Raw genomic sequence first — 288,358 nt, 5'->3', positions numbered from 1 at the left:
CACTGCCGCCTCTGGACCGTGCTCATCCTGAACACGCTTGATCACAGTGGGCAAAACAGTCATTGACGGGGTGCCAAAGCACCTAGTATACACTGCCGCAAAAATCCCCCCCTAGGTTGTACACTCCGTTACGTCAGGCACTAAGTCTTTCTGCAAACTCACGGTGAGAATCCTGTGTTTCTCAACAGGACTAGTATTTGGGAACACTGCTTCCAGTTGGTCAAATTTCTCGGCAAGCCAAAAAGGCATTTCTTCCTTATCCCGGGGATGCTTGCCCATGACCGCATTGACCTTGACGGGACTAAGTTTGAGCCCGCCACCGCCAACTGGATGCGCCGCACCACCCGGGAGGTTGTGAGTAATGTAGTGAACCAGACCCCTAACAACTACTACCGAAGAGGCATATAGGGTTCGCAGTTGCTGGGCTGTCATAGCACCCACCTGAGGATGCGGGGTGTAAGCAGCCAACACAGGAATTTCTACCATTTGATATGGAGCGTACACTGCAGGAGCATCAGCGGGGGTGTAAGTGTGAAAAACACCAGAATTAGCATCCACCGCGGGAAATGTGACCCATGAGTAATACAACTCAAACGGGTACGCCACGTCAACAGAGACTACAAAAACCACTGCCTGTCCCTCGAGAGAAACGAGGTATTCCTGCAAATGATTACGCACAGCTACACGACTGTGTGCCGGTATATCAACCGCAGCTATATCAAAACAGTAATAGAGAAGTACAATACAATACTATAACACACAACTGGGTAGTAATTAAAAGAGGAAACCTTTGAGAAGTATCAAGCTTGAATCAACCTATGTAAATATAGGTAGGTTTTTTATCCGTCACTACCGTCAACCAGAAACGATAGTGAGGGGGTCTTAGACAGATATAAGCACTACTCAAGTGTCTCACAATAAGACAACACTTGTTGGCGGCATCTGTTACAGGGATTCTGCTCAGACACAGAACTGTGCATAGAGACCTAGGACCTCAGTGAATTAGGGTGTGCCAAAACTCACCTTAGCACCCAAAATCCCCTAACAGACTAGCAATCGGTGTCACATTAGCTTTTCGTCCTGTAGCAAAGAAACCAATGATTAGACAACCTAGGACATCCAAATAAAGGACCATCTCAGGAATGGTGGGAAGAGAGAACACTCTTTTGGTATACGTTCATACCAGTCCACAACAGGAGTAAAATAGAGACACGGTAAGGTTAAAATTTTTATTTTAACGACGTGATCTCAAGCGCAGTATTTTAATCAACATAACATACATATGATTAAGAATAATACGGTCAGCATGTTTACAATTTCATAAAATACAAAAGGAGGAATCATATTACAAAGATACTGCAAACGGGTGATAAAAGCGCCTATTTAAAGCACCCTCCCTATCTAGGAACTATGTATTGTAAAACTGTAGAAGGTCTCTTGAGCTTTCTTAGGGGTACCCCATTTACCTGTCCACTCAGTAAGTGTAAATTACATCAGGATCGGTTAGTCTCTCTGCATGCCTGGAATCTTCCAAGTGTGCTCTATTCTGGCAAGTGTGCTATGATAAAGGCGCCAGAATCCTACTCGGCTTGCAGCTGCTAAATTGTTGTGTCTAGAATGTGTTACACGGAGACGCCGATAAACAGGTTCGCATGTTATGATAACCTTGGCGGCTCATCACTCACTGTACAGACTGGGGGCACGATGTATGTCTAGAAATGTCCAAAAACAAACCTTTTCTCATGTATAGACCTTCGTGAAAGCTAACTCTGCAAAAACAGCTCAGCAGTGTTGTGTGCAAAAAAGCAGCAAAAGGGGAAATGGTGTTTAAACCCCTAATAAGCCATGCTAACTTAACATGCATGCAGAAAGAGGCCCATAAACCACACTACAGTTGCAACAGACCGTCAGATGACCACCTTACCTTGCTACACCAGGCAGTGATGGCTCTTTTGGCCAAGGGAGTCACACAGAGGGTGACGACACCAGAAGTAGGTTGTGGTTGCTATTCCCGGTTCTTTCTGGTGCCCAAGAAGAATGGAGGCCTTTGTCCTAACCAAGTCCTGCACCCTCTCAATTTCTTCCTCATGAAGGAAAAGTTCAAAATGCTCATGCTTGCTCAAGTCCTATCTGTCCTGGACCCAGTGAGGTTCCGTGACAATTGTAAGTGGTGTTTTTTTTCGACTCGCACGAATATGGTTGAGTCTGGTATCTACGAACCGCAAATGACGAGTTTAGTAAGTGTGCGCAGTTTCGCTGTGCTAGCTTAAACCGTTCGTTTGTTATGTGGGTTTTTCATCTGTACCCACGGGTTCCATCTTAGATACGGCATCCATTTTGTCTCGTGCCCTCAAGCAGCCAGCGAACGGACGCTGTCCGCTTCGCGACCCTGGGACTCCCAAGATATTTGCGGAAGACACATGTCCTTTGTAAGTGTCTTTATGACGAGGGGGATGATACTGTAAGGCAGATGGCCCCGCTCGAGGCTCATCTTGCCGTGCCGGTTTATTGTCTCAGCCGTGCATCTCATTAGGCACGTCCCTTTGATGCCTGTATCTCGTGTTTCCCGATACCTCCCCTTTTACACCCTTTCCGATCTCCCCACTGTCTCCATCTTCCTCTGCACCTGTCTTTGTTCTTATTTCGATCTGTTTTACTGCCGATTGGAATGCACTAATGTTGGGAAGATGGGTTTTTACAGTTGGGAACCGCCAAATGTTTCCGCACTTATGTTCCGGACCTTGTGTGTATCAAAGTGACCAAAGCGACCCCTCTGGGGGATGATTGTGGGAACCAGGTTGTAAACCTTTGTGTATTATGTTGTCCTATGGGTAAATTCTGTATAAAAGGAGCGATCCACAGAACCAATTTGAAGCAGTCTCCCCAAGTTGCACGTGTTGTACTTGTCGTGACTTCTGTGTTCCCTGCAGTAAATAAACCTTGAATCTTTGACGCCGAAGGAAGTGTCCCGTGTCTCTGTCATTCGTACGCCGGAGCAGGTTACCCACGAAGGTTTCAGGTGTTGTGCCCTGGCACCGCTGGGTCTTAAAGAAACCCAGTCCTTCAGTTGGCGCCCAACGTTGGGCTGCATCAGTGGTACCGGTCCAAGCCCGACGATCGTGAGGAACTTCGTGTGAAATCTCCGAGGGAAGGTGCACTCCGCTTCATCGATCCTGTTGTCGAAATAAGTGGCCCGAAGACTTTTCCCGCGAAGATTCCCGCCTCCTGACGGCTGCGACGGACTGCTGCCCTGACTGTAGACCTGTTTTGGCGCCTGGCGTAGACCTTGGTATAGCGAGACGATTGACGGGCCTTCCTGGTGACGCCATCGATCTTTGAGTTAAGTATTTGTGGGTCGCTCCCAGAGTTCTTGGTTGTTGACACTTTAGCGAGTGTTTTTGTTGTTGACGCTGTGTGAGTGTTTTTGTCGGTGACACTTTGCTAGCGTACTTTGTTGTGTTATTTGACGCCTGCAGACGCCAAAAACCGAGGGTTTTGCTCTTTGTTGGGACTTGGTAAATCCCGTAACCCTTGAAGTTTGTGAAACTCGGCTAGTGTGCAAGATGCCTGGTCGTAGTACTTTCTTCAGTTGTTTCAGACCTTGTGGTGTGGATTCCCGACTGGAGGACTCGTGTCCGATACCTCCGGTTGGAACTCCGACTTATGAACTGTACAGTAAACATGGGCTAGGCCCGATTACCTTTAATGATTATTGGATTCGTTATACAAAGAAGGGCGGTGTCCTTAGTTGGCCACCTCATGGTAGCTTTGAGACCCCGATCCTAGATAACCTAGAGGCTAAATTGTTCGAGAAAAAGTCAAGGCCGGCCATGTTTGATGCCTTTCGGTTGTGGCGTAAAGAAGCCCGACAGAAAGAAATCAGACAGACTAAACGAAATCAGAGAGATAATGTTGCTACTATTGTAAAGAAAGCAGAGCAGTTTCAGCATGATAAGGAGGTTAAGGAAAAGGAAGTGTTTGATAGATTACAGCGTATGACTATAGATAAATGTTATCCTACTTTGCCTACGGAATCGGAAAAGAAGGAAGAGGCAGTTGAGGATCCTTTAATGTCCTATCTTATGAAATCGCCACCTCCGTATGTACAGGGTACCACAGCCCCTGTGATTCCCCCTGTACCTGTTCCTGCACCTATTCTTCCTTTGCCTATTCCTCAACCTGCACCCGTTCTTCCGACTGTTCCTGCTCCTTCGTCTGTTGCTATCCCTACTGCTCCTCCGCTTCCACATACTCCTGCTCATGCTACTGCTCCTGCTCTGTTAACTCCTGCTGTTGCTTCTGTTTCTACTCCTTTATTTGTTAGTCCTGTGTCCTATACTTCCCCCTCTACTCGTAGTCGTAACTCTCCTCTTGCGGCTAGCTTCTTCCATTCGCTCGGACCTGTTCTTGGGTCCGCTGGTTCCGATGGTCCTCAGAGACGTAGTCAGCTTCCTGGTAACAGAGAACGCGCTTCGCTATATAATATGGCGATGGGTTGGATGACACATCCCCTTAGAAATCCACCACGTGTCGTACTCGATACGTTTTGTCAATTCAATATACCAACCCAAAGATTTGTGTTCGAGGAAATGTGTAAGGTTCTTCGTGATCAGATATCGGCCGACGCACCTGACGAGGTGCTGACCGCTTTGTCTGATCTACAGCTTCAGTTCTCGAATGGACTGATAGTGAATACCAACGTTCGCCGAGCTGTTGAACGATTGTTATCTTTTCGTCCTACTCCTATACCTCAAGCCTTGTTTGTTGAGGATATCGAAAGACAGCCAGATGAGTCTGGTCAATTTCCTATGCGGGAAGTTCCGCCAGTGTGGATGCCAGGTGATCCCACTGCTAATCCCATTATTCCACCATACTTCCAGAGAGTGTGGATACATCTCCCATGGAAACGATCAGAAGTGTTACAGGTGAAGCAATCCTTGCCTGACCCTCGCAAAAATCCTGCAGGGTACTATAAAGAATTATCGCAGCTCGTAGACGCTACGGTAATGAATCTTGCCGATATTGACATGCTGTTTGGTAATGTTGTACCGCAACCGGTATGGGCTAAGATTCGTCAGGAAAATCACGCAAACGAATTAGGTGGTGATTGGGCGGCCATTATAGCGGCGGATGGGTTGCAAACTGGTGGTGCTAAACCCGAGCAGTTGATTGCTGCTCTCCCTCAAAGAATAATAACGCTCATGAAAATTCTTATGCCAGCTATGAGAGTAAATTGGGACAAATTGTCAGCTTGTAAACAGAAAAAGGACGAGAGTGTCTCCGACTTCTTTACGAGGTTTGAGGAGGCATTCATTGATCATAGTGGTCAGGATATGAGCACTGAGGGTGGTCAAAGGTTGTTCGTAGATAAGTTTGTTTCGAACTTATTGCCCGATTTGAGCAATAAATTGAAGAATTCAGAAAGTGCATGGGCCGTTTCTACTTCAGCTCAGATATTGGCCACGGCACAATATTATGAGAATAGAGAGAAAGAAGAAAACGACCGTGCTGATAAAAAGACGAAAGAGCTTAAAACTAAAGTGTTGCTTCAACAAGCGTATCCTCCACGTTCGAATCAGAATACTTCGCAACAAAATAGATCGCAGCCGCAATCGAACCGATCACAATCTCGTAATGACTCCTCTTCCCAAAGATCCTCGTTAGGGTACAATCAATGTGCTTATTGTAGACAGGAGGGACATATCAAATTCAATTGTCCTGTTTTAAACGAACGTAATAGTGGTAACTCATCTAGAGGAGGTCGTGGTGGTTCGCAGCAGGCACCACGTGGTAGAGGTCGTGGTGCTCAGAATGATCGCTCAGATAACTCATCAAATTCCGATAATTGTTTTGATCAACGTGGATCGTCGCAAGGACGATCTGCGCAGTACAATGTAGACGATTATTACGTCGATCAGGGAACTGACGACAGTAATTACTAGGACAGCCGAAGACAAGGAGAGGGAGTAGTATCAGTTCCGGTTGATCAGAGAGGGCCTTACGTCGCAGTTGCTACATCGGGCGTCGTTGAGCCTTTTCTGTTGGACACTGGTGCAGCGAAAAGCTCCATAAAGCATTCGAAACTCCCTGGCGCACCTTTGTCTGGCTTAACAAATGTTTCCGTTAGATTCTCTGGCGCCCCCGTTAGCAATCCAGTTTCGCGCCCTTTGCCCCTTATAATTGGGCCTCGTGAGCTAGAAGCTCCGTTGATTTTGACTACGGTTTGTGGTGAAAATCTTTTGGGCCTGGATTTGCTTAAACGTTTGTATGCAACTTTGTATTGTTCTCCTGCGGGTGTAAAGCTTACGCTGGGAGAGAGGGTTGTCTCTCCTATGTACTTGTCTCTCGATAAGCTTCCACCGGAATTGAGTTCTCTTCCTGCATCTTTGTGGGCAACAGGTCCCAATGATGTGGGCCTGCTTGACATCTCCCCTTATGTTGTTCAGTTGAAATCTAATGTGCGATTGCCACGTATTCCCCAATATCGTATCTCTCTTGATGGTGAACGAGCATTGTTAGCGATCATCTATGATTTGATCGAGAAAGACGTTATTGAGGAAACACGGGGAAACGTGTGCAACAGTCCTGTATTGCCCATTCTAAAACGTACTGATCCTTCGAAACCCCCTGTTTATCGTTTTGTTATCGATTTACGGGAGGTAAATAAAATTGTGATTCCTCAATTCCCCGTTGTGCCTGACATCACGGCATTACTGACTCTGATTCCAGCTTCTGCATCGTGGTTTTCGGTGATTGATTTGAAGAATGCGTTCTTCAGCATCCCGATTGCAGAGGAGAGCAGAGACCTTTTCGGTTTCTCTCTTGGTGGACGCAGCTTCCGGTTTAAACGCGCTCCTCAGGGCTACTGTGAAAGTCCATCGATTTACAGTCAAGCCTTGAAGGGTCAACTGGATGCATTCAAGTTGCCGGCTGGTGCGGCCTTAATCCAATACGTCGATGACCTATTGGTGGCTGCAGATACTCAGGACATTTGCAAAATTGCTACGGTGTCGTTGCTGCAACATCTCTGCGAGTTAAATCACAAGGTGTCACCTTCTAAACTCCAATATTGTTGTCAAGAAGTAACCTATCTAGGTCACTTATTGTCAAAGGAGGGAAGACGGTTGACCCCAGAGAGAATTGCAGCAATTGCGCGAATGGCTGTGCCAACAACCCAAAGAGATGTGCGTGCCTTTCTAGGTATCACGTCATATTGCAGGCAATGGATTCCAAATTTTTCATTGTTAGCGAAACCATTGGTAGCTCTTACGTGCAAGGATGTTTCGACTCCTTTACCATGGACGGAAGAATGTCAGAAAAGTTTTTCTGAATTACGTGATTCATTGTGTTCGGCTCCTGTGTTAGGTACTCCTGACTATAGTAAGCCGTTTACATTATATGTTCACGAGAGAGAGGTTTTCTAACATCGCATGGTACGAAGATTCAGCATGGTCAGCTTGTGAATGATCTTTTGGATGCACTTACGTTGCCTAAGCAAGTGGCGATTGTCAAATGTAGTGCGCATCGTAAGGTGACGGATGATGTTGGTCGTGGTAATGCGTTTGCGGATGAGATTGCTAAGGAGACTGCCCGAAACCTTAGCACTCGAATGTATGTGACGAGTTCGGTTAGGTGGCCTACGGAATCGAGTATGTGTGAGGACACTATTGAGAGTGTGAAGGCAATTCAGAATGAGGCCACCGAGACTGAAAAGACGAAGTGGAAAGAAAGTACGGGAAAGTTGGATGCGAATGGTTGTTGGATTGATTTATCGGATCAGAAAAGATGGATGTTGCCTGATGCGTATGTGCTGGCTGTTGTGACTATGGCACATGGGTTAGCACATATTAGTGCGAAAGGTATTTGCAAGTTGTTGTCCCCTGTGTGGAAGAATGATGGTATTACAAAATGTGCTGAACGCTTGGTTAAGAATTGTATGGTATGTATGTTGTACAATCCTGGTAAGGGAACCCCAACTCCTCCTGGTAGTTTTGCTCCCCCTTCATGTCCCTTTGAGGTGATTCAATTGGACTTCATCCATATGGAGCGATGCAATAACCTGAAATACGTTTTAGTTGTGGTTTGCGCATTCTCCCGATGGATCGAGGCCTACCCTCTCAAAGACAATACTGCTTTGTCCACTGCGAAAATCCTACTGAAGGAATATTTTCCTCGGTATGGAATGCCTAGAATTGTGTGGTCAGATAACGGAAGTGAGTTCGTGGGGAGTGTGATGAAGAGTGTGTGTAAGGGCCTTGGAATTAATCAGAAATTCCATAGTGCCAATCATCCCCAGTCAGCTGGTTTGGTTGAAGGGTACAATGGCACCCTTAAACTAAAACTAGCAAAGATTCAGGCTACGACTGGTCTCTCGTGGCCTGACGCTTTACCCTTAGCATTACTGTCAACAAGGGCAACTGTACACTCCCGAGTAGGGCTCAGCCCCTATGAAATAGTGTTCGGTCGTCCTGCCAATGTTTGGGGGGTCCCTAGACCGGGTGCTTTTTGTGATCTTGAGTATCCAATGTTGATCGATTATCTTCATGACTTGACTGCTAAACTGAGGTTAATTCACCAACAGGTTCACGAAGCATTGCCGACGCAGACGGAGGGTCCAGGCCACCAGCTCCAGCCCGGAGATTGGGTGGTAACGCGAAACTTCTCACGCAAAAACAATTTGGATCCCAGGTTCACTGGACCCTACCAGGTCCTCCTTGCCACGAGAACTGCAGTTCATCTTGAGGGGCGGAAGAATTGGGTGCATGCCACCCATACCAAGAAAGTCCCTATTCCGTTGCTAGCAGACTCGTGGGTGAGGAAAGGCATTGCATCAACTGAAACCGAAGGATTGTCGGCGTTTGTGCCTTTCAGCGACGCACAACCCGTCGGAGAATCCTCAGTACAGCAGAAAGACACTGTTGAACATTTGTCAGCAAAAGACTCAAGACCAGAATATTCAGCTGATCAACAGGACGCTGTCTCTTCAGCGGATCCTTTGTTTGACGAACAGACACGTCCTGGGAAAACCCGATACTTTTTGCGATCCAGCACTAAAGACTAATAAAAAGATCCTGTTCCGTCCCTTGACAAATTACATTATCCCGTTTTCCACGATCAGTTTGAACACTCATATCATTGTAATTATTTTGTACATATTCATTGAGCTTCGTTCCTTATACTTTTTGCTTTCACAGCTGAGAAACATTGTTTTCGCATACATACTTGTGAAATAAAGACCGTAGGGCCGCGCGCGTACTTCCTTCTGGTTAGTAGGTCTTGACACTAGGTTAAAGACCGTCGGTTCCTGGGAACTCCTAGGGATTGACTGCTGCTACACAGAACGAAGTGCGTCAAGAAACGTTGCGGACGGTCATAGGGAATGACATTTTCGAAGCTGACGGACTTGGAAGGAGCTCAAGAGCAAAGATTCAAGCTGCAGCAACTCAGTCGTACCAAATGTTTTATATTCCAAATATTCGTATTGTTTTTGACTGTTTCTGCATTATTGGCGGGTGAGGTGTATTACACGATGTTTTACTTCTTACCTTCTGCTACACCTACTCCTACCCCTGACCCTAAACTTACCTCCACTGTTTCTCCTCATTCTTTTCATATCTTACCTGAACACGAGCAGGCTAGACGTGCAGAATTCCGCAACAATTCCTTTATTCAGCTCCTTCACCAGCATCAGTTAGTGGTTAACATTACTAATTGTTGGGTGTGTGGGTTGATGCCACATACTACGGATAAGGGAATTCCATATCTGGTGTTACCGTATAGTTCCCAAGGGTCTGCTCGAGCATTTCAAACAATGTTTCGAAGCGCACTGGGTTTCCACCCCATTCGAGAACCACGTTCCCCCTACTCTGGTCCTACCTCGTACCAAAAACCTTTGTCTATAGCAATAGAGGATTTAGATAGCGATATCTATGATCCCTCGCTTATTCCTGAAGAAGAGGTACAAGCCTATAGGGTCCTAAGTAGAGGCGAATATAGTGTGTTCACTAGTGAAAAACAGCTTAAAAGCTCGCCTCCAATATGGGTCGTACCCCACATTGGTAATTTTTGTCTAATAGGTCGTGGCCGAAGATCGAAAGCCCGACTTGGAGAGAGTGCTTGCACTGAAAATTACATTCTGCCGATGGTCTCGTCCCCTGTGTTCCTGGCTGCCAAGGGTACCTACTTTATCTGTCATGATCGTGCGTATGCATGGTTGCCCTCTGACTTCATGGGCTCATGCTTCATCGCAAACTTGTTGCCTCCGACGTTCACTGTAGATGCAGATTATCACAAGACTAGAGTTGTGAGAGGCGTAATTAGCGAAGAGGATACTGCCGGTCAAGAGGCAGGAGACTTTTTCAAGGGTTTCCTCCCGTTTTGGGGACCTATGGTTAATAGTAGGAACCTAAGACAGTTGACTCGAGTGGTAGAATCGACGGCTAATATTACTGCCAGTGCCCTTGGTAATATCACCACTGTACTTCAGGCGGATAGACTTATGACGTTACAAAACCGTATGGTTTTAGACGTGATCTTAGCAGATCGAGGTGGGGTATGTAAGGTGATCCATTCGAGCTGCTGTATTTTCATTCCTGATAACGCTCCGACTGTCTATCAAGCCATCTCGAAGTTGCATAAGATCTCCGAATCCATACACGTGGATGTAGGGGATTGGACGCTACTTGGATGGTTTTGGGGCCTAATGTCGACTTGGGGTTGCAAGATTCTGATGATCATCGGAGTCGTTGTGGCGTTCCTGTTCACGTGTTGCCTTTGTGTGCAGTGCGGTCCTGCCTTATGTGGCCTCTGTGCTACAACGTGTATGAGTCAGCCACCTGTTACCAAGGGGACTCGGTTGGACAGAGCTATGCTACAACAACATCTAGACGGTCTGATGAATATCGAATATGATTCCGACTAGTGCTTGCCTACATGAGGGCAAAAGGAGCGTCTGAGGTTCCGTGACAATTGTAAGTGGTGTTTTTTTTCGACTCGCACGAATATGGTTGAGTCTGGTATCTACGAACCGCAAATGACGAGTTTAGTAAGTGTGCGCAGTTTCGCTGTGCTAGCTTAAACCGTTCGTTTGTTATGTGGGTTTTTCATCTGTACCCACGGGTTCCATCTTAGATACGGCATCCATTTTGTCTCTTGCCCTCAAGTAGCCAGCGAACGGACGCTGTCCGCTTCGCGACCCTGGGACTCCCAAGATATTTGCGGAAGACACATGTCCTTTGTAAGTGTCTTTATGACGAGGGGGATGATACTGTAAGGCAGATGGCCCCGCTCGAGGCTCATCTTGCCGTGCCGGTTTATTGTCTCAGCCGTGCATCTCATTAGGCACGTCCCTTTGATGCCTGTATCTCGTGTTTCCCGATACCTCCCCTTTTACACCCTTTCCGATCTCCCCACTGTCTCCATCTTCCACTGCACCTGTCTTTGTTCTTATTTCGATCTGTTTTACTGCCGATTGGAATGCACTAATGTTGGGAAGATGGGTTTTTACAGTTGGGAACCGCCAAATGTTTCCGCACTTATGTTCCGGACCTTGTGTGTATCAAAGTGACCAAAGCGACCCCTCTGGGGGATGATTGTGGGAACCAGGTTGTAAACCTTTGTGTATTATGTTGTCCTATGGGTAAATTCTGTATAAAAGGAGCGATCCACAGAACCAATTTGAAGCAGTCTCCCCAAGTTGCACGTGTTGTACTTGTCGTGACTTCTGTGTTCCCTGCAGTAAATAAACCTTGAATCTTTGACGCCGAAGGAAGTGTCCCGTGTCTCTGTCATTCGTACGCCGGAGCAGGTTACCCACGAAGGTTTCAGGTGTTGTGCCCTGGCACCGCTGGGTCTTAAAGAAACCCAGTCCTTCACCAGGAGACTGGATGGTAGCACTGAACTTGTAGGATGCATATATCCGCATTCCCGTCCTGCCTGCCCACAGGCGTTACCTGCAGTTCACAGTGGGCCACGGGTACTTTTTTCCCCAAGCTTCCTTTTGGCCTTACCAGCGTCCATTGGGTGTTCACCAAGGTGATGGCAGTGGTTGCTGCTCATTTGTAGAGATCAGGGGTGTGAGCCTTCCCCTATCTCAAAGACTGTCTGTTGAAGGTGGGCTTGCCCCGGGCTGTCATCTCCCACCTCCAGACTACTTAGGGAACTGCAGTGGTGGTTAATGAACTACGATTGGGTCAGCAGCAGACACCTTTCCATTCCCCGACCAGATCTCACAGTGGTGACTTATGCATCACTGCTGAGATGGGGCGGCCATCTGTGAAAGGTCGAAATCAGAGGCCTCTGGTCTCCGGTGGAATCAGGACACCTCATCAACCTTTTGGAGCTCTGAACAATCTGGCTGGCATTGAAAGCCTTTCTACCCCTCATCAAGGGAAGTCTAGTGCAGGTGTTCACGGACAAAACCACTGCCAAATGGTACTGCAACAAACCTGGCTGTACAGAATTGTGGATCCTTTGTCAAGAGGCCTTGGTCCTCTAGGCAGGGCTGGAACAGCAGGGCACATCCCTAGTGCTTCCACACCTGGTGGGCTCTCTGAACACCAGGGCACACAAACTCAGCCAAAGATGTTCAGCAGATCATACATGGCATTGCCATCTGCAGTTGGTACAAAGTCTCTTTCAGCAGTGGGGAGAGCCTTGGTTAGATCTATTCGCCACATCCCAAGCTGCGCAATGTCAGTAGTTCTGCACGCTGGAGTTTCCAAGGAGGCTCTTGCTTGGAGACACTTTTCGGCTCGAATGGCGTTCAGGCCTCCTGTACATCTTTCCACCCATACCATTCCTGCCCAGAATTCTCAGGAAGATCAATCGTCAGGACCATCAACCTTGCTTACTCATTACTTAACAGCTACACAGTAAATTGCAATTTATCTTTTTGATTTATTCTTTGCATTTTTGAAATTGCTGAATATTTTCAGGTTTGCTCGTATCTTTTCAGACTTTTTATTCACGTCAATCCCTTGTTTTAGATGATGGACACCATGCATTTCACACCCCTATTTTCAAATTTATTTAGCAGGTTTTGCTTTTCATTGCCACTCCAGTGAGTATAGTCCCCCCCACCCCCTTGCTTGACATGGCCCGCCATTTGTTCATGATAATAATTACTTTTGGCTGCCAATCTGTCTCATTCCATTTTCTTTCAGAAATACTGCCCTGCTCTAACTTTGTTCCGCTCATTACCCTCTAGTAATTATGGGTCGAAACACTCTCAACGCCTGTTGGGTAAATGGAGAGAATCAATGAATCATAGCTGTATCTGAACATACACAAGGGATATTAATAATTCTATGGCAGGACCGGAGGCTTCGGATTATGCCTTACTTTCTTCACTTTATTTCTCACAGCAGCAAGAAAACATGTAAAAAACTACTTTTCCCATGAACACCAGGGAAAAAACAGGAAATTGAACAGTAAGTCCTTTGTCAGTCTCTATGCACCGGCAGCAACCATCATGCCTTGCAACCACTTCCTCTTCCTCTTTCTTCGCTGCTCAGCAGCAAGTTAAGTGGTTTTTCTCTTCTCTCCTGGGTTTTGAGGGATTTCTGTGGGCAGCGCGTAGATTTGTTGTTAGCGCTGGTGTTTTTGCGACCCCTACAGGTCCCCTTTGGCATCGCGGGATGCTTCTGCGCTCCTTACGCGATTTGCAGCCCCAGCAGAGTGCGGTGCGCTCCGAGCGCCGCTAGGGGGCAGTGCTTTCTCTGTGCTAGGCGCGCTATAATTCACGTTTTAAACGCGTTTTTTACCGCGTTTTTCTGAAGCTTTAGCGCTGTCCCTTGCTACCCGGTGCTGACACCCTACGGGGTCAAAATTAGGTTCTCCCTCACACTGACGCCCCGAGTGGGTTGTATTTGGTCGATTGAACACCCTGACCGGGTCGTAATTTGGCGCTGGTGCGCAGCGCTTGGGAACGCTTGACTGGGTAGCGCCCTAGTACACAGAGGGCTGTGCGTTCCCTGGGCTAGCCCCGTAATTTGTGCCCTCAGGGGTCTTGTCAATTGGCTGTGCTGTACCTCCCTCCTGTGGAGCCCAACTTACCTCATTATGTAGGGGGAGTCAGGCCAGTACCCAGAGGAAGACCCTCTGAATTATGCCTCCTCGGATGATGATTTTTACCAGGCGGTGGATGATTCCATCTACAAAGCACTGGATCAAGCAATAGTACCGCTAGAACAACGCCTGGCGGCGCGTTTGGATGAGGCCTACGCGAAAATTGCGGCCCTCATTCCGGCACCTACTCCGGCCTCGGATCCTTCCCTGTCGGCGGTTCCCCACCCCCGCCTAAAAAGGCTTGCATTGAGGGGATTGATCCTGTCGCCTTTGACAAGGTCAGGCACGCCTTCAAGGCGCTTGAGGAACCCCTACCCGTTCCTGCCCAGCAGGTAGTTGTCTCTCCTGCTACTCCCCGTACCATGTCCCCAGAGCCACGGCAGGATGATGATTCTCCGGACTCGGAGGAGGAAGCCTGTTCCTCTAGATCGTGGCTTCCTTCCCAGCCATCCACGTCCACGGCCCCTTCGGATATGTTGGACCCGGACGAGATCGTTCACCCATGATCCTCCGAATGGGTGCCGGGGGATAAAGTGGCTTCGTATGTAGCGAACCGTCTCCGTAAACCGGTGGACAAAGACGCTCGCAGCCGCCTTCGGGCGGAGTGTCCCAGGCCTTCTCTGGAGGGGAAAGTGGCTATGACCCCAGATATTGACCCCAAGATGGCCACTTTTCTCGCTAGATTTGTAAAAGATCCCCGGAAGGGCATTGATCGGTCCTGGCACACGTGCCAGGACAAACAGCTTGACGCAGTGGGCCCCATGACCAAAATCCTCGACATGGCGGAGGAGGCTAAGGTGTCGGGGGACGCCATTTCTCCAGAAGTACTGTCAAATTGGGCACAACGGGCCATAGTTTTCCTAGGCAACGCAAACTGCGCCCTCTCTACTGAGAGGAGGAGGTCGCTGCTCATCAAAATCGACCCCAAGCTGGGTGACCTCGCCTCTTCGGAGGCGGGCGCTGTGGTGCAGGGCGGTTTATTCGGCGATCCTTTTATCAAGGAGCTGGGCAAATTCGTTGCGACATTTACATCCTTGGACCGGGCCCAGTCAAATATAAAAAAGGTGTTTGCCCCTCGGGGTTTTGAAGGGGCCGGACGAGGCAGGGGCCGCTCGTTCGGCCGGGGTGCTCCCTCCGATAGAGGGCAAGGCTCCGGACGTGGACATGGTCAGGAACATAACTCCAGGTTCAATAACTTTTACCCCACCAGAGGTCAGAAATTTCGAGGACGTGGTGTCTATCGAGGCCAACAACAAGGTGGACGAGGTGAGTGTCCTGCCTTCTGCGACTTTACGTGTGGGAGGTCGCCTGGCGCAGTTCTTCCCAGCATGGCTTTCCCTTACCAAGGACGCCTGGGTACTACAGACGGTTCAGGGCTTCCAGCTGGAGTTCCATGGCCGTCCTCGGCAGCCCCAGCGTCCGCGCCCCATTGCATTTTCACAGCGCGATGCGGCATTGGTGCGCGACGAGGTTTCCGCCCTCCTTCACAAAGGGGCGATTTGCCGCGTGTGCGAGCATCCGGGCGGCTTCCTCAGCAATCTCTTCTTAGTCGACAAAGTAGATGGAGGCCGCCGTCCGGTTATCAATCTCAAAGAGTTCAACGAGTGGCTGGTTTACCGCCATTTCAAGATGGAGGGAATCCACCTCCTGCGGGACGTGCTGCGGCCGGCCGATTGGATGGTCCGGCTCGATTTGAAGGACGCCTACCTGGCGGTCCCGATTTACCCTCCGCACCGTCGCTTCCTCCAATTCAGATGGGACGGACAGGTGTACGAGTTCACCACGCTGCCCTTCGGGCTCTCTTCCGCGCCGTGGTGTTTCACAAAGGTGCTCCACCCCGCGGTAGAAGCCTTGCGGGCTCGCGGTGTCAGATTGATAGTGTACTTGGACGATATGCTTTTAATGGACCAGTGTCCGAGGCGCTTGAAGGCCCAGTTGCAGTTTGTAGTGGACCTGTTGCAAGGTCTGGGATTTGTGATAAACGAGAAGAAATCCCTCCTGGTTCCAGCTCAGTGCGCAACCTTTCTCGGGTTCAGCATAGACTCGGTTTCGGCATCCTTGAGTCTCCCCGCACGGAAAATGTCCAAGATTCGCCACGAGTTGCGCCAGACTCTGGCGAAGTCAATGATCTTGTTGCGTCATCTAGCACGGATCGTGGGCCTGTTGTCATCTTCGATTCAGGCCATCTTCCCGGGGCCGCTTCACTACCGGGCAATGCAACGGTTGAAAGCGTACCACCTCAGGCAGGGCCTCACGTACTCGCAGCTGATTCCGCTGTCAGCGGACGTGCGGGACGAAATGCGCTGGTGGCTGACGCACATGGAGGCCTGGAATGGTCGTGCCATATTTGGGTCAGCCCCCGACATTGTAATAGAGTTGGACGCCAGTCGCGCAGGTTGGGGGGCCAGGTGCGGGGACTTCTCCACCGGCGGCGCCTGGTCTGCCCTCGAGCAGTCTTTACACATCAACTGCTTGGAATTGCTGGCAGTCTCCTTTGCGGTCCAGTGCTGGACCAAGGAGCGGGTGCAATCGTGTGTCCTTCTGCGGATGGACAACGTGTCTGCGGTCCGATATATCAACCATCTGGGTGGCACCAGATCCAAGATGCTAGCAGATCTCGCGCGGGAGTTCTGGCACTTTTGCCTGGATCATCAGGTCTCGGTCACGGCGGAGTATTTGCCGGGCCGTCAGAACGAGGTAGCCGATTGGCACTCCCGACACCTCCTGGATGCCAGCGTTTGGAAGCTGGATCCGAGGTGTTTTCCCAATTGATGGACCGGTGGGGTCCGTTTTCAGTGGATCTGTTCGCCTCGCTGCTGGACCATCAGTTGCCGAGATATTTCAGTTGGCGCCCGGACCCGTCGGCGGAGGCGACAGATGCGTTCCTCCAAGACTGGTCGAGCGAACAGGGTTATGCGTTCCCCCCGCTCTCCATGATCACGAGGGTGTCGGCGTTACTGCGCCGTCAGTCAGCACAGGTGGTGATGATCACGCCTTGTTGGAGGTCTCAAGTTTGGTTTCCGGTTCTTCTGGAACTTTCTTGGGATTTTCCAATCCTACTCCCCCACTCTCCTCACATTCTCCTGAACCCGGACGGGAATCCCCACAGGTTGGTTCAGGAAGGTTCACTGAGGCTGATGGCATGGCGGATCTCCGGCGTCGCTGGTCTCTCCCAGGCCTTTCGGGAAAGGCAGAGAATCTCCTCTCAAAGGCATGGGCGGACAGCACCGCCAAGAGATACCGATCTGCATGGCACAGGTGGCGTCGCTGGTGTGTGCGACGGGGTCTCGATCCCGTGGGGACGGATGTAGTCCATGTCCTTAATTTCCTTGCCGACTTGGCGGATGAGGGCTTGGCCTATAGGTCTATCAATACCTTCTGCTCGGCTATTTCGGCAGGTCATGACCTGGTTCAGGGTTCCCCGATTGGGGAGCACCCTTTGGTTTGCAGACTATTGAGAGGGGTTTGCCTCTCGCTGCCCCCCGAACCGAGGTATTCAGTCCTCTGGGACGTCAACAGGGTTCTGAACTTGTTTCTTTCCTGGCAGCCAAATAGGTTTTTGTCCCGCAAGGAGCTTTCTGCTAAATTAGCAATGCTATTGTGTCTGATTTCCTGCAGAAGAGTATCTGACGTGTGCGCGCGCGGACCTTCTCCCCCAGAGGGGGTGTCCTTTACAGTGAGCAGGAGGACTAAGACCCTTACGAGGGTTATTTCATATCCGGCTTTCCCGGGTTCCCCGAAGCTGTGTGTAGTGCAGTGCCTCCGTGCATATGAGGATATGACTGATGATACTCGCCCTCCGGGCGAGCGACAACTACTGATTGCCCTACGAAAACCGTACAAGGCTGTTTTTTCCCCGACCATCGCTAGATGGGTGCGTTGGGTGATGCAGGAGGCGGGGATTGATACGAAGAAGTTTGGTGCTCATTCAACTAGAGGAGCCATGGCCTCGAAAGCCTTTGTGCTGGGGGCTCGATTTGAGGACCTGATAAGGGCCGCGGACTGGTCCTCGGACTCCACCTTCAAGAGGTTCTATTTTAAGCCAGTAACAGAGGTGGCTCGGCTTGTGGTCGATAAGCTTTGAACTGGCATAATCCGAAGCCTCCGGTCCTGCCATAGAATGAGAATTTGCCTAGCCTTGGTGCTGGTAAGTTCCAATTCTATTAAGGACTCGGAGGCGAGGATTATCCCCCCCTGAGACTTCCGTGAAGTGATCCCTCCCCGTACAGACTGTAAGTAATCTATTTACGGGTTTTTCATGAGGTTCTTAATGGTACTGTTCTGTCTGCATTATGCTATGTACCTGATGTTCCGTGAGGTCGGATTCTGACTCTGAGATTTTCTTCCAGGGACTGATGGACCGAAACAGGATGCGTGAAGTTACCGGACAGAGTGCTTCGCGCGAAGAAAGAGGAAGAGGAAGAGGAAGTGGTTGCAAGGCATGATGGTTGCTGCCGGTGCATAGAGACTGACAAAGGACTTACTGTTCAATTTCCTGTTTTTTCCCTGGTGTTTATGGGAAAAGTAGTTTTTTACATGTTTTCTTGCTTCTATGAGAAATAAAGTGAAGAAAGTAAGGCATAATCCTCGCCTCCGAGTCCTTAATAGAATTGGAACTTACCAGCTCCAAGGCTAGGCAAATTCTCATCATACTGCTCTGATAGGACGTATTCAATTGCCTTGAATGTATAAAATACACACTTGTTTTTAAAACTCTCCAAGTATTTTTTGCAGTGTATGTTTAGCTGAGCCCTGTTTGACAGTCATTATTTCTAAATATTTATTGTTGTCATTGTCGACTTTCTGTTGATTTATTCCATTATATCTTTATAACATAGACTAATAACTTGCTAATATTGTTCATGGTAATTTAAGATGTATGTTTGGTTTTTTTAAGTCAAAAAGCCTGCGTTCCCTGAAGGACTATTGTTGCAAAATATATATGTAGAGCCCGGTTTCCAGATGTTCTCCGAGAGCAAGCCCTGTTGCTTTTATACTGCAATCCTTATTCTGGTGCAAATGTGAGTTTGCTCAGTATTTAGAATCCCAATTAGAGAGCAAAATTTGCACTTTTCCTCCTGAATACATTTTGGTATGCAGCACCTTGCAGTATTTGCGCACGGAAACGTTGTTTAGATTTACCCTGCTTGGAATGGCAGATGACGTGCCATTATCACACTATCCATGATTATTGTATGTAGTACTTGGAATGGGGAGGTAATACAATGCTTCCTAACATAATTATTTACAGAATGCCAAATTTCCCTACAAAATACTGGGGCACTCTGAATGAGATGTTTTGTCTTTTACACAGTGCATAAACAATTTATCAAATAATGTAATTTGATTGCCAAGTCCTGAGAGCTGCAAACTGAACCCGTTTTTCCAGCTTAGATATATCTCGTGGAATTTCAATTTCTAGTATGCATTCCAATGCAGGACTGGAATCTGAGTGAAGAAAACAAAAAAAATGACGGGTGGATTCCTTGAATTAATCTCACCCACTGTTAATTACTCCTGTCCATCTTTTTTTGTTCACCATGCCACCTCAGACAGAAACCAGCTACATGCAAATCAGTCTTGGTCCTGCTCCATTAGTACCAGTCCAGCCCAAACTGCCAGGCCCCCTGTGAATGGAAATACAAGCAACCCCAAAACGGATAGACCTACTTGGGCCTCATCGGCAGTGTACAGCCTGAGTCTCATGGCATAACAAACATTGAATTCACGTCTGGGCATACCTGTCGCACTGAGGGCCTGATTTTGATACGGACACGAAGCCTTCCTAATGGCATTTGCTCCGTTCAAAACAGATCAGGAATGTGTTTTTCCAACCAACTCAGAAAGGTTTCCAACTGACCGAGTATGATGCGAGTTAAGTGTTAGGAATATCCCAATCCAAACCCGACGGCATTTGGAATGGCCAAGCCGCACTGAGCAGAATTGTATGTCTCTACGGGCTGTGTTTCCAAACGACCGAGTAGGATACTGGATTTGGACAGCCTTTCTGAATCATGCTGTCTGACTCGAATTGGCAGTTGGAATCAGACTTTGGTGGCAAGTAGTGGGCACCCCTGCACCTGGAGCCTTCCCAATCGGGGCCGTGAGGGTACCCACAGGTCTTCCCTTACCAGCTAATCACAGTGTGGCAGGCACCAGGGGGTGCCCACCACAGGGTGCTCGATTTTCCCTAACCACCCCTCTTCAATGGGAGCTTATGCATTCGTTCGGAACAAAGGCTCCCTTTGAAGTACATGGGAGTCCAACCAAATCGTATCTGGAAGCATCAGGATGCATCATACTTGGTCGGTTGGACTCTCCCGATTCGGTTGGAAACCATTCCCATACCCATTTGGTTGGGAAGCTTTACAAACCGCATCAGAATCTGGCCCCTAGAGTGTATAACAGAGGAATAAAGAGATTGGTGGATTGCTTGAATTCATCTCGGGCACTGGTAAATACTGTAGGCAACAATCAAGTCCACCATTTTTTGCCCACCAAAGTTCCTCAGACATGAAGCAGCCTTAAGTAAATCAGTCATAGGCCTGCTCCAATGGAATTAGTCCAGGTCGAATGGAAATCTAAGCCTACTCTGAACGGGAAACAACCAACCCCCAGACCGTTTTAGTCATCAGAACTGAAGCCATTTGTAAATCACATAGTATGATTTTACTGGACCCGTATGAACTCCAAGATAAGACATTGTATAAATTGATTTTTATTTAGAATTTGTGACGCTAGTGAGAAAATTGAATGAAGAGGAAGGCTGTTCCACAGTTAAATGCCAGGTCAGGAATTCTGCTATTTCTTCCGCCACATAGTATGGGTAAGTAATTCTTGATGAGAGATGGTTCAGCAAAACAGAGCTAGCTGAATAGAAAGTGGATGTTACTGAGCCTTCTTAAGTTCTGGACAATCAGTCAATCAGGTTTCTTGTAAGTAAAGTGCAAAGTTCTCACCCGTTAGGGTCTCAAGGCACACAAATAGTTTTGCTAAGAGGTCACTAAGTCTGCTCATCTAGTGATGAAGCTCATGAGCTGGTGAAAGGCTAAATAATGCTTTTGTCTTTTTTTGTTGAAAAAAATGACTGACTGACCTAAAGGTTAAAACTAATCTTGGAGCAAATGTTTTATTTAAGAAACAGTCGGCCATCCACCCTGAATCTTACGCCCATAGTTAGCTGCAACTGTTTGTTTGATTTTCTATTACCCAGGCTGTTTTGGTTTGGAAATCACTCTGGGGAGCAGTGGCGTAGCCAGACCTTTTGTCGCCTGTGGCAGTCACTGTGTTTGCCGCCCCGCGGCAGGGTTGTGCTGGCGATTCCTTCATTTACCACCCTGTAATGGCCACTGCTGGGGAGTTAAGGTTTGCCAGTTTGGTGGTCAGGTTGCATGAGGGAGAAGGTTGTGTCTGAGGTGATGAAGTCTTGGTTTGAAAATATATGGAAATGTCCCTGCTTCCTCTAAACTTTTTACAGCTTAAAAATAAATGCTGCCGAAATCTCATGAAGTTTGGTTCATGCATGTAGAAATACAAATTGCAGAGCACTGCAGGAGAGACTGCAGTCTCGATGTGAGCCTTGACTGTGCTCCCAGAATGCCAAAAAAGTCTGATTTCTGTAAGGCAAGCTGGTTTAAATGAAGGAATGTGACTCGTTGTTGATAGCTTGACACAAGCAACATGGCTTTCTTCAGAGCAAACTTACTGGCACATGTGCCGAAAACAACATTACAGTTCAGAAATAATTTATTTTTATATTTCCCCGCCAATGTATTTAACACCCAAAAGAAGTAAAATTGAGGAGATTAAGATTTTTTTAAAATGCATAAAAAATCAATGGGAAAGCAAAAAAACGAGGTAAGTCAGTGGGGTGCAGTAGACCTACGTAGAAATTAGTGGTTCATCCCAGTTAAAAATTAGGGATTATTGATACCTAGATGCCATTTGGCAACAGAGCAAGGTCAGAATTAGTGTTTAACTCCAATTATATAAAACCAGTAAGGCGATGGAACATCTTTAATGGGGCAAAGCTGGAAGTTGAAATCAGACAGAGCTCTGTGAGGGTTTTTTAGACTCACAGTTGCTTCAAACTTCATAGCGAAGACCTGTGAGTGGGGTAAAATGTTGAATTGTAGCAGGTGACGCCTTTTATCGATAGTCTTTGCACTATGTCACACTCCAGTAGAGATGAAAAATGTCCAAGTCATAACTTCCTGGAAGAAGGTCTGCAACTTTGTGTGTGGTACTCCAGAATTCTCTAGCCATTCAGGAAAGTCCTCTTCAAAAACCCAAGCACGGGCGTAAGTTGTAAGAAGTCTCTATGCAGCTCCAGCTAAGTCCACAGCAAAATATCGAGTTGTAAGTGGCTCCTTGGTTTCCCCATGAGCAGCTTAAGATCCCTCTGTTATGAGGGCCCTCTCCACTTCCCAGACACGGGGAGGAATTTCACATCGACTTGGTGAAGAATTGTTTTGTTGCAACTGGTTCTCTTTCAGTTGGATACAGCTGCTCTGTCGTCAGGACCTTCTGCCCTCTCAAACTTCCACAAAAAAGCTCCACAGGCAACCTAACTCCTATGGGTACGATCTATACTCTTTTTTCCTTAAGGGAAAGTAAGAGACTAGTTTAGTTACTTCGCTGTTGTAACAACTTTTTAGTCCCAAGGATATAAGGTATACCTTTAGATAACTTGTTTCCCAAAGTCCCATATAAGGCAGCTTGGAATTCTTTCTGTGAGTAGCAACCAATCTTCTCTTTTTCTGCTATTAGGAGCGTTTTTCTTTGTGTATCCAGACATCAGTTTAAAACAAAATACATTTTTGATTAGCAGTGATCCCTAAGCAAGTCAATCCAAAGTTCTTGTGGTTTCACTGTGTGATAATTGCATGTGTCTCAGTTTCTGTTTCAGAAAGGCGTTTTACTGCAGCTGCTATCCCAGAGTCCTTTGTGATCCGGCCAAGAAAGATGGATGCACCCTGTTTCCCTCCTTATCTCCTCCATCTCTCTCAAAACTCTTTTTATGGCGGCCCAGCCCTGCCATGACTTGGACGTCACTTTTACCCAAAGGAAGTGAGGTCATGCCTTTCCTGCCCCTCAATTTCTTCAAGCCTTATACGCCAGGCATTTGGCCGCTGTAGCTCAGGGAAAAGTTAGATGTAGGTGGGACAATTTGATGTGAGCCACAGCGCATGAAGCCAGGAGCAATGATTATAGGGCCATATGCATGAACACATTTTCCCATAGACACAGAATGGGCAAAACCCTTTATTGCATCTGGCATCTTCTAGCTAACACTTTCTAAAGTTCTGGCAAGCAATATGACAACTTCTAAAACATAGTCAAGGACTCTTAGTTAACCAAAACCCAATGTTTCCAATGATTTGCCATATTTATTTATTTCACACTGTGAAACCTGAAGTTAGAAGAATTTTCCTAACAAAGGTTTAAAAAAGAATTTAAGATTAAACTTTCCTCGTCAACAAAAATGCCTATCAACACTCATGAGGCTTTAGTGATATTGTTTTTTTAAGATATTATTGGGGGAGGGGGAATCTCTTTCAAGTGCAACTGCTCAAAACATTTGTCACATTTACGAAACTTTGTACGGCAGAGTACAATTCAGTTCAAATCTGCTTGGCGGGCCACTTTATCTAGCTGTATACATACAAGATGATCAGGGAAACAAAATAGGATTTGCCACAGCAAAAGGAGGAATTCCCTGCCATTCCTCGACTGTGACATTGAAATAAAACTGGGCTTTCTTCTCATGACTTGCCCAACTATGGAAAACTCTGCAGAAACCACTCTTGGCTCTCAGAAAAACCTTAATGGCTTTTCTTTTAAACTATTGCCCCTGGGTGGAGTCTCACTGTCATTTTTTCCCATTCTATTTATTGAGCTTTGCAAACGAACAATATAATGCTGAAGGATACCGTTGTCATCATATCACAAATAATTGTTGCACTGGATGACAACTGTTAGGATGTTTAGATTGTATTGTATTGTAATTGTATTTATATAGCGCTTACTACTGCTTTTTCTGAGTTTAGCACGCTACCCCGGAACCCATAAAGGATTAGAATTAGCATAGTGAAATATGAAAGTAATTTGATTGGTGGATATGTTAGTCAGTTATATGGATTCAGAAGGATAGCGGAACCCATAAAGGATTAGAGTTGAATTAGTATAGTGAAATCTGCAAGTAATTTGAGTGGTGGGTAGGTTAGTCAGTTATCTGGATTCAGAAGGATGGATAGTGGTGGGATAGAAGAGGGAAAAAGGTTTGCATTTATATAGCGCAATAGTTTGTGCATCGTAGAATTACTCATTGTAGTTACAGTGCCAATACTTAAAAATAATAAGCAAGCAGGGTACCCCCTTGAATTTCACAATGAGAGGTTAGTGTATGTTATCTAAGAATGCAGACCGCTAGGGGACCCAGGAGTCGCAAGACCGTGCCATCTCCAGTGAGCTATAGACTGGATGCACTTGGATGAGATCCATTAAAGCAAGGATTTTTCCCTTTGTCGCAAACAAGCACAAATACTCTTACACAGATCTGTAGAATTTAGAGGGACACTGGCTGAGTATAGATAACCTGATTTCCAAAGGTAAATTGTACTGATGAGTAAGTTTACACTTTTGAGTAAGTTTACTACATTTTGATAGTTACAAACGCAGAGTATAAATTACTACAAAAAAAACAGTAGGAAGTCCATCACTACACATGGCCAACCACTGTACTGCAACACCCTCCAATAGCAATAATGGAGGTAGGGATGCAAGATGAAACTCCACAGGAAATAATGCTATATTCAATGATTTAAAATAGTTAAAAATATAAAGGTGTGTAAATGCAAATACATCAATAAAAATAGTACAAATTTCATTTTTGAATATTTTCATAACATATCTTGCTTTGAAAAATAATGTAACACATTGCATTTAAAAAATGTTTTATTGGTTCCACAGGTCACTTTTTAGCAATTATTATTGTACATTAAAACATTGTTTTGTGTAGGTGTAAATTCATATTTAAACTTTGAATATTTAATTCAATATATGTCCAGTAATCACATTTTAATTCAAAATGTATTTAATAATACAGTAGCATATTTAATGTTCTATATGTAAATATATAAAATGTATTTACATTAATGCTTGACATAAAATACTTGTAATATTTATTTTAACATTTTCCTAATACTTTACTATAGGGTAACTCTGCAGTTGGATTCACCACCTTTTTCTACAAACCGTTCTGCGCCTCGGTGGCTTCTATCCTTTCCAGGTTATTTATTATTTTGGTGAGATTGAAGAACTTAACTAACCAATGAAAGAGGCAGTTGTTGTCTATGTGCCAAAACCAGGCAAAGATAAGACCTTGTCCACAGCATATTGGCCAATACTTTGTTGATGTATACCTGCTTAAAACTATTTTTACACAATACTTGGCAAATTAATGCTAGCTCTAATAGAGGCAGATCAATCCGGCTTCATCAGTGACAGGCTGCATGGTGATAACACCAGAAAATTCTACTTATAATAGAAAATACCACCCCACACCCTAAGCGTGCATGAGAGTTTGCTTTTTCTGTCACTAGATGCAGAAAAGGCATTTGACAGAGTTGACTAGAATTGGATAGGGAATGTTTTACAGAAAACAGGCTTCCTAATTTGGACCCTTGCAGGTCATAAATCCCTTAAGGCATGTATATGGGCCAACAGACAGACTAACATTGAGAAAGGTATGAGGCAGGGCTACCTCCTTTTCCTTCCCCTATTTGTGCTTACTCTAGAATCTTTGACTAATGTTATAAGGAAATGTCCCAATATTCAGCGGGCTGTTATAGAAAAAGACAAATACAACAATCAACAACTATAGTATAGTATACTGTCTACTACTATATGACATTCTGATCTGAGAAAAGTAGCTAAACACATGTACAGGTCAGCAAATCAGGGAGCCTCAAGGAGCACTGCAGTCCTCTCGAAGACAATGCATGCCTCAAGCAGCAAGGTGGTCCTCTGGAAAACAAGACAAGCCTCGAGCAGCATGGTAATCCTCTGGAAAACAAGGCAGGCCTCAAGCAGCAGGACAGTCCTCTAGAAAACAAGGCAGGTCTCAAGCAGCAGGACAGTCGTCGGGGAACAAGGCAAGCCTCAAGCAGCAGGAAAGTCATCTAATGAACAATGAATTCCTTCTCAAATGTCAGCAGTTTCAGGAATGCATGGAAGAGTGGCTCAGGAGGTCCAATATCTATACCTGGTGCCATCCTTTGAAGTGTCAGAATTTTCAAGGCTACCCACACATCTGGTTCTGAAAAGTTCTTCCCTTCCCCTGCAAAGGCAAAAAAAACAATGGTCACAAAACACTAGTATCAGGTTTCTTTGTGTGTGCTGGAGGTAAGTCCCTTGAAATGTATGCGGGGCAGGGAAGAGCTTTGGCCCAACCATCCTGGCCCATCCTGCCTCCATGTAGTCCCCTATCGTTCGGTGTCTGGGCCCAATGCGCATTGTTAATGGGGGAGTCATTCATGGGCCCAGGCAGCTGGAACCTCCCAGAAAGCCTTAGAAGCTTTTGGGCAGGAAAATGCCAACTTTTTAAAAGTAAAAGACACAGAGTTGACGGTGCTGTCCATGTCACTCAAGTCAAGCTATCCTGGCTGAGGAGGGGTGAAACTCAAAAACCAGTCATAGGATGCTTGTTTCCAGTCCAGGGAGGACATGGCCTGGCAGTTATGGGTGGACTGTTCCCACTGGGCACATGGTCAAGACTGACTTGCATCTGGCTGGGTTCAAACAGGAATGGCATGGGGAGCAAAAAAACGATGGATTTAGGCAGAGATCTCTGTACTGGGGTGAATGTATGACATTGTTCTGCATTCTGTCATCAGTTGTTCTTTTTGAATTTGTCACTCCGAGTGGGACAGGTATTCCCAGATGTGGCTCCTGTGTTCTCCATGCCACTGGAGTCAAGGTATCCTGGCTGATGAGGGATGAAACCCTGAAACTGGTCCTAGGATGATTGTTTCCAGTCCAGGGAAGACCTGGCCTGGCAGTTCGGGCTAGACTGTTCCCATTGGGCACAGGGTCAAGACTGATTTGCATATAGCTGGGTTCTAAGTGGAATGGCATGGGGAGCAAAGAAAACAATGGATTTAGGTCCAGATCTCTATACTGTATACTCTATACTGGGGTGAATGTATGACTTTGTTCTAAATTCTGTCCATCAATTGTTCTTTTTTGAACCTTTTAAAAGTGGCATTTTCAAAATGTAACATTTATTACATATAATAAGTGACCCAATAGAAAAGATAGGCCTCCCAGTAGTGAAAAACAAATGTGAAGTACCTCACTACCACGACATGTTAGACTTAAAAATACACGCACCATGCTCTGTGGCTTCTTAGGGCCTACTTTACTTATATTAAAAAGGAAGTTTTAGGCCTGGTAAAAGGTTTATTTTGCCAGGCCGAAATGACAATTTAAAACTGCTGTACAGGCTACAACTGCATGTTTTGAAGTGCTACTTTAAAGAGTGGCACAATGAGTGCTGCAGGCCCACTAATAGCATTTAATGTACAGGCCCTGGGTACATGCAGTACCACTTTACTAGGGATTAACAAGTAAATAAATGTACCAATCTGTTGTATGCCAATTTTGCCATATTTAGTTGAGAAAGCACAAACACTTTGGCACTGGTTAGCAGTGGTAAAGTCCAGAGAGTCCTAATGCCAACAAAAAACGACTTTAGCAAAGCAGGAGTGGTGAAAGCAAAAGATTCGTGGGTGACCCTGCAGAGAGGGCCAAGTCCAACAGCTTAAATGCACATATCATAACAAGCATACAGTAGCTTATGAGCGACCAAGTTCCAGATCCAACCCTAGCACAAATGAGATAGGAAAAGGACTAGGCAGAACTCTGATAAGGAATGGAATACAATTTATGGCAAAGCACAGATTTGGGATAGAAGCTGCTACATTAAAGAAACACAATATAAAATAGCATTTTATTGGTTTAGGACTACGTAGAAAATAGTGGAACACCAGATGGTTCCTGTTGGAGGAAATGTGGAGCCCCAAGCACATTAACATACTTGTTATGATACTGTCCAAAGCTAGGGAAATACTGGGAAGGGAGTCTTGAAAGAGTTGGAAGGCAACTTCAACACCACTATTGAGAGAGAACTAGGAGTAATGCTGCTGGGACACCCCAAAACAGGTAAAAGATCATAAAAAACCCTAATGGCAAAGAGCTTATAATGGCACTAATAGCAGCAACTGAAGCTATGCTGCTAAAATGGAGAAAAATGTCCCCTCCAGAATAAACTGATTGGATAAATATTCACATATTAGCAATACATAAAACTTACTCAGTTTGCAGAATAAAAACAAAAGACCTAAGATACAAACTGGGCACCTTATATCACGATATTAGTTAATGACTGCAGGGAATTTCAGAAGCCCAGATACTGAAGAGCACTTCATATCATCCCTTAGTCCAGCTCTATTCTAACTGTGGAGGGACAACCCTCCCCACATAATGAATGTGATATGTGTCCTCCAATCACACATGGTGGTAGAGAAAGGGCCAGGGTGATTAGTATGAGGAAATTCTGTTATAGTTATAAAGCAAAACACACAAAATGATGGACGTATGTTGCACAAAAGCATTCACCCCCAGTCACAGATCTGGGTTTAATCCATCGTTATTTTGCTCACCAAGCCACCCCAGTTCAGACATGGCCATATGCAAATCAGTCTTGACCCTGTGCCTCATGGGAACAGTCCGGCCCGAACTGCCAAGCCATGTCTTCCCTGGAATGGAATCAAGCATCCTAGGACCGGTTTCTGGTTATCAGCCGTCTTCAGCCAGGATAGCTTGACTCCAGTGGCTTAGTGAGCACGGGACCCACGTCTGGGCATACCTTCCCACATAGGGTAAACAGCAAAACACACAAAATGATGGACGGAATGTTGCACAATGGCATAACATTCACCCCCAGTCACAGATTTGGGTTTAATCCATCGTTATTTTGCTCACCAAGCCACCCCTATTAAGAAAAAATAACCAAAAGAACTGGGGGTCCAATAGAAAACAAGCCGCCAAGTGCTGTAGATATCCACAAACAGAGTTAAGAAAAGTGAAGTCAAGAAAACAGGAGTAGTGAGGGGACCAAAGATCATTGAGCAAGGCTTGGATTCCCATCAATTGTCAAAGTCTAATAAGTGTCCAACGTAGTCTTAATCATCTGCCAAGAAGTTCTATAGGGGGAATCACTCCATATGAAATCCTTTTTGGAACTAGAATGATTGTCCAGGACCTCGATCGTCACACTTTAGTGGTAGAACAAAAACCCTTTGATATCAAAGAATGTTTGGTTGTTTTGCAGGACTTGAATGACCAAGGAAAAGTCAAAGCAACACATTGCAGAAGCCAAAGACCACTGAAGGGAAACCACGCGTCCCAGCAAGGCCTGCCTGGATTCCATAGATTTGGGATCTAGTCAGAGAAAAGATCGCGGACAAGAAGGAATTTGGGCCTTCTTACAGACAACCAGTACCTGTCCTAGCAATCCACGGATCAAGAACAGTAATACTGCCGCCCCATACTGGTAAAAAGGAGAACAGGTTTGTGGCCATCAACCTGGTCAAACCACATCTTGTGGGCAAGGGGACTTCAAAGATGTAGCAGACGCCCGAATCTGGCTACTATCCAAGAGGTTCAAACTGAGAGACTAATCACCTTTGAAGAATCTACAGTGCAAAATAAAGGACTGCAACAAAGCCATGGAACTTGTGCCTCTTGAGACCCAAATAACAGTTCATGAAAAAACGTCTGTCTACAATGAAATAGCATCTGACTATACAAATATGACAAGTGATCAAGTGGTTCCAGTGATTTCAACGAATCCTGAAGCAATCCTTACAATTGACAGAACTGCCTCTGGCTATTTCATTAACTTTGATACGTTTTCCAAGGATCCTAGTGAACCTAAAACGACGCCCGCAAAAGGATCTTTTAAAGAACAAGCTACAGAACTTTTTCATCACCTGGAAAAAACTTATATGGTTTCATCATGGATTGAACTTTGGATTGTGTTGGGTATACTTTTTCTTCTCCTTTGGTTGACTCTTGTATTTCCCTTGGGAATGCTGATAAATGGAAGATATAGTAAAAAGGACACAGCAAGTAAGAACATCAACTTACTCCTCAAACCACACAAATCATCCCATCGTGAACAACAAGACTTGTCATCAGTGAATATCACAGCCGTTCCTATACCCGGTGGTATAGCTTGGGATAGAACTTATTATGACATCTTTGGTCCTGCAGTGCTGTTGAAGATTCCACACCAATTCAAGGTTTCCTTGAGTGACTTTGTTTCATCTAGCACCTTTTCTAATGATCGGGACTTTGAGACTGTTAATAATATGATGAATACTTTGAAGGTTCATCTGATTATAAACAAATTTACTGTTATAATCACTATGGTCATCATTTCATACACAAATCTGCAAATCCTTGAAATGTACTAACTTATAACCAATGGGAACATTGTCCTACGCCACAAAAGGGTAGCTCAAAAACATTTTATGACAAATTTCCATACTTTTCAGGTTTTAATGTTTCAAATTCAGAAACATTTTACTTAAATATATCAATAAGACAGGAATGGAAAGTATGTAGACTAATACCAAGCACATTTATTCTGCTGCCTTTTATGCTCAACAGTCTACATTAGGTTTTGACTTTTGGAAAGACAATATTGAGACGAAAACTGTCTGGGGCACAAAAGACTGGCAGGTGCAGGGACTGGACACACTATTTAGAGCCTGCATCATCCCTGAACAAATAATGTTTTTAAATTACACTGTTCAACAGACATCTTGTCTTAGATTAGCTAAGATAAAAGCTTTAAACAAACCGTCCATACCTACACCTATACCTGATAGTAAAAACACTACAGAGGGGGTGGTCGACGTACATACTATTTTTCTTCAAAACATAACAGACCCTAATTGGAAAAAATGGTTAATCTGGCCCACAGACACAAACAACTGTCAAGATAGATTCCTGAATAAGACACAAGGGTTCACATTCACTAGGCCAGATCCAAGATGTGTTCAGAGACAACATCAAGGGATAGTAACATCATACAGTGTAGGGAAACTGTGCCTTGAGTGGCTACACAAATCTACACTAAAAGAAGTAAAACAACACTTATTTTTACTTAAAGGTGGCATTGATCTGAGGGACTTTTTACAAGAACCTACTAAACCACGTCCTAAACGTTTTATATACACCGGTATCCATGCTGCTTATAATGAAGCTTGGAAGATTACGCAAGCAGAGACAGCAGAACGAATACGAGAAATTGATCGTATTAATTTAGAGAAATCTCTCTCTGTAGTTGACAATGGGTTAACGACTCTGTCATCCAGAATATATTCTTTGGACAGCCTAGTATCATCTGACATAGACATAATGGAACAGGACTTTGTCATGTTGCAACACGGCCAGTCGCAATTGCGTTCTACAATGCTATTGGGCTGGACATTAAAAAACCTTTGTTCAAGCTATGTGCCTTGGCGTCTAATCAACACCACGTCATTGTTTTCTGAATTCAACCTTACAACAAATCACACTGGCACAGAGGGGAGCAGACTATACGGTGCTGAGCATTGAAAAACTGGAAAGATTGCCATTAACTGTTTCTGAGAAACCAGCAACAGAATGGATAATACACGGTACAATCACTCTGCCTGTTACAATTTTCCATTTTCAGTATTGCTTAAAACATATACCAACAGGCATGTATGAAAGGTTGGGTAAAGAATACATCAAGACATCCTGGGATTTACCTTATACACACAGATGTTAGAGTGGGGGGAAAGAAGTGTATCTTAGTGGTACAAATTGCGAAAACGCACTAAGCGGTTCTCTGCTATGTCAGGGTATTAATTTACTCTGGGCCTGCAATGGTTCCTTGAACAACTTATCCTGTCACCTGCAAGGTTCACCAGCTGCGGTGGTTGATCCAATTTTTAGGCAACTTTCTAGTGGAAGTTATATTATGTTGAATGATCACAGCTGCTGTGGCATGTTGCCAGGAATCCCCTTTCTCGTAACTGTCAGCCAGGGTAACTTGCTGTATGCAAGTATGGTTTCCTAAAACCAAGACAGGCGGCGAGTCGCTTTTATGGCCTTCACTGAACATCTCTTCTATATGAATTGATACTTCAAGCAGAATGAAAGCCATTCTTTTACAAAAAACTGTGCCACTGACCTCGGCCAAAGAGACGTATGATCTGCAAGTTGCAAGGACTTCTGCAGAGATACATGCCCTTTTATCCACAAACTGCCCTATACATTTCTCAGAAATGTTAGGTCGTATCTTAAACATGTCTGATATGAGTGGTATTGTACATGTATTTAAGACCGTTTTTTCGGGACTGTTGGCACCCTTTGAAGCAGTCCTAGGCATATTTCCAAAACTTTGTGCACTCTGTGTTTGGCGGACTGCCTCTCATTTTGGGACTCATAGCAGGTTACTATTTTTGCTCCTTCTTCTCCGATATGGCAAGCCAACTCACCATCAACACCCAGATCACCTTGGAGAACACTCTCCTGGCAATGACGTGTTGTGAGCGCATGATACAAATACTGGGATTGACTTGTTTAAGAGATTTGAATACCACATGGTTTCTATCATTTAGACCAATTTGGCAAGATTGCCTCTTACCTGTTCTACGATGCCTGCTATGTGGAGAAGAATGCGTGCTAGACATCTGGCTGACACTCCCATCAGTTCTGCCAACGGAAGTTGATACTTTGCTTGGACCAGTAACGGCTCATGCACTGTGTTTTCCCCAGCGGCTACTAATCCTGATGACAGCATTCGTTGAGATCTCACAGACGCAACATGCTGACGGTGAGATACGTGGAGCAACAGGCGCACAGGTACCCTCTACTTCGAACATTGCTAATGCGACCGACGCTGACGGCGATGCTTCACATCTATGTGCGGTTAATCTGCTTAACGAGGTAATCAAACTTTCACCTACAATAGTAGATGAATTCTTTACAGACTAAGAATATTTGATGTTTTCTCCAAACAATGACACTGACTTTTGAAGTTGGCACACAGTGTTCTGAGAGGCTCTGAATTCGACCTTCATTTTTCAAAACAAGCTTCTAACTTTGGAACTATATATATTTTTTCTATGATCAGACTTTTTTCCAAATTTGTATTTTTTCTCTTTTTTGTGGCACAAAGTAATCTGCTTAAAGTAGAACTATTCATAGAGAACTAGAATTCTTTGAAAACTTCCAAGAGACAATATTTGACCTTGTCCACATTCAAACAGTTTATATATTCTGCCATGGAATGGTCTCAATTTTTTTTCTGTATTTAAGAGCCATTTCATAAATGTATTTTTGTGATTCATTCGGAGAGCATTTTTCAAATGTCATCTTTATGCCTTGAATGAAACATTGCTTTCAAATGCGTACGGCACAAATGCTCTTTTCGTGTACAACCAATTCCAATGCATTTTTATGTATTTTGGTTGGGGTTTTTAACACATCATGTTTAGATATGTTTTATGTGTTTAGAACTTAGTAATGTCATACATAATAAAGTGGAGTGGGTGTTGTGTGGCATTTTAGGCTCCGAGTGAATTTTCCCAATTCATGCCCTTATATAGGTACAATTCACATTGCCCTTATATAGGCATAGAAATCAAGCCCTTATTTATACATAGCCCATGCAGACCAAATACAGGCATGCCTACTTCCACCTGTACCACACGTCACCACGATTTCTTGAAAAATCTGCTTGAGCAGTTTGGGAACTTCACCTTGCGCAAATATTGATTTTTCCAAGAACTCATGTACCTTGCAAAGAACAACTATTCCCTAGGAGTTCTTTCCTGACGTTATTATGCCTGTCTTTACGTCAAACTATGGCATTCCTAGACACCTTCAAGGTATAAATATACCTCCACTTGCTCTAGCAAGACACGGTGGTTCGGAGCAGTTAGACTATCTACTTGCCCGACGCAACTCGCTACAGCAAGTGCCGAAGGAAGCCGACCCTCCAGCTGACGCACTGATCAGGAAGCTGTCTCTTCTCCTGCCGAGAATCCAGCTCCAGTGTTTCCAAGCTCCCCTTGCAGGGTGTTGGGAAATCGAGTCCCCAGACAGAGATACCAGACCTCCTTCATTCTAACTAAGGTATGGAGCTGATTGGAACCTAGAGAAATCTTGGATAGATTCTTGGCAAAGAAAACTAAACCTAGGCTACACAATACTTACTTCTTCCAGTGTACTAGACTTAGGTTAGGTACATTGGGGTAGGCGTATTTTAGAAACACCAGTTGAGTATTTTTAGTCATTGTTATTTATGTATGTATTTTTATATGACTTAGAATCCATACAATGCTCTTACAGTATTATTTTATAATATTGTTCTCGCTGTACGCATTATACTTTGCAGTCTGCATTACGATTGTAGCAGTTCACTTTTCTTGCATGAGAAAGAAGACTGTTCAATAAACCCTTTTTATTGAAAACACCCATCTCTCTATTTCTCTGCAACTCTAGAAACGAAGCATGCATGATTGACTGAGTGAAATACTTATCTATTGTATCTGCGACTCTAGAGATATATTTCTTATTCTTGGGAAACAAAGTTGTCATGTTTATGCGGTTGTCAGAAACTAATCCCTTCTTGTGTATTCGAGAAAGTTTCTAGTGACCTCTGAGTTAGCTGGCACTCACTATTAAATTTAATATATTCGATAGAGACCTAGTCGACCTCAGTCCTACGTCTAATCTATAGGATATATTATTCCAATGCGCAGAGCCTATTGGGAATATAGGAACTACACTACAAAGAGATCAGAGGACCAGTCCTTGGGACTCCTTTGAGGACAGAGGAGATGGATGATCTGGCCCTAATTCACAAAACCTTTATGTAGCTCTCAAAGTGGACAACAAGAACACAGTCTCCATGCACCACATACAAAGGGAGAAACAAATCTAAGCGGTCTCACCAAATACAAGCTGGCCCAGCTGAGGGCATTGCTTAACGCTACAGCCAGATTGGTATCAGGACCTAAAAGAAATAACCACATTTCTCTGACCTTGAAAGCTCTGAACTGGCTGCTCTACGAGGCAAGAATACACCTAAAGATCGCTTGCATGACCCATAAAGCACTGCATAACAATACCCCCAGTTACTTAGCTCTAAAGCTTGAGAGATCTGGAGGATGCAGAACATTGCGAAGTGAGAGTTCACTACTACTGAAAGCACAATCCTTCCATAAAAAGAGAATTGGTTGCAGAGCATTCTCAGTGATTGCACCGAAGATTTGGAACTCCCTACCTCCAGTGGTACGTGGAATCTCCTCCTTTACCTCCTTAAAAAAAGAAGTAAAAATGCTGCTAATGAACAAATTCACATCATAAGACTTTAATTCTATGCTGACCTCTAGTCTATGCAATCCACATATTACTGCCTACCTCTTTCGTTTTGAAGCCGAATACCGAATGTATGTTTACTACCTCAACCACCTAATGTGTAATAACTGTGTATATACTGTGTATTGTGAAGCATTCTGATTCCCTCTGGGATCATTCTTTGTTGACTACTAGTCACCTATGTTATCCATATACTACTATATACCTCTTTTGTACAGAATGGCGAATACCAAATTTTTGTATACTACCTCAACCTTCTAATGTTTAATAACTGTATATTGTAAAGCGCTCTGATGCCTGTGTGGGTCACGTTCGCGCTATTTAAAACATTATAATTAAATACCTCCAATTATGAACTCATTTTAACAAGAGGATCCCCAAGCACCCCACCCATTACCATTAAGTGTAGGTAACCTATTAATCTACTGCCACCAACAGGTTTCCCAATGCTAGGTGAGAGCCCTGTTTCCACCTTTCATTATAGGCTCAATACAATCTGTGCGTCTACCACGCCCAAACAAGCTTTTTGCTTGCTGGGTGAACAATCAAAACAATGTGGAACCAACTCTACTAAGAGAGTAACAGATGGAAAGTCAGTCAGCCAGACAAATCAAAAAGTGCCACATGGCTCATCCTCTCAAACATTGCCTGCACTGTTGTCCCTAAACGCTCAAATAGACTCAGAGCTACTGCTGGGTCACAAGAATATACGCATGAAAGGGACCTAATCACAGCAAGGATCAGAAAAAGAATCAGGAGTTATTATGGCCTTTCCTGCAAAGGTACTTGGCTGTGCTTTACACGTCACCAGTCAAACATTGTTAAAAAAAAGAGATTAAAGACTGGTCTATTTTACAATCCAAGAATGAGTAGGCTAAATTTGTTAGGATACCAGAGCCCCTTTCAGAGAATCTACTGTGAGACTAGTCAGGAGCATGGCACCGTTTCAAGGATGCTTATCCCTCTTTGAAGTATTGATTTAACAAGGCTGAGGTTTTTATTTGTCTCGATTGGAAGCCATGTGGGTGGAATTTCCATTATGAGATTAGCAGATTCAAGTATAGCCAGATTTGGTGGTTAAAGACAGCATCTGACAATTAGTCTCACCTGCTAAAGGATAAAAGATGTCTTAAAAGACGTGCCCCGGGTGTGCAACAAGGGCAACGGGGGCGTTTGCACCCGCTTTACGCACCCCTGGGGCACTTTGGTATTATTGAGGATGCAGATGCTTGTACCTCCCCTTCTATAATACTGATAGCGCTGGTGCACTGTCTCCGCGCACGAACTCGCTCCCACCACGATAGTAGCGGTAACATATTTTGGCCCTCATAGCGCCCCATTGCTCCTTGTTGTTGTTGTTGTTCGGCCACTTCCCAGGTTGACCCGAGCCCTCCCTCGACCTCGCTCCCGCCTCCCTGCTGCCCCTCCCACGCTCCGCCCCCTCCACTATCCATTTATGACTAATGATCCAACGCGCAGCGTCCACGCCCCAGTTGCGCCGAAGGTGCGCCAAAGGTAAGCCCGTCTACGCCCGTCCGCGCCTGGACCGCGCCCAGCGCCAGACCCCCTGGTCCACGCAATGCCCAGTCCTCCCGCATTACTTACAACGCCTCCACCCTCCTAGCCCTTAACCCCGGCCGACTTTCCAACTGCGCCCAAGTCGCTCCTGGACACACCCATGGACCCTTCACTTGCTACTCCTGCAAGTTCGACGGCACCAAGAAAAACTCTTCATCCACGATCACACAACCGAGATCTGACCCCAACCACCTAAAATGCATCCTGCTCAACACCCGCTCTGTCCACAGATACGCCATCGACCTCTGGAACCTACTAGACACCACTTCTCCCGACGTCGCATTCCTAACAGAAACATGGATGAACGCCTCATTGGCTCCAGACATCACCATAGCCATCCCGGAAGGATACAAGATCATCCGTAAGGACCGCATCGACCAAACAGGAGGAGGCATCGCTATCGTCCATAAGAACTCCATCCGCATCTCAACCAGCTCAGACGTCAACCTCACCAGCACCTTCACTTTCAGATCCACACCGACCCCAAAACCACACTCAGAGGCACACTCCTCTACCGACCTCCAGGACCCCGTACACATTTCAGCGACGTTATGACTGACTTTATCACTCCACACGGCCTCCTTTCCGAGGAATACATTCTGCTGGGAGACCTCAACTTCCACCTAGAAAAGAGCAATGACAGCAACGCCACCTCCCTTCTGGACAATCTCGCCAACCTCGGACTCAAACAACTTGTCACTACGCCCACCCACATCGCTGGTCACACACTCGACCCTATCTTCACCTCCAGCAAACATGTCTCCTTCAGTCACACCACTACTCTCCATTGGACGGACCACAGCTGCGTACACTTTATCTACAAAAAGACCACAACTCACAACCATCCTCAACCTACTATGCGAAGAAACTGGAACAAAATCACCATCAATCAGATCTCCGCATCGCTTCTCCAAAACCCCCCTGCCCACTCCTCAAACCCCGACCAAGCAGCCATTAACCTCACCCAATGGCTATCCAACAGCGCCGACAGCCTAGCACCGCTGAAAAAACGTCATATCAAACCAAGCAGCAAAAACGCATCCTGGTTCAACGAGGATCTTAAGAAATCCAAGAAACTCTGTCGCTCCCTTGAGAAGGCCTGGAAAAAAGACCCAAACACCAACACCAGGGACGCCTTCAAGAACGCCACCCGCATACACCACCAACTAATCCGATCAGCCAAGAAAGCCGCATTCAAAGACCGACTAGACAACAATGCCCAAAACAGCAAGGAATTATTCAACATCGTCAAAGAATTTACCAACCCCTCAGCCAACTCCAACGACATCACCCCCTCTCAAGCCCTCTGCGACTCCCTAGCCTCGTTCTTCCACAACAAAATCGCAGACATCCACAACAGCTTCGACAACCGACCCGTAGACCAACCCACCCAACCTTCTGCAGGACCTTCACCCCCCTTGAATATCCTTAATGAATGGAACCCAATCTCCACTGAGGACACCATCCGCCTGATGAACTCCATCCACTCAGGATCCCCCACAGACCCCTGCCCTCACCACATCTTCAACAAAGCAGACTCCACCATAGCACCACACCTTCGAGACGTCATCAACTGCTCCCTCAACTCCGCCACCTTCCCGGAAAGCTGGAAACACGCAGAACTCAGCGCCCTTCTGAAAAAACCCACAGCGGACCCCACCGAACTCAAAAACTACCGCCCTATCTCGCTCCTTCCATTCCCAGCCAAAGTCATCGAGAAAGCTGTCAACACCAGCTCGCCGGGGAGAGGAGCCAAGATGGCGACCGGAGCAGACGCTTGAACGCCCGGCTCCGTCGGCCCTTGGCCTCGGACTATCATCCTGATTTCTATCCTCGTCGATTCTCGAGGTGAAACGTGTGCGACGACGCGCTGTCCACGCCACCGCTTCCCCGAAGTCTCAGCCCGCCCGGATGCCGGAGTTCTTGGTGTTTTTGTTCTCCGCCCTGGACCCCTGCTCCGCTGTTGCCTCTGACGCCCCCCTGGAAGCTCCACAGTCACCGGACCCGCTAGCGCCAATCCGAGCCGCGCGGTCCCGATCTCACCTCACACCACGGATTGTCGCCAGCTGAGCCTGGGGGGAGACGGCCAGGCACCTCCTGCATCCTGCGCCTGAAGGGCTGGGGCTGTACGGTAAGCCCCGGTGCAGCGGGTCTCCTGCCCCGATTTGTGGACCGTGTTGTGGGAGGCTGCCGACCCCCTTCTTCTATTGCCTAGTCAGCTGCAAAGAGGACCCGAGGGAAGGGAGACGACTGTTGGCTATCCCTGTTGCGGCGCAGTCCTGAGGGGAACTGATTCCTTGCTACGACCCCCCCCCCCCCCCCCCCCCGGCCATTATACCGTCCGGCGGTAAAACATGGCGTGGTTTGCCTGCTCGTGGCTGGGGGGTGATACTCCGGTCTTGCCCACTGCCTGCTTCGCCCTCCCTCCACCAGACACCAGCTCCACTGTGCCTTCCCTGATTGCTGCCGATGTGGGGGTGCAGCTTCCGCTGACATGCGGCTCCGTTCTGGCTGTCCTACGGGACTTTCGTCTACAAATGTGTGCTGGCTTGCAGGCGCTGTGTGAGCAGTTTGACTCTATGCTGTCGGCTGCGGGTCGTGAGCACTTCGACTATCATCAACACGGCGTGGGTCTGCCAGTGCTTTTGCCCTCTTGCGAGGACGCAACGACTGTGTGTGATCGTGCTGCACTGGTGTCTGCAACTGGCTTTCCCGGCACCCAGGATCAATTGCTCTCCAGCTCAACAGCGGATACTTTGTATCCCCGTTCATTGCTGCCTGCTTCATTGTTGCCTGCCTCACCGCGTCTGCAAGAGTATCCTGCTGGGCAACACCTAACATCCTCGGTGAGTCGTTCACGGTTGCCTACTGCCTCCTTTCTGTGGAACTCCTGTACTTTACATGCCATGGCTGGACTTTATGTGATGGACGAAAGGACCTCTGCAGCTGGTTAGTGGCCATTTTGTGATCCTTCTTCACCATCTTCTCCCCAGCGGCCATATTGTCTTTGTCTGTACGGGATGCGGGGCTTTCATGTAGGGGCTGGTTTAATCTCAAGCCCGCGATCGGGCCAGGGCTAGACTGACTTTTACCGCCATGGTATCACGGATGGGCTGGACTGGAACTGGGCCTGTTTGTATATGCTGTGTGCACTCGTCGCGATCTGTCTTCCTTCATTTAAAATGCTGTGACAATTCATTTTCACACGACCGTTTCTGGTGTAGTGGGTTCTCAGTGTGTGGAAGTCATAGGTGGCCGAGGGTTTAGGGCGCTCTGATGATACATAGGCTCCTCCCCACTTTCTTCTTTTTGGGAGTTTAGATTAGAATAGTTCTATTCTTTTCTCACCCCCTTTATCATATGTGTAATGTTTTCTTATCTTTCTTTACTCTATTCTTACTCTCTTTCTTGTCTATATTTCGGGTTTATTGGGCGACAGGCACTATGCTGGGGGGGGGGCAGGCCGTAGCCTCCGCATTGGTGTAGGGTGGGGGGGTAATTTACTGTTTCTAATTAGTTCTATGGGCCTTTTTCTTTCTTTTTATGTTTCTGCGCTATACTTGTTTCGATTCTGGGTCCGGGTGTGGGGTTGACAGAGGGGGGGCGGCACTGGAGGGGTGCGTAATTGCTCATGTGACTATCCTGTTATATAACTGCATTGCCTCACTGCCTGTGATTTTACTTCCATTGCTGTTTTATTGATGCTGCCGCTCTCCCGTTTGGTGAAGATATCGTGCGGACTCGAATCTCCTTGGTTCTTACTCTTCACTGACTTTTTCCTTGATAAAATTATTTTGAAAAACTTTAAAATTAACCTTCACTTCTCCTTTCCCCGGCGTCAAGGTTCTCTCCAGTGTATAATTCATAAATCGTCGCTAATTTTGACCGTTGAAACGCAGGGGCCGTAATGTTTGCATCAGTGCTTAACCGTATCGTGGCCGGCCTGAAGGTTGTAGGCCCGTATTTGTTCTTTTACTATGCACAAATAAAGGTTTACAAAAATTTAAAAAAAAAAAAAAAAACAACTAGCTCGCCGCCTTCCTCGAAACAAACAAATCCCTCGACTCCTCACAGTCCGGCTTCCGAGCCAAACACAGCACGGAGACCGCCCTCATCGCAGCAACAGACGACATTCGAACTCTCCTGGACAATGGAGACACAGTCGCCCTCATCCTACTCGACCTCTCCGCAGCCTTCGACACAGTCTGCCATAGCACCCTTCTACAGCGCCTCAGAAACATCGGAATACAGGGAAAAGCACTGGAATGGATCACCTCGTTCCTCACCGGAAGAACCCAGAGAGTCCGCCTCCCACCATTCAACTCAGAGGCCACTGAAGTCATCTGCGGCGTACCCCAAGGGTCCTCCCTCAGCCCCACCCTCTTCAACGTATACATGAGCCCCCTCGCGGCCATCGCTCGCCAACACAACCTCAACATCATCTCCTACGCGGATGACACTCAACTGATCCTATCACTCACCAAAGACCCTAATACCGCCAAAACTAACCTACATGAAGGAATGAAAGAAGTAGCCGAGTGGATGAATCATAGCCGTCTGAAACTGAACTCAGACAAAACAGAAGTCCTTATCTTAGGTACCTCCCCCTCCACCTGGGATGACTCTTGGTGGCCAGAGGCCCTTGGAAAAGCTCCCATCCCGACGGACCACTCACGGAACCTGGGCGTCATCTTGGACTCCTCACTCTCTATGAACAGACAAGTAAACGCCGTTTCATCATCTTGCTTCAACATTCTTCGCATGCTCAAAAAAACATTTCGCTGGATCCCCACCGAAACCAGGAAAACGGTCACCCATGCACTGGTTACAAGCCGCCTGGACTACGGAAACACCCTATACGCCGGTATCACCGCAAAACTCTAGAATAAACTCCAACGCATCCAGAACGCATCAGCCAGACTCATACTAGACATCCCGCGTAAAGACCACATCTCTAGTCACCTGAAAAACCTCCACTGGCTCCCTGTCAATAAGAGGATTACTTTCCGACTCCTAACCCACGCACACAAAGCACTGTATGAAATTGGACCCGAATGCCTCAACACACGTCTTTCCTTCTACACCCCCTCCCGTCAGCTACGATCCTCCAACCAAGCCCTTGCTACCGTTCCTCGCATCAATAAAACCACCATGGGAGGTAGATCCTTTTCCTACCTCGCAGCTAAAACCTGGAACTCACTCCCCACTCACCTTCGTCTCACGCAGAACCATCTAGCATTCAGAAAGCAACTTAAAACTTGGATATTCGACAAATAACTCCCCACCCTTCTTCAAGCGCCTTGAGACCCTCCGGGTATGTAGCGCGCTATATAAATCTATTTGACTTGACTTGACTTGCACTTGAAGCACCAGTGCTATCAACAGAGGGTGTTCCTTCATTTGCATAGGGGTGTGCCCTATGCAAATTAGGGGATTCCTTTGACTCTGCACCTATGCCATATTACAGACGCCGGCGCAGAGTCAAAGAAGCCCTCAGGACGTGCACTGACAGTGCTCCACTTAAAAGGTGGCACACTGCCAGTGCACCTCCTGACAGCAGCTCTCTATAGGGGGGTTTGGGTCCCACGGATCCCCCAGACATCCCCTTGCAGGCTGGTGCATTCACTGACTGCATCCGCTTGCAAGGGGATCTCTGAACCCCTTTGAACGTGCAGGCACCTGCACAGTGAAAACACGGAGAGGCTTCTCTGTGTTTTCACATGAATGCGCTGCCCTGGGGGCAGCGCATTAACCATAATGGGGCACAATGGCATTGTTTGCACCCGGCATACCTTTTCAAAGGTGAGCCGGGCACAAACAATGCCAATAGGTAATACGGCCCCTGGAATATTTTGAAGAACGAATACTGTGGGCATGCTGCGAAAGGCATGAAGGTAGGAAAGAAGCTTAACTTCTTGAAAATATCTCATTACATAATATTGTTAAGCTGGTAAATTACAAGAGAGACAGTTTTATTTTCTATGGAAGTAATTTTGCATATTCACCGAAAGGGCCAAATTCATGTGAAAAAGAAATGAAGTTTGTGCCTATATATATATATATAATCTGTTACCCGTTAAGGGCTGTGTCCTTTCATGATGTTTAGGAGAGTTTGAACTTAAGCCATCATAACTTTTTTTCTACATATGGTATCCAGTCTACACCACACCAAATCAAAGCCCGCCCCCCCCCCCCCATAACAACGGTTTGTGGATTCCTCTGAAGAAAACTGAGAAAATAATCAAAAATTGGAGATATTGTTTTTTTAGGTAACACTGCAACAAAGGGGCTTATTTATGAGAAACTAATGCAGCACTGTGCTCCACGTTAATTTGCTCACCACGCTGCATTAGTTTCGAGGTAGAGGGATTCAACATATTTACAGCAACATGTCACATCTCTGTGCTTTTCCCTGCACTGGTGTACAAACTACTGCCATGCGCTGGTGCAGGCACACTTGCACCATGGTACAAGGATGCCTGCGTTTTGGGGAGATGGTTTTTGTGCAGGAAGAAGCACCTCCCTGTACAAAAAAAATCACTTGAGGTGGTTTCCTCCTCCACTGCCTGCTGTAGAATGCAGCGCGCATTGAAAGAGGAAAAAACATGGGGTAATGAAAACATTTCTCCTCGTGGTGCCTCACTACACCACTCCTGGGGGTGGCGTAGCATTCATTGCTCGTAGATCTGGAAATGCATCAGTGGACATGGGTGTTACGTGGGAAGACCCATAGCAACACCCATGCCTCGCCCCTAACATGCAACGTGTCGGGTGAAATCGGGCGATATGTACAAGCAAACCTAAAGCCATGCAAGGTGGCTTTATCTGTGCTTGTAAATTTCACGTAGCAGTTTGCACGGCCGGTGCATCACGCAACATGACGGACCGAAGGCGCAAGGGGCTCATAAATAAGCCCCAAAGTGTTTTTTCCCCCTAAGAATGGCATACAACATTGCTTTGCTAAGGTAACCCTCTTCCCAACTTTCAGGAAACAAGAATAGTTGAACATGAGGGGGCTTATTTACAAGCTCCTTGCGCCACTTTTGCGTCACTTTTAACATGGGAAAAGTGATGTAAAAGTGGCGCAAGGGGCTTGTAAATCTGGCCTGAGGTTTGCAATTTTATAAGTGGTAGTCAAATTTTCCCATTTTTGAGGTCACTACCTACTTGCAGTTTTTGGTGAGAACAAGTGTGAAACCCATGGGTGAACCCAGAAAGCTATACATTTCTATTAAGTAGATACAATTCTCATTCAACAGAGGTCACTTGTGTAGATCACTCATGTTCTTCTCAAAACAAACATATTGTTGAAATAAAACTACATCGGGAAAGTAACTAGGAAGAAACAGGTCACCAAAATTACATCTGCAATTTCTTGCTCCAATGGCTCATCTACAAAATTAAATACTGTCAAGTCTGTAAGACTCTTCTGGGCACAGGGATTTATAGTTGCTGTTGTCTAAAAACACACACTCCCTAAAGCCAAGCTGCATTTTGTTTCTCTCAATGTGCCCAAGACAGAAAGTTCAGTAATAATGGTTGTTTGTACTACTTTGAGTTTGGTGTTACCTATAGCAGCATGTGATTCAGAGGGCATTTTGCAAAATGTGTTGTTTCTGGAACCCTGGCTTACATATAGAAGCTAAAAAGTGAGACATTAATTGATTCTAACACATTTTATACTATTCAGTGTTTGCACACTTCTACTGTTAAAAACAGTACCCCTGCTGTGTGGATGGGCCGATCATCTGTGGTACCCAAAAAGCAACACAGAAACATCAAGACTTTTCATTTGAATATCACTTGGTTTTGAGCTGTAGATTGCTGCAGTATTTGGGCTCAGGCTGAGCCAGTTCCCAGGGTAACCTACCACCCTCTGATATATCTGCAACTACGTTCTCTTGCCTAAAATGCTTGAAAATGGGAAACTTTGACTAAAGTCACAGATTTTCATCACATTTCCGTAAGGAAAAGTTATTGGAATCGGCATGGAATGACAAAATTCCAAACAACAAGCATTCCCTACTTGTGTGGGCAGGCTTATAGAAATAATTAACGAGCCAAAACATGTACCATATGAAGTTAGTGTGGTGTCAATGAGGTCTTCACATGGTTAAAGATTAGCAGCCAAATGTATTAAAGTTTTGTGTCGCCCTTGAGCCACGCAAGAGGGTGGAAGGGCGACCCGCACAAAGTGAGATTTATCAAGCCATGCCAGGCCACCTTGCTATCAAGCCATGCCAGGCCACCTTTGCTGGCCCAGCATGGTTTTGAATTTGCCGTTTTGAAGGAATGTAAAGCAGCTTGTTTTACCAGAATGCAATCTTATAGTATAGATTAAATGAAAGAGAACCACACAATGTATTTATAAAAATATGTATATATTATATAACACTCTCTAGTATGTTACAGTATCTCCTACAAGGAGATAGACACAAAGGGGCATATCATCAAAACAATTATCGCCGCTTTAGCGGCCGTTTTCGGCAGGAAAGCGGCGATAATTGTATCACCCTATTAGCAAGGTCACGCTATTGCATGAATCCTTTCCTTAGCGCCCTATCCCTCAACGCCATGCATTGCATCTCTAATGAGATGCAAAGTGGGAGTTCCGTCCCAAAATACAGAGAGAAATGTCGCTAAGCAACATTTTTCCTATTTATAAACAGCACGCTAAAGAGCATAGCGATAAGAAAATTAGCGCTAACCTTGGTTATCGCTACTTTCCTTACGCCTGCTCTCAGGTTGACTTAGCTATAATATCCAATGGAAGGTGAATATTATGGCTAAGTATGGCATTCCCTATCATCAAGGTATCGCCGTTCCCTGTGCGATTATTGCTGGATTTCCAGCAATAATCGCACAGTTTTGTGGCTAACGCTTGGATTTGTATCATATTGGAGATAAGCGTTGCTGATAGCACGCTATCTCCGCGATAGAAACCAGCGTTAGCCGGCGATAATTATCCTAGCGCTAAGTGCGCCTAGCGATAATTATCGCTGGTTGTTGAGGATATGCCCTACAATACTTTAGCAAAGAAAACACAGTACATAGCACTAATAAACAATGGGCCCCAGGGGGGAGACCAAACCATAAACTAAGAAAGTGGTATAAGAACCACAACTTGAGTCAGGATAATGTTGAGAGGACGTAAAATTGCTGGGGACCCACCGAAGGTAAGTAGATAGGGACCCCACAGAGTGCGTGTGCAGTATGAGAACACAACTGTGTGCTCCGTACAAGTCTATGTGCAAGTCGCAGTTGGATTCTTAAAGTTTAGGGACCCTTCACAGTGGACCCTGAAGAAACCCCATGCAAGACAGAAGGTTGGAGATCCACCCCACCCGTGGATACCGTGGTGCCCAAGTTGCCTATCCCAGGAGAGCCGGGTGCATAGGTGTGAAGTGGCGTTGGAAACCGATGTCGAACTCAAAGGAGGAATTCAGGAAAGTGCCGCTGCTGGAAGAGGAGAAAGTGTCTGGAGGAATCCAAATGTGGATTCGGGACAAGGAGTACCTGAAAGCAGAGGGGACAGAGTCTATGTCACTCGGACGTGACCAGAAGACCTGGAAAATGGATGCCTTCCAATGTCGGGTGCTTCAAGTAGGATGATGGTGACCTTGACTCTGCAGCTGCGGGGACCAGGTGATGCTGGGGATAACCAGGACCCGGATACGAGCTGTCCCATGAAAGATGCCAAGTGCTGAGTGGTCGGTGTCCGACGGGAGCACTAACAAGCCTTTTGCAAATGCAACCCAAGCAGGATGTCAAGAATGTGCACAGTTTGGACCAGCAAGGTCCAGGAGAATCACCACAAGCAAGGGAGTCAGGGCAGGCCGCGAGCAATCAGGAGAGCGCAAGGAAAACAAAGGTGACCCTCGAATGAACACAGGCCAACGGCACAGGAGTCGCGGGAGGACCTCAAGCAGCTCACCAAAAGATGCAGGACACAATGCGGTGAAGCCAAAGATTCTGGTCACTGGAGATGCTCGAGGTTGGGGCTACTTGCAGCCCGAAGGTCTTCTTTCAAAGATGTCAACAAGCCTTTGCTACTGCAAAGGGGATGCAGTACCCAGGGGTTCGGTTATTTCAACTCCCACAAGGACTACTGGCCTCAAAGTTGGTAAAAGTGTAATGCAGGCCTCTGAAGCGGAGGAAAACCACCACCTGTGTTGCACTGCCCACAAAGTCCGGAGGAGCTTAGGATCTGCAGACTGGTCATCTTTGTTGTGGTGCCTGTGAATGCAGGGGAGTGACTCCTTCACTCCAAGGGAGAATACTTTGGTTATCCTTAATGCTTCAGAGGCCTTGGAAGGTTCCTGTATGATGCACAGACGATGCAGCAGACTGGAAGGGAGATTAAGTCCGGCCCAAACGAAGTCCAGCGTGCCCAGACAGTAACAACGAATCTAGGGACCTACACCCAGGCAAGGGTTGGAAATTTCTGGGAAACCCTCCCTGGGGAGGGTCTGGACAGGGGGGAGGTTACTCCCATGTCCTTTGTCCAGTTTCGTGCTGGAGCCAATGGCTGCCAGGACTTGTTTGAATTGGACTATGCGCAGAGACACCAAATGTGCCCCTCATGCAGAATTTCAGGGCTGGCAAGTGCATCCACCCAGCTCTAATACACTAAAAACGGTCTGGGAGGTGGCCACACCTCCCTGTGACAGGTTGCCTATTGTTCTGTCTTCCCCTGCTTGACCTTGGCTCAGCAGCAGGAGGGCAGAAATGTGTCTCTGGTCAGCAGCAACTATTTTGTGCTGTCCGGGACTACAAGGCTGGTTCTGGGAACACTGAGAGGCAGATTTACAAGCCCCGTGCGGTACTTTTGCATCATTTTTCCCATGTTAAAAAGGACGCAAAAGTGGCGCAACGGGCTTGTAAATATGCCCCTGAGAGCCTAACTGAGGGCTCTCCAGGTGCTTGGAATCATACCTCCCACAAGGTATGATTCCAACATGTTTGATACCAAACATGATAGGATTCGTTGCAGCCGTTTTCGAGATGATAAAGACTACAAATACAAATAATGATGCATTGGAATCAATATAAACCAATTAATGTCGGATTGAAAAATAAATTAGTCCCTCCTCTGGATTCTAAATATTATCCATTGACTTTTATGATATATTAGACCAACACCAAATAGTAGTTCAAAGGATTTTTATATATATATATATATATATATATATATATATATATATATATATATATATAACCTACTGGCGGTAGTTATAGTCAGAATTTTGAGATTTTGCATTGAAAAAAATCCTATTGTGAATAACTTTGGCGCCGGTTGACGAATCTGCCTGAAAATTTCCTCAAATTTGCCTCGCGGAGCTCCGGTCCTTCCCTGAAAGTTTCGGCGGGATTCATCAAGCGGGGGCCAAGATAAAAGGGGGGTCCCAAAACGTGTTTTCCCCATGTTAATTTCCATAGGGCGGTCGACCTCACTTTTAGCCCGAACGGCTGAATGGATTTCCACCAAACTTGGCAAAATTGTAGGGACTGGTAGCCCGATGTGCCTTTGCTATGTCTCAAGATATGTGCTCCAGTGGTTTTTTACGAAAATTAACTTTGAAAAAATATATATTGGGCTACATTGGGCTATATATATGTTAGAGCCCAAATGTAGCCCAAAGATGGCCACCAGAGACAAAAAAAAACAAATGTAGCCCAAATATCAGCCAGATGTAGCCCAACTATAGCTCAATGACAGAATGTCCCAGAGTGTTCTAAAGAACAACTAGAGCGCTAACAGTCTTACTTATGACAAAAGTATGGCACACCTGAAGTCATCTTGATTGGAATAAAGTGTTAACACTTAAAACATTTAATTTGCAAAGGAACAAAATGAGGGGGTTCATTTTGCCATTGAAATTATGATTAGTGCTGAAGAAAGAAAAATTAGGGCACATTTTGAGTGACTTCTCAAATCCTCTTATATTTCATTAAACAAATTCTGATATGCAGTGTCCCAAGATGGCCACCAGAGACAAAAGAGCCCAAATGAGGCCCAAATATCAGCCAGATGTAGCCCAACTATAGCCCAATGACAGAGTGTCCCAGAGTGTTCTAAAGAACAACTAGAGCGCTAACAGTCTTACTTATAACAAAAGTATGGCACACCTGAAGTCATCTTGATTGGAATAACGTGGTAACACTTAATACATTTAATTTGAAAAGGAACAAAACGAGGGGTTTCATTTTGCCATAGAAATAGTTATATATATATATATATATATACATATATATATATATATATATTCACTGAAAAAAACATAGGTTTCACACCAGTTATAGTTAGGAATTAGCATTTAAAAAACCTATTAAATTCACTGAAAAAACCATAGGTTTCACACCAGTTATAGTTAGGTGGAAATTTTACTCACATAAAACCATTGAAATTCCCACGTTATAGTTAGTTGGACTCACTATAACTTGCGCGTGCAATGCACTGCTGATGACGTCACATATTACATCACTCATGACATGGTCAGTGACATCACTCATGACATCACTGATGACATCTCAAATGACATCACTGATGACATCATCCAGTGAATGTGTATCTTTCTGAAAAATAAATATTTTTTATATATGTATATCTAAAGGTTGATGGAAGAATAAATGGGTAAATAAATGTCTAGATGGATGTTTTTTTGTGTAAAATTGATTGGTTAACTGACTTATTAAATGTATCTTACTGAATACATATATTAGCGAGTAATGTTTAAATATTTAAATATCTGTATCTGTGTCTCACTTTGTGTATAAGTGGCTGCATGGGTTGGTGAGTAACTACATGAGTGTGTATATGGGTTATTAGTTGTTTTTTTTAGTATCAGTATCAGTGTCTGTATGGTTCGGTGGGGGATATTACTTAGAGCACAGATGCATGAATGAGTGACTCACTATTTGTATGTATTTTGAAGACAGCATGTGTGCAAGACTGTATGGGTGGATGATTGTGTGTATGGGTGGGTTAGTGAGTATGTGTTTTTATAATTGATTGTTTAAGAGAGTAAATATGTTTCCGTTTCTGTAGAAGTATGTGTAGTGGTGTGTATATAGCAGTATAATCGAGTAAATGTTTTTTTGATAGTTTATTTGCATGTGTGAATTTGTGTGTGAGTAACTATATGGATGAGTATTAGTGTGTAACAGGATGTATAGGTGTATGAGTACATATGATGAGTAAGTACATGCATGAGTGACTATATAGAACTGTTGGTGAATAAGTGGATGTGTATGTAGATGTTAGAATTACCTAATAAGTTGTTGTAATTGGTATTGGTTTCTCCTTTTTTAAGAAAATGTTAATTTCTAATTTTGAATGTGTGTGCAAAAGGTTATTTTATGCTGATAGGAGGTCTGCCACTTTGTCACAAGGATGTTGTCATCAGTGATGTCATTTGAGATGTCATCAGTGATGTCATGAGTGATGTCACTGACCATGTCATGAGTGATGTAATATGTGACGTCCAACAGCTGCGGGACGCCAGCAGCCATCTTTCGCGGCTCCCGCAGGTTGCAATACGCAGGACAAATTTCTGTTTGCTCGTGGTTTCATTGGCGTGGTGATACATCCTCCCACAGCCACACACATACCGGCAGATACCGGCATCTTTTCATTCACGGAACCGAAGAGTTAATAGCACACTCTTTCTTTTTGCTTCCCTCCATAAGGCTAGAACTCTGGTCTTTAAGAAGATAAAATCATTTGCAGCTTTAAGATGCCAACAGATGTAGTCGCTTTGTGACAACAGGAACATACAAAATATCTAATTAATCGATTTAGATTCTACTTTGGTTGATATATCAGATGAAAGTCGACCGTCTGGATATAAGATTCAATAACGATACCTCTAGATGATGTTACCCCTATAAGGGCAAGTGTTGATAATGTGCTAAGATTTTAATAAACCGGCTAGAAAACATATAAAGAGAGAGAAAATACTATTTTTGAGATACCGTCTTTTTGACTTGCATGTAGATTTTATTTGTGGCTCCTGAGGAAGGCGTTCCTCATAACGCCGAAACGCGCGTCGAACAATATTGATTGCCACTGTTACAATACTTATTATATTATTTTTATGCACTGTATGAAAATTGTATGTTTATTTGTTATAAAACTCATTTGAATTTGTTTTTTTACCAATTGTTTTTAACACGTATATGAGTATATTTATTAAATGATATATAGCTTTTTTTTTTTTAATAATTTTTGGTTTTTGTGGTTCCTTTATGCATTCTCTCCCTAATTATTTTGTCAATATTATGCCATGTTTTTTACACTGTGTATATGTGACGTCATCAGCAGTGCATTGCACGCGCAAGTTATAGTGAGTCCAACTAACTATAACGTGGGAATTTCAATGGTTTATGCGAGTAAAATTTCCACCTAACTATAACGGATGTGAAACCTATGGTTTTTTCATATATATATATATATATATATATATATATATATATATAGTTGCAAAGAATTTTTAAGACAATACATACATATATACACACACAATATACATAAACATGTACACAAGACAAAAATAAATCTATACATAAATCAACTTCCTTTTTACCCTACATGTTACTATGGATTCCAAACTATTATTATCGGAAGAATTCCGTTTGTTGAAGATAGCCCTAAAAGACGCGTTTCAGCCCGTGTTTCTTGGGCCCCATCAGGACTGGGGCAAACAAGGAAACCTAAAAATACATAATACACAATCTTATCTATACAAATCTATACAACAATGTATTCAGATGATCCATACACAGAGATAGAAGTATGCTACAAACATTATATATAAATATATATAATAGAGTCCTATCTAGAAGGAGCAGTCAGTAATGAAGAAATTTGAATATAAAGATAAAGTGCAACTTTACATATGTTAATAGTATATGGTTGCTTCACTGACAACCCGGGAGAATGTACTCTGTAGGCTCCAGCTGTGTCCTGCTCATGCTGGGGCACCTTCTCACTTAGAACAAGCACCCTGCCCTCAGGATTGTAAAGGCCTGCTATAGGGGGGACTTATGAGTTTTAAGTGCAGTGACCCTTAGATATAGTAAACCTATATCTTTAGGAAGTGGTGCATGCACAATCTTACACAGGCTGCAATGGCAGGCCAGTAGTTCCATTTTGAATGGTCTCTCATGGGTGGCATAATGCATGCTTCAGCCCATTGGAGACCTCTGGGGCACCTATGCCCTGGATACATGGGTACCATATACTAAGGACTGACAACAGTATCCAATCTGGTATGTACCTAGGTACTGAACACAACAGTTTAGGGAGAAAGCTGATAGACTGGGGTCCCGATTAGCAGGATCCCAGTCAGACTAGTCAAAAACAGCATCACATCAAGCAAAATGTGGGGGTAAACATAAGAAGCAGATCCTACTTTCCTACAATATGCAGGTTAGATTTTGGAGCACTTCAAGATTTACTATTGGTGGTAGAACGAGGAATGTGTCAAAATGCTAGCCCTCCCAGGTGAGGCATAACGAGGAGAAATATCATTAATTTTCCTCGTTTTTTCCTCTTTATGCCTCGGAGGATTGTTATTGTGCAGAAAGGTGTCCTTTCCTGCACAAAAACAATCTGGTCTACAATGCAGGCACCTTTGCACCATGATGCAATGTTTGCCTGCATTGGCGCAAGGCAACCAAAAGTGTGCCAGCACTAGGAAAGGACAGGAATGCGCCATATAATGTTAAATACGACGCATTGTGGCTTGCTGTGTTGCATGAAAAGATTAGAAACATGGGCCTAGGTTTGTTTCTAGGATGTGTGTTAGGTCACCCACTAATGAGAGGAATAATTTCAGAAGTGTGGGAATGGAGGGTGGACTTGCTCGAGGTAATGTTCACACGGTATTCCGGGTAAAAAAAACTTGCTGGGATTTGCGCAAGCCACACCATCTTGGACTCCTGTGGGCCTCCAGTTTCAGAAAATGCCCAGGGCTGGTAGGGTTTCTAGATTGCCAGGTGACCCAGACCAGTCTTGCCAAATGGCACGCATGTTGGGTTATGGTAACGCAATTCAAGTTAAGTTCTTGCATGAGCAATAAATTGTCACGCAAACAGCGGCTAAGCGGGATATCTCTAATTCCTTGCCTTGTTGTGGATGGCGCTACTCTTCGCTGCTGGTAAGAGTATTGGGGCCAAATAGATGGGGCGGCTAAACACTTGCTGTCTGTAGAGTGTGTAGTGCAAAATAAAACCAATACATTGATATTTGCAGGTCCAATTTAAGTAAATGAAAATTTTAAATATCTGAAATTCCTCCGCCTGCAGGTGGGAAATGCCATTGAAAGAGAAACACTTTATATTTTTGCAGTGTTTGTGCCTTGCAGTTGAGGCATTGGTTGCCAAGTGTTCTTCTCTTATGTGAGTTACACTTTCTGCCAGTTCTGACTTTGCAGTCTGATTGATTACCGATTAACTGAGTCAGCTTACTACATTAAATGCTGGTTTAGAACGTCATCGCTGCGTGAGATCAAATGCTTTATTAATGTCAATGAATATAAACATGCTTTAAAACAGCCTTGTGAATTGCATGTGCAGGAGCTGGTATATCCCTCAAACAGTTAATGCATTTCGGGCCATTATAGGCATTGCAACACAACTTAGCTGCACTTATGTTAATTGTGTGTACAGGGTGGTGCTAGGGACATGCACTCACTAAATGGGCTAACCTGCTTGACTACGCTCACCATAAAAGTATCACTTAAAGTGTCATATGTATGGCAATCAAATGTCAGACAAACAATGAAAACACAGAAATGTCACATTTATGGAATCATAAAACTTGGCAACTACGCCATTCCTGTAACTACAGGCCGATAAGCCTTAAAGATTCCATTCAGAAAGTGATGGCTAGGCTTGTTTTGGCCAAAGTCCAGGCCTGGATCAAGGCTAATTCTATCCTTACCGCTTTCCAGGCAGGCTTTAGGGCCCACATCAGCACCATCGACCAGGTCCTTCATTTTGTCCTAATATACTGGCAGGCAATTGTGCTCGGCAGAGGCAGCATGTATGCTGCCTTTGTCGACTTAAAATCCACCTTTGACTTGGTCTCAAGAAATACATTGTGGGAGGTCAAGAAGAAGATGGGGATTCCACCTGATTTACTCTCCCTGATTGTCTGTCTCCATGAGGATAATTATGCACAAAAACGTTGGGGGAGGCTGGAAATAAGACAGATCCTTTTCCTGTGCAAAAGGGAGTCTGCCAAGAATGCGAGTTGGCTCCCACATTGCTTTCCCTTTTCATAAATGGAGTCGCAAGCTTCCTTGATGCTACTCACACCGAATCACCTGTATTCGCTGGAAGAAAAACTCCCATTTTAATGTTCACAGACGACATGCTGATAATCTTCAAAACACCGGGTGGATTGCAGTGTGCCCTCCAGCGTTTTGAAGAGTTGTTCCCTGAGGGGTCTCAAAATTAATACAGCTAAGACAAAGTTCATGGCATTCAATCAGCACAGATGGTTTAGAGGGAAAATGATGGTAGATGGGTTACCTTTGGAGCAGGTTGACACTTTTGTCTATCTGGGTATCAAACTGCAAAGGAACAAGGGGTGGAAGACACATATCGAAGTCATATCACTAAAGCATCTGCAGTTAGCTGGAATTCATAGAAAATAATTTAAAACCTTTTTGATTAAGCCCTTAAGCCCAGTAATTTAAATTTACAACACCAAAGTGGTAAGCTAAGTCCTTTATGCAGCCGAGCTGTGGGGCCTAGAAAACTAGGCCCAGCTATCAACAGCTGAGAATGTGTTTCTGCGCACAATCATTAGTGTGACATAGAGTACACCCACTCTCCCTCTAAGGAATGACCTTGGAAGGAAAGCACCGACAGACCTAGCCAGGTTACAGGCAATTCTATTATGGCGTAGAATATGGTGAACGCAGGAACTGGCAGTGTACTCAGAGGGCTTAAGGGATGTCATAAACTTGGATTGCTTTCATAAAATTAGTTGGATGCGTGATCTAAGAATTTTGTTCAATAAAATGGGACTCTCTCATTTGTGGGACTCCCCTTCCATTGAAGTGTTCCCGACGAAAAGCAGCCTTAAAGAAACTGATTAGCAAATGGTGGCACAAGATGAGTTTAGGCGCTATGACCCGACATCCCTCTCGGGGCACTTTCTGCAGATTAAACCTTGCCCGGTGTAGTGTAGTTACTATATCTCTGATAGGCTCTGCGCATTGGAATAATATACAATATAGTTGTGGCATAGGACTGAGGTCAGTATGCCTCGATCGAGTTCATTAAACTTAATTACTTGTGTGTGCCAGCTAACTCAGAGGTCACTAGAAACTTCTTGAATAAACAACAAGGGACAACCGTATAAACATGACAACTTTGTTTCCCTTTAGAATCGAAACAGTCTCAGAATCGTGCCAATAATAGAGAACAGTTTCACTCAGTCAATCGTGCATGCTTCGTTTCTACAGAATTTACACAGAAATAGGTAGACGGTGTTTCAATAAAACGGGTTTATTGAACAGTCTTATCTCTCGTGCAAGAGATATGAACTGCTACAATCGTAAGACAGAATGCGAAGTATAATACGTACAGCGTTAGCAGTAAGATACAATAATACTGCAATAGCATGGTTTGTAGGTATGACATTCATAAAAATATATACATAAATAACACAGGCTAAAATGTGAATACTCATCTGGTGCTTCTAGCTATTTCTACCCCAGTGTACCGAACCTAAGTGTAGTACGAGGTAAGAAGTAGGTGCAGTTTTTCTATAGTCTAGTTGGGCTATAGTTTAGATTGGTGTTGCCAAGATTAGCCAAAAGTCCCTCTAGGTTCTAGTCTGCTCCATACCTTAGAATGAGAGAGGTTGGAATCTCTTTCCGGGTCTCCATCTGTAACACCCCACAAGGGGAGTCAGAAACACTGGAGCTGGATTCTCTGTGAGGAGGATGACAGCGTCTGGCACTTGACTTTCTTACAAACTTACCGTGGAAAGCCGTGCAAGTATGCAGCCGTGACTTGCCATGGCAAGTGAGGGTATATTTATACCTTGAAGGTGTTTAGGAACAACAGTATTGACGTAAAAGTCGGGCAGAGGAACGTCATGAATGAACCCCTAAGGAATAGATGTTCATGCATAATAAATGAGTTCTTGGAGAAATAAATAATCCAGCTTGGCTGGCTCAGCTCTGTAAGAACCTGGGTACAAGATCAAACAATATAGCCCTGCAAATCCTTTGCACTGATCCATCGCCAAGGTACGCAATACAGTGGCAAAATTCTTTAGGTGGATGTGGCACATAGGTTCTAAACAAATCAGGGATGGTCGATGAGCACAATGAAATCCCCTGCTACTGTGCAGGATTATGAGAGTATACACCAGGTCTTGTCCTGTAGAGTTCATTACGCCTGCCAAGGGGCTTGAGACTGCTATGCACTTGTGTAATATAACGATGGCTTTGACTGTTCTTTGCAAAAATGTTTTGAATCAGATTTGAACCCTCTGTAATGGTGATTTTATTCGTAATGCTTTAAATGACTTACTCAGTCGACTATTTGATGATGATGCTACTGCTAAGTGTGGGTGACATTATACCATCCATGCCATGTCATACACAAGCAATCTGAAACCTTGGCACCTATACCAGAGCCTGAGTACTGCAAACATTCGCATGGCAAGTAAAAGAAAATTGGGATTTCTTTGGTCATAGCTTTCCTCAACGGAAATGGGCTAATACCCCCCCAATACTCCCTTCCCCTGGGGTAAGAAATACGGTCTAGTTCCCAGGGTTGGAGTTGGATACCAAGATAGCCAAACATCCAATCCTTTCCCCACTATTCTCAGAGCTTGAGGGAGTTACCCTTTCGAGGCGGAGGTGCATATTGGGGGACTTACACTCTATTTTACCCCTCCAGGGTGACATAAATACTGTTGGTGCTTTAGGGTGAGGGTATGGCCTCATATCAGGTTGTTCTGGGCTTCAACTCTTTCTTTTTTTTTTAGCTCTCCCCGAGATCAAGTGGGCTCCCCCAGCGGGCAGGCTGAAAGACTGTTTGTGCTTTCGGGTGGGGAGTAAAGTTAATTGCCTGGACGGGCCAGCCAAGACCCCATTTTATCACCCCCTTATGCCCCCACGTGTGCAGAAAGACCACACTCAACCCTTTTTTTCTCTAAATATAAACTGTCCTTGTGTTTAAAAAAAATAAAAACATTTAGTGGGTATTCTGATCTTTGGTAGTCTGAGTACACATATTTCTTTACTTGATGGCTAGCTACTACAGCTGGACTCACCTCATTAAGTCTTAGGTCACCCCTAGACAATGGCCGAACTGCTGACTTTGTTGGGTTTTACCATTAACTTACCAAATCCCACCTGAGCCCTACATAGAGGAGTCCATTTGAGGCAGCTCGGGACACAGTGGCATTCTAGGCCTTTCCTCCGCTGCAGCTAGTCCAGGGTATTCTTCACATTTTATCGGGATCAGTCCTTATTTTTTAGTAGGGATGGCTTCTTTGTCTCCTGTCCTCATTTATCCTCCTTGTTCTGAACAGCAGATGGCACCTGCTGGGTCCTGCAGTGAACCCTCAGACCCCATTGGGCCCTGCATCACATTTGTCTCTCTGACTCCATTCAAATCTTGGAGGAGACCGCCCTGGATCTGCAGTGGTGACTGGCAAACATCAAGCTGACCTGCAGTAGGTCACTCTCCCTCACCCAGAGCTGACTGTGGTGACAGAAGCATTGCAGTTGGGTTGGGGTAGGAGGGACACCTGGAAAGGTTGGAGATCAGAGGCCTCTAGTTTTGCCAGCCAGCCCCATATCTATCTTTTGGAGCTTTTGATAATTGGTTCTTGCCATCCATCAAAGTGGAAGCTAGTGCAGGTCCTCATAAACCACACAAGCACCATCTGTTACAGCAAGTAGCAGGCCAGAATGGGGGCATGACATGTCAGGAGGCGTGAGGTCTAGAGGTTGCTGGATCAGCAGAACCGCTTCCTGGTCACCAACCATCTAGTGAGATCCGACAATGCCAGAGGGAGTAAACTGAGCAGACATGGTCTGGCAGACCATGAGCCACATCTCCATCCAGATGTGGCACAGAGCTTTTTCAGTTAATGGGGCATGCCGGGGCTAGATCTGTTCACCACAGTTGAGAACACACAATTTCAACAATTCCGCATGTTAGTTTCCTCCATGTCGTTCGTTAGGAAATGCATTCTGGCTAGAATGTAATGATAGTCTATGATATGCCTTTCCACCATCTCTTGCTTTGTGTTCTGAGGAAGCTCAACACACACTGGGACCTGGTCATTCTCGTTGCCCAGGACTAGACCAGGAGAGTATGGTACCAAGAACACCTGAGCCTGGGTATTTCTCCTCAGATCAGGCTTCAGCAACAAATCAGGGTCCTGTATCCGAGTCTCCACAATCAACAACTCCATGCAAGGAGATTGAGCGTCATCAACTAAGTTAATCACTTGCCAACTTAGGTGGTTGTCATCTTTGCAGTCGAATGCGCCTTCACAAAGTCGATCTATGCTGGGTGTTGGTAAAGATTTGTAGCTTGGTGTGGTGCCTACAATGCCAGTCCCTTACAATCCAATCTTTCTGAAGTTCTTTCAATAGCGTGGCAAAGTATTGCAGTCAGCACAGAAAAAGATAATCAGTGCTTTCTCTGTTTACCTGACCAACTGCCTAAGTCGCTAGTTCTGATGGGTTTCCTTAAAGGTTTGACACACACACATTGCCCCCCCCCCCAAACTCTGTTATATCTGAGTGGGACATGAACTTGACAGTTCTCAAGTGCATGCCTTTTCAGCCAACGCCTCTTGACAGTGAAAGCTATCTTTCTCATTGTGACAAAACTTCAAGAGTGAGCTACTGGTGCTCTGTACAACTGCCTTACATCACCTCCTTTCTGGACAAACTAGTATTGAGGATGTGCAAGGCCTCCCTGACAAAGTTCAGGACTTATTTCCATGTTTGCCAATCCATTACTCTGCCAGCGTTTTTTTTCTCCTGTCTCATATGTCAGGGAGCTGCGAGTTTATACATTGACCACATAAATGACGATCAGCTCTGGGCTTCTCGGGGCAAAGGAAGGTAGGTTGTGCAACAGAGGACCCTTTTAAGGTTGATGCTCCTCAGTCTTAAAATCTGCTACACACTTGCAAAGAAACGGCCTCCCATGGGCTCAGCCAACCACAGCCAAAGCTATGTATGCCTTGGCATCTGCCAGGTACTGATGAGGGTGTTGGTGCATATGTTCATGAAAAACTAGTGCCTTTAAACTCAGTCTTGGTGGGAGGGGCCCTTTGCCCAGTCGGTCCTACACAACATTTTGGTTTGAGTCCAAGTCCCATACCCACCACCTATGTGAGGTACTACTTCTAAAAGTTAGGAATCTGGATTTAGAAGTCCCCCGTCCCCCCCCCCCAAAAAAAGTTAGCCTCAGCCATGCTACCGCTGATGGATACTCTACTCTATGTAGCAGCAGATTCCTCAGTGTCCTCCGAAAATTCTTGTTCTTTGCAGTGGCCTCTTTATCATTTAAAAAGGTCCCACATTAGGAATCAGCACACTTTGTAACATGTTCTGCGTATGAGGTCAGAGAAAGGCACAAGAAATGGATGTCAGCGTTCAGACGTGTTGCTTACATGTGCCTCCACTCAGTTACTTCCGGGACATTATTGTGTCACCATAGAGCAGTATAGCACCACCAATCGACATGCAGAAGTAGTAGTGGAGGTAGGATTTTCCCAAGCCAGTCTGGCGGCTTGGGATGTGTGAGGATTGCTGCCCATGCTGATTCAAAAGATATCTACTGGTGCAGCAGCCCCAAAAGGAATGGGCTGGATTCTGCAGTAGAGGGTTGGTGTTGTCAGATAGCAGCCCACTCACATATCTGATTTTTTTGTATTTTAAAAGTGAGGAATCGGTGGGTAGAATATCCACCATAAAGAGAGTTAGTAATGGTAAGTACCTTGTTTTACAGATACTGCCACACACTCCCTTCCACCACCCCTAAAATAGAAATTGTGCTGCGAGTAACGCTATTCTTACAGAAAAATAATTTGGCTTCAAGTGCCAGGATAAGACATTTAGATTCTATGCACTGGGTAGGTAGTGCAGAAGTGGAACATTTTATCTTCCACACTGAAGCAGTTTGAGGGTTCCAAATAGAAGGAAAATAAATTAAAAAGTATGGAGGAAAAGGCAAACAAATATTTACAGAGTGTACCAAAGAAATAAGTAAATCACTTGAGTATGACAAGATTGCAAATTCTTGCAAGAACAATCAAGGTTAGCAACTGTTAGATCTGACATCATTGGCGTGAGTCTCCCATCCATTTTTGATGGATTGCCTCCTCTGTTTTTGCTGGTTGTATGTTTTGGGCCCTGTGCCACTGCTAATCAGTGCCACAGTGCAAATGCTCCCTATGTTAAATTGATATACTGATTGGATTCCATGATTGGTTTATTTGATTTACTGTCAGCCCCTAGTACAGTGCAGCATGTGTGCCCAGGGCGTGTAGGTCAGATGCTGCTGGTGGGCTTGCAGCACTGGTTGTGCCACCCACAGAAGCAGCTTGTAAACTGTGTCTCAGGCCTGCCACTGCAAAGCCTATGGGCTTTGCAGTCTGTGACTACCATGTCAACTTGGGCAAGGACACCCCCTTGCCACTACCTATATCTTCCCTTTGCTTCATATTAGACACCCCTATGGTAGGCCCAAGGACAGGGTGCATTGTAAGTATTAGGTAGGACATGCTCTGATGTGTGTAGCATGTCCCAATAGTGAATTACAGCCATTTTCGTTTTTCACTATTGAAGGCTACCTGTTCTCATAGGCCAGAATGGGCAGATAAGATTGTTACATTCCTACAATCCTAACTGACTCAGGGAACATGGTAGAAATTTGAATTTAGTATGCCTGAACTCAGAATAATAAAATACATCTTTTAATAACGTTTATTTTAATATCCTGTGTTTGCAAATACCACTTTTAGAAAGTAGGTATTTGCTTGCCTAACCATTTGAGCCCGCCTCTGCTGACTTGTGTATTCCTTGTCTGGGTTTGTGTGTGACAGGGCTGGGGAAATTCCAGGAGACAGGCTGGGGCAGACCAGTGGTGAATAGAGAGATCAGCACCTAGATGGGAGGGAGGTGTACACCTGGGACCTGAACAGGGCTAGGCCTTCCCTCCACAATGCTGGCTCCACCTCCTGTGGCTTGTCCGATGTCTCTGCCCTGCACTGTGAAAGGAGAAGGGGAATCATGTCAACAGATCTCCAGAGCTGTATCTTCCCTTCCCTGTGCTGGCTCCACCTCCTGAGGGACGTCTGATGTTTCTGCCCTGCACAGTGAAAGGAAGAGAAGAGTCATGTAAACAAAGTGCACAGGAACTGGTTTGAACTAGGCAAAGGCCTCTCTGCCTTCAGAGAACAAAGGATTTGGGGGTATAAATATTGGGACCCAGCCCCACAGACTTTAGATCACTTCTGGAACATGAAACCTTTCTGCCAAGGAGAACAACCAAGGAAGCTGCAGGAGTTTGGACTGCCCCTCTGCCAGTGTGCTGTTTGCTGGGTTGGCCTGCAGTGGTTGCTTCATTGCCAAGGGAAAGGAGAAGGAACTTTTATGGACTTTCATTTATCTACAGAATATACTCCAATGGCTTGAACTGTGCTTGCCTCCTGCTGAAGTCTCAGGGCCAAAAGACTTCACCTCCAGCTTCCTCCTGAATTTCCTTGCTGGGAATTCTGACTCCAGTCACTTGCGTGCCTTTGGGAGCTGGAAACGTGACGCATCAAGAGAAGCGTGTCGCCGCCGCAGCTGAAATCGTCGCAACGCCGGAGAAGCGAGCTTTCGTTGCATCTCCCTGGAAGCGCGTGTCCATCGAAGCTGTCTGCTGTCGCATCGCCGGAGAAGCGGAACGCATCGAGAGAGCCGTCATTGCATCACCGAGAAGCGCATCACAGGGCCTGTCGTGGCTCCAAAGTACAGAGTCGTCGCAAGGCTGCCAGGGCGTCATCGCTTCGCCGCATCAAGGGCGCCATCTTCTCACATCGCAACTGGATCATCGCACTGCATCGAGGCGCGATGTTGCGCACTGCAACGGGCCCGCAGGCCGAGAATCTACACATCACCTCCGCACCGATAAGAAGCACGACGCATCCCCTACTCTGCGCAAGCATTGAGGCACGACGCATCATCTCCCCTGGATCGCGGAACGGACGCATCACCTCTTTTGCGATTCTTTTGTTTACTTTGCTTCACGCATCCAGGTACTTTGTTGAGAACTTTGCTGCATTTATCATCAACTTGAACTAAGAGACTTTTATCATCTTTTAAGTAATCTTAAGTGTAGTATTGTGGATTATTGTCGTTTGTGGTCTTGTGTTTAAGTCTATATAAAGAATACGTATTTTTATAAAACATGTGTTGTGTCCATCTGTAGTGTTATCAGTGAATTACTGTTTATATTCACAAATGCTTAATACACTGCCTCTGAGATAAGCCTGTCTGCTCGTGCCAAGCTACCAAGGGGGTAAGCAGGGGTTATTAAGGAGGGTAATCCCCTTATCCCGACTTAGAAGTTAGGGTCCCTATTTGGACAAAGGTGATAACCATTGCCAACTAGAGACCCCCAGATCTAACATTGGTGGTCAGCGGTGAGGATTTGGACTTTGCATTTGTGTTTCATATAGAGTGATAGGTGTACACTACTAGTGAGTGCAGACCAAACGCGACCACATACTTTTTTTTATAGAACCCTTTTTCCTTGGAACAGTTATTTTTTCTAAAGACTCCCAATTCTTACTACCATGAGTAAACCAGCATCTGTTGCATCTATGGATCTTGATTTTGAGGAAGAGAGGTTGGAAACCTACACTGTGAAACAGCTCAAGTATCTCTGCAGGAAACTGAAAGTTGCTACACCAGGCATTTCTAAAAAGGAAGACTACCAAAAGGTGCTGAGGGCCTGGGTAGAAGCCATACATGTCCCTGATCTTGTTGTGGAACCTGTGGGGGATGCAGATGGGAAAATTGATGGGCCAGAGTTTCCAGCCAGGGGAGGGGTGCCGTCCCCACCTGGTAGCAGCATCTCTTCCAAAGACCTGTCCCCCAGACAGCTGAAAGACAGGGAGAGAAATAGAGTACAGAAGCTGGAGTTGGCTAAGCTTAAGATGGGGGGTCAGAGGGAAACCGAGAATAACAGGTTGTCCTTGCAAAGAGAGAGAGAATGAGAATGGAGCATGAGAAAATGTTGAGGGAATTAGAGATCAAGGCCAAGGGCTTAGAGATCAGTTTCTCTGGTGGCAGTGCACCATCTGTGCCTTCAGAAGGCAGGGTACATATTCCCAAGGATGTCATCAGAGATTTTCACAAAGGTGAAGATATTGGTCAGTGGTTTGCAGCCTATGAGATAGCAATGTTGGCCCACTGGGTCCCTGAGAAGGATTGGGGAGCGGGGTTGTGGGGCCGCTTTGTCACTGTAGGTAGGGATACTTTGTTAGACCTGCCCACGGAGCATAGGATGTCTTATAACCACATGAAGGAAGCACTGATGACAAGGTATGGGTAAACCCCAGAGCTCCATAGACAGAGGTTCAGGAATTGTAAGAAACTGGAGGGAACCACTTGGGTAGAATATGTGTCTTTCTTTTGCAGAGCCATGGATGGTTGGGTGAGGGGTAGCAATGTTGATAATTTTCAAGCTCTCTATGATTTGACTGCCAGGGAGCAATTATCTGCTAATTGTTTTCCAGAGCTACGCCAGCACCTTATTGATAGCAAGTTGACTAACCCTAGAAAACTTGCTGAGGAGGCGGACCGCTGGGTCAGTACCAGGGTCCACAAGGGTCTTGTGGGAGACTCCGCCAAAGGTGGGCAGGGTCCCCAGCAGAAGAGTGGGGGGGGACAAGGGTGGACAGAGGGAGTTCCAAAAAGGTCCCCAAAGTAATTCCCAAGGGAACCAAGGTAAGGGTTCCCAGCCTCCCCCTGAAAAGAATTCAGGACCCCGACAGGAAAACCTGTTCATAGGGGGCCTGTTACCTGCTTTCAGTGTAAGCAGGTGGGACTCCATTGGTATGATCCCCAGTGTCCTCAGAAAGGACAGTATGTGCCACCCCGTGCACCCCCCGTCAGATGGCCAGTGTAGCCCTGGGTGGGGGAGGAGATGGGTGCCTAAGGTGGGTGGGGTCCCGCAGAAATGTCCCTGGTCTCATTAGAAGACTTTGAGATGGTCCCTAAAACTCAGCTGCCTGATAACACTAAGAAATACAGGCAGTGGGTGACCATCAATGGCCATAGAGTGGAAGCTCTCAGAGACACTGGAGCAAGTGTGACAGCTGTCAAGTGTCACTTGGTCTCTGAAGAGCAGGTAGTCCCTCATGCATTCTTCCCAGTTGTTGCCGCTAACACAGAGAGCCATTGCAAAGTGGCTCAAGTTCCCTTTGAGTGGGGGGGGGGGGTCTCTGGTACACTTCAAGTAGATGTGAGGCCATCCATGCCTGTTGATTGTCTGTTGGGCAATGATTTAGAAAGCTCCTCTTGGGCTAAGGTGGAGAGGAAGCCGCATTTAGAGATGTTGGACATGCCTGAGTGGGCATGTGTGACCAGTCGGTCTATGGCAGCTAAGAGTGTTCAAGAGACCCTGGAGCCTGAAAATATGGCCCAGGGACCTGCCTTAAAGAGAAGAGGTAAGGGGTGCGGGAAATCAGCCCCCATTGTTCCCACGGTCCAGGAGGAGGCAGACCTTGAGGGGGATGCCCTGGAACCCACTGGTGAGCAAGTTTCTGAACTGGGGAACCTACCTGAGCTGACCCATTGGCAGCAAGAAGGGGGTCCCTCCAGGAAGGAATTTTGTGAAGAGCAGCAGAAGTGCCCTTCTCATGTGGGTTTGAGGCAACAGGCCACAAACCAGGCAGCAGGTGATCAGTCTGGATCACATTGGATCTACTGGGAGAATGGTCTCCTGTATAGCGAGTCTAAGGTTGCTGAGCCTGGGCCAGCCCGTGTGCTGGTGATACACCAGTGCTTCAGAGCCTTCCTACTGGGTTTGGCTCATGATGTTCTTTTAGCTGGTCATCTGGGGAAGAACAAGACCTTTGACAGGCTTGTCTCCTACTTTTATTGGCCCCAGATGCGAAAGAGTTCAGATACTCATTGTAGGACTTGTCAAACTTGCCAGGCAAGTGGGAAAAGTGGAAGGAGGCACAAGGCCCCTGTCCAACCTTTTCCTGTAGTCAGTACCCCCTTTGAAGGGGTGGGCATTGAAATTGTGGGGCCACTTACAGAGTGACTGGCAAGGTTAGGCCTTACATTAAGGAGGAAATCTCCATGATGTTTGCTTTAGGGGTCATTGAGTCCTCCAACAGTCCTTGGGCCAGCCCAGTGGTCTTGGTCCCAAAGGCTGCCTCGCCGGGTGCCACACCTGAACTCCGGTTCTGTGTGGACTACAGAGGCCTCAATTCAGTCACCAGGACAGATGCACACCCCATCCCCAGAGCTGATGAGCTCATTGATCGTTTAGGGGCTGCACGGTACCTCAGCATGTTTGATTTGACGTCTGGGTACTGGCAGATCGCCTTGACCGATGGGGCTAAGGAGAGGTCAGCATTCTCCACACAGGATGGGCACTACCAATTCCGGGTTATGACCTTTGGGATAAAGAATGCCCCTGCCACCTTTCAGAGGTTGGTTAACCAGGTGTTGGCTGGACTGGAGGATTACAGTGCCGCATACCTGGATGACATTGCAGTGTTCAATGCCAGTTGGGAGGAACACTTGCAGCACCTCTGGGAAGTGTTGATGGCACTGCGCAAGGCAGGCCCCACGATCAAGGCAAGTAAGTGTCAGATTGGGCAGGGCTCCGTTTGTGTACTTAGGTCACCAGGTAGGAAGCGGCCAGGTGGCACCCCTACAACCCAAGATTGATACCATCCTGGCATGGGAACCCCAAAGACTCAGACACAGGTGAGAGCCTTTTTAGGGCTCAGGAGGTTTGTCAAGGGGTATGGCAACATTGTTGCACCCTTGACTGAGCTGACTTCCAGGAAGCAGCCCAAGAAAGTGAACTGGACTGACACCTGCCGGAAGGCTTCTGACGCCCTGAAGACGGCCATGGGCACAGACCTGTGCTTCAGGCACCCACCTTCTCAAAAGAATTAATTGTATAGACAGACGCATCAGAGCATGGTGTGGGGGCTGTTCTATCACAGATTACTGAAGAGGGCTTTGACCAACCTGTAGCCTTCATCAGTAGGAGGTTACTTCCACGGGAACAGAGGTGGGGTGCAATTGAGCGTGAGGCATTTGCTGTGGTCTGGGCACTGAGAAGTTGTAACCATACTTGTTTGGGACTCACTTCCGGGTTCAGACCGACCACAGATTGTTGATGCAGATGAGGGGTGAGAACCCAAAGTTGTTGAGGTGGTCCATCTCCCTACAGGGTATGGACTTTACGGTGGAACACCACCCTGGTACAGAACACGCCAACGCTAATGGTCTGTCCAGATTTGTCCGCCTTAGTGAAGAGAACTCCCAAGAAGGGTAGTTCTCCCCGCATTTCACGTGTTAGACCTGACATCATCGGCGTGAGTCTCCCTTCCATTTTTGACAGATTGCCTCCTCTGTTTTGTTATGTTTTTGCTGGTTGTATGTTTTTGGGCCCTGTGCCACTGCTAATCAGTGCCACAGTGCAAGTGCTCCCTGTTAAATTGATATACTGATTGGATTCCATGATTGGCTTATTTGATTTACTGTCAACCCCTAGTACAGTGCAGCATGTGTGCCCAGGGCTTGTAGGTCAGATGCTGCTAGTGGGCTTGCAGCACTGGTTGAGCCACCCACAGAAGCAGCTTGTAAACTGTGTCTCAGTCCTGCCACTGCAAGGCCTATGGGTAGTCTGACACTACCATGTCGACTTGGCCAGGGGCACCCCCTTGCCAGTCCCTAAACCTTCCCTTTGCTTCATATTAGACACCCCTATGGTAGGCCCAAGGGCAGGGTGCATTGTAAGTATAAGGTAGGACATGCTCTGATGTGTGTAGCATGTCCTAATAGTGAATTACAGCAATTTTCGTTTTTCACTATTGAAGGCTACCTGTTCTCATTGGTCAGAATGGGCAGATACGATTGTTACATTCCTACAATCCTAACTGACTCAGGGAACATGGTAGAAATTCGAATTTAGTATGCCTGAACTCAGAATAATAAAATACATCTTTTAGTAAATTTTATTTTAATATCCTGTGTTTGCAAATGCCACTTTTATAAAGTATGTATTTGCTTGCCTAACCATTTGAGCCCGGCTCTGCTGACTTGTGTATTCCTTGTCTGGGTGTGTGTGTGACAGGGCTGGGGAAATTCCAGGAGACAGGCTGGGGCACACAAGGCTGGCTCCACCTCCTGTGGCTTGTCTGATGTCTCTGCCCTGCACTGTGAAAGGAGAAGGGGAAGGGGAATCATGTCAACAGATCTCCAGAGCTGTATCTTCCCTCCCCTGTGCTGGCTCCACCTCCTGTGGGGCGTCTGATGTTTCTGCCCTGCACAGTGAAAGGAAGAGAAGAGTTCTGTAAACAAAGTGCACAGGAACTAGTTTGAACTAGGCAGAGGTCTCTCTGCCTTCAGAGAACAAAGGATTTTGGGGTATACATATTGGGACCCAGTCCCACAGACTTTAGATCACTTCTGGAACATGAAACCTTTCTGCCAAGGAGAAGAACCAAAGAAGCTGCAGGAGTGCGAACTGCCCCGCTGCCAGTGTGCTGTTTGTTGGGTTGGCCTGCAGTGGTTGCTTCATTGCCAAGAGAAAGGAGAAGGAACTTTTATGGACTTTCATTTATCTACAGAATATTCTCCAAGGGCTTGAACTGTGCTCGCCTCCTGCTGAAGTCTAAGGGCCAAAAGACTTCACCTCCAGCTCCCTCCTGAATTTCCTTGCTGGGAATTCTGACTCCAGTCACTTGCGTGCCACTGGGAGCTGGAAACATGACGCATCGAGAGAAGGGTATCGCCACCGCAGCTGAAATCGTCGCAACGCCGGAGAAGCGAGCTTTCGCCGCATCTCCCTGGAAGCGTGTGTCCATCGAAGCTGTCTGTTGTCGCATCGCCGGAGAAGCAGAACGCATCGAGAGAGCAGTCATTGCATCACCGGAGAAGCGCGTCACAGGACCTGTCGTGGCTCCAAAGTACAGAGTCGTCGCAAGGCTGCCAGGGCGTCATCGCATCGCCGCATCAAGGGCGCCATCTTCTCACATCGCAACTGGATCATCGTATCGAGGCGCCATCTTGCGCATCCCAACGGGCCCGCAGGCCGAGAATCTACGCATCACCTCTGCACCGGTAAGAAGCACAACGCATCCCCTACTCTGCGCAAGCATTTAGGCACGACGCATCATCTCCTCCGGATCACGGAACCGACGCATCTCCCCTTTTGCTAGCCTTTTGTTTACTGTGCTTCAAGCATCCAGGTACTTTGTTGAGAAGCACAAGTTACTACTTTTGTAACGATATATCTGTAAGAGACATTAGTTAGTGATAGATTCCTTACCTTAGAATATCCCCAGGCGTCAGACTGGATCCGGAAATTTTTGCGTAGCAATACCCCTGCGCGTCGGTAGGCGTCGTCTGCGGCTCCGTGTCCGTCGTCGTTAGGAATGACGTCAGAGTACTTAGACGCCGCCCATGCGTACTGACGTCAGTTCTGATACACAGCTTTTCCGCGCCAGATACGCAGAGCCATGATAGAACCAACACTGGTGCCATGAAACTAGGGCCATGAAAGGGGATGACCTTAACCCTAGATATTGGTTCGCAGAACCGGGAGGATGGGTGGGTTGGTAAGGAATCTATCACTAAATAATGTCTCTTACAGATATATCGTTACACAAATAGTAACTTGTGCATCTGAAAAAGACACGTTAGTGATAGATTCATTACCTTAGAATAGATACCCCAGCAATACCAACCCCGGTGGTGGGTTTGGGAACCAATTATCACACCAGAAAGTCCTGGAGGACGGAACGTCCAAAGAAGCCATCCCTCCGGACTTGACTGTCCAGACAGTAGTGTGTTGCGAATGTGTGCAGCGAGGCCCACGTAGCTGCCTGGCAAATGTCCTGTAAGGGGACTCCTCGGCCCAGGTCAGTTGTTGTTGCCGTGGCTCGAGTTGAATGAGCCCGCAATCCAGCAGGGGGCTCCTTTTTGGCCATGGAGTAACATGCCTGAATACGCAAGATGATCCACCGCGAAATGGTCCTCTTGTGTACCGCCTTTCCCTTCTTCGCGCCCACATAACCAACAAAGAGTTGGTCAGCCACCCGGAACTGGCATGTGCGATCTAGGTAATAAGAGAGCGCACGTTTTGGGTTCAGACGGTGGAGCCTCTCTTCCTCTTTCGAGGGATTCGGAGGCGGAAAGAAGGTGGGCAAGGTAATAGACTGCCCGATGTGGAAGGCCGTGACAACCTTGGGCAGAAAGGAAGGTCTTGTCCACAACACAATCTTGTCCGGATGAACAGAGAGGAAAGTTGGAGTAGAAGAAAGAGCCTGGAGCTCACTCACTCTCCTGGCAGAGATGATGGCAAACAGGAAAGCAGTCTTCAGGGTAAGAAGACGGAGAAAACAGTTATTGAGCGGCTCAAAGGGAGCACACATTAGATAAGTGATTACAAGATTCAAGTCCCACAGGGGCATCACGAAGGGAACATGTGTGTGATGCCCTTCAGAAACCTATTTACAATGGGGGACTTGAATAAGGAAGGCTAATCAGGTAGCCGTAATAAGGTTGAAAGAGCAGAAAGGTACCTCTTAAGAGTGCCCAGAGCAGAGCCCTGCTGGGCAAGGGAAAGAAGGAAGAGTAGAACTTCAGAAAGGAGTTGCAGAGAGTGGGTCCACAGCCTTTGCTGTGCACCATGCCAAAAATCTGTTCCACCTGCAGGCGTATACCGACTTTGTGGAGGGACGCCTGGCTGCCAGAATGATATCACAGATTTCGGGAAGCAAGTCAAATGGCCTCAACTGCCGCCGCTCAATCTCCAAGCTTGTAGGTGGAGACTGGACAGGTTCGGGTGCAGGACCGTACCCTGCTGCTGCGACAGAAGGTCCTCCCGAAGAGGCAGACGAATCGGGGGATCGACTGACATGCTGAGTAGCTGGGGATACCAGTATCTTCGTGCCCAGTCCGGAGCCACAAGGATAACCTGGGCCCGGTCATGCCTGATCTTCTTCAGCACTCTGGGCAGAAGTGGTATAGGCGGAAAGGCGTACAATAGACCACAACTCCACTCGCAACGAAAAGCATCTCCGAGCGAGTGCCGCCTTTGAAATTCCAAGGCGCAGAACTGATGACATTGTGCGTACCCTTCTGTGGCGAATAGATCTAACCAAGGCTCTCCCCATTGCTGAAAGAGGCCTTGCGCCACGTCAGAGTTCAGACGCCATTCGTGATCCATCATGCACCGACGGCTGAGTTTGTCCGCCCTGGCAGGTGTTAAATCACCAGGGTCACGCCCTGACTTTCCAGCCACTGCCAGAGGCGCAGAGCCTCCTGGCATAGGGTCCACGACCCCACCCCGCCCTGTTTGTTGCAGTACCACAGGACTGTGGTGTTGTCCGTGAACACCTGCACTACACTCCCCCGGACAGAGGGGTGGAATGCCTTCAGTGCTAGACGAATTGCCCGCAGCTCCAAAAGGTTGATATGGAGCTGGGACTCCGCCGGAGACCAGAGGCCTCTGATCTCCGCCTCTCCCATGTGGCCACCCTAGCCCTGGAGGGACGCGTCCGTCACAACCACGTGCTCCGGGTGGGGTAGGGAGAGGGATCTGCCACTGACCTAATCGCGGTCCGTGAGCCACCACTGCAGTTGTCTCTGTGAGGAGGTTAGTCCTCACGGCAGCGGCGGGGAGCTCAAGGTTTAAGGCCTTGGCCGCCCTCGTCAACACTACACTATATGTAGATCCCTCCTCCGAAGCCACGGTCGGCGGGTAGACAAATCCAGTGTCTGGCGAAGTGTCAATACCACTGGCCTCCCCAAGCTCATATGTCCAGTCCTGTTGAGACTGGCACTCAAGTGCTAGAGGGTCCTCAGACCCCTCCCAATCTCCCTCGTCACCTGTGTCGTGTAAAACAGGATTAGTAGACAGGGCCTACTCATGGAGATAAAAATCTCCAAAGGCCGACTGAATCGGTGCCCATCGGCGCCGTTCCGGCGCCAGAGTCGGACCAACATTGGAGACGGCGTCCACAGTGGGCACCGGGGGCGACACCCGTGGGGCCGGTGAGGTCGACCGGCGACGACCCGGATCCGGAAGCGGATCAGGTGAGGTCCTGCGGCGCTGAGACCGAAGTCGCCGGCGGCGTCGGGGCCGAAGCACCCAGCGGCATCGGAGCCGAAGCACAGTCGGGACCGTTGTGCCCGGAGGCGCCACGGAACCTGACTGAGGAGGGAGGGACCTCATGGCCATGAGGTACCGCTCGATCTCTTCCGGCGTCGCGCCGTGCCCAGGGACCCGAAGGTGTGGGGCAGGCGGCGATGCTTGCAACTCCTGTGGAGCCGTGTGGGAGGTGTCGCCCGAGCCCCCGGCCGCATCGTGCGAGCATCGGGGTGGGTCGGAGGAACGATGACACCTCACCGACCTCTCATGCCTCTAACCTGAGGACTTGGAGCCTGACGACCGGTATCCCCTCCCGGAGCTGCGATGACTCCGACCCCGCGACCTGTCCCTCGACCTCCCGTGGGACCGGGACCTGGACCTGGAGTGGCGCGGGCCGACTGCCTTAGCTCGAGCCGCTTGCGGGACCGCTCCCGCCTAGCCTTTGACGTCTGGGCCCGGCAGTCGGAGCAGGTGCGGTCGTCGTGATCGAGGCCTAAGCACTTCAGGCACCGGCGATGGGGGTCTGTAACCGACATCAGTCGGTCGCACTTCGAGCAGGGTTTAAACCCGGGCATCCCTACCGGCACCGATAGAGTCGAAGACTCGAAGAAAGACATGATCAAAAAGATCAAAAGTTTAGTCAAAAAATGACTAGGGGTAGAGCTTCTCCGGATCTGCGCTAGCTGGCGCAGAAAAAAGGACTGACATTAGTCTGCCCTGTTCCCATGATGCACTGGGCCAGGGACAGACTGATTTGCATATAGCCAGGTTCTGAGCTGGGATGGTGCAGTGAGATAAATAACGGTGATGGATCAAGCCCTGATCTTTGGACTGGGTAAGAGTGGTCTGCTTAATTCAGACACTCTGTTCATTACCACCCCCTTTTCTGAATCCTTGGGGATATTCTAAGGTAAGGAATCTATCACTAACGTGTCTCTTTCAGATCTTTGTCGCATTCATCATCAACTTGAACTAAGAGACTTTAATCATCTTTTAAGAAATCTTAAGTGTAGTATTGTGGATTTGTAGTGTTATCACTGTATTACTGTGTATATTCACAAATGCTTAACACACTGCCTCTGAGATAAGCCTGTCTGCTCGTGCCAAGCTACCAAGGGGGTGAGCAGGGGTTATTAAGGAGGGTAATCCCCTTATCCTGACTTAGAAGTAAGGGTCCCTATTTGGACAAAGGTGATAACCATTGCCAACTAGAGACCCCCAGATATAACAAACCATTCCACCTTGATTTTATGTTAGACAATTACAGAGATTACTCATGGTATGAAAGGAATGTTTTAGCTCATGGGGTCTCTTGATGCCAAAGGTACAGGTTTCACTACCTTTATAGTGCAGCCATGGATTAAAGCACTGGAAACAACAATAGTATATTACAAATCTTCAAACACTTCCAGAGATGCACTATGGTAGATTTTTGGTGTATTCAGGACACAATCTTAAAAAATATTACAATAATACCCAAGTTTAAAGGATCTGGTACAGATCGAATTGAATTCTACAGTTGAGATGAAGACAATTTCTGGATGCATTCCAACAGTAAACAACTCAAAAAGCCTTTTAGAGGTCTGTGTCTTATGATTAACCCACTAATAATAATAATAATATTTATTGTATAGTTAGTAAAAACCATTACAAAATGTGAATGCAGCAATATTAAAACACACGAAAATTTACACTGCTAAGTGAATAAAAAAGGTTATAAAATGCGAACGCCATTCGGGTTAGAGAAGTAAATGTGTTCAGGGCTCAAGACTTTGCCAGTGTTTTTTGCTTTTTCTCGAAATTCAATGAATTTGATTGCCCTGCAAATGAGTTGCGGATCTACTGAGCACAGGATTAGCATGATCGCAGACCGGCAGGTGCGTGTTCCATATTCCTTAAACTTGGTCTTCAACCAACTCAGACGTTCCTGGATCAGGGCCGGGCAAATACAGATCAGGTAGATAAAGTCTTGTCTTCCTGCGCCACATAAACAGCATCCATCACGTTCTTGGGGCTTCCATTTTGGTGACTCAGCATTTGTTGGTAAGCTGCCCAGCCTTAAATTGAGGTATTTCCGTTTGATGAATGTAGAGAAAGCAAGGTCTAGGTAGGTTGCTGGTGCTAGTTTTTTATAAGATTGAATTGTCATCCAGGCATGGGACCGATGACAAAGTTATTTTATCATTTACCAACGAATGCCTATTGGCAGCCTTTTTTGTCAACTGTTTAAAGGAAAGCACTGGAAGCTTGGATTCCCAAAGTGCAGCCAAGTTAGTTGATTCAAGTGATGATTTAAGGTACTTGGCATAGTACGAGTTGGGACTTTTACTGATTGTTTCCCACATGGCACGGTACAGCGCAATTTCTTGGTTCATCCACACATCGTACCAGAATTTTATAGTCTCGTACTTTTTCAGCAGGATTCGAGATTGCAAACCGAATTAGAGTCTGACTTGCGCGGGTGATGCATTCGTTGGTAACACAAATACACGCTTGTAGATTTTCATTTGAAGTTTGTCCAAGAGTTGTGCACTCTTGCCATGATGTAATACGCTCCCATAAGCTATTGTTGGAAGTAGCTTGGCTTTCATTATTGTTAGCAGGGGGGAGACCAGGGGGCCTCTGAGTTCGGACGCCAAGCTACTGAAGGCATGCAATAGGACCATGCTCCTCTTTTCCATGCTATTTAGGTGCGTAGCAAAGTTAAGACGCTTGTCCAGTAGTATCCCAAGATACTTATAACTTTCAACCGCTTCCAGTTTGACATTGTCTACAGTGAAGGTTGGTTGCACTTTGTGGCGTCGGGTTATGACCATAATCTTAGTTTTTGTGCTGTTTATTGCTAGCAAATTCTGTTTGGTGTAGCAGGTCGATTCCTGTAGTAGACGTTGCAGGCCTATTCTTGTCTGGCTTAGTAGGACCACATCGTCGGCATAGGATAGGTGTGTTATACAGAGATTACCTAGCCACGGTGGATGAGCATTGATCTGATCAAGGCTTGCTGTTAGATCCGCCATGAATAAATTGAAAAGATGAGGGGCCAGGACACAGCCTTGCTTTAAGCCATCAAAGGTATTGATCTTCAGGGTTAGCCTCTGTCCGTTGTCGATCTTTACCTGCATCCAGGTGTTACTATACAGGTCAATGATCGGCGTAAGGATTGAGTCTGGCAGGCCCTGCTGCTTCAATTTGGCCCATACTAATTTCCTGTTGACACGGTCAAAGGCCGCCTTAAAGTCAATGAAGCAGGTATAAAGTTCCTGGTGGTTTTGTAGGCTTTTTTCACCGATTAAGCATAACGCCATTGCGTTTGCCATGGTGCCTGTTCCGCGACGAAACCCTGTCTGGTTTATTGGGATTTTGCTGTGTATGTCCGACCATTGGGCTAGATCGGCTAGCACCAGAGATGCGTAGTATTTGGCTTCCGCATCGATCAGGGCTATTAAGCGGTAGTTAGTTGGATTTTTGCGGTCTCCGCCTTTGTAGATGGGGTTGATAATGGCACCCCTCCAGCTTTCCGGGACCCGACCTGAGTTGCTAATTGACCGAAAAAGGATGTTGAATTTGCATGCCCAGAACTTGGGGTCCTCTTTGTAGATTGCCTGCGGAATGCCATTCGGCCCCAGCGCACTCTCTTGTTTGCCTTTCTTGATTATTTTTAGTATTCGGCAATCGTCTGTCGGTATTGATTGATCCATGTCTTCCTGGCCGATGATCGAGCCATTAGTACTGGTAACAGTCGTTCTTTCCTGGTTCATAGCTCTTGGCATTTCAGATTCGGTTGTTGACGTTGTGATCTGGTTCGCCGTTAGGTTTATTGAGAATGTATCGACTATGTGTTTGGCCCAATCGCTTTCGGTGATGCATGTCACATTTACAGGTTGAGCTGCTCTGTTAATGGAGTCGACTTGTATCCAGAATGCCCTGGAATCGGATTTTTTTATGTTGTGCAGCAATTTGACCCAGAAGTCGTTAGCTTTGTTCCTTTTTTCCATCCAAGCCAGCTTCTTGTATTGCCTCCTTGTCGATCGGACTTCTTGCCAGATACTTGGGTTTGTCCTTTATCCTTGTGCCCGTCTTGTGAGCTTCTGAAGTTGTTTCCTCATAGAGAGTGCTGTTTTTGTGAGTTTTACATCGGTCTTCCGATAGGTCTTCTTTTTTGCGTTACTATTGGACCTTGGTAGCCTTTCCAGGAAGTCAGACCAGGTTTCTGAACATAAGTCCTTTTCTGCAGTTGTTTGTTTGAACAGTTTCTTAGCGTCTAACGCTATTTGGGGTAGGGTGTTACTTGACCACCTTAACCGCTTCAGGTTGATTGTGGAGGTTATACCTGGAATAGTTGGTGCCTTTAAGTGCCTGGCGGGACTCAGTTTCATCTCAATGTGTTGCATTGAGTGATCACTGTCTAATGAGCAGAGTATTTGGAATTTTTTAATTAGACTTAGCAGGGGTAGTGTAACTAATGTATAATCCAAGGTGGAGCTTGCATTGTGGCCTATATAGGTCGCGGCAGGGGGTTTGTCATGAAAGGTTCTTCCGTTTATTACCCGTAGGCCAAGGTGTTCAAAGTCCCACATCAGTTGCCTACCCATTTTGTCTGTCTTCTTAACAGATATAATCTCCTGGGGTTCAACATCCCACAGTTTGTTTGCTACAGAGATGTTGACCTCATCTTCTGGTGGATGTAGAAGGTTGATGTTAAAATCGCCTGTGACAATAATCTCCCAACTTGGATGTTCGAGGCGCGTGTTGGTTACTACATTGACAACACGGTCGAAGAGGTCCTTTTTAGCCGATTTTTTCGGGTGGGCGTATAAATTGATCAAGATAATTGATCTGGCATTGCTTTTTGTTATGCTCCCCAGTTTAATAATTTGCATATCTGGTGCTGATGTGGCCATTTGTGAGGCTCTGATCTTCAGTGCTGTGGATGTATATATATTGAAAGACCCCCCCTTGCACGCCCGTAGCACTGGGGGCTTGTCACACTTTCGTGGAAGCATACTCTTCCTGGTACATCAATTGGCTCCGTTGTCCACGTTTCTTGCAGTGCTATGATGTCATATTGGTCCCAGGTTGCTGTTTTTCTACTATGGTTTAAGATGTTTTTCGCTCCTGCGATGTTGAGAAAAAGAGATTTTTAGCTACGTTACAGTAAAATATTTCATATGGTACAATGTACCAACTACCAGATATCATCACAAAATAAATGTTAAAAGGCATAACTGAGGATTTTGTCTTTAGGTGTCCATCCAACAGCACATTGATATTATTGAAGATTACCAAGTTCATCTAAAGACTTTGAAATATTAACGAAAAAGGTAGTGAATCAGATTATGAAAAATGTAAAATGGGTACCAAAAGCTATACCATACTTCACCACATTTCCACTGTGTTCCATCGTATATTTTGATAAGAGAACAAGTGTGTAATACAGTATACAAATTCAAGATAGTGACATGGAATTTCCAAAGCATAATGATTTAATCAAGTTTACTTTTTTAAAAAAAACATTCTATATTTCACTCAGGCAGCAATAAAGGATTCCAATACAAAATGTTTAGTTTTTGTGTTTTAATGTTTTATCAGAAAATTTACACTAGTGAATGTGATTTTTAGAACTTAAGAAAAAACATTGAAAAATTTGCCAGAAAGTAAATGATCATGTAGAGTTGTTTCAGAAGCAACAAAATCACTTTCGAGTCTAAAAGCAATCTCTGAAACTGGTGTGATTCTTTTTAAATGCAATTAATGGTCAGCATAGTATTTAAAATACAAAATATATACTTCTAAGAATGTTGACCCATCAAAACCATAATTTAACTTTGGTGTAATTAAAGTAAAGAGGATAAATCTACTCACTTTAAATACCAAAGGCACATACAGAGAAGTTGTAAATGGTGTTTTGGGTCTCAGCAGCATTATATAAGAACTCACCCACAGCATACACCAGTAATAAAATATTAATGTAGTCCAGATAAAACCACTCACTCTGAACTCTGCTGTAGCAGAACATTTTTTCATGCAAATCCATCTCAAACTACTTTTTAGTCATACGCTCTACAGTAGTGTCTAACACAAGAGACTAAAATATGAATGGATAATACAGTGAGAGGGCCTGCCCTAGAGTTATGTCATTCTGTCACAAATCTGGAAGGACTATTTACAGGAACAGTAGATTACTATAGGCACAATTATAAATATAATATTTGCATAAATCAGAGAGAATTCAAGGAAGAAAATACTTGCTTTATACAATTAGCAAAAAACCTTTAAAACAGGTTGGATTGATTCATATTTGGTCAAAGCAGGAAAGAAGTTTCATTCAGAAAAAATAGCTTTAAATTACTTTGCATATGTACAAAAAGCAAAAAATAGACAGCCTTTTAACAATATTACTACAGTACTTCCTATATTAAGTCTTCGAAACAAACAAAAATTGTAATATACAATTCGGCCTGATTTGTCTTTCAAAGGGTATAAAACATTTCTAAATTTCTGATTAACAAACACAGAATAAATTAATGTTTGGAACGATGTCCCACACTTTTGGGAAGCAGACAAATAATACACAGGAAGCAAAAATATATAACAGCTATAGACATTTGTAGGAATGTTGCATTATTCTAATGTCAATCGCATCTGTTCCTAATACACCTGTCAACAATCAGTATAAATGTGTCCAATATAAGAGTGCCCCGAAAACTAAACGTATACCAGATCGCGATTCTGGACATTTTTGTTAGCCTGTCTGCTTTCTTCCTCATCAGTCTGTTGATTCTCCAATTCTTGGGATTCACTGTAATCATATTCAATTGGCTTTGGATAGTTGTAAGGGTAACCGTTGTCATCAAAGAAACGTCTAAATGTAAATTCGTAAAAGGCATGCTCTGGATGTTTGCCATTTTTATACCACCCATTAAGGGTATCATTCACATTCCCCTCCTTGTCCTCACTGCGCAACTTTTCTGGATCCACTGGGTCAAAATTGGAGGTGTCTGTTGGATAGGATATTTTCGGAATGTATAAAGCAGGCTGTTGTCGCAAGTCACTAGAAAAGTCAATACTTTTAAAAAATGGATGCCCTTTTATTTCATCTGCACCATTTTTTCCAAGTCGATCTTCTGGCCCACGACAGAGTTTGATAATAAGATCAGAAGCTTCTGGGCTCAGCTTGGCATGAGGATTTATGTGAAGAGTCGTGTGCCAATTTATCACCTTTAAAAAGAAGAAAACTGTGTTGTTAATCAAGAACATTCCAAAAGAGACAGTGAAAGTGAAATGGGGAAAGAACAAACAATTGTGTTATTTTATAAATCTTCTACAAATGTAATAAGGGTAGCCACAGCCATCAGAGTACATTATCCTCGATCAGGCAGTATACCTAGAACCTGGTGGAACAAAACCAATTCCTCCACAGAACAAATACTTATAATTTGCCAATTTATATTGTTCTGGTTACACTGAAGGACTGAGTTGGATTATTGCAACAAACGTAACTACTGCATCTCCCAATGGGCTTTTTTTCATTTTTTTGATTTTTTAAATCATTTACTGGCATTTGTAGTACACAATTTAAAAATACAACACTAACAAATAGCACTTTAAATTATTATGATCTTTGACCTCCACTAGTCCTAGAGATGTATATCTCTTTGCAGATACAACTGGTACAATAGGATTTAAGCAGGTCACAGTAGGTATGAATAATTCATCTATGGTCTTCATATCTTATGTTAATGGAGAAGTGTGGCTCACCGGTTAGAGGAGGCAGACCCAGAAGCAGAGGTCGGCCCGGGACCAGGGTTCAATTCCCAACGCGGCAGAGTTTGGAGCCCAAATATCCACGGACCTGATAATTCTCGCTTCGGTGCCTACTTGAATCAGGGGTTCACGCTCTGCCACTCTGGGCAATAGCTTGCTCAATCTCCACTACGGCCCCCGCGGCGGGATGCCTGGCTTTCACCTTGGGGATGCCCAGCTGGGCTATCCCTCAGGGAAAAACCAGGACGGGTTCCCAAAGCAAGCGCCGAGATACCCTTTGTGGTGATAATGCGCTATATAAGAAACTACATTAAATTTTTAAATTTTTTTTACAATACGGGCCACGTATATTGGGGATTCAAAGATCCTACATTTGTCTGTTGCTAAAATTCATTTAGCAAGAGGCGGATACAGATTTTCAACCTGGCCCACTCCAAGAAAAAAGAATTGAAACAAGAAATGATGGTAGGCATCGATCAACAGAGAAGCAGGTGAGGAGGAGCAATATAGGGGGGTGAGTGGGTGTAGGAGAAGCATCACATGATGGTCATTAAAATAGCGCGGGGGAAAGTACCATGCTAGACAGACAAAAGTGGCTTGGGAAAGGAAGGAGTTTGATGGGGAGAAGCTGAGAGAGCGCGTGCAACGTGAGGGAGACAACATGGAAAATCATATCAAAATAACTTCAGACTGCCTTCTGTGTACGTGCAAGGCACAAATGCAGGGTAATTTAATTAACTGTACTTATATAATGAGTAGTTTAAAGGTTATCATTCAATGGCCAGATTGGCAATTATATTTCCCTGTACGGATGAAGACAGCACTAGCTTCCACACTGCTTGGAGACCTTGACCAACTTCATAAACTTAGCTTTGGTCAGGGTATGTGTAGAGTGTAGAGATACTTAACCCCTTCCAGGCTCATGACGAGCTGGGCTCGTCATGAAGTAGCCTCCTACCAGGCTGATGACGAGCCCAGCTCGTCATGATCAATGGACATTTGAAAATTCCAGCAAAGGAGGAAAATATCATTAGCAGTGATGGTGTTAAAAACCATCTCCTAAGGTACAAACTGGTTACTTGTAGCTTGAGGTTCATCTAGATGCACATGATTTGCATTATTCCACCATCTAGTGCTTGAGTCCAGAATTGTACCTCACTCACCCCCCCCCCCCCTCCTTCCCAAGTTTTTTAGGTCTCGCCGTCGCTCTGATTATTTTCAATCACACACTCGTGCTTGTGGCGGCATCCACCTTGTGGGAGTGAGCAGGGGTGCATGCAACAAGCACGAGGGCAGTGCTTGAAAATGAGCAGACTGCTCTCCCAAGCGCAAGCGCCTCTCTTCTCGCACACACGTCCTGGCCACTCACTCGCTACGCCTTCTCAGTCTTCTTTTTGCTTGCGCTTCTTTGTCTTTCCCTCCATCTGTTCAGTCTTTCTTCCCCTGCTATCTTCTTACTTTCTTTTTCATGTTGTAATTTTCGTCTTACTCTGCATATTTTTTGCGTCCGCGCCCTTTTCTCTTTCTTGTTCTACCCTATTTTCTCTTTAAATTTCGCCCCTCTGTTTATTTTTCTTCACGCCTCTACTCTCTCTGCCCCCTACTCTATCTCTCTTTGCATACCCTCCGTTACTCTTGCCTCCCCTGTTCTCTCATCCTCCCGTCTCTCCGCCGCCAATCCTTCTTCTTTCCTGAACTGTGGCGTTTGTCTGAGACTCACCCGACCTCTCCCTCTCTCACCACCCTGTCTTGAAGAGAAAACCTTTTTATGCATTGCTGCGCCAACTTGTTTGAGGTTCTTTGTGACAGCTTAAAGGCATTGTCATTCAGTCCATTTCCCTTATATGTAGGTGCTGCTTTTTGTTTTAACCCTCTGTCCATGCCCCCATCTGTTTCTTCTTCTGATGAAGGAATGGCAGCAGAAGCATTTGCACTACGTTCTACATCCGGAAATCGCAGCATGTTATGATTTAAGTAGCTTGGCTAGGGTGACCATCTATCTGTTAGTTTACACGGAAAAACCGTTGTCCATGATTTATAATATAACTGATAGGATTTGCTGTGCTAGCTTTGTCCGTGATTTATAATATAACGGATAGCATTTGTTGTGCTAGCGTGGCTGCGAGGCAGACGTTTAAGTCAGCATTTTTTTTATACGTTTAAAGCTCTTTAGTGATCTTCGGCCAAGTTCTGCTTCCACATGCAACAAGTACTTTGTATGTTTTTGCAGCTTCATATAGCACGAACTTGGCCCCAAGGCATTTTACAAGAGAAGCAGAAGTTGTACTCTTAAAAGCATACGTTTTAGTTTTTTTATGGCACGAGAAGATTAAGGGAATCGCCCAGAACCCCATGACAGAGTTTAATTTGTGCTGGTGGTTTCCGGTATTCGGCATGGCACTGGTCAACACCGGCACTTATCTGTCAAATTTAGAAATAAGCAATACGACAGTTATTTATTATTTCAATATACATTAAACAAGCATTGGCATACCCAATAGGTCTCGCTTTTGGGACATTATAAGCGTTTAGCCATGCAACAGTTGATGTTGCACCAAGGATATTGTACTGCATAATTAAATACTTATAAGGTCCCAAAGGCGAGACCTATTGGTTATGCCAATGCTTGTTGGTTTAGGCTCAGACCATAAGTGGAGTCATGATGACTTAGTATGACATCTAATGTATGCCCACAAAGCTCTAATACATTGCACCATTTTAGACTTGTTTTCACTAACTCCTCTTCCAGGGATGTAGGAAGTTCGCACGTGAATCTAGAAGTGCCGAAGCAGCAACAATATTGCTACAGGCAGGTAAACCATTGCTTTTGTAGCATGGACCTCTTGTAGATTCACACACTGTGCATACATAATGTAGCTGTGTTATCCCTTTGCAATGGAGAGTTTGAAAAGTGAGGTGTGCCAAACAAATATTTTAATACTGTCTGACCTACATGTGCTTCTTTTTAGGACTGCATGTCGACAAAGTATTTTGCTAAAGTATGTGTGGAAGACCACTTGGCATCAGTGGATTTGTAATTTAAATTAAACACTGCTCATGACCGCAAATGTTGCTCATTTATTTGGGGTGAAATGCGCCTTGGGCGGATATGACAATATATAGTTGGATTATAAAGAACATCGTTTCTTCTATCCGCATTAATACAGTAACTTTTGTAACTGGGGAGCCTAAAACTTTTGGGGCATGGTCTGCAAAACGTTTCTTGATTTCCTTATATTCTTTTATTTACTGAAATGAATACGACTGTTCTCGTTAAACCTAGTGTGTGTAAAGCTCTCTCAAATTAGAAGGATTTTGGAAAAAGGTTGGGAGCGGAATAGCTTAACATGAAAATGAAACAACCGTAGGCATGAAATGTGGGTTGGTGCTCACAACTACCTTGTCTTCATGTATGATTACTGTCATCACTTTTAATTCATGAAGATTCATTTGTGTTGTTACTAGAATTAGGAAAGTAATCTCTATAGTCCATTTTTTTTGGTCAAACGTGTTTGATATTAGCATTTGGTAAAGACTTCGGAACGCTATATCAAGATGAGCATAAAAGCAATCGTACAGAGTAGAACATACGAAGTTACATTGAGGTTGAGTGCCAAGGTATAACAATAACCAAGGCTGTTCAATATGCATTACCTAAAAAGACAGTTTTAGAAAGTCCCTAGGTGATCTTTTAACGAGAAACTCTGCACCCTCTACCTGTCTTTCTTTTGCGACAAGTTTTAGGTTAAACCCTTCCAACGGGGAAGGTTTCCCTGAACAAATTTCCTCTCCCCCCTCCCGGAAAAACTGAGAAAAAAAGAGGAATAAGAAAAAAAATAGAGGGTTATTTTAGGTGGTTGTGGCAGCAAGTATAGAATGTAGTCCATACTCTGATCGTGCACCAGATATGCCCCTCAGGTGTGTGTGGGTGTTATCAATATCTCCAGATTCCTTTCTTAACTTGCCCCTGTGGTTGTGATCATTAAGCACGAAAATCGGGTCTAAAACTGAAAGAGATGCATATCTGAGTGAGGGCGGGCACACTGCGAGAGGGAGTCCTTGTCTAAGATATGTGACCAATGGCCCCCATTTGTATTCAAAATGTTTACAGTCGTCCCTAAAATTGTCCGTCATTCTCTCGAGACAGAGTATCTTCCAAAAGTCGGGAGTGCCACATGGAACGAGTGGGAGCCTCGTTCTTCCAGGCCACCGTGATTGCAACCTTTACAGCAACCATGCATGTCCACATAATGGCCTTGTCCGCCTTAGTTTGATGTTCCAAGGACGGGACTCTGATTCCCAAAAGCACTCCCTCCCTAGTTGTTGAATGGGGTACCCCAGCATGCGTTGAATATGTGCAAGTATCTCTTCCCAGAAGGGCCTAATCGTAGGGCAGGTCACAGCCTCTCCAACATATGTCTGATGTATTCGGGAATATTCGTTTAGGTTTAGTGGGGCATAGATACCAGTCCATCAGTGTTTTTAAGCAGGCCTCCCGGAGTTCTAGGGAGTGGTTAAATTTACCGATATCTGACCACAGCTCAGCCCATTATCTGTCAGATATATCTCTCTACACTACTCCTTCCCACATGGCCATGTATCGAGGGCGCGACGAGCGGGTGGCATTTAGCAAGGAGCTGTACAAGAAAGATGATCCCTTTCATAGAGCCTACACATTTTTCAAAACTCGTTCTCTCACGTGTGGCTGCAACTCGAATGTGAGGGATGAGAACCCAGTGTTTGAGTTGAAGATAGTGAAACTGCTAGTCAGGTTCTAAATGAAACTCCTATGGCAATTCTTGGATGTTAAAATGTCATAATTGTGGAAGGGGTAAGACAGCATAAGGTATCCGCCCTTTCTCCAGGAGTTAAAAGGACCTTCACAGAGTGCAGTTGAAAAGGCTGGATTGAAATGTATCTGTGTATAGGGTGAGGGGAATGTAGTCCATTCCTCCCCTCCAGACAGAGAGTCCGAGACCTTCAGGGTAATGTGTGTGGGGGTTCTGATGCATGTGTTGGTGGGTCGCTCTTTCTTGGACTTCCATATGAGGTCCCAGATTGTTCTCCCTGCAATGGCCCGATCCATGTGAAGCCAGTGCTTCTCTGACTCCCTTTTAGACCATTCCGCCACTATCCGTAGTTGAGCCACATTATAGTAAAGGCCGAAGTCGGGTAAACCCACCCCACCCTTGGAAGCCGAAAATTGTGAAAGTATAAGCGAGCCCTTAAGCCTTGCAAGATAAAGGGAGTGAGGAGCGATCTTATTTTAGGGAGGAGCTCTCTATCCAGTTCTATCGGTAGAGCCTGAAAGAGGTACAAAAATGTAGGGAGCACAGTCATTTTGATTGCATATATGCGACCCAAACAAGAGATAAAAAGAGGTTACCAATGTTGAAGATCTTGTTGAAGCTGAATCAGTGAGGGTAGAAAGTTAGCCTTGTATAACCCCTCTACTCATGGTGTCAGTTGAATCCCCAAATATTGTAAAGAGCGCTATGCCCATTTAAGTGGATAACGGCCTCGTAGCTCCTCAACCACAGCCTCCGGAGGCATGAGATTAAGTATATAGGATATATCTAGATTAACCTTAAAACCCGCCACTGTCTCATACCTGGTCAGCGCCGCCTGCAACGCCGGAAGTGAGAGTGATGACTCCGTGAGGGATAAAAGCACATCATCTGCGAACAGCGATATTTAGTGGGCATCTCCCCTTAAAAGGACTCCCCTTTATTTTTGGAGTCTCCCAGATACGCATCGACAGCAGCTCAATGCTAAGAGCAAAGAACGGGGTGACAATGGGCACCTCTGCCTGGCCTCTCTAGTAAGGGAAAAGGGGACAGACATGGTCCCATTAACAAGTACTCTGGAACATGGTTGTATGTAGTTGGCCCTGATCATATTGATAAATGTATCTGCGAATCCAAAGTGTTTCAGCGCGTTAAAAAGAAAGGGCCAGTCCACACTGTCAAATGCTTTTTCGGCATCCAGTCCCACGAGAACAGCTGGTATCTTACGCTTAGTCACTTTTTCGATCAGGTGCACCGCCCGTCTAATGTTATCGTGGGTCTGCCGGCCTTTTATGAAGCCTGATTGACCAGGGTGGACAAGGTCTGGCATCAGATCATTTAACCTATCTGCTAGGATAGCTGAATAAAGTTTTGCATCTAAATTAAAGAGTGCAGTAGGCCGGTAGAGAGTGCAGAGGAGCGCATCTTTCCCTGGCTTGGGGATCACTGTGATCACCGCCTTAGCCATGGATGGAGTCGTCCCTATCTTTTCTACTGTATTATTAAAGAGGTGCATAAGGTGTGAAACGAGCTCGGGCGCGAACGATTTATAAAAATGAGCCGTCAGTCCATCCGGACCTGGAGCCTTATTGAGCTTGAGGGATTTGGTGGCTTTGCCCACCTCCCCTGTGTGATAGGTGCCGCAAGAGCATCATTCCTCTCTTGTGAGAACTTAGGGAAGTTCAACATGTGGAGATATCGATTTTGAACCTCTATGTCCCTTCTCACCCCTGTGTAAATACTCTCAAAGAATGCCCTGAATATGTCAGCCTTCCCTTTATCTGTGGACGCTAACCGACCCCCATTTTGTATGTTTCCAATGTATTCCTTTTCTTCCCTCAGCTGGCTGGCCAAGTGTTTGCCTATGTTGTTTCCTAGCGTGTAGGAGATTTGGCAGAGATGTAGTAGTGTGTATTCTTCCCGGTTATTATATATTGGCAGAGACGTAGTAGTGTGTATTCTTCCCGGTTATTATATATTGCCTTATGTTTCCAACAAAGTGCATTGAGTGTGCGAAGTGAACCCCTGGAGGGCGCACTCTTGTGTTCCTTCTCCACCTGTTTGAGCACAGCCTCCAGGGTCTCCCTTGCTTTAACCCTCTGTTTGTTCAGGGTTGAGTTGAGCTCTATACATGTCCTCTTTAATTCCGCTTTGAGTGCGTCCCAATTGTTAAACCCTGAGGTATCTTGGGGTGAGTTCAAGCAAAAAAACAATTTAATTTCATCCCTCAGCTCACTCCTCAACACAGGATCCCTTGTGAGGAAGATCACAACTCCAGTAAGTTCAATTGCTTAGGTTGGCATATTGGATCTTTGACATTTGTTTAAGTTTGTTGGTATGAGTGTCATCAGGTAAGAGGTGTATGCAAATATCCTGTACCAACGATATTGGGTGCATGTGTCTGGATACAAAGCTTTGCCAATTTCTGATTGCTTCTGTGTAAACAGATCTATGCTTTGTTATCCCCACACCAGAAATATGTGATACACTATGGACTATTTTAGATCCCATTCATATCTAATGCTGTGTGGTCTGCTTATAAATTTTGATCTCCAGGAACATGATGAGCTACAAGAGTAATGTTGTGTATTGCTCAATGCCACATAAGCTATGACTTTGGGAAGGATAGAATTTCCCATGGTTTGTATATATCCTGAACGTTGTTGTAGAACTGTCTGTCATTATCTACACCACTTGATTCTAAATCTGACTTTTGAAGTCTTTTGCACCAGAAACAAGGTCATTAGTTTTATGTAACTGACTTTTTTTCTGAAACAATCACCAAGATCCTCCCAGTCCCCTTTCACTTGAGCCAACTGACTGTTTAACAATTCCTATACTGGTCTTATGTGTAGAGGATTAAAGGGTTGAAGATGGATGCAAGAAGGCAATATTTTAAACAATTTCCTCACTGGTCTCAGGCGTTTGGTAAAAAATGCATGGAATCTGTTTATGGCATGTAGTGCTGTAGATTCACATGCTTAGCATAATCGTGCCATTTAGTGTTGGGCTCAGAAATGTGCAGGTTGTTTTCTTTAAAAAAAACTCTTTCGAGTCACAAGATAGAGTTACTCCTCCTCTTGCTGGTTATGCACATGGTCAACAACACCATTGTTAGACTGCTTTCCTAGAAGTTGGTTGAAGGATGGAGTATGAAATATAGATTAGTATAGTGCAATGTCCATGCTAAGGAAGTGTGTGAAAACCTATAAATGTAACTGTAACAACCACAGGAGTCCGTGGAAGATGATAGGTGCATGTGAATCTACAGCATTACATGCCACAAACAGTTACTTACCGGGTAAGTAAAATTTTCGGTTCAAGGCATGAGTGACAGCAGATATACAAGCTTAGCATAGACTGTAAAGTAGTCCTCCTCTAAAGGTGGTGGCTAACCAGTGGGGGTAACAGTTGTTTGGAATAATGCACGTCGAACTGCTTGGCCAACACTGGCTTGTTTGCAGACCAGTACATTTACACAGTAATCTTTAGTAAATGTGTGTGGTGTCAACCATATAGCTGCTTTACATATATCCGCATATTTCCTAGGAAAGCTATTGAAGCTCCTTTTTTACGAGTGGAGTGACCTCTAAGGAGGGATAGGTATATTTATTTTAGCTTTAGCATACCATGTTTGGATGGATTTGACAATTAAACATGCTATGCCGGATTTAAAAATGGCCCTTCCTTGGTATGGCTTTGAAAAGGCAACAAAGAACTGTTGTTTTCCTAAAGATTTGGTTCTGTCAATAGACTACAGAAGGCTCAATTTACATCTAAGGTGTGTAAAGTCCTTTCCGCAACGTTGGTAGGTGAGGAAAAAATACTGGCAATTCAATAGATTAAGGTGGAAGTGAGACACTACCTTTGAAAGGAATTTAGGATTGGTACGAAATACCACACAATCTCTATGAAGTTGGAAGAACGATTCTTCCAAGGTTAATGCCTGAAGCTCACTGACACATCTGAGAGAAGTGATAGCAACCAGGAATGTTACTTTCCAGGATAGAAACTGGGGGGAGCCAGAGTGGAGGGGTTCAAATGAAGGGCCCAGCAATCTTCTTAATTCAATATTGAGGTTCCAAGTGGGAGCTGGTGGCACCCAAAGAGGAATGACTCTTAAGACTTTCTAGGAAGGCCTTGATGACAGGAGTTTTGAATATGGAAGTGTGTCTATTGTGTAAATATGCAGTTTTTGCTGCTAGATGTAGTCTTATAGAAGTGAAGGCTAGACCAGAAGTATATGTGTGAAATAAATAATTGACAATGTCTTGATCTTTAGCTGATAAATGATCGATGTGTTTAGAATGACAGTAGTGGACAAATCTTTTCCACTTAGCTGCATAACAGGCAGAGGCAGTGAGCCTGAGTGCTATTTTTAGAATGTCCATTCAAGGTTGTAGTGACTTTAAATTGCCAAGGAGCCAATCCGCAAGGTTGAGTGACTTACGGTCTGGGTGTCTGATGTCTCCCTAGCTGTGAATGAGAAGGTCCTTCCTGTTCGGCAGTATCTCGTGAGGAACTACTGAGAGTTCTAGAAGCGTGGTGAACAATGGTTGTCGTGTCCATGTGGGCGCCACTAGGATGAGTGTGAGCGATGTCTGGCAAAGTTTGCGAACCACAAATCGGAGCAGTGGGAGAGGTGAAAAAGTAAGAGCAAATAACTAGGACCAATTCATCCATAGTACATTAACCCTGGATTGTGGGTGTAGGAACCGTGAGGCAAAGTTTGGGCATTTTGTGTTTTCTGATGTGGTGAAGAGGTCTATTTGTGGTTGACTCTAATGCCGCAAGTATGGAAGGAGGACTTGCGAGTGGATTTCCTGGGTTTACATGTATGTCAATTTGTGTATGGTCTCATTCTGGAAAAATTGTTTTTTTTTAATACTTAAAGCTTTTTATTAACTGTTTCTGGGTACATAGGTGGCATTAACTGGCCCAACCCCTATTGAGGGCAGGTTCCAGCATAGGAAAGACACCACCGTTGGTCACATCAAGTAAAAAAATACACGCAGAGAAGAAAAATACTTTGAGGTCCTTCTAATGCAATCGCCTGACCCTTTTCCCCCCTTAGACACTCCCCTCCCCCGGCCTTGTAGCCACTCCAAATGCAAAAGGCAACCACCACCCAGTATCCACCCTCCAGCACATTAATGCCAGGTTCCAAGACAGCTCCACCAACGATGTGTCATACTTCTCTCTACATAGAAGCTGGGATATTTATACGTAAAAAAATGCGCTCCACCCTCCAGCACATTAATGCCAGGTTCCAAGAGAGCTCCACCAACGATGTGTCATACTTCTCTCTACATAGAAGCTAGGATATTTATACGTAAAAAAGCGCTCAGGCTTCAGAAGAAGAGTCTCAATGCTCTCCAGCGAGAAGCCAGAGTGGAATTTGAGAAGCCACTGCTCAGGTGGTTGTAGAGACTTCCACCTGAGGTTGAACAATATATGTGCCCCATTCATATTACTATTTAAATATTCCATTGCGAGTATAGTCCGTACTCTATAGTACAAGTGAATAAGTGCTGGGCACACTGCCTTTCTCCAATTAAGCACTAGTGTTATTTTTGCTGCCTGCATATGCCATTCATTGGTCATCATTCCTCTGCGGTTCCAAAGTCCAGGAGCTTCACCTCTAATGTATGTCGCAATGTGTAGGTAAATACACTGAGTAAAAGCCTCGACACCACCTTCCAGAATGGTTGTATGTCTGGACATTCCTACCATATGTGTAGTGCCAATCAAAGAGCTCCACATTCCTTCCAGCATTTGGGAGATACATTGTGATACATAAAATGTGCTTATGGGGTTTAATGCCAACTATATCAGACTTTATAATGTACCTTACACTTGAGAATAGAGGCGGAGCGGATGTCTCTAGGAAGGCTGTGTGTGTGTCCCACAGTCTTTCCAATTCTTTATTTTGCGCCAAGCCTGCAGGTCTTAGTTGTAAGTAGAAGTATTTGTAGGGCCGAAATTGATCCTTTCATCCTTCTAAGTTTAGGGAAGACTGCTTTGAATTTGATTTTGGGTCCGATGGCTCCCTCCCGAAACGTGGGTTGTGGCACCCAATGGCAAAGTTGTGCCACAATGGAGCTTCTGGGTGTGCACAGAAGGCTTTCCATTGCATAAAAGATTTGGGAGCTGAATTTTCAAACATATCTATCATTTTGGAACCCCCTCACTCCAATTACAGAAGGGCTGGCCTTCCATAGCTGGTGTGAATGCTATATTATAAAGGATAGGGGAGGTGGGAATGATACAAGGCCTGGAAGCTCTACATATCTGTCCCACGTCTCAGGTTCTAAGGGTGGTGGAGACCAGGGTAATGATGTAGATGTGGGGGGCTTGTGACATCTGTCAATCCATACCAAGTCCCAGAGGGACTACCATTTGATAGCATAGTCCATACCATGCCAGTTCTGGTCCAATGCTAAAGTGGACCTCTCCACAACGACCAGCTGCTGTGCTGTCACGTAGTAGTAGGCGATCCTGGGCATTGCGAGATCATACGCCTGCCGCGGTTAGGTTAAGACTATCCGTGAGAGTCTAGGATTCGAGTTCCTCCTGACAAATGAAACTACCCGTAGCTGTATCCAGACAAATCAAGAGGGCCTGTAATGGGTATAGAAGGCGCAAAAGAATGTTCATTTTAATCGCATTAACTCATCCTAGCCAGATCATCATCAGTGTCTTCCTGATGCCATAAGGGGTGTATAACTGGTCTGGTAAAGCTCTAGCGTGCATGTGAGCTTAGTTCCCAGGGATGAGATGGAAGATTTATCCCATCGGAATGCTAACTGTGCAGTCCAGGTAGCCTGAAACACGCAGTTCGTGTGAGACAGAGGATCTCTGATATGTTAATTTTAAAGCCCGAAGGTATCTCATACGTTTGTAGTAAGGTCACCACCTTAGGAAGAGACTTCCGCCGCAAGCCCAGGGTGTGGAGGACGTCATCAACCTAGAGCGAGATCGTATGTTCTCTCAGCCCAAACTAGATCCACATCACTGCAGGTGACTGTTGTATCAGACATGCTAGGAGTGCTACAAAAAGCGCAAACAACAGCGGGGACAGTGGGCATTCCTGTCTGGTACCTCTTGAGAGAGGTAAGGGTGATGAGGTGGCCATTCAGGGTGAGTCTAGCCATGGGGTGTGCTTAATTTGCAAAAATCATCTTAATAAGCTTGGTCCCAAGCACTTCTTGGGGAGTGTAAGGCGATGAACGGTCCATTCTACCATATCAAAGGCATTCTCTGCGTCCAGACAGAGGAAGACAGCGGCAGAATCCTTGAGGGACACTATCTCCATCAGGTGGATTGCCGCTTTGATTGTGCCAGGCAGCTGTGTATGGATTCACTCTGGTCAGGATGGACCAGAATGGGCAGCACAGCATTGACATGCGTGGCCAAGTTTTTCATAAGCAGTTTTGCGTTTAAATTTAAAAGGGCTATCGGTTAGTAAGACGCACATCTACGGGGATCTTTGTTGGGCTTTGTGATAACCCCACCATCACCTTCTCCATTGTCCATGTAACCTCTCTGAAGACAGCACAGCAGTTAAACAGGTCTACCAGTTTCGGATTGAGTTTAACCACATAGGCCATGTATTAAGAAAAGAAAATAAAAAAAGTGGGCATTTAGGCAGTTGGGACTGAGGATTAACTTTGAGTGCTTGAGAGTTTAGGGTGATGAACTCTGTCCAGGTACGCTCCCCCATGTTTGGGCAGGGAGGGCTCACTCTGGTATAATGTTTCATAAAATCAGCTTTTTCAGACCTTTCCAAACATGATTTCCGGTATCATCCATGATCTTAATATAATCTTTTTCCCGTTTTCCCCATAAGGTCCAAACCAGCAGAGTGCCCACTTTGTCTCCAAACACACACACTTGTTTGCTCAAGTGGAGGTTTGAGAGCTCGGCATTATTTACATAACACATACGCAGTTGGCCACCCACAAACAAAGAGCATTTGTGGTGCATCATGAGGGTGTGTCGTACATTTTGTTTCCAGTCTCTGTATTTCGCTTTCCAGTCGATAAATCTCCACTTTTCAGACCCTAGCTCACTCAGCTACAATAAGATGACCTTTAATAACCAACTTAACGGCGTTCCTAATGCAGGGAATTGGGTTGTCATTGCAGTGCACTTTTGTCAAGAAAACGATTTAATTAAAAAATAATCATCAATCCCTTGCCCAGCTTCCTGTTGGATAACAGGGTCATCCTAGCAGGGAGGGATGGAGCCGCCAGTGTCGTAGGTGTCTCTGCAACCCTAGATCAACTTTGCCAGAACCAGGGCATTGTCAGAAACTGTGATGGGGCTGATCTCTGCTTCCTTTAATAGGCCTAACAGGGGGTTGCTCACTGATATAGTCAATGCAGGAGTGTGTGCGGGGAAAATGGCAGTAGTAGGTATAACCTATGCCTGTCTCATGGAGTTCACGGCAGGCATCCCATAGTCCCAGGTCTCTCAACATTTTCTTCACTCATGTAGAGAAGGCTTTTCTTCTATTTTATTATACTTCGTTTCTTTAAATGCATTGGTCAGAGTTTTTTGGATTTAACATTTCTTTTGTCTCCTGTTGTCATGGTGTGGAGATTCTAGATTCCATTCTGCAGACAGCTCTGGAGTATTTGCCCTGATCAGTTGGATGTACTGTGCTGAACTAAATAAATACAATTTTATATATCCTGGGTTTCTAGGAACTCTTTACTACAATTTTGGCGATGACTGAAAACTCTTCTGCTACATGCACATCAGCACAGAGGCGATCTGTCTTCAAGGAAAGTGGACCCATTTTGGATAGATTTACTGGATTTATCTGTCCCAGGATTTCTGTGCCACAAAACTCACTGGGATACCTCTCTTGGATGCAAATTTTGTATTTTCGAATCTGTGATAATTTTGCATCCAATAAGTATATTTTCCGATTTCTGCTCATTCGCTGCACACGCTTCTACTGGATTATCTGTGCTTGGATTTATTAACATATACCTCGTACTCTCTGGTTTCGCTCTTTGAGCTACAAGTTTTTTGGTTTTGGAAATCCGACTACTAATTGTATTTATTTTTTATTTCTCCACCTCTACACGCAAGACGTTAGCCGCATGCAACACTACATGCGATTCAGGATAACCTCTTTGTATTTATGAAAAAAAAAAACTTACCGCCTGATAAAGAGAAGTTGCCACGAACAGCTACATACCCCAGCAGCGTGTATTACATGCTGGACGTTAGCTGCGTGCAACGTTTTTTCCGGAGCAGTGTTTATCAAAGCCGGCATTTCCGGATTACAGAGCTTGAAATAAATTTATTCTCAGTAGCATGTTTTAAAGTTGGTGTTACCACGCTCTAAACTAATTCACAAGTAAGCAGTTTTCTTTTATTTTGATGTGCAATTTTTTGCTTTTGCAGCTTTCAAAGAAGAAAACGGTTGTGAGAAAAATCGTACAGTATACTTGTGGGCACTTAAATTATTATTTCTTTTCGTTTTTTTCTTGCTGCTTATTTATTCACAACGCAATTTGATCATGCAAACAAATTTCTTCAAAGAAAAGGGGAACCCTCTGTTCCATGGACTAGGTGGAAGGAGGAATTTTTGACGTACCTCAAAGCTATTGATGGCAAGAGACTTTATGCGGAGAGGAAAAACATATTTGTTTTACATTGCCTAGGATCAGAGGGTCAAGTTATTTTTAGGACACTTCCTCAATCTGCTGATAGTAGTGACAGGAATGTATTTGAAGACACTCTGGCCAGTATAGAAGCTAGATTCAAACCTACATCTAGTGTTGCCTGAACAGGTTTACATTTCACAGAAGGGCTCAGGTAGATGGTAAGGCGTTTGAGGACTTCCTTACAGCTTTGCGTGCCTTCTAGGTGAACTGCAATTTTGGACCCATCACTGATGAAATGATCAGAGATCAGAATATTGTTCATGTCAAGAGCAGGAAGGTTAAGGAACAACTATGGATCATGGGTGATCTGAATTTAAGAGATGTCATCAGCACTGCCAAAGCCATGGAACAATCTGAGAAGTGGATGAACCACTTCACATAGAGACAACAAAGGAGTTGCAGATGATGTGTGCATTGTTAAGGGTGGTAATCAACGCAGCGGTCAAAAAGTTTTCAAAACATTAGACAAAGAGTATTATTGCATTAGGTGTGGGAGTCATGGGGCATCCCTTCCTAGATGTCCTGCCCTAGGAAAGGAATGTACGAAGTGTGGACGTCGTGGGGATTTTGCTGTTGTATGCAGGGATTTCAAGGGTACTGGTGGTGGAAGTTATAGTAAAAGTTTCAAAGGTAAATGAGGAAGGTGGTAATGATAGATAGTGTGAATGGAAGGAGCATAGAAATATTCGAAGTTTAGAGACCATGGTCTAAATAAACAGATTTCTCTCTCTCTCTCTCTCTCTCTCTCTCTCTCTCTCTCTCTCTCTCTCTCATAGAAATAGTGTTGTCTATTACTGATGCACAAGTTACTTACCTTCGGAAAAGATATATCTGTAAGAAACATTTGTAGTGATACATTCCTTACCTTAGAACTACCCACAGGCGTCAGACTGGATCCAGAAAGTTTTCGTCGGCAGTACTCCTGCGCGTCCGTAGGCGTTGTCGTGCGGCACCACGTGCGTCGGAGTCGTCGTTGCTGAGATGACGCTGCTGGAGCTACTTGAACGCGTCCACGCACGCTGACGTCAGTTCTGTACACGTCTTTCCGCACCAGGAACGCAGAGCCATGCAAGAAACTGACCACTGGTGCCATGAAACTAGGGCCCTGCAAGGGATGACCTTAACCCTAGAAATCAGTTCGCAGAACGGGGAGGATGGGTGGGGCGGTAGGGAAACTATCACTACTAATGTTCCTTACAGATATATCGTTACTGACGTTAACACGTAGTGATAAATGCCTTACCTTAGAATAGAGATTCCTGCAATACCAACCCCGGTGGTGGGTCTGCGAACCAAGATCACACCAGAAAATCCTGGAGAACAGAACGGCCATAGAAGCGGTCTCTCCGGACATGGCTGTCCAGGCAGTAATGCTTGGTAAACATGTGCAACGAGGCCCACGTAGCTGCCTGACAGATGTCATGCAAGAGAACTTCCCGTTCCAAAGCAGTAGTGGCTGCCGTCGCCCGGGTAGAATGGGCGCATTGCCCCACTGGAGGCTCCTGTTTAGCCAAAGAATAACAAGCCTTAATGCACAGAACAACCAACTGAGAGATGGTCTGCTTGTACACTGCCCGACCTTTCTTGGCACCCACATAGCTAACAAAGAGCTGGTCATCCACCCGGAACTGTTGTGTGCGGTTGAGGTATAAAGAGAGCGCACGTTTTGGGTCCAGATGGTGGAGCCTTTCTTTCTCTTTTGAGGGATGCGGAGGCGGAAAGAAGGTGGGCAAAGTGATGGTCTGCCCAATGTGAAAGGCAGTAACAACCTTTGGCAGAAAATATGGACGAGTCCTTAGAAAAACATTGTCCGGATGGAGATAGAGAAAAGGAGGCTTAGAAGAAAGAGCCTGGAGCTCACTCACTCGTCTGGCGGAGGTGATGGCCAACAGGAAAGCGTTCTTTAAAGTAATAAGATGAAGAGGAGAGTTGTGCAGTGGCTCAAAGGGAGCACCCATCTGATATGTCAGAACCAGGTTCAAGTCCCACTGAGGCATTATGAAAGGAACAGGAGAGAAAAGAGGAGTAATGCCTTTCAAGAATCTATTTACAACCGGGGACTTGAAAAGGGAAGGTTGATCTGGAAGCCGTAGAAAGGCTGAAAGGGCAGAGAGATAGCCCTTAATAGTGCCCAGAGCCCTGCAGGACCAAAGGAAGGAAAATGCTACTTACCAGTATGTATCTGTTCTTGGCATGTAGAGCTGCAGAGTTGCACACTGTGCATAGATCGCCACCTAGTGTTGGGCCTGGATGTTAGCAGTTTTTTTTTGTCCTGAAACGTTTCTGGAAATCACGAGATAGGTGGTGACTCCTTTGGATTACACTGTGCATGGGCATCGGTTCCAACCTTAGATTGTTTTTTGCCAGCAGGGAAATTATGGAGTTTTTGTAAGTAACAGGAAGGATGCTCATGTAAGCTGTATCTAATTAAGATAATGTTGGAACAGATAAAGGTAGCCGGGGAGGCGGGTGGGCGTGTGTAACTCTGCAGCTTTACATGCCAAGAACAGATGCATACTGTTAAGTAGCATTTTCCGTTCAATTGATTGTATAGCAGTATCCACCTTTAGCGGCGCCCACCCGTATCTGTTGCAGTAGTTTGAAACAGTGTTTTGAGTACAGGCTGGCCCACAGTAGCTTGTTGTTTAGTTTGCACATCTACCCAATAGCGTTTTGTGAATGTGTGCGGTGTAGACCATGCAGCTGCTTTGCAGATGTCACCTAAGGGAATGTTCCCTAAAATGCCATTGAACCCCCTATCTTTCTTGTAGAATGGGCTTTAGGAGGGATAGATAACATACGTTTAGCTTTGGGTAGCAAACCTGTATGCATTTGACAATCCACCTAGCTATCCCAGATTTTGATATGGGATTGCCTTTGTGTGGTGGTGAAAAAGACACAAAAAGTTGTTCAGTTTTACGAAAAGGCTGTGTTCTTTCAATGTAGTAAAGCAATGCTCTTTTGACATCTAAGGTATGAAGAGCTCTTTCTGCAATTGTTTGTGGCTGCAAGAAGAATACGGGGAACTCTACAGATTGATTGAGGTGGAAGGGCGAAATGACTTTTGGAAGGAATTTAGGATTGGTTCGGAGAACAACCTTATGATGCATTTGCAGAAAAGATCCTTGAATGGTGAATACTTGTAGCTCACCAACTCTTCTTAGAGAAGTAATAGCTACTAGGAAAGCGACTTTCCAAGTTAAGAATTGCAGTTCACATTTATGTAAAGGTTCAAAGGGAGGCCCCATTAACCGTGTGAGAACAATGTTTCAATTTCACACAGGTGAAGGTGGTGCTCTGGGAGGAATAATTCTTTTGAGGCCCTCCATAAAAGCTTTTATGGCAGGTACTCTAAAAAGTGATAGATGTCTATTTTGTAGGTATGCTGCAATGGCAGCAAGATGCAGTCTAATAGATGTGTACGCTAAGTTGCATCTTTGGAGGTGTAGTAAGTATCCTATGATGTGTTGAATAGACACATCTAGAGGAATGATGTAATTGTTATAACAGTATATTACAAAACGTTTCCACTTGGCAGCAAAACATGCTCTAGTGGACGTCTAGCTTCTTTAATAACATTCATACAGTCAGGGGGAAGGTTAAGGTAACCGAACTCTATGACCTCAGGAGCCAGATCGCTAGGTTGAGCTGAGCTGGTTCCGGGTTTCTGATCTCACCATGGTTCTGGGTTAGGAAGAGTAGAGGCAGGCATAGCTTTTGGTGCGGTACCACAGAAAGTTGCAGTAGTGTGGTGTACCACGGTTGTCTGGCCCAAGTTGGAGCAACTAGAATGAGAGTCAGGGAATGTTGCTGTAGTTTGAGCACTACCAGTGGAAGCAGTGGAAGAGGTGGAAAAGCGTACGCAAATTTGCTGGACCAGTTCATCCACATCGCATTGCCTTTGGACAGCAGGTGTTTATTATCTGGCGGCGAATCCTGGGCATTTGGTGTTTTCGTGGGTGGGAGGTTGTCCCCAGATTTTAAAGAACCGGTTGAAGAATTTGTGGATGAAGTTCCTACTCGTGGATCTGTTGCGTCTGATGGCTTAACAGATCTGCTATGGTGTTTTGTACCCCTGGAACATGTTGGGCTAAGAGGAAGATGTTTAGAGGTATAGCCCATCTCCATATCTGCTGCGCTAACAGAGCTGAAGAGAGTGGGTCCCTCCTTGTATGTTGATGTAGTACATGGCTGACATGTTGTCTGTGCGGACTAAGACAGCTTTGGCAAATATCTGCTTTTGGAATGCTTTTAGGGCTAGAAATATGGCTAGTAACTCCAGGTGGTTGATGTGGTGTAACTTTTGTTGCGGTGTCCACCTGCCTTTATGGGTTCTATGCAGTAGGTGAGCTCCCCAGCCGAAGAGCGATGCGTCCGCTATCATGACTATTTGAGGAACTGGCTCTAGGAACGGGTGTCCCTTGGAAAGGTTTTCGGTGCTCCACCATTGCAGAGAGAGATGCATCCGACTGTCTACCAACACTAGGTATTATTTGACCTTGAGCCTGGGTCCATTGTCGTGCTAAGAACTCTTGAAGAGGACGCATCTGTAGTCTTGCATGAGGTACTATGAATATGCAAGAGGCTATCATTCCTATGAGTTGCATGAACACTCGAGCTGGAAGAGTGTGTTGCGGTTGAAATTTTGTTAGAAGAGCTTTCATATTTGTTATCCTGGCAGGAGAGGAATAAGCTAGCACTGTTGAGGTGTTTATTGTGGCACCTAGATATTGTTGTACGTGGGACGGTTGTAGATGGGACTTGGTGTGGTTTACTGTGAACCCCAAGTTGTGAATAATTGGATGGTGGTGTGAGTGTGTTGCACACACTGACTGTATGAGCTGGCTTTTATGAGCCAGTTGTCGAGATATGGGAAGACATGAATGTGCTGTCTTCTTAAGTGTACTGCTACTACTGCTAGGCACTTGGTAAACACTCTTGGTGCTGTTGTGACTCCGAATGGGAGTACCTTGAATTGATAGTGCTGACCGTCTAGTACAAATCTTAGATACTTTCTATGAGCTATGGGAATGTGGAAATGGGCGTCCTTGAGATCTATAGTGGCAAGGAAGTCGTTTTGTAATAGGAGGGGAAGGACCTGCTGGAGTGACACCATATGGAAGTGGTCTGATTGTATGTACAGGTTTAGTGGTTTAAGGGTCTAGAATAGGCCTTAGAGAGCCGTCCTTTTTTGGGATAAGAAAGTACAGGGAGTAAACTCCCTTGTTTTGTTGATGTGGTGGAACCAGTTCAATTGCCCTTTTTTGTAGGAGGGAAATTACCTCCTGCCTTAGCAGAAGCAAATGTTCTTGTGACATTGGATTCTGTTTGGGTGGTATGTTTGGGGGGGGGGGGGGGGGGGGGGTAGATGTTAGTTCAAGACAGTAACCTGATTGAATTTTTTGCCGCACCCAGCTGTCTGATGTGATGTCGGTCCCGACCGGAAGGAATTGTTGTAGTCTTTCCCCAACTGGATTTGAATGTGGTGGAGGGAAGTCATTGGGCAGGGGTGGAGGCAGAGCGTGAGTTGTTAGTTTTGCCTCTGCCTTTGCTGTTACCCCTGTAACCCCCTCTTTGGTAGCCCCTACTATTAGGTACGGGCTTTGTAGGAAGTAAAGGGACTATCTGAGGAGTAGCCTCTGGTGGTGCTTCTGTACGATGAGCGACGAAAGGAGCGTCTGGGAGCTTGCAACTGCAAGGCTCCCATAGATTTAGCTGTGTCTGTCTCCTTTTTCAAGGGATACGTCCACATTAGGCCCAAATAAGTGTTGCTCATCAAAGGGTTGATTGAGTATGGCAATTTGTACCTCAGGTTTGAAACCTGAATTGCGTAGCCAGGCATGCCTACGCATAAGGAAACTGGTATGAACTGCCCTTGAAGCAGTATCTGCTGCATTTAGGGCACAACAAATAGAGGTATTGGTGATGGTTTTACCCTATTCTATAAGTTCAGTGGCCCTATTTTTGTACTTATCTGGAAGGTGCTGCATTATAGATTCTAATTCATCATAATGTGCCCTGTCATATTGTGCTAGTAGTGCCTGAGTGTTGGCAATACGCCATATGTTTGCTGCCTGTGATGCTGTTTTTTCGCCTGAGGCGTCAAGGAGCTTAGACTCTTTATCTGGTAGGGGAGCCTCGTGTGATGTTTTGGAGTTGACTCTATTGCGTGCGTTGGAGACTACAAGGGAGTCTAGTGGTGCAGGCCCTTTAATGTAGGCTGGATCTGAGGGGAAAGCCTTATACTTCTTCTCAATTCGGGGGTTGATTATTCGAGCCCTAACTGGATCTTTAAAGATCTCTGGCGCATGCTTAATGACCCCTTTAAGCATGAGTAAAATTGAGGTGGACCCTTGTGTGGTGTCAAAGGCATCCATAAGGAAATCTTCCTCTACTGTTTCAGTACATAGGCCAACCCCATGGTATTGGGCAGCCCTATGGACAAGTTGGTTAAATCCCATAGTGTCCTCTGGTGGGGAAGGCCTGGAGGGGTATATGTCATCTTGTGGCATGTTCGGGACATCTGGGGTGTTCTAATCATCCCAAGGGTCAGGTGAGCCAGGAGGATTTGGATTATCTAGTGGCTCTTTATCTGCACCACCACCTGTGTCCTCGGAGCTGCCATCCCAGTTATCATCATCTTGTAATGGAGTAGGAGATGGTGTAGGGGAGTGATGTGGCAGGGTAGGAGGTGGTGGAGGAGGAGGAGAAGTAGGAGGAGGAGGAGTAATAGTAGTAGTAGGAGGAGGAGGAAGAGTAGTAGTAGGAGGAGGAAGAGTAGTAGTAGTAGTAGTAGTAGTAGAAGTAGAAGGAGGAGGAGGAGGAGAAGGTATTCTTAGAGGAGAGGTTGCAGTATACTTCTTAGGATGAGGGGCCGGTGCCGGCGTGTCTAGTGGTCGTTTTTTAGTACTCAAAGTCAATCGACCAGTTTTGGGATCTTTAACAAGAGTCTTGTGTAGGATCTGGATGAAATAGTTCCTCTGTGGGAGGCAGATCCTTCGGTGCAGAGGTCTTTGGTTCTGTAGGCTTTTTCGGCACCTAACCGGTAGCATCTTTCGGCTTTGAAACCTGTTCTTTTGCAGTGTCTTTGGCCGGTGGAACGTGTGTTTATTTCAGTTCCGAGGCTTTTTTCGGCTCTGAGGCATGGGAGTCGGGTCTTTTCGGTGGCAATTTTTTGCTCGGCTCAAAGAGTGGTTTTGGTGCAGAGGAGCTGGTGCCAGTCTTCGGCGCCGAGTGCTTAGATGTGGAAGCAGCTGGCGCAGAGGAGGAAGAAGATGGCTTCTTTTTCGGTGCCGGTAGGTGTGTGCCGGTACCGGGGGTAGGCTTACTCGAGCCAGAGTCGCCTAAAGGCTTATAAGGCTTCTTTGCGGAGACCGAAGACGAGGCATGGGAAGCAGTCTCTCGGTGTTCACCAGGGCCCGAAGGTGAGGGTGTGTTGGACAGGCCACGTGAAGGGCCGCTCCCCCTCTGCCCGACCAGGCCCGAGTCCGGCCCCTCAAGTGTCACACACCACCACTTCACGTTTTCCGTCCCCTCCGGGACCCTTGCCTCTGAACATATCGACCTTGTGGGCCCGATCCACTACCGGCCCGCGCACCCAGCCTGGGCACGAGGCCGCGTGGCTCCCGATCGACCCCAACCCTGGGCCTGGCCAGGCCTCAGACATCCCGGCACCACCATCCACCCAGGAGGTGAGCGGACTACTTGGCAGGTCAATGGGAGAAAGAGGTGTCGATGGCTCTCCCCCGCCAGGTACCGCTCGCCCACAACCTCCCCGGGCGCTGGCTCCACCCCCCTGCTGGGTGTCTGGACTCCTTCATCCCGGACCCCCCGACCTCCAAGTGCGAGGGTCCGGACATCAAAGGGCACCAGCCCTATAACTGGGGCAGCTCCAGAGCAGGAAGGCAGTTGTATCCTGGAGTCGAGAGACGCAGAGAAGAACTCATCCTTGACGGGCTATTGGCGCTGCCGTAGCTCTGCCTTGCGAACTATCGTCCTGCCTGCTGGCGCTGCCGCAACCTTCGTAAACCTTCATCGTCGTCGGGACCTGCTGGCGTGGCCGCGGACCGTTTGTAACCACCATCTTCATCGGGACCTGCTGGCTCCGCCGCGGACCGTCGCTTCCTTCATCCATCTCGGGACCTGCAGGCTCCGCCGCGGCCCGTCCATCTAGAACGCCGAGCTCGAGGATTGAGAGCTATTCCACCTATTGGTAACAAGACTGTCCCGCTACCCTTTTCCCAATCCAGAGACCAGAATCGAGGGGACCCCTGAGTCCAGACCTCCTTGTATCATTTCACCGTACTTAAAGAATTGCTTATAAAGTATCGTTAAACCTTAACCTGGTGTGGTGTCCGTCTGTGGGGGGGAAGTTACTTGTCTGTACGATCGCTGGAGACGGCTCTCCCCTTATCCTCGGCCGACCCTCCCGGTCCGTCTAACAGGGTGTGACCAAAGCCTTTTTGGAGGATGTCGAGGAAGGGTCGACGTGTGTACTTATGACCTGCTGTGCCGGAGTGATGTCCTCGACGTCTAAGTCGTCAGCCTACGAGTGGTTGTTGACGCCATGTTCTTGCACCTGTTCCGGCACGTTGACGCCCTCTTGGAAGAAGTCGTCAGGGATCGAAGATGACAAGCAAGTCATTGTTCTTTGAGCTCGTCGGTCCCGAATCGTCTTCTTGGAACAGAAGGAGGCACAAGCGGAACAGACTCTGGCCTCGTGCTCCGGTGAGAGGCAAAGGTTCACACCTCATGGAGATCGGTGTGGGGAAACTTCGACCCACATTGAGGACACTTCTTAAATGGCGTCCTTTCCATGAGCCAGAAGATAAGGCCCAGGTAGGCCCAAAGGCTTTTGTCGATGACTGGAATCGAAGACTTCGAAGTTGTGGAGAGTCGAGTCAATTGGAAACGCGTTCGAGACAATACCGTCGAAATTGGATTTCGTGCCGAAGGAGAATCAGTTCCAGACCGGAGCGCAAGAAACACATCCGAGCCCGATGGTAGAAAAAAAAATCTAAGGATGGAGCTGTTGCCCATGCGCAGTGTAATCCAAAGGAGGAGTCACCTATCTCGTGACTTCCAAAGAATTTTCAGGACAAAAACAACTGCAAAGATCTGGGTCCAACACTAGGTGGCGATCTATGCAGTGTGCAATCTGCAGTTCATATACCTCGAACATAAAAGGACCTCTGAAAGAGGGGCAGAAAGGGGATCCACAGCCTTTGCTGTGCCCAATGCCACAAATGTATTCCACCTGCAGGCGTATACAGTCTTAGTGGAGGGACGCCTGGCTGCCAAGATTACATCACAAACTTCGGGAGGCAGGTCAAAAGAAATCAACTGCCGCCTCTCAATCTCCACGCAAGTAGGTGGAGCCTGGACAGGTTCGGGTGGAGGACCGTTCCCTGCTGCTGTGACAGAAGATCCTCCAGAAGAGGCAGTCAGATCGGGGATCGATAGCCATACTGAGTAGCTCGGGATACCATATTCTTCGAGCCCAGTACCGAGCCACAAGAATGACTTGGGCCTGGTCGCGCTTGATCTTCTACAGCACTAGAAGTCGTATAGGCGGAAAGGTGTATAGTAGACCGCATCTCCACTGACGACGAAAAGCATCGCCTAACGAGTGCCACCTTAAAAATTCAAACGTGCAGAACTGATGACATTGCACATTCTCTTAGTTGGCGAATAGATCTGACCAAGGCTCTCCCCACTGCTGAGACCTTGCGCCACGTCCGTGTGCAGACTCCATTCGTGATCTATCATGCTCCTGCGGCTGAGTTCGTCCGCCCTGGCGTTCAAAGAACTTGCCAGGTGTTGAACCAACAGGGAAATGCCCTGATGTTCCAGCCATGTCCAGAGGCGCAGAGCTTCCTGATATAGGGTCCACAACCCCACCCCACCCTGTTTGTTGCAGTACCACATGGCGGTGGTGTTGTTTGTGAACACCTGCACTACTCTCCCCATAACCAAGGGAAGGAATGCCTTTAGTGCAAGTCGGATCGCCCAAAGCTCCAGAAGGTTGATATGGAGCCGGGATCCGCTGGAGACCAGAGTCTTCTGATCCCCTTTTGTCTGTTGAGCGGAAGACAGCCTGCTTCCGAACTGTGTCCAGGGTGGATTAAGAAGAAGATGACTGATGTTGTGATTGATGATGTGCAGTGTACAGTGTACAGCTTTCAATGTGAAAGAGAACCAGTGGAAAATGAAAGAAAGTTAAGATGCCAAATGGAAAGTAAAGGTGTACCCACTATTCTAAAAGGAACTTCTAAATATGGTCCTGCCCTTAAAGTTGTGAAGGTCAACAGGAACAGCGTTGTGACTCAGGATGGCAAAGTGTGGAATGTGAGACGTGTGGTAAAGTGTTAAGCTGGTGTGAATTCAGTGTCTGTGTGGACAATGAAATTCACGATGGTAGTCTTGGTCATGAAAAATCTAGAGGCTCTGTTGAGTATGTAGCTTCCAGAGTTAAAGTTAGTGGGAGACTTTCTAATCCCCATGTTAAAATGAGGAATTATAATTAATACTTTGTGTTAGCTGTGTTAAGGGGAGGGATGTATTCTATGTTATTAGAACATTGCTTCTTTAAAAGCATTGGTTAGAGTTATCTGTATTTAAAATGACTATCTCCTGTTGTCATGGTGTGGTGATTTTAGATTACAGGCTGTAGACAGCTCTGAAGTATTTGCCCTGATGAGTTGGATGTACTGTGCTGAACCAAATAAATAAAGGTTTATGTATCCTGCGTTTCTTAGAACTCTGTTTACTACAGCTTTCTTCCACCCCCCACACTCTATCCCTGCTAGGGTTCAAGACCAAATTAAAGTCACCGGTGAAAATAGGGTCTTGCTTAGTCATCTCGGCTAGCTCGTGCAGGAAGCCTAGAAGATATCTGTCCTGGGCTGCATTAGGGGCATACACTGAAGCTACAGTGATGGGCTGTCCATTTATTTCCCGCACCAGTATGACGTATCTGCCATTGCTGTTAACCATCATATGGGATATCAAGAGCTGGAGGTTATGGTAAGACAATTGGGACTCCCCTTTGGTTAGTGCTAGATGAAGAATGAGACGCCTTGGGATGGCTGACGTATTTTAGTTTCCCCGGTTAATGTGCAGGAAGGACTCCCCTGAAGGCAAATGTTGGGATTGGCATCCCGGAAACTTATCTAGACCGCACCCCATTTATTAAGCAAATTGAGGACCCAAATAATGACAGACGCTTGTTTTATAGGCCTTTCAGTGTTCCAGTGCCAGCTAATCTCTTTGGGGTGCTCCCATGGCACGTCCGGATACTTTGGAAAAGACATGTTAGAGGGGTTGGAGGACGTCTTGGAGGTTTTGTTTCTGGGGCTCCGTCTAGTCTGTATCAAGACAAAGATCAAAAAGGGAAGCAGGCTTTAAGAGCGTTCCTGACATGACTGGCCGGGGACCTTCCCATTTTTTAAGGTGGTTTACATGATAGATCTGGGTGGTCCCTCGAGCATGATCCAACTCTAGTTCATAAGTAACAGGAGTTATTAGTTGGAGAATGGGGTAGGTTCCCTGCCCTCACGTTGCTAGCCTACCCTGTTGTGGGCCACTGTGTAGCAGCATGGAACTGTACAGAGTCCCAGCAACCAAGGAGTGGACGTCCACTCCAATCAGAGGCAGTTTGGGCCAGAGACACTCGCCCCAGGACAGGGGACCCCCAACCCCCCCCCCCCCCCCCCCAGCTCCTCCTTCGGCCACTAAGGGGTCTCCGGGCCAAGATGTCTCCTGCACAAGAATGCCTCCACATCAACAGTGCTTCCCACAGACGCTATGGCTGATCTTATCTTGTGGGCTGTCTTTGGCACCGTACAGCAGACAATCCTGTTTCCGCCGTGCTCTCTGACATTTCCGCTGATGCTCATGGGGTGCTTCAGCACATGTTCCTGGCTCCCGGATGGCTTCCCATATCGATGTGCCTCCCTGAGGTGACAAGTGGGCCCGGGAAACTTATTTCTGCGCAACACGTGAGCAATAGTGGAAAGCGTTCCACTGCTCCACCATCTTGCCAACGCCACCCGATCCACCTTTCTTTTTTTTTTTTGCATACCATTCTTTAAAAAAATTGCGATCTTCCAGACCGAGTCTGCTCAATGTTTCTGCTTCAACATTTTCTACCATAAATCACTGCTTTTTCAGAAGTACATCATTGTAGTGTGGTCAATCTGTACATGAATGAAACTGGTCTCGAAAAATGGGTAGGAGAACTACAGGGCTTTGTGCAACACTTGTCATTCCAGAAGACTGGTTAATGTATCTGGATTCCTTCATTAGATCTCTGGTCTGAATATAATGAGGACCAAAGTGTGGCTCCACATCCCATTATGAAAGCATCCGTAACTAATGACTGCAATGGAAATAGTTAGAGGAATGGATCTCCTACTACCAAATATTCCTTGATGAACATTACAGCTGGACAGACTGTAAGGAAGCTAATGTCGGATTTAGTCTGAGTCAAAAGCCATTCACAAACTGCACTGGTCCTCTGGATACTGCTCTAGGAATCTTACAGTGATGCAAGCATCTGGCATTGTATAAGGCACAAAGAGGGGGTTTGGCTTTTTATGTTCAACTTCAGGCCTGTTGCTGGGAGCATCATCTTAACCCCTTCGCTGCTCAGGACGAGCTCAGCTCGTCATGCAGTACACTGGTCGTGTGCTCATGACGAGCTGAGCATGAACAATGGGATTTTAAAAAGTACAGCACCATGGACGAATTTCCTTAGCACTGATGTGGTTAAAATGCCAACTTACAATCCATGCAGTGCAATATCCAAATTCAACAAATGCAGACACTACTGGACAGGTAGCGAAGTTCTTGTTGAGAAAATCATTTATGCACGCCTTTTCTCTCTAAGCAGGTTAAATGTAAATCTTTTCATTGACCCAGAGCGTTCAGAGATAGCGCCCGAGTTATCTATAAGCACTGGAACTCTTCATAAGTGTCAAGGGTGTTCAGAACAGAAATGGGGATAAACTTCAAAGCCAATTTCTTTGATTTCCCCCTTGAAAACTCAGATAACATGGTCGTAGGTTAAGGAGGACTCTTCCTTAGCCATTTCCCTGCTGACTGCCTCAGAATCAAGTTTTACATTTTTCAGTCATTCTCTTAGCCTTATCATTGGGCAAGCCTACATGGTCCTCCTCTACATTATGGCACAAAGGGAACACTCTTGAGTGGTGGAAGAGACTGCATATCCCAAGAAAATGGAGATGAATTCATGATGCACCAAGTGCATTTTAAGGGAATAGTCTCAAAGCTTGAAATATAGTGCTGGAGAAACTGCTGGTGAGAAAAAGCAGGCACAAAGAGCAAACCTTAGCCTCACTGTCCTTAAACCAGTCCCAGGCTGCATAATACAAGTTATTAGGTGTGCCTTAGTGACCACTGTAGGCAACTGTATGTGCAAGACTTTTGGGGCCTTGCCTACAACCACCCAAAGGAGGGCCTTTGTTCGGTGCCGGTAGGTAAATTCAGTCACAGAGAACGTGTCCAACCCAATGGCATTTTGAAGGTTGAGATACAGGCCAGCACCAGAATAATGAAGGGTGAGCTCATTCTACACCTCATCATCAACATCAACATTGTCATTGTCATTGTCATGAACTGCTCAAGCCCATGCACCTCATAGCGGCCAGTACCGAAAATGACCTCCAACTTCCTTTAATACAGGTGCTGGGGAAAAGGAGCCGGGGAAAGTCATCATCAATTCGAGGCGGAGCGTTGATGAATTCGTAGCGTGACATCGAGCGAGCTGTTGCAAAGTCGCCTCTGGAACTGCTGGCGAGATGGGTTTTGGACCCTTACTAGGAAGAACTAGTGAGGCCTAAGACATCCATGTCAAGGCGTGGCAGGCACTGGCCACAAGCTGTAATGGCCTAGGAAAGTTGGTGCACATTGGCTTCTGATCCAGGATCAGCTCAGATTCGGACATGGAAGTTAAAGTTGGGCTCTTGGATTGCTGATGAAGGAAGTTCTCCCAAAAACAGGAACAGCACAGAGGTTTTGAACTTCACTTTGGGTTCTTATGTTTGTATTTGAACGTGTCCATCATCTTCCTAGACCTACCCAAGGTTTACAAAAAGGACCCGGAACAACCTCCGAACCTAGAATAACAGCGACGACTGACAACTTGACTTGCCACTCCCTGATGGCATTCGGATGTCCCACAAAACATTTGTTGCAGGATTTTGGAGACTTGCTTGGTGCTGAGACAAAGGCAGACATCATACGGACCCGTGACCAACATCTGTTTCCTGCAAGTGCAGCATGGCTATAGACCTGTTGTGTGTGTAGGGGGGGGGGGGGGAACGACATCCCTGCCCACTGTCACTGTAAACGGTGAAAGAATTTGTAAAACCCTGAACAAATTGGAAACCGAGTCCCATGTCGAAGGGTCAGCAAAAAGAGGAACTGCTATCAGCACATGGTACTTATATGCATCTGAAATGTCACATCCAGACAATTTGTGGTTTAGGTCGTTGGCACCACCTGTCGGCGTATAGGAGCTATTGCAGAGGTTTCCAGGTATAGTCTGGCGCCTAGGGAGATCCAAAAGGTGACGAATATGCAATTAGAAGTCTCCATCAGAACAGATGTTTCTCTGTGTTGAACTTAGACTGTGGGTCTTTTCTTGCTATGATAAAAACCATAATTGTGCAGTTTCAGAGTCCATAAAGTTCTTTAAGGTATTTCTTGTCTCAATGTTTGAGTTTTGCAATAATGTATCTGCATCTCATTAAATGTACTGCCATTTTAAAAGGTATTTTCCATTGCGTATTCTAAAATGCCCTCAAAAGTTTGAATAAACTGAGGATTAGCAATTCGAATGAATGTGCAGCATCATTAGGTGTGTGTTTGTTTTAGAATTAACAAAGGGTTACAAATGCCCACATTATAAATAAATGAAAATTAAAAAAACAACAACAAACACACTGACTATTTGTCCCTTTTTGAATTAGAAAAGGAATTACCTTCATTTGTGTTTCTTGGGGTGTCTGAGCAATAAAAGGAGGATGTCCAACCAGCATTTCATAAAGGATAACACCTACACTCCACCAGTCACAAAGTTGTGTATAACCTGCAAAGAAAACATGTACCATGAATTGCAAGAAATGCTTCTACATGGCCCTTAAAAAAATTCATATACCATTTACTTACTGGACTGCAACCTTTGTAGTGCAGAGACCACATTTTCAAAGTTTTCTTACCATACAGTTAGCCATTTAACGATCAAGTGTACATTTTCAGCAATGTGATGTTAACACTATGCAAATAATATTTTAGGAACAATATTAATCAATATGTATGTAATACACAGTAAACCCATGTGAAGTAGGAGGGAACAAACACCCCGAGAAATCAGTAAATGTGTGTCTTTCATCACCAATCACCTCTGCCACCCATGTATCTCCCTTTACCCATGAGAACAGCAGGCGCATGCTAATGAAGTGTGATTACCATCGTTGCACAAGAATCCCAATATCCCACTGCCTACCTCTGCTGACATTTCTGAGATTTCTCTTCTAGCTTTTGGAAACTGCATGCCAGACAGGAAAATGCGTCTGTATATATATTCCATTTGGCAACAGTGTCATGTAACTGATTCCCCTTCAGCAGCGTGGTAGCCAATTTTGTAACATATAACTGTCTAGATGGTCTGTGCAACCTTACCACTATTGTTCCTCCTGTTACCCATCACTGAATGGGAAAATGGCATCTTGGAAAGAAAATCCGTATACGTTTTTTGTTTGATGCTTTTCCAGTTTATACAGCAACTAAATCACCAACATAAAACGTGGGTCATCCTCAAGAACCATTGGAGGGAGATCTGAAATGCACTGTGATATGCAGTCGGCTGTCGCCATCATAAGCTTTCTTTAGTTTTCAGATTCTAACAGTCTCTCTGGGATCTGTTAACCAAATCCTCAAAATTACGAAAAGTTTATTTTCTAGCATTTCCAGTGTGACTGCACTAGCTCACATTCACTCCAGTCTCCACGGCCCCATTAGCAGCAATTGCTCACTACTCTCAGTATTCGGGTCTCCTGCAGGCCTTGCACTGCCCTCAAAGCTGCTTTGAATGTTAGGTGGTAAGGACAGCATTTCCCAGCCTCATCCTCCTCAGGACCCACAGGTGTGCCAGGGCATGACACACAATCCAGAATTCCCCTGCTTACCTCACAACTTCCACTTGGACCCAGATCATCAGGCAAATCCGGTTTCGCCTCTGCCCTTTTGTCACCCCCACGGGGACTCCTCCTCTGGTGCCACAGTCCTAGCTTTTCCTCCCCTCACCACACAGTGATCTCTAAGAGATTGTTCTCCACCCTACTACTTCACTCCTCCATTTCCGGCATGGTCTTAAGATGTCTCCTACTATTAGGCCAGGCCCAACGCTTGCGGCGTAGGGAGCTCTGAATTTACAATACTAGCACCACTGACATCTGACGTTCTGTTGCTCTAAGATTGGATAAACTAAAAGAAAGTGGGTGAGAGGGAAAGGAAGTTTGGGGCACAAGAACATGTTCTCTAAAGCAGGCGCACCTAGGCTAATTTGTTGTGACTGCTGGGCAAGCTCTAATTTTTTCTCACTTATAGTTAGTGACTTTTTCGTAAATGTCAGCGATGAAAGGAAAGAGATGAACAAACCTTTCATTAAATGCATTCTAAATTTTATACCCAGCTGCAATTGCCAGATCAACTTCATGTTTAGACGAGGCATTCATCCAGGTCTCAGTAACGAATAATATGTCAGGCCTTTCATCCCGGAGAAGATCATGGATGAATACTGCATGCTTCTAGAAACCGGTCCTCGGAAGCTTGTTTACGGTCCAGGGAAGACATGGCTTGGCAGTTCGGGCTGGACTGTTCCCATGAGGCACAGGGTCAGACTGATTTGCATATAGCCATGTCTGAACTGGGGTGGCAGAGTGGGCTAAAGAACGGTGATGGATTAAACCCAGATCTTTTGACTGGGTGTGAGTGGTTGATTGATTCAGATGCTCCGTCCATCACCACCCCCTTTTGTACCGCTTCTGGAGGGAACAAACATTGATCAGCCATGCCTTAATCACCTACTGCCATAGATTTAGAGAAGCAGCCTCTTAGTAGGGAGAATGCAGCTAAGCCTATGTAAGAAGGTGGACCTCCGGGAGAAGCAAAGACATTTTGTGGCCAGAGACAGTCTATGCTGTCTTACAATCAAAAGCTTGAAGGCCATCATGCTCTGCAGTGGACACCTGTCCATGAAATGATTAATTTACAAGTAAAAAAGACATGTGGAACATTCACCTACCCTCCAATGTTCCCATCATAATAGTTACACATTTTAAGTGAAAGATTGAGAATCACATTTGTAGTAAAGAAATCTCCTTTGTAATGTGATTAAAAAAACTACAGAAAAAAGGGTACAAGGATTGGTTTTAGAAAACGGAATACCAAATTAAACAGTGGAACATAAAATGAGGGACTGGGGTGTGCAGGTGACTGAGGTGCTGGATTAATGGTGGCCTTAAAAGAGTAACTCATCTGCTGAGCAGCCTCTACACGAAGACTCTCACAGAAAAATAGAGGTGAACATAATTTTTTCTTTTATGATATATTTGGAAATTCAGAAGAGTACCCTCGGATCCAGTTGGATCCAACAGTAATATTGCAGCATCTAATAATTATGATGATCTTAGAAGGGAAAGCTAACCTTTTACTGACAAGGGGAGGAAAAAGAGGTTACATATTGCCAGATATTGTCTTCACAAGAAAACAACTGGGTTAAAGGTCGGTACATGCCATAACAGCTAGAAAGCATGCCACTTGGGCCACAAGTGAGGCAACAACATATTAACTTTGTTTTTTATTTATGAAACTTTGAACTGTTCTCCATCCACCTCAAATTAGTATAACAGTGGTAACTGGGCATAATTGATAATCTCTCATTAAGTGTATAGAGAAATCGAAGGAATTCATACTCTTCCATTAAGCATTTATTATTATAAACAGCGATATGTATAGCTGCATGCAACTGCACCATTTTCCAGTGATTAGCATCGAGGGTGCATGGACTATTCCTTGGCATTCCAAAGGAGGAGACAATTACTTGTGTTTATGATGTTTAATTGAAAATGTGTCTGGCTCCTGAAGTTTTCAATAAGGGAGCAACCCCCATATGAGAACAAGCATTGGAATAGCCAACAGGTCTCACATTTGAGACCTTATAAGTATTTAGCAATACAGCACATTATACTGGGTACTACAACATCTATTGTTCTTGAACACAGAAGCTTTGTGCTTAGAGCAGCGCTGAGATGTGGTAGGCATTCATTGACATGCACTTAGAAAGCAGTTGCATAGACGTTACGCCTAAGACGCCCCAAGAAGACAGACTATCAGGCACTGAAAGTGTAAACATGGCTGCACCAAAAAATAAAACATACAGACAGACTCAAAATTGTGTCATCACACATGCTCACGGTTTTATGGGGCTGCTTTCCTGTTTTCAAGAAATCCTTATTTTTTATGGCATGCTGGGTGAAACACAGCCTCTTTTTCGCGGGTAATAGCTCTGGGTGCTCCCTTCTAATCAAAAATATACAGTATATGAATGAAATTACGCCACATGCAGGCACCATTCGCTACTGATCTATCTCGCTATTCTGTACACGAAACTCACGTTATGCGTTTCAATATGGAGCAAATGGCAATTAAAAATAGGACTTTACTGCTGCTTGCTTTAGTTTATGTTCAATTTCGGATCACCACAAATTGTCACCGTCAAATGAGTCTTCAAGTGTAGCTGCACAGGTCTGAAGCCTGCCTTATAAAACTATGCAAAAGGGTTTGATGAGAGTAGCCTTGTCCTGAGCCTGTGTGCTCTGCATGCCCGACCATAAACGGTTCTAGGGCAAGGCAATGCTGGGGTAGGGGGTGAAGACACGACATCTGGTTTGTGCTCAAGAACATACAGAATGCTGGAATTGGGGGCAGTAATTTACACCTTCCTGCCCTTTGGAGTTATTCGGCACTTGAACGGTGCAGGGTCGGGCATTGCTGTGGCATCCCCATACTTTTCAACATACCAGCTGCATGACCTTTGGAGCAGTCCTGAGGGTTGCAACAGAGACAGCAGTGTGATTTGGGCTGTCGAGACTGGCAGCCCGAGTGAAGCTATGAAGAAGTTACTCCCTTTCACGCTTTACAGATGGCAGGGGTTGGGTAACGTGCCTGGGCAAACTGCAATGTTTAAACAGTGTTCCTATTCCACCAGGGAAGGCTTTCTGCAGTTTTAAAGAGTGCGGACCAGGTGGGGGGGAGGCGCGGGCTTCCGCTTGTTGTTCAGGCATTTCTAAGAGCAGAAGATAAGAAAATACCCAGAAAAAATAGAAAGAGGGAGCTCGAAAACGTAAGCTGCACTGGGTAGCAGCACTGAAAAAAGAAAGCACTGCTACCTAACAGGAAGGCAGCTGTGGCAGCTCGGCTGGACTGCAGATGAGGTGGCTGCCAACAAACACCAGGGCGCACACCTAGCACCCTGAGATACACCCCATCACTGTGACCAATAGATCAGCTGTGTTCTGAAAGTGAAGTCATGAGAGTGATCGTTTAAAAGCCTGCGCTCTGCGCCCTTCATCATCCCATCACAGCTCCTTAACTCCTATACCTGTTAAAAAGTGGTGGAAGTCGCGCACCTTCATCTGTGTGCCTTTAGATATTTCTGCCAATCTGTTGCTGCGCCGGTATGCACAGCCCCCCGCCAGCATATGTGTTGCCATTCTGAATGTAGGTACAACCTGCAGCGGGGTGCATGCACGCACTGGGTAGAGGCAGGCAGGGAAAACCAAAATGGACCAGCAGGAGTGGCCATATCCACCGATCTATTATCACCATCTCTAAAGTCATCTCAGACCCTATAGATTCATGTGAATACCTGGGACTCACAGCACGATTCACAGACAACCAAGTTTACAAACTACACACATTCTATCGCCCCCCAGGTAAAAACCTATCTTTTATAGACCATCTACTATAATTATTACAACTAACTCAGAACCTCACTCCAATGATATTTTCCTAGGAGACTTCAATCTTCGCTGGAACGACATCCAAGATAATCAGATCAACATTCTTAAAGAATTTCCAGCAGACCAATCACTAGTACAAGCATGTGTCCTACCAACACACTCCAAAGGAGCTACAATAGACTGGATCATCTCCAAAGAATATACGATCCAAGCAATTTCAATCGTTCCGTGCAACTGGTCTGATCACCACATCCTTACTTTCCACATACCAGCCAAAAAAAAAGAAAACTATCTTGCAACCAATTAAACCCAAACAGTGGATGAGAGAGACGAGAAACCTGAATTTGGAGACTCTAACAATGCAGGTAGAGAATAAACTTCAACCCCCTTCTGATCTATCGGACGTTAGCGAGCTTACAGACCACTACAATCGTACTATATCTAAAATAATTGACGATGTTGCCCCCCCTAAAACTTAAAAGAATACAGATCAAAGATAAAAAAACTCATGGTTCAACGGATCACTTAACCAAGAAAGATGTGAACTCAGAATAACAGAGCGAAGATGGAGACAAACTCCGTCGTCCCCCCACTTACAACTTCTAAGAATGACCAGGAAAACCTACAATAAAAGCGTACGTAAATCAAAAAAAGATTTTTTTTTAGAAATTAACTTGAAAACGCGAAGAACAGACCGAGGAAACTCTTTGATCTGGGGGGGGGGCTCTGGGCGACGACTGCTATAAATCAAGAGCCCGGTCTTGAGAAGGCCAGCAGGTCCTGGGTCTGACGTAGGCTGGTAGGGAGAGTGTTCCAGGTCTTGGCGGAGAGGTAGAAGAAGAATCTGCTGCCGGCGGTGGTTTTCCGGATACGAGGAACTGAGGCGAGGGCGAGGCTGGCAGAGCGGAGGCTGCGGGTGGGGGTGTGGAAGCTGAGTCGGTCGTTGCGGTGTGTAGGTCCGGCGTTGTGTAGCGCTTTGTGTGCGTGGATGAGGAGTTTAAAGGTGATCCTCTTGTTGACGGGGAGCCAGTGTAGGTATCTCAGATGGGGTGTGATGTGGCTGCGTTGGGGGACGTCGAGGATCAGTCGTGCCGAGGCGTTCTGGATTCGTTGTAGTCGTCTTAGGAGCTTAATTGTTGTTCCTGAGTAGAGGGCGTTCCCGTAGTCGAGTCTGCTGGTGACGAGGGCCTGGGTAACGGTTTTTCTCGTGTTGTGGGATCCATTTGAAGATCCTGCGGAGAATTTGGAGGGTGTTGAAGCAGGACGAGGAGACGGCGTTGACTTGCTTGGTCATGGAGAGGGCGGAGTTGAGGATGACCCCCAGGTTGCGTGCGTGGTCGGTGGGTTCCGGGACGGTGCTTAGCGATGTGGGCCACCAGGAGTCGTCCCAGGCTGATGGGGTGGGTCAGAGGATGAGGACCTCCGTCTTGTCTGAATTCAGCTCAGTCTGCTGTCCTTCATCCAGTCGGCGACGGCCTTCATTCCTCTGTGGAGATTGGCTTTGGCTGTGTGGGGGTCTTCGGTGAAGATATGAAGATAGCATCTCTGGAGGAGATAAAAACCATGAACCAAGCACTCAAGAAAACTGTGGAATGGCTAGCTGACAATCATCTTAAGCTCAACTCACAGAAAACTGAATTCCTTTTGATCCCCCCTCCTAAAAGCTCAAGTAAGATTAAAGAATGGACCAAGTTGATCACAGCTCTAAACTGTACCCCGTTGATAGTTGACTCAACCAAATCCCTTGGTATTACACTGGACAAAGATTCAAACATGCGAGCACACATCAACACAATGGCAAAAAACGCTAGTTTTCATCTGAATTACCTCAGAAAACTGAAGCCACTCATTGTGCCCGGGGATCTGAAAATGGCTGTAAAGGCAATGGTCATATCAAGAATTAAATATGGATGAGCAACTCTATCAGGTCTCCCTAAGATCGCAACAGCTCCCCTAAAAGCCTGTCTCAAAGGAGCAATCAGACATCTAACTGGAACAAATAAATATGACCACATCACTCCACATCTGAAAGCAATCAACTGGCTACCATACGAGGCAAGAATAGAACTAAAGATTGCATGCATGACACACATGGTAATCCACCACAAAACTCCACTCTACTTAGCCCATACAATTACGCTCTCTGGAGGAACTAGACCATCATGAGGAGCGGAAGATTTTCTAGTGAAACCAGCATTATTACATAAGAAAAAAACTTACGATAGAGCGTTCACAGGAACTGCACCAAGGATTTGGAATTTGCTCCCACCGTATATCAGCAGAATCACATATACGCCACGATTCAACAAGGAGACTAAGTCCTTTCTGATGGGTAAATTTCTCCCATAACGAACAATGTGTTCTTAACATAACAATACTATAACCAGCTTGGATATAGAAGAACTCAAGAATAATACTATTGTAAATTCAAGTATGACAGAACAATCTTGATTGTAATCTATTGAACTCTATTATTCTGCACTATATATGTATTGTGTAGGGCTAAATATATGCCAACGTTACTGAATACATAGACATGTTTGTGATGTGAAAGAATTGGATATCTGCTGATATCGAAGGTGTTTTGAACTGTAAAGCACTCGGACACCTACTTTCTGGGTCTGGTTTGCGCTATATAAAACATTAAATAAATAAATTAGAAAAGAAACATGGCAACGGTATCCGTTTTTATGTAGCAAACCTTTCAGATGTGGCAGGCACGGAGGCCGTTTAGGAATGTTTCCAGTCTGAATTGCACACATTACGATCGCTCCAGGAACACCGCATTCTTTCCTTATGAAGCCCATAGTTTCCCGCCTTTCGCTCAGCAGCAGTTGGCTTAGGTTTCAAAACACACACACGCTGAAGGAGGTGAAACATTTTGTAATGGCTTGAGCTATTTAACAAGTTTCGCATTTTCCCCATATTTAGGTATAACAATTCTGCAACACAAGATAAATGTTTGGATTGCATGAATTACTTGTCCCAAATTAATTTTTTTTGTGCCACCCTGATCTGTATTCACCAAATGCTCTACTTACGTTACCAGGACTGAATTGCCAGTTTAACATATGAATTGAGGTTGGTAAACTCCACAGTTTAGATGGGCAGCTGTTTGAATCCATTACGGACAAAAATGTAGTGAGAAAAGGGTGCCCTGGAAGATAATGAAGGAGTAGGTGTCCTTCCAGGGCTGCGAAGCACCAGATAAATAAACAAGCAGCTGAAGAGGAGTGGTGGGGGCGGGCACAGGGAGACAAAGGGGAGTGGTGCAGGGGAGACACAGGGAAGTGGTGCAGGGGAGACAAAAGGCACTGCAGCTGCCACCCTGCTGCTCGCTCCCGCCGGCAAAAACGCTGTGGGAGTGAACCTTTTGAAAAGAGATGGGACATGCATCCACCTTTAGCCATTTGCAGGCTATGATTACAAAATAACACACGAAAAAGCCAACCCAATGCGTGGGGGAAGTCAGACCCACACAGAGTAGTTACAAGAAGCCTCGCAGAGCAGCCCATGCGCGCTGCGCTAGGCTAGACCTAAAAATGTAAATGTTAACTGACAATGTCTCAAGGCAGTATCCTACTTCTAGATTAGTGAATGACCTCAACTGCTTCCATCCGTCATCTTCAACTGCAAGATGTGAGACATGCTCAATTAAACAGTACAGTGGCGTAATGTTGATTTATACAAAACACTTACCTGTCCGTAATAATACTTCTGGGGCAATATAGTTTGGTGTCCCAACCAATGAATGAGCCAGGCAGCGTTGATGCTGGCGTGCGGCCCTCCGCTCAAGTGGCTTAAGCCGGTCTCCACAGCGACAGCTAGAAGGGTCTCCCCATTCGTTACTGAAATCCATGCTGTCTTGTCGAGGATGGTCACCTGGAGAAAAAGAAAGAACCTCTTAAATACTCAATATATATATATATAATTACAACCTCCAACATACCTAATTAAATCTTCCATTTCCTTTGTGTTTTTGAACCCTGAATGTGTACACTCTGAACAGCTAGTTCAGAGTAGATTTACATGCTGAACTCCCCATACCAGAGTAAATGTAATCTCTAAGAACATTACTCTTTAGCAGTTTGCTAAAACGTGATGTAAAAGTATGTTGGACTTACATTTTAACTATTGAAATAAAACAGAACACAGGAACAACTAAATTATCATGGCTAGCTCTAATCGGGGTTATGCTCTTGGTATGAGTCCAATCATAGGAATTGGTACTCACTGGAAAATGTATACACTAAAACATAACCCTGACCAGGTGATCACCTACCAAGGGGCTCCCATGGAGTTGGATATATCAATCAGTGGGAGGCGTGGTCTGAGTACCCCACATGGGGCAGGGGTGGAAGTAGCGGAGACGCATCCCGAAATAAAACCAAGGAGTAAGGACAAGGAAGGTAGATTGGATGGGTATATGGTCAAGAGTCTGAACCAAAGTGATAATTTAACGGGCTTGCATACAAGTTCCCCCAATTCTCTTGCACAAGCCGGTGTATTAGGAACATTAGAAGCTTCAAGTCCCTAAATTAAAACTGTACAACGGGAAGGTGTTCAAACAAGGTTATTGGGAAAGTGCTTTAGTTACCCCTTGAGGAAAGAATTGCCCCCCAATATTGACATCCAGGCTCCGATGCCTGGATCGTCGTCCCCTACCTCGACGAGGTCTTCTTCTTCGTCGACGTAGTAGTTGGAGTCATGTTCTGACCCCTGCTCCGACTGCTGATCGGAGTCTTCAGCTTCGACGACCTCTTTGTCGTCTTCAAAGATATTTTCCGGGTCAGGCGCTTGCTTCTGCATCGTTTGCCTCGCTGCTCTTCGAATCCGAAGTGTCTTCTTTGATTAAAATTGTGCACAAGCTAAGCAGTCGGCTTCATTGTGTTCTGGAGATAAACACTTGTTACACACAGGATGATTATCTGTGTGTGGATATTTCGAGTTACAGTTGGGGCATCTTTGGAATGGACTTCGTTCCATCGACGATCGGTCCCTCTGTGTAGAAAAAGGCCACGCGGCCCGATTCGACGTCCTGAGTAGAAAACAACAGGAATAAAGTTGTCGGCACCGATCGAATAACAATACCGACGACCGCGAAGGCCTTTTGGCCTTTTAGAAAGTTTTTAATCGATTCCGAACTCCGAGTTAAGAAATTACATCCGAACCCAATGGCGGAAAAAAACTATCTGAGGATGGAGAGGATGCCCATGCGCACTGTAGTCCAAGGGAGGAGCCACCTATCTTGTGATACTTCGAAGACTCTTCCAGGACAACAATGTGCAATCATCCGGACCCAACACTAGGCGGCGATCTATGCACAGATATGAATTCAGCAGCCCACATGCCTCGAACATGGAGATCTATAAAATGCAACCAAGGAGTGCTGTATTGAAAGAGGCTGAACTTTGAGGTCCCTGTCTTTTAAGAAACATCACTAAGCCTGAGCACAACTTCATTAAGAAGCTATTTGGTCTCTCCCACAGCTCCCCACTGTGCTTGGACTTGGGGAGGAGGCCGATCACAGAGAAAATTGGCTGTAGAGCCCTAACATTTTGGGATCTACTATGGGTGACGCCGGAACTGGCCAAATAATGGTCAGAGCTAAAGGAGGTATTGAGGCGTCCGGGTACAGGGAATTTGGTGTGGTTTGTCCATATTAGGGAAGCACTCAGTAGTATAGGTAGAATAGGTCTATGGACCAATCCAGAGGTAGCATGTCCTGCAATAACGAGAAAAGAACTGGTCAGGAGCTATGGGATGAGGGGGGGGGGGCGTAAACTTGTCCAACCACATGAGAACTCAACTATAGGCTCTCTAAAGGCTAATTTTATAAAACAAATCAAGGACTAATATAACTTAGAGCCTTGTCTGGACGAAATACAACCGGCACTAGCCAGGAAACTATATGTACAATTTACGCATGGGTCCTTCCCATTGCATGTATTTTCTAATAAGTGAGCCTGCACCTCCCTTTTAGGGTGTTCCGCCTGTAGTACCGAGGCAGAGACAGAACTCCATGTATTTTGCTTTTGTCCAGGCAATTAAAACGCAAGGCAAAAATGGTTAATTAAATTAAGCAAAAACTTAGGGTCCAGGTGCTGTGAAGATGTATTCAGGCTTCTGAAATAGAATACCCAAATGCCAACAGTATATGCTGTGTCACGCTTTTTAACTTTTATGTGGTGTGTGTGTGTAAGTCACTGCTGGAAACTAATACACAGACTGAATCCGGCCTACTTTTATTTGTGACTTGTTCCATATTAATTTTTATCTTAAAAGTAATCCTGTTTAAGCAGGGTTTTAGTCGATTTTCAATTTGTGAAAACAGCGAACCCCAATTTTTAGTACTCTTACTACAGTGAATACCTCCATCTCGCAGATTTTCCCTGGGCATCAGAAGACATTAGATTTTATCGGTCGTGGTGAACAATGGTACATGAAACCAAGGACTCCACTGAGCAAACAGACTGTACAGTTTGGCATACTTCTAGTACAGTACATTTTTTTCTCTTTTTAACTGGATAGTATTTATACTGTATATCGCTTTTGAGATATTCAATGGGGCATACTTGAAGATATATATTTATAATGGTTGTTTTAATGTACTGTATGATTACTTCACATTTACTTTAATGGTCTCTTGACCGAAATAAAGTATACAAACGAACGATAAAATGTACAATAATATACTTAACTCACTATGCACAACACTACCCCTTTCTTCATATGTCTGCAGCATACTATGTCAATAACTGACTGGTGTGTAATAAGTTACGTACCCTGGCTTTCCAACCACCCCCTCAAAATAAAACAGAGTGACACATACACGCTGTGTGCCAGCCTGTTCACTGAAGATTTGGTACAAAATCTAACTATCTGCTTTAAAGATTCACTCATTAGTAACATGTTCCTCAACTGCCAACTGTGCCTTGTGCACAATTGAACAACCACAAACTAATGTACTAAGAGATTGCATTGAACGGAAGCCCTAGAATGAACAATCTGCTGGAACATTGTGAATTAGCCAGCAAGATAATTAATTCCACAACATGTAAAAAGTACACTAAACCTTCAGAAAAAAGGAGAGGCTTCAAGAAACATTTGTGAAATTCCACATTTGCTACCTCAGCCCTCAAAGACTAAAGCTCACTACATCTGTATGCTAATGTGACAAGCACATAAATATATTGATTTTTAAAATGAAATGTTTTTGAAGGACACATGATAGGTAGAATACTCAATGATGATACAGAATGAGGAGTGGGGATACTTGGAGGCAAAGAGATCCAATCGAAGGCAGTAACAGCTCTGTTTCTACTCCTTTTCTAATGAACATAGCAAAAACAGGCTGGTTTGGCATCTGCCTATAAATGTTAACTTCTACACAGATGAGCAGCACTGAAACAGGTGATGCTTCTCAGTGTCCAAAACCACATTTCCATAGCCAGTCACGAAAGAACAATGAAATGGGTCCTTTTCAGGTTGCTTACATAAAAAGTTTTCTGTGAGAATTAAATATATGTACCTGTAAAATCAAAGGAAGACCATGCACTCCTCTAGCCAACGGTGGGCCAATGTGGCCCATCCAAACTGTATTTGATTTGCAACTGTTGAGAGCTTTGGATATAAACTACAAATAAAGATCATCCAACATTTCACCTTCAACTGAACAACATAAAATACTTTCTGACTGAATGAAACATTAATAATCCATTAAACCATGTAAGCATGAAATCTTAGATGAGAGCAATGTATTTGTCATTCCTTGATATAAAGTGTGGCCAGCGTAAGTACATGGGTACACAATGACATGAGACCAATGTCCCTACTGCTAACAACAGGCACTTATTACTTATTGAAGACCTATGGGTCCTTGATATCTTCAAGATAAATTCACCACAATTTTCCTACCTGTGGCCTGAGATCAGCGGACGTCTCAGGAATTCCTAGAATTCACCAAACTCTGACAGGAAGTCGATCATTTTCAGTGGTGCTAGCTAAGACCAGGAATTCACTGACTTTGTATTTAAGGCTGCAGGACACACTGACGGTGTTCTGCAAGGCTTGAAAGACCTGGCTGTCTCCTAAATCCAAAGTTACTCAATATACATTCTTGTTTTTAGTCTAGGCAGCGCTATTACAATTTTTATATTTGTGCACCTTTTAGACAGCCATTATATTTTATTAATTTATGGAGGCAGCTTTTTCTTAAAAGCAAAATATCCAAATCTACTCTCAATTCATCTGTACAGCAACAAACTAGAACCAAAAAAGATGACTTGGCTTGATTTATTAACAGTCGTTTAGTTTGGCTCAGTCACACTAAGCCAAGTCGACCAAGACGTTTTCACTGTGCTATTACTGAAAGATTGCTATTAAGCAATATAGTGTAAATATCTTGAAGATACGCAATGTGGGTAACAATCAAAAGAAAGGAAGAGGTATATATCACAATCACAATTCCACTTCTCCTAAGTATTTGACCCTGCCAACAAGCAGAGAGGCTCAAGGAGTGAGGGCATTGACAACAGGGATTTAACAGAAATTGGCACCCTTGTAGCGACTACTGTGCTGTGATTACAGGGCTCTTCTCCCAAGACGACAGCACAAGCAGAGTTTGTAGAGTAAAAGATTTTAAGAGACTTTAGAAAAGTGGCTCTTTGGGTCTTACTGGAAGCCCTCTCAAAGCGTGCACTGGCTGTATTCTGAGTGGTGCTTTATTGGGAGCTTCCAATAATAGAGCCTTGGTACGAAAATCCACTTTTTGTGTTTTGAAGTCTTTGATAAACATGTTTCTGCCTTACCAACTATCTATTAGGAAGGAGTAAAGTGGTCTTCATTTAGATTGAACCCAGCGGGCAATTTGGGAGGGGGTTGATTTCATTAGATAGATGTTAAGAAGCAGTGATGTGTTATTAAAAGATAGGGAATTAGATCATTTAAGAAGAGGAGGAATGCAAAGATTGTGTTCCACTTGGAGAATATGAAGCTCAAAAGTAAAGGAGGAGGTCAGATGAGAGAGTCACTATTTGGAAAGCAATAACAAGTTGCTTAATTATTATAATATTTCTTAAGCATACATGAGGACCCCCCCCCCCCCCCCCTCCCCACCCTTTAGCTGACCCTTCTTATGGCATTCAACCCTAAATATGTCACCACCTTTTTCATGAAGATGGCTACTTTTTCACAACAAACTGAAAACATTTTAATAAAGGAATGTCTTTAATTGTGTACTTTACATGAGGATTGAAAGGACAGCACGGAATTGTAAAGCACACAATAAGTTTTTGAAGGCACTGGTAAGTATCATTAGCCCTTATAGGTTTAAATTGAGCGGAAGTAAAAAGAAATGGGATATCCCTACTACTTCCATATAAATGGCAAACATCTCCATATATCAGAGGTAGAACACCTGGACAGGTATCGCTCCAGTCAAGAGCAAGTACTGCTGACACTGCACAATATGTGCCAAGTACCTCAAGGCCCACTATAAACATTGTAGGTTGATTGACTCCCCTAAGAAAACATTGGCAGTCGAACTCAGGAACGGTATTAAATAATTATTTGAACTCAACCACAATTAAGTAAATGACAAAGACATATTGGAAGCATTTAGGGCAATGCTTTTCATAATGATCGAGAGCATAACAAAAAAAAAAAGACAGTGCTGTGAAATCGGAAGGCTAATATCAGATAAGTTCAAGGTGTACAATTTAGGCAATGTTTACGAGTATATACGTGTAATGACAACTGTGGTCAAATAGAAATGTTCCTGTTGAAACTGGGGAATGCCTGGGGAAGTCTGAATATGGGCCTTGAATACAATATCAACATAGCAAGAGCTACATGGTGAGAATAGTACTGGCATGTTCTAGAAAATGGGAAAAATGGGAAAGGGATACAGCAGTGAAGAAGGACCAAGGTGCAAGAACAAAAAAAAAGAGAAATCAATGTTCTTTGACTTTTACCAAAAACTGTTCTAACACTAGGTGAGAACGCTAGCCAATGAAGCAAGCCTGAAAAAAGACCAACAGAATGCTAATGCAATATTAGGCTTCTTGATACCAAAAAACATGTGAAGAACATCTAAATAAGGGAATACCAGCAGGTAGTGAGAGCTGTATGTCTATATTGGGTGAATCTATAGTACGCTAACCATCTGGTTACAGATGAATTAGATGATTGCATGTCAGAACGCTTGGCTCTAAAAAAAAAAAGGAACAAGATAGGGTTGCCCACTCATTTCTTTGTATTAGCAACAGAACAATGGCATGTATCTCTTGGAAAAACTCTCAAGAACAGGGAACTCTATAATCAGGAGTCAAAGTCCTACTGCATGCCAACAATATTTTTCTGTGTGAGTAATCTTTGTGTAACAATTCCTTGAATAAAGGATAGCATAGGGTTGCGGATTCTGCGAAAAGTTAAAAAAGCATTTAAAACCCAATTTGTGGTTTATACTTTTCCAGCATGCACTAATGAAATATAAAAACAACTTTTACATATGTGAAACAACATCTTCTGCTACTCTGGAATCAAGGTTCACACAGATTTGTATGAGTTGTTTAAGCAGAACATGTTGGCCGTCGAAATTGAGTCAGGAAGGGCAATGCAGTTTTCGAATATTACTATTGGTAGTAGGAGAATTAACTGTTAGCAAAATAATCATCTTGTTATTAGATCTCTGTGGATGCGAAAAAGCACACTTCTTATTTGAAAGGTTGACTATATGCATAGTTACATTTTGAGTAATGAAATGGGTTTGGATTTCTGAGCATTGCAATATCCAGACTGCAGTACTGAAGGTTCAAAGTCTAGAAAGTAGTACACAGCAACACATATACAAACTCGCTGTTAAATGTAGCAGTCAGAAACCGCGGGAGGGAAACCCACAAGGATGATGTGTGATGGGATTTTCCAGTTACCTTGGATCACACTCACTCTTGCAGGTCTCTCTTCTGTCTAGCTCCCCTCTCCCAAGTTGGTTCACCTTTTCACATCCTCACTTAAGGTTCTTCCACAAAGCGGACACCTATTATCCTCCTTCCTCTGAGGTCTGCTGTATCTCTTTTCCTTACCGGTTTGTGGACACAAAGAATTCTTCATCTCTCTATGTTCCTTCTGGGTGTTCTACATACCTCACAAATGTGGCTGCATATCTTTTCCTCTTCCCTCAAACTCCTCAGCAGTGCTGCACTTCATTATCCAATCCTGCATGCGGCATCTAGATTATTTATACCCTTCCCAAATATCACAGCAAAATTTACTTTATGCATGCACGCCTCCGGCCGCCCTCACATCCCAAAAAAGCCATGGGGGAGAATATTGTAGCTTCATAATAGTTTGGCCTTTCTTACCACTTTGGTAATATTTGGAATCGTGAGTCCATCGAAATCCTGTGCAAAGCCCAAAGTCAGTCAGTTTAATGTGGCCATCGCGATCAATCAGAATGTTATCAGGTTTGATATCCCGGTGAATGAAGCCCATTTTATGAACGCTCTCAACAGCACATGTGAGCTCAGCAATGTAGAACCGTGCCAGATTCTCAGGAAAGATGCCCATTCTTATTAGCAAGCTCATCATGTCTCCTCCAGGAATGTAGTCCATCACAAAGTACAAGTTGTCCTTGTCTTGGAATGAATAGTACAGACGGACTACCCACTCATTATCAGCCTCAGCAAGGATGTCGCGCTCTGCTTTAACATGGGCAACTTGATTTCGCAGAAGCACATCTTTCTTCCTGAGCGTTTTTGTTGCATACAAAGCATTTGTATCAGTTTTTCTTGCCAGGCAGACCTCACCAAATGCCCCAATGCCCAGAGTTTTGATTTTTACAAACATGGTTTTGTCCATCTTTGCTCGCCTGAGGCGGATATAGTTTGACTCTTTCTGGCACAGCATCTTTCTCATCTGATCCTGCGCATCTTGGGATAATCCCACCTAGGATTACAAATAAATCGTTAGCTCTTCAAAAAAAAAACAGTAAAACAGTCTCAAGGTAAAGAAAACAGAAGGATGGTGTTTAGATGCACTACACTAAAACAGTTGTAGCGCACAAAGCATTTCGAAATTTAACATCTCTACTACATCTATAACAACTTTCACACTAATAAAACATATGTTCAGCTTTTTTTTTTGTGAATCATTAGGCAAAACTGCTCTACCATCCCAGAAAGTCTGTGTACCTCACATCCTGAAGACGACATGCAGACAGCAAGCAGTTGTAGTCATCAAGGTTAGGTTTAATCAACATCCAGGCAACATTTAAGAACACCCTTTGCCTTGTACATTGGTGCTACTTACTATGCTGTGGGATGGTCATAAACTAGCAAACACTGAGCACACTGGCTTATATCTGTGCTGTGAGTTTAAACCATTATACAAAAGTAACTGATGATATGCTAAATTAGGCGCAGTAACAAAACTCAAGGATTTGCTACAATCCGGAATAATTCTATTTCCAGACAAGCATTGTGCTTGGTGCTACAGAAGCAAAGAATGAATTTGGCTTGCATGTGCGAGAATGATTGGCAAAAATCAGTTCCTACCGAGAGAGACTCATGATTTTAAAGTGTGATTTGCCTGGGATCCTTTGTATTAGGTCTAGGCATTCAAGTTCTGATCAGATAGAAAATAAACACAGACATAGATTGGAAAGGCTTAATAAATTATAGCATCTTGGTTACTAACAAATCAGGATGATCAAAGACATGATTAAACATGCACATTTGGCCGGGTCTACAAGTCCAAACAATGACTTCCAATTAAATTAAGAATAAATAAACTATAAATCATGCTACAAACCATGTTTTGATAATCAATCCATTATATGGGACAAAGGTACTAAATGAACAAGCATTGGTATAGACAATAGGTCTCGCCTTTCGGACCTTTATACGTGTTTAGCCATGCAACAGTTAATGCTGTTGCACCAAGGATATTGTGCTGGATAACTAAACACTTATAAGGTCCCAAAGGTGAGACCTATTGGCTAATCCAATGCTTGTTTACTTTTTGAGAAGTCAAAAAGTTAGAAACAAATTACGATTGTGTAACTAAAAAAAGCCATAGTTTATCAGATATAAGTTAGTTCCTCTAAACATAATCATGTAGTTTATCTGTTGTCTAATCTAAGACTGCCACACAGACCACTTGGCATTGGAGTAAATTAAAAGTTGTTCAGTTTATTTTGCATGTTATGAAACCATATGGAAAATGATTATCCCCCTGGTGAATCCCCTTTCCTTAAATCCCAACAAGATTTGAGTTATCCATTCCACATTCCCACCTTGTAAACACAGTGTTTAGAAACAGCTTAAAATTGTTTTTGAGTCTCACTTATTTCCAGGAGTTGAAAAACATTAGTACGAATCCCCTCGCACCATTCATTTCATCCCATTTCTCCTGTTGGTATGTAAATGTAATGTGTAACAAAACATTCAGATTCAGTGTGCCCCATTATTCACATGCAAGAAAGTCAATGTCCTGATGAAGTAGATGTTTAAAAACAAGCATTGGCGAAGCCTTTTTGACATTTTGGCTTTGCCAGTGGTGTTTACCAATGCTGTGCAACATCAGCAAAAATCTAAATGGGCAGCTGTTGCCAGTCATGTCATTCTGTAGGCGGGCACATGTGTCTCAATTGCGTGCACCCAGGAAATGACGTGTGTGCTATTTTCCTTTATGGAATTTTTATTAAATTGATAATGCATACTACCTAAGTCAGTAAAAAATAATGTGTGCAGAAATGCTTTTGAGGTGGCACTTTTTGGAGCTCCTTTTTAGGTGGGACCTTTGCTGTTGCTTGGCCCTCCAAAAAAAAGTGCACAAAATAATTGAGATGCCCATGAGGAATCGGGGAGCAATGGAGGAGGGGGCGTGGGTATAAAATAAAAGCTGGGTGGGAGAAGAAAGGGCTTAAAGCAGCACATGTGGCAGAGACCAACATGGAGCACTGGCCAGGAGGAGAAACAAACCAGCGAGACAGGGAGAGAGAGAGACACGGGGCGGGAGAGAAGCACACAAGAGCAACCTAAAAATATGCCTATTTACATGATGCCGTACGGCTAATAAAGTACTAAAGAACCCCGAAAAATGGAAGGACTGCACAACTTTCGGGAGCAATTTGCAGCTTTCTTTAGCCTGGATTAGTTTTGACTTCTTTGTGGCCTATTTAAGAAGTGCTTAGTGTGGAAACAAAGTGTAGCTCAGCTGTGCATGAGTATAGCGTAGCTTATTTAGTATAATTCATTTTATATTCATAAATGTCAAATATACCTTACCTTTTGTCGTCACACTTTCAGCCAGTGCTGGCTTACTGTGACTTGTATTATAAGAAGGGGCCTAAAAACCTCAGGCTGCAAAGTGATCCCCTGACTTGGAAAGTAAAGCCGAGAGAAGGAATCACACGCAGAACCTCTTTCGGCCCCATGGGCGCGCACACACTGTATATGGCAAAGATGGGAGTTATGAAACTACATATCAACAAGTATACACAGCGGTAAATAAAGTCGAATTTTCAAATAATTTCATACTAAGAGTGCTTTTCTCAATTTAAAAAAAATGGTAAGTACTATGCTTGGGGTAGCCTTGCTGTCAAAGTAAATGAAGATTTTAAAAAAACATGTGTACGTGGAAAAAAACCCTGCATTACATCAATTGCTGTACAGGTGCATTATGGGTATTCAGACGTTAAAAATTACATCACAGCCCAGGCTGGTTGTACTGTACTGATGGCAAAACACATGGGACCGCAAGAACTAGAGAAAGAATTATGGAGATGGAGGCGTGACCTTCAGTGTTATTAAGAATAGAAACGGCGAATTCCATTCAGAGCCATGTTAATTCGGCTGCAAATATTTGGTAAATACAATGACCGTAAAACTCTGACCGGGCGTTTTGTGATGGAGCGAGGAGCCTGAGGGGGTGGGGGCACTGCCCAGGACAAAAACTGCTTCCAGCAGCAAACAACTCGTGGGGCTCCTCACGTCCCTCCTCCGATAGGAACCATCAACATAATCTGCTCTAAAAACCCAAGCATGCCAAGTGCTGCTGGGTAAACTTCCACAAGTGAGAAAGGGACATGCAGGACACGGGGCCACATGCAAGGCACATAAAAAGAATGTCCAGAGTTGCAACCTCTCAGAACAAGCATTGGCCTCTCGGCCGTAAAAGTAACGCTGCGCAATCAAATTAAAAAAAAAAAAACGTGAGTGGTGACGCGAGTTTTGTGTGCACGCGGGCGACGAGAAAAAGTGCTGTGCTCGTCGCGCTTGTGCACGTAATACCAAGCTGGTGACCGGCCTGGCCTGGGTAGCACTTTTAAACCACCTATTAAATTTCTCGCAAGAGCAGCACATGCGCTGACTCTAGCAAGACCTATTAAACGGAATTATAATTATCCACTCTACCATCAACAATTCCAACAGATTGGAGTCTTCGTTGAACACAGTGAGCAAGATTATGAACATGAATAGTTTTAGAGGAGTATGACTGAGGAGGTCTATACCCTTCACTATTATAGTGGAAGGAATGTAGCATAAATTGGCTCCAAGATCAGCCCAAATTCTAGAAACTCCTTCATAGTTCCTGGTTTTCCAAAGATTATTAACCCTGCATTTGTCTACCACACGCTCTGCTCTGTCCCCTATGGGAATTCCTTTGGTGCAATTATGCTTCGTTCTAAAAATAAACATTTTTTCAAGTGAAACAAAATTAATGTAATGGAATGCAAAACCCTTTTTGGCGGTTTACTTTTTTATCATGATGCAAAAATTACAAGTGAATTTTCAAACTTCTGGGTGTAAGGTGAACATGTTTGAGTTGAATAGAACTGCAATTCATGTGTCTGATATGCTATTCTGTACATAACTAAAAGTAAAATAGATGTCTTCAAATCAATTAGTACAATAATTTAGTAATTTATAATTATCCATGATATGAAACTACAAATTGAGACTCGAATGAAGTGGAGGCATGTCTTCTGAAATGTATCTGTGGGTAAACTTAAAAAGCACTGGCAAAACCAATATGTCTCCCCCCCCCCTCAATGAATCACGGCGTTTCACATGTGCATTCCCTTGAAAAGGTGCTACTGGGGCTTCCATGCTGCAGGCTGTAGTGCCTCAAACAATTACTATAGGTCCCTTGAGTAGTACAATTTTATACTGACATTTGCACCAAATGACCTGCAGTGGTCAGTTGAATAAAATATTGTGAAAAAAAGAAATCATGATCTGTCCACAAAACTTTTGATATATTTTCAGTGAAATATGAAGGCTAAACGGACATTAGAATTTCTTTTGAGGTTTCCTCTGGGTTGTATAGGAGATGTACCTTTTTTGCATAATATTTTAGAGCTGTGGGCAGACAGTGAATTCTGACCTTCAAAACTAAAACGTTCAGGTACATTATACTGACAAAAGTTTCCTTTGGAGGGCAAACCAAGTTTACATTACATCTATGGCTGAGCAGAAACAAATTGCAATTGCTAATGTTCTACAACAGCTGTTATTTAAACAAAAGTACAGGCTCTGGCTTAAAGAGAAATGCTAAAATATTTTTTTTAAATGGGGACCCCTTGCACTGAGCCCTGAAGAAATCTTCAATGGATGATTTGTGTTTTTTATGTTTGATGTGAAATTATTCTTACCCACACTGTGGCCTCAAGTGAACTGACGACGAAGCAGTGCGAACAAGGCTGGGGCAGCCGCGCACAGATCCTGATTGTTCGTGAACAGCTGTACAGCACCGAGGTAGGGAATAAACCTTTGCTGACTGCGAAAGTGGTGGAGTCGACCTGCATCGAAAAACGTGCACCTTGAAGTCTGGCAGGGTTCCGAACGCAGCCTTTGACCTAGAGGTGCGCAGCTGCTATCCTGCCTGCGGGTGTACCAGCGTCCACCCAACGCCACCTCTGTGACAAGTCCCATAGAAATACAGTGCCAGCTTGGCTGCCAAAACACCTGTGGGACTAATAGTGCCCGATGCGGCAGCGTCACTTTTCCAGTGACGGACCCCGGCCTAGACATCCATTGAGGCAATGCTGTGTAAGTGGCCACCTCTGGGGCCCTACTTCAGGTGTGGAACTGCCTGCGCCTACCCACCGGACCTTACACAGTACTGCGCAACTGGGGCACGCATTCCAGAGCAAGTGCACCCTGTAGAGGTGCGACTACAGAGAAGTGGCAGTTTTGGCACCTGGGGCGCCCACTGCCTTTCTCTTCCATTGGTAGTGAGACCTTCTGACATGAAGTGAAAGGCAGTGCCTTCCCCACAGATCCTCATGGGGTAAGCCACACTTCATCAAATTAGCTGTGCAGCCGGTTGCCTGTGTTAAATTGGTGTACAGGTTCTTAAAAGGAGCATACAATTGAAAGAAATGTGTTCATTAATTATGCACTAGAATGTAATTAAACGTTATTTTTCTCAAATTATACAAAATGTTATGGTTTTCCACAAAACACATGCACAACCAGTGACTCTACTTTTTGGCATGCACTTCTGTTGGGATAGCGGTGTTGTACTTGACCCAGTCGCAGGTAGCGAGAGATGCTTCCTCGACTAATCCGTTCGCATTGCCCGAGCTCTCCACTCATTCAGGGGATGGGAAAAAGGAAAACAGACAGGCTGCAGAGGAAGAGTCTGGCAGGCGGCGGTGAGTGCTGGAGTACCCCATCCTCGCAACCCTGATACGTGTGGCAAGGAGGAGAACAGAGTGACCCGCTGGCAATGACTGGCGGCAAGAGACCTCGTACTCTCCATCAGACTAAATTGTACAAATATACCCAGCCAAGTGACTCCACCAATTTGCCCAAGGCAGATGGCCAAAACACTCAAGTGATCCAGTTTCCCCAAAGGAAGAGGCACCCACTCTTACAGACATCATTGCGGCGTTGCAAGGAATCAATGTAGCCTTTAAAGGCAAAATAGATACTACAGTCTCCACTGAGGTTACCCTGATGGATGCCGAAATCTAGGGGCCCGTGTCAAGGAGGCAAAAGACTCGATTTTCACCCCACAGACAGACACTAAGGCCCTAAAATCGCAATTCAAAACGTTGAATGCCGCCACTTACACGCTGGAGGCGAAGTTGGAAGATTTCAAGGGACGTTCCTGAAGAAACAATGTCCGCATAATAGGAGTCCCTGAATGTTAAGAAGACCCGGCGGTTGACCTGTTCGTGGATGATCTCATACTGAAACAATTGCAGCCACTTGTTCTTTCAAAGTACTTCTCAGTTGAGTGTGGCCACCGAGTTCCTAGCACGCGACGGCAACCCATAATTCCACCCATCTTTAATTACCATGATCAAAACTTCATCTTGCATTCAGCTCGCAGTGCATCATCAGTAAGCTGTGAAAATGCCACTTTTGCCTTCTTCCCGGACTTTACTCGGAGTGCAGAAACTGCGTTGATCCTTTCTCACAGTTAAGAAGGAGTTGAGACAATGTGACCAGAAATACTCCATGATTTTCCCAGCAAATCAGAGTCATGGCAGATGGTAAAACCTGGTAGTTCACTGCCCCAGAGGAGGTCTGGAACTGGCTAGATGACTGGAGAGTGGTGGGGTTAGGGGGCTGGACAACACACCTTCCGCGAACAATGACACTCTGGAGCTGCAACACCGGACAGGGAACATGATGAGACCGGCTAGTGGCCATGCTGTAACCTGCTGCAAGGCGAGGTACTGCTGGTGACTTTCTCTGTACCACGAGCCAATACTGGGCGACAAGAGCAGCCAAGACTCTGCTTCATGTTTATCCAATTTGGCCAGAACGGACACTGAATGCGGGTGCGCTGACCCCTTTCTAGAGTGGACTGGGTCCGGCTATGCTTGGAAATGAAAATTCTTACAAAGTTGAATCTTTATGTGGTAACATTTCTTCTTACTATGGGGAGAGGGTATCGCGGTGACTTCTTGGCGGGATCCACGGCTTACTTAAGTTATTATGTTTTGATGCAACAGGCAATCGGTACAGTTTTGGGAGCTGGTCATTTCAGGTCCGTTATGCAGGGAGCCTGGGTGAGGGGACAATAAAGGGGTTTATGTAGTTTTATTTGATAGACATCAAGGTGATCTTCTACCGATAGGGCAGCTGCCCACAATCCGTGTTCCCAATCTCGGTCCTTGTCTATTGTTTTGGGGGACATGGCACAGTCGTATACAATACCCGATGGCATCCAGGGTAGTGTCATTGCTACCCCTGTTACACCTCGCCATGCCCCAGTCAACCACCCGGGAGTCTTAGCCCTACACCTTTGCCAATGACTGTCTATGGTTACCACCTTAACACTCTTAGTTTCAGAGTCCTTTCTTGGATCGTCAACGGGTTGTGAGAAAAAATTAAAAGAGGAGTGCTTCAGTACCTAAAGCGCAACTCACTCAATGTTGCTCTCCTACAGGAGATGCACCACCAGGGAAACGAATAGTTTCTTACCCGTCAGTGTAGTTTTGCAGCTTGAAGATCTTTCTGAATTCACTATGCTGTGCATTATTCCGCGGTCTAGTGGTTGGGTCTGGAATCGTAGTCTTTTCTTTCTTTTTTTTAAAATGTTTCGTAGCCCAGGTGGGCGTCAATGCCCCACCTTCTGGTGTACTTCCTATGACGTCGGCACGCTTCCTGCAGAAGCTCCCACCTTTGGGCGCCATCTTCGGATTCTTTTTTTCTTGTTTTTGTGTTCTGTTCGTGAATCCGTGTCAATGTTTTCAAGTTCTTCCTTACAGTAAATGATTTTTTACTTTGTCTCTTAAAGTGTCTGTTTTTATAGTTTATTCCTTGTATTTCCACCTTCTTCTCCTGCCTCATCTTTCTGGCAGAGGTGGGTGGGTACGCTAGTGAATCCAGAAAGATCTTCAAGCAGCAAAAAGCTACCATGACAGGTAAGAAACTATTTGCTTTGCAGTGTGAGTCTTTCTGGATTCACTATGCTGTGCATAGACTTTGTAGCGGTTTGTTAAGTTTGTGGCGGTTGGGGGGAAGAGGAGCGTTGGTTGTTGAATATATGTTGAAGCACTTTCTGTCCTACTTGTGCTTCCTTGTTCATATGTATATCCACGCAGTAGTGCTTAGTGAACGTGTGAACTGAAGCCCATGTTGCCGCCAGGCATATGTTTTGAATGGGTGTGTTAGCCAGGAAGGCTATTGTTGCTCCCGTTTTCTTGGTAGAGTGGGCTTGTGCCCCCGCAGTTAGTTCTTGACCTGCCTGCTTGTGGTAGAATTGTATTGTTTGTGCGATCCATGGTGCAATGGTGCCCTTTGTAACTGGTCTACCCAGGAAACTGCTTGCGAAGGACACAAATAACTGTTTTGTTTTCCTGTGCTCTTTAGTTCTTTCCATGTAATGCATTACTGCTCTTCTAGCGTCCAGAGTGTGCAGTGCCCTCTCTGCGCTTGTGGATGGTTTCTGAAAGAGGCATGGTATTTGTATTGTCTGGTTCATGTGAAAACTTGAGACCACCTTTGGCGTAAAGTGTGGGTCAGTTCTCATTACCACCCTATCATTGTGTATTTGAATTTAGGGTTCTTGCAGTGTTAGCGCTCGCAGTTCGCTTACCCTGCGTAGCGAGGTGATTGCCACTAGAAAGGCTGTCTTCCTTGTGAGCATTTGTAGTGATGCCTTATGAATGGGTTCGAAAGGTGCCTTCATAAGCTCTGCTAGGACTAAATTAGGGTTCCATGCCCGCGGTGGCATCCTTTTTGGTGGTGCTATTCTTTTAGCCCCTTCCAGGAATCTTTCTACTACTTGTGATGTAAAGAAGCTCTTTCCTGTCTCTCCTCTTGTGTAGGCTACTATCGCTGCTAGGTGTACCCTCTGCGAGGTGGAATTTAGGTTTGATTTGAGTAGGTGCGTTAAATATTTTAGCACCGTTGATTCCCTTGTCATCTTCTTGTGCAGTTTCTCCTTAATACACTATTGTGTGAATCTTTTCCATTTTGCCACATAGCACCTCCGTGTGATATGCCTTCTTGCCTCTCGTAGCACCCGCAGTGTGCTCTCCGGCAGTTTCAGATGGGCAAACTCTATGTCTTCAGGAGACATGCCGCTAAGCAGAGGCTCTCTGGCTGGAGTACCTCTCCGTTTTGCATGGAGAGTAAGTCTTTTCTTTTCCCGAATTTGTGAGGCGGTCCATGCGCCATCTCCACTATTTGTGAGGACCATGACTGCCTGGCCCACTGTGGTGACATCAGAATCAGCGTCATGTTGGTGGTTCTGCATTTGCTGAGTACCCTGTGCATTAGTGGTATCGGGGGAAAAGCGTAGGCAAATGTTTTCGACCAGCTTATCCATAGGGCATTCCCTTGTTATTGTTCCCATGGTTGCCTGGATGCGAAGTATCGGCATTTTGCATTCTGGTGTGTTGCAAATAGGTCTATTGTCGGAGTCCCCCACTTCTTGAATAGCCTTGGTGTTTCTTGTGCATTGAGCTCCCACTCATGGAATGCCGATGTCTGTCGAGCCAGTCTGCCTCCACGTTGTCTTCCCTGGTAGGTGTATAGCTAGGAGGTCTGTTTTGAGTGGGATGGCCCATCTCCATATGTCCTACGCTAGGCTAGATAGTGCGACTGATTGTGTTCCTCCCGGTTTGTTGATGTAGAACATCATTGTGGTGTTGTCGGTCTGTATCAACACTCTTTACCTGTACAGTTGTTTCTGGAAGGCTTTTAGGGTGAGGAGCACGGTCTTTAGTTCCAGGTAGTTGATGTGCCTGATCGCATCTGTTGGAGTCCACAGGCCCCGCACCTGGAGTTGGTTCATGTGTGCTCCCCATCCGTCCCGGGATGTGTATGTGGGGATGGTCACTGTTGGGTTTTGTGGTGCCAAAGGCATCCCCTCTGTTAGGTTCTCCTTGTTTCACCACGCTATCTCCTCTTGCACTGCGTGCGTTACAACCACTAGATCTTCCCAACTCCCTGTAGCTTGTGACCATTGTTGTTGCAGCCATTCCTGGAATGGTCTCATGTGTAGCCGTATATTGGAGACTAGGTGTATGCAGGATGCCATCATCTCCATGATCTTGCTTGCTGTCCTCACTGTCGGAGCTCGTTCCTTCTGGTACTGAAGTGGTCTCCTTCAGGAGGGCAAGTGATCCCTTTTCGCTGGGGAAGACTTTGCTCTGTATGGTGTTGATCTGTGCGCCTAGCAAGACTTTACTTGCTCTGGTTCCATTGAGGATTTTCCCCAGTGTATTGAGAACCCCAGTTCCGTTAGCGTTTTTGTGACCCGTTGTGCATGTTCCTTGAATTGTGTGTAGGAACTTGCTTTTATGAGCCAGTCGTCGAGGTAGGGGCATACATGGATCCCTTCCCTCCTCAGGTGTGCTGCCACGGCAGCGAGTCACTTGGAGAAGACCCTTGGTGCGGATTTTAGTCCGAAGGCCAGGGCGGTGAACTGGTAGTGTGCTTTGTTGATGGCAAATCTCAGTAGATGTTTGTGCTGTCTGTTCATGGAAATGTGTAGGTAGGCGTCCTTTAGGTCTATGGTGGACATAAAGTCTCCGTCCCTTATCTGAGGAATGACTTCTTGAAGAGATGTCATATTGAATTTTTGTGTTATGTATTGGTTTAGGAACGGTAGGTCCAGGATGGGTCTTAGTGTTTAGTCCACCTTTGGTACGAGGAAGTAGTTAGAGTACACTCTCTTTTTTCTTTCTTTGAATGGTACTGTTTCTATGGCTTCTTTGTGGAGGAGTTCTTAAACTTACTCTGTGAGTAGCACTAGTTCTTTTGCTGAGTGTTTTTTTCTTTTCGGTTTCCTGTTTGGTGGTTTCTTTTCCAGTTCTATGCAGTATCCGAACTGTATGATGTTCAGTATCCATTTGTCTGTTGTTATTTTCTTTCATTCCTGGAAGAAGTGTTTTAGCCTGACTCCTACTGGTGTTACATGTTTGTTGATCTTTTGTATGTGACACTTTTTTGCTGACTTTGTTGTGCCCCTCCCCTAGAGGTGTTGTGTGGGTGGGCACAGTTGGTGGTGCGGAGTCACTTTGAAGTGGGTTGCTGGCCCCCCTTCTGGTTTGCCCTCGTCCATTCGCCATCCCGCGAAAGGGCTGGCCCGAGGCTGGTTTTGCCAGGTTTATTTTCGCTGGCCCTGCTGTGATTGGTTCTCGCCCTGGTAGTCCTGCTTGGATGCCTGATCTGATGTTCCCGGCTGGTGTCCCCCTCTTCCGTTTGGCCTCCGTGTCGGTGTGCCTCTGCTCATTCCTCTGAATTGCAAGGCCCACAAAGACCTTGCAGTTTCATTTACCTTTTTGAGTTGTGTGAGTTTCTCCTCCACTGGTGCTCCGAACAGGGTTTTACCATTGAAGGGGGTGTTCAGGATGTTATTCTGTACTTCCGGCTTGAAGCCTGATATTCTCAGCCAGGCATGCCTTCTCTCTGTTACCCCAATCATCTTGAGCCTGCATGGACGTGTCTGCCGCATCCAGGGCTGATTTTAGGCATGAGTTGGCTATATTCTTGCCTTCCTCCACCAGGAGTGTTGCCCTCTTGTTAGTATTGCTCAGGGAGGTGTTTGAGCAGCTGTCCGACCTCGTCCCAATGCTGGTATGTATGCCTGTTGAGTAGGGCATTAGAGTTGGCAAAGCGCCCGTGTACTGCTGCATTCCTCTCTATCTTCCTTACAGTGAGTTCTATCCTCTTACTCTCCTTGTCAGGTGGTGGGCCTATGTTTGTGGGAACGTTGGTCCTTTTTCTGGCTGCGCTGCAATGATGGAGTCAGCTGTGACGGATCCCTGGATGTAGGGAGGATCCTTAGAGAAGTTTTTGTATTTTTGCTCTGTAATGGGTGCGACAGACCTGCAGCTTGCTGGTTCTTTGAATGCCTCTCTCCCCTGGTCGAGGACACTTGGTACCATGGGGAGGAATTGACTCCCAGGGTCTCTAGGAGGAAGCAGGCTTTTGGTTTTTCTTCCTCCAGTTTCACTCCATAAGTTGTTGCCGCGTTCCTGATGACCATGCTGTAGATCTCAATTTCATCTGGCGGCGAAGGCCTCGGAGGGTACGTCTCCACGGCCTCTTCCGGGCTGTCGGCATCGAGGTCCTGCCAATCCAGATCCTGCTCCACCGAGGTTCGAGAGTCCAACCTCGTGCGCTGGTCTTCTTCGCCTTCCTCGAAATAGTATAGGCCCTCTTCCTCTTGGTGTTCCTGGAGCTCGGGAGTTTTTGGCGGCTCTTCAACTGGATGGTGAACCTCTTCATCCGCTCGTCAAATTCTCTTTTCCTTTGCAGGAGCTTATCCATTTCGCCCTCGAGCCATCTCTTTTTCCTTTACATCTCGGGGGCCTGTTCGTCGTCGAGTGTTTCGGACAATCTCTTTGACGTAGACTTCGAAGAAGCCTTCGGGTCCTTTTCCTTCGGCATCTAGTGCTCCTTTTTCGAGGGCGTGTTTCAATGACCTAGGCTTTTTGTGTGTTTTCTCTGCCTGGGAGTCCTTTTCGAAGGATCCGCTGGGCTGTTATCCCTAGATGCAGCTGCGGACGTCAAAACTTTCGGCGCCAGTGCTCCTTTCATGGACCTAGACTCTTTTTCGAGAGTCTGATTCAGGCTTTCGAGAGTCTGTCAGGGCTTTTGGGGTCGACGTCTCTCCTACCTCTTTTGTAGTTTTCTTATCGGTTTCTACGACCGAGAAGTCATCTGGTCCCTCGGCGATGTTGTCCTTTTCGTCACTGGAGAGGCCCAAAACCCGAAGCGATGGAGTTTGGCCTTTTCCTTGCATGCTGTGGTTGGCTATCCTCAGCCTCTCTCTAACCCTGAGAGCTTTCGGCGTGAAGACGGAGCAGGCGTTGCAATCCTTGCTTTTGTGGTCGACCGGCAGGCAGAGGTTGCAAACAGGGTGCTGGTCCTTCTGAGCGTATTTGTGGTGGCAATTGCGGCAGAATTTGAACGGGGTCTTGTCCATTCCTGCGCTCAGGGGGCCCCCTGTGTGCGCATTCTCTGTTGGACGTCACAGTATTCCAAGTTCTCCTCCTTCTTAGTCATCCCAGCGGTCTTGTTCCTGGATGTATTCTCCAAACTTTTTCGGTAAATTTCAGCTTTTTCCTTCTTTTCTCCAAAAACTCTGGAACCTCTCGGTGACGATCCAGACCCAATGGCGGAAAAAAGAATCCGAAGATGGCACCCAAAGGTGGGAGCTTCCGCCGGAAGCGTGCCGACGTCACAGGAAGTACCCCAGAAGGTGGGACGTCGGCGCCCAACTGGGCTACTAAAAAAAAAAAAAAAAAGAAGAAAGAAAAGACTACGATTCCGGACCCAACCACTAGACCGCGGAATATTGCACAGTATAGTGAATTCAGAAAGATCTTCAAGCTGCAAAACTTCTATTGTGCCCTGGACAGATGGGATACAAAATGCTTGCCTATGAGGGGTACACAACAGGTTCCAGAGGGGTAGGCATTCTTCTACGTAAATCACTCACACTCAATATACGGAATACCTGGCTAGGCTCACACTGAAGATATGCAGCACTCATGGGACAATGGGAAAGTACCTGCTTCAAAATCATTTCACTCTACATACAACCAAGACTCCTTGACCCAGCATTTTATGACCTCACTATACTTCTCCTGGGTCTTCTTGAGGGCAGGTTGCTGATTGGGGCGGGGGGATTTTAAGGCAGCCCTGTGGGACACTTAGTATGCATGACCTACTGAATGGTAAACCGTGGGAATAGGCGAAGAGTGGTGCTCAACCCCTGGTATCTTAAGGTACTGTGTATCTGCGATGGCCTCTCCGAGGCTACAGAGCATTTTTCAAGGAAAAAGAGGGAACCGTGGACTTTGCGCAGACACTATGGGAAGCTTATAAGACCGTCAGAAGTCAAGGAATGGCATTGATAACAGGGCCTAGAAAGGAAAAGAGAGCTATACTCGAAACAATTGAGAGGGAAATCCAGGAGCTGGAATCCCAGCTTCCTTCCAACATTTAGGGATGGGCACAACATAACGTGTCCTTAAAACAACGGGAATACAAAGACGTTGTAACTGAGGCAGCAAAGGTCCACTATTGCGCAACTCAACACCGCCTCTTTGAGGTGAGTGACAGAGCTGGGAGACTCCTGACTGCTCGACAAAAGGGAGGCAGCATCTTGCTCGATACTCGAGATATTGAATACTAAGGGTGAAAGCATCAAGGATAGGCGTGGTGTGGCTGACGTCTTTGCTGACTACTATGCGCGCTTGTATTCCCCAGCACGTATAGCCATGGCAGAGGAGTTGCGCAAGCTGCTCTCTGATATCCAGTTGCTGAGTTTCTTGCTGACAAATAGGGATCTCCTAGAGGAATATCTGACAGAAGATGAAGTGACAGTGCACCCGTGACCTGACATCTGGAAAGGCTGTAGGAACTAATGGCATACCTATCGAACTTTACAAACTGACAGCCAAAACAATTACTCCTTTTCTCCTATATATATGATCATGGAGTACCGCAACTCTAGTGCACTGCCCATAGATCAAAGATTGGCAAGCAGTTATATATAGGAGGGTAAACCACCGGAAGTGTGTGTCTCCTACAGACCTATTACATTACTGAATGCAATTGGCCCCTCCCTCCTTATAGGCCCTCCCGCCCTGCAGCATTCACCATTGATGTTATTGCCGTGCGTGCAACCCCCCATGAGGGGAAGGACCCCTGTGAAGGGAAGCTGTGATTTCAACCTTAATGTATTCATGCTTCTTGCAAGGTGTAGTCTATTTGTTTCCGACTGCTTGAATTGATCTGTACTGTGTCAATTTGAGCTGCTATGTTGCACAGTGTAATGTGTCTGATGAACTTCCTCAATAAAGGTTTTTAAAAAATAAAAAAATAAAAAATAAAATAAAATAGCTGTCCATTTTCCACAAACCGAAGGCTCTGGTAATGGGCAGGGTGGATAGGGAGGTGGAAGTAGGTGTCTTTGAGATCTAACACCGTCATGAGGAGCCTCTGGTTTGAGAGGGATGACCTCCTGCAAGGTTGAAATATGAAAATGGTAGAACTGGATGCACTGATTCAGAGGCCTAAGGTGGGCCAAAGGGAGGTATCCTTTTTTGGAATTAGGAAGTAAAGTAAGTAACCCCTTTGCTCTGCTGGTATGACCATTTGGAGGAGCACTTGATCTCTTCCTTTAGGAGAGCGATATGGTCTTGGCTGAGGAACTGTCATGTGGTAGTATGTTGAATGGGAGTGTTGTGGAATTCTAAGCAGAAGCCATACTAGCACCACAGATTTGAAGTGATTTCCTGCCAATGAGTGTGTAAATTCTTTAGTCTCTCCACAAGTACTGTGCATCCGGGGAAGGGGAAGCACGTGTGGAATAGGCATTGACATGTTCGTGGTTCGAAGCAGAGGCCACCTCTACCCATGCCCTTGTTTCACTTTTAAGGACTCATTGAGTATGCCTGTCCGTGACTCAGGAAAGGACTGTTGTTGGCACTTGTAGGTTTGTGCCTGTTGAGGGTGTGATTTTGTTCCAGTCCCTGGATTGCTGTTTATGAAAGGTGCAACTCGAGCGGCAGGGTGTCCTTTATTTTTTCTCAACAGTTCATCAACTTGGGGTCCAAAAAGACTTTCATACAACAAATGGGTTTTTGAGGAGGTTTTGTGGACCTTCGATTTTAACTCGGAGATGCAACACTTTGTGTGGGTGGTGGAGTAGCATACTGGTGTTTACACTGAGGGAAGCAGTATCTGCAGCATCAAGTGTGCAGCAATATTTGCACTAGAAATAATCATCCCTCTGTGACTGGCACCTCTTATCTTTCTGAAAACGTATCAGGTACGTACTGCACCACCACTTCCCTTTCCTCCCGCTGAAACCTGATGTTACTTGATAGCAAGCCAACCGAGTTGACAATATGCCACTGGGTGGTTGCACCAACAGCCATAAGCTTGCAGGCGGTGCAGAGGTGTGCTTGCTTTCCTTTTCTGAGGGTGGTATTTACAGTTGCTTGGGCTGTGGTGTGCTTTACTGCTGTGTACCAAGGTATCTGGCTGGACCATTCAACGTATGTAGACATGGTCACCGGGAGAAGCCTTAAACTTCTTTCTTCTCAACCACTGGTGTGACCACCACCCTAGACATGGCAGGGTTATTGAAGTTGTGAGAAGTACACTTCAGCATGCTTTTGAGTACGGGCAGGAATTGAATGAGGTGTTCTGGTGTGGAGAGGATCTCAACCAAAATGACTGCCTCATCCTGTAAGATGTAAATGCCCACTTTATGATGGCAAGCTGCTCTCTGGATAACGGCATGCTAAGTCATGGTACTATCCGGTGTAGATGGCTTGGCTTAGTAGAACTCTAGATCATCTGTTTGGTGGGTGGGGGGTTTAATATTATAGTCATCCCAGGAATTGCCCCCATATTCTGCCCCAGCAGGCTGATCATTAAGAGTCTCCTTCTCCGTTAGGCTCCCAGGGTCAGAATAGGAATGGACTTACCTGTCAGGGTATTCTTAAGGCAGTCAATGTGAGGACGGTGGTGGAGGAGTTTAGTTTGGAGGGCTTGCTGCCTTATTCATGTGCCTCTACGGCACCAGGTGTTAAAGTGCATTGAAAGCGAGCTTGTCCTCAAAAGTTAGTTTTAGTTTCTTGGAACTCTGGGACAGTTTGGTCTGAGGGCTTTCCGGGGCGGTTTAGTCGAAAACCTCCTGGCCTCTTGGTGAATGAAAAGCTGCTTCTACCTTGTGTGCAGTTACTCTGTCACCCTCTCCAGGATGGGAGCCATGAATTCCTCCAACCACGGCGGTGAAGGGCCACTTTCACAAATTTCAGCTTTGAAGGTTTGTGATATTCAGATGAGGGGGAAAGGGGGTGGATGAGTGTCTAGATTAGATGCCCTTCCCTAGAAGCTTGCTTGGCTCTTACAAGCCTTTTCTCTGTGAGAATCAAATTCTGAGGGCAGTGGTGGACTGGAGACTGCGCTTTTCTTTAAACACGGCTCGGGGCTCAATGCCGGAATGCACTGCCTCAGTGTGGGGATGCTGGAGTAGACAAGATTTCAGCCCATGGCATTACTCGGTCTCTTCTTCGTGATGGCTCTCTAGGGTAATAATGCGTGCCTTCTTGGTCTTCTTTCTCCGATATACTTGAGGACAAAGTTTTGGAGCTGGGCGCCAATTGAGCTGCTGGGAACCTGCCTCTTCTTTCTTTATGCTGAGTGGGTCCTCTTCAACAAAGAGGTCAGGCGTCTCGGACAACTGCTGTTGCATTTTGGAGTGCACCCTTTGGCGGAGGTCTTGCTTTGGTCATGGAAAGCCAGAGGCTGCAAATGCTGAGCTGGTCGACCCATAGGTATATTGTGTTGCACGTGGACACAATTAAAAGTGTGTGCATTGCATCGCCCTATTCCAGTCGGCAATGCAATCAGGATTCCAACTTCTCCACTCTGAAAATGCATTCAGAACCTCAGAAGCAAAAGTGTTGTACTGCATTTTTTAAATAATTTTAGTGTCTTTGATCTATTGAAACTCTGCACATGCTCTTACACATAACTGCGCTTTCAGTTTGGTGTGACGACAGTCTGCTTCATGCGGTGCATGTGAAAGGTGCCAAACAACACAAATAGCAGAGAGGCAAGGCCACCTAAGCGCTGTGTGGAGAATAGAAAAAATACTTAGAGAACAGAGGTCATGAGGAGACAACAAATAAACTGGTGGGAAGCAACTCGGAGAGGGAAAAAGCAGGAGCTGTAAGGGCAAAAGCAACACCACTGAAAAGAAAGCAAGAAACACATTGAGTCATATGGACTGCCAAAAGAACGAGAAACAAGCAATGGCAAAGTCAATGGATCACACCTTTTTGTCTTACTGGTTTTTCCAGTTCAGTTTATCAATGCTCTGCAGCATCAGGGAAGAAAAAAAGGCACTATGAAGCGACCACTACTACCTGTTGCCTCATTCTGTACCAGTGCACGTCATGAACGCATGTTCCTACGGAATAAAGAGGGAACTATCTTTCCTTACCAGAAAGCAGAGCTGTCTGGGTTGTGAAAAACAAATTGTGAGCTTACCAAGAACATAGAGGGACCTGCAACCGCCCGATTACTTACCACTGGTTTACTATATTGTCAAACACATTTGCCTACTTCTTAATCAATGGTTTGTCTTGTCAATCTTCTGTCTTTCCCTCCTCTACAGCATACCCAATGTACAGTGTCATTCCCCAGCTCACTGTTTCGGAACTGCTTTTTACTGTTTAAGTACTCCACAAAGGTGCACATTTCCAGTTGTATTCCTATTGTCCTACTCTTACCCGCGCTGCACTACATGTTGTTCTCTTTGGAGTGTGTGTTTTTCTACCACCCTCTACGATGTGCTCATCCTTGTGTGCTTCTCTCCCAAGCTCTATGCTGGTCTCTCGCCCATTTGCTTTCAACCCCTGTACTCCAAGTGTCACTCACCCATTTTCTTTTCTCTGCCCTCCCACCCACACCCTCCCTGTTGCTCCCATCCCACATGCCTCCATGCTGCTTCTTTCAACCTCAAAGTGTTTCTCCCCCACCCCAGCACTATGTTGCTTCCTCACCCCAGTGTTGTTTCCACTCTACCCACTTAAAAAAAGACACTTTTGCATGCTTTTATTCTTTTATTTATTGATCCAATCAATAAGTCCCAAAGGCAAAATATGTATGGTTGTTTCATTTACCAGTCCAAGATTGATTGATGCCAATTTTTGATTGGTAAATGTATAAAAAAAAATATTTTTAGCACAAAAGTGCAAAATAAAAATAAACACACATTTATAAAGTCAGTAGGTCTCACATACAAGACATACTGGCTTTGCTAAGGTTTTCAGCCATACTGTGTCATTTTGTATGCGTATGTGTTGAACATGAGTGCACCTACATAACAGCACTGGTTTCTTTTAAATTATAGATCAGAGATGGATCAGTAAATAAAAAATAAAGTTGTGCTAACTTGCTTCTCTAAAAAATTAATGGTTGAGCAGGTTGCGAGGAGAGAAGCATACAAGAGGGAGAGATAAAGTATGAACAAGCATTGGAAATGCAATAGGTCTCGCATTAGAAAAGTTGGAGTTATTGGTCTTGTAAATGACATATTGTATTTATTTGTTGGTTTTGAAAGTAGCAAAATTAATAGCTTTGTCAGTTACAATGTCAATAGTTATAACTTTTGCAAATGTGACACCTATAGCATTTGTAATGCAATGTGTGTTGTATTTACGTGACTTAGATGTATTGATATTACAAATAACAATGGCTTTTAATTTTGTAAATAATTAATACTTAAATAAAAGTTATTGTAATTTATAATGGTAATAGCTTAAACGTTTGTAAATAACTTTTGTGAAGATTATGTTCAGTGTATTTTATTGTGACGACAATCCAAGAACATTGCATTTGCACCTACACACACAGAGCCACACACATGTAGATGTGGTGGTGGTGGATCTGGGGGATATGGTGGTGGTGGATGTGGTGGTGGTGGTGGTGGATGTGGTGGTGGATGTGGTGGTGGTGGTGGATGTGGTGGTGGATGTGGTGGTGATGGGGGTGGATGTGGGGGTGGAGGTGGTGGTGGTGGTGGAGGTGGTGGTGGTGGTGGTGGTGGAGGTGGATGTGGTGGTGGTGGTGGATGTGGTGGTGGTGGTGGTGGAGGTGGTCGATATGGTGTTGATGTGGTGGTTGTGGATGTGGTGGTTGTGGATGTGGTGGTTGTGGATGTGGTGGTTGTGGATGTGGTGGTTGTGGATGTGGTGGTTGTGGATGTGGTGGTTGTGGATGTGGTGGTTGTGGATGTGGTGGTTGTGGTGGATGCGTTGGTGGATGAGGTGGTGGATGAGGTGGTGGATGAGGTGGTGGATGAGGTGGTGGATGAGGTGGTGGTGGATGCGGTGGTGGTGGATGTGGTGGTGGTGGATGCGGTGATGTGGTGGTGGTGGTGGATGTGGTGGTGGTGGATGTGGTGGTGGATTTGGTGGTGGTGGATGTCATGGTGGATGTGATGGTGGATGTGGTGGTGGATGTGGTGGTGGTGGTGGATTTGATGGTGGATGTGGTGGTGATGGTGGATGTGGTGGTGGATGTGGTGGTGATGGATGCGGTGGTTGTGAAAAAATGAAAGGCAGAGTTCACTCTGCGTAGATTGAATAAACCTGGAGCCCGCATGAAACTCACACATCCCCGCAACGATCTCCTGTCTGGTGTTTTAATTCATTGAGTGAAACCCGTCGCGCCGACGAGCATGGAAACGTGTCTATTTGTTGATGTTTTTAGGGCGCTGTAGCTAGGGAGCATGACACAGGCGGAGATGAGGCAGTCTGCCCAGGATCACACACACTGTGGACTGGCAACGAAGCTGGGATTAGAGCCGGAATCTGATGGTTTCCCGGTCGATAATGTAACGGTCAGACCTCACTGTATCCGGTGTGTGCAAGATCCGTGAATATTGTAGTGACATTGTACGGTAAGAATTAAGGCTATGAAATAATGACGTGTTTTATTTGTTGCGCGTGCTACGGCGGATTTTGCTTATTCGGTTGCAGTAAATTAAAGGTGTCATTATACTCCAACCCAATGGTACTCCTTTTATCGACTTGTGAAAAAATGAAAGGCAGAGTTCACTCTGCGTAGATTGAATAAACCTGGAGCCCGCATGAAACTCACACATCCCCGCAACGATCTCCTGTCTGGTGTTTTAATTCATTGAGTGAAACCTGTCGCGCCGACTAGCATGGAAACGTGTCTATTTGTTGATGTTTTTAGGGCGCTGTAGCTAGGGAGCATGACACAGGCGGAGATGAGGCAGTCTGCCCAGGATCACACACACTGTGGACTGGCAACGAAGCTGGGATTAGAGCCGGAATCTGATGGTTTCCCGGTCGATAATGTAACGGTCAGACCTCACTGTATCCGGTGTGTGTAAGATCCGTGAATATTGTAGTGACATTGTACGGTAAGAATTAAGGCTATGAAATAATGACGTGTTTTATTTGTGGCGCGTGCTACGGCGGATTTTGCTTATTCGGTTGCAGTAAATTAAAGGTGTCATTATACTCCAACCCAATGGTACTCCTTTTATCGACTTGTGAAAAAATTAAAGGCAGAGTTCACTCTGCGTAGATTGAATAAACCTGGAGCCCGCATGAAACTCACACATCCCCGCAACGATCTCCTGTCTGGTGTTTAAATTCATTGAGTGAAACCCGTTGCGCCGACGAGCATGGAAACGTGTCTATTTGTTGATGTTTTTAGGGCGCTGTAGCTAGGGAGCATGACACAGGCGGAGATGAGGCAGTCTGCCCAGGATCACACACACTGTGGACTGGCAACGAAGCTGGGATTAGAGCCGGAATCTGATGGTTTCCCGGTCGATAATGTAACGGTCAGACCTCACTGTATCCGGTGTGTGTAAGATCGTGAATATTGTAGTGACATTGTACGGTAAGAATTAAGGCTATGAAATAATGACGTGTTTTATTTGTTGCGCGTGCTACGGCGGATTTTGCTTATTCGGTTGCAGTAAATTAAAGGTGTCATTATACTCCAACCCAATGGTACTCCTTTTATCGACTTGTGAAAAAATGAAAGGCAGAGTTCACTCTGCGTAGATTAAATAAACCTGGAGCCCGCATGAAACTCACACATCCCCGCAACGATCTCCTGTCTGGTGTTTTAATTCATTGAGTGAAACCCGTCACGCCGACGAGCATGGAAACGTGTCTATTTGTTGATGTTTTTAGGGCGCTGTAAATGTGAGGATTTTTCGACAAATGGAATTCCTAATGCAACTTGTGTCATTGCGTTTTTTTCTCGGGGACAGTCTGTTTCTGAGCACCCATAGTGTTGGCAGAGAAAATGAACGGGGCACAGGAAAAGCCAAAAGAGATTTGCCCAGGGTCACACAGATCGCAGGTGGAAGCCAGATTCAAGCACAGATCGCCCGACCTGGCCATGATCGTTGAAGAAATATAATGCATGAATGCGAATAGTGATCACGTAAGTTCGATTTGTGTTTATTTAGGGAAAACCTCAATCGGAAATGTTTTCCAGACGTTCTGCTATTAAACGAGGTGTACTTAAAACAAGACGGAGGGAAGAGAGAGAAGGGGAGGGGGGAGGAGAAATGCGACACGGCGGGCAGGGGAGGGGGCGGAGCGGGGAGAGGGAACAGACGGAGGGAAGGCAGATAAGGGGAGGGGGGAGGAGAAATGCGACACGGCGGGCAGGGGAGGGGGCGGAGCGGGGGCCTGGAGTGCGGCTGAGGGAACTGATGTGCACGCGCTTTTAAGCTCAATGCGCATGCGCATTGAGCTTAAAAGTCACGGGCACTGCAAGGAATCGCCACGATTCCTTGCAAGTTGGTTCAAGAGTGGATAAGCCCCCATAGTCTCGCAAGCTCGATGCGCATGCGCATCGACAGGCGAGACCTAAAAATGCAACATGGAGCATAGGGTGACAAGCCAGGGGCAGAGAGCAACACTGGTGCAGAAGGGTGAGAGAGGCACATGGGCAGAGAAAGTGAGGAAAAGAGAAAAGCATCCGAAGGAGAGAGCTAGAAACATAGGCACTCTCACAAAACGAAAAAAGTAGTTTCCTAAAAGCGAGCGAAGGATGCACAGAAGCCGGACATTCAAAAGATGGAAAAGAGGTATGTTCCATGCTCCACAGGAGGAGCAAATATAAGACTGACAAAGCCATCAAATAAGAAGCTGCCAAATTGAGAGTGACAGAAACACCAACCAATGTTAAGAAATCGGCGAGCTCCAATGCAGACCTCATCTAAGAAGACGTCTCCCTCCAGGGCAATTTCTTATGCACCAAACACTCATAGCCTCACTTTCAGATAGGTGGGACAATTTAGCAACAGAACCTCCCACACACCACTTGTTGCCTGATACGCTGATTTGCCTCATCACTCCGCCAACACACTGCAATACCACTGGCCCCCCTGAGGCAACACTTGGAGGAAGACCTGGGCCTTGCCCTATCGGAAAAAGAATGGATGGCTATACTAGTCTATACTAGGAAGTCCAACAAGTGTCCCTCGCAACCAGCTCTTCTGGCAGATTCAATATTTTATTCTCCATCCCGCATACCTCTCCCATGCCCAGATAAATACGTTCTTCCATAAGGATTATTCTGAATGCCCCAGGTGTCGCCTGCCCAACGCAGACCTCCTGCCTATGCTCTGGCATTTCCCTGCCCTAGGAGAATACTGGATAAGCGTGGCGTCCACCTTGTCCTTCTGTACTAAACATGTGGTTCCCTTCCACTGGAGGCATATATATTACATCTCTAAGAGGAGCAAGAAACACAGGGCTACCGAAAGAGTCTTAGTCCTGGGGTTCATTATGGCGAAACGCATGATCACTAAACGATGGAAAGCCCCTGGCGGCGCCTCATGCATTGGCCTGGCACCGCTCTGTGCTCAATTGGGCCAAGGCAGAGGGCATGACTCTGCAGAGGGAGGGCTTACTGGGATTTCGCAAATTCCCACTTGCTTCACATTGAGGAGCTATGGCGTTTGAGTTGCAGAAGCCAGCTGCGCCCACAGCAGGCTCGCAGGAGGAGGCAGAGGTCGCCTCAGCGACAAGAGGGCCCTCCACTCCTGTTAATGCGTTGCCATAATAAGGGCTCCCTCACACAATTCTCACATGCTCTGTCGTAACACGGTATCTTCATGCGTCTCACAAGCAGTTATGAAGCTATTGCTACATTTCAGGGCCTTGGGTCAGAGGGCGGTTATCCCTTTCCCTTAGTCAAGTTATTTTGTCCTCATTATGTTGTATCCTCATTCCATTGTTCAGTGCTACTGAAGTATATAGTATAGCATCACAATACGCAGTGCCTGCTTATACATTCTCTTATACTTCCTCTCAAGTGTTCTGACATTGTGGATAACCTTACTACACCATGTCTGACACAGTATACTCTCGCTATCGATGCGAATACCGTGCCATATGTCTTGCTGGGGTGTCCTTGCCTGGCATTTGTGGCCATTTGACTATTGTTGTACAGTTAAAAATAATAAATGTCAATAAATAAATTTAAACGAAAAAAGAAACTGGCGGGCTCCAAGCCCGTTTTTTCTTGGCAAGTATACCATATATCTTTTGCAACCAAGCAGCCAGAAAACAAGTTTGCAGAAGTGGGGGGTCAACGGCGGAGCAGCTGAGGGCAAGAGGGGAATAGCAGCACGAGGTAGAAAGCAATCCAGGGAAGAAGCACATAATGGAGAGTACATCAAGGAGTACAGCGAAAGGAGTAAACGAGAGAGAGAAAGCGAGCAACACAAATGGGAGAAAGCAACACAGGGGTGCAAGGAAGAGCCAGCAAGGGACAGAGAAACGCAGAGTGCAGGGGGACTTTTGGAGGCGAAACACACAAAAAAGAGCAGCAAGTGAAGAGTGAATCATGGGGTTTGGTATTTGGAGGGGTAGGAGCATCCGAAGGAGAAAGCTGGAGAATCCATGCAATTTCATGAAGTGCTTAACCAAAAAGAAAAATTAGTTTCCTAAGCGAAAGCAGTGGAAGCATACAAGTCAGCCAATCAAAAAGACAGTAAAGTGGCTATGCTCCACGGGAAGGACAAACAAGAAGAGGAAGGCAAGCCATCAAATAAGAAGCAAGCATATGAGAGGGACAATAAGCCAGCCAATGGTAAACAATGAGCGAGCTGTAAGCATGCCATTAATAACTTGCTCTGTCTGATAAACAAGACCAAAAAAAAGTATTGGCAATGCCAATAGGTCTTGATTTGCCTATGCATTATGAAAAACGTTACTGGCTTTGCCAAAGCTGTATGCTTTTATAATGCTCCGGCATTGGCAAAGCCAATCGAGATGACCAGCCATGCTACAAACGGCCACCTGCAAAAGTATAGAAAAAGACTATGTTACTTACCCTCTAAGGATCTGTACATGGCATGTAGTGCTGCAGATTCACATCCTCTGCATTCGTTGGCTAACTAGTGTTGGACTCGGATGTGTGCAACTTGTTTTTCTTCGAATATATCTTTTGAGTCACAAAGTATAGCAACTCCTCCTATGACTCGCAATACGCATGGGTATTGGCTCCATTGTTATATTGTTTTCTGCACAGCAGATGAGGATAAAGATGACGAAGAGAAAAAAGAAATCTGCAACAACCAGAGGCTTCAGGGGAGGAGGGGTGTGCATGTTATTCTACAGCACTACATGCCACAAACAGAAGCTTACAGGGTAAGTTACATATTCTGTTCGTAGTATGTGTTGCTGTAAGTGCACATGCTCTACACAGACTGCAAAGCAGGTCATCTGTAAGCAATGGCTAGCCTGAGGATGTTGCAGAAGGTTGAAAAAGTGTACGTAAGACAGCCTGGCCAAGAAGATGCATTGCATATGTAATCTATGGGGATGCTGACAAGGAAGGCCATAGAGGCTCCCTTTTTGTGTGTAGAATGTGGTCTGGCGGTGAAGGAAATTGGCATTTGGATTTAGCATAGCAATTTTGAATGCACTTGACAAGCAATCAGGCTATGCTCAATTTAGATAACAAAGAGTTATTAAGCTTTGGGAAATTGCTTTTTCCTGTCAATGTAATACATGAGGACCCACTTGACATCTAGTGTGTGGAGAGCCCTCTCTGCTATGGATTCTGGCTTTGGGAAGATTCCTGGAAGTTCAATAGTTTTATTTAGGTTGACAGGAAATACCACCTTAGGCAGGAACTTTTGGTTAGTCCCAAGTACTACTTGGTTGTTATGTACTTAGAAGAAAAGTTCAGGCAACAAGGAAAGCAACCTTACACGAGAGGAACTGGAGGGGGCAGGAGTGAAGGAGCTCAAAAGAAGGCCCATGAGTCGAGTGAGGCCTGTGATGAGGTTCCACACAGAAGCAGAGGATTCCCTGGGTGGAATAACCAGTTTGAGTTTTTCTATGAATTCTTTAATGACTGGGACTCTGAAAAGTAAAGCGTGTTCCCTGTTTTTCTTTTTTTTTTTAAACTAAGCCGCCAATGCAGGCAAGTGGAGCCTGATAAACATTTAAGCAAAGCTTGTAGATAACACACTATGCCTTGGACTTGTAAGGGTCAGTGGATCAAGGTGTTTTGGAAGGTAGCAGTGGACACACTTTTTCCACTTAGCTGCATAAAAGGCCAGCGTGATGCACCTACGGGTCTCTTTTAGGATAGACATGCATTCTTTGGGCAGTTTGATGTAATCAAACTCCAGAACTTCAGGAGCCAGATCGCAAGATGGAGCTGTCTGGCTTTTGGATACCTGACCATGCCTTGGTTCTCCAGTTGCAGGTCTGGCCGGTTAGGCAGTTTCTCACGAGGAACTACAGATCGGTCGAGAAGGGTGGTGAACCAGGGTTGTCTGACTCCGGTGAGAGCCACCAAGATGAAGGTGAGGGAGGTTTGCCAAAAAATGTATGGAAAAAGTGGCAGAGGCAGAAACGCGTAGGCAAATGTCCCAGACCAGTTCATTCATAGTGCACTTCCAATGGACTGTGGGTGTGGGAACCCGGAGACGAAGCGTTGACATTTTCAGTGGTTGCAAAAAGGTCTATGGGGGGGGGGGGGGGGGGTACCCCAACAACAGTAGAAATTAGTAGGACTTATGGGTGGACTTCCCACTCGTGGACTTGTTGCAGCATCCTGCTGAGCAGGTCTGCAAAACCGTTGTTCACTCCCAGTACATACTCTGTAGATGCATGTTGTGGTGGAATGCTCATAGCCAAATATTCTGTGCTACCGCTGACAGTAGTACAGATCATGTGCTCCCTTGTTCTAGAGGCAAAACATGACTATCACGGTGTCTGTCCTGATGAGAACAACCTTGCATTGGACCTGGCAGAAAAAGGCCTTAAATGCTAGCTGAATGGCCAGCAACTTTAAGTAATTTATGTGGAATCCCTGTTGATGAAGGGGCCACGTTCTTGAACCTTCAAATCTTGAAGATGTGCCCTCCCAGCCGGTGAGGGATGCCTCCGTCAATTGTGGATCTGGGTTAAGAAAGGGCCAGCCCTGCAATAGATTTTTGTTGCTCAACCGCTGGAGATAGCAATGGATGCTGGCCCACACCAAGACTAGATCTTCACAGCGAGCCTACGTTTGTGACCATTGTGCTGCCAGGCCCTCTTATAGAGGACGCACATGTAACCATGGCATTCTGATGTTAAATGGTGTTCTGGTTGAAAAATCGGCAGTAACTGCTGGAATGCTGGATCCTTGCCTGGCTATGATCAGCTTTCCCAGTAATCGTGTTGAGGATCGCCCCCAGGAATGGCAGGATCTGAAGAGGTTGAAGATGGGACTTGACGGTATTGATAGTGAACCCTAGATCGTGTAAGAGATCTATGGTGGCTTGAATGTGTGTCCAAGGCAGTGTGTTTGCACTCTCGATCAGACAGTTTTTCAAGTAAAGAAACGTGTACGGCACTCCCTCATAGAGGAGTGGCCACCACAATGCTTTTTGTAAACACCCTTGCCCGTAGTGACCACAAAGGGCAGAACTTTGAATTGAAAATTCTGCTCACTTACTACGAACCGCAGGTAGTGGTGGTTAGCAGAGTGGTCTAGAATGTGGAAATAGACGTCCTTCAGATTAATGGGCGGTCATAAAGTCAACTTGATACCGCAGAGGAATGACTGGGCGCCCAAACGGCCCCCCTATTAGAAAGCGCCTAGAGAGGCCCCATAGCCCTGGCTGTTTTGGGGTCCTTCTTGATCTTTTCCAGCATCCGATTCACCTGCGGTCTAAAGATGTGTTCCCCCGTCGAACAGCTAGTTTAGCAGATGCTGTTGGACCTCTGACTTGAAGTCTAAGACACGCAGCCAAGCGCGACGCCTAATGAGGATACTGGAATTGATGCCCCTGGCTGCAGTATTAACTGTCAGGGGTACACCTGATGGTTGTATTGAAAATCATTTTGCCCTCGGAGACAAGCTCCTGGCCACGTTGCCTATACTACTCTGGGATGTGCTGGTGAAGGTGCTTCATCTCGTCCTGATGGGCCCTGACATAACGAGAAACAAAGCCAATTCAATTCGAAATCCGCCAGTGAGTGGCTGATTGCACCGTGACCCTCTTGCCTGTCATATCAATTTTCTTACTTTCTTTGGTGGAGGGGCCTTGAGCATTGTTGCACGTGCGCACAGTATGGACCACCAAAGGGTCTGGTGGAAGTTGACCCCAGATGAGAGCAGGTCAGTGGGTGAGGTTTTTTTTTGTCTACTTCTAGTGTAACCACATTGGGTTCCCTGAAGGTTTTAGGTACCGTCTTCAGTATACCCTTGAGCAGGAACTGCACAGTACGTTGAGTGGCAGAAGGAGGAAAGTGTCTCCGAAGTCTTAGTCTTCTTGAACGCCTTGCAGGTGTACTTTGTGGAATGTGGTGGCCCTGTGGATGACCTTATAATAAGATGTGGTATCATCAGGTGGTGATGGCTCGGTTGGATAGAGTTCTGGATCCATGTCAGAGGGATCAACATTGTTGGATAGAGATCTGGGTCGTGTCAGAGGGATCAACATTGTTCAAGCCTCTTCTGACATTGTAGTCATCCCACGAGTCATCTCTAGGTTCAGGATTGTATAGGGCTTCGTAGGAATCTATAGGGTACAAAGAACTACACTCTCCATAAGGGAAGGAAGATTGAGGTGGCCTATGTGGTGGTTGAGAAGAGAGGTAGTGGAGGAGAAAGAGCAGAGGAAAATAGAGCTAAATAGCTAGTGCCCCTGTTCCGGTGTTTCTTCTGCTTAGGAGGAGGTAAGGGCTCCAATGCAAGCTGCTCCTCAAAAGACAAATTTTCATAAAAGTGTGTCCTGCCCTTTGGGAGGCGGCTTGGTAGTGATTTTCCCAGTCTGAGGATGGGTGAGGAGTCTCTTCTGCAAATCTCTTTTTTGGGAGTCACAGGAGGATGGGCTGCTCCAGGTCCTCAGACCCCGCAGATCGATCGAGTGTTCTGTGCACCAGTTGACTATACATCAAAGAAGTCATTTGGCGTGCCGGAGCAGAGGTGACTTGTGGCACTGAGTGACGTTTCAGAGCTTAAGTGGCCTTTAAAGTCTATTTTGGTGCAGTCTTTGAGGGTGCTGTCGGTGCGGAAACTTGCACAGTTGGATTTGGCACCGGGGTTAGCTCGGTATCAACTCAGAGGCCTTTAATCTGTGCCGACCATGGCCAGCAAGCCCGAAGTTGTACTTCAAGTTTTGACACCCATTCCCCGTTGAGGCCGTTATTGAGCCTGTGCACGTTGTCAGTGTCCAACTGGCGGGAGAGAAGGTGTACTCAAGTTTGAAGACTTACCACCTGGATGTGCTTCCAGGATTTGCTGCTCCTCTACCACCGACTCACAGTGTGAGCGTGGTCCCAGGCTGAATTGGAGAGGCTGGGCTATCAAGGGGCTGGCCTCTGGCTCCTGCTCTATATCTCATTCCTTGAAGATGTCAGGAGTGTCATCTTCCTGTTAGTGCTCCATTTTACGGTAAGCGAAGCCTCGATTGCGTTGCTACCTTAAACTCTTCTTTGAGCAGAACAAGAGGCAGGCCAAACATCGTGCTCCAGTGATAGGAAGAAATTGTAGACCTGGTGGGTACTTTGAGTGACACTTAGGGAAATATTGAAAAGGAGTCCTTTTCTTCGCTGAGACTTCATTATTAAAGAGAACAAAGGGAAAACGAGTAACATCGATCAGTGAAGGGAAGAGCCCTGAAGAGGGGTGACGAATGAAAACCTGGTTGCCGAGAATGGCGGAAATCGCGACAGGGTGAAACCGATCAAGACTGTCCGTGCCAATGGGAGAGAAAAGCCTGTAGAAGTCTGGTGTCCACCTGAAGTTTGATCTGTAACACCTCCGAACGCAACGGCAGAAAGAAAAGAGTCAGGAGAGACAATACCAGTCATAGAAGGAGTCACTATACCTCATGACTCTAAAAACTTCTATGAAGAAAAACGAGTTGCACACGTAAGACAAACTCAGGGTGGCAGGAGTATGCAGAGCATGTGCATCTACAGCTACACATGCCACAAACACACTGTTTTCCACATTTGTAGCCTGCCAGTAGCTGCTATTGGGTCTGCAAAAGCCACATTATAAATGCAATTGCAGTGGCAAATTCAACCACAACAGTCACTACATGTGGGGTGGGGAGAGAAGGGAAGCATGGCAAAGGGCTACAAGTGGGGAGGGGTGGTGGAGCAATGGAGGTGCTGGGGGAATATTGAGATAGTAAATCAAATGCCCAGCAAGGCAGGAATGAACGTGCAGCAACTAAAAGCTCTGTCAAGCCTCGACAAAGAGGAGCAGTAGAGCAAAAAGAGGTGCAAAGAAAAAATAAAGCAGAGTGTGATGTGTCAGGGAAGAATGGACGTGCTTGGGGCTAGGAGAGCAACACAGAGCATGGCGGAGAAGAAAATCCATTGAATAAGAAGCAAGCAATTGAGCCAGACAAGAAAGTCAACCAATAATAAGCACTGGAATGATCCAATTCCCACTGCAATCATTACTGCATTTCAAAATAGGCCTAACTTGCTCAGTACTATTTCACCTCCTTCAAAAGCAAAATAATGCAAGAGGAGTTACGGGTTGGAAGAAACTATTGTCAACTCCATTCTTTAGCCTTCTAGACCCCAATTTTACATGCTTGTTGGCGGAGACATAGCGAGGTTCCTGCAAACTGGGAACTGCTCAAACTGTGTTCTAGGATCTGACCTATTGACTGAGATCATAGTCTTTTCAAATAAGTAGGTGGTTCCACAATTCAGAATGGGTAGGCTTGGGCTTCTCTTTTCCACAAAGATTTTTTTGGGGCAGTAAACACAGGAAAAACAGAACTAGGAGCCTGTATCAGATTGAAAAAGGTGCAGGCTGATTCCCCCCAGCCAGCACGCAGGTCCAATCTTTATGTGGACACACAGATGGGGTAAGCAGAGAGATGATCTTAAGAATTCTTATGGCAAATGAAAGGTGCCCCTCTTTGTAGCTATCAACTGTAATGTTAAGATGACCACGTATGTATGTAGAAGTTCACAATAAAGAATTTCAAACTACATGCAGCGATTCATACCAAACCCAGATACTCAGGTTAATCTGTAGAACCAAACCCAATATCATTAAATGTGATTAAAAAGTATCCAGAGCTTCACACACACTCACTTGATATTGAAAACAAAAACATTAATAATGTAGATTTTAAAATGTAACATTGTGTAGCAGAATCAAACAAAAAAAGACAAATGGGTTAATACAACATACACAAGAAAATGTGGTGAATTAAGGATAGCGGTTATAAAATGCTAGAGACAAAAAAAGGGTAAGTGAGTTTTGTGACCAATATCAGTCGCCTGACTGGCGAAAGACAAGTTGTCCCATGCTTTAAGTTGTGACTTGGCAATGCATGCAGTACTGCCGAAGGGTTTCATGCTATGCTTCATACAGCAGTGTCTCAGATTCTTACTTGCTTACACAGAAAAGAAGGCTACATACAGTAGGTTCGGCAAAGCTTCCAACACGATAACACTTTAAATCATCTGGTAGCAAACGTAGAAAAGGAAAGAGAAAAAGAAGAGGCTAAGAGAATAGGCATCCAGACAGGTATGTACCAGCACTTCTTTCTCCTTCATCCACATGAAAACAAATGGCTTTTCATTATTCAATCATCTGGCACAGAATACTTTAATGGGAATACATTAAAAGGTGCAATGTCTACAGCACACCTTAAACAGCTGTGCCCATTTCTCTCAATTCTTGAAACAAAATCAATGATGGAAAACTTTCTCGTAAGATTGGGCCATGGGCATTGATGATATTGAAAGGGCCTTATTTAGTATATACTTGGATTGTGTGGTTCATCTGCAGAAACCAGCCAAAGAACCACTGTGGTGAGGCTTTTGAATGCACTGTGTACAATTTACTTGCTTTGATTACAACATCAGTGATGTCAAAATAATGGGCAATATTCTGGTAGTATTGCTTTCTGATGTTGCTACTTGATCCACCAACACCATGCCAAAATAATGGGCAATATTCTGGTAGTATTGCTTTCTTGTGTTGCTACTTCATCCCACTACCACCATACCAAGTAAGGGAAACATACGAGTACATTCGAGTACACACAACATACAATTTGTAATAAACATAGGAATGGTTAACACCTCCATGTCAGAAAAGGAAGATCTAACATGATTCCTGTGTGCATACAGATAAGGAAAGAAGCATTGTTTATATTGATTCATCATTTAGGAATCAACATGAACAGTAATGGAGTAGACAATTCCTTCTTGTAAGTGGTTATGTGCACCTCAAGCCAGTCGCTAAAAAGCATAACTATATGTTGGTCAGGATTCCTTTGTTTAGGAGAAGTAGTTCACATTAATTTGAATGGTAAAGCTGACAGTTTAAATGATAATGGGAAGAAAGAAGGAAAACAGACTTCAGTTATTTCCATTATCTGTAACTAGTTACAGAAGCAAAAGCATCATCGGTACATGACACTGCTCTATATGGACCTCTACTCCAAGCCATACTTCAACCGGACAATGGGCGAAATTACAAGTTGTTCATAATAAATATTCATGCAGTCTTTGATCATCAATTGCTTGTGCAGTGCTTCCCTGAAAGGGAACCAGAGCACTTTGTACAGCAAAACAATGGAAGTCTAAACGCATGTACATTATGTCCTGTCCAACACTGTGCAGCATCTACCAGGGCACATATCTAATTAATTGATTAATTACCGTATGTCTTTTCAGTTTGTTGTGTGCAAAAACCTAACCAGTCTATCTTCCATAGCATTTGGACTATTCAATTGTGTTTCTTTGCACTTTTAGTGTCCAGTACGCCACTCTTTAAAAGGTTAACATGTATTACTAAATTAATCTACATTGTATTGGCTAGAAGCTGTTCTAGGTTTAAAACATCTTCAGTGCATTTCTGGCATGTAGCCCTCATGAGGAGGTAACAATTCTGTTCATCTGTGATCATACCCTAAAAGGTTTAAAATACAGCAAACATATCTTCCATACAATTTACAATTAAATAGAAGGCTATAGCAACCTGAAGCTTTACGTTAAAGTCCAGGACCAGTAGGCTAACACCATGCTATGCAGTGCATAGGGTACTGATGTAGAGTTCAAGATTACTGGAAAACATGAAGTGTATTTGTAGTGGGTCAGGTTCTATGCAGTCTGAGCACATTCACTGCATAGTTTAAGCAGTCTCCGAGACACTAGCAATTCTTTTTCTCGTTCTACAGTGGACTCATAACCTGGGTGGGAAGGCGGGCGGCTTATATAAAAAGTAGGTTCATGTACTTCTAGAGTAAAACTTTGAAGCGAGCAACTAGTATGTTCACCCATGCCTCAACCGTGCCCTACTTTGGTTTTTTTCAGTTTTTTCAACAACTGGAAAGCTTACCAAGCATGTAATGCAGTGGAACTGGCAGCTTTTACTGCGCCTTAGGATTCTGCTAACACTATGCCTCAACATGGCCAGTCTAAAAGCTAACACCCAAAGTGGGTGCTTGCAGATCATCCCAACAGCAATATGAGTTTCCATCTGAAAAGCTACAGATGCTGCCTGGCCTTTCACTAGACAAGGGTAAATGCATGCAAGCCACTGGGCAAGAGTCAATATCAGAGCTATATTAAAAGATCCAGCAAATGTAAGGCGCCAAGCAAATGGCAGACCTTGCTCTTTATGAATACCACTTAACAATAAGTAACAGTCTGTTAATGGAATCAAAGGATTTCGTACAGAAGAAATTGAAAATGGGGGTGTTCCCAACATCTTAATTATGGAGAATCCTTTTAGCATTTGAACACGTAAAAGTATGCTGGATGAACATTTCTTAGCTATGTGAAGACCTTGGAAAGAATGAAAGACTAGTACCAAAAAATATCAAACACAGAAAAGTTGATGGGAGGGATTCTTGCAATTTGTCTAACCAACTGCAATCGCACCAAGTAGTATTCCAACCCATCATTTCTTTACCCACCAAGCCACCTCAGTTTAGTCCTCGCCATATGCAAATCAGTCCTGACCCTGTCCCAATAGGAACAGTCCAGCACGAAATGCCAGGCCAGTATGCGGAGCAGAAACACAAGCGGCACAAGACCGGTTTCATCCTGACTGGGGCTCTTCAATAGGGGTAGCTTGGTTCTAATAGGACAGTGAGCTTCAGACCGACATTTGGGCATGTGCATGCCACTCAGCACGGTAGATCAAACACACAAAAGGTGCCAAGAATAATCAGGTTTACGATGATCACTTGGAAAACAGAAGGAACAAAAATATAACATTTTGTCTTCCAGGTCACTGAGTAGGGTAGAGTTAATGAGTCAGCCCAGGAAATAAATCTTTTCAACAGTTAAACTGGAAAGTGTCTTGTTAGTTAAGTATGTGCCATTTGGCACACCTCTTCCACCATCTGTGTAATACTCTCATAGTAAAAATTATAATGACCCTCAGAATCACCATAATTATCTGTGCAAATAGTAGAGGAGCAAATTCTAAGAGCCAGGTGATCAAGTTCAGCAACCTGGGTTCAGAATATGAGTCCCGAGGATTACATAATGAGTTCTGATGGACTGGTGGGCAAGCAAAGTCTGGGGCATTTCCATCAAATGTGAGAGCCAGATTTGCCGGGCCCGCAGTGATTTAACAAGTACTCTTGTCACTGAAGACCGATTCACTTTGTGAAAACTTATGGGATCAGATCAGATAGAGTAAAAGCATAGGCAAATATTCTGCAATTCTTTGGTACTCATATTATAAGTGGATAGCAATTTGAGAGATGTTTTCCACTCAAAAATTGGTTTATTTTTCACACCGTACCAACAAGACGTTAATCAAAACTGCACCTGCATGAGGTAAACAGCAGCTGACATTGGATTGCTGGAAAGCCTCAAGACCAAACTCCCACTGAAAACCAACAAAGAAACAAAGCACCCTCAACTTTCAAAAACATTACACCCCCATAGGGACAAGCCAAAACCTTCAAATAACCCACCCGGATTAATCTGTCCCGTCAATTAGGATTACAATGCCACTCCACAGAAATGTGGAAACGTCAGAGTGTTCGTTCTACTCTCTTAAGCTCAGTGTTGCTGGACATCTAGGGACCCCAACATGTGCTTGACATATGTTCGACACACTGTGATTGAAGTGTCTGAATCAGTTTGTCGCTATTCACTGGGATTCCAACGTGGAATAAAAGCTATAATATTCCATGTTTGTATTTCTGATTTTATGCCATAAGGAATTCCTTTTCCTCAACCAACAATGGTAAACATGAAAGGTATTACCCACGTAAAATACAAGATGAAACTTTCTGGTTGTTGCAATAGAAATGTCCCTCACAAGGGAAGAGACAGGTAGCCCTGCACAGAGTGCCCCAGCTGCAGTGACATCTAGTTCCTGGGTAACAAATTGTAGTCATAGGCGAACATGGATTATATATGTGTGCCATGACCTTGGCCTGTCTCACAGATTTAGGTCTAGTTATAGACAAGGAGGGGTGCCCTATGCACTACCCTCATAATGGTGAAGGGATGCAGCCTTTAACAAGAGCTAAGTAGTCCGAGCACCTAGCATACCATTTTAATGAGTTATCAGTAGCATGGTCAGGCCAATTGACTGTGTGCTTAGTTTGCCGTTGGCCTCTCTCAGAATGGAAGAAGGGACGGAAAAGCAGCCATCTAAACACAGCACGCTGTTATGTATGTATGCCCATGGTGGCAGCGCATGGTGTCTTGGGTACATGTCTTTACAGGAAGTGCTTTTATGTATGTATGCCTAAGACAGCAGTGCAAGAAGGCTTGTGTGCATGTCTTTACAGAGTGCACTATTGTGTGTGCTGAGCCAATGGCAGTAGTACATGAAAGCTACATGCGGGTCTACGTGCAATGCTACACATGCGCGAGTGTTACATTGCACTGGCCTGTATGCCCAGATTAGGAACCACAGAAGTGGCTGGAGGAATAGGTTGAGGAATGCCGCTTTCCAGAGATCTAGGTGGAACTTTGGAGGCCAGTCACCTTACTGATAGCGATCCCCATATGCTAAGTGGGGGCCACAGTGACGGGTAAGAGTCTTCGTCCTTGGAGCAGCGTCAGGATGACATAAGGGCTGTCACAATGTGCAGTGTTGTGACCTGAGGGCAAACGCTCTATTGGTGCTACTCGCGGCTCCCCATATACCATATGATAAGATTGAGGGTTATCGCACAGTGCAGTGTTGTTACTTGAAGTGGATGTCGCCCTGGGTGCCGCTGTTCGAGACCCCATCAGGGTGGGCCCTGGTTTAGGGAAAGGGCCATCAACTTGAGGTAGCGTGCAGTCAAGAATGCCATGACTCGTGGATGAGCAACAATTCAAATAACTGAATCCCGGAGCACCTAAGACCTGTCGCTGGATTCAGGTAGACTTACCATGTGATCGGAGAAGCACTGGGGAAGCCAGCCACCCAACAGCAGGATCCAGATCTCTACACATTGCCAGCCTGCAAATGTGCGCTTGGCCATTGTACAGTGACTCCAGCAAGAGCGAGAAAGAGTGAATACTGGCCCACCAGGTCTCAGGGGAACTCTGACTTACGCACTACGGCGCAGGACAATTACTTTTGCCAAGCCATTGTGGAACGTCTAAGACTTGAACTCACTTGGGTGGGCCTAACATGGGTGTCACCTCAGGTAACTTGGGAAGAACAAATCTTAGACGGGAGGTAGGGCTTGTGAAACCGACCTGGGGATTGTTAGTGGGCTCGCTTTGAGATGACTGTGTATTATTTGTGCTGTAGTGTACTTTGCACAGTTACTCAGAGCTTGTAAATCTTGTCTGGGTGCGTCAGGAGTAAAGGACTCAAACACCACGGTTGGGCTTAATAGCCCCTGCTTGTCCCATGGCCATCTAAAAGGGGTTCTGACTCCGGTAAGAACTTCATGTCAAACGGAAGATGAGTGAATGGATCTTTTTTTCATCTAACACAAAGGGCAATCATTTATTGTGCATATGTATATGGAGCGGACATCTTTCCAGATGGTTATCCTAAACTCCTGTACCATCATATTTATTTAGCGAACGTCCGACCATTGTAGGCCTCAAAGTCCTATCTTTCCTCTAGAAATATGTGGTGCAAATTCAACTGTCAGAACTTCAGCCGTCAAAACAGCTTGCACTTCTTATAGGAGCAAATAAAGATGTCTGGTTCATGTTGCAGCTTTCTTCCTACATGCCTCGAGGTCAACTGCATTAATATGACACCAACATGTGTGCAGTACTTATTTGATCTGAACAAAAAAGGCTTTTAGAACTTTAGCAGCTGAACAAAATGGAGGAACATGTGTTTGAAGATTCAAGCATATGCCTTTTTTTGTCAATAATCCTAAAAATTGTCTGAAGTCCCAACCGACTGTTTGATCTGCCTCAGTTTGGAGCGTACTCCTTATTCAGACTAGGTAAACTTGGTAGATATATACCCAGTTGCTCTGCATTCCATAACCACTGCAAAAGCAATTCCAAGTCTTTCCCGCAAACCCTCAGGAAGAAAACAGACACCTACTGTTATAGTCCTGCGGAAAGAAACATTATACAGTATTTCAATCTACAGCAACAGGTAGGGGACTAAATGTAAAAGTCATATTTTCCATTTACATGGATAAAAAAAGATCCTGAAATAGAACATCTTCAGAGTCATTACTTATACAGCCTAGTGCCTTGTCGATCAGTTAGTCATCCTTGGATGTTATCAGACCTTGGAATCCACGGCATTCAGCTTTCCTTACCCAAGGATACGACATGCTTCTGAACTTGAGCACAACAAAAAACATGCTGATGATGACAAGGTGTGAAATGCTGCGGCCTCAAGTTGATGTGTATAGAACAGCTGTACACTTTTTGATTTTGTGACAAATAGCACTCATCAATCACTAGATGGTGGAATCATGCACCACAACTGATCCTATAACTTCCTTAAAAAGCTCATTTGTTTCATGACAAATTAGAGCTAGATAAAAAAATAAATTGAGGACAATAGAGTCTTATGCTACTCTTCTGTTTATCACAACATATCCAAGTTAGTATAGGAGTCACAGACTGAGTCAGAAAGACATGTGGCAACCAGTGAAGTGTGGTGGGACCCATATGAGTGGAAAAACAATCCAACACCTTAGTAAAGACCAGCGATTTCTAACAATACCCATGAAGTAGTGGGTTTGGAAGCCTCAAAACTGTACTTCCACGAGTAGACTCACACCACAGAGGACACTTATGGAAAACAGCACTGGAACCAATGTAATTGCCAGTAAAGTCTAGAAGAGGAAATAAACAAGCATTTGAAATGCAATAGGTCTCGCATTAGGAAAGTGTGAGCTATTGGTATTGTAAATTACAATTTTTTTAAATATGTGTTGGCTTTGAAAACATATAAATTAATAGCATTGTTATTCACAAAGCCAATACCTTACACTTTCCTAATGAGAGTCCTATTGGCTATGGCAATGCTTGTTGGTAACCAGCAAGGACAGTGCTGTTGTGGTGCCGAGTGATGATGTGGTGCCCCAGAGTGATGTGGCGGTGCCCCAGAGTGATGTAGCGGTGCCCCAGAGTGATGTGGTGGGGTTGTGCGGCGTGCAGCAGTGCGCGGCGTGCAGCGGTGCGCGGCGTGCAGCGGTGCGCCACGGTGCGAGGCGGCCAGCGGCGCGAGGCGGCCAGTGGCGCGAGGCGGCCAGCGGCGCGAGGCGGCCAGCGGTGCACGGCGGCCAGCGGTGCACGGCGGCCAGCGGTGCGGGGCAGCCAGCAGTGCGCGGCGTGCAGCAGTGCGCGGCGTGCAGCAGTGTGAGTAGTGCAGCAGTGTGAGTAGTGCAGCAGTGTGGGTAGTGCAGCAGTGTGGGTAGTGCAGCAGTGTGGGTAGTGCAGCAGTGTGGGTAGTGCAGCAGTGCGCGGCGTGCAGCAGTGCGCGGCGTGCAGCAGTGCGCGGCGTGCAGCAGTGCGCGGCGTGCAGCAGTGCGCGGCGTGCAGCAGTGCGCGGCGTGTAGCAGTGCGCGGCGTGCAGCAGTGCGCGGCGTGTAGCAGTGCGCGGTGTGCAGCAGTGCGCGGCGTGCAGCAGTGGGAGGCGTGCAGTAGTGCGAGGCGTGCAGCAGTGCGAGGCGTGCAGCAGTGCGAGGCGTGCAGCAGTGCGAGGCGTGCAGCAGTGCGAGGCGTGCAGCAGTGCGAGGCGTGCAGCAGTTCAAGGCGTACAGCAGTGCGCGGCGTGCAGCAGTGCGCGGCGTGCAGCAGTGCGCGGCGTGCAGCAGTGCGCGGCGTGCAGCAGTGCGCGGCGTGCAGCAGTGCGAGGCGTGCATCAGTGCGAGGCGTGCATCAGTGCGAGGCGTGCATCAGTGCGAGGCGTGCATCAGTGCGAGGCGTGCATCAGTGTGAGGCGGCCAGCAGTGTGAGGCGGCCAGCAGTGTGAGGCGGCCAGCAGTGTGAGGCGGCCAGCAGTGTGAGGCGGCCAGCAGTGTGAGGCCGCCAGCAGTGTGAGGCCGCCAGCAGTGTGAGGCGTGCAGCAGTGTGAGGCGTGCAGCAGTGTGAGGCGTGCAGCATGCAGCAGTGTGAGTAATGCAGCAGTGTGCAGCGTGCAGCAGTGTGAGGCGTTTAGCAGTGTGAAGCGTTTAGCAGTGTGAGGCGTGCAGCAGTGCGAGGCGTGCAGCAGTGTGAGGCGTGCAGCAGTGTGAGGCGTGCAGCAGTGTGCGGCGTGCAGCAGTGTGAGTAATGCAGCAGTGTGAGGCGTGGAGCAGTGTGAGGCGTGGAGCAGTGTGAGGCGTGCAGCAGTGTGAGGCGTGCAGCAGTGTGAGGCGTGCAGCAGTGTGAGGCGTGCAGCAGTGTGAGGCGTGCAGCAGTGGGCAGCAGTGTGAGTAATGCAGCAGTGTGCGGCGTGCAGCAGTGTGCGGCGAGCAGCAGTGTGCGGCGAGCAGCAGTGTGCGGCGAGCAGCAGTGTGCGGCGAGCAGCAGTGTGCGGCGTGCAGCAGTGTGCGGCGTGCAGCAGTGTGAGTAATGCGGCAGTGTGCGGCGTGCAGCAGTGTGAGTAGTGCAGCAGTGTGAGGCGTGCAGCAGTGGGCAGCAGTGTGAGTAATGCAGCAGTGTGCGCGTGCAGCAGTGTGCGGCGAGCAGCAGTGTGCGGCGAGCAGCAGTGTGCGGCGTGCGGCAGTGTGAGGCGGCCAGCAGTGTGAGGCGGCCAGCAGTGTGAGGCGGCCAGCAGTGTGAGGCGGCCAGCAGTGTGAGGCGGCCAGCAGTGTGAGGCGGCCAGCAGTGTGAGGCGGCCAGCAGTGTGCGGCGGCCAGCAGTGTGCGGCGTGCAGCAGTGTGCAGCGTGCAGCAGTGTGCAGCGTGCAGCAGTGTGAGGCGTGCAGCATGCAGCAGTGTGAGTAATGCAGCAGTGTGCAGCGTGCAGCAGTGTGAGTAATGCAGCAGTGTGAGGCGTTTAGCAGTGTGAAGTGTTTAGCAGTGTGAAGCGTTTAGCAGTGTGAAGCGTTTAGCAGTGTGAAGCGTTTAGCAGTGTGAGGCGTGCAGCAGTGTGAGGCGTGCAGCAGTGTGAGGCGTGCAGCAGTGTGAGGCGTGCAGCAGTGTGAGGCGTGCAGCAGTGTGAGGCGTGCAGCAGTGTGTGGCGTGCAGCAGTGTGTGGCGTGCAGCAGTGTGTGGCGTGCAGCAGTGTGTGGCGTGCAGCAGTGTGTGGCGTGCAGCAGTGTGTGGCGTGCAGCAGTGCGAGTAATGCAGCAGTGCGAGTAATGCAGCAGTGTGAGTAATGAATATGCTACTTACCAGTATGCATCTGTTCTTGGCATGTAGGGCTGCTGACATTCATATCTGTGCATAGATCGTCGCCTAGTGTTGGGTCCGGATGATTGCACATTGTTGTCCTGGAAGAGTCTTCGAAGTATCACGAGATAGGTGGCTCCTCCCCTGGACTACAGTGCGCATGGGCATCCTCTCCATCCTCAGATTGTTTTTTTCCGCCATTGGGTTCGGATGTTACTATCTTAGCTCAAGGTAGGAAAACTTTCTACAAAGCCAAAAGGCTTTCGACAGCGTCGGTATCGTTTCGTTCGGTACCGGTAACTTTATTTCGAGAGGACATCGAGGAATCAGACGGTTTCTTTCCGCACTCGACCCGATCTTCGATTTACAATGGAAAGAAGCCCATTCAAGAGGTGTCCACTTTGCAATGCAAAATACCCGCACATCGATGTCCACCCGGTGTGCAACAAGTGCCTGTCCCCGGATCACAACGAAGCCAACTGTATGGCCTGTGCCCGGTTCAGGTCGAAGAAAACTCTTCAAAAAGAGTGGGAGGCGTGCTCCAGTGGGAGGCGTGCTGCAGTGGGAGGCGTGCTGCAGTGGGAGGCGTGCAGCAGTGGGAGGCGTGCAGCAGTGGGAGGCGTGCAGCAGTGGGAGGCGTGCAGCAGTGGGAGGCGTGCAGCAGTGGGAGGCGTGCAGCAGTGTCATAGGGTGTGGTGAATCACAATGGAGAGTAAACTCTTCCACTAGGTGACATAGGTGATACACCACCCATTTACTGTGGAAACCCTAAAAACCCATGGACCGTGACATGGTTCAACATAAGCCATTATAATGTTACAGAATTATTGCTCTAAAGGTGAGGTGGTGCTCAAATATGTGCATCGGCGAAGTGCAACGTGACTAAGTGTGCCGCAGAAAAACATCACACGTAGGCTATACAATATTAACATTATTGGGTGGAGATACGAACCAGACAAATGAACATAGAGTAATATTGCGCTGTAAGTGGGATAGGGTGACTAGGGCCAAAAGCTGCGGGAGAAGTCCTAAGTGGTGCAGCTGACCATGAAAGGCCCAAAAAAGGATCCTTGATCTGTATATCTGGAAGTGTGTAAAGAAGATAATTGAAAGAGTTATGAAAAAGTAAAACGGATTAAGACTAAAGGCCAGGGAAAATGACTATTTGACCAGGAGATGAGACCCCTTAGAAACGTATGAGGGAGCTAACAAGCGTGAAAGGGAAACTCTCTCAATGGAAAACTGAAAACTTGCAATGGTGGACTATTCTCCCGAAACAAGAGAAGAAAGCATCTGCTCAAGGAAGAGTGATATGTCTATACATTGCGTAAATACAGAAAAGGAAAGGAAATCTGGATAAGTGAAGGAAACACACACACAGGGAGGAAAGGGAGTAGAAAGGATAATGGACGCAGCATCGCTTGCCTACCTGTATTCGTAGTGGGCGGATCAATAAATTCTGAATGGAATATGAATAACAAGTGACGTCAGTCTGAAATATGAGTGGTGATTAAAGTCACTAAAGCCAGGTGCAAAACATCAATTCAGGTCTTTGTAGACACAACTCACCGACAAGCCTGTGATAATTCCAACCCGGCAGGTCTGGACCACAAGTAGAAAGAATGTGACCAAGTACAAAATGATCTATGACAGGGATAAGCACAATGATCTAGCTCAGCAGGTTATCTCACAGGTGGAAAGTAAAGATGTGAAAGAAACTGTAAGAAACAAGTCATACCTCGAAAGTGTAATTGAAATCAAAGGGAAACCACGGGTGAATAAAAAATGGAGTGGAGACTGGAGTATCGAAGACCAGCCAGTGAGCAGTGAGAGACTGAGACCTCTGTCATAAAACCGCATGGCACTCGCCAGTACCTACTAATGAAGTATGGCAACACAACAATCCGTAGCGCCATGTGTGGATCCGGAATCCATCAAAGTGGAGACCACGGGAGGGACACAGGTGTGTGTCAGGAGGTTTGCAATCTGCAAACAAAAAGGGAGGAAAGTCTTAGAGCAACTCCTGGGTCTTGCCCAGTGTCACCAGGCTCATAAAAGTCTTGTGGGGGTGGCCACGTTAGACAGTGAGGGTGGCCACTTTAGACAGTGAGGGTGGCCACTTTAGACAGTGATGGTCATCATTGTTCACAATATATGCAGAATCATTGCCCTGTCTGCCGTTTGACGCAGATTTTGTTTGACCTTATTTCTAAGAAATGTGAAAGTATCAGGATATTCATCTAATGACAGACAGAACGCCTGATGTGCAGTCTGAGACAAGTGTCTCTTTATAAACCATGTCACAGTCAAATAAGAAAAAAGTACATAAATATATTGCAAAAATAGTGTAGTATGAATTGATACCCTCCCACCTTAATAATAATAATAATAATAAAGCGTTTTATAAAGCGCATGGCTGCACAACTGTGTATCCCCGCGCTAATTGCTGAACAAAACTCCCTACGGCCTCCCGGAACAGAGTACAGAAAAGTATTAATGGGGGAAGAGATGGGTTTTTAGTTTAGCTCTAAAAAGGGTTTCTGACGGCTCCATTCTCAGATGAACTGGGAGGGCATTCCAGTGTTTTGCTCCAAGAAAACGAAAGGAGCGGCCACCCAGTTTTGCTCTATAGATCCGGGGAAGTTTAAATTGGGACATACCCGAGGATCTGAGGTTTCTGGTAGGACGATGGATAGTGAGAAGATTTCTTAAATAGGTAGGACCTTTGTTGTGTGCAATTTTATGGGCATAGCCAGACTCTTGAATCTGATTCTTTCTCTCACTGGGAGCCAGTGCAGCTTAGACAAGGCCGCTATGGAGGATGTTCTTTTTGGTAAACCCAGTACCATGCGGGCGGCACTTGGGGGCTTACCTTGCCCAACATCCAGGTCCCAGGAAGCTCCAGCGCTCCCCTCCGCCGCCGCACACACAGACCAGCGGCCACAGTGCGAGGGGGGCATTTCTTGGACAAAACTACACTACCCAGACGCCCTAGCGGCGGGACACGCCGCCGGACGGGAAGCCCGCGCCAGGAGGCGCTTGAAAAGGGACACCAGGAGCGGGGAGCGGGGGGTCCAGACGCACTTGGGGGCTTACCTTGCCCAACATCCAGGTCCCAGGCAGCTCCAGCGCTCCCCTCCGCCGCCGCACACACAGACCAGCGGCCACAGTGCGAGGGGGGCATTTCTTGGACAAAACTACACTACCCAGACGCCCTAGCGGCGGGACACGCCGCCGGACGGGAAGCCCGCGCCAGGAGGCGCTTGAAAAGGGACACCAGGAGCGGGGAGTGGGGGGTCCAGACGCACTTGGGGGCTTACCTTGCCCAACATCCAGGTCCCAGGCAGCTCCAGCGCTCCCCTCCGCCGCCGCACACACAGACCAGCGGCCACAGTGCGAGGGGGGCATTTCTTGGACAAAACTACACTACCCAGACGCCCTAGCGGCGGGACACGCCGCCGGACGGGAAGCCCGCGCCAGGAGGCGCTTGAAAAGGGACACCAGGAGCGGGGAGCGGGGGGTCCAGACGCACTTGGGGGCTTACCTTGCCCAACATCCAGGTCCCAGGCAGCTCCAGCGCTCCCCTCCGCCGCCGCACACACAGACCAGCGGCCACAGTGCGAGGGGGGCATTTCTTGGACAAAACTACACTACCCAGACGCCCTAGCGGCGGGACACGCCGCCGGACGGGAAGCCCGCGCCAGGAGGCGCTTGAAAAGGGACACCAGGAGCGGGGGGTCCAGACGCACTTGGGGGCTTACCTTGCCCAACATCCAGGTCCCAGGCAGCTCCAGCGCTCCCCTCCGCCGCCGCACACACAGACTAGCGGCCACAGTGCGAGGGGGGCATTTCTTGGACAAAACTACACTACCCAGACGCCCTAGCGGCGGGACACGCCGCCGGACGGGAAGCCCGCGCCAGGAGGCGCTTGAAAAGGGACACCAGCACCCGCGTCGCGGGACCGCGCGCGGATCGGCGCCGGGCGAAGCCCGGGCAAAGGGCGGGCCCTCTGTGGCCCTCGGAGGCACAAGGAGGACGGGACGGGCCACCACTCTCGGCCCCATCATATGAGAAGGTACAGCCACTTATTCATCTTCTCAATCCCTACCGTTTTAACTATCTACATTGGTCCCCGGGATCCTGTCTTCCACCTACTATGTCCATCTGGGAAGAGCTGAACGCACTGTGCGGCACAAACTATATCCCGGATGCTTCTACCCCCCCCCATTGTGACCAGAGTCACTGATCAAACAATTAGCACTCCCCAGGCTTCCCCTCTTATTACCCTCTCTCCATCCAATAACTGTAGCCCCTTTTTACCTGGCCCCAACCCAGCCTCATCAACGTTGGATAAAGCTGAGACCCGACCAAATGACTTTGTATTCCCCCTACAATTGACTCTTTTGGCCCAAATTGAGCGACTATTACACACTGCTCTATCTCCATTGATAGCAAAAATCAATGATTTGGGGGACAGGCTGGCCAGGATCGAAAAATCTGTAACAAGGTCAAATCCAATTCCTGGAAATGCTGTTATATCTACATGTTCTATCCCCGCTAACATCCAGGAAAGGTGTATCAACAATGCTCCTAGGATACCTCAAACCTGTGACTCCCCTGTTATACCATCCACTCTATCTGGTCGTAGTGATACTCTGAATCCTGAACATGCCCCACATAGAGTTCCTATTAACTCAGTAGAAAGAGGGCATCGCATTGATCTACCCCCTGAAGCCGCCCCATATGTCACCGTTCTTTCTGGGGTCCCGGCACTCAGCCCAGGCACACGTGAATCACACCAGGACCTACTGAATAAAGCCATTTATTGGCTCAATAACAATAGACCATTACCATCCGCGCTAGATGGTGGGATACTGAGTGTCAGAAGGGTGGGGTGGCTTGGTCATCTGCCCAAAAATGTTTCGGGGGACTTGATTTTAATCAAATTCAAACGTAGGAACATTACCCCCTTTTTGCAATCTACCCAGCCCAAACTCGGAGATGGTTCCATCTGTATTTGGGACCTGCATGACTTTTACCCTGGTTCCCGAGTACCAAATCACTATAACACTGGATGAAAAAGGGGGATTCTGTGTATCTGGGGTTACTGACTTGCTTTGAATCCTTGATTTGTTAAACTATTTTAGTTGGGTTAAATGTATTCCCTTTTAATTATGCAATGTTATGCTGAGTTATTTTTGTATTTATGTATTTGCTTTTGTTGCTTTTATGGTTTTACTCTCAAAAGCCGAATAAAGCTTATTTTGACTTTGACTTTGAATGCATTGCAGCTGGTGCAATAGTTTTTGGTTCACACCTAATAGGAGAACGTTTCCGTAATCCAGGTGAGGTGTTATTAGTGCGTGCACCAGAGTTTTCCTTGCTTCAATGGGAATAAGATCAATAGTTTTTCTCAGGATTTTTAGCGTGCCCATACATTTGCCTATTGTTTTATTGACTTGTGATTTTCCCGACAAATCCGAGTCAATCATGATTCCTAGGTTTTTGACTTTTTCGACTGGGCGGGGGCACTCACCCAGTGTAGTAGGCCACCAAGCCTGGGACCATATAGAGGTTTTGTTCCCTACCACTAGCACCTCCGTTTTGTCGCCATTTAAACGGAGGCAGTTATTATCCATCCAGGTGGCGACCGCAGCCATGCAGCTAGAGAAATTGATGGCAAATTTCTCGCTATCTGGAGTGAGCTTGAACATGAGCTGGGTGTCGTCAGCATAGCTGACAATCCCCACCCCAAAGTTCTCTACGACTCGAGCCAGGGGTTCCATATAGATGTTGAACAAGGTAGGGCTCAAGCTCGAGCCCTGTGGAACCCCATAGCTGACGTCGCGAGAAGATGACTTGAAGGGTGGGCAATATATCTGGAATGATCTTTTGGAGAGGAAAGATTTAAACCAAGCAAGAGCATGATCCCTCACTCCGATGTCCGAGAGTCGGGTCAGCAGAGTGTCATGTAGCACAGTATCGAAAGCTGCACTTAAGTCTAGCATGACAAGTGCAGCTGTCTCCCCCTCATCTACCATCTTGCGAATACACTCTGTGGAGTAAAGAACCGCAGACTCCGTGGAGTAACCACGTCTGAAACCTGATTGTGTGGAATGAAGTATGTTTCCTTCTTCTAAAAAAGCCATTAGTTGTTTGTTGACTATTTTTTCTATAATTTTAGCGTATTGCGGCAAGAGGGAGATGGGTCTAAGATTTTGATATTGGGTCACCGGAATACTAGGTTTTTTTTTTTTTGAGAGGGATAACTTGTGCTGTCTTCCAAGCCTCAGGAACATAGCATTCTTGGAAGGACAGAGTGATCAAGTGTCTAATTTGATCAATAAGAACATTGTTCATGATGTCTTTACATTTAGCTAAAGGGCACACATCATTAGGGGATCCTGAGTGGATACTTTTGATAATGCTGAGCAAATTTTCTTTGTCAGGAGTAGTAAAGCAGGTAAGAATGCTCTTTTGGGTAAGGGGAGGTTTATTTCCTTCTGAAACAGATTTTGGAAAAGTGGCGTGTATTCTCTCAACTTTATTGACAAAGAAATCAGCTATCTGTTCGCATATGTCATTAGAATATGTGTCCTGCATATCTAAAGTGGTGGTATCTGTTAGTTCCTTGTAAATGCTGAACAGTTCTTTCGTAGGGTTGGTTGCCTCTTCAATTCTTGTCTGATAGAAGGAGCTTTTTTCCTCTCTAACCATTTTCTGGTATGATTTTAACTCCAGTTTGTATAATTCCTTAAGTTCAGGAGAATAGTTTTTCCTCCACTTGCGTTCTGTCGCTTTACAGTGTGTTTTTGCAAGTTTTAATTTTTCCGTGTACCAAGGTTCAGATTTAGTTCTTCTGACTGGGGGCTTGGAGGTCCACGGTGCAATTGTATCTAGTGCCTTACTCAGCCATGTTTCATATTTATTCCAAGTGCCTTATATGTTCATAAAGAAGCGTCTGGAATGCATACCTAGATGCACATATTCTATGTCAAACATTCCTAATCTTATGTCAGAAATTACAATTTCTGCTTAGATTTAGTATATAAGAACTGCCATTTAACCACTTGTAAGGAGAGGTCCTTACCCCAGATTATCTCACAAGATTCTGCCAGTGCACTTCGAAGACGGTACATCTCCGACCCCAGTGCTGAAAAAGCTGAGGAAGGTCGCTACAATGGTACGTGTTTGCTCCTCGCAGGGAACACTGCCTTCACGTCTACACGGATAACAACAGCTTTTGCTGTCCCCAATGTATGCAGTGCACCCCTTCTCTCTAAGAAAAACTAGACTGCAACTTGCTCCCCTGCCCGGGCTGTCAGCGTGGCGCAAAGAAGTAGGTGTTAGGTTTTAGATAATATTTTAACCATGTAATAAATCTTCATTTTATCCTTTTTGCTATTTTTATGATATCCTTTGAAATTGTCTTAGATGTACTGAGAAACAGGTTATTCCGGTCATAATAAAAGTGTTTAGTTAAAAGTGTCTATTCTTCTTAGTGCATTGGGTATGTGGTATTGTGAATAACGAAATAGGCTTGTTTCTGTTACTGATGTGCCCCTGGTCTCTTTACAGGGATTGTTAGTACCCCAAAACCAACAACTACTTCAACATGTTTTGTGTAATGGTCTGCTGGGCTACAATATCCTGTCTTTCACATTCAGCATTAGCACATTGAACCAAGTTCACATGTGTCACTCGAGGGTAGGATAGCAAACCTTGTAGAACTATGCCAAAATCGTAGTTTATGCAACAGCCCCAAGTGCATAAAATATGTTCAAGTTCAGTGGAACTGTGTGGTAGTTCCTTTAGTGTTTACTGAACTGAGAATTCATTACACCTCTGGTGGCATTGGTCTAAATTTTTGTTGCCAGTGAGCAGCAACTTTTTGGCAATACAGGAGATTCGAACACAGCTGTGCTTTGTGAAGATGGCAGCTAGAACATTAAACACAAGTTGTTCACTAGTAGTGCTAAGAAATCCAACACAGAATTTGTTCAGTTCAGTGATAAAAGTGAGGAACCACATTTAAGCTAAGCATGGAGTCCCTTGCCAGCAAAGGTCTAAAACATTTTAAAGTAATTTGCAAATATCTCATTGGTTTTCTAAAATTCCTCAAGAAATCGACTATCCTTAATTGACAAGGTATCATGATTTACAACTTATTTTTAAAGGCAAATTAAATTATTGCAAAACCAGTTAGAGTACACTAATAGAAAAAACGAAAAAGCATAACAATATATCAATCTTTAAACAGAAGGAAAATTACCCGCATCATTTCATTCTCCAGCTGTTTCTTACGATGCATTCTCTGGTGGTGAGACTTAAGGATGTTTTCCACATGCTGCTCCATGAAAAATTTGAAGGCCTGAGGTGAGTAGCTCTGAATGCGAGACTCCCTACGTTCTTCATCTCGCTTGTTTCTCCTCACTGGAACGGGAGAAGTAGTAATTTGCTTCTTTTCTTTGTCTACACTATCAACACACTCAGAACTCTTTTCACTTTCATCCTCTTTATTCAAAGGCAAGGATGCACCAGCTTGTTCTTCATTGTTAGATTTTGTTAATGAGGTATCATATGAAGGGACCGAGGGGTTCTGAAGTAATAAGTGCTTTGGATAAGGTGGGGGAGGGCCTTGGTAATTTGGAGCCTCCACAACAGAGGTCATAGGAGTCACGTTTGCAGCTGTCCACTCAGGGAAGGGTGCAGGCTGGACAGCCTGCATTGGTTGGGGCATCCAAGAAGGATGGGTAGGCGCTAGAGCAGTCTGTAGCTCTGGCTTTTGCACCCGCATGCTTTTCACAGGTTGCTGAATGGGAGCTGGTGTAATTGCTGTTACTGTAGTAGCAGAGGACTGATTGTTGTTATTAAGGCCTTGGCGATTGCCAAGGGGGTTATTAAAGGAGTTTGATCTAACTGGAATATTCTGTTGCCAGGAAGGCATCTCAAGCCCACTTACTGGGGCTGACTGAGGTTGGGCAGAGGAAGGCTGTGGCCAAGATGTTGGAAGGCCAGGCACAGTAATATTGTAAAGCTCCATGTTGTGACTGTTTCGGGTTGGCACCATCAGAGAAAGAGGAAGATTGCCATTGGTGTAACCAGAGGTTGCAGCCGGTCCTCCAGCTTGCATTTGTAAGACTGTAGGGCTCGGTCCATTTGCAGAGGCAATTTGGTGAGATGCTTGACGATTCACCAAATTACTTGTTCCTTGATGTGACATAAAATCTGACTGACCATTGCCACTGCCATTTTGAACTACAGGTCTCCCAGAAGAATAACTGAATTTGTTTGAAGAGCTCTGCATTATGATGGGCTGCCTGCCTACAGGAACAGGATTCATGGCTCTTGGGGCCTGTGTAGGATGATTCATCGGCTGGGCCTGTGATTGCGTGTACCCATCTGGCCATACTCCAGGTGGAACAGGAGAAATTCGAGAGATCATGTACTCCATATTTCCAGAATAACGTTTAGTTTGAGAACTTGAGTCCCAAGAAGATGGTGGTGGAGTGGTCCCCTTGGGTGGTGGAGTTTGCCCTCTTGGAGGTGGGGGAGGTGGTGTAACACTTCTTACTTGGGGTGGAGGTGGTGGGTTCACTCTCTGTCCATTCCCAGGATAAGCCTGTGTAAATGCAGCTATTCCGGAGCCTGACATGGGCCTTCCCATTTCCTGTTGAGAATTGGGGCTTTCTTGAAGATATACACCATCAGAAAGTGGAGGGCCATGCCGCTGAGGGACTAAGGATTCTTTAGAACCTTTCCAACTCTGTCTCCGATTAACTGATTGCTGTACATTCCCTACAATGTAAAATAGAGCAAAAAGGGATTAGTCTACTGATACCAGTTACCTTACTACTGGAGTTAAGCAAGACTGCGTGTAAGCACCTCGTTTCTAGGTACATAACAAACACATTCGTATAATATTAATTTAAGAAAATAAAAACAGCAGTAAAATAGTACAAATGTTTTAGTAAGAGGAGAACTTCCGCACACAGCTATAACTAATTAAAAAATAACAGCGGTGTCCTGTTGGTGTATGTTCAATGACGATTAAATAGATTAGGTACAACAAAATGTGTGTCTCATCAGGAATTAAACAACTTGAAAGTGGTTTTGGTTAGTTGCAACTGACTTTGTAAGATGTCAAGTTAACACGAAATGACTAAATGACTAATAATACAAGATGTCAGATAAAATAATGGAAAATATTGTCAAAATACAAAAGGTGTGTGTTATTTTGTTTCAAAAGAAAATCAATTAAAGCAAACAAACAGGAGGTTCATGGCGCAGACAAACCTCACCAAGGCCAGTTCCTATCATTCCAACTGGCTTTCATATCTTTTATGTCTTAACTCTAGACATAAAAAAGCCACTGTCCTCTAAGACCAAAGTTATACGTAAGTTGGTTAACTGAAGGTAGACGGACATGCAACTACCAGTATAAATGTCACCATGAATAATTTGGACTTATAGGTCCCCAGGGAAGTTTTTAAGCATCTACAAATGATGCAGAGGCAGAAAATGGCACAGCTTTAAACAATGCGAAGCCTCAGCATTCAATACACAAGGGAGAGGAACAGAGAATGAGATGACAAGCACTGGCGTTGCCAATAGGTTTCGCATTAGGAAAGTTGGAGCTATTGGTTTTGTAAATTACATTTTATATTTATATATTGTTATTGACAATGCCAATAACAATATATAAATATAAAATGTCATTTACAAAACCAATAGCTCCAACTTTCAAAATGCGAAACCTATTGGCAACGCCAGTGCTTGTATCCCACATACCTTTGCATTCTGGGACTTTTACATCTATACATGTAACATGAACGCAACATATTACATAAAAGCCAGGGTTGATTGAAGAAGTCACACCTGGCATGGGGACGCTCGCGGGATCCTGTGTCTCCGTGTACTGGTTCATCCACGCCAGGAATCTGTAATTGAGCTTATGGTCTCAGGCACAAATCCTGGCGGGCTGAGGCAACCTTGTATCCTTCCGAGGTCAATACGATGGGTACCACTGAGTTTTTGTTGTAACAATAAGCTGCTGATATTTAGCGCAAAAATGCACCAAAGCACTATACAAATGCACGTGTTGTTAACAAGCATAATACAATTATACCAACATTGGCTCTGTTTAAATGCTAGGTGTGTGGGAAAAATATAAAGCAACCAACCTACAGAGTACTGACGCATTAAACACAGTGAGATATGACGAACTTCACGCTGACAATGCACTGACTTTCTAACTGACGGCAAAAGAGAGGCGGTGCTGACGTCAAACCCCTCACCTTGATGTCGTTGCTAAGCTCTTGTCTGCTGCTGTGCATTGCCCGGTATGACACTTCTTCAGCCACACGGCTCTGCAATTGATCAGCGTAAATGGGATCAAACTTGATGCATAACTCCTGCTCTGCACCAACGTCCAGGACAGCAAATAAAATGATAATTTTTTTTATATTTCATTTTTTATGTTTGTCTCTGCTGGCAGGGGTGGGGAGTGAGGAGCAGCAGTTGAACCCATGACAACCACAGTACAACATGGCACTCCACAAGCTGCATTGGCATCCCTCTACCCACGCCATGCTGGCCTGTTCAGCTCTCATGACATCTCAGGGATTGGAGGGTTGAATGGATTTTTTTGCCTAGATCTAAAGGTCCCAGATCTCCAGGTATCTAAAATCAAGCCTTTCAAATAGCAAATTGGTTTCAAAAGACTTAATTTTTGGCCCTGCAGAGCAATTCCCTGCAGGACACAGCAAGCTATTACTGAACAGGGGCACCCTTTGTAATGTATTGTACCAGTTAAAGGCGCTGAACCACATTAGCATATTGATTTGCATGCTACACCGTTCACTGCTTGGTTGGGGAAATGTAAGCTGCATTTTGGCCTATCTGGGATAAGTTTAGTCATGTGTGTGGGCTGCCCTTATCCTGACAGAGGTCGGTGGGTCTAGGCAGGCAGCTAAGTGAGGAAGAGTGAGGAGTAGAACGCGTAATCATTATAATAAATTGTTTCCGGTTGGAATTGTGTGGGTTATCGGGGCACGAGTGAAAAGCAGTGCAATGCCCTTCTCATGCTGCTGCGATCCCGCAGCAGTGTTGATCGCAGCGCTTAAAATGGAGTGCAGTAGAGTCACTTAGAGATGTTGTGCATGAACTTCCTTCCCCGGCAGACAGATCGGGACACCACACGGGGCTCCGGAAACACATTGCACAGCTTGGGCGCAGACACCACTCTTGGGTGAACCAGATCACTGACTGCCCTAGCACCACTGGTCTGCCTCTGCACCCAGCCCCGAGTGCTTACATGTATTCCTGTAAATAGAACAGACTGATTTTGGGAGTAAATGCCTTGCGATTCTTCAGTACATTAACACTCTTCCGGCAGTGATTTATGTGCAAACTGTAAAGTGCGGGTTAAAAAGCCACATGCTACGGTGGGGGAGGGGCAGTGGGAGTCCGATATTTAACGGATTATGCCCACAGAAGAAGAAAAAACATGCACACGTTATTAAAAAGCTTTTCAACAGGTTAGTGAAGAGTGCCATTTCTAGAGTGGATTGTTCTAACTTCGGTAAGATACTTTCTACAACGGCTATATAAATTCCCTTTTCGGATAAACACAGGACAAATATGGCGAGAGACGTTTCAGCAATCTTTATGGAGGAGACACTAGCAGCGATACTAATGGAAATATGTTATTTATGACCATACACATTTCAGCTCAGTGCGTGCACATTTGCAAAAGCAATGGGTCCAATGTATTCCACGGAAACCCCAAGCAGGCTTTTTGAAGGTTGACATCGGCCATGTAAAAGTAGAAGGGCAGGTAGGTATGTGGAAGAGTGGAGTGGAAGAGGTGTGGCGCAGCGGCCAGGGTACCGGACTCCGGACCACGGGGTACACTGTTCGATCAGCCCAGCAGCATGTGACTCTGGGCAATAGCTCGCTTAATCTTCCCGGGGGCCCCCAGCGCCGGGAAACCATTCCGGAGGCAGCTGTGCGCTTTACAAATTCAAGGGTATTATAATTATGTTATCCTTGTGTCCACGCAAGAAAACAAACTACCAAGTGAAACTAGAGCGAGGGTGTTAATGTCAACTCCAAACGTTGTATAACAGGGCGGGAGGCCAGAGCTGATGAGTTCCTTCCCAGTGCACGCAGGCCTTGGGCGGCCCTTTGTGCACTGCCAGGGGTATAAAGATACGTCCATGTATAATGCATGGGCTGCGGGCAGCGCGCGGCGTGAAGAGTCAGCCGAAGAGAACATGGCGGGATAGGATTCGCGCACATCCCGGCCATCGTCACATCGCTCAGCATGCCACAGAGGGCTGGAGATGAATGCGGGGGCAGGGAATACAAATGAAGATAAATTGGAGAAACTCTGCTGCTTCACCCAGGTCACTTACGCAGGCAAATACACCAATGAGGCAAAGTAAGCACGGAGGAGCTGGGGTATAAGTGAATCAAAGCCAGCCGGGGGGACGGAGTGTCAAATAGAGAGTAGATGGAGTGCTGGGGGGAAGTGGAAAAAAAAAGGGTAAAAAAACTGGCAGCGCGGCCAAGAAAGTAATTGCGGGCTGTAAGGGTGCCAGCGAGTGATGCGCCCAATGCTGGCAAATGGCCGGAGGGAAGCCGGATGGGGGTGGGAGAGCCTGGTGGGGGGGCGGGAATACGTGCGAGGGGAGGAGAAGTGTGGCAGGCAAATGCATGGAGGGAAGCCGGATGGGGGCGGGAGAGCCTGGTGGGGGGGCGGGAATGCGTGCGAGGGGAGAAGTGTGATAGGCAGATGCGCGGAGGGAAGCCGGATGGGGGCGGGAGAGCCTGGTGGGGGCAGGCGGATTAGGGAGATGCTCGTGCGTGTGTGGTCACGTGACCCGCTTTTGTGGTCACGTGACCTCACATGCACTGTAAAGAAACCGCAGTGGAAACCGCAGTGGTTTGACTATTCGATCGAGCCCATGAATTTTCGCCATTCCATTCGCAAGCGAATGGTAATAGGCGAAACCTAAAAAACTATTTACTGGTGTAGCTAAAGGGGGGCCTTAGCAGCAGCCACATGCCTTCCCAACCAAAGCAAGGAGAAGGAAAGATCTGCCCAAGGCAATTCTTTGTGCTCCAGTCCTACGTGTATTGTAGAATGTAAGGTACCCTGCATTTAGGGGAAAAGGCAAAGCTCCCAGCCTTAGTTGTCTGCCACACCAGTCACCCCTAGGGCAGTACTTTCTAGTACCACAGGCACTGGTAGAAACTAAATAAACCTACAGTAATAATATATTTATTTTCACCTCAAGTCGACTGATGGATTGGTCCCTCAGGAAACGACCTACCACCCACATAAATATTTGATATTATGAATTGTACTACAATGCCAACATATTTTTTATTTCATTTATATTGTATCATTTCCATAAGACTCCAAAACCACAACAGAAATGTATGCAATATGTTGATTGTAAATGTTTCCTTCTTCAAGGGACCAGCACGATCAAACATATGTTTCAAGACTGCTGTATTTTACAATAAATACGGGAAGAGGCATTCAAATAGATATCTCTGGCGGTGCCTACATACAGTCTAATAAACATTAAGTAATAAGTGGGGTAAAAAAAATTTACAGCCCAAAGAGTAGGAGCATTTTTTATGTAGGAACTTAATTCTAAAATACTAGAAGGGAAAATAAATACCCAACGATCAGCAATGACAAGCTAATTTAACTTGTTGCATATTGTTGAAAAAGTGGGTGCATTTATTAATAAGGCTGCCAGTTTACAATTTAAAGTGCTTTTTTTACGTGCACAATTTAAATAAGCATTGGCAAAGTCTACAGGTCTTGCTCTAGGGATCTACTGGTTTTGCCAATAGTTTTTAGTGATGACGTATAGAATTCTCGATGCACTGCAGGACAGCGAAACTATTTTTTTTAAATTGTCACTGAAGCATGTGCCTACAAAATGAAGCTGGTACTTAAAAAAAATAATATTCACCGTTCCAAGTTGGATCAGTAAATAAAAAGAAAAAAAGATATGCAAAAGAGTTTTCTTAAGTGGTGAGGAGAAACAACACAGGGCAGCGGAGGAAAGACCTCAGGGGACAGAAACAAAACAGGGGGCATGTGTAGAGGGAAAAAAATACAAGGGGCGAGAGGAGGGGCAGGCAGGTGGAGAAAAGCAAACAGGTGTGAGAGCACCATGAAGCTCTGGGGAGAAGCACAAGGGCGAGAAAGCAATGCAGTGGGAAAGCATACAAGGGTGAGCCCATCACAGAAGGAAGGTGGGGAGAAGCACAAGGATGAGCGAGAGCAACAGAGTGCGAGGCGAAGAAAAGCTAACTAGGGAAACAGATGAAAAACAAATGCACTCTGAGTGCTAAAGACAAAATAAAGTGGTTTCCTAAAAGTGAGCAGTGGAAGGATACAAATTGGAAATGCTTCAATGGGGGGATAGACACACTCGTCAAGGTAAAAAATCAAATATGAAGCAGATAAATGTGAGAGACAGTAAAGCCAACAAACGGTAAGTAATAGGCGGACCTCAAGCCCTGTATGTTCTTGGTAAGCCAACAATGTATTTTACAACCAGACAACTATGCTGCCCGATAGTCTCGACCTAAAAAGGATCTCCGAGTTACTCACCATGCTTTGCACCATGTTGTTCTGGCCAATTCATGTTAAGATTTATAGGAAGGAGAGTTAAACAATGTAATGGGATATCTTAGTAAAGCCTGCGTAGCTGCAGAATATGCTCCTAACACCATTCTAATTGACGGGATATCTTAGTAAAGCTTGCAGCTGCAGAATATGCTTCTACCCCCATTAGATGGTATGTTGTACAGTGCTACTTGCAGCAAATAGGCCAGAGTGTGTGTGTATTATATACACATATATACATAGAGGTCATTACAGTAAAACCACAATAGACTTCCTAGATATCCGGATTAAACCCCTTGATGGTAAGCTAGAGACAACCAGATTCCGGAAGGCCACTGCTGAAAATTCAGTTCTCCATGCAGACAGTGCTCACCCTGCTGCGCTTATTAGGAGTATTCCATTTGGAGAATACTATAGAGCTAGGAGAACTTGTGAGGAAGAATATGACAGGACAGAAAAAGAAATGACTCATCTTCGGGGATACCATTGAGATATATTGAAAGGGGCATTAACCAAAGCTAGAAATCTGGAGAGACAAAAGATTCTATTTGAACCTTCTAGAACGAAACAACAACAGGAACAGAGTAAACATCTGGTGAACCATGACAACTCTAGATTTATAACCACCTTCAATTAAAGCACAGTGAATTTAGATCTATCCTGAACAAACACTAGCATCTTGTGAAAAGCGATCCGGTATTGGGTACTAGAGTAAAAAGAAAGCCAGAAGTTACATATAAAAGATCTAAATCTCTTAAAGACCTGATTGTTAAAAGTGAATTCTCTGAAAAAAAGAAGGGCATCTCCAATTGCCTACAACAGAAACCTGGTTTTAAAAAGTGTACTAAATGTAAGGCTTGCCAACATGGCATGAACCGTACAGATTTTAGAATTTTTCTTAACAAAACTGTAACCATTAGAAGCTTTTTGACTTGTAAAAGTAGTTTTCTTGTGTATTTGCTACAGTGCTCCTGTCCAAAGATATATATAGGAAGCACCACTTTGCCTGTGCACCAACGAATCCTCCAACACAGGCGAGCGATTGTAAATCAAGACAGAACATATCCCATTGCTAGACATTTTGAGTCCCATCACCAAAGTAACCCTGTGAGCCTGCAGTATACATGAATAGCAGAAGTCCCCAAGAAAAAGAGAGGGGGGGGGGGGGGGGGGGAGGGGGACAGGGAAAGAGAACTCCGGAAACTAGAAACATATTGTATTCTAGAGTTTAATTGTAAGGAAACTTATGGGCTCAACGTAGATGTGGATCTTTTTACTTGTCTGTCTTGATGTTTTTGATGAAGAGTTAGAATAAGAGAATCTGCACTGAAAACCATGGATTAATTGTTTTTAAACTATTTTTAGGTCTCGTCCTATTAATCGCGCAAGCGAAAATAGGGCAAGAGTATAGAGGCTCATCCAAGCTCTGAAACCATCGCCGATTACATAGAGTGGATGTGCTCATGAACACTCTCTCTATCGCCCTCACTCTCTCTATCGCCCTCACTCCCTCTATCGCCCTCACTCCCTCTATCGCCCTCACTCCCTCTATCGCCCTCACTCCCTCTATCGCCCTCACTCCCTCTATCGCCCTCACTCCCTCTATCGCCCTCACTCCCTCTATCGCCCTCACTCCCTCTATCGCCCTCACTCCCTCTATCGCCCTCACTCCCTCTATCGCCCTCACTCCCTCTATCGCCCTCACTCCCTCTATCGCCTTCACTCCATCTATCGCCTTCACTCCACCTATCGCCTTCACTCCACCTATCGCCTTCACTCCACCTATCGCCTTCACTCCACCTATCGCCTTCACTCCATCTATCGCCTTCACTCCATCTATCGCCTTCACTCCATCTATCGCCTTCACTCCATCTATCGCCTTCACTCCATCTATCGCCTTCACTCCATCTATCGCCTTCACTCCATCTATCGCCTTCACTCTATCGCCTTCAAACTATCTATTGCCTTCACTCTATCTTTCTATCTATCGCCCTCACTCTATCTATCGCACTCTATTGCACCACAACAGCATCACTCAGCACCACCACAGCATCACTCAGGGGCACCACAACATCACTCAGGGGCACCACAACATCACTCAGGGGCACCACAACATCACTCAGGGGCACCACAACATCACTCAGGGGCACCACAACATCACTCAGGGGCACCACAACATCACTCATGGGCACCACAACATCAGTATGCGCTACCACAGCATCACTGAACGCCATAGCATCACTCAGCACCACCACAGCATCAATCTGTGCAACCATTCAACAACAACTGGTTCAAATATGTTCTCTCAATGTTTCAAGCTTCATTACAAATCTCACAAAAATATGTTAATATTTCACTTCTGTTCTTGGATTTGTCACAATAAAATACACTGAACATAATCTTCACAAAAGTTATTTACAAAAGTTTAAGCTATTGCCATTATAAACTACAATAACTTTTATGTAAGTATTAATTATTAAAAAAATAAAAATAAAGCCATTGTTATTTGTAATATCAATACATCTAAGTCACGTAAATACAACACATATTGCATTACAAATGCTATAGGTGCCACATTTGCAAAAGTTATAACTATTGGCATTGTAAATGACAAAGCTATTCATTTCGCTATTTTCAAAACCAACACATACTTAACAAATGTGTCATTTACAATACCAATAGCTCAAACTTTCCTAATTAGAGAACTATTGCATTGCAAATGCTTGTTTACAGTGGTAGTATTTTGTCATATGAAGCGAGAGAACTCATGCCATTCAGTTGGGAAGACTAGTTCATTTGATTTAGGAACAATTATGCATTAGCACTTTATGAGATAATTGTACTGTATTATATGGATTTTAGAAATTGAGAAGAGTGAAATGTTTACATAGAGAAATTTTATCTTGTTTACACATACATTTGCACGTTATTTCTATATTATGGTACTGTATTGAAGTTTTGTTTACATTAAGGGGAGTGATATGTTTCCATTGAAAAGTTATCATTGTTTACACAAGCACAAGCACTTTAAAAGTGCCGGATAAAATTGGCACTTTAGGAGCTAAATTTTAATGAGATTTTTGTAAACTGACTTAATTGGATATATAGAATGATCTGTTTCTTAATTGTATATAGGTCATGAGATATTATATCCATGGATGGTTATACTTCATAGTGCACGAACTTGGAGTTAGTTGAATAATGACTGTATAATGCATTTTTGTACTACTGCCCTGGCACTTTGTATTTGTTTGAACTGGCGCCCAACAGATATAGGCACTAGCAATTGCACTTAAAAAAAAAACAGCTAAACAAGATATCAAAAAGCTGAAATGGCCAAATTTCTCAATGCACTTGCACTTTCGAACTTTTCCATTGTATAATTTACAATTGCGAAGTAACTTTGGTTTTGTTATAAATGTATAAAAATGAGGAATTGTTTTTCCCAATTAATAATTGTGGATAATGGTTATATAATTCATGCATTCAAACTAAACATTTGAGAGTTGAGAACCAGTAAAAAGTGAGCCTCAATGAGATATACTTGTGAATACTGACAGTAACACATTTAAAGATGGCCGCCACATTGTACGAGACAAAGGCTTAATGGCGAAATACTATGTCCTTTATTGATGTTTACTACCACTGTGTTTTGTATTTTAAACCGAAAAAAATGATGGCTCGGCATCGTGAACAAGGAAGAATGACTTCCGAAACGCGTTGATGTATATTGTCAAGACATAATAAACTGAGTTTTTTAAACCCCTACTGTGGAGTGCCGGATGATTGTCCATTACGTCTTTGGATGCAGATAAACAGATAAATACCAATATAATAAACAAAAAAGAAACACGTGGAAATGGAGAAATATAATAGAGACTGAAAAGTTTGTTTAGCAAGACACAGCAGGCACGATAAATCTGAGCAGCTATGGATGCCAGCAGATGCTTTAGGAATGCATTAGAAATATATTAAACTTATTAGTACACAATGAGATCAAACACACAGCTAAGCTCCAGGTTCAAGTAGTTTACCAGTGTTTGGTTAGGATGGTTTAAGCTTAGTAACTTATGGTGAGTTTGATAGTTATATTATTTTGGTTGGCCATGTTCGTTGTTTTTGACCACATGTAATTATTTTCAACAAAAAAAAAAAACTGGGTGAAGGGAGTAAACTATGTCTGAGAATGCAAATGCTACTTACCAGTATGCATCTGTTCTTGGCATGTAGGGCTGCTGACATTCATATTTGAACATAGATCGCCGCCTAGTGTTGGGTCCGGATGATTGCACATTGTTGTCCTGGAAGAGTCTTCGAAGTATCACGAGATAGGTGGCTCCTCCCCTGGACTACAGTGCGCATGGGCATCGACTCCATCCCCAGATTGTTTTTAGCCATTGTGGCCGAGATGGAGTGAATTCAGTGAATGATGACAATGCCATGAAATGATATGTGAACACTGCAGCTGCTACAGGCGCCGGGGAGGGGGGCGGGCGATATGAATGTCAGCAGCCCTACATGCCAAGAACAGATGCATACTGGTAAGTAGCATTTGCAGTTCGAGGCATGTGGGCTGCTGAATTCATATCTGTGCATAAAATATATAGCAGTCCCTCCATTAGCGGCGGCCGCCCGTGCCAGCTGCAGCAGTTTGGAAAAGTGTCTTGAGAACAGCCTGCCCTACAGCTGCCTGCTGTTTAGAGTGCACGTCTACACAGTAATGTTTAGTAAATGTATGTGTGGTAGACCATGTGGCTGCTCTACATATGTCCTCTAAGGGAATGTTTCCAAGGAAAGCCATAGAGGCCCCCAACTTTCTGGTGGAGTGGGCTCTTGGTGGAATTGTAAGAGTGCGTTTTGCCTTTGCATAGCAGATCTGAATACATTTCACGATCCACCTAGCAATACCAGCCTTGGAAATAGCGTTACCTTTGTGATGTGGCGCAAAGGCAACGAAAAGCTGCTTAGTCTTTCTAAAATCCTTGGTCCTATCAATGTAATACATTAGGGCCCTTTTAACGTCAAGGGTGTGGAGCATCCGCTCCGCCAGCGACTCTGGATTTTGAAAGAACACTGGCAACTCAATTGTTTGGTTTATGTGGAAATGAGACACAACCTTGGGTAGAAATTTAGGGTTAGTGCGGAGCACTACCCTGTTTGCATGAACTTGGAAGAAAGGCTCTTGGATTGTGAGGGCCTGCAGCTCACTAACCCTCCGTAGCGATGTAATTGCTACTAAGAAAGCCACTTTCCAAGTCAAGAACTGAAGTTCGCAAGAATGTAGTGGCTCAAAGGGAGGACCCATCAGTCTTGTATGAACCACATTGAGGTTCCATTCTGGAGCTGGTGGAGTCTGTGGTGGAATGACCCTTTTGAGTGCCTCCAGAAAAGCTTTGATAGCAGGCACCTTGAAAAGTGAAAGGTGCTGTCTATTCTGAGGTATGCGGCCATCGCAGACAGGTGAATGCGGATGGAAGTATATGCCAAATTACACTGGTACAGATGGAACAGGTAACAGATGATGCTCTGAATGGAAGCATCAAGTGGATTAATGTTGTGGTTTGCGCAATAAATGACAAACCGCTTCCATTTAGCCGCATAACATGCTCTAGTAGTGGGCTTTCTTGCTTCCCGAATGATGTCCATGCAACTGGGAGGAAGGTTAAGGTAGCCAAATTCTAGGACCTCAGGAGCCAGATCGCCAGGTTGAGCTGTTGCGGATCTGGGTGCTGAATGTCGCCAAGGCTCTGCGTCAGAAGGCTGGGTGTGAGATGAAGCCTTTGATGCGGTACCACGGAAAGTTCCAGAAACGTGGTGTACCATGGTTGGCGAGCCCACGTTGGAGCAACTAGGATGAGAGTCATCGAGTGCTGCCTGAGCTTGCGCGCCACCAGCGGTATCAGAGGTATCAGAGGTGCTGGGGGAAAAGCGTACGCAAATCTGCCTGACCAGTTCATCCATATCGCATTGCCCTGCGATTGCGGGTGTGGGAACCTGGCGGCGAAGCTTTGGCATTTTGCGTTCTCCCTTGTGGCGAATAGGTCTATTTCTGGATGACCCCATCTTTGGAAGTACGGCTGGAGTACTGATGGATGCATCTCCCACTCGTGCATTTGGTGGCTGTGCCTGCTGAGCAGATCCGCCATCTGATTGTCCTTGCCTGGGAGGTGTTCTGCCATGAGGAAGATGTTCCTCTGAATGGCCCACTTCCACATGCTCTGAGCCAGATGAGACAGCTGCGGAGAGTGTGTTCCCCCCTGTTTCTGAATGTAGTACATGGCTGTCATGTTGTCCGTCCGGATCAACACGACCTTGTTGCACAGATGTACTTTGAATGCCTTTAAGGCCATGAAGATCGCCATCAGTTCTAGTACATTGATGTGCATCTTCTTTTGCTGTTGTGTCCATAGTCCCTGCACTGTGAATTGGAGTACATGCGCTCCCCATCCTTGGAGAGAAGTGTCCGTCGTCAGGATGAACTGCAGCACAGGCTCCTGAAACGGTCGGCCCTTGCAAAGGTTTTGTGGATTCCACCAATGCAGAGAGTTGTATGCCCGACCGCTCACCAACACTAGGTCTTTCAACTGCCCGTGAGCCTGAGTCCACTGACGTGCTAAGCACTCCTGAAGCGGACGCATATGTAGTCTCGCGTGTGGGACTATGAAGATGCAGGAGGCCATCATGCCTATCAACTGCATGAACACTCTTGCTGGAAGCGAGTGTTGAGGTCTGAATTTTTGGATCAGCGACTGAATGCTGTCGATTCTCACTGAATTCGGCTGCGCAGTGGCCGCCAGAGTGTTTATGGTCGCACCCAGATACTGCCGTATGTGGGCGGACTGGAGATGGGATTTTGGGTAATTCAGTGAGAACCCCAGATTGTGCAGAAGGTGAATGGTGTGGGACACTTGGTCGGCGCACTGCTGGGCCGACTTGGCTTGAATGAGCCAGTCGTCCAGATAGGGGTAGACGTGGATGTTCTGACGTCTTAGATGCGCCGCCACCGTTGCTAGGCACTTTGTGAAGACCCTGGGCGCTGTGGTGACCCCAAAAGGCAGGACCTTGAACTGGTAGTGCTGGTTTTGAATGGTGAACCTTAGGTACTTTCTGTGTGAAGGATGCAGGGGAATGTGAAAGTACGCATCCTTGAGGTCCAGAGTCGCCAGGAAGTCCCCTTGCCGAAGCAGTGGCAGAACCTGCTGCAGCGTGAGCATATGGAAATGTTCTGACAGAATGTAAAAGTTGAGAGGTCTGAGGTCTAGGATGGGCCTGAGGGATCCGTCCTTCTTTGGAATCAGAAAGTACAGGGAGTAAACTCCTGTACCCCTTTCCTGCAGGGGCACGAGCTCTATTGCGCCTTTTTGCAGCATGACGTTGACTTCCTACTGCAACAAGTGCAAATGCTCGCCGGACATAGGACGGCTTCTTGGGGGTATGTTGGGTGGAGTGGATGTGAGCTCCAGACAATAACCATATTGGACAAGAGATCTGACCCACCTGTCCGTGGTGATGGACTTCCACACGGGCAGGAACTGCTGGAGTCTCCCCCCGACCGGTGTTGCGTGGTCGGGGGGCAGTGACAAGGCGTCACTGTTTGCTGGCGGTGGAGGACCTGGAGCTGTTATTACCACGTCCTCTGCCTTTGACGTTGTTGCCACGGTATCCACCCCGACCCGTGTTGGTATATGAGGATTGGGTGTTACTCTTATAGAATTGCGTGGACTGTGACGCTTGACCCCTTGAGGTGCCTCTATTACTGGAGCGGCGAAAGGAACCACCCCGAAACTGCTGGGACTGCAGGGCACCCACAGACTTAGCAGTGTCGGTGTCTTTTTTCATTTTTTCGAGGGTGGTATCCACTTCTGGGCCAAACAGGTGGTCTGGATTGACAGTTTGGTTTAGGATGATAGTTTGAATGTCTGGTTTGAAACCGGATATTCTGAGCCAAGCATGTCTACGCAGTAGAACGCTAGTGTTTATTGCTCTTGAGGCGGTGTCAGCCACATCCAGAGCGCACTTAATTGAAGCATTGGTGATAAGCTTCCCCTCCTGTATCAACATTTCAGCTGCCTCCTTATATTGATCTGGCAAGTGCTGTAGAAGGGTCTCTAGAGTGTCGTAGTGTGCCCTGTCGTAACGCGCAAGTAGCGCCTGTGTGTTGGATATGCGCCATATATTGTCTGCCTGCGCAGCAATACGTTTCCCCGAAGCCTCAAATACTTTTGATTCCTTGTCTGGGGGAGGAGCATCACCCGTAGTCTGTGAGTTGGCTCTTTTGCGTGCATTGGAGACCACCAAGGAATCCAGAGGCAACTGTCCTTTGATGTATGTTGGATCAGTGGGCGCTGCCTTGTACTTCTTGTCGATACGAGGGTTAATGACTCTTGCTCGGGTGGGCTCCTTGAAAACCTCTGGCGCATGTTTTAACACCCCTTTGAGCATTGGCAATGTCTTAACAGTCTTTTCAGCCACTGAAAATGTGTCAAAAAGAAAATCGACGTCTACTGGGTCTGCATGTAGATCGACGTCATAATTGGCTGCAGCTCTTTCAATCAGAGCGTTGAAGGCCGCAGAGTCTTCTGTTGGGGAAGTCTTCGCTGAAAAAAGCTGAGGCTTCTGTCCCGAATGAGGGTCCCCAGGGTCGCCCCCGGCAGACCATGGCTCAGTCACATCCTCTGGGTCTGAGTAAACTGGATAGGCATACTCATCCTCATCGTTTCCATTACCCTCCTCAACATTAGAATGAGTGGGTGAGAGTTCATGACTTTGTGGAGATGCAGGTTCCATAGGGGCAGATGCACCCGCAGAGTCCAACTTCCTCTTCAGTGGGATTTGGAAATGTTCCAAAGCTAGCTCAGGGGTGATCTTCCGCTTAAGGAGAGAGAGCTTGCCTGTGTTGGCGTCGATGATCACCTCTCGACGCTCCTCTTCCGCCAGTGGTTGGTGGCGCGGGTTTGGAACCACCAACGATGCCTTCGGCGTCAACGATAACTTCAAGGGCACACCGGCCCCAGGTTTCGCAGTGAAAGCTTTCGGCGCCGTCTTTGGAGGCAGCGTGAACAGAATCGGCGTCGGCGCCTTCGCCGGTTTTTGAAGAGGCTTGGGCGGCACAGTGTCCTTCGGCTCGGCTGCCGCGGTCCCCTCCCTAATACGCTGGAGGGACTCCGTGACCTTCTTGGTGAGCGAAGCGGAGGGACGGACCGGCTCGAGAGAGACTTCCGAAGCCGGGTTTGGGACGGCAACCATAGGCGCAGTCTTCGGAGCCGACGCAGCTCCCCCCTTGGCCTTGTCCAGTGGAAGTGGGGCAGTGAGAGACTTGGGGTCGTCCTGCCGCTTCAAGGCTTTCTTATGGTCGTCGACCTTTTTGGTATCGATGCGACTTTTCAGTGCGTCGACCAACTTCGGCGCCGACGCAGCCGCGTTGACCGTCTTCACCTTCGGCTTCGATACCGTAGTCTTCGGGTCGGCCATTTTGGCGTGGCTCTTGAGCTCGACGGCCATCTTGGATTTCTTCGGCGCCGAGGCCTCCGAAGTCTTCGACCCGACCAGTGCGACTTGCACTTTCGGTTTCGATACGCCTGGCGTCGATACCAATGGTTTCACTTTCGGTTTCTGCACCGTGAATGGTGCCGTACCAATGTCCGTGGCCGGGCCGGAAGGCAGAGCCGTGGGACGGGAATCAAGGCTTTGGGTAAGGCCCGAAGGCGATCCCTCGGCCTGGGCCTTAGAATGGGGGCTGGCCCCGGAGTCAGTGTGAGGAAGCTCCTCCTCTGAGCTATCCTCTACGGTGGCAATGGCCCCGTCGTCGTCCCCTACCTCCTCGACGACTTCCTCGAACTCCTAGTCTTCCGCGTCGTAGTCTTCCTCGACCTCCGACGCCGGGTTAGAGTCCGTGATATTCTGGATAGTGTCGTCGTCTACATCCTCCTCGAAGATGTTCGCTGGAGGGGGTGCCGAACTCTGGGCCTGCAGTCTTGCGGCCCGGCGGAGCTTGAGAGTCTTCTTCGACCGGAACTTGGAGCAGGCCATACACTTGGCCTCGTCGTGGTCCGGCGACAAGCACTTATTGCACACTGGGTGCACGTCGATATGTGGATACTTTGAGGCACACACCGGGCACCTCTTAAATGGACTTCGTTCCATGATGAAGTAGGTTGGAGCGTCGTGTAGGCCCGTCCGCGCCGAAAGCATGCGGAAGGGTAGTAACGGTTCGGAGCCGATAAACAAACGAACCCGAACGATAGACAATACCGACGCGAGTCCTAAAGACCTTTTGGTCTCAAGTAAAATAAGTTAAACAACTATCGATTCCGACAGAGGGAACCGAAACACATCCGAACCCAATGGCGGAAAAAAACATTCTGGGGATGGAGTCGATGCCCATGCGCACTGTAGTCCAGGGGAGGAGCCACCTATCTCGTGATACTTCGAAGACTCTTCCAGGACAACAATGTGCAATCATCCGGACCCAACACTAGGCGGCGATCTATGCACAGATATGAATTCAGCAGCCCACATGCCTCGAACTAACGTATGTCCACTGGAACTGGAGAAGGCTACCACACAGGCTTGAAGAGCTCACAAAAACATCTGCACTGAACTAACCCAAGGATAAACAGCTAAATAGTGTTCAGTTGTAGCAACCAAATAATGTTCAGGTATACAATCAAAAAGAGGTACAATCATGACCAACCATGGTTCACAGTCCACTGGCTATCAGGAGGAGCCCGGTTAGCAGTTGCCAGGGTGTGCGTCCAGTAGACCATTTTGGAAGGGAAATCACAAGGCCACCTAGGAGGACATGGATAGCTTAAAAGATCCCTATATATACCTAAGAGAAAGACTTGGTCCAAGGAGACATAGAAGTGGGGAAAAGGACATCATGGCATGACAGCAAGCGTTTGTGAAGAAACATCTTCCTACTTAAAACACGCAAACCACTAGGGGAAAAAAGCACTAAGCGAGCCAAAAATTATACAGGGACCTTACTTGTTTTATTTAAACCAAATTAAGGAGCTCGACATCAAGTTTGTTTCAGTCGGTATTACACTTCTCACAGACTGCACATACTGGCTATGTTTATTGTGCTGGATAGACTGTGGCCTGTTGGGAACTAATTTACACATAGGGTGGAGCTTTGCCACAGTTTGGATATTCCAGAAAAATATATCCTGGATCAGATGTGTTGCTGGTCTATTAGCCCAGCCGCCTCTGTGACGTATATGCTAGTAGATGCGGATGAAGACCTTGTTTTTCATCTGAAATCAAAATTGGGAGTTTTATAATTCACATTTTAGCTGCCTGAAAACTAACAGTAACCCACTGGTGTATGTACACAAGCCCCGATTCGTGAAGCTTTCAATTAATAGAATATGGAAACTATTCTCTTTGGAGACAATAACTCATTGATAAAAGGCATGAGAATCTGAGCAAGTAAGGGATGCCGTCGTAGAATAGGTACGATATAAAAATCTTTGCTTCTCATAGTAATAAACAATCTCTTTTTAACACAATCTTGAATTTGATATATGCAATCAGAGCTGAAGCTCCTCTTTATGTTGCTTCTTTACAGCCTTTTTGTTCCGACCGCATGCTACTGGTCCCAGCAATGTGAGTTTACAACATGGGTACTCGAAAAATACACTCTGGGTTGTGCCCGAGGGCCGCATCATTGCAGTGACATGTCCCATCTCAATCTCTTGTTTGTTTTATTCTTTTGTTTTGTTAAATGGCAGATAAGGGCTGTATCACACAACATTTATTAACTATTCTATCTGAGATTGGTTAATAAAAAGAAGAAAAAAAAACACAGTTTTGCAGGCGCAAGCATCCATGCTAATGTGTGCCTGCAAAATGACGCAACTGCCACATCATAATACCTATATTTTTTTTATATCATTTTCTGCCATGCTACATAGCAGTTGGGCTGCTATACACCATGGCTATAAATCATGGTCATACATGCGACCTATTGGCTTTGTCAATGCTTGTTTAGTTAAGCTTCTTGTATTACATTATAAATACAATTACATGCAAGTTAAAGTCCACTTTAGTTACAAAATATTTTGCTCTATTTAGCTATCTGACTGGCTTCTCCCAACACCCATTGACCCCGCCCCATCATACTATCAATCAAGGTTCCCATACATTTTTATGCACTTCTAAGGTATGAGCAGCTGCCTTGAAGAAAGTACAAGCTAGACTGGCACTAGAAACAAAGCCCATTAGCAAAATAGCACACAAACATATCCTAACAGAGTTTTTTTGTTTCTGGACTTTGTTTCTACAGTCATTTCTGCTTGCTCTAGAAGTAGGCCAGCCAATCTCATTAAACAAGCTACACGGACTACAAAAAGTAAGCCAAGAATCACTAAACTATGTCGTTTGGCTAACAAAAAAACAGCTCTTAGAAGCTTTCTCTGCTGCACTCTCCTTTTACCATGGGAGATCCCAGAGGAATATCTGCTGGCCGAAAGGGAAGTTGGGCCTGGCTGTCAGTGGCCCGTACTTTAAAAACAACTGGTATACAAAACTGACTGTCCTTCTGTGCGCCTGGTATTTCAGGCTACACTGCAAACCATCCACTGTGTTTACACTTGTGACACCAACTTTAACGTTTGTAATCATCGTAAGAGTCTACTAAGGGTACTACTTATATAATATAACAAAATGGATACTTACCTGCCAGAGTAGTTTTGCAGCTTGAAAGATTTGCCGGATTCACATGCTGTACATTATTCCAACATCTAGTGGTTGGGTCTGGAATCTTCTTGGTAGTCCTCTCTTTTTGTGGGTTGGGTGTCGTCTCTAGCCACTTAGTGCCATGTCAGGCGTCCCATGACATCAGACGTGTGCCCCAGAAGCCCCTGTGCTTAGTTGTTTAAGGCATCTCAATAGCTCTCCCTCTTTGTTTCACCTCATTTTTCAGTGTGGCGGAGGGTCGCATGTGAATCCAGAAAATGCTTCAAGCTGCAAAACTATGACTGGTAAGTAACCATTTTATTTTGCAGCATGAATCCTTTTCTGGATTCACAAGCTGTACATTGTTTTTATAGCGGTATCTTTGGTCATTCTTGGAGGTTGGATTAAAAGGAGGTTGATTTTGTGAACAGGTGTTTTAATACTCTTTGTCCACTTGGATGTCCATGCAATAGTATTTGTGAAGGTTTGGACTGATGACTATGTGGCAGCTATACTTCTGTCGGTTTTTTAGCACATTTGCGCTACTCTGGCGATCTGCTGTACTAGACTATGGAAGAGAAGCCCCACCCACTCTCCTCCCATATTTGTCATTGGCTTCTGTCTTTGTCCTTCGTAAGTGCAGGCTTCTGATTCAGTAATTGGCTTGTTAGTCCCTCGTTAGTACCGCCTTTTCTTCATTTGCAACCTCCCATAACTACTGGTCCCTTTACTTCCGTTGTTCACAGTACGTTTTTATTAGTCGGCAGGCACGATTTTCTTTTTTCCTACTAGTCCACCGCCACAAGAGGAAACACGAGCAGTCCCCCCCCCCCATACATACGTACGCCAGCCATGCTGACCCAGCCGCTCCTCAAACAACCGGAGATAGGACTTGGCGCTCATGAATATGGCGCTGACCTCAATGCCGCCGCCACGAACGGAAAACCAAGCAGGATGCCCCCCTTTGTTATAGGAATCTCTTTAAGGCGCGATCTTGCTTGCTGATATTCATATAGAGTTCCTCAATTGTAATAAGCAGTGGTTTCAGTTTTAACAAAAGAGCAAGCCTTTACTCTTTGGGCAAACACGAGTAGCTGTTCCTTTCAGCCCATTTGCTTTCATTGCCCCCAGGCTATTGGGATTCTGCTGTAGTTTAAGTGCTCCATAGCTTTTGTCAAAATGTTTCTGCTGAGTTGCTTTGTGCTGCACTGTCTTCATAAAATGATCCTGTTGAGTGGAAGAAATTGCTCAGAAACGATAGGTAATCTTGTGCTTAATTTCCTTTTCTACCCAAGTCCTGCGGGTGACTTAGCTTTCAGGATTGTGGTGCAGCGCGTTGCCTTTAGAGTTCAGCGGGGGCAATTGGTGGCTTCTCGTTCTCGTCTGGGACTTTCTGCGCCTCGGTTTTCACAATTTCAACTGTATGAAGATACAACTATGAGAGAGTAAATTGTGGTGGGCTGCCCGTGTTAATCATCGGGGTAATAGCATGTTAAGAAAAACAATTTGCACATGCAGTGTGCATCTTAGTTGTTGGAAAATATAATTTGCTGATGTTGAAAAAATGGTTCCTTTATTTCTAGTAAACAATAATAAAGTAGTTCATATGAAACGTTGCACACCGCGCCTCTGCAGTTTCCAAGTGTCATCACAGATGTTACTATTGATAATAGTCAGGAAGTGGGTAAATAATTTGGTGCAGGTGTAGCGTAGTTCCAATATTCCCAATAGGCTCTGCGCATTGGAATAATATATACTATAGATTTGACGTAGGACTGAGGACTACTATTGAATATATTAGACTTAATTGTGAGTGCCAGCTAGCTCAGAGGTCACTAGAAACTTTCTTGAATGAACAAGAAGGGATTCATTTCTGACAACCGCATACACATGACAATTTTGTTTCCCAGGAATAAGAAATTTACCTCTAGAGTCGCGGAAACAATAGATAGTTATTTCACTCAGTTAATCGTGCATGCTTGGTTTCACCAGAGGTGCATAGAAATAGAGAGACGGGCGTTTTCAATAAAAAGATATTTATTGAACAGTCTTCTTTCTCATGCAGAGGAAATAAACTGCTACAATCGTAATACTGGTTGAAAAGTACAATGCGTACAGTACGAAGAGTATTATAAAATAATACTGTAAAAACATGATATGGTTTCTAAGCCATAAAATACATATAATACATACATTAATAAATAAAGACTAAAAAGTACACAACTGGTGCTTCTAAAATACTCCTAGCCCAGTGTACCTAACCTAGGTCTAGTACAAGGGAAGAAGTAAGTGAGGTGTAGCTTAGTTTCAGTATTCTTATGCCAAGAACCTATCCAATAATTCTCTAAGGGTCTAATCAGCTCCATACCTTGGTTTTAGAATGAAGGAGGTCTGGTATCTCTCTGGTATCTCTCTCTCAGGACTCGATTTCCCAACAACCCGCAAGGGTAGCTTGGAAACACTGGAGCTGGATTTCTCGTCTCCCTCAGGGCGTTTGCTGGAGGGTCGGCTTCCTTCGGCACTTGCTGCGGCGAGCTGTGTCATGTAGGTAGATAGTCAAACTGCTCCAAAACACAGTGTGTTTGCCTGGGCAAGTGTGGGCATATTTATACCTTGAAGGTGCCTAGTTTGACGTAAGGTTGGACGTAATAACGTCATCAAAGACTCAGTTCTTTGAAAACTCCTTGAGTTCTTGGATAAATCAATATTCAAGCAAGGGGAAGTCCCTGGCTGCTGAAGGCGGGTTTTTCCAAGAAATCATTGTGGATTTTCGGAACTAGTTGAAGTAGCCATGCCGTATTTGGACTGCATAGGCCAAGTCTAAATATGGTTATGATTTCTATGCCTATATAAGGATAGAGTGATTTATATCTATATATGGGCATGAATCTGGAAAATTACAATAGGGTCCTAAATTCATATACAACACAGGAGGGACTCTTACCAACACAGTTCTAGGTTAAAAGCTGCTCACCCCTATCTGTGGCACAAGTAGCAGGCAGTGTCCAGGAAATGTGTTTGAAGTTCAAGCTGACTGGGGGTTACTGATCTGGGGCCTGACCCACATGATATGATATGCTGGTGACTTCCTTTCTTTATGTCTGTGACACAAATATGGACTTGTCTGTCATAGCACAGGTGTTTATGGACTTTACGGCTCTTTTGGGCCTTACGGTGAACTAGGCTAAATCTTGCATCTTTTCTCTCCCAAAAATCTGCAGTCTTCTACCTTAAAATGCAGCTAAACCCAAGGCTGCAGGTAAAAATGGTTACATTTAGGTAGCTACGTGTCAAAGTTTATCACTCTCCGTAGATTTGTGTGATGGCAACCCGGGCAAAGCAATGCAAGTGCTCCAGTCAACATTTGACTTTCTGGTAATCTTTAGCTCGTCAGCTGACTAGGCGTATGGAGTTGGTAAAAATGGTAGTCCTCCCTCGTATACTTTATTATTCTACCAATCTTCCCCTCCACACGCCGTGCATTCTTTAAAGAACCGGAATCATGCCTGGTTGTTGCTTTTCATTAGGTCTCTGGGCAATGCAGAGTGGCCCTTACTACACTGAAAGTCCTGGTGAGGACGGAGAGTTTGCCCTCCCGGACTTTGAACGCTAATATATGCCTGTACAACTGCAATGGATAGTCCGCTGGCTCTTTGGGCACGCTCTTTAAGAGACAGGGCTCTCAAAGGCTGACTTTCAAGGTGGTTTATTACACTATCTCTTGTTCCCTTCCACTTGCTTGGATCCTTGGGCTACGGGCTTGTTTCACACAGAAGTGTCATGTTTAGCTATAACGAACAAACGTACTAGCTCATGAACCACCATCTCCCTAATAGGTCTACAGACCAAAAATTGGACGCTTGATGCCCGGACATTAAAGATTCTGGCATACTTTTGGAATCCCATCATATTTGGCCAGGTAACCTGAATGTTAGTGGTTTGCTTGGTTAACAGCAATACTTTTTACATAGGGTACAAAGAGTAATGAGAACCCGGACACGTGGTGTTTTCTCAACAATGGAGCAAAAATAATTATTCCGAAAGTCAAAACGACCATTAGGGTTAAAATGCAATTTCTACTATATTGGTAGTCCTTCTAATGGTTTGTTGCTTAAATAAGCATAGGTGCAACATGTGTGCCCCAAAAGAGGTTTGTTTATGCAGGCTAGCAAATTAATTATGGCATCCCTGAAATTGATATCACATGAACAGACCTGACTTTATAGATTATTAATATGTAATCACCAGGCCAACATGTAGCGTTGTCACAGCTGGTGATGCGGTCATTAATAGTCCTTACTAGCAGTTGGCAAGCACGAATAAAACCAGCCTCATTGTAGTTATGTGCAATAATGTGCTGCATCGCTAAATACTTATAAGGTCCCAAAGGCGAGGCCGATTGTATTGCAAACACTTGTTTCCTTGTGGCATGCACTCTGGTTATTGGTTCTAAGCGTACACCTTTATGGTAGCTAGTTGGATTGTTCGATTTATCCTCCTTGCGATGGTGCAGTTTGTCACTGGTGAGCCTCTGTTTGAATTCACAAATGATGTGAAGAACTGTCTTCCCATTCTGATCTCTCTTGTTCTTTCTAGGTAGTACATCACAGCCCAGTGCACATCCAGCATATGCAAAGTTCTTTTGGCTTGTGTTTTTGGTTGCTGGAAGAAGCCCGGAATCTGGATTGATTGATTTACGTGGAACTGTTTCACAACCCTTGGGAGGAAACCACATGACTACTATGTCTTTGTCTATTTGCAGCTCGGGCTCTTGGATGTTTGGTGCTTACAATTCGCTCACTCTGCACAGTGATGTGATCATGATTAGGCAGGTGGTCTTCAAGGTCAGGGGCTGTAGATTTGCTTTGATTAGCAGTTCAAAAGGTGCCTTCATTAATTGTGTTAATATCAGGTTAAGGTTCCACATTGGCATTTATGTAGCTATGGGTGGTGCTAATTTTTTTTGCTCCTTTTAGAAACCTTTTACTAATTGGTGCTGTGAAAAGGCCCCTTCCTATGTGTCCTTTTGTGGAGGCTACTATGGCTCCCAAGTGCACTTTTAGTGATGCATTTATTATACTTATACTGTTTTCAAGTAAGTACATAAAGATATGTGATCACTGTGGGGGCCTCTGTTTTGTTGTAGAAAAGGTCCTCGTCTCTACATCACAGGACTTCTAGCCGAAAGTTCACTGCAAAACATATTCTTGTGCTTGGCCTTCTAGCTTCCTTTAGGACATCCATGTACCATTTTGGAAGGTTCAAGAGTCCAAACTTTATGTCCTAATAAAGCCAGGCAGCAAGGCTCAGGCTGTCTGCCTCTGGGTAGTGAATCTTCCCTCCCTGCATGGAGCTGAGGAAATGTTTTCACAGTTTTACATTTCGTTGAGCTATCTCCACCAGGTCTGAGAACCATGTTTGTTTTGCCTACTGAGCAGAGATTAAAATCAGAGTCATTTGTGACTATTTCTACTTATCACTAAAGGTATAGGGGAAATTGGTGAAAAAGCGTACACAAATTTCCTAAACAAGCGCATTACCTTAGGAGTGGCGATGTGGGTGTCAGAATGCAAAGGCTTGGCATTTTCCATTTTCTGAGGCTGCGAACAGATCGCTCTCTGGTGTGCCCAACTGCTGGCAGACCTTTTGGAGCACTAGGGCGTTTAATTTCCATAAGTGTGTTATGGATGCCTGTTTCTTTAGTCTGCCTGGTTCATTGATTTCTACGTCTGTCAGATGAATTGTTATCAAAGTTGTTCCTCTCTGAATGGCCCATCACCAGATCTCTTGGGCTAACTTCAGAAGCACATGCAAACATGTTCCTCCTTGCTTGTTCAAATAGAACATTGTGGTTGTGTTGCTCGTCTAAATTTACACTATCCTTCCACTCACTTGTGTCTGCAAATCCTTTAGGGCCAAGAAGACCATTTGTGTGTTGTTGCATCGCTTCTTTCACTTTCAATAGCCCTCTGATTTTTAGTTCCCAGTGTGTGCACCTGATCCAGTGTAGGATGCATCCGTGGTGATCATCACTGTCAAAGTTGATGGAGTGAAAGATCTGCCCAGTTATGTTGTCCAGGGTTTTACCATGTCATCTCACCTTCACTCTTTATATTACAACTACTAACTAGATCTTTCCAACTACCACCCTTTGAATTTGAATTTTTAGGAATTTATAGAGCGCACGTTCACTATGCAGTTTCTTGGCGCTGGGGGGATTTCTGAGCAGGGAGGACACAATGGACTAAGGGCTAAAAGCTTGCTGGAACAGAAAAGTTTTAAGGGCCTTGCGAAACTCCATATAGGAGGGGGAGAGTCTGACAGGGGGCGGGAGAGTGTTCCAAAAGGTGGGAGCAAGGACCGAGAATTTCTGGCCTCCCGATCTTTGTTTCTTGAAGCGGGGAGTGACTAATAGGGATTTGGTGGATGAGCGTAGATCTCTAGGAGGGCAGTAGTTGGTAATGGTAGAGTTGATAAAGGCAGGAGCCGTGCCCGCCCGAGCTTGAAAAGTAAGGTAACCAAGTTTGAAGAGGGCCCGTTGTTTGATAGGGAGCCAGTTAAGAGCAATAAGGAGGGGAGAGGAGTGGTGAGATTTAGATAGGCCATATACCAGGCGAGCTGCCTGGTTCTGCACCAGCTGAAGGCGTTGGAGTGCATAGGCGGGGACACCATTGAAAATAATGTTTCTATAGTCGATCTTAGATAGGACCATGGCCATTAGGATCAGTTTAAGTGCAGGGGGAGAAAAAAAACGGGATATTTTCCTAATGATACGCAGGGTAAAGAAACAAGAGGAAACAACAGAACTAATGTGGGAGTGAAGTGTCAGTTGATGATTGAGTGTGATACCGAGGGTTTTAACTGAATGAGAGGGAGTGGGAGGTAGACCAAGAGAGGGGGGCCAAAATGAGGGAGACCAAGGATTACCACTGCCACCAGTCAGAACCAACTCTGTTTTATCCGGGTTGAGTTTAAGGTGGTTCGCATTCATCCAGTCCCGGATAAACAGCATGACGGACTGGAAGATGGTGATACCTGATGAAGGGGAGGAGAAATTAAAATAAGTTGGAGGTCATCAGCGTAGTTGTAAACTGTGACCTCCATTTGTTGCAGTGCAAAAATAAGAGGGAAAATGTAAAGGTTAAATAAAAGGGGGGAAAGAGAGGAGCCCTGAGGGACGCCGCATTGCACCCTGCGAGGCGGGGCACAGAATTCGGCCAGATGGACAGCCTGAGTACGGTCAGACAGGAAGGAGCCTAGCCAGGTCAATATCTGTTCCCCTATGCCCGCCGCCTTGACACGGGACAGGAGAATGGAGTTGTCCACCGTGTCAAAAGCGGCGGACAAGTCGAGGAGGACTAGGGCCTGGGGGGTGTTGGTATCGAGCCCCTCCCTGAGTTGGTCCATGACCGAAATAACCACCTTCTCAGTGGAATGGCGGGGGCGAAAGCCTTTGCCTGTTACCATTGGTTTAAGGTCAACTTTTGTAATGGTCTTGTGTATTGTTGTGTGTGGGATCAGTAGAATGCATGAGGCCATCATGCCCATCAGTTTCCCCACAGTTCTCGCTGTCAGAGACTGACCCTTGTGGTAGCAGCAAGCCTGTTCGGTGATTGATTCATTCCTCTTGAGGGTAGGGAAGGCTCACGCCTCCGGTATTGATTCTTGTTCCAAGGAAAATCTTCTCTCCCCACCAGCTCCACTGAAAACATTTCTAAGTTGATCATGAACCCTAGTCTGTGAAGCAAGGCCATGAGTGTCCTGTATCCTTTTCGCATCCGGAGCACAAGCTTGCTTTGATTATTTAGTTGTCTAGATACAGGTAGACATGTATCCCTTTCTTTCTTAGGAGGGCCACCACCAAGGCTAGACATTTTGTGAACACCCTGGGTGCGGACTTGATTCCGAAGAGGAGCTCCCTGAATTGGTAGTGGTTCTTGTTGACTACGAACCACAAGTAACTTTTGTTTTAGCAGGACATGGGAATGTGTAAGTAAGCATTCTTTACGTCAATGGTTGCCATATAGTCCTATTCCTGTAGCCACAGGACGACCTCCTGTAGTGTAGTCATTTTGAATGTATGGGTCTTTATGAACTTGTTTAAGAAGCGGAGGTTCAAAATTTGTCTTGAGAGAATTGTCCGGTTTTCCACCAAGGAAGTATGCAGAGTAGTTTACCAGATGACTTTAGTCATAAGCACTCCCTCTACTTCTCTTTTCTAGAAGTTTCTGCCCCAGTCGTTGCAGGCAGTGCCTCTCCTCTTCAGGGCGAGATCTTTTATTTGGCTGGACTCCCAGTGGCTTCTTTGTAAGTTCTATGCAATAACCATGTTGGACGATGTTGAGGATCCATTTGTCTGAAATGACCTTCTTACACTCCAGAAGAAGGGGCTCTATTCCGCCCCCAACTGGTGCTATGTGGTGGAGCGGTTGGTAAGCAGAGTTACTGTCCTCTTCTCTGCCCTGAACGGGTGGACTCTGCGGTGTTGGAAATGGCCACTATTGTTGTACCCCTTGATATGGAGCTGGCTGCTGGTAAGCTGGCTGTGGTGCTGGGCTTCGAAAACTTCCTTGGTCCGCGGGTCTTCTCATTGGGGCTGCTCCTCTTCTAGGTTGACCCAGGAACTGTAATGCCCCCAGTGCCCACCTTTGCAGGGTCACTGTCTTTTTTGATCTACTGCAGCATTTAATCTACAGCAGTTTGCAAACAGGTTCTCTCCTGAAAAAAGTATATTTATGATGTTCGCTGAACCTCATTCCGGAAACCAGACACCAGCAACTAGGCAGGTCTGCATATGGATGTTCCCATTACCAGCTGCCTGCTGTCCATGTCGGCCACATCCAATACCTATTTTAAGCATGTGATGGCGATTTGTTTGCTCTCTACTAGTGTTTGGTATTGCTCTGGTAGGCATTTCAAGATTTTACCAGCCTCTTCCCTGCAGCAGTGGGCATAAAAGTTGAGGAGTGCATTTTTAGGTGTGATACTCCAATGTGTCGCAGCTCCCCTCTCTACTTTATAACCCACTGTCTCCACTCAGTTTCTCTGAAGGTGGTCCCATAGATGCTAGGACACTGGCTTTCTTCCTTGTTGTGGCCATAATGAAGGACTCTGCCACACATTGCCCTTGATGTATACTGAGTATTTGGAGGGGGATTAAACTATTTATCCATTCTCTGTGTTGCAGCTTTGCAAGATGCTGGTTCCCCGAGAGCTTCCCTTCACTGTTCCAGGGCGCTTCACAGCATGGGGCGTAGGACTGTTTGATCTGGGATGGTAGAAGTATTTCTAGGAGGATACAGGCCTGCATTGTCACTTCCAAAAGTACCCTGAACCTATCTGCTGCTCTTTTTACAACAGCATTATACATTGCAATGTCGACTGGCAATGGAGTCGAGGGGTATGTGTCAAGAGCCTCCTCCAGTGAATCAGTTTTGGAGGTCCTACCACTGCTTGTCACCCCTTTCAGCGTCTTGGATGATACCCTGGTCTTCTGTGTCCTTCTCATGCAGGAACATCCCATGTTCCTCTTCTGAGGCTCTGGGGTTGCTAGTGAATCTCCTCACTCTTCTCCCCGGGAGGCTTCGAAGACATTCTGAATTCTTTCATTGAGGCATCGCAATCCTACTTTGTTTGTAGGATCAATGGCATTTCTACTTCGAGCAGTCTCTCTCGACTTCGAGGGCCCTGTTCTTGGGGGACCAGAGCCTTCAACACCCCTTTCTTCATGTCCGTCGAGTCTTCCTTGGCTCTGTCCTCTGCTTTTCAATGTTTCTCGAGACCATCAGTGTTTTGTCACAGAGGAAGTCTTGTGCCACTTCAAGTTCGTTTTTCAATTCAATTCAATATTTCTTTATTACGGCGTTCTGTTGGCAGGAAAGATTTGAACAACAACATTTCATAATAAAACAGCCCAATTCAATTTACATACAATAAAAATACAATAATAGTATATCATTTATAAAATCAGTAATTTAAAAGTCATAAAGAGTTTCCACATAAAAAAATGACGACATTGCTGTCTAGTTCATCAGCTCAGCCTGTTTTTAAAATACATAAATAAAGGCACCCCATAGCGTTAGAACTTCAAGCCCTTTTTCCTACGAACAAAATAAATGGAATAGAGATATCTGCTGGCACTGAATACAATAATCTGTGATGTATCAGATTTAATTATTCTAAGAGCCATCTTACATGACCTAATTCCATATAGATTACACAAGGGTTTAATCCATTTTTTTCTGGCCGGCATGTATGTCGGGCAGAAGAAAAGGATATGCATATCATCCTCCTTATGATTGCCCTCGCACAAGGTACATAGATCTCCTATGGCTGGAATGTCATTAACATTTTTCCTAGACCAACGGGCAAGGGTTGAATTAGTCATGAGGTTGCCGTATCTAAATTTCATAAAAAGGGTTTTAGCAAGTGGGGGCTCAATTTCATTGAGGAAACTCTCAAATAGGGGGACATCCTTGAAGGTCAAAAAGTTGCTAACAAGTGATCCACCACTATTGCCATTGTATAGTTGGTTATTTATAAAACCCCAAAAAGCCTTTTTTACACACATTTTTTTAATTTGGCGGCAACCTATCAGGGCTTTCCCAGAAATGATGAAGACCTATTTTATTGAACCATATTCTGATATGTTTTAGCCGGACATTGGAGTTGGGTACATCTAAGCATAGTAACTCTTTTAACCCATTCCTATAATCAAGCAGTTCGTTTTTCGGTTATACCTGCATATGTTTAAGGTTCTACCCTACTTGGGCTTCTTTGTTGGCTGCTATGTTTGATTTTGCGGACTACTTCTACTTTGGTGTCAGAGCCTTCCACTTGATCGACCTTTGTGTCCTCGATGTTGTCCAATTTCTCACTCAACATACAGTGGTCCCTCAGTAAAGAGCTCTCTTTCTTTTGTGTCTGCATGATAGTACGGTGTTCTCCCCTCCACTTCTCCCTTGCTCTAACTCTCTTTGGTGTGAATTCATCAGACAGAAGACGCAGACTTTGTGGTAGTCCTTCTGGGCAAACGTTCAGTGACACTCAGGGAAGAACTTAGAGGGAGTATTTTCCATTTCCTGAGGTGGTTCTCTCTTCCCTATCATGCATTCTCTGACAGCTTGATTGACGACTTACTCAGTCCGCTAGTTAGAGGACTAACAAGTTGATTCCATGCCCAACCACTAGACGGTGAAATAATGTACATGTGATTCCAGGAAAGGATTTATGCTGCAAAACGCTTGTTTCTGCTATGTATTACTGAAGAAATAAAGGATAAAAAAAAAAGACCAGGCAAAATCAATTTAAGCAAGGCTAGGAAAAATATGAACACAGCTAGTACAGTTTTGACCTGTAACCAATGAACTTCAATGAACTAGAAATAATCGTGATAATTTATGAAATGTGGCACAGCATGTAAGGTTAGATGGAATATATAAATTCCTGCTTTCACCATTTCTAGAAACAACCAAAACACGTTTGTGGAACAATACAATTAAGCACACAAATTCTGGAAAAAAGACAACCCAGAGTACAATACCTGCTGATTTTATCCCTCCGTTGGTCGGCCGAGTTTCTGAAGCAATCATTTGATCCCTCCATGATTCTTGGAAACTTATATATTCAATTGCTGCCTCTATACTACTGCTGTTGGTTTGCCTGAGGGCTCTTAAAACCATCTCCTAAAAGAAAACAAAAAATGTTACTGCAGCACAGCCTCACATTCTTTTTAGGAGTTGCTTTAAATTTTATGTGACACTGGAACTCAGTTTTCTAGAAATGTGTACAGAAAAATTCTTGAACAGCAGCAGTACAACTTTCAGCTCTTCTGAGTGCTGTGTCTCCCTCGCTCCCAAAGATGTGCACTATTTCTTGCACATCTACCCATGCTGGGTACTCCTACATCCTCAGTTAAAGAAATGTAGCATACTTAGAGCTATAATACCACTGATAGTCTGGGAATCAATCAGAAACCTGCAATCTGACACATAAGAACTTGTAAAGTAATCAACCAAGTACTCTTTTTATGCTTCACATATACGTTTAACATTTGTAATGCTGACCACCCTTGAATGAAATATATATTACCTACTGGTGGTCATCTGTATGTAGTTATGGTTAGGTGTGCTTTTCCATAGAAGGAGCATTTTTAGCTTACTAATAACTTTGGCCCCGTTGCTACACGCGGTTTTAACTGCTGCAGTACAACATGATATATCAGGTGGCTTACTTTTTCCCTAGTAGGTTATATGATTATACCCGGAGCATTCTACTAGGTGCCTCTGGTGCAGAGGACGGGTGTGAGGATTTCGTAAATATAATCTTGGGGGGGGGGGGCGCAGAATATAGATGAATACTAGAAGTCAGTTCTCGCATCATGGGCACAGCCTTAGGGTTGACAATCCCCAGGGAGTTGGGTCTTTGTCTGTTGGGACGTAGCCCCATTAAGACAAGCATTGGAAATGCAATAGGTCTCGCATTAGAAAAGTTGGAGCTATTGGTCTTGTAAATGATTTTTTTTTATTTATGTGTTGTTTTTGAAAATAGCTAAATTAATAGCTTTGTCATTTACAATGCCAATAGTTATAACTTTTGCAAATGTAACACCTATAGCATTTGTAATGCAACATGTTTTGTATTTACGTGACTTAGATGTATTGATATTACAAATAACAATGGCTTTTAATTTTTGTAAATAATTAATACTTAAATAATTTATTAAATTTATAATGGCAATAGCTTAAACGTTTGTAAGTAACTTTTGTGAAGATTATGTTTAGTGTATTTTATTGTGACAAAAATCCAAGAACATTGCATTTGCACCTACACACACACAGAGCCACACACATATAGATGTGGTGGTGGTGGATCTGGGGGATATGGTGGTGGTGGATGTGATGGTGGTGGATGTGGGGGTGGATGTGGTGGTAGATGTGGTGGTGGTGGATGTGGTGGTGATGTGGTGGTTGTGGAGAAATTGGTGGTGGAAGTGCTGGTGGTGGGTGTGGTGGATGTGGTGGTGGTGGTGGGACAGTGGTGGATGAGGTGGCGGATGTGCTGGTGGATGTGGATGCCGTGGATGTGGTGGTGGTGGTGGATGCGGTGGTGGATGAGGTGGCGGATGTGCTGGTGGATGTGCTGGTGGATGTGCTGGTGGATGTGGTGGTGGATGTGCTGGTGGATGTGCTGGTGGATGTGCTGGTGGATGTGCTGGTGGATGTGCTGGTGGATGTGGTGGTGGATGTGGTGGTGGATGTGGTGGTGGATGTGGTGGTGGTGGTGGATGCGGTGGATGTGGATGCGGTGGATGTGGTGGTGTTGGATGTGGTGGTGGTGGATGCGGTGGTGGATGAGGTGGCGGATGTGCTGGTGGATGTGGTGGTGGTGGTGGATGCGGTGGTGGATGTGGATGCGGTGGATGTGGTGGTGGTGGTGGTGGATGTGGTGGTGGTGGTGGATGTGGTGGTGGTGGATGTGGTGGTTGTGGATGTGGTGAAAGTGGTGGTGGATGTGGTGGTGGAAGGGCTGGTGGTGGGTGTGGTGGATGTGGTGGTGGTGGGACGGTGGTGGATGAGGTGGCGGATGTGCTGGTGGATGTGGTGGTGGATGCGGTGGTGGTGGTGGATGCGGTGGATGTGGTGGTGGTGGATGTGGTGGATGTGGTGGTGGTGGATGCGGTGGTGGATGAGGTGGCGAATGTGCTGGTGGATGTGGTGGTGGTGGATGTGGTGGTGGTGGATGTGGTGGTGGTGGATGTGGTGGTGGTGGATGTGGTGGTGGTGGATGTGGTGGTGGATGCGGTGGTGGATGCGGTGGTGGATGCGGTGGATGTGGTGGTGGATGTGGCGGTGATGGATGTGGTGGTGGTGGATGTGGTGGTGGTGGATGTGGCGGTGGTGGATGTGGTGGTGGTGGTGGATGTGGTGGTGGTGGTGGATGTGGTGGTGGTGGTGGATGTGGTGGTGGTGGTGGATATGGTGGTGGTGGTGGATGTGGTGGTGGTGGTGGATGTGGTGGTGGTGATGGATGTGGTGGTGGTGGTGGATGTGGTGGTGGTGGATGTGGTGGTGGTGGATGTGGTGGTGGTGGATGTGGTGGTGGTGGTGGTGGATGTGGTGGTGGATGCGGTGGTGGTGGATGCAGTGGTGGATGTGGCGGTGGATATCATGGTGGATGTGGATGTGATGGTGGATGTGGTGGTGGTGGATGCGTTGGTGGATGTGGTGGTGATGGTGGATGTGGTGGTGGATGTGGTGGTGATGTGGTGGTTGTGGAGAAATTGGTGGTGGAAGTGCTGGTGGTGGGTGTGGTGGATGAGGTGGCGGATGTGCTGGTGGATGTGGATGCCGTGGATGTGGTGGTGGTGGTGGATGCGGTGGTGGATGAGGTGGCGGATGTGCTGGTGGATGTGCTGGTGGATGTGCTGGTGGATGTGGTGGTGGATGTGGTGGTGGATGTGCTGGTGGATGTGGTGGGGGATGTGGTGGTGGATGTGGTGGTGGATGTGGTGGTGGTGGTGGATGCGGTGGTGGATGCGGTGGTGGATGCGGTGGATGTGGATGCGGTGGATGTGGTGGTGGTGGATGTGGTGGTGGTGGATGCGGTGGTGGATGAGGTGGCGGATGTGCTGGTGGATGTGGTGGTGGTGGTGGATGCGGTGGTGGATGTAGTGGTGGATGTGGATGCGGTGGATGTGGTGGTGGATGTGGTGGATGTGGTGGTGGATGTGGTGGTGGTGGATGTGGTGGTTGTGGATGTGGTGAAAGTGGTGGTGGATGTGGTGGTGGAAGGGCTGGTGGTGGGTGTGGTGGATGTGGTGGTGGTGAGACGGTGGTGGATGAGGTGGCGGATGTGCTGGTGGATGTGGTGGTGGATGCGGTGGTGGATGCGGTGGATGTGGTGGTGGTGGATGCGGTGGATGTGGTGGTGGTGGATGCGGTGGTGGATGAGGTGGCGAATGTGCTGGTGGATGTGGTGGTGGTGGATGTGGTGGTGGTGGATGTGGTGGTGGTGGTGGATGCGGTGGTGGATGCGGTGGTGGATGCGGTGGATGTGGTGGTGGATGTGGCGGTGATGGATGTGGTGGTGGTGGATGTGGCGGTGGTGGATGTGGTGGTGGTGGTGGATGTGGTGGTGGTGGTGGATGTGGTGGTGGTGGTGGATGTGGTGGTGGTGGTGGATGTGGTGGTGGATGTGGTGGTGGTGGTGGATGTGGTGGTGGTGGATGTGGTGGTGGTGGATGTGGTGGTGGTGGATGTGGTGGTGGTGGTGGATGTGGTGGTGGTGGTGGATGTGGTGGTGGTGGTGGATGTGGTGGTGGTGGATGTGGTGGTGGATGCGGTGGTGGTGGATGCAGTGGTGGATGTGGCGGTGGATATCATGGTGGATGTGGATGTGATGGTGGATGTGGTGGTGGTGGATGCGTTGGTGGATGTGGTGGTGATGGTGGATGTGGTGGTGGATGCGGTGGTGGTGGATGTGGTGGATGTGGTGGTGGTGGTGGATGTGGCGGTGGTGGATGTGGCGGTGGTGGATGTGGTGGTGGGGAGAGAGTGGGCAGGGCTTCAAGTCCATACTCCAATACAGCACACCTTGCATAGCAGTGCATGGGCTGACCAGGCTCGACCTATTAAATGAAATTAGAAGAGAGAAGTACGTTGGGAGTAGATAACAAAGGAGTAAAGGGAAGAAAAGTCGGGAGAAAGAATGAGTTACGGAGAAGGAGGGCAACATAATGATTCAAAATTAAAAGTACGGAGGATATGGAATGTGGAGGTGACAGCTGGCAGGAACGAGAGGAAAGTGAGAGATGTCTCTTTCTTTATAAATAACTTTTCGAGCTGTGGATAGAAGCATCACAGAATTTGAGTGAACGCGAACGTTGTCCCATTTTTTCAGCTCTTAGAGCGTGCACTCTTTCTCGACATTAAAGCCTTGCGGACCCTAGTGAGAGTGACTTGTTTTGAGTTTCGTTCAAAGTCCCTTTGCCGCTGTCTGCATTGGCTTCACAGTACATATAGCTCAACTTTAACAACTCTGGCTAGTCCCCCAAAAATATGGCTGGTGTGCTGAAGAGTGAAGAAGGTGACGTTGTTCGTGTGCCAGCAGGAGAGGTCCGCAGTTGTGCGTCTCCTCCCTCATCATCTGGCTCCTGGAGGAGGGTTAGCGGCTCTTGTGATGTCCTCAGGCAAAGGGAGGAGGGTGGGAAGAAGCCGGGGGGAGGGAAGGAAGGGGGAGGAGAGGCGGGATGTATTTTCAAGCTTTAAACAAGGGGCGGAGCGAGGGGGAGGTGTGTTGGGAGAGAGAGTGGGGAGGGGAAGAGCTGCTGGCGGAGCATCCTTGTTATGGGCGATGTGTTGCTGTAAAGTGGATTATAGGCTGATCGACTAAGAGTCGGCAGGCTGGGGAACAGATGCTGCTGGGGAACGGATGAGGGGAGGTGCTGGCGGCTGGGGAGGCAGGTGGCGGAGAGCAAGGGGCGGAGCGGGAAGAGCTGCAGAACAAAATAGTGTGTAACTTTCTTTCTTTACCGAGCAGTTTATGCAATCTCTACAAGTTGCGCTATAAGAATCTGGACAATTTTCCACATGTCCAGCTGATGCCTGAATTCCGTGCTGTATGCTAGAGTGCTGGGGGGAGGGGGCGGAGTGGGAAGAGCGTCGTGAGGGGAGAGAGAGTGGGGAGAGGGCGGAGCAGGAAGAGCTGCTCTCGGCAGGCTGTGTCAGTGTGGAATGCTGGCGGCTGGGGAGGCAGGGGGCGGAGAGCAAGGGGCGGAGCGAGGGGGAGGTGTGCTGGGAGAGAGATTGGGGAAGGGAAGAGCTGCTGGCGGAGCATCCTTGTTATGGGCGCCCTCGGAAACATGCCCCGTTCTGTGAGAGGAATCGGTGTGGAGAGCAGAGGCTTCCGCCAACAGATGGATAGGAGAGACTCAAAGCTATCGGGCAGGGGCTGTGCTGGAGGCGACTTGCAACCAAAGAAGCCGCACTGTAAGCGGTGATGCATAGGTGTATGACACAAGGGGCAAGCTGCGTCTTGAGCCTCCTTCCGCTTGAGGCAGAACAGACAGTTTCACGGAAGACAAGCAGTGCTAGAGTGCTGGGAGAGAGAGTGGGGAGGGGGCGGAGCGGGAGGGGCGTCGTGATGGGAGAGAGAGTGGGGAGAGGGCGGAGCAGGAAGAGCTGATCTTGGCAGGCTGGGGAACAGATGCTGCTGGGGAACTGATATGGGGAGGTGCCCTGAAGAAATGCGACACGGCAGGCAGGGGAGGGGGCGGATCGGGGGTGTGGGAGGAGTGCGCCTGAGGGAAAAGACATGCAAGGCAGGCGGCTGGGGGCATGTGCACGCGCTTTTAATGTCAATGCGCATGCGCATTGAGCTTGAATTTCACAGGAACTGCAAGGAATCGCCATCGACTTGCAAGTTGGTTAAAGTCTGTTTAAGCCCCCATAGTCTCGCAAGCTCAATGCGCATGCGCATTGACAGGCATGCGCATTGACAGGCGAGACCTAAAAAAGAAGACGTTAAGTAGGACATTTTTTATCTTGGGGCTGGTTTGGACAAAGCATGGAAGAACTGCTATTTCCACAACAAATAAGAGGATGGGCTAGGGCCTCTATTCAAGCCCGACAATCAGGAGAATGGCGGCAGGGACACCGTAAGCAACAGGTTAAGCAACAATTTCGACTCAGCACCAGGTTTGGACCTCCCACATTATGATCATTATTACAGTGTCAATTATGTGCAATTTTCCATGTTGCTAAGGTGATCGACTCCCGCCTCTGAGGCACATCGCGCTCCTTCCTCAAATTCCCACCCCCCTCCCACCGGCGCTGCTATCGTAAGGCTAAGTGAAACCAATAAATGAATCATATTGTAGGGGTTCTTCAAATGACTCAGTTGTAACACTATTAGGAATCCTCTGGACCACCATGGAAGCAGGGGATCGCCACACGCGCGTCGTCTTAACGTTAGGGTGCCTAATCTATTGGGCCTCTGCAGCAGTTAACACGCTAGTGTCTGAGACTGTGTCTAGGTCTGCAGCTTTCAGTTCAATCACAAGGGCCTCCCAGGATCACGCCGCCTCTAACGCCTTATCATTGTGGGACCTGTGGGCTTGCTGCAATCTAACTGAGCTCTCACTAGCTGCCCACTTAAGCAATGCAGCCTTCCATCGTATGTAGCTGGGGCCCGCTGCTGCTTTCTAATGGGATGTGATTTCTCGCTTGGCCAGCAACAATCCTAAGTCTATGAATTTGCTAGTTAATTTTGTTTTGCTAGTACGTGGAAACCAATTTAATAAGCAAGTCCCCTTATCCGGAGTGATCTGTCGCCCTGTTATACTACAAAGTAAAGTGGACACTTCTTCCCAGTACGTGCCCAACTGCGGGCAGTCCCACAGCATGTGCAGGAGATCTGCACCCTCCAATCTACAACGGGGTCAAAGTGCCGTAGTAACAAGGAAGTATTGATTGATTTTAGCCGGGGTAAGGAATGCCCGGTGCAGGACAAAAAATTGGATCAGCTGGAATCTAGCATTCCTGGTGCCCTTCCATGCCCTTTTAAGAATTTGCGATCAGGCCGCATCAGGTATCTCTTTGGCTAGATCCGCCGCCCACTGTTCACGCAATCTCTGCAACGGTGCCAGCCCCTCCCCCAACATACGCTTATATAGGCAAGTGACCGCCTTATACGTGCCTGCTGCCATCACCACATATTGGCACACCTCGCTTGTAGGCGGTTCCGAAAGGCCAGTGCCCCAATGCTTCTGGATGGCCGCAACCAGGGCCGCATGTAATAGGAAGTGACCCCGCGGGAGTCCGAAGGACTCCTGCAGCGTGTCATAAGGCAGTAACACACCATCCCCAAATAGATCGCCCACCATCTGAAGTCCCAGTGTTTCCCACTCCACCAGGGCCGACCAATCCCCGCCAAGTGATAGGGCCGTGCACATGCCCAATGGTATTTCCGGGGCATACGGTCTTCGTACCCCAACTTGGCTGTGGTAGCGGTTCCAGCAGTGCCTCAGGGCACATTCTGCAGAGGACAAGTCAGTAACCTGCAATCTTTGTTGCAGGACTACAAACAACAGGACGTATCGCGGAATGTCCGGTTCAGTCTCTCGCTCCGGCCCTCGAAATTCCTGCGCCACCGCCTGGGTGAGGTGCTGGAACTGTGCGGCTAAATAATATATTTCAAAATCAGGGACAGCTAAACCACCGTCAGCTCTGGGACGAATCAAAGTGTCCAACGCTTCTCGGCGTCTTCCTACTCCCCAAAAGAAACCCTCCACCATGGATCGGAGTAGCCGAAACAAAGCGACGGGTACACGTATGGGCAAAGTCCGAAATAAATATAAAAGCAGAGGGAGCGCCACCATTTTCAGCAGTGCCACTCGGCCCGCCACCGATAGCGGAAGGGTCCCCCAGAAATGCATGCTGCTCTTAAGCCCCCTCAACGCTCTACCTATGTTACCTTCGAGAAGGTCTTTTTGCTTGTGGTAAACATGCGTCCCCAGGTAGGGAAGGCATCTAGGTTCCCACACCAAGTCGGGCGGTAGATCAGGTTGGACACACGCTCTGGTCACCGGTAACACGCATGAATTTGCCCAGTTGACTCGCAGGCCAGAGATATCTCCAAATCGGCTGAGTAAGGAACGTGCTCCCCGCCAGGTCCGCAGCGATCTCAAGCCCGCTCCGGGCAGTGTCGGCCAGCAGCCCCAGGCAGTGGGCCACCCCTCCAGTCTCGACGGTGTTCCAACCCTGCGAAGGCTGCACCCCGCGGGTCCTGGGCAGATCAGACCGAGCCCTCCGCCATGTCCAAACAGCGTCTCAAGGCGCCAAGTTCCGCCCCCAGGCTTAAACCACTAGCCACTCCAAAGGGCAGGCTGCAGGCGCCCCCACCATTCAGGGCACTCAATGGTCGCCTCACCTCACTCGCCTGTGTAGCGTTCCGACCACGCAGGCCGCAGTATTATCCTGGGACTCGGCACCCCCTGCAGCAGCCACCAGTCAGCAGTTCAGGGCACGAGCGCTATCAGCCCGCGTGGTGCAAACACCGGCGCTCCGGTCACAGTCGCCAGGCAGAGGGAGCTGCCCCCCGTATCAGCGCCGCCAGGGAGAGGCCTCCACCTGTAGCGCCCACTGCCTAGGGCTGCACCGCCCCTCCACCATCAGGCCCAGCAGTTCGTCTCCAACTCAGCCCCAGTGGGTCCCCAGCCAATCCGGCCGATCCGGCCACTCTGCAGGCTGTGCATGGTCCGCAGCGCCGCCCTAGCGTGAGGGACAGCGCGTCCCCCGATGCGACCATGGCCGTCGCACTCGGTTCTTGCGGTCCGGTGCAGGGCCTCTTCAGTGCCGAGGAGCCGTCATTTTGAGCCTGATGGTCGCAGCCGGCGCCGCCTCAGAAATCCCCGATCCCATCAGGGTGTGCCATCGGGGCGTGCTCAGAATGCCTAGGGCCAGTTCCCCTCCATCTCGCCGCTCCCCGTTGGTGCCTGGGGGGCCTCGGGGGGTCAATGTGCAGGATTAAGGCTGGGTTCACGAGCGGAGCTCAGCGCCTACGCCGCTGCTCGCATCGACGTCCAAGCCACGTCCCTTGTTAGAACTGCTATGGGCTGGCTTTCATCAAGTACGCCAAAAATTAATGACTGGCTGAAAGATATGGCGGAATGGGCGCATGCTGAGGAGAGCCACATGCGCAGGGACAATAAACTGGCAGATTACCTATGGGCCCAGGCAGCGATGCTCACCAAGAGGTTAGCTTCCATAGAGGAGTTGCCGTCTTGGGAATGTGAGTGGTTACAGATGAGGAGGTGACATGGTTATAATCAGGTTTATAAGGTGACTTTTAGCTTATGATTTGCAAATGTTATACTTGAACTGTTCCTTTCCGTTCTGTCATGAGAAATTATCAACATTGCACTATACGAATACATTGCACTGAGACTATGTTAGAGCTTGAGGGGCTGGGGGGAAATCACAGGAGATGTTTACATACTGTGTTGATATCAACTTTGTCAGTATTGGTACTGTAAGTATGAAAATGCCAATAAAAACCTATACTTAAAAAAAAGGTCACACTGTTTGACAACTCACCACAGAATTTTTTTTTTTTTTTAAGTGTATCCATTTCCTGGAAAGTCTGGGGGTGATCCGTCAAGCGGGTGTCAAGTAAAAAGGGGGTCCCAAAACAAACATCTCCATTCATTTTTCATAGGCTTCTTTAAGACCGGTTTTATAAAACTGCTGAACTTAATTACACCAAAATTTGGCAGGAAACTAGATTTTTGTTCGCCAGTTTTATTTTTTGTGATATGGTGTAAATGAGTTTAGTAGTTTTTGTGAGAGATTAAGGGTCAAAAATAACTGTCTATTTTGGAAGTTGGGCTCGAAAGCTTCCCACAAGAGGAAGAAATTACAAGCATTTTCAATGCAATAGGTCTCGCATTAATGCAAGTTTGAGCTATTGACATTGCAAATAGCAATGCCTTTTATTTTTGTTTTCTTTTTAAAAATACAAATAAAAGGCATTGTCATTTACAATGTCAATCGCTTAAACTCGCGTAACTGCGAGACCTATTGCATTGCAAATGCTTGGTACTAAAATCCCACTCAGCAACGTGGGATACTTTGTTCATTTACTAATTCCTTCTCTTAGTATACCCCACTTGTGATCACACATCTTCACGGAATTATATTAACCACATTTATAGCCACCTCCCTGGTGGGAGTAAAGCATGCACATTTGATCATTTCAATAGGAATTTGTTCTTATATGAATCTTAATTTCAAGCTTGAATGATTCTGATCTAGTTTACTAGATATTGACGTATGGAAGGATTATTTCCCAAAAAAACCCTCAAAACCAATCAGTTTAACCATACATACATTATGTAGAATAGCAACACACAAAGCATTGTGGGGTACGAGTCTTCTGGCATTGATCCATAATAAAAATATTTCCATGAATGATAGGAGTTTACATTTTCAAACCACCTAGAATTTTACATTCGAGTCTTGATCCGCACCATTTTCTATCATTTAAATCCAGGAAGTTTACACATTAAAAGCCACTACACCTCATCCAAACGAAGGAGAGGAGCACAGGAACCCATGTCCTCAAACGTGGAAGGTTTCCCTCCAACCAGGAGTGCCAACAAATTTTCTGTTGCACTCTACAGAATGCGCACTGTAACATTCTCTAGTGGCTGAGACACCGCAACAGAGATCGATTAGGTCAGATTCCAACTGCTTACTGTTCCAATATCCACTCGGCCCAAAATGATCCTTCACATTACTCAGATTTTAGCAATCAACCTTTGCAAACTAAGGTTTTTCCTATAATATTCCATAACGTTGACTGTGTAACCATACTCCTTAATTGTTTCCAAACCTGTCATCGTACAGGACCATTCTATCAAATGCGTAGCAGACTTTCTTTTAGTCTTTTTCTAAAAGCCTTTTCTTCCATGTGGCTTTTCAAATATTATATTTTCATATATTTTCTTTTTTTTGTGCACTTACCCATTTTGATCCAGCAAATTTCTCAAACCCCAAACAAATTGCATCATGCTTAATTGTGGTTCCTGTCTGTGCCCCATAAACGCCAGCACGGCTACTGCTCACATTTTATAAATAGATGTAGAACATGGGTGAGTCTGCCCCACTGTCTTTCTCAACCTTGAGTGAACAAGTGCACAGTAAGCACTCCTGCTTCTTCAGGGTAATTATGGTAAAAGTTGGGTTTTGCACTTTTATTTTAACCTAGATTCAGAGCGAGAGAGGATTTAACAGTATTTTTTTTTTACAAGTAAATATCCAGGAAAAGTTACTTTTTGCCCCACACGATGAAAGGAGTCTACACGAATCTGTTAATGTGTGTTTATCCATTTTCAGATGAGTGGTTGCCAGGCTGCCTGCATTGTTTTTTCTTTCAGGGTTATCGTCCTTTATCTACATCATGATTTTTGGTTTTCCCAATAAACTTAGATTAGTAGTCCTATGTATTTATATATCAATGACATTTCAAATTGTATTTTTATTTTGTCCTTCACAGCCCTGGTGTGCATGTCAAATCTTCCAGAATCGAGAAAAGAAATTTGGCAGGTTACAAGAGACCAAGAATAAATTAGGTTCCTACTCTCAGTGATTTTGAGCCCTTTCTTTTATCGCAGTGTGCCCTGAATCAATATCCACAGTTAGGACCCCGATATATGTCAGCTTTTTCAGGGGTCGAAACGTCTAGTTACCCTTAATTATTGGGCGGATTCTGACACATCAAGTTAATTTTTATGTAATATACAAGTTGTGTGATTAGTACTTCCAAGACATGGTACCAAAAGGAAAAAATTATATAGTTTTGTAATCCCGAAAGGGCTAGTTGGGGCCTTGGCACGCTTGCTTTCAATGATGGAAAGGACTCTCAACCAACAACAGGGGGAAAAAATCACTATTTTGAAGAGCAAGGAAAGAAGACTGTAAGGGAGCCGCATGGATACAGTCAACTTTAATTGTTGGAAAAGTTTATTTAACTAGATCACCCGGTTTCAGCTGTTTAGAGAGACAGTTAACTCAACACTAGCCAATGGAGCACTGTACCGGTTTACAGATTAGATGTGAGGAGAACTTGGAAGCAGGACAGAGAGCCTACACAAATGAGGGCCACTGAACACGGATAGAAAAAAGAGCGAGTAAGCGTTCATACAAACTAAATTCTATACTCTACCAAGCACCACTACTGAGGTGGGCAAACAAGTGAGCAGGACACAGGCTAAGTCACATTGGCAATCTAGAGAGGGCAGCTACAGACAAGAGACTGGGTTGACTAATCGCAATCATTTTTCAGCAACAGCTGTATCCATACCATGGAAAATTTCTGCTAACAGAAGGAAAGAAGTACACAACACATGTAGACTAGGCAATTTTAGATGCAGCAACCATTCTCAAATTCCTAAGAGTGTGTTCACAGATTTCAAAAGTAAGCCACATTTTAAGGGACAACCTGACGAATAAAAAAAAATGTATACAAGAAGCCACAAAAGTGGAGGTCTTGAAAGACTAACCACAGATGTACAAAAAAAAAAAAAAACATCCACCACTAAATGACCATGCACCCACGCAGGCTCCTGACCAAGCAGGTCACGTATCTCAAACCCCAGCTGACTTCATACAAACATTCTAGGTATCTAGTGTTAGAGACGAAGGACTAAGAAAAGAAGTGTTCTCTCTATGTCAAATGGTCCTTTAAAAGGAGAAACACTGGGTTTAAAAAAATAAAAATAAAGCTTAATGCAGAAAGGTTGATTTATAGTCCTTACACTCTGCATCCAAATGTCAAAGGAGATGCTCAAAACCCTCAACACTTCCCATGACTGCAGGTGCCCCAGTACACCTTAAAAATAACAATTACATTGCATCCGTTGAACAAGTCAAAAATATAGGAACATATGCTCATGCAGTGTTCTACAGAGAAATGGACATCCGGGTTAGCGAATTCAAGTTACAGCCCTTTTCAAAAGGTACAAACACATTAACTGAATTCAGCACTTGTCCTGAGGGCAATCCTAAAAAGAGCAACACGGTTATCATCCAATCTGACAGCCATAAAGCCTTACATGGCATACATTGCTACTAAAGTACGAAGTCAGATATTTAGTCAAACAAACACCACGACTAACTATGTCTGGAGAACTGAGAAGCTAGGAAACATGACACCTTACCCTTCCACCAAACAAATGGCCTCACCAAAAAATGCTAACATTGGGGATACACAACTATTCAGTTACAGAAGACCAGTGAATTAATAGGAAGAGCAAAATTAAAATGTCAGACCTAAACATCAACAGAATGGATGTATGTAAGAGAGGGTGTGTAGATCCTTGGAGTTTGTTCCTAGTAAAGATACTGAAAATACCTGGGTGACTATCCTTTTTTTTTTAAAATACACAATTGGTGCATTTTCCCCAATCCTGAAGAGTAGATTCAGCGAGAACAAAATACACAAAAAAAGCAAGCACTGACAATGCCAATAGATCTACCGTATAACTGAAAATGTCTCATCAGGAGTGATTTTACAGAATCAATACTTCCACTATCAATGCACTGATACGCAGGCATTTAACTAGCAAAAGACATGACTGCCGCCTAATCGGAATGCTTGCAATAAAATACCAAGTCATGAACTGAGAAACTCACCGCCGCAGCCCGGCTTGGACAGGAAGCCAGGCAACCTGTGTTGGGACAGGGGCGGGCCGCAAAAAGACAGGAAGCAGACGGGAGCCTACCCCGCACTCCTGTGCTCGTAAAGCCAGCCGGAAGTGAGCGTCTCCGCCTGCTGCCGAGACTGACCCGCTGCTGAGGGAGAGAGGGACACGTGGAAAAAGCCCGGTGAGGAGGGAGGAGGGGGGGGAGAGGGGGGAGGGTGTGTGTGTGCGCATTTGTGTGGGTGTGTGTGTGTGTGTGTGTGTGCGTGTGTGTGCTGGTGTGTGTGTGCGGGGGTGTGTGTGTGCGGGTGTGTGTGTGTGCGGGTGTGTGTGTGTGCGGGTGTGTGTGTGCGCTGTCTGTGTGCATGTGTGCGAGCGCGCGTGTCTGTGTGTGCGCGCGCGTCCCGATCCATTGGGACTGTGAACAGCATGCCAGAATCGGAGCGCATGTTCACGTGCGCGACCTGATCCGATTCCGGCATGCTGCTCGTGCCCATCTCCTGTCTCCTGGGAAGCAGAGCCGGGGACTATAGGTCTTGCTGCGACATCACTTCGCGCTGTAAACGCCAGGGTGAGACTTAAAAAATGGAGCTCTGAGATTGGTTGAGAGGTCCATTTTTCTGTGAGCCTTCATTCTCTGTGAAGCAAGACGCTCCCACGGAAATCACGAGCGCTCAGATTGGCGGACTGCTAGAATGTTAGAAATAAAACGGCAATATTACTGTTTACTGTGAAATATTTGATGGTTCTGTAGAAATTAAGTTAAAAAACTATATAAGGATGCAGCAGAATGGACTGATGTACCCCTGGATTTTGAGAGTAGGTGTCTAAGGACTAAGGGAGAACTATTTTAAAAATATTAAATGTATATTGTTTTTTAACGATCTCCCTGGATTCTCCGGAATCCTGAATAGTAAAAAAGAGTAGATAAGTTCTCAATGCACTCTATTAGTAGGAATAGATATTGTGGTCCTGGTTTTGAGAGGAGGTGTGTAAGAGATAGTGTACTGTGATGATTAGAAGGTCAATTTTTTTTTCCCTAAATGCTGCGCTCTTGTGAGACTCTCGCAGGATCGTGAAAAGCAGGAAAGAGAAGGTGATGTTTCAATACACTCTGCTATGCAGACTTGTAACTGTATGAAGAAGTCTTACTGGCGATGGTGTTTAACAGACTCTCCTATGTATGATCCTTGGTTTGAGTAGAGTAAGGCTCATCCAAACAACATACTACGCACACCTATCATCGGAGATGGAGGTCTGAAAGGAAAGCCCAGTCTCTTCTCCACACCCTACTACGCACACCTATCATAACAGATAAAGGTCTCAGAAGAGAGGCCAGTCCCTCCACACACTCTAAGACGCACACCCGTCATCTGAGAGAGAGGTCTGAAAGAATAGGGTAGTCCCTCCTCAAACAGTACTACGCGCACTCATTACAGAGAGGGGTCTCAGCAGAGAAGGCAGTTCCTCTCCACACCCTACTACGCTCACCTGCAATCTGAGAGGTCTGAAAGGATAGAGCAGTCCCTCCACAGACCCTACTATGTACACTCATTACAGAGAGTGGTCTCTCTACACACCTTTCTACACACACCCATTCATTGCGAGTGATGACACCTCAAAATAAGATTGCTGGTGACATGTCTTATCAGAGTTACAATAACTGAGCAAATAAACAATTACTATCTAATATGTACCTGTCTAATTCTCACATTTTACAAAGATCTTGAAAACTGTGAACCATATCCTGTTTTGTTAATGAAAAAAACTTTCTTTTACTAAAATAATGTCAGAACACAATATATATATTGTAAGGTCATTCAACTATACATACAATGAATTTACATTAAAAAAAAATAGAAATTCACTGAAAAAAACAAAAGGTTAAATTAACATGGTTACGTGTATAAAACGCTTAGAAATTCACTGAAAAACCTCAAAACCTTCAGTAAAGTTATGGTTAGGTGAATTTCTAAGTGAAAAATTAACATTCTGAACTAAAACAAAACCAGTTATAGTTAGCAGCGCTAACTAAAACTTGCACCTGCCACGCTCTATTTTTGACCTCACATGACATAATAACTTAAGACATGTTATGATATCACTCATGAAATCACTGATGAAACCTCAAATGACAACATTGATGACATCCCTCATGACATCATTCAAGATTTGTTTTCCCGCATACTGCTATATAAATTGCTATGGTTGAACGCATTTGCAAACAAAACAGGTGATGGACCGAATGTGGATCAATGTCACACATTCAACCCAGTCAAAAGATCTGGCACTCCACACCACTGGAGTCAAGCTAGCCGGGCTGATGAGAGGTGTTACCTCGAAACCGGTCCGGTCCTCGGATGCTTGATTCCGTTCTGGGAAGGACATGGCTTTTGTAGTTCGGACTGGACTGTTCCCATGGGGCACAGGGTCAGAGCTGATTTGCATATCGCCATTGTCTAACCCAGGGTGGTGTGGAGTGCAAAAAAACGATGGATTTGGGCCCAGATCTTTGGACTGGGGTGAGTGTGTGACATTGATCCACATTCGGTCCATCACCTGTTTTGTTTGCATGGTTGAACGCATAGCATAGTTCACACTAACAACCAACCACAGATATATCGGAAACCCTCATTGAGTATGGTGTAAAATCTGTATACAACAGTTCAGAGAAAGCCAAAATAGTGAATGCTGATTCCAAAATAAATGCTCTATTACAGACAGCTTTTATTTGTATCAAACCCCTGACACACACCAAAACCTAAATTACGAAATGAACTAATTAGTAGGAGAAAACTGAGCACTGTAAACAGTACTTACTCTATAGAGAATTTACTTAATAGCACACTATCTGCAAACACAGGCACTTTCATAAGAAACACACCACAGACTATTAAAAAACATCTACTAAGAACAGTAGAAGCTATGCGACAGATGTAAAAGAAAAAGTCACCATTCGCTAAAAATAACCAAGATCTGGAGGTGCTAAACATACTACTGCCTATACCTTTCACACTATGGTGAAAACTTTATAGATAGCCCATATTCTGAAGCAAAACGAGCACACGTACTTGGATTAGTATCTGGAGCACATAGTCTTCTATGTTAAGTAGAAATTGTCATGTTGAGACAATTCTCTTTAATAACTGCTTACAATACTTAGTATGTAGTATGTAGAAACTCTGCCCTGCTAAAATCTTTCTCTGCAGTACCAAAATACTTACGTGGAACATAATGAATACAAGTCTATTGTCACCTATACACAGGTTACTCTTGAATACAAACATTTATAATGTGTTCAATACCTCTACACAGCCATGGTGCATTAGGAGGACATGCATTTTCTAAATACTTACACCCATTAGCTGGACCCAAACTGTACAAACTTAAGTGGAAAAGTAATATGTAGTTATAGGTCACAATCTATACTATGAAACAAGCAAGCACACTTATTGGATGATGTCATTTGAGATGCCATGAGTGATGCCATAGAATGGAATCTGTTGAAGCTACCTCTTACTTCCTGGGATCCCCTGTGCCACCTGATGTAACCCCACAAACAGCAGACGGCATAATTTGAGTGGAAAGAGACTGGACAGCCTGTTGTTTATCCCTGGCAGGAATCTGAGGACACACAAATAGCTCAATGAGTGTATTACAGCGAACATTTAATGGTTATGTTTAACAGAACAATGACCTACTGACTGTACAATGAGTATCCCACAATTCTCCTGCTTTGGCCCCCCTGCCCTTAAGGGTCGGACTCTATGTTGCACACCTGGCCTTATGTAATTAGTGCAGTCTGTTGACAATTTCTTCTTTGATTGTTTAACCATGTTCTTTTGCCATGTTATGTGCATGAGTCTACAAATGAAAAGGTTCCCCTACCTACACCAGAAACAGACCGGCAAGAACACTATCCACTCACCACTAGGTGCCACGCACCCCAAGATTGACTCCCGGTATATAATAATGACCTCTACTAATATATGCATTTGAATGCAGGTACTCTATTTATTCCTACCTTAAGCACCATTCTGCCCATATTGCCTTCCTGAAAGAAACACACTTGACACTCTCTGAAATAGCAAAGCTCCAAAGACGACGGCGTGGACAGCTATTCGCCACGAGAACCTCTGCATATGCTCAAGGGGCGCTAATCTGGATTAAACAAGGGAAACCTTTCGCAGCAGACAAAACAGTCATAGACACAGAGGGGCGATACGTCCTAGTGAAAGGCCACCTGGATGGCTGACATATACTTTTGGGCTCCATATATGTACCGAACACTGACCAAGCTATATTTTTTGACACCTTATCTAACAAACTATACTGTTGGCATGGGCTACAGTGGTTACTGGGTGGAGATTTTAACTGTGTTGACCCAGCCCTTGATCGCACTTTTCCTCCGCTTCCAGGGACACCCACGGTACTGGCAGCAAAAGTGCTGCGTGCATGGCTAGAGCATTGGCAACTGGTAGCCGTTTGGCTGCATCGCCACCCCACATATATTCCTACTACTCTGGTTCAGCCCAACTCCATGTGAGGCTCGACAGATTAGTATGCCCATCTTCAATCACCTCATCAGTGACTAGAACTTAATATATGGGTAGAACCCATTCTGATCACAACTCGACATTTCTGCAACTAACATGGGATGCAGATATGCCTGCATTTTGCACGTGGCACCTGCAACCTGAGACAGTGGAAGATCCTCCGTTCAGAGAAGCAGAGTACTGCCATAATAACTTATTTTAGAGACAACGGTCTCACTGCGTCCTCGTGTCTTACGGAATGGGATGCTTTTAAATTAGTAATTGGGGGGCGCTGCTTAAGTACAAAGCATGGCCTGCGCAGATCAATTGAGGACGACTTTAAGAGAGTAGAAAATAGGCTTCTCCACAAAGAAGCCTGGGCTGTAGATACTCCAGCAGCTATAAGCCAGCTGGCGAAACAACGGGCAGAACTGGAATCTCTATTGGAGAGACTACGGGGCTTAAATTAAACATCACATTCTGCCTGCACGCATGCTGCAGCGAACTGGCCCGGGCGACTACTGACTACGGGCACCCACTGCGGCACTCTGCTCCTCCTTCGGCCCGTTGCTCTACATGCAAAAGGAGATACGTCCAGACTTCACGCAACACTATTCAGAACTATATCGAGAAGAGATGAGTTTGTTCCTCTCCGAACTAGAACTACCACACCTCACCCCTGAGCAGCAGTTGGAACATAGTCATTCCTTGTGTGGGCACAAGCCGAACGCACAGCATTACACCGGGAGGAAAATTTAGGGCTGCACCAGTACCCAGTGGCACAAAGCTGGGATGTAATACTTGTGGACTTTCCTCTGTTAACACAGGTCCATGAGGAGGACACACATGCCTGAGCCAAGAGCAATGGTTAAGGGGACACAAACACTGCCCATCAATTACATAGGTACTGGGAACTAGTGTTAATACGACATGGACGGAGTAAGTATGCTTATGCGGTGGCACTTGAGCATTTATGATTCAAAGCAGACATCGGAATTCCTGGTGGCTGGTGGAGGAAATGACAAGACTGAGAATCATCACAGCTGTAGACTCAAGCCAGGCACATTTGCATTGAAGTTTTATTTCTTATATAAATAGTTAAGCATCTAGCAATATGCAAAGACCAAGCTGTTGTGATTGACACCTATATGATCCTTTAATATCTCAAATGACACCACTGATGACTTTTTGTTCTTTTTTTTAATTAAATATCGGGCCTAATCAGTCTATGGCATGACTAAAGCTTATACAAATTGCTGGTACATTGGAGATTTTAATGGGGCACTTGGGAAAGGAACGGGTTACTAAGAATTTAAGACTGAGCCCTTATCCCTCATCTCTATTCTCATCGCCTCCTCACTCTTTTATTCATAACACCCTCTCCAGTTACAGGCCCATCATGAGTCTAGCATAGCATATCTCAGTCACTGCTTAAATCACCACACAGACCTACCAGACTGATTCTCTCTCCCTATACTATTTCATATGCACAGCCAGTTTTAACTTTTTCCACCTGTATCCAACTTGTTCAGCAGTGCCCACCCTTTCTATCAGTGTACATCTCTCTCATTACTGATCAGTTCCCTCGTCACTCTTCCCTTCCCCTTTCAGTGTTCACTCCCCTAGTCAGTGTTCACCTCCCATCCGGCAACGCTCCACCCGTTCCTTTGTATTCATCCCTCCCGTTACTGACCACTTTTCCTACCCCTCTATGCCAACCCTTCCTCCCTTAGGTGAAAACATCCACTATACCCCACATTGTCCAGCAGTCCTATTCAGTATCCCCTGATTCAGACACCTACCACCCCATTAATTAATGCCTACCTCCTCCGTCAGTACCAACCTGTCGCACCACTTCCCACCTCCTCCAACAGTCTAACTCCTCTCTCACAATTCTATTGCCTGTAAGCATCCACCTCTTCTGCCAATGTCACCCGGTCATTGCTAGATTTTTTTCAGAGCTCACTTTTGCTAACAAACCTTCTGCCAATTTTTCCTTTTCCCTCTCCTATCACTATCACTATCTATATGTCACCCCCTCTGCTTCTTTACTGGCCCTTGTGAGTGCCCATCTCCCACTACTGACCTTCTCATTTGTCAATGCCCTGCTCTCATTGCTAACCATCACATTATCACAGCCTCTTCCCTGTAACAGCCCCATAACTGCCAACCATCTGGTACTTCTGAAAGGTTGGGAGCGCGGAGGCAAAGGTGGTCTAGCATTGGCCGTGCTCTTCCTTAGTATTATCCGCTTCCAAAGGAGCAATTAACCCCTTAGGTTTACCCTTTTCCAAATAATAAACCCAATACATCTTTATTTCAACTGCTGACCGCTCTTCAACTCCTTACCTTTACTCTTCTCTAGAGGACCCAAAAAATGACATTGATAAACATTTCACCCTCATTGTGTGGGTTAAGCTTCTATAGGCCTTTATTAGGTTTCGACTGGGGAACGGAGCGCAAGCTCCGCCCCCAGAGAAATCTCTAGTGTTCAGTAGGGACTCTTGGAATACACCCTCTGTCCCATTGGCTAGCTCCATAAATGGAGGCTAGCCATTGGAACAGAGAGGCGTCCGTCATGGCCGGACCAGATTCGGGGGCGTTCCCGAGAATTTTTGGCTTTTGGCTACGTCATGCTACGTCAGCCAAAAGCCGGGAACGCCCCTGAATCTGGTCCGGCCGGGCCGTGCTTGCTGCTGTCCTGCCTTCCTCCGTGTCCCTCCTCCCGCCGTCCCCCCTCCCCCCTCCTCGCTGTCTTGTGCACGTTTCCTGCCTCCCTCCCGCCGTCCGTGTCCTCTCCCGCCATTCGTGTCCTCTCCTGCCCCCCGTGTCCTCTCCCGCCCCCCGTGTCCTCTCCCGCCCCCCCCTGTCCTCGTAGGTGCTTGTTCATTCTTAGAGTCCAGCGGTTATCATCCCGTTTCGAAAGGATCAGGATACTTTCATGTCATCTGCGCCTCCTGATTGAGAGAGTGTTATACAAGTTTCTATACATGAATAAGTCTGCCTGTTATTCACTATCAACCTGAAATACTTTCTTATACCATTTTTGGATATCGTCCCATTGTTCTCACATTTCAATGATTTATTGTTTACAATGGCCTTGGTGAAGCAACGTGAATCGTGAAACTCGTTGCCTGTGTTGCTTTTCTTCATGCACATTTAACAATGTAAAGAAACTTTTTGAGAGCCCACTGAGACAGACTTAAGAATATTATTTCCCCGACGAGACCTCAAACTTAGTCTTTCTTTGTGAATATCAGTATTAGCTGCCTCATATAAAAAGTAATGTCAGGTTCGCTTTATAAATCTATGGATGGTTTTTGCATCCGAAGCGTGGGGCGCGAGGGATAATGCTCCCTCTCACCTCCACTCTGGGCCCCTGTGGCAGTGCGAGCTGTTCTTTCACACTCGTTCAGCATCAGTGTCTCTCGTGTGGTTGCACTCCGTCATACTCAGGCTCATTCCAGGTGCACTCCAGGTAGAGTGCGGCCAGCAGTGAGCACAGATCCAGCTCAGGCTATCATCACAAACTCCCGGTGTGAGCCTCCCAGCTCACAGATGCCTCGGAACTGCAAGGTCTGCTTCCATAAGTGTTCTACCAGAGGTGCATGCTTAGACGAGCCAGCAAAAATCAGAAAGAGACTATACCAGGGAGTCGGGTCGGTCCGAAAAGGTAAAAACACGATTTTATCTATTGAGTGATACATATGGCATGTAAATCTCATTAACAAAATATTTTGCTATACTTCTTTATAGTCCAAAAAAGGCTGTTTCTTCAAAACGTGTTTAACTGAACAATTAGATTACACGACTACATCGAGTCACATTTGTTCACAGCAAAAATGTCTGAACAAATCTGTATTACGGATTGAAAGGATCTGTGGCTGGGGTCTTGTGTTTTATTTTTGCTCCCCAGCCTCTATGGCACAAGAGCTGAGCCTTGCTCTATCCCCACCTCTGCATGAGCTGTGCTTTCCTTTATCTCTATGCTCTCGGTGCCGTTGGTGCCCACCTCTGCTGGCATTTTGTACGCCCATGCAGTCCGTGCGGTGCCCTCCAGAGCAGCGGCTTGGCCTGGCCTGTCTCAGCTGCGTGTGTGGCCTCTGAGGAAAATGCAGCGTTTTAGCTGTGGACGCGCAGGCTTCCGTAGAGGCAGGCAGGGCGGGCCACTGGAATGATGCAACCGGGGAATCCCAAATTATGCGGCAGGGTTGAATAAATGTTGTAGCAAGAAAAGTCACATTTTGTGTAAATCAGCTAGTTATGGAGCAGACATGTATTATTTGGCTAATGCAGCAAATTCATGATTTTGTTAAAGACGCTGCGGCCGCAGAATCCAAGTGACCCTGAGTAGATGACGGACGACAGGAGTGCACGTGTCCCATTCTAATGTCCACAATGAAGCCTGCCTATACTGCGTTAGTGGACATGTGACGTATGTGGCATGATGCAGTAGTGGTTTAATACCTCTGCTGGGGTGGTCTTTTTGGTGCCATTTGGGTGTTATGTACGGCGTGTTTGAGAAGGGTGTGCTCCTGAATGCTTCTTTTTTTTCACCCGGACTCCCAGGAAGCTGTCCGTTATGGCTGGCGTGTGAACCAACCGCACTCTCCCCTGGGTCACTCGGCTATGTGGCGCGGTTCCTGCTGAGTGGCTGCCCTGAGCATGCGCGGCATCGGTAGAAGGCACCCGGGGCTGGCTCCTTCCTTTGGAGCCCCACGCCTCGTCCTCCCTCGGCTGCTGCTTAGAGCTGTCAAAACTGCTCTTTAAAAAAAAAAAGAAAAGAAAAAAATCTTGAAAATAAAAAAATCTTATTTTGATTAATATGGAGAAAGGGGACATAGCATGACTGATAATAAAACTGATAAATGACATCTGAATTACGTGTTGCGGTAATTTATTACATAAAATATCTTTTATTTGACATACGATTAGTTGCTGGAAGCATCACTCACCCTGACGAGTTGAAGTCACAGCGGCGAGGCCGGGATCTCCGGCGGCTGCCACGGCCGCCGTGTGAAATATACCGATCCCGCGCTCTGGGAGAAGGATCCGACTTTAAATACTTCAGTAATTAATTGGGTTTATATATTCTTTTTTTCTACCTTTCTCACCCCCTTAATTACGATCGATCTTCTGGGAGTTAGCGGCCTGTGCAGGTTATGCTGACATCTGACGGCTCTGCCTCCGCGCAGGGTGCCGGACTCGAAAGTCTGTGTCTCAGGGACTGGGTGCCCTCAAATGCTGGGTGCCCTGTCTCTTCAAATGCTAGGGGCCCTGTCTCTTCAAATGTTGGGTGCCAGACTCGAAAACCTGTGTCCTCCGCTACTGGCCTGGGAGGCCTGTGTCTTCAAGCATTGGGTGCTACACTTGGTAGCATGTCTCCTCAAATGCTGGCAGGAATGCCTCACGCCTGTGTCCATAAGTGCTGGGTATCAGACTCGAAACCCTGTGCCCTCAGAAGCTGGGTACTGGCCTGAGAGGCCTGTGTCCTCGGGTGCTGGACTCAGCACCCTGTGTCCGCAAGTGCTGGACTGGGTGGCCTGTGTCCTCAAGGGCTGGGTGCTGGCATCCTCAGCCTGTGTCCTCAAGGGCTGGACTGGGCGGAGCGCTGGGGTTTGACCTTGGTGCCCTGTGTCCTCAGGGCCCATGGCACTCTTTTTTATTACTCCACCGCCGATGGTCACCGGGTTGCACAATGAAACCCCCTTTCTGTTCAATCGTACTTGCAGCATGCATAGTTTTATGTGTAATGTAAGATTATAATTTTTTTCTTTCAGTGGTACTCCAGGAGGGCCGGATCTCTGCCAGGTTTTCAGGCTAACCACTATGTTAACGAATGCAATTTAGATGTAATTTTTAGGGATGCGTGTTATGTGTAAATCCTGAAAATGTGACTTTTCACAAAAAAAGAAGAAGGACTTAAACATGGCTGTGCTTGCTTCCCTGCCCCCTGGCTGTGCTTGCTTCCCTGACCCCTGGCTGTGCTTGCTTCCCTGACCGTGCTTGCTTCCCTGCCCCCTGGCTGTGCTTGCTCTCCCGCCCCCTGGTTCCCCTTCCCCTGGCTGTGCTTGCTCCCCTGCCACCTAGCTGTGCTTGCTTCCCTGCCCCCTCGCTGTGCTTGCTCCCCTGCCCCCTCGCTGTGCTTGCTCCCCTGCCCCCTCGCTGTGCTTGCTCCCCTGCCCCCTCGCTGTGCTTGCTCCCCCACCCTCGCTGTGCTTACTCCCCTGCCCCCTCGCTGTGCTTGCTTCCCTGCCCCCTCGCTGTGCTTGCTTCCCTGCCACCTCGCTGTGCTTGCTTCCCTGCCCCCTCGCTGTGCTTGCTCTCCTGAGTGTGTGTGTGGCTGTGGCTCTGGGTGGGTGGGTGTGGCTCTGGGTGTGTGTGTGTGGCTCTGGGTGTGTGTGTGTGGCTCTGGGTGTGTGTGTGTGTGTGGCTCTGGGTGTGTGTGTGTGTGTGGCTCTGGGTGTGTGTGTGGCTCTGGGTGTGTGTGTGTGGCTCTGGGTGTGTGTGTGTGGCTCTGGGTGTGTGTGTGGGTCTCTGTGTGTGTGTGTGTGGGTCTCTGTGTGTGTGTGTGTGGGTCTCTGTGTGTGTGGGTCTCTGTGTGTGTGGGTCTCTGTGTGTGTGGGTCTCTGTGTGTGTGGGTCTCTGTGTGTGTGGGTCTCTGTGTGTGTGGGTCTCTGTGTGTGTGGGTCTCTGTGTGTGTGGGTCTCTGTGTGTGTGGGTCTCTTTGTGTGTGGGTCTCTGTGTGTGTGGGTCTCTGTGTGTGTGGGTCTCTGTGTGTGTGGGTCTCTGTGTGTGTGGGTCTCTGTGTGTGTGGGTCTCTGTGTGTGTGGGTCTCTGTGTGTGTGGGTCTCTGTGTGTGTGGGTCTCTGTGTGTGTGGGTCTCTGTGTGTGTGGGTCTCTGTGTGTGTGGGTCTCTGTGTGTGTGGGTCTCTGTGTGTGTGGGTCTCTGTGTGTGTGGGTCTGTGTGTGTGTGGGTCTCTGTGTGTGTGGGTCTGTGTGTGTGTGGGTCTCTGTGTGTGTGTGTCTCTGTGTGTGTGGGTCTCTGTGTGTGTGGGTCTCAGTGTGTGTGTGGGGGGGGGGCTCTGTTGGTGTGTGTGGGTCTGTGTGTAGGTCTGTGTGTTTTTGTGTGGCATTTGCCAGAGATTAAACTATTGACATTGTAAATGACAATGCCATTTATTTATCTGTTTTCAAAACCAACACATAAATACAAATTTTGTCATTTACAATGCCAATAGCTCAAACTTTTCAAAAGGCGAAACCATTGCAATGTAAATGCTTGTTTTTTCAAAGGTGATCGTTTTTGCTCCCATTCTAGTACGAAGAGGAATAAAAGGCAAATAAGCCGATTGTTTATTCGATGTCCGACTTGAATGCCCTTGTGTACATTGTGCAGCCCTTCACACACTGCCACAGTGTCCCCAGTGCTCTAAGCAGGATGAAAAAGGTGCAGGGGTCTGGGAGTTCTTAAAGGGCTGCTGCCAAAGAAGCAGAACTAAGAATCCTTTACCAGGGGTGTTGCCTATGTAATCAAGGGCATGGCTTAAAACAGGAAACCTAAATCAAATGTTTCATACAGTGTACGACTTGCTAAGTATTTGGGTGCCTCTCTGTGTTTGGGGTTATTGCAAACAGACATGTCATACCTAAAACTAGCTAGTCGTATTGGAGTTGAAAGTGCTCTTTAGTTGTATCAGATAAATGAATGGCAACACTATTGTTGTGATTATTACAATTGAAAATGTTTCTCTTTTAAAAACATGAAACTATGAATTAGACATTAGCAAGGTCTGTGGAATGGGTAGTGGCCTTTGGAGTGTCTCATTCACTCCCAGTCTCTCATTCATACCACTTTCTTCTGCAGCTTCTCACTGTTTTACAAGTATGCTCTTTTAATCCCCACATCTTTCTGAAAGCTTCAAAGTGCAAGTCTCACACTTTTCCACAATTACCACGGACACATAAGTTACTGTCTCTTTGAGCGCTCTGCGGTAACAAGGATGGAATATTCACACAGCCTGCACATCTCTATGACACACTGACCGGCAGTGTGAATTAGCTGCACTGCCTAATCCTCAACTGCAGAACTTTCAAAAGCACCCACCCAAAATCTGAGCTCACCAAGACACCTGGAGGTTACTCAGTTCTATCTACTATTACAATAGTAATGCTTCATGAAAAGACATTACAGAAACACAAAACGTCTGGAAAAAACAAACTCAGGAAATGAAATATTTAAGTAAAACATATGAAATGTAAACAGGGATTGCATCGATGACAAGGAATACCTCAACGGTTTTTAGAGTCATTGAAGAGAAATCAATCAGTCTTTTTGCCAGTAAAGTTAAAGACATGAATGTAGAGCCCACATTGGAACGGTTACAAAATCAGTTGTTATTGCTGTCAGGTCTGAGACCCAGCAAGACCTGGACGACTTAAAGGTCTGTGTGCCCTACAGTTTGAAAACTAGTGGCACACAAACCATTATTTCCATGATTGATCTACACACCATCAGTAGAATGCAAAACTTTGAGACTAATTTCAGCAACCAACTCAAATGGGAAACAAATAGGACGCATGCCATTATTATTCTTCATAGTCAGTTATGATGCCAAGATACAAATGCTCTAATAAAAGAAAGAATCATAAAAACATATATAGTTGACTATCTCAGAGACATCTAGTAGTCCTAAGTGAGAGACCAACAAAATGTTCAGTTCCCTAAAAAAGCTATGCATCAGGAAAACCAATGGGGATCGAATACTAAATAAAAGAAAAATCATTGCCGGCATGGACCAATAAGAGCAATAGCAAAGGCACCCTCTAGAAACACACCGTTAGAATTGGAGGGGGGGGGGGGGAGTAGGAAAAGAAAAATTAATAAAATCAATTTCTAAAACTGACAATGGAGAAATCTTTTGAGGCCATAAACATGTAGAGTATGAAGGATGGGGAATCGCCTTACAGGTGAAGTGAGTACCGACTCAGGGCTGAGGTCCTTGGGATCATCAAGATACAGGGTTAACCTCTCCATCCAAACAGGCCACATCAAGGAATAAATCGTAAGCAATACAGCTTACAGAACCTATGATCAAGCTCTTAATTAAATCAAGTCCAGGCAAAAACTTGGAAATCAAAAAGAGTGCTTGCTTTAGAAAGGGTGTAGACTGATGAAACAGCAGAACCACACCATCCATTGTTGAGTGGCCCACGCTACATTTTCACTTCTTCACAACAAGCTCTCTAAAATTATAACTCTGTGGATACGGTTCCCTTTGGCAAACTTAAGAGGATTGCACAGGGAAAAGTCCCCAATTTTAACATGTACAGATAAAACAGATCATTTCCATGTTTTACGGACAACCAACATGCATCACCTTTCATCAGAGAATCAAGATACACGACTCAATGAATCATGATAGGATACAACAACCTACCCAACCCCGACAAAAACCTAAGACTAAGGCCTCTGAAAGACTCAAAACAATCCAGGCAAGACCCATTGATATGAAGGTAAAAACTAGGAACTTATTACTGGAAATTCCCTATGTTCAATCTAACAAAGTACATGTGACCTAATAATCTAGCACTGCATCCAGTTCATAAGGAAGTAAAAGTCAATAGGCAAAGTTTTTCTTTTTTTTTTTTTAGTTATATATAGCGCAAACTCGACCCAAAGGTATCAGAGCGCCTAACATGAGCACCAGTTACGTTACAGATGGACACTTTCATTTTTGTTAGGCAAGGGGAGATTAAGTGATTTGCCCAGAATCACAGGATATTAAACATCCCGTCCGAAACTCGAAACAGGTTCCCCAGCACCGAGGTAAACCGCGCTGACCGTTAGATGACATCCACTCTCCAAACATAGGAACACTTGAAGGCCATGATCAACACAAACTGCTTACAAACACTGACATACAGTGATTCCATTCATTTAGAGGCATTTGGGAAGAACATATCATGGATGACTTGCTTTCATCAGAAAACAAGCATTTGCAATGCAATAGGTCACGCATTTGAGAGTTTAACCTATTGACATTGTAAATGACAATGCCTTTTATTTATCTGCTTTGACAATTAATACAAATGTATTCATTTATTTTATTGTTAAAGTAATATATAGCGCGAACGAGACCCAGAAAGGCATCAGAGCGCTTTACAATATACAGTTATTAAACATTAGAAGGATGAGGTAGAACAGAAACATTCGGTATTTGCCATTCCGTACAAAAGAGGTATATAGTAGTATATGGATAACCTAGGTGACTAGTAGTCAACAAACAATGATCCCCGATGGAATCAGAACGCTTCACAATACACAGTTATTAAACATTAGGTGGTTGAGGTAGTAAACATACATTCGGTATTCGACTTCAATACAAAAGAGGTAGGCAGTAATATGTGGATTGCATAGTTGACTAGAGGTCAGCATAGAATTAAAGTCTTAGGATGTGAATTTGTTCATTAGCAGCATTTTTACTTATTTTTAGAAGGAGCTAAAGGAGGAGATTCCACGTACCACTGGAGGTACGGAGTTCCAAATCTTTGGTGCAATCCCTGAGAATGCTCTGCAACCAATTCTCTTTTTATGGAAGGATTGTGGTTTCAGTAGTCGTGAACTCACACTTTGCAATTGTCTGCATCCTCCTGATCGCTCTATCTTTAGAGCGAAGGTACTGGGGGTATTGTTATGCAGAGCTTTATGGGTCATGCAAGTGATCTTTAGGTGTTTTCTAGCCTCGTAGGGCAGCCAGTTCAGAGCTTTCAAGGTCGGAGGAATTCGATTATTTCTTTTAGTTCCCGATACCAATTTGGCTGCAGCGTTAAGCGGAGCCCTCAGAGGGGCCAGCTTGTATTTGGGAAGACCACATAGAGTGGTGCTTCCATAGTCTAATCTTGATAGCACTAGGGCTTGTCCCGCCATTTTTAAATTGGTCAGTGGGACGAAGGTTTTGAGTTTCCTTAGTATACTCATCTGGTGATTAGCTCTCTTGGTAGTATTAGTGATTTCAGCCTGCATGTTAAGGTTTTTGTCTATGGTGACTCCCAAGGATTTCACAGAGTCAATGATGTGGGGAGCACAGTCAAAGGAGGTTAAGTTTTTCAACTATAAGTCTATCTTTGGTGTGTGATTGGGTGGAGAGATGGGAAGGAATCCTGTTTTCTTTTTGTTAAGCATGAGGTGGTTGCCAGGGAGCCACTTTTGAGTATTCTGTAGAATAGCGTTGAGGGTAATGAAGTCTTCTGGTGTGGAGATTTTCATACACAGTTGGGAGTCGTCCGCATACAGGTGATATTGAATGTTCGCTGAGTTCAATGCGTTTGCCAGGGGCTCCATTAGTAGATTTAAAAGAATGGGTGAAAGTGCTGAGCCCTGTGGAACACCTAGGGGGACTATGGAGGGTTTAGAGAGTGAATGTTTTATCTTTATTCTTTGTGTTCTGCTATTTAGGAAGTAGGTGAACCATTGTAACACTGGGCCCGTAAGGGCCATCCTTCGTTTCAGTAGGGACAATAGGTTTTCATGCTTAACCGCATCGAAAGCGGAGGATAAGTCAAGACGTATCAATAGGCATGATTCGTTGTGGATCTAGAATTTTTAATATTTCATCCATTATGTGGGTGAGTGCAGATTACATACTGTGGAGAAGTGTGGCTTAATGATTAGAGCGGCAGACCCTGATGCAGAGGTCTAGCCCGGGACCAGGGTTTAATTCCCCGCCTCGGCGGGTCTTGGGCTCAAAATTCCACGGACCTGATAATTCTCGCCTCGGTGCCTATTCCAATCATGGAGTCCCACTCTACAACTCTGGGCAATAGCTTGCTTAATCTCCACAACGGCCCCCACAACGCTAAGGATGCCTGGCCTCCACCTTGGGGGTGCCCAGGAGTGGACGCCTCACAGGGAAAGCCAGGATGGGTTCCACAGCGGTATTCGTACAAGCGCCTTGAGACCCTTGCGGGTGAGTAGTGCGCTATACAAGTATCAATTTACATTTACATTTACTGTGAACATGATGGAAGCCGGATTGGTGATGGTCTAGGAGGTTGTAGTTCTCAATGTGGTTACATAATTGCATTTGTACACATTTTTCCAGCAATTTTGCCAAAGTGGCGATGTTGGATATAGGGTGGTAGTTGTGGAGATCTGATGGGAGTGAGTCGGATTTCTTTAGTAATAGTGTGACCTGCCCTACTTTAAGACAGTCCGGTATGGAGCCTTGTCTCAGAGAAGCATTTTCAATTTTTGCCCACAGGGGTAGAATAGATGTTTTTATCATTTTGAATAAAGAAGGAGGTAGGTTTCTTGTTCAGGGATGGGCGAGGTGTGCCAAGAGGCACTGTTGCTTTTTATGGTTTCCATCAGAGTACTAAAATGAACCTTGATCTGAGAGTAAAATGTAGTATCCTGAGCAATAGTTTGTGGGAGGGCCTTCTTAGATTGGATGTCGAGTTCAATTGACTGTCTTTTCTAAAAATAAATTGGCAAGCTCATCGCAGTTAGGTGTAGCTGAATAATTTAGTTACTTAGAGTTAGGCGTGTTGCGCGCTTGTTGCTTGACTATTTCAAATATTTTTTTGGGGGCGGTTAATGGTTTGGTTCAGCTGGGTTTTGAATAAGTCTGCTTTGGCCTTTAGAATCTTCCTGTTGTATGAATTCCTCAGCACTCTAAGGTGATATTGGTGATCAGCGGAGGGTGCTGATTTCCATAGTCGCTCAGTAGATCTTAACTCGCTCAATCAGAGTTCATGGTCTCATTGAACCATGGTTTGGAGGGGAAAAAAATTTCTTGGAGGGGCGCTGTAGAGTCAAGGATTTCAAGCAGAGTGGAATTGTGAAAGACTGTGAGGTCGTGGATGTCAACCATGTCAATCATTGAGTTGCATCAGTTTACCAGGGGGACAAGGTTAATATTATGTGTATTCCTTTTCCATTGTTTTGTTTTTGAGGGTTGGTCCCTTTTTGGAATTACCTCGATATTAATAGAGAAGAAAATGCTGTGATGGTCAGTCCAGTCACATGGAGTGAAGTACTCTAATGAAACAGTTTTCGCTATGATGAAGTCTAGTGTCTCTCCCTTGTTTTGGGTTGGACGGTCACAGAATTGGGACAGATCCTGATCTGACAGAAAGGATTTAAGACCGCTTACACCATGATCATTTGAGTTGTTCCAGTGGAGATTAAAGTCACCCAGGAAAATCTGTGGCACTAGTGAGTTGTCGTTGGATGAAATGACTTCCATTAACTCATCGATGAAAGCCAGATTATCACCCGGCGGGGGGTGTTCAATAATGTGAAATTTGCTGGCAAGGCACTTATCAGAGATGTTGTTACAGAGATATTCGCAGGAGGATAGAGAGTTGGAGTCTGCTTGATTGACTGAGATTGTGTTTCGATAAATGCAAGCTAACTGGCCACCAGGTTTCACGTTTCTATCAAGGCCGTTTAAGTTGTGACTAGGAGGGACCAGTAGGTCTAGGATGGGAGAGAAGGAACTATTTAGCCATGTTTCGGTAAGGACAATAATGTCTAAATCATTCTCGAGGATGAGGTCGAATATGTCAGGGGCATGTTTGCTAGTGGACCTGCAATTAATGAGTGCACACTTCATCTTGCTAGTCGAGTGGGAGAGAGTAGTCTGCGCTATGTTGAGATTTGGAAGGTTTTCTCTATTTATGGATCTTTTGTTATGAGTCGGTTCTCTGAAAGGGGTTGGTTTTAATGGGTTGGATAGTATCACATCAAGCCTTACTTTTGTCAGTGGGCCTGGCATAAGATAGGAGGAGGTTGTCTGTCGTTATCGGATTGTTCAGCAGTTGCCCTACTAGCCCGAGATGGGTCGTTGGGGGAAGGCATCTTACTGTGCCTAGTGTCTTTAGGGTGTGAATTCTTGGGGATGTATCTACTAGTTTGGTAACTGATTCGGTTCACTGTGGAGTTGGTGGCTCTGTGTGTGTTTAGAAGTTCTTTGGTGATGGTTGATAGGTTTTGCGCCTCGGCCTTGAAATGGGATAGGCCGGTAGCTAACTCATTGAATCGTGCATTCCAATCAGAATTGGGAAAGTTAGTTGTGTGTGTTCCATTATAGGGGGAGAGCCGCAGGTAAGGTCTAGTTGCATGATCTCCTTCTCAGGTTGCCGGGGGATATTCTCATTAGGGCTTGATGGGGTGTGTTGATCATGGAGGTTTGTTGGAGGGTCCAAATCAGTGTGTGGGATGGCATTGAGGTGTGACAGCATGATAGGTGCTACTGCATGTGATCGGGACATGGCCGTTGCGTGCTGTGTTTGAATGAGGGGAGCAAGTATCAAGGGAGTTAGGATCCGATCAGATATCGTGGTAGGCGGTAGGTCGTGGGGCACTTCGCAACTAACTCAGATGTAAGTGGGGAGAGAAGGATGTTGTGGGTGGAGTCCGGGATGGTGGATCCTCTCTTGGGCATCAGCAATATCAGTGGTGTGTCTGCAATGAGGTGATCAGTAGCTATGAGTAACCCTGTCCCACCTGGGTGAGGGGACCCGGTTGTGGTTGAGATCGATGTGGCGGGGTAGGGTTCTTTTGGGGTGTGTGGAGATTTCAGTTCAGTTGAGTTTGGTGTGGGATTTTGTAGTAGAGTTGGGGTGGCATCTGGATAATCGGGACAAATAGTTGCGAGGAGTGTGCTTTTCTTGCAGTTTACTGATTTCTTAAGAGTAAGGAAGATCTTGTGTATGGTATCGAGATTGGAATTAGAGGCTTGTATAAGGTTATTACCATTGTTGTAGATGGAAATGGTAGCATAAGTCCGAGGCAGTTACCGACAATTTGTGGGCCTGCAGGTTTTTTTTTTTACATTGGAGATTTAGAGCATAGAGTAGACAATATTTCTCCACTGAGCACGTTTTTTGTGTGGAAGATGAGGTCATTGGATATTATGCCTTTCCTGATGCAGAAGTATGGATCTGAAATAAGATCTTGGGGTGAGTTTTCATTAGCCTGTGCTTGATAATAAATAAAAGGCATTGTCATTTACAATGCCAATAGCTCAAACTCTTGTAAATACAAGACCTATTTCTTTTCAAAGAAGTGGCCACCAGTGTCCCGAGCTGCTTGGAAAGTGAAAGCACAAATGGTGCGATGAATGTTGCAGGTAAGCATATCAGGCCTGCAGTAGGAAAACTAATTAAAGAAAATAGTGTTTACAGACTAAATAGGACATACCGTGAAACAACAGAAGTAAATGGCCAGTCCTCATGGGAGGTTACAAATGAAGACACAGCGGTACTAAGGAGGGACTAACAAGCCTGTTAACGAATCCAAAGCCAGCATTTACAAAAGGACAATGAAAAATATGGGCAGAGCTTAAAGTCCATACTCTAATACAGCATGCCTCGCAGAGCAGTGCTTGCTAGGACTCCACCTAAAAAGGCATACAGCCAAAGCCTGATCCCAAATAAAAATTTAAGTAAAGATAAGGATTTACCTTGACACTCTTGAAAAATCATCCTTGGGAGAACATAGAGCAATTTTCAACGATAGATGCAAGAAAATGTATTCCCCCTGAACAGGATTCAGAAAGAAAATACCTGGGGAATGAGGCCCCCTATATCAATCAAATCACACAGCAAATTATATAACAATGGAGCAGGATTCTGAATCAGTCTACTGCACTCTTAACTATGATGAAGACCAAAAGATAAATCATGTCCTACCCTACTTTTAATTATTCTATCTCCACTACCAAAGCAGAAGATGAAAACAACCAAACTACAGGCGCTAGTTTCGAGAAAAATGGTGTAAAACAGAGTTGAAGAAAATATCAATCCCACTTAATACTGACAACTTCCAACTATGCCAACTTTTTAAGCCATATACGAATGTTGTACCATATAAAGTTATGAGGGGGTTCTCTCATGAAGGAAAGACACAGGAATCTATATTCAGCAAGTTTACTCTGGCCAGGGTTCTGTGCCCTGATAACTGTTTACTGTGAGCAATGTCCTATGTACTTTGCTGGTCACTGAATAGGTTTCTAGGGGCCAGTTCAAGCCTACACTAGGGTGTACGGATTAACTTCCAACTAGAAAAACATCCAAGTTACACAAAAACATTCTTGTGTAGCATAAACACACCATGCAAACAATAGAAACAAATAAATGAACATAGAGGCACGGTACAATGCCAATGGCATTCTTGTCCAGAAGTAATACAAAACAAAGAAAGAGCTGTAGAAACCAAAATAATTAAAACAATTGTCAAACACAACAGCCATGCTGGGAACCGTCATCATATAACTTTATTCAACGATCAAGATCATAAAAGTACATTGAAACAACAAAATAGCAACAAATGTGATGTCAAAACACCATATAGAATAAAAGCAGCAGGGTTAAAGACTTGGGTAGTTTGGACAGTGTCTCTACATACTACAACACTCTGGCTCCATTAAAACAAGAGTATTAGGGCTATTCATTCCCTTGTGACTACCCCAGCAATGCCAACATTTTTATAACAGGCAAGTCAGTGCAAATTTAAGCAATAAAGTGCAAATTTCTTCTATTGAGCATAAATAGACTAGATTTTAAAATATAATCACATAACCGGAGAATAAAAACTAAAAGAACACATAAAAGGATCAAGCCATATAAAAACAACCATTCCATAGCCCACCCATCTTCTAAGTGTAGTATTATTGAATTATTCCGGCTCCTGCATTTCCGCAAGGATACACTTTGCTCACCATAACCAGGCGGAACTGAAAAATGTACCAGCCTGGAACAATCTGTTCTTCAAATACTGGCTACGTCCAAGTACCTCCTAACACCCAATTCTCTGCACAGCGGCAAAAGCCATTTCTTCCTCTGGAGGCCATAAGCTGGGCAGAAAGGAAAAGGAGACGAGGGCTGTCTTCTAGGGGCCTTTGCAGGTGGGCCATTTTTCCCCTCCAGGATGAGCTTGTGCCCATTTTTGCACAAAATACTCCAGTAGGAAGTGTCAGATGCCTAAGCTGCAGATACAGTTTCCCAGCTAAGGGGTGGCCAAAGTTCATAAATTGTCTTCTTACATGCAGGGAATGGTTTGAAAATTAAAAAATGCTGAAGTTAAAATGACTCGGTCTCGCCAAATAATATCAATTGAGAAGAACTCACAATACATTGTTTTAAGATTAATTTTTGACAAACAGCTAAGTTCCACCAGACAGGCCCAGAACCTTTCAACCCCCAAGCCCCAATTTCATTAGTCCAAGGGATTTTATGAACATCTTCGGAGAACACAAAGTCCTTTTTAGGTTCACAGTACCCACATATAGGAGCGGAAGTAGTTCAAAGCCTGTGCCAATATTGCAATGGCCTGAGCTCAGCTTTCCTAGAGATCTGCCTAAAGACACATGTCAAGATACAGTGGAATTAAAGGAGCACTCGTGAAAGTGTGAAAGGGAACCTAATGAACCTGTTTTCCATCACAGTTAATATATTACATTTGGCATACCCCCAGAACTTGTAGCCGTATAAGACACCTCCCAGGGCCTCAACAATATAAATGTCTTTGGCGGGAGCGACCCTTTTTAAGTTGAGCCTAGGGGCAGAGTGCATGCGCTGCTTGCTCTGCGAGGCCTGCTTTATTAGGGTATGCCCTGGCAGCCCCGTCCACTCTCCGCCTATAATTGTCATTGACTTTGTGTCACTGTCCTTCTTAAATGGTGGCTTTTGATTCGTAAAGGGGCTTGTTAGTCCAATCTTGGTACCGCCTTGTCTCCATTTGTTACGGCCCAGAACAACTGGACCTTTTACTTGGCTCGTTACACGGCCTGCTTTATCTAGAGGGTGAGCACAATTTTTGTTATTGGCGCTGATGGCGACAATGGCGGCTGCATTTTTGGGAATTTGCATAGTTTTTAGTTTTATTTATCTTTCATTTTGAGCTTGGTGTCCACTTCTCGGACACCGCGCTGTGTTTAAAAATGTTTTTACTTTAAAAACGAGTGTGGCGCCGCCGCTTCAAGGACACCGCACTCTGTTTCTTTATTATTATTATTTTTTACTTTACCACTGACTTCGGCGCCCACTTCAAGGACACCGCCCTCAGTGTTAAAGTTAAAAAATAAATTAAAAAAAAGAAACCGAGAGCGGTGTGGGAACTAGCAGAAATCGCTGTTAGCATGAGCTGAAGCTATTTCCGCTGTGGCAGCCATTTTAGTTAGCATGTTCTAGCCATGTGCTTCTTGTTTCTTTACTGTTGCCTGCTTTTCTATTCTGCTTGAGTCATCAGTTACAGTTAACTCCTTTAGCACTGAGCCAGAGCAATGTATGATCAGAAAGGTCTGAAGCTGCTAGAATACACGTGTTTTAGAATATAACTGTCAGGCTATTCCAACTGATGGATGGGTTTTTGTTACTTCTACCACTCTGTTGACTAGTTTCCAGTTGTCCATATATGTGAATAGCTATTCTTGTATATACTTGTACCGCCTGTTTTTGAGTCTTCATGCTTACTCAGCTACAAACTGGCCATAAAAGGCCCATGGTTTCTGTACTCCAGGTACTACCTCATACATTGCCTGAGAGCTTCGTGTCGATGTAGTCCCACTCATGAGTGATAATAAACTATTTCTTTGATATTACAGCTTCCGTGCCAATCTCTATTTTGTTAGTCTAAGGACTTAAGGACAGAGAAGGGCGAACCCCTGCACCAGTGGGCAACTGAAAAGGCTCACTCCCACAGTGGTATCCTTGAAGCGGAGCTGCACACAGTTTTAAAATTAAACAGGCATTTGCAATGCAATGGGTCTCGCATTTACACACGTTTAAGCTATTGGCATTGTCATTTACAATGCCAATGGTTTAAACTCGAGTAAAAGAAGGCTAGACACGGTGGCAGGGCTCGGTCTGTGGCTGGACCCTCTTTATGGAACAGTCTCCCCAGAGCTCTCAGAAAATGCTCAGAACATTTATCATTTAGGAAACAACTTAAAACTTTTCTGTTCCAATTTTAGCATTCATTCTAGCTGGTTCTCCTCCATCTTTGTTGTTGTGGCTGCCAAAGCGCAGAGATCCTCCTTCGGGAGTCGAATCTAGCGCGATACAAACGCGCAAATAAATAAATAAATAAATATGAGACCGATTACATTGTAAATGCTTGTTTGAGTGGGTTTCATTAAAGATCTTCAATACCCCCGAGGTATAATGCAGTAGAGAGCAATGTGATTTTTGAAACTGCATGATCCAGTCCATGGTTGGGATTAATCTTAGACTCAATTAGTCAACTTGTAAACCTGTTCTATGGGATCTGTGTTAACAAACAGCTTACACTTTATGGTCTTACTTCTTACAGAATTAAATACCATAAATGTTTTTTGTGCTATTAAGCTCCAAACAACACGTTACAAAACTTGTTGAAATCGTCCAGGCAGGCCTTTAATTGATTTTGAAATCAGCAGCGTATCATCTGCAAAAAGTAAAGCGATTTCACGTTGGCATAAGATTTTGGGGAAGTCATAGTTCCTGCACGGCCACTACGTCGTCAAAGGACAATGAAAATAAGGTAGGGGCCAGAACGCAGCCCTGCCTCACCCCCGCAGTATCCTTATGGGGGGGTGGGTGAGTTGGCCCTGCTCCCGCCACCTAATCCTTGCATAATTTTCTTTGCGTAACTGTGCGAAAAATGGCAGTAGATTGAAGGGGATGCCCATCTTATCTAAGGCTCCCCAAATCAGTGGTTGTGGAACTAGATTAAAGGCGGCACAGAAATCGACAAAGGCAACAAAAGGTCGACCCCAGTTGATTGTTACAGCCTTCCAGAAAATACAATTAAAATGGAAGATTTGATAAACTGTGCTAATGCCGCATCTAAACCCTGCCTCAAACTCAGAGAATAGGTCTTTCTCCTTGGTCCAGTCCAAAAGATGCACTAGCACTTTTCTGCAAAAAATCTTCTGTAAGGTGTGTATTAAACTAATCGGACAGTGGTTACTTGAGAAGATATGTTGGACTTTCTTAAAATCTGGATAATTTCAACTGAGAGGCAAGTGGGTGGAATCTTCAAGCCCTTTAATATTGAATTTGATGGATAATTCATGTAAGGACCTCAAGTGTCCAAGTTGGCCTTAAAAAGCTCATTGAGATCCCGTCAGGGCCTGGCTTTTTTTCTTGAAGAGTGGACCTGAAGGCATCTGTTTCCCTAACCTCTAATTCCATAGAATTGTGATTCTCAATTTTTGCTTCCAATGCGGGATCAATGCCTACACATGCAGGTTATGCACTACAAGAGTACAATTAATTGAATTGTAAAACCCATGCCCGGGGTTGTATTAAGCATTCTCCCATCATTTCCTCTCAACGCCAAGGTATTCCAAAACCTTCTATTATCTTTAGAACACCTGGCAAAGATTAGCTCATCCCATAGTACATCTTCCTAAGCCCTCTTGGCCTTAGCCACTTCTCTTTTATAAATCACCCTACAGTGGGTTTGGGAATTATTTTTTAGCAGAAGCTCTGTCCGGCCACCCTACAGGATTTGGTATACCATGTGACTTCCTTCTACAATTTGAGAGTACTGTTTTGCACTGCATCAATGTCTCTCTTGTATTGTGAATGGTTTTTCATGGGCCTTTTCCAGGTATGTGAGAAGTCCATCTAACATCACCAGCAGGTGTTTGGCCTGGTTTACCACCTTCTCCAAGGCCTACGGGTGCTTTTCAACCCATCCCCATCCTATAGCGTTACCATAATTGGAGAGCCCAACCTCCCCTACTTAAGCGTGGCCTTTGGTATGTGAGGTTTGAGCTAACAAGCCCAACATTGACAAACTCAGGGCTATATGATCGCTATTGATCCTTTCAACTACTACCACACTATGCATGAGTGGCCATCCAGACAAGCTCATTAAAGAATAGTCGATCCGGCTACAGTGGACAGGTTGATTGTACATATGGCTGCCCTGGCCATCTGACCTAGGTCTGCCATTTATAGGGAAAGTGTCAACAACTGTGCAGCCCTAGGGGTTCATTACACTATACGAAGATCTATAGGGAGGGATTTATTATCTAGTATCCAGTTCATGTGTCTGATTTAGATCAGCTGGCACAAGTTGGCTCAAAAGTCGAATTAAAATCACCCGCTACCATGACCATACCCTTCCCCTTATATTTCAAAAGGAAATCCCCCAGTGTGCTTATGGTTTTGGTTTCTTCATTCCTGTCAACCACTTGATTGTAAACATTAAACAACAATAGTGAGATACCACTTTGAAAGTCCACCCTAACTGCTAGCTCACCTTGGGACTTAAGTGGTAGTTTCCTTACTATGCACTGGAGGTTTGCCCTCACCCATATCGCTAAACCTCCCAATAGTCTTCCCCTAGGTGATGGAGTGGTGTCAATGCAGAAGGAGGAATACCCATTACTAGTGACCACAGTTGTGCTCCAGGTCTCTTGTAAGAGACAGGTGTCATGTCCATCTATGAACCACCCCCACTCAGAGTCACCCAGCTTAGGCCCAACACCAGCCATATTCAAGAGAGGAATTTAGTCAAACTGTGGATGGTGACTGTGGATGACTCCTGCTCACCCAAGGCGCTACCCCATTCTGCACGAATTCATTATGGCAACCCAATAGGGGTCATATGGGAACTTGTCCCCAGCAGGGAAAGTTTTTCCCGGACTTTATGGAGAAATGTCAACTATGAGATAAAAAGAAAGAAAGGAAAGGAAACAACAAAACAAAAACAACAAAAATTAAAAAATAAAAGAAGGGGAAGAGCTAGCCATGTAATAGACCATCTTTGGAGTATGCAGTGCAGCTCTGCCATCAAGTGGGGTTCAGGGGCCTTGGATGCAAGGAGGCTTGGAAGGCAGTAACCCTGGTTGGTGGGAGAGGAAGATCACTTGGGGACTGGTCTCCACAAAAGAGGGACAAACAATCGCCTGAGATATTCTGGCTATCTCTGCCCCTTATCATAGTAACAGAGATGCTTCAACCAACATCCAGCACACTTAAGTGCTTAATTAGCAGAATCACCCCTTAATGAATATCTAGTGAATGGGTTTGACTGTTGGCCAGCAGCCAATAAGTGGAGAGGATTTGTTATTTTGTTACCTAGATTTCCATTATTAGCATAAATAACCTTTCAAGACGCGCTTCTTCCTTAGTTAGTACCAGTCTCCACTCCTTTAAACTGATATCATCTGGTGCCCTGCCATTGTCTAACTAACCCGTCCCTCTGAAAGAACTGGAGCCGTAAAAAATCTCGGCGTCTGGTTTGACGAAAATCTTAACTTCACAACGCAAGTGAAGAAACTGTCAAGAACCTGCTTTGGCATGCTCAAGAGTTTCAGGAGCGGTACAAAAGGGGGTGGTGATGGACGGAGCATCTGAATCAATCAAACACTCACACCCAGTCAAAAGATCTGGGTTTAATCCATCACCGTTCTGTAGCCCACTCTGCCACTCCAGTTCAGACATGGCTATATGCAAATCAGTCTGACCCTGTGCCTCATGGGAACAGTCCAGCCCGAACTGCCAAGCCATGTCTTACCTGGACCGGAAACAAGCTTCCGAGGACCGGTTTCTGGCATTCCAGCCGTCTTCAGCCCGGCTTGCTTGAATCCAGTGGCAAAGTGAGCAAGGGATTCACGTCTGAGCATACCCTGCCACACTTATGGCGGCCAAAAGCAGTACAAAAGGGGGTGGTGATGGACGGAGCATCTGAATCAATCAAACACTCACACCCAGTCAAAAGATCTGGGTTTAATCCATCACCGTTCTTTAGCCCACTCTGCCAGTCCCTTGCTCACTTTACCACTGGATTCAAGCAAGCTGGGCTGAAGACGGCTGGAATGCCAGAAACCGGTCCTCGGAAGCTTGTTTCCGGTCCAGGGAAGGAATGGCTTGGCAGTTCGGGCTGGACTGTTCCCATGAGGCAGAGGGTCAGACTGATTTACATATAGCCATGTCTGAACTGGGGTGGCAGAGTGGGCTAAAGAACGGTGATGGATTAAACCCTCTGCACAGCACACAAAATCCTCCAGGGGAAGGGACCCCCTATCCTAAGGAAGTTAGTGGTGCCCTATAAAGCGAACAGAGCCCTACGCTCTGATCATAAACATCTGCTGCAGGTCCCTAGAGTTCATAAGGCCCGTATTGGTGGTAGAAGATTTTCGGTTCACACAGCCACTCTCTGGAATGCGCTTCTGTTGAGAATGCACTTAGAGACTTGTACTCTTCGTTTTCGGAAGCTTCTGAAGACACATCTTTTCCCTATTCAATGTGTTTCATCTGGCTCTGTGTTTTTTTGTTGCTGCCTGGACAAGCGCTGGGATGCCCGAGGGTAACTACGCGCTATATAAAATTCCAAATAAATAAATAAAACTCTGCGGTTAGACTTCTCGTGGGCTTGTCTCCCAGGGACAGTGTTCGGTCACATTTGCGCACCTTGCACTGGCTCCCAGTGGAATCGCGCCTGGAATTTAAAATGTTGACCATAGCCCATTGGGCCCTGTATGGCACAGGACCTGTTTACCTGCAGAAGAGATTCGCCTTCTATGTGCCAGGTAGACAGCTTCGGTCCTCTGCTCAATTGCTGATGCAGACCCCGAAGTTCAAGCGCCAGCGCCTGGGTGGCAATTCCTTTGTGCACAGGGCTGGGCTGGCCTGGAGCTTGTTGCCTTTAGCCCTACGGAGCATACAAGACCCATTGCAGTTCAGGAAGAAACTTAAAACGCTGCTTTTTTAATCAGATGAGTGGGCACTTCTTTATTTCGGAAGCTAGCGCCGGGATACTTCCAAGTAGCCGGGCGCTCTATAAATTAAATATAACATAACATAACTTATACCAAAGTAATAAATCAACTCCTGCTTATACACTTGCATGGTATGAGATGAACTTAGGTACACAGGTCTGCAGCCTGCTCTGTATGCTATAGGACCACCTTTATGTGATTATACGGTCTATTTAAAAAGTGCAGGAACTGACAGGTCACACTAAAATGAATAAGCAACAGAGTCAGCTGTGAATTTAATTATTTAATGGATGATGTGGTTGCATGCCGCATGCTTGACAAAGATAAATGTTGAAAGAAAGACATGCAACTTCCGTCGCACTGAGGAGAGTGAAAGTTAAAAGAAAACAAAAGTAAATAAAAGAACACTGAAACCTGGCTGAATCCGGCTTCCACTCCTATCTTAGACCTCCTAGTGCCCCCTACTCATGACATAATTAGGCTTGACAGAGCTCTGAAATTGGGTGGGGGACTAGCATGTATTCAAAGAAACACACGCGGTTTCTCAATCAGACTCCTCAACGCATTCCTCCTGTGAATACCTCTGTCTCACTATATCAAGTAAGAACCTACCAGTGTGCAAACTCCACACTTTTTACCACCCCCCGGGTGACAATCTCCCTTTCACTGAGCAACTAATGGAAATCATCTCGAGTAATGTTGATTCAGCGATGGCACAAATCTTCCTTAGCGATTTCAACCGTCATTGGTCTAACCCTAACAACCCCCCTGCATCTTTCATTAAGTCCTTATTTGATCATGATCTGATGCAGCACTGTGTCCAACCAACACATAACAAAGGAGAAACGTTAGACCTCATTATTTCCAAAGAGCAGTCTGTCTCCATAGATTCCATAAAATAAAAGAAACAAATTTAAGAGTGCTAAGGCGACTTCAGACACCAACTGGATCAAGCGGCAAACCGCCCCAACAAACTCTTCGAATTAGTCAAACAACAATCAGTCGTTGGGTCTAACCAATCTGATCCTGGTGACAACCCCCCACCTGCGATGATCTTGCCGCCTTCTTCGCAGAGAAAGCAAGAATCATCTCCATGGACCTCGCTTCTAAGAAGGCTCTACTACCTTCTCCCATTGCTGCTTCATCCATTGACCCCTCTGTCAGGTGTAAATCAACCCCCACAAAACCCAAGAACAATGCATCATGGGGCACTTTTACCAGTTTTAGTGAATATGATATTTTCAAGAATCTTCGGAATATCAAACCCTCCAACCACTTCAGCAACCCTCTACTCCCCTCTATCTTCCAAGAAATAAAAAATGCACTGATCCCCACGTGGACTAGGATTGTTAATGCTTCCCTAGAACAAGGCATGATCCATGAATGCCTAAAAGCAGCTCAGGTTACAACAATACTAAACAAATCCCCACTTTAGCAAAACTACTAGAGAAATGTGTTCAATCCCAACTCTGTGCCCACATAGAGAACTTACAACTTCTAGACCAACATCGATCGGGCTTTAGGAAGTGGCACAGCACCGAATCGGCTCTCATTCACGTTTTTGATATTTTAATTATGCTCGACCAAAATGAATCCTACCTCCTGATCCTCCTCGACCTTTTCTCCACTTTTGATGCTGTTAATCATGACAACCCCCTATCCATCCTGCAAAATAGAATGGGTTTTTCTGATCAGGTGTTACTAAGGTTCTCATCCTTCCTGCACCACAGAACTCAGAGTGTCAAGGTAAACCACTCTCTCTCAGAGCGCTTTCCTGTACTCTTGGGGGTCCCTCAAGGATCCGCTCTATCGCCTATCCTCTTCAATCTTTTCCTGGAACCTCTTGTTCATTCTCTAAATTCCATGAAGATTCTTTTCCACATGTATGCGGACAACACGCAATTATATCTGAAAATCTCATCCTTGGAAAACATCATCTTACTCAATACTACCCTAACGTTTACTCAAAGCTGGTTAACGGAGAATCATCTACTGCTCAACACCTCAAAAACAGAATTCCTGCTCATCTCCCCTCTGAATCTCATCCTCAAACTAGACCTCTGGCTGAGTCACCTCACTGCTTTCAACTGTACGCCTCTCATCGTAGATGCAGCCAAGTCTCTCGGTATCACTATGGACAAGCACCTGAACATGAAAGGTCATATCAGCAATGTATGCAAAGGAGCTAACTACTTGCTGAGATCTCTCAGAAATATCAAACCCTTCCTTCCTCCAAATGATTTCAAGCAAGTGGTCCAAGTGTTTGTCTTGCCGAGGTTAGACTACGGCAGTGCTACCCTCTGTGGCCTGCACAAATACGCTCTGGCTCCACTAAGGGCTGTACTTAACTCGACTGCCAGACTGGTTACTGATATCAAGCGAAAAGATCATATATCCCCAGTCCTACAATCCCTCAATTGGTTGCCCTTTGAAGCACAAATTCAATTAAAGATTGCTGTTCTTACTCACAAAGCCCTTCACCTTAACACTCCTACGTACCTTGCAGAAAACAGTAATCTATCCTGTGGCATAAGACTCAAGAAACCACTCATCCTTACGAAAAAGAGAAGTTGTCTCCAAGCTTTCTCTGGGGTCGCCACTAAGATTTGGAACTCTCTCCCATCGGAAGTTCGCAGAATCCCCTCACTGACGGCGTTCAAAGTGGAAGCCAAAAGATTCCTAATGAACAAATTCACACCCTAATAGGGTTAGTCACAAAGGCCCGTTGCCATTGCTTCCCGCTGTCCTTGTTCTTACTTTGATACAGCTCCCCCTTGTACATTGTCTCACCCTCGCTACCCGCCTACACTTGTTTTATTGTATTTTGTTTTATTGTATTCTGCACTGTATTTTCTTTCTCTCCCTACTCTTATGAAATTGTTATAGATATTGTTTTGTCCTTCCTTACATCATATTGTAAAGCGCTCTGTTATCCCCCGGGATCTTGTTTGCGCTATAAAAAACTTTATAAATTAATAAATAAATACCACTTAATGCTGCTCTATTTCTAAACACTACTGAGTTAGAAAAAACTAAAGCACTGCACAGAATTTGTAAAAGTTTTGATGCAGGGAAAAGGCGCACACCCACAAACTGCAGACCTTTGAGCAACAAACTTCTTACGTTTAATATTTTTGCTGATGTACAAAACCCAAAATATATGCATGCAGTTAACAAATCAGATTGTCTGGCACACTATTCATCTAACATGTACTTCATTACATTGCCCAAGCAGAAACTCTACTGTAATAAATGTGGCAGAAGTGCACAAAAGCATATCGTTTTTTTTAATCCAAGCAAACATCCATTAAGTGTGGAGAACTCCCCTTTCCTTTCCAACCATGGAAAGGCGTTTACTCTCCTGGCCTTCACACAAGTACATTTTCTTGGATTTCAAGAGAGGAAAAGTACACAACTATTTGCGAACACTGTACAATAGGAGTATAGTCTGCACTGTAAGTTCAACTTGTAAATGCCACTTAAGTGTGCAGAAAAAAACTTTGTGAATTAAATGGATTTGATGAAGAAGTCAGGTTGGGAAGTCAGGATTGGACCACAGTTTAAAAATAAGACAATTTAGGCATTCCACCACCACCCTTTTCCATCTGCTTCTTCCTCACATTCCCTAATCCCTTCGGGATGGGATCTCTGCCCCTTCCACCCGTCAGTTGTTTCCGTTATTGTGACGAGAGATTTAATGTAGATGAGAGAGTGAAATATAATTTAAAAATAAGACCGATTTGGGTGCATTGCTGCATATTTCACAGTAGGGTCACTTGGAACAGACTAAAACAACATTTATTCTGACAGACAATTTTAATAGCCAGAAAAAAAAAATCACATTGACAGGCATTGCATCCTACTGGAATAAATGAAGCTACTTCTAGATTTAGCCTTCTGGATTCTCCTACTACGCAGGAAGCAAAGGACCTTTTGTTCCCTTCGAAACCTAATGTTTTGTGTGGTAATTATAACCTAACCTTGGGAGATAACATGCAGGAGCTGCCGGAATACACAATATTAACCTATCTACTTCAAACGCTCACCCCGCAGAGGACAATTTCAGAGCTCTATTTACTCGTAAGAGCCGCAAAAAACCCTCCCAAGCCACAGCCCTACACGAATGGGGAGTCGAATTGAGAATGGCCATAACAGATGAACAGGGGCTGTACTGCTGTGCTAGCACTAAAACCATATCCCAGAATTGCAGGCATCGCCTCATTCATTTTACGTTCTTACAGAGAGTATACTATACACCTGCAACGTTACACAGGTATGGGTTGAGAGAGGATGACAAATGTGATAGAAGAGAAATGGCGGGGGCCCACTTCATTCATTTGGCATGGTACTGTCCAGCAATACAAAAGTATTGAACAGAAGTTATAGGAGCGCTACAAGACATGACAGAAACTCATATAACTAGGACACCGCCAGTGGAACTGCTAGGTTATGTTAAGGCTATACCCAAAAAGGTTAGAAAGTTGATCGCTTTGGCAATCTTACTAGCAAAAATAAGGTAAGCTATGAGATGGATGAGAGGACTTGCCACCACGCTTAAATGATGGTGTACTGATCTATCATATTGCAACACTCAATCTGACAATTACAATGCTCTCATACCAGCACGTTGTAGGCCCAAGGATTTTTGGAGGCCATATCATAAATACCTATCTCGCACAGCTGCGGCTGACACTACCACGGAAAGCCAAAAAACTAAAGGGATTGGGTAGAATTACAGTGGCCATGGTTCATGGCCTGGATCTGTATACTGAACGCAGGTATAAATATCTATAGGAAGTTCATTGAAGAAAATGTGTAAGATATCAGGTGTGTGCGCTGGCTGCGAGAAACCAGCAAGGGATGGAGTGGCCCAAACACAGTTCACTAAGACTGGTTGCACTGTTCGCTATGTACGAAGTATCTGTATCATAATGGTTTAGAATGTGCCTTGTATTAACGAATGCTGAAAAGGACAAAATGCAAAGTGATGGGCTACTGTATTGTTTGTTCACTTTTTGCGCGAAATGAAAACATTTTATTTAAAAAAAAAAAATCATAACCTAACCTGCTCTCTGCTGTCTCCAGCTTGTTTCCATGTAACCAAGAACTCTTAGGTGTTATGGAGTGTTTATACATTATAACCTTTTGTTTAGAACGCCACTGGTCAGTGGCTGCTGGGGTGTCCTGTGGAAAGGACGTTTCTTTATACAGGAATCTACCAATAAAGAAGATATACTTTTCACATTTATGGGACTCCTGCACATCTTCACACTGGCGACGATCTGGAAGAACAACAAACCCTCCAAGGATAAGGATTCTCCCATCCAATCTCTCAGGTAAGACATATCAGCAAAAGTGAAACGTCTGTTGAGCAACCTTTAAAGGTACTATGCGTTCTACCCTCTTTCCGCTTAAACATGATTTGAAATTTTAACACACGGCTCCTTGTTCTATTACAGTACCACTCTACCCGCCTCTCGGATAAATCTCTACTTGGCACTCTGCTCTACCCAGCACCCTGCCTCACGGATCAATCTCTACTCGGCACTCTGACCGCTTATCAAATTTTAAGTTGTGCTTATCTTTTCACAGCACTTATGCTCTACTATGACTTAAACACCCTCTACTTTGCCATCAAAATAGTTTTTCAAATCAGCGATGTTACCCACTCGCGCTTCTCATTCTGTGGCATACGTTCATTTTCGACTGCGACGTCATATTCTATTGTATCTTCAAGAGATGCTCTTATAGCCCAACACGCTACGCTCTACAATTCTTGTTGGCATGACAAGGAACCCGCGTTCGTACTCTACAACGTGCGTCAGAAGTCAGCCCGCCCGCACCCTTCTGGCTTCTTTGTTGATACTAAGTGACGTGCCTGTGAATGGAGCATCATCTGCGGCTCCGCACCACACACAAAGCTTGTTACTACAGTGACAAGCACACCTGATACAAGTATTATACTGCAAATTTTAAAACAAAGCACACCTATACTGTTCTGTACTACAAATTTAAAAGCAGATTTCTTCAAACCTCTGACTGCGTCAGATACACTACTAAATGGTAACTTGTGACTACATCTTCGGTGACTAGCACACTTGCTTGTCTGATCATTGTCTACAACATGTACGGTGACATGCACACCGATTTCCTTGACGGTACCTGCAATGACAGTCAAGACTTAACATTGAGTGTTTAATATTTTGCTGGTAAAACCTTGCTCTAAAATGCAAAATGTTACTCCTCCTCCATTCTTTCTCTTTATACCTGGTGATCCAATCATGCGATGGTCAAAATGGAAGAAAGTCTTACACTAGAGTTTGTGGGGTCTCCCTAAGTGCTGAAAGAAAAGCAGCGCTACTTTTACACTGCCTTGGTTCTAAAGGACTGGAAGTATATGATCATCTCCCTGATTTGTGCGTAATGAGGTAGATAGTCTCAATGAATTTTAGAATTGTTTATAAAAACTTGATAAACATTATCTTCCGAAGGTTAGTACTATTTTAGAGAGGTACCACTTGGAAAAGCAAGTACAAAAACCTCAAGAATCTGTTGAGGTTATAAAGAAAGAGAATGGTTTTTTGAATGAGAGAGTACAGACCGTGACAAAAATGTCACTGAAACCTTCTCTGAAACATTCTGAAACTGTAACTCATCCTACAGCTCATCTTCTTTAGCTTTCAACTCTAAAAAGGACTTCAAAGAAAAATGTTTCCATTGAGATTTGGTTGGACTTTTAGTTAACAATATGTCATGTCCTGCTCTCACCTCCAAATGTCACAACTATGGGAAGATAAGAAATGTAGCTAAAGCTTGTAGAGCTCCAAAAAAATAAGAAGGGTAAATGCGTAAAAGAAGATTCCTTGGGAGATGAGAGTTTGGATTATGATGAGTTGCATTGTGGAGAGGTGTTGCTTCATATTGGGCAGAACAAAGGCAAACATCCCACCAATGATGTTCAAGGGAACAATTGTAATATCAAAATGCTTTTTGATTCTGGAGCAAAGATTTTGCTCATTCCTAAAAAGTTATTTGATAGAATGTTGACAAGAAAAGTGGTGGAAGTTTTCAAACCCGACATCAAACCTCTGGCCTATGGTGGTCAGCCTATAAAATTATTTGGTTACTTTATGGGCGACATGGAGTACAAAGGGAGGATAACTGCATAGGGAAGATCTATGTGTCTTGTAGAGGAGATTGTATCATTAGTTGGATTCACCAAGCAGATCTGGACGGGTCTTCAATTCCTGGTGGTGATCCCTGCATTGTGCTCAGGGACATCTCTTCTTGTACAGTTCCAGCCAATGATGTTTCCAGCGATCTCTTGGAGGTCGATCAAGGGTGTGACATGCGTGTTGAGTTTTCAGTGAAAAGCTGGGGTGTCTCTCGGGATACACACATAAGATCTTACTTAAGAACGATGCTGTTCCCGTGACATGTAAGTTCCGCAGTGTGCTTTTGGAGAATCTATGTGCACTGAACTTAAAAAGTTGAAGAGAGAGGGCATCATAATAGAGACAGAAGCAAGTGATTGGTTGGCGCCAGTTCTTGCACGCAAGGCGTCTGGAGAGGTGAGGCTGTGTGTGGATCTTCGCGCTCTCGATCGAGCAGTTATTTCAGACAAATATCCCCTCCCTAATATCACGGAAATTCTGACTCAATTAGAAGGTGCTGTGGGTCTTCTCCACACTTGATCTTAAAGCCGCCTATCATCAGGTTAAAATTGATGAGGATTCCATGAACTTGACAGCTTTCATAACCTAGTTCGGAAACTATAAATTCACTTGTCTTCCTTTTGGTTTGAACTCCGCAGCCTCCATGTTCCAGAGAGTCATGTAGGTCGTGTTGAATGGTCTGGCTGGGGTTTAGATATACCAAGATGATGTATTCGTTCAAGGATCGTCTCAACAAGAGCATGATGGTAGGCTTAGGGCAGACCTTGAGAGGTTTAGAACACAAGGTTTAACCTTGCGACAACAAGTGCAACTTCAATCTCTCAGAAATTGATTATCTGGGTCACAAATTGACAAGAAAAATGGGTTAAACTTAGAGATCAGCTTGTAAAGACCATTGAAGAACTCCCTATTCCGCAATCCAGAGATGAGTTAGTCACATTCTTGGGCATGGCAGAATACTATAATAAATTAGTTCCGCAGTTTGCCTGTCGCACTTTTGCTTTAAGGTCTCTCTTAAAGAAAGGGGTGAAGTTTATGTGGTCTCCTCAATGTCTAACAGAATTTGAAGATGTAAAGAAAGCCCTGAGTTATGCACCCTCTCTCCAGAGCTTCGAGACATCTTCTTGCTCCATCCTAATTCCTGATGCGAGTTCTAAGGGATTGGGTGCAGTGCTCAAACAAGTGAAATATGGCAAGGAAGTATCCAGAGCACTTGCTAGTCCAGAGACACAATACTCTGATCGAAAAAGAATCTCTGTGTATTTTTTGGGGAATCAAGAAGTTAAAGAAATGTGTAGCTCTTTTGTGGTTCGTTCTGACTACAACCCTTTAAAAGATGTATTTTACAAGAAAAGCCTTGATGCTGTCTCTTCCAGGATTTGTAAGTGGGTGGTTGCCCTACAGGATTATGACTTTGTGGTGGATTACATACCTCGCGGACTGTCTTTCCCGCCTAGTATCCAAACAGAGCGAGTGTGTAAATGCTGACCTAGAAGGTTCATGGGAAGATGATTACAAGGTGCGTGAAGTCATGGAGGAACTACTTAGCCAAGTAGAATGGAGAAAAACAATGAAGACTGATATGAGGATATGTGAGGTATGTAGGTTGGTGACTGAAGGTTGGGATGGCAAAAAAACCCTGAGGGAGGAGGTTTGCAAATTTTGGAATGTTCGGGATGAATTTTCAGTGAGAAGTGGTTTGCTTTGGAGGGACACCAGACTTGTTCCTCCATCGTTAGTTAGGATGAAAATTATCTAAATGGCTCACCAGGGACAACAACGAATTTGGAAAACTAAGGAGAGATTTGTTTACACTTCTGGTGGCCAGGTACTGATATTCTTGTGGAACAAGTGGTGAGAGAGTGTATGGAGTGCAACGCATGTGATAAGACATACAAGACAGGGATACAACCGATGGTCATACGTGATGCTCCCACACGTTGTTAGCAAGAGGTAGCCTTGGATCTTTTAGGGCCTTTGGCAAGCAAGACTGATCAATATTAAGTTCTTGTGTTGATGGACATGTACTCAAGATGGCCAGAGTTAAGGTAACAAAGTATCAAGACTAAAGTTGTTAGATTTTTAGGGGACATCTTCTGCAGAGAAGGTCTCCCTGATTCACTCTTAATGGACAATGGAGTACATCTAGTCTGAAAGGAAATTGAGGCGTTCTTGGCAAAAAGAGGTATCAAGCACCAGCGTTGTTACATCTATCATCCCGAAAATAACAGTATGGTGGAGAGGTTCAACCGTGTGCTAAAAGAGTCCATTCAGCTGGCTAAGGACCAAGGCAGGGACTGGAAGTCTGAAATGGTTGTTAGGGTGATGGTTTATCGTCTAACTCCTCACTCTACTATGGGGAAAATTCCCTTTGAATTGTTTAGGGGCTGGATTCTCAACACCTACATGTTTCAGTCTTGGAAGAAGGGAAAGGGTGTGGGTAAGGTGGCTCCTTGGCAAGCAATTCAGGATCTCAAGTCAGTCAAGAGAAAAGAAAACTTTGATGCTAGACTTGCTGTTTCTCACACGGTAGTTTGTGTGGGTGACAGAGTGAGAGTACATTATCCTCTAAATCTGCTGGTGCCAAATTCTCTTCACCTTCTAAGGTGACCAAGTGGTTTCGTAATGCTTTAAAACTTGACGACGGACGCATATGGAACTTGGGCAGGATTGCCCTCATGCATTCTAGTGGTCGTGCAGAACTGGATGCCTGTTTGGTGCCATCTGATGTTTCTTCAACTTTGCGCAGAAGCTCTCGTACAAGTAAAGCTCTGGAGACACGGCGTGATTTTATCTTGCATAAAGTTGCGTTCCTGTGTTTCTTATGTTCTTCTATCTCTTTAAATGTAAAGGGGGGAGGTGTGTGGTAAGTATAACCTAACCTGTTCTCTGCTGTCTCCGGCTTGTTTCCATGTAAGCTAGAACTCTTAGAGGTGTTTCGGAGTATTTATACATTAGAACCTTTTGTTTAGAACTCCAATGGTCACTGGCTGTTGGGGTGCCCTGTGGATAGGACGTTCCTTTATACAGGAATCTACCAATAAAAAATATATACCATTCACATTTATGGGACTCCTGTACTTCTTCACATTTTGCTTGCAAACTTTCCATTTGTATAATAACCTTGGAAGAAGCAGGCTCAAATCTTTCGATGTCTATATTTTTTTCTTCTGTCATGCAATGGAATCAATTAATTGAGAAATTAAAGAAATACTAGTTTGGGTAACATTGCTCACAACAACTTTAGAAATCCCTTTCCACAACAAGCTTTGGAAAGCAAATAGGTCTCACCTTTGGGACCTACTGGTTTTACCAATATTTTGTCATGCTGTACAGCATTCCTGATAATTTGAACATGCCAAAATAAGACAAACAAAGCCTACTGCTTCAATTTGTAGCTGTGCGCACGAAACATGTGTGCCTACAAAATAACAACTGCTATATTCTTTGCAGATCCACCTCGGATCAGCAAATTTAATAAAAAGTGTGGAGGGAGCAACATTGGCGAAGGAACACAGAGGCACAGCAGGTGAGGGGAAGCAACATAGGCAGGGGTTGGGGAAGCAACATAGGCAGGGGTTGGGGAAGCAACATAGGCAGGGGTTGGGGAAGCAACATGGGGGACTAGTGGGAGATGAACGAACAGGGGGCAGGACGCAACACTGAGGGTGCAGGTAGGGGAAGAAGGAAGACGGAGGGAGTGGGTAGGTAACGAATGTGGAGGAAGTGGGGGCAGCAGACTGGGAGAGAAAAAAAACAACACGAGGGCAGGAGAGAAAACAAATGGGAGACTAAGAGAGCATTTGGATCCGATAGGGGTATAAGCACACGGGGGAGAAAGCAATGCATGCGGGGGAACCACCAGGAGCAATTGCATCAGTGAGAGAGTGGGGGAACCAAACAGATTGAAGCGGGGAGTGAGAAAGACGCACACTAGGGAAACAGCTGGAAAACACTTGCACTTTCACAGAGTTCTTAAACAAAAAGAAAAATGTAGTGTCTGAAAAAAAACAGGTATATAAGTATACAATAATACATCAATGCTACAGTAGAGGGACAAACACAAGAAGAGGAAAAAGAGAGCATACACACACGCTTTTGGATAAGAAGCAAGAAAACAAGACTGACAATTAAATCAACTAATGGTAAGCAAGAGGCTGGTTCTAAGCACAATGTAAGCTAACAATATGTCTTCCAACAGATAGCACATGCATTATCAAGTAGGCAAGCCATAAGAATGTAATGTTTCACTAAAATGCAACATATTGAAACAAAGGTTTCAAATATTTTTTTTAATTATTGAAACTAATTAAGCAACTCAGTTACAACAACTGTTACAAAGCAACCAATGCTCACCTCCTCAAACCCAGCTTCAAGCAGGTCTTGATACATTTGCTGGTTGATATCAGAACCCCCACGAGTTGAAGAGCTTGATTCATTTGCAAAGGGAAGCAGGGAGTTCCGAATCTGTTGTAGGGCTTTATGATGCGTCACAAATTTTGGAGGATTGCGTCCTTGTCGAGAGTCTTCAGCAGACACTTTTGCTATCTTCTGGTCAGCCTTGGCAGCCTCTGATGGCTTTGGCAGATGCCGAAGGCTTTCCCTAATTTCCAGCAACATCTGGCGACTACTACCAGTGAAGCTACTGGCAGGAAATGTTTTAGGCCTCATTTGCCGATGGCCTTCCGATTTCTCGCCCCTCTTCATGAAAACATGTAATATATGCAGCCTCTACCTGAGACTTCAGCACACAAATCCTCAATGAAAGGTGCTTGGCTTCAAGATTCGGAAACATGCATGGATTCAACAAACTGTCTCTCTTCTGTTCTCGAAATGTTGCACATCAAAGAGTTCATCCTGGAAGGAAACAGGGTGGTTATCAAGGAGTTGACAAAGGAGACAGAAACTAATGCTTTGTGACTCCCTACAACGTGTTCATCCTTAAAAGATACTGGATTTGTGCTGGATATATTCAAACAGGTTTCGTACATCTCCAGATAAGATAGAGCAACAAAACAAGTGGGACTCAGCATTATCTCCCAAACACATTGCACAAATAGAATGGAAAAGTGTAAGAGTTTTTCATAAGCCATGCCAACATAAACTTCACCCTAACTTCTTTGGCATTCATATCGGCACCTCAACACACATTCCTCTAACATAAAAGAAACATTACACTTTTATTGGAAGATTTTGTTATTTACTGGGCGCTGCATACCATGCTTAACACCTGGGGCTAATCGACCTTTAACTCAACATAAGCAATGGCTCCATGCGAAGGAGAATGAGAAGAAACTTTTCTCATAGATACACAGGTTTCTGCTACGTACGGGAGACGCCCAGAGATACCGGAGTCAAAAAAAGTGGGAATGAAAATAGGAAGTATTTTGTGGGATCTAGAGTGGAGGGCTGTTTACACCAAGATGCATAACACTGCGAGATTGGCTGCATCAAGGAAAGCTTAAGCCAAAATAACTACATACTGGTACCAAATACCAGTGAAACATTGGGAATAAGAAATGAACCCATGAGAAATCCAGGATAGGAGGAAGGAACAGTGGTAATCACACACCTATTATGGCTGTGTCAAACTTCAAATAATATAGGAAAAATGTATTTGACACAATTGGTGACATGTCCCAACCCTATAATCCAGACGTGTCATACTTGGCCTGACACAATCAGCCTATACCTTGTTCTTCTCCAATGGTAGCCATCTGTCATTGCACTCTGTGCGGTGAAAATGTCCATTTCTATATTCTGGTGTCAGTACAGACCACCATACCAGAAAGAATGGCTCTTTAGAGATTGGGATGGACTGGCAATAGAAAAAGCACTTACAATATCTCACGAAGACTGCAGAACTATGAACCAACAGTGTACAGTTATTGTAGCGTTAGCCAATCAAAAAGCAGGGAGCTCACATCCCTTATGTTCCTTAAAATACATAATATAGAATGCAACGATGACACAGGGGGTGACCAGCAGGGGAGACCAGCAGCTACCCACGCTGACCACTATTCGCCATGTGAGGTATTATGCCAGTTCTCTAAAAAAAAAAAAAAAAAAAAAAAAAGGATTCTATCATTTATTTTAATGAAGGTACAGACTATGTAGCCAGGCTGAGTAGAAGCCAGAGGTTTGCTGTCCTGGCAGTCTTTGACAAACAAGGCTCGTAAACAGCAGAACAATGGACAACTGGGCTTAAGCTCTGGACTGAATAAGGAAGAACCTTTAAACCTCACTTTTTAGGTTTCGCCTCGCCGAAAGCTACGCAGCAGACTTTCGCGCAGGGCGAAATCTTTTGAGTTACAGTATGGCTGTTTGTCCTGCCTCTGTTTCCCATTGGCTAGCTCCATAAATGGAGGCTAGCCATTGGAAAACAGAGGCGTCCGTCATTCTGCGAGGCGACTCGTGGGCGTTCCTGAGATTTTTTCTCATCCGGCCCCTTTTAGCACGTCATTGCGGCGGTGGGCGGTTCTTTTTTTTGGGGGGAGGGCATGTTTTGATCATTTAATCGTGGCTTCTCCGTGTACCGTTGTGCTTCTGGCTCGCGCTGTCCGTTCCCGCCCTCCTCCCGCTGTCCGTGTCTGTTCCCGCCCCCTCTCCCGCTGTCCGTGTCTCAGCACCATCGGGATACACGTGGGATCCGTGGAAATGCCATTGTCAGCCCCCCAAAGCACAGCCATGGGTAAGCGGGCTCTGGGGGGGCTTCAATGTAAAAAACGGAGCCTCACATTAACCCCCGCTGTCCGTTCCCGCCCCCCTCCCGCTGTCCATGTGTGCCCGATCCACCCCCCCTCCCGCTGTCCGTGTCCATCAATTTGCCTTGCCGTTTCTGAATTTTTTTGTGAGCACTTACGTTTAACTATAGAAACCCACGTCTCTTTTGTCCTGTCACCTATACTCAAAACACTGCCAGCGACGGAAGCCGCCAGGGACGGCTATTGTCCCGATGAGGAATCGGCAGATACCAAAATAAAACGCTCCATCGGCTTCCATCAAACATTCCTGCAGGTTTTCTTTGCCGATAACAGAGCTGAAAAAAGATGGTTTTCGAATTCAGGTTTGTGGGGGCCAATGAGCCGGCGCGACGCTCACCAGCGAGGGGCAGAATGAACAGCGGCGCGTGCTCGCCATCTTCATTTTCACGTTAATGACTTCCCAGCTGTCTCCCCATTTCTGCTGATAATGGAACTTTGCTACCTATTCGGTTTCGGGCTCTGCCTGCCTTGCGCAAGCTGGAGAAAAACCGTGTGCCCATTCCGCCCCCCCTCCTGCTGTCCGTGTGCCCTTTAACCCGCCCCCCTCCCGCTGTCCGTTTGCCCGTGCTTAATGCTTGTTTAGCCATTATTGTTTGAATTAGCGAAATGTTGTTATCTTTTTGATCACAATGCAGCCTCTTTCATTTGATGCCCCAATCTACCTAGTTTCACTTATTTGTACCTAATATCTCCATAACATGTTTATCAATGCTACTTCCTATAATATGTCTTTATGCTTGTGCCATTTATTGTCTTTGGCGCTTTACAGCGCTCGGCTGGATAAGTAGAATTTCCGCACCTCCATTCATGAATGCAGAGCTACTCGTCCTCTGTCCATCAACTAGCACCAATACCTACAATTACCCATCTCATCCACACGGACAGCCCCCGCACTACCCCTCATCTCACGGCATCTCCTTCATGACGGGAGTTTAAACACCCAACCTCCCCATCCGCCTCCCTGCTGTCAGCATCCCCTGCAGTTTGGCTTCTGCTGTATTATGTGTTAGGAGGTTGTCTACCATGCACGGGTGTTTCTGCAGCGTGGATTTATTTATCTGCGTGAGGTGTATTTTTTCTTTCCCGGATTATTTCCGCAGGATCGGTGCACTTCTTTGCAGCATGGCATGTGTTTGAGATAATTACATTGGTGTCGCTATCACTAGTATGCAAATGCAGTGTAATAAGAATGAGGTCACAGGTGAGTGAGAGGTCCCTTGCCCTCCACAATGGAGTCTTTTAAATACTCCACGGAGTCCTACTGGGTTACGTTACCTTGCTTAGGGCTCTTGCACTATTATTATGCCTCTGGATGGCTGTATGTATGTGAATATGCATGTTTATTTATTATTATTATTAATTGTATTTTGTTAAGCGCAAACGACCCGGAGGCCTCGTAGCGCTGTATTGTCTGACTGGTGTGGGCTGAGAAGACCAGGTTTAAATAAAGAGAAGAGTTTTCAGTTCCTTCCGGAATTTCAGAAGGTTAGATTCACTGCGAAGGGTAGTAGGCAAGGAATTCCAAGCCTTGGCGGCGTTCCAAGAGAAGGAGCGCCCGCCCCATCTGGTCCGTTTGATTTTGTTCATCGTAGCCAGGAAAGCTGTGCTAGATCGCAGTGATCTATGTGGGAGGTAGGGGGTCGCCAAGGAACAGATCTTCGGTGGAGCGGTCTTCCACATAGCCTTGTGCAAAATGCACATAGATTTGAACAATACTCTGGCCTTAATGGGAAGCCAGTGAAGTTTCTTCAAAGCCGCTGTGCCTGATTCTCGCCGGTTAAGGCCCAGCAGAAGGCGGGCTGCCGCATTTTGAGTAATCTGGAGCTTCCTTATTGTAGAGACAGGAGCCCCAAGGTATAAGGAATTCCCATAGTCTAGGCGAGACAAGATAATGGCTTGCACCATTATTCTCCGAGCTTGAGAGGGAAGGAGTGGCAGCACTTTCCTAAGCATGCGCATAAGGCCGAAGCAGGTGGCGGACAGAATGGTTGCTTGCTGTGTAAAATTTAGATTTGCGTCCAGCCACATGCCCAAGCTCTTTATTTGGGTTCTAGGTTGAGGCAGGTTTCCCATGCATGGGGGCCAGTCTGACAAAGGGCTAGAAATAGTTGAATTGCCCAGAATAATAAGCTCCGTTTTCTCACCGTTGAGCTTCAGGTGCGAAGTGGTCATCCACTGATTGATCGCTACCAAACATTTACTAAGGTTGGGGGTGGGGGGGGGGGGGTATTGGACTGGTTCATAGATACAACCAATTGTGTATCGTCGGCATAGGTCACTATGTCTAGACCAAGCGAATGCACTATGTCAGCAAGAGATTGCATATAAATATTAAAAAGGGTGGGGCTCAGAGCGGAGCCCTGAGGCACACCTCGGTCAAGGGGCCAGAGTTTTGAGTGAGTGGTGCCCTCTACTACCTCAAAGGAACGATTCTCCAGAAAGGACTGAAGCCAGTGTATGGCTTTCCCTGAGATTCCTATTTGGCGTAGGCAGTGGAGAAGAATGCTGGTGTTAACAGTGTCAAAAGCGGCACTGAGGTCAAGCAACATAATTGCTGTAGTGCCGCCTTGGTCCATCTGTTTCCTTGCCAACTCAGTCCCCGTCAGAAGAGCGACCTCAGTTCCTAACTTGGGACGAAAACCTGCTTGGGAGTCGTGAAGCAGATGATTGTTTTCCAGAAATTGTGTGATGGAGGCATTGATATGTTTCGTGTGTATCCAGCAAGGAGACTAATCATGCTGGGAGCTCAGGCAGTATATAGGGTATTTCTCTGAATGCATGTGTGTGTGTCGTGCAGGATGAATATGTGGCTGTTGTGGGTATGTTTGCGCCTGAAGAATGTGTGCAATAAACTCTAGAACACACAGGCACGGAAGGTTACACAACAGGAGTACACAGGGGATACGCTGGAATCCAGACCACGGAGTAAACGCTAAAATCCATAATCCGGAACATACACCAGAGAGATATATATATATATATATATATATATATATATACACACACACACCTGTACAAAGAACAAAGAGGTGCAGACTCCGGAAGAAACTAAGCACAGAGTTTTTTTTATTTAGTGCATTTTTATATAGCGCGGACATTACCCAAAGGTGTCAGAGCGCTGTACTACAGGACCAGTTACTTTACATGAGAAACATGTTACTCAATAGAACGTTTCAAAAAATAAACAGGAGACTAAAAAAGGTAGGGTACTCGCAGTGTGGGGGGGGCTCGCAGTGGGGGGGGGGGCTCGCAGTGTGTGTGGGGGGGCTCACAGTGTGTGGGGGGGCTCACAGTGTGTGGGGGGGGCTCACAGTGTGTGGGGGGGGCTCGCAGTGTGTGGGGGAGGCTCGCAGTGTGTGGGGGTAGGCTCGCAGTGTGTGGGGGAGGCTCGCAGTGTGTGGGGGGCTCTGTGTGGGTGTGTGGGGGGGCTCGCAGTGTGTTGGGGGGCTCTGTGTGGGTGTGTGTGTGGGGGGCTCTGTGTGGGTGTGCGTGAGGGGGCTCTGTGTGCGTGTGTGTGTGTGGGGGGGGGGGGCTCTGTGTGTGTGTGTGCGTGTGTGTGTGTGTGCGGCTGGCTGTGTGTGCGGCTGGCTCTGTGTGTGCGGCTGGCTCTGTGTGTATGTGTGGGTGCAAATGCAATAGATCTCACATTTGCGAGAGATTAAGCTAATGGCAATGTAAATGACAATGCCATTTATTTATCTGTTTTCAAAACCAACACATAAATACAAATTTTGTCATTTACAATGCCAATAGCTCTAACTTTTCCAAAGGCGAAACCATTGCATTGTAAATGCTTGTTTTGTCTTCGCTACAGACAGACATTATTTGCTGGCAGACCTATTGTTCCCAATACACAACTTGAACTTGGAGTGAGCTTTGGGTTAGTCCCCCTTGCTCTTGACTGAATAACTTTGGTGTCGATTTCAGGTGTTTCCTTTTAGTTTGATGGCGTTCTTCTTGGTTATTTTGTTTCTCTCTCCCAGAAGCATTAGAGCTCACAGTGTTCTCACTGAATGAGATGGACCCTTTCAGTAGTGGCTTGAACAGATTTTTTGTTTAACTGGAAATTTAGCACTCCATGGGAGTGCCTATGTTCTTTGCACTCTTCCCTGCTTCTTCCTCTGCTTCTGAAATCCGGGTACTCTCTTTTCACACTACCATGCACAGCTTATACCATTACATAATATATCACTTATACCATCTGAAATCAAAGCATTCATAATAACATAAATGACATATCAAATCCCATCATTTCTGAGAACACAGTGCTTGGTAGAGTGGCGAGTTATGGTTATTGTTGTGTGGTTAGCAAGATGAAAACAGTGTTATGGAAGAGCACTAATTAGTATAATGTGAAGGTGATGCATAAATGATACATTTAAGGTATAACTAAATTTTATTATTTTATTTTCTATACACTTTAAGTTTGGTTAGTATAGAAAGTAAAAATATAGTAATTTAAATGTGATACGTACATGAGAAATTTAAGGTATACCTATAACTTTAGAATTTCTAATGTTAGTCGTTTAAGTTTGGTTTGTATAGAAATATTAAACTTCTCCCATTATATATATATACACAATATAATAAGGTGGGGTTTTTCATTTGCGTCATTTGATCAAGGGCCCGAAACGCGTCATGGCGGCGATTGTGTTGTACACACAATAAAATAAAAGCAAAGTACCTGACTGGGTCCGTATCTGTTTCTAACCGAATATATATATATATATATATATATATATATATATATATATATATACACACACACATATACATATACATATACATACACATACATACACACACACCCACCAAAAAGTGCATCTTCCGAAACCAAAAATCCCTAGGGAGATGGTGCATGCACCAGTGGAGCACGCCGACAAAGTCAAGGTTGTCACCAAAATAGAATAATAAGCCTTCTCAGATGCAGGCTCAATAGATGCGGGAATCCGTTTATTCACACATATAATTACCAGACACATGTGAAAGCTAACACAGGTCTGCGGAACAAATATAAATTTTGTCCACCACATTTCATTAACCACACAGAAAGGATTCCCTAGAAGACTGGTACGCCAGGCAGTAAATGGGTATGGTATACCCGGAGGGAAACACTGCTGACACCAAGGAATAGAACTGAGGAGACAGCCCTAAGATGTGGCATGACGTCCTCGTTCGTCTTTACTCATGGCAAAGATGCCTTTCACCATGAGGTTAGGGCATAGGTCTTCAAACTTTTGGATGCCGAGACCCCCCTGTCAACATTTTGAGGCGTAAGGACCCCCCCTGACAAAAAATTCTAATCCTGTAGGCAGGGCTACTAGAATTATGAGGCAATTGAGGACCAAATTACGCGACAAGCTTGACTAAATTGTGTGGGAAGAAAATGTAAGTGGTGTTATGTGATGCCGCGTATTTTGAGATAGCATTGCTTTATTATTTTGTCATTTTTTACACACAGTAACACTGAGGAAAGATTTCACCCCATCACTACCTGTTCATAACCAAAATATAGCCAATTAACATCAGAAAGATTTCTAGTCAACCTTTGAGAAGGGCCTTAAACTCCGCAGGAATATGTGCTGCCACTTTAGAAGCTCACCTGGCCCTGGCCAATAGAGGCAGGCGTCCCTTAAAAACCTGGCAGTTTTGTGCAGAGTTAAGCAGTTTACCCATGCAGCTTTCCTCTCACCCCCTCCCTTCCATCCATCTCTTCTCTCCTAACCCTGGATCCTTCTCTCACTTTGCAGGCCATTTTCTTGCACCCTTTTTACAACATCTGAACTCTCCCCATTCAACCTCTCACTTTAATAATGCACCTCATCTCTCGATAGCACCTTTCTGAGAAACATTTCATTTTTTTATAGCGCTACTCATAGTTTATTCAAACTCAGTTCTGTGATCTGTATGGTGCACGTTCTTTGTAGCAGGCACATTAACCCTCTGCACACTGTGTGGGTGACAAGAGTGCCCGTGTGAGTGCACGGTGAGCGATGCAACAGTGCGAGAGTAGGGTAAGAGGAGTGACTGCAGGGTGAGTGAGGTGGCGTATGAATTTATGAATTTGGGTGCGGGTGAAAGTTCAGAATGGGACGAATGAATGTATGATTACTGATGGGCTTGTTTGAGTGACTTGTTTATTGAGCAGTGAGGGGGTCAGGTGAGTGAAGTGTCACATGAGTGCAGGATGAGTAGTGTACTTGTGTGACTGCAGGGTGAGGTATAGGGTGAACAGCGCAAGTGCATTGTGAGTGCAGAGTGATCACTGTGAGTGCAGGGTGAGCGGGTGAATGGTGTGAGTGCATGGAGATCAATGTGAGTGCAGAGAGATCACTGTGAGTGCAGGTTGAGCTGGTCAATTCTGCGAGTGCATGGGAATCAATGTGAGGGCATTGTGATTACTGTGAGTGCAGGGTGATCAAATAAGACTGTGAAGGCGCGACCCCCTTTGCATCGCTCCACGGCCCCCCTGGGGGTCGCGCCCCACAGTTTGAAGACCCCTGGGTTAGGGGTTTGAGCACCCCTCCTGGTCCAAAAAGACCACAAATCATGAGACAAGCCTATGTCATGGGGCATTCCCATGATCTGTGATCGCCCATGACAACAAACAGCAGCAGCTGGAACCAGGTATCATTGCAGTTGGGGACACTCAGGGCACGTTCATCACCACCGTGCGAGGGACTTGCCAATCTCAACCTAGTTTGGTGATCATGTTCTGCATGTGCTTAGACTAATGAAAATTACGGGTAAGTAGCCAAGCATTCCCGTAGTTCTGCCAGTTGTTACAAAGCAAAGTGATAAAACGTGTTCTCCAACAAGCCTATTTTATTGCCCCCTTTTCCCCTTTCTGTTCTTGTTTCCTCCACGAACACTGCACTCTGAGGATTCCATGAGAGCGCCCTAGTTACTGTTCGTTGATGCCGACTGGAGATAGGATCAATTAATAGACGGCATACTCCAAGTGAGGGAAAGCCTATCCCTCAACTGGAGTCTGTCGTCTCGTTATTGTCCCGGATCGCAACACCAGTCCCTTTGTGCTAAGCAGATTGCAGCAACCTCTGTTGTACATTAAAAGTATGGAAAGCACTCCAACCCTTACTGTCACATTCTGGTACTCGTAATCTTACACTAATAAAAGTAAAAAAAAAAAAACACACACCAGGCCCTGGAATATAAAAAAAATAAGTTGGTGAGCAACTCACACCTCGCCAATTCCCGAGCATAGGACCCCATCTGGGAGCAGTAAAAGACTAGACAATGGCAGGCTCAATTTCTCCTGACTTAAACACACTGTGATGACAGTAAACCCAAGGACGCGCTCTTCGCCCTTAACTGGATGAGGTGTGGGGTTGGGGGCTGAATTCTAGGTGTTGACAAGGGGAGGTATCATGGAAGTAGGTTCGAACACATAATGCTTTGTGTCTGGTTACGGAGTCTGCCGCACTAATAAGAAAAGACAGCCTTTCACTTCCTCGCGCAGGAAAGCAAATCGCCAATTCTCATGGTGCCCTCGTCCTTCCCTGAGAACCAGCGTGCCCATCTCTCTAGGCCTCTACAGCACAACGGCACACCCTCCAAATCCCGTATACCTCGATTGGCCGGGTCGGGCTCCTCCATTCTTTCCGCAGGTAGGGGGGTGTTGCTCGGTCGTTCCGCCCTTTCCGGTACCACTAGTCTTCCGTCGCCAAAAACAGCCAATCACCGACCGCGGGTCTGCACTGTTGTGGTGAAATCATGAAAAGAGGACAGAGGCTAAGAACCATGGACACAGAAGACAGACTTTTCGGCCTGCCGCAACACTTTTTCTATTGCGTACAGGTCTCAAGTCGGTGTGCTGGCGAAGTGTTCACAACAGTCCAACCGATAAAGAGTGCACATCTACTTAGCTAGCAGCATATAATTGACAGGTGAAAGAGTCGCGTGCTAGCAGTAGTATTATTACGCTCAATGTATTAAAAACTCATTATATGTGTGTTTGTTTTGAAATTAAAAAAGTAACATACACACGTGGCAAGCATTGTTTCTTTGCTATTTGTATATCGATGCGAAATTGCTCGACGAAGATCTGGAAGCCTTTGCGATTCTATAGCACCGACAATCTATAACTTTGCCATGGAGTCCTGTTTCCGTATACATTGTGGCTCATGTAGTCCTTCTTCACTTTTCGCTTTTTAGAACACGTCAATGTAAATAAAGAAACAGTCACACAAGAGAGAAGTGGGAAGGGTGCTGGGGGAAAGCAAGATGCGCCTCATCTGCCATTTCCTGCGACTGTAGTTTGCTGTCAGTGAACTGCTCTTCTAGAACAACTTAAACATCTGATTTACCCCTGCTCTTGATTGTAACGGACTTAAACATATGTCGGAATAAATAACTTTGACAAGTGTGCAGGTAGAGGCCAACATGTACCTACCTGGATCATAGTGATTTGCAGGTTAAGGGACAGTTCTAGCTTGGGGGCCTTGTTATTCCTGTAAATCGTGTCGATTATTACAACCACCCCAAACGAATTTTGAGAGGTGTTGCCTGTGTTATACCTGCAACGTTTTCATATTGCTTAAATATGACTTTCCCATTATTTGTGTGCGTTTGTGTGTGCAATTCCACAACACTGTGTAGCACGTTGTGTGATAGTCAAGTAAAAACAAGCAATTGCAATGCAATAGGTCTCGCATTTGCGAGAGTTAGAGCTACTGGCTTACTAAGTGACTGTCTTTTATGTATGTATTTTTGTTTCTAGTGGAGTTCATGTATGTGGTGTGGAGTGGAATTATGTGGGTTGAATCAGTGGTGTAACAAAACTTGTGGGGGACCCCCTGTAGAGTATGTGGAGGGGCCCCCTCTGGACTCAATCTGGAGCTCTCCAGCTGAAGTGCGGTGCTGAGGGGGCCCCCTGAAGGTTGTGGGGTCCCCCGTACTGCGGGGACCTGTATAACGCCCCGGGGTTGAATTGGAATTCTTAGTTGTGAAAATGTGTGGTGTTTTAGTGTAGTGGAATTATGTGGCATGGTGAATAGATAGGGGTGTGAGCTATACGGAATAGATAGAAAGGAAGATAGAGAAGGATAGGTAGTTGGTGCACGGAGCCAGGAATGAACTCCAGCAGAGGAGCAGAAAGAGTATGTGAGAAAGAAGGGAAGAGCAGGCTATAGACGCACAAAGAGAGAGGTTTTGTGTACGCAGAAGACACAGTAAGAAGAGGAGAAATGTGTGGGTTTGCGGGATGGAAATCTTGAAAAGGCACGGGAAAGAAACTGCTTGAAGACCTGAAGCAAACCACATGAGAGAGGTGGAAAGAGTATATGAGAGGGCGAGGGATAAACTTCAGAGTGAGTTAGTTTACATCTGAGGGAAGCCCCATATGTGCGTTGCTTACATACTTGCACAAGTGATATGCCTCTTTCTGAGCATACAAGGTTCTGGAAGTAATTCCCCAATAAACCTCTGGGGTCCTCATAATTAAATATAAGATTATATTTAAGAGGAACACAGATTTTATTACTTAGACAGGCCAGTGCACCATTTAGTTGGAGAAATACCCCATTGTAACACAAATTGCCTAACCAGAAAGAAATAAAATGTTGTTTATATTTCAACTGTAAAATATGACTTTGGACTGTCAGTTTTCAAATTTTCCTAACATTGGATTGACGTTAGCGTCAACCATGACAGGATGCACAGTTGACCAATTACATCATTGTACTCTCATTGCTTTGCACACTGGTAAATATCTAATGACTGCCACTAATGTATACTTAGGAATACATTGCTCAGTATAAAATACGTGAAAGTGTATGAAAAAAAAACCAGAAATGCACATTGAGGGGCTGATTCCGATCCTGGAAAAACACTCTACAAACCGTGGTATGGAGCGGTTTCTTCATACAACTCGTACTTGTAAGGAGGCCCCTACAACCTAGGAAGTACGATCCGTTCAAATAGACGCACTCCATACAAATTGTAAAAAAGACCATACAACTCGTATATACAAGCGATTCCGATTCGGATTGCTCGGTACGCGACGTTCCCATGTATTCCCGGCAGCAGTTTACAGCCCGGCAAGTACGATTCATACAAACGGCATGCAGTACGGCTCTTTTTTTACAAGAGCCAAAAAGTGCGGGAAAAGCCTTGTACGCCCGTAAAACAGTACGAGACAGACCCCCCCATGTACATGTCGTACACCCCATGAATACAGGGGTACGGTGCATATGCACAGTGCGTACAGATGACACGGAAAGTGGGGTACTGGTCGTGTACGCACCCTACAAGCACCGTACCCCAAAATCACCTGTGTACGAACCGTACCCCGAAATCGCGTATGTACGCACCATACCCCAAAATCGCCCAGGTACGCACCGTACCCCAAAAGCGCGTATGTACGGTGTGTAAATGCGCGATGTTGGGGTACAGTGCGTACACAGGCGATTTTGGGGTACGGTGCGTACATACGCGATTTTGGGGTACAGTGCGTACATACGCGATTTTGGGGTACGGTGCGTACATGGGCGATTTTGGGGTACGGTGCGTACAAGGGCGATTTTGGGGTACGGTGTGTACATACGCGATTTTGGGGTACAGTGCGTACATGGGCGATTTTGGGGTACGGTGCGTACATACGCGATTTTGGGGTACGGTGCGTACATACGTGATTTTGGGGTACGGTGCGTACATACACGATTTTTGGGTACGGTGCGTACATGGGCGATTTTGGGGTACGGTGTGTACATACGCGATTTTGGGGTACGGTGCGTACATGGGCGATTTTGGGGTACAGTGCGTACATACGCGATTTTGGGGTACGGTGCGTACATGGGCGATTTTGGGGTACGGTGCGTACCTACGTGATTTTGGGGTACAGTTCGTACACGGGCGATTTTGGGGTACGGTGCGCACATATGCGATTTTGGTGTACGCACCATACACTTGCCTCGCATGTGGGGGGACCCCTGTACGCCTCATACCTCAATACGACCCGTACCCCGGTATGAGTCGTACCCCCAGAACGAGTCATACCAGGGTATGAGGCGTATAGGGGTTCGCTTCGTTGCCCGGTACGAGTCATTCCCCGTGTATAGGCCATTTTCCATACAAATCGTATGCTGACAAACTGGTACGAATCGTACTTGACGGGTTGGACAGCCTTTTTACAATTTGTATGGTCTTCTTTACAAGTCCGTGTCGTACAGCTTTTCCCGATCCGATTTGTAAGGATTGGGCCGATCTGTATGTATTTTTCCCGTACGAATCGTACTACACGGTTTGGAAGGGACTTGTACAATTTGTATGGAAAAAACCTACAAATCCTATTTGTATGGAAAAAAAAAATCCAGGATCGGAATCAGGCCCTGAATGTTCCAAAACACATTCTTACAGAAACACTATTATTTATGGTAAAACCACCTGGTTAGTGAATTAAATACCTAACAAAATAGCCCATGTTTTAAAATTGGGGCAGTTTTGAAATTGCAATACTGCATGGATTTGTGCTTGCTGCAGACAACCTTTGTTTTAATATCAGGGAAATTAACAGAAAACATGCATTTGCAATGCAATTGTTCTCACCTTTGGGACTTTATATGTATTTAGCTATGCAGCACATTAGCCTGGGTGCTGAAACATCTACTGTTCTTTAACATGGACGAAAAGTAAGCAACAAACTGCGTGACACGCCAGGTATGGGAACACATGGAGAGAAATATTGTCTTTCAGCTGGAAATGGTATAGTCCAAAGCTCTGTGTTTTAATATAATAGCAGGGCCTTCGGTGGTCATAATACTGAAAATAGATCACTGACATAATATCGCATACAAAAATATAGAATTACCAAAATATCGATGAAAAAATATAGAATGCAAAAATATCGAATTCCTATCAACAAACAGGTAAGTACAAAAATATTGAATCAAAAATATCGTTTAAAAAAATATAGTTAGTCAAAATATCGATTTTTTAAATGTCTTAAAAGTCATTTTAAATTAATGAAATAATAAATATAATTAACTAAAACATACTTAAAAATACTTAAATAACCTTAAAATTATTAAATAATTAATTTAAGTTATAAAAAAAATACCATTTTATTTTTTAATACATATATATATATTTACGTTATATTGATAAAAAAAATACAATATTTTTACCATAGGATAGCAGGAGGGTAAAATTTACTATTACCATTCCAGTGAGTGCAACAGTAGGGAAAACATTGGATAGCGTAAGGGTAAAAATTACTATTCCCACTCCAGTGAGTGCAACAGTAGGGAAAGCGTTGGATAGCGTAGGGGTAAAAATTACTATTCCCACTCCAGTGAGTGCAACAGTAGGGAAAGCATTGGATAGTGGGAGGGTAAAAATTACTATTCCCACTCCATTGAGTGCAACAGTAGGGACAGCATTGGATAGCGGGAGGGTAAAAATTACTATTCCCACTCCAGAGAGTGCAACAGTAGGGAAACCGTTGGATAGCGTAGGGGTAAAAATGACTATTCCCACTCCAGAGAGTGCAACAGTAGAGAAAGCGTTGGATAGCCTAGGGGTAAAAATTACTATTCCCACTCTAGTGAGTTTAACAGTAGGGAAAGTAATGATTTAATATATTAATACAAATAAATTAAATATCAATACCAATAAAAAATTAATTACCGATTTAATATGTAATAATTAATCAATTAAAAATACAAATAAATATGTTATTAAAATTAATTACATATTCATAATTAATTAACAACTAATTAATTTTCAATAACAAAACCTAATTAATAATATAAATTAAATCCAATTAATAATAATTTAACAGTAAATTAATTATCAATACACAAAAAGTAGTTTTTAATATGTAATTAATTACAATTAAATTACTTCCCACCCTATTCCCCTATAAGCCGACAATCCGCTACAGAAAATAAATTAATACAATTATCGTAATTATCAATTATTGAATTAATACAAATTAATTACCAATTAATACAAATCAATTACCAATTAACAATAAATTAAAAAATGAATACCAATAAATAAATAAAAATATTTAATTAATTACAATTAAATTATTTCCCACCCTATTCCCATATGAACCCACAACCCGCTACAGAACTAAAACGCAAAATTAAATTAAAAATAATTAGTAATTTCTAAAAATGTATATTTAATTTAATATGATTAAATTACTTCCCACCCTATTCCCCTATAAACCCACAACCCGCCACAGAATTAAATTACACAAAAATTAAATAACATAACATTCATTACTTAAAATAAATTACAAAAATAATATTCACTTTTCACACATATACTAACATACAAAACACTTTAAAAATTCGATATTATAAAAAATTTGATATATTTTAATTCCTATATTATATACTTCGATATGTTGACTTTCTATATTTTGAAAATCGATATTATATTACCTTCAATTCGATATTTTTCACCACTATATTCTGTCCATTCGATATTTTGTCTATTCTATATTTTGACTTCGATATTATGGCTATTCTATATTTTGATTTCGATATTATGTCTACTTACCACAGAAAATACAAGATTTCAAAAAAATATTATTGTCTACGGGTGCTCATGGAAGACAAGTTCTATGGACTGGAATCTAGAGAAAGCTAAAGTGATTCTGGTATTTTACTGACCTCTGCTGGTCGTTTTCTATCAAGCCAGTTAAATAGAGGCAGATGAACAGAAAAAAAGTCCCTAAGTGAAAGCAGATAAGTCCTAAAGTTGATGTCAGAGCCCACAAAGTACATACTCATATAAGTATGTACTAAAGTATATATACTAAAGTATATACAAGAGGTCATGAATGTCCGACCTAAAAATGACCCTAGCAGGCCATACAACAGGCTGACAAACAGCCAAAAAACATCCCAAATTGTTTGTGTACACAACAACCCAAGCATGGTTACAGAAAAAGAATAAAGTGCACAGGAAAACAGAAACACAGGTAGTGGCAGGGAGCAGTGTGTGTGTGTGTGGGGGTTTATGTCTAAATAAATAGGCATCTATGCTATAGCAGGTATAAAATGATAGATGTGAAACTGGTGTGTTTGTGTACAGGAGTCGAAATCTGTCTACATAATCAATCACACATCTGTGCACATTATTGTAAGCACTGTAGCACATGTGTGTGGGGAAATAATGGTGTATAAAAACAAAGGTGTCCTCTACTACCTGAGCAAGTGTGTAGATGTGTTTGTGTACACAAACGTAAGGGTGTGTGCTGAACAACACTCTACAGTAAATGAGAAGCATAAGTGTGTACACAGTAACATAAGCATGTGCAGAGATACACAAGTATGTGCAGGTACACAAGACTATGTAAAGTAAAACAGAATCTAAACAATACAGTAACAAAATAGTGTTGCCATTGATCCAGCAGAAGGCCAATGTTGAATAATTCACTAAATCAAGTATTTCAATGGGGCCCATACACATTTACCCATGTGTTCATTCACACTCCCTGGAAAATCCGATGGGGGTTCAAGTTTTATAATTCACTTAAGTTCTAATTAGTTAATTCCCTGTAACCACAAATCGGTTTAAATTAACAATTCAATGGCTAACTAATCTTCACAAATCAACACTCTTCCCTCTGGTCGATGGACCATTAGTTGAGTAAGTTGATGGTGATATTAACAACTATTTAACTAATCCACAGATCTCAGTAAAATAACCACAGACTCTGGGTAAGTTTCATAAGCTTTATCTAAGATTTCAGTCATAAATTGATCGCTCATATTACAGATTCACAGTGCAAACTCCATCATTCTTAACTTGGGAGAGAAAAATTAATTTAGCAAGAACATTCATTAACACAGAATTCATTCAACAAAACTAAATGCAAACAGAGTGGATAGAGGTAGAGACAAAAGGACATATAATAAATACATTTGCAAAGAAATATGCAAATTTGAGACAGAATGATAATTACCTAAAGAAATACTGAAAACTACCCCTCTGACCGAAGGACTGGTGGGGGTCTCCTGAATTAGGATCAGGCGACGTAGACTATAGAACAGGTTCAGGACAGGACAGATACTTACTAGACTTCTCTATAAACCCGATACACCAGGGCGCTTCCCTCTCTTACACTCTTTCCCTCCTCGATGTTCTTCTCGAATCTTCAAATCTAATCAGGCTGTCATTTGGATCTGAATCTTCCCAGTCTGCTCTCTCCTCTTTTCTTCTAGCAGCTCTTGCCTCTCTCTCTCTCAGCATCGATGTGTGTCTTACTAACTTAAGTCACTCTAATTATAGTCTTTATTTCTACATGTCCCACCCTCAAAGTTGCAAAAATTGATGAAATACTGAATATGATTGGACGGGGCCAGGGGGGTTTTTATCATACCACGCTGACATATTCATTTTTATTAAAGTTCTTATTGTCCTGCCAACCCTTCCCCTTTAGCTTGTTAAAAGTTAGGCTGCAACGTCAACATTATCGGCGCCATCTTGCCCCCTTTTTCGAGCCCATTCGTGTGCGTAAGCGGCAGCCATTTTGAGTACCATGGCCCCTCTGCCCATCACAAATAGCCAGCGCGTCTCTCTCTCTCTCTCTCTTGACCTCGCAAGCATCCCCCGCACGCTGACAGCTCCCGCTCTCACATGCCTTGAGTCATAAACCCCTCTTCAGCGCAGCACTGCCTCGGAACCCCATCCTGTTCCCAGCGCGACACCTCCCTTCGTTCCTTTCATGATCCCGGGTCCTTTGATAAAACCCCTTTCCTCTGTACCCGTTTGTCTTACTCGTTCCCAGGCCGCCACCTGGCCCTGCGGATGCTGTTTATTGCCCCCCCCCCTGTACAGTAGGAAGCATCCCCCATCAAAGGATCCACGAGTCGATCAAAGCCCCACCCTATGAGACCCGATCAATCTCATACATTCCGTGAATCGGCGGAATGTCCAGCTGCGCGATAATCATCACCTGCTGTGACCGGGGTGGGGATTTCAACTGTAAATGTGTGTGGGAACGGGCCTGAAGCGGGGATTCCGAGGATGTCTTTCCGTACATCAAAGTGTTGACAGAGATGTGTTTTATGCAATAAAACAATAAACTTGTGTATAAGAGGCCAGGCCACAGAGATGCGGTTAGAGCACCTCAAGAAGATACAGATACCCTGTTGTCTGATTTGATGTGTTCTGCTCCGTCGGAATAAACTTCTGTTTCCTGCCTTCCAGTCTCCAGCGCCTGCCTCTTTGTTTGGTAACTTGAGTGGGTATAGAGGCGGTTAACGCCGGGCAACCCTGAAAAAAGGTCATCGGCCCATACCTTTTTCCACAATTGGCGTCCCAAACGTGGGGCCCATCAGCGACTCGTGGATCCAGTGGGAGAGGTCCCGACGACAGAGTGAACAACTGCAACGATCGGGAGAGCTCCTGTCCGATAGACCCTCGTCTGACAGCCGATCATCCGAACTTCACTGGTTCCGAACAGACCTCTCTCGAGTGATCTACGGTCCTGACTGGAAACCATCAGGAGTGCCGCGAGGATCACGAAGAATAGAGGACGATCGGGCGCTGGATTCGGAAGACAAGAAACTGTCCATGCGGTCCGGGTAAGGTCGTGTAAACACGACGAATTGCGAAATGATTGTTTGATTGTTTGGAAAATACTAGTATTACTCTTTTGTTGATTTGTTTGGAGATTCGCTGTCTGTAAATGGAGAAACAACAGGCTCTCCCTTTGCAAGCAGTGAAGGATAGGTAACGCAGACTTTTGTCCCCGTTGTAACCCATTGTGCCTACTTATTCTCCCCATTGATTGTTTGATTGACCGAACATTGACTGTTCGATATTGGTTCTTTTGAGGTATTCACCGCCTGGAAACAACGAAGAATAGAAATATTCTGTCTAGTCTTTGCACGCGGTGATAAGATAGGTAGTGCAGACTTTTGTCCCCATTGTAATCCGTCATGCCTGTCTTCTCCCCACTGATTGGTAGCCTGTTTAGCCCGGACCGCTTATTAGAGATGAACCATCCGGCTCCACCGGAAGGCACCCCTAATAAGGACATGTTCACGAAGCATGGATTGATCGCTATAGCTTATAGCAAGCTGTGGCATAAATATACGAAAAAGGATCGAGAAAGTCAGTGGCCACTGATAGGATCCTTCGATAAGGATAAAATAAGCGCGCTAGAAACAGCCCTTGGGAAACACAAGACAACGGCCACTATGCTTGATAGTCTCGGCATGTGGCGCAAAGAAACCGAACAGCGTAAAAAGAGAAATGAGAGTAGGTTGGGAAAAGAGCTGCGAAAGGCAGCCCACCTAGCTGCTAAGAAACTAGAAGAAGAGATTAAGGAAAAAGAGGAAGCCAAACAGAAACTAGAGGTAGAAACATCAAGCCAGTGTCCGGTCAGAACGCCCTCTACGCTTTATCCTGAACTACCACTGAAACAGCGAGCCAGCGATGATCTTTTGTTAGGTCCTCCGATCATCTACATGCCTCCTCCATATTCCCCTTCCCAACCCTTAGCACAGCACCCACCACACCCAAGCACAGATGAGAGTAATACCAGAGCTTCGGCCCCCATGGCCTCTGTGCCGGCCGAACCCCTTGTATTAGATACAGCACAAGCGGCAACGTTAGATGACCCTGAGACCCGGAAGGCTGATTCCGCAAGAACAAACAAATTAAGCAAGGATGAGCGAGCAGGGATGGACAAGGTAGTGAGGACATTGGTAGAAAGAAAGGAAAGTGAAGAGTACATCACGGATATGTTCAACTCATATGCAGGGAGCCACAGACGACATTTTGCCGTACGGCTGTGTTATCATATCTTGAATGCGTACGAGGACCGATATCGAGACAAAGGTCCCGAGAGCCTAACGACTCTGTATAGGAAGGTCGATATCGGGGATGAGGGCGAGTGTGATGTGACGGACCTCCTTACGCGTACGCTTGAGTTCTCCGCCACCTCACTGAACAGGAATCGGAAGCTAAACTCACGACACCTGTAGCGACCGAACCCCAAGCTGAGCGAGCTAGCGCCATGATGCCAATAAGAGAGGCTGCCCCTTACTGTGTTCCCCCACGAGGTCTAGGAACACACGATGACGTCAACCACCAGGATGCAAAAGGGAGGGTTGTGTACAACTGGGTCTACCAGCCATGGGATCGGCAAGATATTCTGACGTTTCGGAAATCTCTGCCCGATTTACGTAAAAACCCCACTGCTTTCTATACCGAGTTAGGTACAGCCCTAGGTTCAACGATCATGACCCTGGCTGACATCGACTTGTTTTTCGGGTTATGTCTGCCAGCTGATGTGTGGAAGCAAATCCGGAAAGTCGACCACCTTGAGCTGTTCGGACATACCTGGTCACAACTCGATGGCATAGATAAACAACGAGAACCCGGACGGAAGCCCTTGAAATCCATTTTAGACCTCCCAGACAAGATTGTACAGAAATTGAAAACCCTGATTCCAGAAAAGAAAGTGAACTGGTCGATAGTAACGGCTTGTCGACAGAAACCCCAGGAAGATGTATCGGACTACTTCTCCCGGTTTGAAACGGTGTTCTCCGATTACAGCGGCCAGGATCTGACCACTGCAACCGGACACCACTTGTTTGTCCAGAATTATGTTAAGGGTTTGTCACCGGAAGTCTCCCAGAAACTACAGGCCAGCGAGAGTAGTTGGGCAGCCTCCAAACCTGCGGCTATCCTTCAGATGGCCCAATATTACGAACACCAGAAAAATGAAAACGATAGAGCAACAGAGAAAAAGAAGAAGGACTTAAAAGAGAGGGTGATGATTGCACAACTGCAAGGGGTGACTATAGGACGAGAGCAATACAAAGGAAACTACCAGACAAATGCCCCTAGGAACGTGCCTCCTAAAGACCGCAACCCGACATCCCGCATTGGACGTACAGACATTAACGAGGACCAGTGTGCTTTCTGTAAAGGATTCGGCCATTGGAAATCCCAGTGCCCGGTCCTGTTAGAGATTAACAGAAATAGGGATCCCAAGGACGTAGCAGGTGGGCCAAGAAATAGAGGACAGCAACAAGGGCCCACAAATAACACGACTAACGATAGACCAAACAGACCGAATACATTCGACCGACCCAGACAAAATCAGTACCAGCAGTCTGACTGTGATGATGCCCACGACTTCGCATAGGACTGCCAAGGGCAAGGGAGGGATCCAGTCGAGCTCTATGTTGACCAGCAAGGTCCTTATGTCACCGCTAAGGTCCTGGGTACCAAGTCTCCATTTCTGGTAGACACTGGCGCAACACGTAGTGCGTTATCTAAACGACTGATTCCAAGGGCACCCTTGTCTGGCTCACTTGTGACATCGATAGGTTTCGATGGAACGCCCTCCACTAACCCTTTGTCCACTCCAATTTCCTTCGACTTAGAGAACAACCTCACTGACACGACGTTTTTGCTTTCTGCCAATACCCCTGACGCCATTATGGGACTTGACTTACTGAAGCACTTCCGTGCGACTATTAGATGTTCCCAAGACGGAGTTCGAGTTTTCCTGTATGACAACCCCATTCTGCTCAGACATTGCCCTTCCCGACGCATGTTTTCTATCAATGACGCTGACATGTCCCTGCTTGACACTCTGCCTCCGTATCTGTGGGCCAAGACAGATTCGGACGTAGGACGCATGATGATTGACCCAGTGCACATCACTGTTCGACCGGACGCAATACTCCCAAAACTTCCACAATATCGGATATCGCCCGAGGGCGAGAAGGCATTGGTAAAAATTATTCAGTCTCTGATAAACGCAGGAGTGGTAGAGGAAGTAGTTAGCAACGTTTGTAACAGCCCTATCTTACCCATCATCAAGAAACAAGGAGAGGGAGATGAGAAAGCATACCGCTTCATCATCGACCTCCGAGAGATCAACAAAGTGGTTGTGCCCCAGTACCCCGTAGTCTCAGACATCACCACTATCCTGACTTTGATTCCTTCTACTGCCACCACCTTCACTGTTATCGACCTCAAAAACGCATTTTTCTCTATCCCCAACCACCCAGACAGCCGATATCTCTTCGGCTTCACCCTAAAAGCCCGCTCATATAGGTTCTGTCGAGCACCCCAGGGCTACACAGAAAGCCCTAGCATCTACAGCCAGGCCCTCAAGAGGCAACTGGATCAGGTCCAGTTACCCGATGGAGTGGTATTGATCCAATACGTCGATGACATCCTTTTGGCAGCCGACACCACTCCATTAGCAGTCACCATTCAACTCCTGCACTTCCTTACGGAAAATGGCCACAAGGTCTCCAAGAAGAAGTTGCAATTCTGCCAACCCCAGGTCACTTACTTAGGCCACCTTTTGTCCAAAGACGGAAGGAAACTCACTCCCGACCGGATCCAAACCATTCTTGAAACCCCTGTCCCCAAGACTCAGAAACAGGTCCGCTCCCTACTAGGTCTCACCTCTTTCTGCCGACAGTGGTTACCAAACTTCAGCCTCATTGTAAAACCGCTGCTTTCTCTGCTAGCTAAAGATGTCCCCTTCCCACTCCCTTGGACCCCCGAATGCCAATCCTCTTTCATAGAGCTGCGTGATGCCCTCTGTTCAGCCCCTGTCCTAGGTACCCCTGATTATACCAAGCCCTTCTCCCTCTACACTCACGAAAGGGAGGGGTGTGCTTTATCCGTCCTGACCCAGTCCATTGGCCCAAAACAACGACCGTGCGCTTACTTCTCTGCCACTCTTGACCCCGTAGCCAGAGCCTTACCTGCCTGCCTTCGAGCTGTAGCTGCCGCTGCTATCTCTATCCGACAGAGTGAGGGGATCGTGCTCTCGAATTCCCTCACGGTATTAGTACCCCATGCAGTTGACATCCTCCTGAACCAAACCAAGACGCAACACCTGACGAGTGCACGACTGACTGGATACGAACTGACTCTGCTCGCACCCCACATCACCCTGAAAAGATGCACCACACTGATCCCAGCGACTCTGTTACCCCTGCCAGAGAACGATCCCAATGTGCCCCCTGTACACGACTGTGTGACCCTCACGGACGAACAGACTAGAAGTAGAGTTGACCTCAGAGACACAGCTTTTCCTGACCCTGACGGAGAGCTGTGGGTGGACGGCTCTTGCATCAAACTCCCCGATGGCACCACTTCTGCTGCCTATGCAGTCACCACAGCCCGAACTGTAGTCGAGACAGCCCGCATCACCCAGCGATCTGCACAGGCAGCGGAGCTGATTGCCCTGACACGAGCATGCATCCTAGCAGCAGGAATCACAGCGAACATATATACCGACAGCCAGTATGCCTTCGGGGTGGTTCACCATTTTGGGCTCCTTTGGAAGGAAAGGGGATTCTTGACCTCACACGGCACTCCCATCCTACATGGAGATCTAGTCTCCGCCTTGATCGAAGCTGTCCTTCTCCCCAAAAGACTTGCGGTCATCAAATGCCAGGCACACAAGAAAGTGACAGATATTATTGGACAGGGAAATGCACTAGCCGACCTCACTGCTCGAACGACAGCTGAAAATAGGACGACAACACATATCTACGTGACCAGGTCACAAGCAGAGAAATGGACCGACGCTAGGGACACTATTAGAGGCATTCAAATGGCTAGCACGCAACACGAATTGACTGAATGGGCGCGGGTGGGATTGAAAGACGATGAAGGTTGCTGGCGGACCAAAGACACGAACAAGTGGTTGCTACCTGACTCCTACCTGATTCCCATACTGACTATGGCACACTCCTCTGCTCACATAGGATCAGCCCCCATGATTGAACTTGTCTCCAGAGTTTGGCACAACGACAAAATAACAGACTCCGCCAAACGTCTGGTCCAACAATGCTTGATATGCCTGCAGCATAACCCCGGGAAAGGAACTGTAGTACCCCGGGGAGGGTTTGGGGTCCCCAATCACCCGTTTGAAGTCCTGCAGATGGACTACATCCAGCTAGACAGATGCCAAGGCCTGAAATATGTACTTGTTGTGGTATGCGCATTTAGCAAATGGGTGGAAGCATACCCAACCCGTGACAACACTGCTATGGCCACTGCAAAAGTACTGTTAAAGGAATTTTTCCCTCGCTACGGCCTTTGTCGAATTTTATGGAGCGACAATGGCCCCCACTTCGTAGCCGAAGTCATCCAGCTCATCTTAAAGGGGCTGGGTATCAAGCAGAAGTTCCACGCAGTCTTCCACCCCCAGTCTGCTGGACTTGTTGAGCGACACAATGCCACACTAAAGCTTAAGCTGGCCAAGATAGTGGCTACCACGGGTCTGAAATGGCCAGACGCCCTCTCACTGGCATTGCTATCGATGCGTTCCACCCCCACCAAACATCACTTGACACCTTATGAGGTTGTTTTCGGTCGACCCATGAGCGTCTGGTCTGCACCGAAACCAACTTCCATTCATGACGTCCCGGACGTCCTAATGTCTGATTATCTGTATAAATTGACTGAAACTCTGTCTGTCATTCATCAGCAGGTGCAGCAGGCCATCCCCGATGCTTCCAGGGGTCCGGGCCACGACATCCAACCGGGGGACTATGTATTAGTCCGGAATTTTCAACGAGCGAAGAGTTTGGAACCCCGGTGGACGGGCCCCTGGCAAGTACTGATCACCACCCGGACAGCTCTTCGAGTGGAGGGGAAACGGCACTGGCTGCACGCGCACCACTGCAAGAAGGTCTCCTCGACCCTGGCCACAACAGAAAGCATCGACAACCAGGAAGAGCTCCTGAACAAGGATCGACCATCTCTAAACTGCTATCCCGATACCGAGGCACTTGAACTCGCAAAATTCTCTGATCCCACTGTGCCATCCAGAGAAGGGTATTTTCTGCGTCGAAAGGAGGGAGCTTCGGCTAAGTAGACCACGGACTAAGTTAAAATCTCAGAACGGTGACCTAAACACCACCAAGGGTTACCCGGAGAGAAGCTAAACGAAGTCTGTGGTTCTGCCCACTACCAAGCACCTTGAAGGTGATGGAAGCGCCAGATAAGAAGATGACGGAAGCGCCAAATAAGAAGATGATGGAAGCAACTGGAAATACCCACTACAGAAACCCAAAGACTGACAATATTCACAAATCAAAGACAATCGCATTCTTCATTGTATCCCTCTTTTGCCTCCTCCTCATGACTTGCTTTTGGATCCTGGAGGAAAGCACACCTGCTCATCAGATATTGCTAACCACTGCCCAGCCTACTACCATGAAGGAACATTATCTGATCTCGCTCTCTCCTCAACTCAGAGAAAGGCGAAAGGAGTTCTGGAACAACTCCTTTGTACAGCTACTGCACCAGCACAATCTCGCCACCAATGCCACCAACTGCTGGATCTGTGGGTTGCTACCCCACGCCACTGGACATTCGATACCTTTTATCCCTTCACCCTTTTCAATTCACGGCTCCTGCCTTGCTTGGCTGATTCTCCTGCAGGAGAGCTATAAGGACAATGCCACCTCCAGCAAAACCATGACACATTTCTACCATGAGGTCTGGCGAAATAAAACAAAAACACACTTCTGCCCGCAGACCTCCAACGATTCTATCCACATGGAAATCCCTGCTAAAGAACGAGTTGAAATGCAGGTGTTCAACAATCCAACCAGACCCACTTTCTCCTACCTACGGAAGCGAACAGCTGCCACTTTGACTGTGGCTCTATCTGTCATCAACGTCACAGGCCATATGTGCATAGAAGGGCTCGGGTCACAGCTGGTAGGCCGCAGTGCTTGCCGCTTCACCAGGACTTTGGACTCTACTGACCCACCTTCCTTTGTATCCTCTCCAAACATGTACTTTGTTTGCGGCACAAAAGCTTACACCTGGCTCCCCAAAGGCTGGGGGGGCACTTGTTTCATCTCCTTCGTCCTTTCTCCAACCTATGTGGCGCCAGCAAATCACCATAGACAAAAGCGAGCCAAGGACATTGAACAAGCCGACTCAACAGGAGCACAGTTCCTCGATGCTATGAAGGGACTTGTTCCGCTCTGGGATCCGATGGCAAACAGCCGTGCCATCCGACATCTGACTCAAGCAGTCGAGACAACAATGAACATCACAGCTGGTATCCTTGCTAACAACACCGCCGAGCTTCAAGCGGTTCGCCTGGTGGCTCTCCAGAACCGCCTTGTTCTAGATGTGATTCTTGCGGACCGTGGTGGAGCATGCCGCATTATTGGGTCCAGCTGCTGTACATATATACCGGACAACTCACCTTCAGTGTACAAGGCCATTGAACACCTCCACAGGCTCTCCTCAGAAGTCCACCAGGAGCAGGAAGAATGGTTGCTTGGTGGATGGTTCTGGAGTACTGTTAAGAACTGGGGCTGGAGACTGTTTTCTATTATCCAGATTCCCGTAGTTGTGATATGTGGACTATGCTTGGGAATTCAATGCCTGCCGCCTCTGTGTTCATTATGTATGAGTTGTATTTGCCCTAAGACTGTGGACCTTGGAAATGAACGCATGGGAGCATTATATGATGCCGAGGTTAGGAATTTGATGAGGATCGACATAGAGTAGACAAGCTGGCTAGATATGTTGAAAAGGGAGGACTGTTAAAAGTTAGGCTGCAACATCAACATTATCGGCGCCATCTTGCCCCCTTTTTCAAGCCCATTCGTGCGCGTAAGCGGCAGCCATTTTGAGTACCATGGCCCCTCTGCCCATCACAAATAGCCAGCGCGTCTCTCTCTCTCTCTCTCTCTCTCTCTCTCTTGACCTCGCAAGCATCCCCCGCACGCTGACAGCCCCTGCTCTCACATGCCTTGAGTCATAAACCCCTCTTCAGCGCAGCACTGCCTCGGAACCCCATCCTGTTCCCAGCGCGACACCTCCGTTCGTTCCTTTCATGATCCCGGGTCCTTTGATAAAACCCCCTTTCCTCTGTACCCGTTTGTCTTACTCGTTCCCAGGCCGCCACCTGGCCCTGCGGATGCTGTTTATTGCCCCCCCCCCCCCTGTACAGTAGGAAGCATCCCCCATCAAAGGATCCACGAGTCGATCAAAGCCCCACCCTATGAGACCCGATCAATCTCATACATTCCGTGAATCGGCGGAATGTCCAGCTGCGCGATAATCATCACCTGCTGTGACCGGGGTGGGGATTTCAACTGTAAATGTGTGTGGGAACGGGCCTGAAGCGGGGATTCCGAGGATGTCTTTCCGTACATCAAAGTGTTGACAGAGATGTGTTTTATGCAATAAAACAATAAACTTGTGTATAAGAGGCCAGGCCACAGAGATGCGGTTAGAGCACCTCAAGAAGATACCCTGTTGTCTGATTTGATGTGTTCTGCTCCGTCGGAATAAACTTCTGTTTCCTGCCTTCCAGTCTCCAGCGCCTGCCTCTTTGTTTGGTAACTTGAGTGGGTATAGAGGCGGTTAACGCCGGGCAACCCTGAAAAAAGGTCATCGGCCCGTACCTTTTTCCACAAGCTCATTCACAAATTTAATTCTGTTGCAATATTTATTAACATTTAATACAGGCTTCATGGACGAGGGATACACATCTTCTTTTTCTCACAACTTCTGTCCTTGCTCTTTGGCAGCTATTCAACTTGGCGGTCATTAGGTCACATCGCAAATCCACTGAACATGCGCTGCTCTCTTTCATCCGTCGCCATTTTCTTTTGGTCATGTGCGATAGCAGGCCCAAATGCACATTGTTAATAAAGGAATCATAAACAGATATTAATTTCTCAAATATATATTTCTCACTGTTCACCACCTACTTCTACTCTATTCCATGTTATTATTATTCTCTTGAGCAAAAGCATTAACAATAGCAGCTTTAGTTTGAGTTCAAGCAAGCAGATGCCGGGCATGCAGTGCCTCAAGACCGAATGTTAGTCCTTCTTGCGCATGCGTGAGAGTTTTTCCCCTTAAAGTGAGTTAGTCACGTTGCTTCTACGTAATTCAGGTTTGCACATGCGTAAAGCATTTTTCCAAGTTAAAGTGAGTTTTAGTTGTGTTACATTTACTCTACGTTAATTAGGCATGTGTTAAGCTTTTCTTCTGCATGTCAGTGTCTGGTGTATATTAGTTTAGTCTCGTTCTACAGCTTTAAACGGTTAGTAAAAGTTAATGAGGGAT

General features: G+C 45.5%; 2 protein-coding genes across 2 annotated transcripts; one reads left to right on the top strand and one right to left on the bottom strand.

Moving 5' to 3' along the window:
* Window positions 1-77,094: 77,094 nt before the first annotated feature.
* LATS1 (large tumor suppressor kinase 1) lies at window positions 77,095-270,006 on the bottom strand. The gene is made up of 8 exons (XM_086927316.1): window positions 269,866-270,006; window positions 259,869-260,369; window positions 206,421-206,562; window positions 174,812-176,337; window positions 125,181-125,763; window positions 117,517-117,699; window positions 108,775-108,881; window positions 77,095-78,753 (listed from the first exon to the last, which is right to left on the bottom strand). The coding sequence occupies exons 2-8, from the start codon at window positions 260,217-260,219 to the stop codon at window positions 78,241-78,243; spliced, it is 3,405 nt and encodes a 1,134-aa protein (XP_086783442.1). The 5' UTR covers window positions 260,220-260,369; window positions 269,866-270,006; the 3' UTR covers window positions 77,095-78,240.
* Window positions 270,007-285,241: 15,235 nt separating this feature from the next.
* LOC147708646 (endogenous retrovirus group PABLB member 1 Env polyprotein-like) lies at window positions 285,242-286,786 on the top strand. Its single transcript, XM_086925376.1, has one exon. It carries the CDS (start codon window positions 285,242-285,244, stop codon window positions 286,784-286,786), a length of 1,545 nt encoding a protein of 514 aa, XP_086781502.1.
* The last annotated feature ends 1,572 nt before the right edge of the window (window positions 286,787-288,358 follow it).

The sequence above is a fragment of the Lissotriton vulgaris genome, chromosome 6 (genome assembly GCF_964263255.1).
Source record: "Lissotriton vulgaris chromosome 6, aLisVul1.2, whole genome shotgun sequence".
In the NCBI taxonomy this organism is placed as follows: domain Eukaryota; kingdom Metazoa; phylum Chordata; class Amphibia; order Caudata; family Salamandridae; genus Lissotriton; species Lissotriton vulgaris.
This window is presented reverse-complemented; position numbering and strand designations above follow the sequence as displayed.

Excerpts from the sequence above, each read along its gene's own strand:
- LATS1 (XM_086927316.1), bottom strand. The coding sequence starts at position 260,219 with ATGAAGAGGGGCGAGAAATCGGAAGGCCATCGGCAAATGAGGCCTAAA. Across the intron at positions 206,563-259,868 it reads TTGAAGCTGGGTTTGAGGAG|GAGATGGTTTTAAGAGCCCT; the intron begins GTGAGCATTGGT and ends GTTTTCTTTTAG. Across the intron at positions 78,754-108,774 it reads CCCAAGAAACACAAATGAAG|GTGATAAATTGGCACACGAC; the intron begins GTAATTCCTTTT and ends TTCTTTTTAAAG.
- LOC147708646 (XM_086925376.1), top strand. The coding sequence starts at position 285,242 with ATGGAAGCGCCAGATAAGAAGATGACGGAAGCGCCAAATAAGAAGATG.